The sequence below is a fragment of the Tursiops truncatus genome, chromosome 8, assembly GCF_011762595.2.
Source record: "Tursiops truncatus isolate mTurTru1 chromosome 8, mTurTru1.mat.Y, whole genome shotgun sequence".
Lineage (NCBI taxonomy): Eukaryota > Metazoa > Chordata > Mammalia > Artiodactyla > Delphinidae > Tursiops > Tursiops truncatus.
Window position 1 is genome coordinate 64731977 of NC_047041.1, and position 288358 is coordinate 65020334.

The window sequence follows — 288358 nt, forward strand, 5'->3', positions numbered from 1 at the left end:
ACTCGGAAGGAGTCTTTTGAGGAGGTCTGCCATGTAAGATTGTACCCAACTGAGCCTAGCCCTAAAGGAAGATAGCACTGGCCTCCTCTGAGAGGGGAGATAATTGGAAGATGTTCCATGAATAGTAGACACAGAAGAGCATGTTATCCACTTTCAAGAGCAAAGCCTCCACAGGCATCAGAACGAGGTTTAAATCCTGGCTCTACCACTTAATCTCTGTGCCTCTGTGCCAATTTCTCTGTGCCTCATTTTCCTTCTCTGTAAAGTGGGACAAATAACAGTTCCTGAATTATAGGGTTGTAATGAGAATTAAAAGAGATGATTTATGGAGAGGTGTGGCCAAGATGGCAGCATAGGAGGACACTGAGCTCACCTCCTCCCACAGGCGCACCAAAGTCACAACTATTTACAGAGCAGCTGTCAACGAGAATGACCTGAAGACTAGCAGGAAAGATTTTCCACAACTAAAGATGTAAAGAAGGAACCACAACAAGACTTGTAGGGGGTCAGAGATGCAGTATAGTCCAGACCCACATCCCTGGGAAGGTGACCCACAAATGGGAGGATAATCACAATTGCAGAGGTTCTCGCCAACAATCAAGGGGCTCAGGCCCCACATCAGTCTCCCCAAACCAGGAGTCCTGTACTTGGAAGACGAGCCCTCAGAAAGGCTGACTTTGAAAGCCAGGGGAGCTTGCCTACGGGAGAGCCAGAGGACTGTAGGAAACGGGAACTTCGCTCTTAAATGCACACACAAAATCTCACATGCTCTGAGTCCCAGTGCAGAGGCAATAATTTGTAAGGAGCCTGGGTCAGACTCACTTGCTCATCTTAGAGAGCCTCCCAGAGAGGCAAGAGTCAACTGGGACTCCCCCTGGGAATATAGACACTGGCAGCAGCCAATGTGGGGAGCTCATTCTACCACGAGGACACTGGTGCTCGCAAGTGCCATTCTGGAGTCCTGTTAGCACTTACCCGTCCATCAGCGGGGTGGTACCAGCCTTGGGCCCCCCAGGCCCCACAGCAGCTGCTCTGGCACCCAGCCTCATCTACCAGTGGGCTGGCACCAGCACTGGGAGCCCACAGGCCATGCAGCCAGCCATGTCGGGACCAACCCCACCCCCCTGCCATCAGCAGGTTGACAGTCACTGCATGAGGTGGGCCCTGGCAGCCAACTGGGCTGAGACCCAGCCCCACCTACCAGTGCACCCACAGCCCCCATCACAACAGAAGGGCCCACTCGGCCCACATAGGTGGCCCTCACTCCTCCAACATATGGCTCTGGCAACCAGAGGTGAGTGCGCTCCTGGGCCCCATAGGACATCTCCTTCATAAGACCAACATCAGGAACTGTAACAAACCTACCTAATACACAGAAATAAACACAGAGAATTAGGCAAAATGAGGAGACAGAGGAATATGTTCCAAATGAAGGAACAAGACAAAACCCCAGAAGAACTGAGCAAAGTGGAGATAAGCAATCTACTCAATAAAGAGTTCAAGGTGGGGCTTCCCTGGTGGCGCAGTGGTTGAGAGTCCGCCTGCCGATGCAGGGGACACGGGTTCGTGCCCCGGTCCGGGAGGATCCCACATGCCGCGGAGCGGCTGGGCCCGTGAGCGATGGCCACTGAGCCTGCACGTCTGGAGCCTGTGCTCCGCAACGGGAGAGGCCACAACAGTGAGAGGCCCGCGTACCGCAAAAAAAAAAAAAAAAAGAGTTCAGGGTAGCGATCTCAAGGTGCTCAGCAGACTCAGGAGCCAGATGGATGAACACAGTGAGAAGTTTAACAAAGACTTAGAAAATATAAAGAAGACCAAACACAGCTAAAGAATACAATAATAGGGACAGGGGAAGAGTTTGCCAGTGGTCGACAGAGGGAAAGGAATGATCCGTGCAAAGCTACGGAGACAGGAAATGGCGAGGAGTTGGGGTTGGCTAAAACCTGGTAAGGTAGGAAAGTGGGAGGAGAAGAGGTTGGAGAAGCAGGACAGGAAAAGATGATAAAGATCCAAACTAGAGCAGTGGTGCTGAAGGTAAGGAGGAAGAAAAGAAGGTAGGAGATATTTCTGAGGTTGCATCATCAGTTCTTAGCAACCAAAAGACTGGTTAGCAACCAAAAGGCATTGGTTAGCAACCAAAAGAAGGGATGAGAAGAAGCATCAAAGAGGGCTCTCTGTAATCAACCTGGAGGACTGAGTAGGTGGTCGCTCCATTGATGGAGATGAAGTCCTAGTAGGAAGAGCAGGTGGGGACCTAAATTTTCAGCTTAATCTGGCATGTGTTGAATTTGAGATGCATGTGGGGACCTTTCCAAGCCACGGTAGGTTCCCAGGCAAAGATATGTCTAATATGTAACTCTGTTGGAGCTCTGGGACCATGCTGGCTAAGGTTTACATCCTTCTTTCTGATAAGTGACCATGTCCAGTAGCCAACAGACCTGCAGATGTGTCTGGGCTGGACAGAGGGTTTGAGCAATCATCTTCAAAATGCAGTCCCTAAAGTCATAGGGTGGAAAAGGCACTCCTTGTACCCCATAGCTCCCAGCCAAGCGAAGAGCTTGATGAATCACAGCCACTGGGTTGACTGTCCTGGCACCGCTCTCCTCCCTACCCACCTCATCTTTTCTATCATGTTCTTATCTTTCTTCCTTTCATCTCCTCCTGCTTCTCCTTTGCAGCTCCCAGTGAATGCTTGATGAATCCTGGCTTAGCGAATAAACTAAACCCTCCACTTAGAAAACAAGCCTTAGATTTTATCTTCCTCTGTGGGTTTGGGTTTTGCTAGAATCAAAGTAACATTAGCATGATTTGTTTGAATTAGCATGAAGACTCCTAATCTGCTCCTTTGCAATATTCCATATTTTAATAACTTTAGTAATTACTCTTTCCTTTTTTTAATTAAGAGCTTAGAGACAGAGACCTTGGAGAGGGACCAAAACAGTGGAGTTTAGTATTGTGGAGAAGAGGAAGAAACATTTGCATAGCAGAGTCAATATTCAGAGCCAGCTAAGAAGCATTTGGATTTTATTTAATTCTCTGAGCATTACTGTGGACAAAGCCCCAAATGCTAGAGATACAGATGTAGCAGGAGATTCTTTCATCCTGTTTGGGGTCCAACTAGGATGCCCCAGGTTGCACTCTGACAACAACAGCATAAATTCCATAACCATATCCTCCTGGCAATGTTCCTAGCAGTCTTTAGAGCTTGGGAGAGGCCCAGAAGACCATCCTGGCTTACCGCACCGTTCCAGCTTCAGGGAGGGGCTGAGCAGAAGTTCCTGTTGGGGAGTTGCTTCCACCCACAAAAGAGGCTTCAAGTCCTCAGCTCCAGTAGCAGCCATGTGTTTTAAGGTATGTCTTCTCCACTGGACGCTAACCTAAAGGGCCTAGCTGAACCCTCAGGACCCTCAGGCTAACCTTTTCTCATTTCCCGTTTCCCAGCTCTGCAGAGGTGTGGAAGCCATAACAAAGGAAAACTCTAGCTTCTGGGCATGGGGCGGGGGTGGTGGTGGGAGCCAGGAGGCTTCGCAGAGGAGAGCCTTCAGAGGGGCACAGTGCTGTGCCTGCTGGCACAGGGCTCTCTCTTGAAGCCAGATTAGAGCTCAGAGGTGGAGGTGGGCCTTCTGCTTCTGCTTCTGCTTCTGCTCCTGCTTCAGCCCAGCACAGACACAGTCCTAACACAGCATGTCTTTCTGTTTGCAGCCCTGATCAGGAATAAGCTGCTCTGGGATTGCTTCTGGGGTTGCCCGCCTCTTGGACCCAGAATCACTTTCCTCTTCCCTCCTGGGACCCGTCTTCAAGAATGGAGCAGCTTTTATTTTGAACTCTCACTCTCAGAGTTTTGTTAAGCCCTTTTCCCTCAATCACACTATACCTACTCTTTAAACAAAATCTATCTTGAGTGACTCCAGACGGCTTTGCCTTTCTCAGAGAGACCCTTCAAAGGATTCCACTGCCACCCTGCTAAGGAATGCTAGCCTCAGAGAGTCAGAGGTGGCTTTCTGCATCCCTCCCACTGAAGAAGAGGAAAAAAATGCACAAATTCAATCTCCAGTGAGCTGTACCCCTGGCAGGGATTCCAAACCCCAGAGATAAATCTGACGCACCTCTGCCTCAAAAAATCACGATCTTTTGAGGAATCTGACATGGGCAATAACACATTTATAAGGTAAGCTGACTAAATGTTAAATATAGGTTCAAAAAGTCCTCATTAAGTCTAACGTGTTGAATTGGGGAGAGTTTCACAGAGGAAGTATTTGACCTGGTTCTTTGAGGATAAGAAGGATTTAATAGATAGATAATAAGGGAAGTGGCATTCTAGGACGGGGGTGCAGAATGAGCCAGCCAGGGAAGCTTGAAAACATAAGCTTTACTTAGGGAACAATGAAGGGTTCAGTGTTGATAAAGAGCAGGGTTCAGAGCAGGCAGGACAGGAAAAGAAGCTGAAGTGTCTAATGACACAAGGCCTTCGGTGCTGTGGGAAGGAGCTGGGTCTTTCTTCTGGAGGGGTTGGAAAAGCTCCATGGCACGTTTCTCCAGGGAGGACTGATCTGATCCTTCCTCAGATGAAGGAGCTTTAGGAGGTTCAAAGCTCATCCATGGGAAGGATGGAGAAATTAGCAACAGGCCACCATCTTGAAAGCATTGCTACTGGCTCTGAAATGAGAGACAGAACCAAGATAAGAGCAGACACACAAAATTCTGCATACCATTTTGGGAGAATTTAAAGGCTCCCTTGAAGCCCAACTAAGGTCACCAAGTTAAGACTTCTACTACAACGAGAGTCACCTATGTTCAACACTAAGGCCACAAAGATGAATAAGACATGGTTCCTGCCTTCAGGGGGTTTGCAGTCTGGTGAGGGGGATCAAACATATATTCAGATAGTGATACCTCAGCTAGTCAGTTACAGGACCTACTGTACCATCTCTCCTATATCCTCAAAAGGCCCTGTGACCCCCCAAAAAATGATTAAAAACCACTGCTCTAGAAATGTGTCACCTTCATCAATGTTTCTGACTCTTGGTTTCTGTTTTTATTCCTTCTCTAAGTATTAACTTCCTATTAAAATAAAAACAGAAAAAACAGGGTCCACAACATTAAATGGGTGCTGTGAACATCATTACATTTTATTTGTAGTAACAACCCAACATATAAATTCAGCTCTGGGTCTAAGTTATGCTGAAACTCTGAAAGACATTTTCCCTGCCCATACCTGACTTCATTCTCTGGTAACACACACCATTTCAGAACCTACTCTCTAATAGCTGGTGCTTCTGTGAATCAATTTTAATTTGGACTTTAGCTTCTGCAGCAAATGCCTTTGAGGAAGCACCTTCCTGAGAATGCCAGCTTGTACCTTTCAGTTATGGCCAGATAATGAGGATGGAGGCTTGCCGGCCGCCCATTCCATTTCTATGTGGGTGGTGGGGGACAGATGTGATATTTCTGAGCAAATGACACGTTCAACAAACATTGAAAGGGATCACCACCTGAAACTAGTATAATTTTATATATCAGTTATATCTCAATTTAAAAAAAAAGGATTATATTGTCCAAACCGTGGCTGAAGAAGATTATGCCACTTCTCCGTGGAAGACATGACTTGGAAGCCAAACTGGATTTTCTATGATATCCCAGTATTTATGGAGTCTACATAACAGAGTATTTAAAGGTGGGATTGGCCTGGAAAACCCAGAACATGTGTTTGCTAGAAGAAGAAAAGAGTCTCTGACTTCAAGAAAATATGCAGTCTGGTTGGGGGCATAAAATACGCATATAGGAAAAAAAGAACCTACTTGACAAAGGGACAAGGAAGTGTGTGTTCAAAGCAAAGTAAATTATTTACATTAGGGGAAGGGAGGTTGTAGGAATTCTGAGAAAAGAGCTGCCACTGTGTAAGGAAGAGCATAAAAGAGAGGGCAAAGGAAAGAAATGGTGTGCCACACACCACATACACTCACATTTAATGTAATTTCCTTTCTTCTAACAATTAGGGACTGTGCCAGATATGAGACCAGGTCGTTTCATATATATTTTCTGTTAATCCTCACAACTGTAATTCAGGTAGGGATTATTATTCTCATTTCATGAATGAGGATGACTGAAGCTCAGAAAGAGTAAATAACCTTCCCAGAACACAGAGCTATGAAGCAGCTGAGCCAGAACGAAAGCCCAGGTCTGCCTGACTCCAAACACTAAATTCTTTTCACTTCACACAGTGTCCTTTCAAGCTATTAGGACAATGTAGATGAACCCCAAAATTATGATGCTAAGTGAAAGAAGCCAGGCACAAAATGTCACATAGTGTATGACGCCACGTATATGAAACATCCAGAACACGGAAACCTATTGACACGGAAACCTAGCAGTTGCCAGGTGCTGGGGGAGAAGGGAATGGCGGGTAATTGCTTAATGGATACGGGGTTTCCTTTGGGGGTGATGAAAATGTCTTGGAACTAGATAGAAATGATGGTGGCACAGCTAGTGAATGTACTATGTGCCACTGAAGTTACACTTTAAAATGGGGGATCACTCATTTTATGTTATGTGAATTTTACCTGCATTTTTAAAAGCTACCGGGAAAGAGAATTCAAGGAGACAAAACTAAGGAAATGAAAACCCCCTCAGCATATCTGGGGACTAGTGAGCTGCCTGAGCCAAGTGGAACAGCAGGATGGACCAGAATTTTCTTCTCAATTCAAGTTAAGGATTTGGATAAAGGTGTGAGTCTCTCTCCTTAGTTCAGAGTTAAGAGTTTCCAAGCACAGACACCCGTGTTTCTCAATCACGGTAGACAGAGGTGCCCAAGACGGTCCAAAATGACCCTGAGAGTATTTTGGTGTTATGAGGGGTAAAGGCCACCCCGATTGTCGGTACCCTGAATTCAGAAGACACCATATTCTGTTTGATCATTCTCAAGTGACCCCATAGGTTCATGAAATATGGTCATTTCTAGGTTGCTTAGGAGAAACTGAGTTTCTGTGAATCTGAACTATATGGAATAATCTCTTAGCTAATGACCAAGACCCAACCTCCCACCTCAGCTGGGCTTGTTCTTGGCATTGAAGGTATAGAAACTCTCATGAAGGGCCTAAGGGGTCACTTGAGATTTTTGATTTGGATTTACTGCCTTTTATGTGGGAAGTGACAGGCACTAAGGCAACCCATGAAAATGGGGGCTTAGACACAGCCCCAGGCAAGGGTCGCCATCTAAGCAGCAGCGAGCCTGGATGCAGGACCTATCTCAGAGCTTCACTGTCCTTTCAGGCACTTTGGGAAAGGCACTTTGGGCATGTCACTTCACATTACCCTCAGAAGTCTTTGTGCTATTGACAGTGGCTTCTGTTGATTTGGAGTTTCACACAGCAAAATGACCCTTTCAAACCCTTGCAACCTTTCCAGGAGCGAGAAGATGGTGAGTGTGAGTGGGCACTACAGTTCCCCTGCCCATCCTTCCTCACTGCTACAGTCAGCTCAGGGAGCCCTGCAGGAAAAGACATGTTTACCCTGGTAGACTTGTAGCTGAGTTTCCTCCATAGCATAGGCTCTCTTCCTCAAAGGGCCATTGAGAGGGGCTGGATGCAAGAATTACACTCCTCAGCTGCCCATTTCTACCCAATATTGGGGTCATGAAAGTGCTCAGAAGGGTGCTCTTCCTAAGGATCAGCTCAGAGTTGTGCAGGGTGCCAACTATGACACTGAAAGTCACATTCTGTGTGCAGTGTGGTGGCACACAAAGGATTCCATCTAGAGCCTCATGCATTACCTAGTCAAGTGCTCCATGCAGTAACTGCCCTGAGCCCAATGAGGTATAATGTGTTGCAGCCTGGGGAATGCCTGAGAGGACCTCAGCCATCCCAAACGAAACACCTGCTCAAGTGTTCTATGCCATGCTCAGCAAAACACCCCCTGAAGTGCTCTGAGCAGCACCTAGTGAGAGGTCCAACACGGTGCTAAGTATGATGTCTAGTGCCCAGCAAGTGGTGCCCAATGAAAAGCCTTCAAACCCCAGAGGAAGCCTCTCTTCTGCCGACAACACCCCAGGCAGTCCCCTAGGACTGGCCCGCTGGCCTCCGGATGACTCCAACCTCACTGCAGCCTCTCCATAGCATCCTGGGGTCCTTAAAAAGCCACATAATATCATTTGATCAAAACAAGCAACTTGGGCTTCCCCGGTGGCGCAGTGGTTGAGAGTCCGCCTGCCGATGCAGGGGACGCGGGTTCGTGCCCTAGTCCGGGAAGATCCCACATGCCGCGGAGCGGCTGGGCCCGTGAGCCATGGCCGCTGACGCTGCACGTCCGGAACCTGTGCTCCGCAACCAGAGAGGCCACAGCAGTGAGAGGCCCGCGTACCCAAAAAAAAACAAAAACAAAAACAAGAAACTTGTTCCAAACCTGAAGATAGCCAAGAACATATGAAACCCCAGATACTAATGTAACAGACATTTGTTTTATTTTGAGATTCTTTTTTACATTTACATTGTTTTAAAAATAGCATGCAATAAATACTCATTGTAAAACAAAACAATACAAGCACAGAGTACAGAAATCAAGTATAAAGTGAAATTCTCTGTTTCCTTTCCTCTCCCTCCCATCTCCCATCAAACGTTTCTAGAATTAGCCACTGTTCATTTGGTTTGTGCCCTTTCAGATATGTTCCATGCATTGTTCAAACATATATATGTATATAATTCTCTCTTTTAACACTTATTGGATAATACTTATTCATTCTTCTGAAACACATTTTTTTTTAATTTAATATAATGCGGTCACCTTTCCACATCTCTGCATAAGTATTTGCTTCATCATTTTTGATTAATGCATATTATTCCATAGTAGAAATGTACTATTATTTATTAACCAGTCCTCTGTTGATGGCATTTAGAGCATCTCCACTTTTTCACTGCTACAAACAACACTGAAATGAACGTCCTTTAAATTCTGACAATACCCTCCAAAAAGATTATAACAATTTACACTTGACACAATTGACAAAAGCGATGCAAATCTTTCCATTGCTCTTGGAAAGCCATCAGTCAACTCCACTTTAAAAGTTCTAGGAGGGCTTCCCTGGTGGTGCAGTGGTTGAGAGTCTGCCTGCTGATGCAGGGGACACGGGTTCATGCCCCGGTCCGGGAAGATCCCACATGCCGCGGAGCGGCTGGGCCCGTGAGCCATGGCTGCTGAGCCTGCGCGTCCGGAACCTGTGCTCCGCAACGGGAGAGGCCACAACAGTGAGAGGCCAGCGTATCGAAAAAAAAGAAAGAAAAGAAAAAGTTCTAGGAGGCAGGAGGCTCAGGATTCAAGTTTCAGGCTGAGAGTCGAGGCGTCCGTTCTCGTTGGGACTGGCTGTTGCCTTCATGTCTTACAACATGTAAGCTGGAGTCCAGTTCTTGGCACTTTCTCTCAGCCTGGTGTCTGACCCCTCCTAGCTGCCAGCAATGAAGGCCTGCCCTCAGCGCACGGGAGGCAGGCTTGACGCACACGGCCATCAGGATTTGCAGGGCTTCTGCTGCCCTTAGCCCTGTCTCCAGAGATCCTGTGAGTGATGGGGCCTCCTTAAGTAAGCACAGAGCCAGAGCCATCTCCAGTTCCCACAGATCAGTCTTTCTGTCTGTCTAGCAAGCTTCTGTCTTGGCCCCTGGCTTTGTCTTCAGCTCCCACTTGGAAGGGAACTCAGCTGGCCGCGGCCCCTCCTTCTTCTCCTCGCTCCTCTCAGCCCTGCTTCCTGTCAGCCCAGCCTTAGCACCAGCATCTTCACCACCAGTGGTCATGCTGAGATTCTTGAGATGCCCACTCCTCTACCTGCTGTATTGGATGGATCAGAATTCACCTCATCTCTAGAACTGAGTATTTGGACAACTGACTACTCTGCCTTTTATCACAGCTGCCCAGGCATCCCTCAGCCCAGACATCCCTCTGTGCTCCCCTCCCTCCTGCAATGCCAAGGCCTCACCTCACATTTCATTCATTCATTAAACAAATATTTATTATGTGCCATGCACATTTTCTACCAAATTGCAAAATTCCTAAAATAACTTACATATACATCAAGCTCTGTAATTCTACTGCAATATGGATGGCAGGTTATTGAAATTTTATAAATCTATTACTACAGACTAGACATAATCAGTCCTTTTTCTGGAATAGATGCACTCCTAGGCAGTTATAATTATAGTATTCCATCCCATTCCATTGATATTGTATAATAATAGCCAAGATGTGTTAAGTGCTCAGTTTGTGTTGGTCTAAGATGTGTGCATGCGTTAATAATCCTCACCACAAAAACCCTGCGAGATAAGTACTATTGTCATCCCCATTTTATAGGTGAACATCTGAGGCTAAATGAATCACCTAAGTTTACCCAGGCTGTAATTAACAGAGCCACTGTCCAAACCCAGGCATTTGACACCAGAGCCCGCACTCTTAACCACTATGCCATTCTGCTTCTCCGTAGCAGTTTTCTACATCAGATCCTTGGGCAAAAGTCCAAAAAGTTCATCAATGGCAGCTTTTGGGAAGCCTGAAAGATGAAGGGTCCAGGGCATAAAATGAGAGCAACAGCCCTGGGCTCTGGCCAGTGCGACCCCTTAGAAGTTTGGTGATCTACAGGCAGTGGGCACCAGTGTGTCTAGCATGTTCCAATGATGTGATGAGAGAGATACTCAGAGGCTGATGCTGAGGACACAGAGCTCTCTGTGGTGTCCTTCGTCCAGGGGTCCTGCTGATGAAAGGTGGCTGTTCAGACTTTTTTCAAGCCTTGTCATCTCCAAGATTCACTGCATGGTGGTTAAGGGCACACATAAAATTTAAGGTCAAGGACTCTGGGGTCAGAGTGTCTTGGTCCATCCAAATCCTGGCTCTACGACTTTATAGATGTGTGACCTTGGGGTAAGTTACTAAACATATCTATGCCTCAATTTCTGGTGTGCAAGATGGTGGAAATAATATCTTTCTCAGAGAGTTGTTGTGAGGGTTTAGGTGAAGGAATTCATATAGAGTACTTAAAAAATACCAATAAATGTGAACTATTACAATATCATCGCAAAGACTGGCTGACCACTTTGGAGCAGCTGAGGCAGTGAACATAAAGCCACAACAAAAAGATTTGGTCTTATATAAGTGTGAGGCAAGGTGCATTCAGCACGGGGGAATATGGCAGTAGAATGGCAATTTGAGTGAAAATAACTGTATTAGTCTGCTAGAGCTGCTTAACGAAGCACCACAGACTGAGTGGCTTAAAGAGCAGAAATTTATTGGCTCTTATTTCTAGAGGATGGAAGTCCAAGATCAAGGTGTCAGCAGGGTTTGTTTCTTCTGAGGGCTGTGAGGGAAGGGTCAGTTCCAGGTCTCTCTCCTAGGCATAGATGTGTCTATGTATATCATCTCTCCTCTATGTATGTCTCTGTGTCTAAATTCTTCCTTTTTATGAGGATGCCAATCATATTGGATTAGGGTCCACCTTAGTGACCTCAATTTTAACTTGATTACCTCTGAAAAGACCGTATCTCCAAATAAGGTCACATTCCGAAGTCCTGAGAGCTAGTGTTTCAACATATGAATTTTCAGGTGATATAATTTAACCTACAACAATGACTAGTAAAAATAGTTATCATTTATTGGGTGACTGCTATGTCACACTATAAACTCTGACTCATTTAAAACCCACAGAAATACAAACAGCTCATGCAGCTCAATATCAAAAAAAACAAACAATCCAATTAAAAAATGGGTGGAAGATCTAAATAGACATTTCTCCAAAGAAGACATTCAGATGGCCAAAAAGCACATGAAAAGATGCTCAACATCACTCATTATTAGAGAAATACAAATCAAAAGTACAATGAGGTATCACCTCACACCAGCCAGAATGGTCATCATCAAAAAATCTACAGGGCTTCCCTGGTGGCACAGTGGTTAAGAATCCACCTGCCAATGCAGGGGACATGAGTTTGAGCCCTGGTCTGGGAAGATCCCACATGCCACGGAGCAACTAATCCCGTGTGCCACAAATACTGAGCCTGCACTCTGGAGCCCGCGAGCCACAACTACTGAGTCCATGTGCCACAGTTACTGAAGCCTGTGAGCCTAGAGCCTGTGCTCCACAACAAAAGAAGCCACCACAATGAGAAGCCCGTGCACCGCAACGAAGAGTAACCCCTGTTCTCTGCAATGAGAGAAAAAGCTGGCGTGCAGCAATGAAGACCCAACACAGCCAAAACTAAAATAAATACTTTTTTTAAAAAAAAATCTACAGACAACAACTGCTGGACAGGATGTGGATAAAAGGGAACCCTCCTAAACTGTTGGTGGGAATGTAAATTGGTACAACCATTATGCAGAACAGTATGGAGGTTCCTTAAAAAACTAAATATAGAACTATCACATGATCCAGCAATCCCACTTCTGGGCATATATCCGGAGAAGACCATAATTCAAAAAGATACATGCACCCCAATGTTCACTGCAGCACTATTTACAATAGCCAGGTCATGGAAGCAACCTAAATGCCCATCGACAGATGAATGGATAAAGAAATTGTGGTACATATATACAATGGAATATTACTCAGCCATAAAAAGGAACGAAATTGGGTCATTTGTTGAGACGTGGATGGATCTAGAGACTGTCATACACAGTGAAGTAAGTCAGAAATAGAAAAACAAATATCGTATATTAACACATGTATGTAGAACCTAGAAAAATGGTACAGATGAACCGGTTTGCAGGGCAGAAGTTGAGACACAAATGTAGAGAACAAACGTATGGACACCAAAGGGGGAAAGCCGTGGGGGTGGGGGGATGGTGGTGTGATGAATTGGGCGATTGGGATTGACATGTATACAGTGATGTGTATAAAACTGATGACTAATAAGAACCTGCTGTATAAATATATATATATATATTATTCAAGTCATAAAAAAAGATACATGCACCCCAATGTTCATTGCAGCACTATTTACAATAGCCAAGACATGGAAGCAACCTAAATATCCATCAACAGAGGAGTGAGTAAAGAAGATCTGCTACATATGGAATATTACTCAGCCATAAAAAAAATGAAATAATGCCATTTGCAGCAAGACGGATGGACTTAGTGATTGTCATGCTGAGTGAAGTAAGTCAGACAGAGAAAGACAAGTATCATATGATATCACTTATACGTGGAATCTAAAAAAAAATGGTACAAATGAACTTATTTACAAAACAGAAATAGAGGACTTCCCTGGTGGTGCAGTGGTTGCGAATCTGCCTGCCAGTGCAGGGGACATGGGTTTCAGCCCTGGTCCGGGAAGATCCCACATGCCACGGAGCAACTGAGCCCATGAGCCACAACTACTGAGCCTGTGCTCTAGAGCCCATGAGCCACAACTACTGAGCCCACATGCCACAACTACTGAGCCCACATGCCTAGAGCCCATGCACCGCAACAAGAGAAGCCACCGCAATGAGAAGCCCACCCACCGCAACAAAGAGCAGCCCCCACTCACTGCAACTAGAGAAAAGCCAGCACACAGCAACAAAGACCCAACGCAGCCATAAATAAATAAATAAATTTATTTTTTAAAAAAACAGAAATAGAGTCACAGATGTAGAAAACAAACTTATGGCTACCAGGGGGGAAGGGGGGAAGGGATAAATTGGGAGATTGGGATTGATATATACACACTACTATGTATAAAATGGATAACTAATAAGGACCTACTGTATAGCACAGGGAGCTCCACTCAATACTCTGTAATGACCTATATGGGAAAAGAATCTAAAAAAAGAGTGGATATATGTATACGTACAATTGTTTCACTTTGCTGTACACCTGAAACAAACATTGTAACTATATTATACTCTACTCCAATAAAAATTATAAAAAAATAAAAAGAAATAAAACTCACAGCAAATCTTTAGCTATCTACTAAGAAAAGAGAGATTCAGATTTTGCCAAAGATTAACCAGTGGAGCCAGGATCTGGTTCAGAACTGTCTGATTTCAAGTTCATGCTCTTTAAATGCCATGTAATAGTGTTCTTTTTCGTTGTTTCCTAACTAGCCAGTGACTTGGGATCATTCCTGTGAAGGTGGAAGGGCTTATCTAATCCCTGTGCCCACCTCTGCAGCTCCTTTGCGTGGAAGGGGGCTTAGTTATGTTCCCATACAGATCCATGGAGACTCCAGAAAGTGATAGACTGCAGAGCAGGAAGAAGCCTGTGATGTCATTCAATCCATCCCCTGCTTTATCAATGAAGAATGAGTTATTTGCACAAGGTCACACAGGAAGAGGGGAACAGTACTGAATCTGTTCTCTACTCAACACTGCCTTAAGCCAGAAAAAATCTGAAATTTGCTAGTTGATCTGATTTATTTAGCAAATTCTTTAGCAGACTTAAGCCATTTATACAAAATCAGGAGATTAATCTTTGTTAATCAAACACAGTCTGACACCGTACGAAATAGCTGAGGGTAGGTCTGTCATGCAAACATCCTCCAACTTTAATTACCAAATGGCTGGAATGATGGCCAGCCCCTCGCATTTATCACAAGAAATATTAAACTTCTTAGATAACGTATTTTCTATGCCAATGTTTTGAACAATAAGAAGAAAGGGAAAAGGTAATCTGTTCTTGTCACAGGAATTTTTACATTAAAAAAAAAGAGAAACACATCAAATTTCTACATCCATCCTCCAGACCATAAATGTGGTGTTTCTCCATAATAGGATTCACCTTCTCTCAATCACCAGCTCTGGGGCATAACCACCTGGCTGGCATCTAGGGCAAATGTACTCTGCCATGCTGGCTTTCTCTGTCCCAGAACACAGTCCGAGTTTCTTAAGGGCATCAATCGGGCAAAACGTCAACAGAATTGAGACAGCAACACAACTACAAGGCTGGTAGTGACAGGTGTGATTTCATGAAAAGAGTCAAAGATCTAGTTCCAGGCCCAACTCTGCCTCTTAGAAACAGTACAACCCTGGGCAGATTCCTTTAGCCTTCTAAAACTCAATTTCCCCATCTTTAAAACAGGAGAAATAATTGCCTGCATGACAGGCTGTGAGGCTTAAACAAGATGAGTGTTGAGAAAATGCACAGCCCAGAGGCCGACATATAGTAGGGCCTCAAATCTTTCTGTAAATTCAAAGTGTATGGCAAATAATTTTCCTCCCTCTAAAACTGATCTGGGGTAATCTATTCCTTCCCTTATTCATATACAAATAAGGAAGGAATTGAGAATATCATGGGTTCTAGCATGGCCAATCTTTGTTCTAATGCTGCCACCTACTGCTGGACAGCCAACATCCCATGCTACTATTTCAAGGGGGTGCTCTGAAATACATGGGGGAGTCTATGGGATGCAACTAGACAAATCCCTCCCCAGCACACTTCCCTTCATCTCTGTCCTTCAGATCTGGACCAAGGGCACACCTGACTTATCTGACCCTGGGGTTACAGCCAAATTTCCTTGGCAGGAGGGACTTTGCAGACAGAGGATGACATTTTCCTAATAGGTCGCATTTTCCAACACTGGGAACATGAGGACAGACCTGGGCTGAGCCGCACCGAAGTCAGAAACTAGTATGCATAGCACGGGGAGATCACCTTGGTGCTTTGTGACCACCTAGAGGGGTGGGATAGGGAGGGTGGGAGGGAGGCTCAAGAGGGAGGGGATAGGGGGATATATGTATACATATAGCTGATTCACTTTGTTATATAGCAGAAAGTAATACAACATTGTAAAGCAATTATACTCCAATGAAGATGTTAAAAAAAAAAGTAGTATGCAGACGTGTTTCACTGAAACTACATAATGTTGGCCCATTATATGTTTCATAAAATTCAAATTATCCACCAATGCTTAAATATCAGATTTCACCTGAAAATGTGAACTTTCAGATTGTTAAAAAATCTAAGGATATGGCAACATGGGACCCACAGTTAGCGGAAGCAAACGTCCGTTTAGCCTGGAGCATTACCTCCAGGTCCCACTGCATCTCCTGCTTGGCCTGCCTCACTTAGTAAGGGTACCTTGTTGACCCCTGGCCCGGCTCTGCACAAACTGTCGTCTCCCTAATCTCAACCACAAACCCTGTAGAGAGTAGGATGGCTAAATAGAGTAGGATTGATTTATACTTTCAAGTAATAATAATTAGTAATTGCCAAGCATTTAGTCTACGTCAGGCACAAAGAAGAGCATTTTGACCCTAACTTTCGAACTCAAAGATATTTTCATCCCATTGTGCATTTAGATCTGACATCCTTGCTCTATGTATTTGCTTTGTGCTCTGGGCCAAGAAATATAAAGTCACTAACACATCCAATTCATAATAAATATTACTTGTAGAAATAATCTATCTAAAACAAAAATTGCAATGGCAAAAGCTTCAAACAAGAAAATCTATTATTGATTTTTAAATGACTAAAAGAATCACATCTTTTAGGTATTACTGAAAACAGTAAAATTTGAACTCAAAATTTTGATCTGATCATTTGATCCAGGGGAATTGTACTTATGAAAGGTAATGGCCTTGGGAATTCCCCGGCAGTTCAGCAGTTAAAACTCAGAGCTTGGACTTCCCTGGTGGCCCAGTGGTTAAGAATCCACCTGCCAATGGAGGGGACACAGGCTCAAGCCCTGGTCTGGGAAGATCCCACATGCCGCAGAGCAACTAAGCCCATGTGCCACAACTATTGAGGCTGTGCTCTAGAGCCTGTGAGCCACAACTACGGAGCCCGCATGCCACAACTACTGAAGCCTGTACGCCTAAAGCCCGTGCTCTGCAACAAGAGAAGCTGCTACAATGAGAAGCCCGTGCACCCAACGAAGAGTAGCCCCCGCTCACTGCAATTAGAGAAAGGCCGGGCGCAGCAACAAAGACACAATGCAGACAAAAATAAATAAATTTAGGGGGAAGAAAAAAAGACTCAGCGCTTTCACTGCCGGGGGCCCTGGTTCCATCCCTGGTAGGGGAACTAAGATCCCACAAGCCCTGCGGTGTGGCCACAAAAAAAAGAAAAACAAACAAACAAAAAATTATGGCCAAAAAGAAAACTCACAGTAGCAAAAGTTATAACCTATATACCTAACCTCAAGCTAGGTAGGAAAAAAAATGCTAATTAGTTGAGTCTTTGTCGAAAAATATATATGAAAAAAAATTGACCTTCACACAAATAATTTCAGTAAAATAAAAATTTTAATTGGAAAAAGAAGTAAATATATTGCACAGAAAATTGTTGATGACATTATATTTGGCTTACTAACTTCCCCTCTCTATGCAATACCACAGAAAACTCATGTCAATAACCTAGCGTGAATCTGACCATGTATTTCTCCATATTTATATAATCTCACACCTTCATATTCAGAGTGGGAGAAGCTTTTCATTGTTTCTCTTATAAAAATTGAATCATATTATCTTTTCTTGACTTTTTAAAAAATAGTTATTTATTTATTTTTTGGCTGCACGGGGTCTTTTTTTTTAAGATTTTTAGAAATTCCATGTAATGTCTGAAACATTTATATTAACATATTTCCATACAAATAACCCAAAGAAAGCTTAGTATTAGTTGGTTTTTTTTGTTTGTTTGTTTTTTTATACTGCAGGTTCTTATTAGCCATCAGTTTTATACACATCAGTGTATACATGTCAATCCCAATCGCCCAATTCAGCACACCACCATCCCCACCCACTGCCGCGTTCCCCGCTTGGTGCATGGGGTCTTTGTTGTGGCACGCGCGATCTTTCGCTGTGGCGCGCGGGCTCAGTAGTTGCACCCGAGGCATGTGGGATATTAGTTCCCCGACCAGGGACCGAACCAGCGTCCCCTGCATTGCAAGGCGGATTCTTAACCACTGGACCTCCAGGGAAGTTTTCTCTTATAAAAATTGAATCATATTATCTACATTTCCTGGCACCTTGTTTTTCTCACTTAACAATAGCTTAGTCTTGCAGTGCACTCGGCAGTCCCCCGGCTCTGTCCCTTGCTTCCACGGTGTTTGGCCAGATTAGACCCAGCAACGCCCCTTCCTCTAGCCTCCAACCACCCTCCAACCCTTTTGCCAGTCGCAACCTCGGGAACCAGCCACTCAGCTATCCTCGGCTTCCGGGACCAGCTAACACCATTTTCTGAGCTTAGCTCCTTATTACCCGTTAACATGAGCTTCCAAATTCGTCAGAATTTTTCCCCGGGGGTGGAGGCCGCTGTCCATCGCCTGGCCAATGTGCCCCTGGGGGCCTTCTACACTTACCTCTCTCTGGGCTTCTATTTTGACCGCGACAATGTGGCTCTGGAGGGCATGATCCACTTTTTCCATGAATTGACAGAGCAGAAGCACGAAGGCGCCCAGCGTTTCTTGAAAATGCAAAACCAGTGCGGCTGCCACGCCCTTTTCCAGGACGGTCAGAAGCCATAGCAAGATGAGTGGGGTAAAACCCAGGACGCTGTGGAAGCCGCCGTTCTCAGGGAGCAGGAGCAGAACCTGAACCTGAACCAGGCCCTTCTGGATCTGCGTGACGTGGGTTGTGCCCGCGCAGACCCCCACCTCTGTGACTTCTTGGAGAGCCACTTCCTAGATGAGCAGGTAAAAGCCGTCAAGAAGATGGGCGATCACCTGACCAGCCTCCGCCGGCTGGCTGGGCTGGAAGAGTATCTGTTTGAAAGGCTCGCCCTCAGTCGTGACTAGCGAGCCTCTGGAGCCCAGCGGCCTCTGAGGAGCCCCTCTGGCGTCAGGGCTTCTGCCTGCAGTCCCGTCTCTCAGCTTCTCACAGCTTTTTTTTTTTTTTTTTTTTTTGCTGCGGTACGCGGGCCTCTCACTGTTGTGGCCTCTCCCGTTGCGGAGCACAGGCTCCGGACGCGCAGGCTCAGCGGCCATGGCTCAGGGGCCCAGCCGCTCCGCGGCCTGTGGGATCTTCCTGGACCGGGGCATGACCCCGTGACCCCTGCGTGGGCGGGCGGACTCTCAACCACTGCGCCAGCAGGGAAGCCCTCTCACAGCTTTTTAACCGCCCTGTAGCCCTCTCCCAAGCCTTGGACCAAATGGGAAAAATAAAGCTTTCTGTAGCCAAGAAAAAAGAGAGAGAGAACAAAAAAATACAGTAGCTTACAGAAATCCTTTCAAATCAGGATGGGTTCATTTGTATAAAAGAAAGTCTTCAAGAAAACGCTAGGTTGAAGAAAAGATATATTTTTATTTTTAGAAGAAGTTGCCAGATCTCTTTCCAAAAGGACTGAAATAATTCATATTTCCTTTGGCAAAGTATGCAAGTACCTTTTTCTCTACATCCCAGTAGTTGGCACTACTGTTTCTTTCTAACAATCAGGTAGAGGTAATGAATAACCTCATTATTACTTTAATTTGCATTTCTCTAACTACTAATGAATTTGAGCACCTTTTCGTATGTTTACTGGCAACTGAATTTGCTCTTCCACAAAATGCCTATTTATATGACTGGGCCATTTTTTATGAGATAGTTTATCTTTTGCTTGCCTTGTGTAAGAGTTCTTGGTGTATTTTCATAACAAATCTTCTACCTGTCACTTGCATTACAATTATTTTTTCCAAATTCGTCATTTGTCTATTGACTTTGCCCATGATATCTTCACCATACAAGAGTGTGAATTTTTATACAGTTAAATATGATTAAGCTTCTGCTTAAAAGGGTCTTTCCTCATCGCTAGCAATTCTCATAAAATCCGGGAATGTAGTCTCCCAGAATATCTTGCAAGATATTATAGTTTAATTTTTTTATATTTAGTTTTTACATCTATCTTTAATTATCTATTAAAGATAGATGTAAAAACTATTTATTTATTTTATGTTATTTTATGTTTTTATCCAAAATGTGTTTATTAGGATGGTTTCCCATTCATCTTGATTCTGGGGGCTTTTAGTGCTGCTTCATACATAAGATAGGGGTCCAAGTTTTTCTTCCAAATGGATAGCCAGCTTTGCCAGGATCATTCATTATAAAATGTATCCTTTTCCCACAGAACTAAACTATCAATTTTCTAATACAGATGATGCTTATACATTTCAGGATCTATTTCCAGATTATTTATTTTATTCTAGAGATCTAGTTACCTATTCCTATGCCAATACAACATTTAATTTATAGTATGTTCTGACATCTTGTAAATCCTCTCTCACTAGTCTTTTTATCATATTTTTCTGCACCATCTTTGGGCATTTATTTTTCTATATAAACTTTAATATTATTTTATTGACTCCTCCTCACTCCAAAGCCACTGGAATCCTAACTGCATAAAAAAATGCATTAAATTCATATATTAATTTTGGAAGAATTAGCCATTTTAATATTGTCTTCCCATCCAAAAACATGGTATTTCTATTTGTTTATATCTTGTTTTGTGTCCCTCTATAAGACACACAACTTCTAATGAATTATTTGCTTCATATAAGTCCTATACCTTTCTTGTTAAATTTCTTTTTATTTTATACTTTTGTTGTTATTATTTTTTAACATTTCCATTTGTAGCTGTTTATTTTTATAATAGATAAAAATTGCTGATTTTTATATATTTATCTTGCAGCTAGACAGCTAGCCAAATTATCTTATTAATTCTAAGAAGTTTTTTACTACAGCTTCCTGGATTTTCCATGTATATAATCATATGGTCAGAAAAAGAGATTGTTCTCCTCTTTCCCAGTATTTTTACCGATTATTTTATCTGTTTATTATATTTGCAAGAACCTCCAAGACAATGTTAAATAATACTGGCGGCGGCTTCCCTGGTGGCGCAGTGGTTGGGAGTCCACCTGCCGAGGCAGGGGACGTGGGTTCGTGTCCCGGTCCGGGAAGATCCCACGTGCCGCGGAGCGGCTGGGCCCGTGAGCCATGGCCGCTGAGCCTGCGCGTCCGGAGCCTGTGCTCGGCAACGAGAGAGGCCACAGCAGTGAGAGGCCCGCGTACCACAAAAAAAAAAAAAAAAAAAAAATACTGGGGAGAGTAGGCATTCCTGTCTAGTTCTTGGTTTGAACTGAAATGGTTTTACCATTTAGGATAATACTTGCTGTTCATTTCTGGTAAATAATCTTTATTTTATTCAGAGTATTTTTCAGAAATAGTTGATAAATTTTCAAATGTCTTTTCAATTGATAAGTTGATTTTTTTTTCTTTAGCTTGTTGATTAATGGATTATGCTGATAGATTTCCAGTACTGAACTATATTTGCATTCTTGGAATAAACTGTACTTCTTGGGCTTCCCTGGTGGCGCAGTGGTTGGGAGTCCGCCTGCCGATGCAGGGGACACGGGTTTGCGCCCCGGTCTGGGAGGATCCCACATGCCGCAGAGCGACTGGGCCCGTGAGCCATGGCCGCTGAGCCTGCACGTCCGGAGCCTATGCTCCGCAACGGGAGAGGCCACAACAGTGAGAGGCCGGCGTATCGAAAAAAAAAAAAAAAAAAGAAAAAAAAAAAACTGTACTTCTTTTACTACTCTTAGATACATTAATAGAATCTATTTGCTAATATTTTAGAAAGTTTGCATCTACATTCATACATGATCATTGTCTATGACCTAGACTAGTTTATAAAACATTTGAACTATGTATTCTTTAAAAATAAGGAAAAAAACTCAATTGTGAATCTGTCTGGTCCTGTTGCCTTCTTCAATCTTAGCTTTTTAATCGCTTTTCCAACATCATGTTTGGTAATTGGTACATTTATATTTTTCACTTCAGTTTATTCCTTTGGGGGATTTATATGTACAGTTATTTTAATCTCCATCATTTCCAATTTTACATACTTTTTCGTCTCCTTTTTCTTTAATCTTAGAACCAGGGTTTGAACTCAAGTCTTTCTGCTTCCAGCCTGAGTCCTCATGCCACGGCTCCATACTATGCTCTTAGAGGTTAATTAAGGCTGAATCCATAAATGTAAATTATTTTGACTTGTTTAATTAAAACAATCAGTCAATTGCAAAAGTTAGATTTATACAAATTTTAAATTATTCTAATTTTTACTTAAGATAGCTATCTTGGCATAAGCAGAATCATCAATAACATGGTCATGCTTGCAAGATCTCAGGGAATTTGAATTGTCTTCATTTAGCAAGGAGACTCATTGTTTCCTTCATCCTAAAACTAGTTTTTGACCAGCACCAATAATTTCCATAGAAGAAAGTGAAACCCACTTTATCTGAGACTATGATTACTATTTAATTCTTGAAAATGATGTTCAAACTAACATGAAATTTCATTCACTTTAATAAAATATTACCTATTTAGGAAGAAGCTTTACTGTTATCTCTAGGGATATATTAATATCATTAAAAAGAACATACGGTTGAGAAAATTGCATGTACATTTATAATTTTGTTCCCTTCTGAGTATGAAAGACTATTTAATTAAGATTATTACTATCTTTAAAGCTTTTTCTCAAAGGAAATGTTCTTCATTCTAAGCTACATATCTTCTTTGGAGGGAAAAAAAGGAATTTTAAAAGAAATCCTGAAATACTCTGAGTGCATATGCTCTGGTTATACCCAAAAGAGGACTTCGTTTCTCCTTCCCTCATTATATTTCTGTAGTATAATATAAATCAGGGTTGCTTGCATGTGCTTGCTTTCTTTCTCTCTCAGTGACAATTTTTTTCATGAGCCAACTGGAGAGATAAACCAATTCTTCATATAATCCAGGCAAAAACAAAAGAAAAGAGTTGGGGGGGTGCCAGGCAGGAGGGTACAGAAAAGTCCACCCTCTGGACTTGGACATGGACACATGTTATTGCTCAGACATCCGTTTTGCTTTGTCCTCAGTATAAACATTTTCTCTGCCTTCACGGTCAATCTACTTCAATTAGTCCCATGCTCTTCTGTTACCCTTCCACCACAGAGTTCCACTTCCTGACTTCTATTGTCCTATGTATAATCTGGTCTCTGCTGAAACTGTTCTCCCAAAGGCCACCTTCCCTGTGGCAAGTGGAACTGTGCCCCACCCCCCCCAGAAAAATTCATATGTTGCAGTTCTAACCCCCAGTATCTCAGTATGTGTCCTTATTTGGAAATAGGGTTCTTGTAGATATAATTAGTTAAGGTGAGGTCATCCTGGAGTAGGGTGGGCCCAATCTAATATGACTGGTGTCCTGATAAAAAGGGGAAATTTGGACACAGGCATGCACACAGAGAGAACGCCATCTGATGACAAAAGCAGAGATTGGGGTGTTGTGTCTACAAGCTAAGGAATGGCAAGGTTGCCAGCAAATCACCAGAAGCTAGGGGAGAGGCATGTAACAGTTCCTTTCTCATACCCTCAGAAGGAACCAACCCTGCCAACACCTTGATCTTGGCCTTCTAGCCACCAGAATTGTGATTCTATACACTTCTGTTGTTTAACCCACCTAGTTTGTAGTTCTGTCATAGAAGCCCTAGCAAACTAATACTCTCTTCTTCCAAATTTAATGGTGTTGGGCTTCCCTGGTGGCGCAGTGGTTTAGAATCTGCCTGCCAATGCAGGGGACACGGGTTCAAGCTCTGGTCCGGGAAGATCCCCCATGCCACAGAGCAACTAAGCCCATGTGCCACAACTACCGAGCCTGTGCTCTAGAGCCCACGAGCCACAACTACTGAGCCCGCATGCCACAACTACTGAAGCCTGCACGCCTAGAGCCCGTGCTTCTCAACAAGAGAAGCCACTGCAATGAGAAGCCCGTGCACTGCAAAGATGAGTAACCCCTGCTCACCGCAGCTAGAGAAAGCCCACACGCAGCAACGAAGACCCAATGCAGCCAAAAATAAATAAATAAAAATTTAAAAAAAAATTTAATGGTGTTTTCTCTTTACTCATCTACATTAACTTCTCATTTCAATTGATAACAGTGGCCACCAAGTCCTTGTGAAACTCTCTCCTTATGTTACAAAATCATTATCCATTGATCTTCCATTGTTTCTTCCTATCTTCTTCTCTGACTTCTCTTCCTCCACCCCCCCAAAAATGTCAGTGCCCCCAAGTGTCTGTCCACAATCATTCCCATTATTATTAGTGGTAATATTATTAGTGGTAATAAATTTTTTGAAATATCTAGCTTTTATTGAACATATGCCAGGTACCATTCTAAATATTTTACATATATCATCTTATTTAATCCTCACATCTCCTCCAAGGAAAATGCTATTTTCTATCCCATTTTACAGATGAGTAGACTGAGGCTTAGAGAGGTTAAGTAACTTGCCCAAGGTCACACAAAAAGTATGTGGCAGAGCTAGGGTTCAAACTCAGGTCTCTCTGACCCCAGAGTACAGAGTTGTTTTCACACTGGTTCTCATTCTTTCTCCATAAAGAATAGACCTCCCTCCTTCCTCTGAAATCTTATGGAATTCTACTGCTTTGTTTTCTATTCAATACAGACAATCTTGTATTCTACATCTCCAGAGCCATTTCCCTCCCATTCTCTAAAGTCTGAACTTCCACCTCAAACTCCTCTTGTCCAAAACTGAACTCTTCCCATTTCCTTCCAAATATGCTTTGCCTTCTGTACCTGCTATTCGTTCCACAATCTCCTCAGCCACCCATGCTTGGAAACTTCATAGTATTTTTTTTAATATTTATTTATTTGGCTGCACTGGGTCTTAGTTGTGGCACGCTGGATGTTTAGTTGCGGCATGTGGGATCTACTTCCCTGACCAGGGATCGAACCCCGGCCCCCTGCGTTGGGAGGGCGGAGTATTAACTGCTAGATCACCAGGGAAGTCCCCATAGTATTTTCGATTCGTGTCTGTCCCATGTTTCTTTTTATAATCAGTTGCAAAGTTGTGCTAATTCTACCCAAAACTTCTGTCCAGGTTGCCCACTCCTCTCCATCCCACCAGCCTGAACTAACCTAACAACTGCATAATGTCCTCCACATCCCATCCTTTCCATCCTCCTGTCCTACATTCTACATCCAGCTCCTCTTAAAACACTCATCTCATCAGGTTGCACTGCTGCTGCACTGCTCACTGCCTGCAGAATAAGGTCCAAACTTCTTACACAGACCATAACGACCCCTACGATCTAGTTTCCATCTATCTTTCCAATCTCTTTTGTGCACCAAACAAAACTTGTGGCAGTTCTATACACACCCAGGCTTTTCTGCCACAGTTCCACGTGGCATGTTCCATCTCTAATCCTTTAAGTTTAGTGCAAATTTCTTGCTCTAAAATTCAGCTTCAGATCTTTCACTGGCTGTTGAATAGTTCTCCCTCCTCTGAACTCGCTTTACAGTTTATTTATATTTATCCTGAACCATTATCAGTTATTGATCTAGAGGTCTGATATCCCCCACCAGACTATGAGTTCCTAAAGGGCAGGCACCGTGATTAATCTCAGAATTTTCCACAGCACTTAACTCAGTATTTAGCATATGGTAGGTATTCGGTAGGTAATCACTGGCTTAGTTTTTAAAGTCTCTATGTAAATGAACGTATTAACCAAACTGACTATTAGACTGTTTGAAATTCACAGAGTTCAGAGCAGCTAAAGCCTGAAAGTATATTAAAATCACCAGGAGAACTTGCTCACCTGGGTCCCCTTCCGATCCAGTCTGCTTTGTGTTCCTCTGGAACACTCCAGGCTAAACCATGTCACTGGCCCCAAAGCCCTTTCCTCACCATTCCCACCACACCTTGGAAGTTCATAACAGGTCATTATCCTTCTTCATGTCTCAAAGTCTACAAGATGCTAGGTAGATGCCTAAACCCCTTTGCAGTGATAGCAAGACAACTGGTGTCAAAGTGCTTTGAACTCAGCAGGACCCATTTACCCTGTTGTTATGAGCATCCCTCTGCCAAGAGGCCACCTCTTGGAGGCTTCTGCAAGTCACTGAAGCCTGGTTGTTTAGCAAGTCCATGGGAAAGATTGGAGAAAAACCTCAAAGTTTTCATTTCCAATCCCAAGACATGGGAAAGCTGGGTAATCTCAACTGACCCTTCACCTGGGTGTACAGCCAGGGAGAGCCCCAGGGCCCGATGAGAAACAAGAGCTTATCTTGTCTCTGCAGATTTGAGAATCATGGGGTGAGAGTTATGTGAATGGCAAAGTTTCCAGGCAGGACAGAGAAAGAGCTAAATCAGAGGATCAGAGAATCAGAGCTGGTAGTTTGAATTTTTAACCGGGTCTAGTTACTTTCCCCAAGGCAAGTGGTCAAGCAACTATCAGAAATTCTATACTAGCTCCACAATATTATTAGATAGTGTCATTGTTAATATTCACATGGCTAATAAAAAAATGTAGTTTGTTGAGCACATGCTGTATACCAGGCATGTACTTTATTCTCTATATTTTATACCACTTGGCCCTCATGCTGCCCCTGTGAAGAATTATGACTATTAGGAAACTAAGGTTCAGAAAAATAAGTAATGTCCCAAGGTCACACAGCTTCTAAGGGACAGACATTCCAAGGCAGAGTGGAAAGCAAGAGCAAAGACACAGAGATGAGGAAAAGCAAAGTATTCACAGAGACCTGCAAGTAGTTGGGTGTTCCTGGAGAATAAAGCATGAGAAGACCATGGAGAGAGGAGTTGCCCTTGTATTCTATGTTAGGCAAATGGCTATCTTGCAGATAATTGGGTGCCTTTGAAGAGTTTCATGCAGGAGAGTAACACATGAGACTTTTGATTTGAAAACTGAGGTGGAGAATGGATTGGAGGGGACAGCTGAAATGCAGGGAGATCAGCTGGAAAACTGTGCAGGTAATCCTGGAAAGAGGTGATGACACCTTTGTGCCTTCTCCATCTCTTGGATGATGGAGGGAAAGCAGTGGAACAGAGAAATACTTGGAAGATAAATCAGTAGTCTTGGGAAAGTATCGCATAAGGTTTCAGCTTATAACATCTCCAACCTCTTCAACTGCGCCTCAGACTCTCATATCCAATGTTCTGTGGATGATTCGTGAGTATTATGTCAAATTATGCAGGGGACACAAGAATGAACAAAACAAGGTTTCTGATCACTTTCTAGTTGGGACAGATAATGCCAATCAACACAAAATTACCTGGTAGATAAAAGTGTTATGCAGACAATTAACAAAAGGTGATATGATAGGGTTTGGGTACCTTTAGAATGAGTGGTCAGGGAAACCTTTATGAAGAGACGCCTTTAGGCTTGCTAATGAAACAGGAGGGGAGGGGGCAGGGCACAACCTTTAAAAGAATGACATGGCCATAGGACATGACAAAAACTGTTTAGAACCAACTAGGTCCAAGATGGCAGAAAATTCGACTTCCAGTGGACCTTAAGCCTCATTATACACTCATTGTAATACATTAGCATGCTAAATGATACACCCACCAGTGCCATAACAGTTCTGAGGCTGACCATCAAAGTCCAAAAAGTGGGCAGTGGCCCAATTCCTGGAAATCCCTGGCCTTTCTCCGAAATAATTAGAATAATCCTCCCACTCATTAGCCTATGAAATTACCCAGCCCATAAAAACTAACCACACCATATTTCAAAGCTCTCTCACCTCCTGAGATGGCTCACACTCTGCCTGTGGAGTGTGTTTCTCTCTAAATAAATCCATGTCTTACCTGTCACTTCATCTCTGAATTCTCTCCTAATGAAGCAAGAACCTTAAATTCACCGGGAACACTAAAGCCATATGAAAAAATCAAGGGAAAGAAGTGGCTTCCTGGGTTGGAAGAATCCAAAGCAGACCAGTGCAGCTGGAACAGAATGGGCAAAGGAGAAAAGGGAACAAAAGTATATCAGAGACGTAGACAGTGTCCAGGTCACGTAGGACTTTGAAAGTAAGGTTAAGGGATTTAGATTTTATTTGAAGTATCATGGGAAGCTGGAGGAAGGTTTTAATCAAGGGACTATTTTTACCTAATTTAAGTTGCTAAGTGATTACTCCGGCTTGTTGTGGAAAATATAGGCAGGGCAGATGCGAAAGCAGGCAAATTTTATAGTTGTTCATTGAGAAATGGTGGTGGCTTGGAGAAAAGAGAATGGATCAAGGATCTCTTTTGGGGGTTTTTTTTTTTTGCGGTACGCGGGCCTCTCACTGTTGTGGCCTCTCCCGTTGCGGAGCACAGGCTCCGGATGCGCAGGCTCACCGGCCATGGCTCACGGGCCCAGCCGCTCCGCGGCATGTGGGATCTTCCCGGACCAGGACACGAACCTGTGTCCCCTGCATCAGCAGGCGGATTCTCAACCACTGCGCCACCAGGGAAGCCCAAGGATCTGTTTTGATAGATTAAACGTGGAAGGTAAGAAAGAAAGAATCAAAAGTGACTCAGGGATGCAGAAGACTGTGAAGGAGCAGTTTGGCAAGAAATCAACAGCTGGGTTTTCGACACGTTGAGTCTGAGATTTCTTTTAGAGATCCAAATGCTAAGTAGGCAGTTGGTAATACAAGTCTGGAATTCAGGAGAGAATCTGAGGATAGAAATGTACATTTCAGAATGATCAGCCTACAGATGGTATTTAAAGCCGTAGGACTGAATGAGATGTCTTAGTGAATAAGAAAGAACAAAGAGGCCGAAACAGAGCCTGGAGACACTCAGACATTTAGAAGTCAGAAAAAAAGAGGAGACAGAAGAGGGACATTGAGATGGAGCCAATAAGTGGCAAGAAGCCAAAAAAGAGTGTGATGTTGAAACTGAGCAGGACCCTGCGGGGTCCTCCGAGGGTACAAATCCTTTCTGTGTCTCCCATTTCTTGTAGGAAATAGGCTTCCTTCAGCTTCCTTGACCTTACCTGAGTTCCAAAGGGCAGATTCAAACAGTTGCTTATCAGTGAAGGGAGGGAATGCAGAAACAAAGGAGGAGCAGACTTGAAACTAAAGTGCAGCCTTGGGGCAGGCTCCTGGTTCTTCCTCAAGGAATATACATAACAATATCTTTGAGTTCTTCTGCAAAACTAAGCCCCCCACCCAGGTGAAGGATGGCAACTTCAGGCTGAAGGCAAGATTCCTGGAGCACCGCCCTGTTACCTCAACTTCAACCAATCAGAAGACAGTCACACACTCTGCAGCCCTCACCCCAAATTTTCCCTGTAAAAACTTCTCTCTGAAAACCACCCAGGGGGTTCAGGTTTTTGAGCACTAGCCATCCTTTTCCCTTGCTTGGCCCTGAAATAAAACTTTCTCTGCTAAAAAAAAAAAAAAAAGAAACAAAAAGTGAGAGGAAGAATTATTTTCTCTGCATATCTTTTTATGTAATATGAATTTCTATCATGTGCCTGCATGGCTTCCATTAAGTGAGATCCAAGGAAATACTCTGCTAAAAGGCCGTACAAGTAGAGACCCCTGTGGCACTGCCATCTCCCCAGCACAGAGGAGGGCCATCTCACACAGAGGGGTCCTCTGGGCAGCCATAGAAGAGGACGGGGGTAGTTCTCTTGTGACTTCCACATCCTCTCTCCACATCTCTCCCACTTCTGTTCCTTCCCCGAACAGTCTTAGACCATCAAGGGCTGCAGATTATGACCGTCCTAAACTGACTCTGACAGACAGCTCATGAGCTGCAGGATGTTCTGCACTGAAACTTTCCTTTGACCAAACTGAGTAAAAGTAAGACTGCTTTCTAGGGAGCAACTTTTCTGCTCAAACGAAAAGAAAAAAAGCAATCGCCGGGAGAGGACACTACTTTTATTCAGATACACGGCACATTCTTCTTGCTTTCTTTTTTTTTTTTAATCATCTTTTTTGCAGTATAATTGCTTTACAATGGTGTGTTAGTTTCTGCTGTATAACAAAGCGAATCAGCTATACATATCCATATATCCCCCAATCTCATCCCTTTTGCATCTCCCTCCCACCCTCCCTATCCCACCCTCCTAGGTGGTCACAAAGCACCGAGCTGATCTCCCTGTGCTACGAGGCTGCTTCCCACTTGCTATCTATTTTACATTTGGTAGTGTATATATGTCCATGCAACTCTCTCACTTCGTCCCAGCCTACCCTTCCCCTTCCCCTTCCCCTTGTTCTCAAGTCCATTCTCTACATCTGCGTCTTTATTCCTGTCTTTTCCCTAGGTTCTTCAGAACCTTCTTCTTTTTTATTTTTAGATTCCATATATATGTGTTAGCATACAGTACTTATTTTTCTCTTTCTGACTTGCTTCACTCTGTATGACAGTCTCTAGGTCCGTCCACCTCACTACAAATAACTCAATTTCCTTTCTTTTTATGGCTGAGTAATATTCCACTGTATATATGTGCCACATCTTCTTTATGCATTCAACTGTCGAGGGACACTTAGGTTGCTTTCATGTCATGGCTACTGTAAATAGAGCTGCAATGAACATTGTGGTACATGAATCTTTTTGAATTATGGTTTTCTCAGGGTATATGCCCAGCAGTGGGATTGCTGGGTCGTATGGTAGTTCTGTTTTTCGTTTTTAAAGGAACCTCCATACTGTTCTCCATAGTGGCTGTATCAATTTACATTCCCACCAACAGTGCAAGAGGGTTCCCTTTTCTCCACACCCTCTCCAGCATTTATTGTTTGTAGATTTTTTGATGATGGCCATTCTGACCTGTGTCATGTGATACTTCATTGTGGTTTTGATTTGCATTTCTCTAATGATTAGTGATATTGAGCATCCTTTCATGTGTTTGTTGGCAATCTGTATATCTACTTTGGAGAAATGTCTATTTAGGTCTTCTGCCCATTTTTGGATTGGGTTGTTTGTTTTTTTTGATATTGAGCTGCATGAGCTGCTTGTGTATTTTGCAGATTAATCCTTTGTCAGTTGCTTCGTTTGCAAATATTTTCTCCCATTCTGAGGGTTGTCTTTTCATCTTATTTATGGTTCCTTTGCTGTGCAAAAGCTTTTAACTTTCATTACATCCCATTTGTTTATTTTTGTTTTTATTTCCATTTCTCTAGGAGGTGGGTCAAAAAGGATTTTGCTGTGATTTATGTCATAGAGTGTTCTGCCTATGTTTTCCCCTAAGAGTTTCATAATGTCTGGCCTTACATTTAGGTCTCTAATCCATTTTGAGTTTATTTTTGTGTATGGTGTTAGGGAGTGTTCTAATTTTATTCTTTTACATGGAGCTGTCCAGTTTTCCCAGCACCACTTATTGAAGAGGCTTCTTTTCTCCATTGTAAATTCCTTCCTTTTTTATCAAAAATAAGGTGACCACATATGCGTGGGTTTATCTCTGGGCTTTCTATCCTGTTCCATTGATCTATATTTCTGTTTTTATGCCAGTACCATACTGTCTTGATTACTGTAGCTTTGTAGTACAGTCTGAAGTCAGGGAGCCTGATTCCTCCAGCTCCGTTTTACTTTCTCAAGATTGCTTTGGCTATTCAGGGTCTTTTGTACTTCCATACAAATTGTGAAATTTTTTGTTCTAGTTCTATGAAAAATGTCATTGGTAGTTTGAAAGGGATTGCATTGAATCTGTAGATTGCTTTGGGTAGTATAGTCGTTTTCACAATGTTGATTCTTCCAATCCAAGAACATGGTATATCTCTTTATCTGTATCGTCTTTAATTTCTTTCACCAGTGTCTTATAGTTTTCTGCATAGAGGTCTTTTGTCTCCTTAGGTAGGTTTATTCCTAGGTATTTTATTCTTTTTGTTGCAATGGTAAATGGGAGTGTTTCCTTAATTTCTCTTTCAGATTTTTCATCATCAGAGTATAAGAATGCAAGAGATTTCTGTGCATTAATTTTGTATCCTGCTACTTTACCAAATTCATTGATTAGCTCTAGTAGTTTTCTGGTAGTATCTTTAGGATTCTCTATGTATAGTAACATGTCATCTGCAAACAGTGACAGCTTTACTTCTTCTTTTCTGATTTGTATTCCTTTTATTTCTTTTTTTTCTCTGATTGCTGTAGCTAAAACTTCCAAAACTATGTTGAATAATAGTGTTGAGAGTGGGCAACCTTGGCTTGTTCCTGATCTTAGTGGAAATGGTTTCAGTTTTTCACCATTGAGACCGATGTTGGCTGTGGGTTTGTCATATATGGCCTTTATTATGCTGAGATAAGTTCCCTCTATGCCTACTTTCTACAGGGTTTTTATCATAAATGGGTGTTGAATTTTGTCAAAAGCTTTTTCGGCACCTATTGAGATGATCATATGGTTTTTCTCCTTCAATTTTTTAATATGCTGTATCACATTGATTGATTTGCGTATATTGAAGAATCCTTGCATTCCTGGGATAAACCCCACTTGATCATGGTGTGTGATCCTTTTAACGTGCTGTTGGAGTCTGTTTGCTAGTATTTTGTTGAGGATTTTTGCATCTATGTTCATTAGTGATATTGGCCTGTAGTTTTCTTTTTTGGTGACATCTTGTCTGGTTTTAGTCTCAGGGTGATGGTGGCCTCGTAGAATGAGTTTGGGAGTGTTCCTCCCTCTGCTGTATTTTGGAAGAGTTTGAGAAGGATAGGTGTTAGCTCTTCTCTAAATGTTTGATAGAATTCGCCTGTGAAGCCATCTGGTCCTGGGCTTTTGTTTGTTGGAAGATTTTTAATCACAGTCTCAATTTCAGTGCTTGTGATTGGTCTGTTTATATTTTTTATTTCTTCCTGGTTCAGTCTCAGAAGTTTGTGCTTGTCTAAGCATTTGTCCATTTCTTCCAGGCTGTCCATTTTACTGGCATAGAGTTGCTTATAGTAATCTCTCATGATCCTTTGTATTTCTGCAGTGTCAGTTGTTACTTCTCCTTTTTCATTTCTAATTCTATTGATTTCAGTCTTCTCCCTTTTTTTCTTGATGAGTCTGGCAAATGGTTTATCAATTTTGTTTATCTTCTCAAAGAACAAGTTTTAGTTTTATTGATCTTTGCTCTTGTTTTCTTTTTTTCTATTTCATTTATTTCTGCTATGGTCTTTATGATTTCTTTCTTTCTTCTAACTTTGGGGGTTGTTTTTCTTCTTTCTCTAATTGCTTTAGGTTTAAGTTTAGGTTGTTTATTTGAGATGTTTCTTGTTTCTTGAGGTAGGCTTGTATTACTATAAACTTCCCTCTTAGAACTGCTTTTGCTGCATCCCATAGGTTTTGGGTCATTGTGTTTTCATTGTCATTTGTTTCTAGGTATTTTTGATTTCTTCAGTGATCTCTTGGTTATTAAGTAGTGTATTGTTTAGCCTCCATGTGTTTGTATTTTTTACAGATTTTTTCCTGTAATTGATATGTACTCTCAGAGCATTGTGGTCAGAAAAGATAATTAATACAATTTCAATTTTCTTAAATTTACCAAGGCTTAATTTGTGACCCAAGATACGATCTATCCTGGAGAATGTTCCATGAGCACTTGAGAAGAAAGTGTATTCTGTTGTTTTTGGATGGAATGTTCTATAAATGTCAATTAAGTCTATCTGATCTAATGTGTCTTTTATAGCTTGTGTTTCCTTATTTATTTTCATTTTGGATGATCTGGCCATTGGTGAAAGTGGGGTGTTAAAGTCTCCTACTATTATTGTGTTACTGTTGAATATCAATTTCCCATTTTATGGCTGTTAGCCTTTGCCTTATGTATTGAGGTGCTCCTATGTTGGGTGCATAAATATTTACAATTTTTATATCTTCTTCTTGGATTGATCCCTTGATCATTATGTAGTGTCCTTCTTTGTGTCTTGTAATAGTCTTACTTTTAAAGTCTATTTTGTCTGATATGAGTATTGCTACTCCAGCTTTCTTGTGATTTCCATTTGCATGAAATGTCTTTTTCCATCCCTCACTTTTGGTCTATATGTGTCCCTACATCTGAAGTGGGTCTATTGTAGATAGGTTATATACAGGTCTTGTTTTTGTATCCATTCAGCCAGTCTATGTCTTTTGGTTGGAGCATTTAATCCATTTACCTTTATGGTAATTATAGATATGTTCCTATTACCATTTTCTTAATTGTTTTGGGTTTGTTACTGTCTTTTCCTTTTCTTCTGTTTCCTGCCTAGAGAAGTTCCTTTAGCATTTCGTGTAAAGCTGGTTTGGTGATGCTGAATTCTCTTAGCTTTTGCTTGTCTGTAAAGGTTTTAATTTCTCCGTCAAACCTGAATGAGATCCTTGCTGGATAGAATAATCTTGGTTGTAGGTTTTTCCCTTTCATCACTTTAAATATGTCCTGTCACTCCCTTCTGGCTTGCAGAGCTTCTGCTGAAAGATCAGCTGTTAACCTTATGGGGATTCCCTTGTATTTTGTTTGTTGCTTTTCCCTTGCTGCTTTCAATATTTTTTCTTTGTTTTTAATTTTTGATAGCTTGATTAATATGTGTCTTGGCATGTTTCTCCTTGGATTTATCCTGTATAGGACTTTCTGCACTTCCTGAACTTTATTGACTATTTCCTTTCCCATATTAGGGAAGTTTTCAACTATAATCTCTTCAAATATTTTCTCAGTCCCTTTTTTTTCTCTTCTTTTTCTGGCACCCCTATAATTCGAATGTTGGTGCATTTAATATTGTCCCAGAGGTCTCTGAGACTGTCCTCAATTCTTTTCATTCTTTTTTCTTTATTCTGCTTTAAACGTCCTTATTAAACATTTGTTGTATTTTTTTGCATTCTATTTCCAAGATTTTGGATCATCTTTACTATCATTACTCTGAATTCTTTTTCAGGTAGACTGCCTATTTCCTCTTCATTTTTTTGGTCTGGAGGGTTTTTACCTTGCTCCTTCATCTGCTGTATGTTTCTCTCTCTTCTCATTTTGCTTAACTTACTGTGTTTGGGGCAACCTTTTTCCAGTCTGCAGTTTCATAGTTCCCGTTGTTTTTGGTGTCTGCCCCCAGTGGGTAAGTTTGGTTCAGTGCGTTGTTTAGGCTTCCTGGTGGAGGGGACTGGTGCCTGTATTCTGGTGAATGAGGCTGGATCTTGTCTTTTTGGTAAGCAGGATCGCATCCGGTGGTGTTTTTTGGGGTGTCTGTGAACTTATGATTTAGGCAGTACATGGCACATTTTACTCCTATTAGCTTCACACCTTTTTTGCCCCATGCTTCTCTGTTTTTTTCTACTGTGGTTCTGTGATGATGCTGATCCAGGGGGCAATTTATAGGGGATGATACAGCTTTGTCAGAAGGAAAAGATATCCTCCTCTCCAAATGCTATTTAGCAAGCCTTTGCCGGCAAAATAAACAGGAGGGATAAGACCTGTCTGACACAGGGAAGAGGGGCTTCTGAGGGTGTAGCATTGTTCTTGTTTTTGGCTGACACATTGACCGATCATCCATGCAGCATAGGAGAGTTTTGGTGCCACTGTTCAGTGTTTATGGCACATGCACACATAACCAAGTACGCCCACCTAAAGTATTCTTCGCTGATTGTAGCTTTTCACTTTTCACATATACCAAGGGACTCAAAGGCTATGTGGACTAGTGGAAATCCAGGCAGAGTAAGCATTTCTACCTTGGAATGACTGTAGAGGAAAAGAAAAGGAAAAGGAAAGACCCACAACTTTATCTCTTTCACAAGCTTCACTTCAAATGAGGTTTGACAACTAAAGTCATCATTAAAATTTTGGAAATTAGTGTTTACCATAATCAGAGAGTTGCTTCTAAATTGTATGAAGAGCCAAAAAATCTGACAAGTAATACGTTCTACAAATTGAAAGTGCTTTAGTCAGTTTTCCAGTGAGCTCACAAAAGGAACATTTGTGCCCACCTCTAACATGTTTTCATGTTTATGAATGAGAACAGAAAAATATTGTATATTATGGAAAACATAAAAACCATATTTAAGGGACTTCCCTGGTGGCACAGTGGTTAAGAATCCTCCTGCCAATGCAGGGGACACGGGTTCAAGCCCTGGTCCAGGAAGATCCCACATGCCACGGAGCAACTAAGCCTGTGTGCCACAACTACTGAGCCTGTGTGCCACAACCTGAAGCCCGTGTGCCTAGAGCCTGTGCTCCACAGCAAGAGAAGCCACTGCAGTGAGAAGCCCAAGCACTGCAGCAAAGAGTAGCCCCTATTTACCACAACTAGAGAAAGCCTGTGCACAGCAACGAAGACCCAACGCAGCCATAAATAAATAAATAAATTTACTTTTTAAAAAAAAACATATTTTAAAAAATAATAACTTTCCAAAAACAGTTAAGACTATATGTGATGATATATCTACTCTCACATTTGTCAAGGTAGCTGTAAAATATTGTTCATTATAACACATGAATAATGTACATATAATATTTAAGATCCCACATTCCCAAACAGTGAGCTTTAAAGAAATACTTGGAGTAACATAAATTTTACTGCTTAAACAGCAGCAAAAGAAAAGCCTAGGCAATGTAATCAGCAATTTAAGCAGCCATCTATTTGTCTAAAAGTGCTCATATTTCTAAACTGCATAATGCTTTCGAATAAGCACAGTATTTAATTCGATAGCTAAGGATCAAACTCTGAGTTTTGTTTAAATAACTATTTCTCATACAGTAAAGAAACCTAAACCCAGGCTGTCTACAAGACACCAACATTTTTAGAGAAAAATAAAATAAAATATGGTGATTTTTATAAAAATCCCTACTTGTAAATCAACAATGAACATTTTTTTTTTACTATTCACTTAATTGTTTCCTAGAAATAAACATTCACACTGAGGATTATTACTTAAAAAAAAACACACAACTTTTTTTTCTGGAACAGTAGACAACTAATATTACTATTTTCTATTCTTACTGAAGATGGAGTTCAGTTGACATTGCCTTATCTAGATTTGCTCATAACTCAATGTTAACATCCCAAGAAATTGTTGTTTCCCTAGTTCTCCAACCCATTTTCTTCCAATTAAAACAATAACAACAGAAACCATTCTAAAATTCAAAATTATATATGTATGTACTTGCATGTGTGTATATCATGCTAGGAATTTTTTGTTTTCATAGTACAAATATCACAAATATAAAAGCTGAAAAACTCTGCTTTGTATTTTGGATTAGCTCATATTCCTGAGTAATTTCTGGATTTAAACATTTCTCTTTGTCTCTGTTTTTATTCTCACTAAAAACTCTTCAGGAATAAAAATGCTCACTTTTCTTTTTTTTTAAATTTATTTTTGGCTACATTGGGTCTTCGTTGCTGCACACAGGCTTTCTCTAGTTGCGGCGAGTGTGGGCTACTTTTCGTTGCCATGCGCAGGCTTCTTATTGTGGTGGCTTCTTTTGCTGCCGAGCACGGGCTCTAGGTGTGCAGGCTTCCATAGTTGTGGCTTGCGGGCTCTAGAGTGCAGGCTCAGTAGTGGCGCACAGGCTTAGTTGCTCTGTGGCATGTGGGATCTTCCTGGACCAGGGCTCGAACCTGTGTCCCCTGCATTGGCAGGTGGATTCTTAACCGCTGTGCCACCAGGGAAGTCCCCAAAATGCTCACTTTTTAAGAAAAAGAATGAATTCAATTTTGTCTGAATATATTTTATCTCATCTGTTTCTTGCAACTTGTTGCAAACACGTTTTCCCATCTGGTTATAATCGCTAAGGACTTTAATCATTATACCTAAGTCTCCATTATTGTCTTCTTTAAGGCTCACAGTCTCCAGAACATTTTTAGGAATCATATGAACTCCATCGTTAGCCTCTAGCATGTTACAAAATACACTCCCAGGTCCTTTTAGCCAAGACTTGTTTCTTCTAGTCAAACTCAAACCCAGAGGCTATCTATCTAAGCCTACTTTCTTTCTTTCTGAAGAGCAAGCGGATAACTCTGGTTGCAGAACTAAAGAAGTCTGACTGGTCTTCTCTTGGGTGCCCACATGGCTCCTGATTCTCTTAGAGGATCTTAGGTTCCTCTGGGTCTGGTAGCTGTACTCTTGAACTGTTTCTCCATGTAAAGATCTCTGCCCAATTTCTATAGAATCACAAAATGCTGACCCCCTTCCCCACTTTTAGCTCTGACATGCTTAGGAGCTGTTAAGGACAAATAACTACAGTGACTACTGGGGACAAGTCCAAAAATTTTTTTAAGTCTTTTGAGTTAGAAAAATCTCTTGACTGTGATCAAAACGGCTGCCTATTTTTTCAGGGTTTGAGAAGCCTTCTTATCTTTCAGGGTCTCCACCCAAAATTCATCTTCTGAGTTACATGTTTTCAATTCCAGCACAGATGGATTGGGTGACAAAGGAAGCTCTATGTTATGAGGACAGCTATTTATTTCAGGGATGGCAACTCCTAATACAAGGCCAACAATGATTTCCTTGTGTGCCTTTTCTGCTTTTTGGAATCTGCTAGGATCCCATCATCAAAACAGTATGAAACAGTTTTAAGATCTTCACTGCAATTGTCTCTAGAAGTACTGGCTACCTGGTGGTTACTGTTCCTCTGGACAGGCAAACATATAAACATTTACACAGCTCTTTTGGCCTTACCTTGATTTCACTTTCTGGGGGAGAGATGAGGTTTCTATAAAAGCTTTTACTAGTTATGTCTGACAATGAGTCTTGGCTAAGATTTTTAAAATGTGTTTTCTTCTTCTTTCTTTTCTTATCAACAACAGATAAGACTGAAGATGAAAGAGAAAAGGTTGGATGCTGATAAATGTAATCTTTTTTTGGTTTGATATTGCCTAGACCCTTTTTGTCATATTTAGAATGTTTGTTTTTAGGAGTTTTACAAGACAAGGCATTGGAAATGTTAGACATGTTTTTCAAAAAATTCAGATTTCCTGAATATAGCCTCATATCTTCATTTTCCTTACACAGCTGAAGCTTATTTTGATGATTCATGGGATTTTTCATGTCTTATTTGATTTTCTAGCTGTATCTTTTCTATAATGATGACTTGTTCTGAATTTTGCCTTATAGTCACTGGTTATCACACTGGTGCTCACCTAGTTACAATTGACGAGACTTAAAATAAGATAGACAACAGTAAGCTACATTCATCCATGTAATAAACATTTAAGTGGTCACTGTATGCACACAGACCTACACTAGGTATTATCTATGGTCATACCTCAAGGAGGTTTGTTAGAGAAGGGGAGATATAGGTCCTTGAAAAGGAGAAAGTCAGTACTAAATGAGCAAATACATAATAGGTGGTAGGACCAAAGACTGTTATATCTAAAAGTAAATCGTAAGTATTCTCTTAGTGATATTATACATAGTCCACATTACAATAATTTCATTGCAATATAAATAGTATTAGATATGTCTAGCAAAACTGTAAGATGACTCAGCTGTAAGGGGTAGTGACTTGATGTACTTTAGGTAGAAATGGTTACTTTCCCAAGCATGTGCTCTAAAGTGCAGGGAAAAGAAGGTTCCTGTTGTCAATTTGCCAACTTAGTGAAGTTTAAAGAAGGGAATGTTTCTGTTTGATAAAATGTATCAAAGGGGTATGTGATGTTTTGATTAAGAAAGCAAAGGACCAATGATGAAACTTCATCTGCATCTAGGAGAAAAGTCATTTTAAAGCTACAGACATATCAAGTCACCAAAACTTAAAGGTGCCAATTTACAGTAACAAGCTGTATCCACCTAACACTGTATCATAAAACCAACAAAGCCATGTTCTGCTGCTAAGGTACTGGTAAGTATCTACATAAACTTCCCCTAAGAACTGCATATTATCCATAATAGTAATTTACTCTTGTATAGTGTGTTTCTGCTTCCAAAATGCGTTCACATCCCATAGCAATAAATGAGAAAGGATGCTATGCGATGTGCCAGATGCAGCTGTAACGTAAGTTGAGGGAGGAAATGTCTGGACAATTAGGCAGTGGTTGCAGGCAGAATAGCTTTGTCTTTAGCACATTGTATTATGTAAAGATAAACCCCAGACTATGAAGCCGGCCTCCAATCAAAACAAAATCCAATAAGGCTGACAAAACAACTAAAGGACAAGGCAAGAGAAGCATGCTGGGTATGTGAATCAAACCTCTCCCAATTGACCTACACAATAACAGAGAAGGAATAAAAATAGAACACGAGTCTAGATTCCACTGGTTAATTTAAACTGCTTGTCATCTCATCTTTAAACCTACCCCTCCAACTCATGGGGTTGGCAACACATAAATAGAGTGTGGTTTACAGAAGGGACCTAAGCCACACGGCACGTCTCCATAAACAGAACTGATTTCAGAACAAAATAAACAAACAAAACCCCATGAAGTGGGCTAAGCAACCTCTTTCTTGGGCTCTTTCTCACCCTATTACCCTCCTATTTATAGTTCTTTAGTCTCCCCACCTGAACCCCAACTGTTCAGACTTCCCAACCCCCTACTCCTGTGGCTTAGAAACAGGAAGAGATCTTCAGTGAATCAACTGAGATCAGATATTCTTAACCAAAGCTTAACACATACAAGCAGATGTCTGGAAGTCACCTTAGAAGTCTTTTTCCTCTAATTTTTCATCCTTTGCATCTATTCTCCTATAATAATCCCCACACCTGGACTCCAGCCTCTGAATAAACGCCTCCCTTGATTGTAAATCAAGGCCTCCTGGGGCATCTCATTCCATTTCTGGACTGTTCTAGTCATTAAAAGGTTCTCAGTCATGTTAGCCCATATTAGCCCCCTCCAGTTTCTCCTCACTTGAGAAATATAACACAAGTCCTCCTCCCTCCCACCAGCCTTTCACTTCTTTTGAAGGCAGCTGTCACCTCCCCACTGAGTGCTATGTCCCTGCAGTTTGCATATGCCCAAATGCTCCTCATAGGGCATGATCTATAGGATTCTAATCATCTTGCTTCTAATCATCATTCTCTCTTGGACATGTTGGAGCTATCAATAAAATCCCTCTTCAAAAGTGTTGCCCAGAATGGAACTCAATATTGCAGGAATGGCCTACAAAAGGCATGAGAGCCTTTGTTATCTTAAAAGAACTACAGTCACCAAGGTTCATATGAGCAAAAGAAGGGTTTCTGTTGTTTTTATCAGAGTTTGGTTGTTTTTTTGTTTTGTTTTGGGTGTTTGTTTGTTTGTTTGGGGAGGGGTGTTTGTGAGGGAGGTGGGGAAGAGTTCACCATGCTTTTTATTCTGTGATTCTGGAATTAACTTTAAAAATACAAATGAGAATCAACTATGTGCAAAGCTCTCTACTAGGGACTTTTGGAGAAACAAATGAATAAGATCCAGCCCTGAAAGAGTCCACATATCATGTCCCGCCCCTTGTCCCCTTCCCTTCAGGGAAATCACAATTACACAGGGCTTTTTGATAAGGTGGGCTTATCATGTTAGAACACCTGGTTGGGGATAGGTGCTTGACCTGACCTACAAACAGCTGTTGATGTCTGTTCCCTGGAACCGCAGAAGTATGTCATACGCTTGTATCACTGGTCCCAGTGACGCCCCTACCACACCAGCCTGGTTCTTGCTCCCTCTGTCTCCTCGTCGCACTCTGAGAGCCTTCCCTGCCTCTCAAAACATAGCCTCCTCCTTCTTCTGCTGAGATCCCAGGACATCACACATCTAGTATCCATTCTTCCAGACCCTGAGGTCAGGAAGGAAAGGTAGGCTTCTCTAGTCCCTGCCGATGGGAGCTCCTGAACACAGGGGGCTCCTTGCCATGGCACCTTGAGCACTCCCAGCTCTCTTTGTCGTAGCAACTGTTCACTGTCGAAGGGATGGGAGGTTTGCAGCCATCCCATGTGATTAAGGGTGTACAAACTGAGGCTATTCAGCTCTACCAGGCTACCTTTTATAGAATCACAGGACTGAAAAGTCTTGGAGATCATCCATTCTACAGTTTACACAATGAGGGAAGCCCAGAAAGTTAACTGACTCATTTGAGGTAACAGAAGGACCCTAGTTATGAGAGTATGGACTACCCTGATTCCCAGCTCAGCACCCCTCCCACTGAAGAGTGTTTTTGAAATCTAAATACTTTCTGTGTATTTGAAGAAGTGACCTAGGAGTGGATGTGATCCTATCTCTTCTCCTTAATATTTTAATAAAGACATTTCCTAAAAACTAAACGCCCACCACACTTAGTGTAGAAGATATTTCCCTTCTTCACTGTGTATCAAAAAGCTGTGACAGAGTACTGGTCTCTCACGCCTTCCTCGGGCTGAGGGTGAGGAATCGTGGCACAGAACTTGGTTGTCTTCAATTTTCTGCTCATCAGGACCATGCAACAGCCTGGGCTCCCTATAGCCCTAAAACCAGGGAAAAGAGGCAGAGGGGCAAAGCTGGGTCTCAGAACCTGTGGCCACGCCCCTCTCTCACTTACCCTGCTGGCCTTTCCAGGAAGAAAGGAGCACAGTAGGCTGGGAATGACCCTGGGGCTGTGACTCCACCCTGGGTAAGGGGAAGAGGCTGAGCCAAAGCACCTGTGGCCAAAGGCCCCCTGCCGTGCCCACCCCAGGCCCCACCTTCTGACCCTGAGGCCCTCCCCATTCCCCTACGCACCCTGCTGTCCTGCTCTTCCACCCATTCCTGCCCCATCCTTCCTCCCCCGAGCCTGCAGTACTCCCCTCTCCCAGAGCTGCCCCACACTCCCCAGATACTCCCTGGCCTCCCCTTCTGCCTCCAGCCCCAACAGGAAGGTGTAGAGAGCCCCACCATTGGTACTATACTGACAAACAGGAAGTCAAACTCTGCCCTGGAAGTTCTTGGTTTGAGTCCCTTATGGTAAAACACTTGTACCACCCATGAGTAGATAATTAAATATAATAATATGAGCTAACAGAGAACTTAATATTTGCCAGACTCTGTTCTAAGTAAGTTACCATTATTGTACCCACTTTACAAATTGGGAGACTGAGGAACAGCATGGGTTAAAAGTTTAAGACCTATGGATATACAGATGGCCAAGAGGCACATGAAAAGGTGCTCAACATCACTAATTATTGGAGAAATACAAATCAAAACTACAATGAGGTATCACCTCACACCAGTTAGAATGGCCATCATCAAAATATCTACAAACAATTAATGCTGGAGAGGGTGTGAAGAAAAGGGAACCCTCTTGCACTGTTGGTGGGAATGCAAATTGATACAGCCACTATGGAGAACCGTATGGAGGTTCCTTAAAAAACTAAAAATAGAATTACCATATGACCCAGCAATCCCACCACTGGGCATATACCCAGAGAAAACCATAATTCAAAGAGACACATGCACCCCAATGTTCATTGCAGCACTATTTACAATAGCCAGGTCATGGAAGCACCCTAAATGCCCATCGACAGACGAATGGATAAAGATGTTGTACATATACACAATGGAATATTACTCAGGCATAAAAAGGAATGAAAATGGGTCATTTGTAGAGATGTGTATGGACCTAGAGACTGTCATACAGAGTGAAGTCAGAAAGAGAAAAACAAATATTGTATATTAACACAAATACGTGGAATCTAGAAAAAATGGTACAGATGAACCAGTTTGCAAGGCAGAAACAGAGACATAGACGTAGAGAACAAATGTATGGACACCAAGGAGGGGTAGGATGAATTGGGAGATTCGGATTAACATATATACACTAATACGTATGAAATAGATAACTAATGAGGGTAAACCCGGCCCAGATGTTAAACTGGGTTCCGGAAGTAAACCCTCAGACGTAAACCCCCCAAGTCTTAAACCTGGGGCACAGACGTAAACCTGGATTGAAGCTGTCACCTAGGCCTCAGACGCCAGCTGAATCCCGTGACGCTGAGCAGAGGAAGCGAGCGCCCAGCGCCCTGCATGACTCAGAGCCGACGCCCGGCCCTCAGGCGACTGCACCTGACCTGGAAGCCCTGACACGAGGCCAGCCCCTCCGGTGCCTCCCGGACCGAGGAGAGGAGCCCCGGACAGGACGCCCTGCCCTCAGGCGACGCCGTAACAGAACGGCTGATCGAGTCAATGATTCCAACCAGTAAGCTATTCTCAAATGAAGGTTAGCTGTGTTTGGAGAAGCAGGCATCAAAATCAAATTTGGAGTCAACCGATGACAAGACTTCCGGGAAGATGGCGGAAGAGTAAGACGCGGAGATCACCTTCCTCTCCACAGATACACCAGAAATACATCTACGCGTGGAACAACTCCTACGGAGCACCTACTGAACGCTGGCAGAAGACCTCAGACCTCCCAAAAGGCAAGGAACCCCCCACGTACCTGGTTAGGGCAAAAGAAAAAACTAAACAGAGACAAAAGGATAGGAACGGGTCCTGCACCAGCGGGAGAGAGCTGTGAAGGAGGAAAAGTGTCCACACACTAGGAAGCCCCTTCGCGGGTGGAGACTTCGGGAGGCGGAATGGGGGAGCTTGGGAGCCGCGGAGGAGAGCACAGCAACAGGGGTGCGGAGGGCAAAGCGGACAGATTCCAGCGCAGAGGATGGGGCCGACCGGCACTCACCAGCCGAGAGGCTTGTCTGCTCGCCCGCCGGGGCGGGCGGGGCTGGGAGCTGAGGCTCCGGCTTTTGTCAGAGCGCCGGGAGAGGACTGAGGTTGGCGGCGTGAACACAGCCTGCAGGGCGTTGGTGCGCCGCGGCTGGCCGGGAGAGAGTCCGGGGAGGGGTCTGGACCTGCCGAAGAGGCAAGAGACTTTTACGTCCCTCTTTGTTTCCTGGTGCACGAGGAGAGGGGATTAAGAACGCTGCTTGAGAGAGCTCCAGGGACGGGCGCGAGCCGCGGCTAAGAGTGCGGAGCCCAGAGACGGACACGGGACGCTAAGGGCGCTGCTGCCGCCGCCAGGAGGCCTGTGTGCGAACACAGGTCACTAGCCACACGCCCTTCCGGGGAGCCTGTGCAGCCCGCCACTGCCAGGGTCCCGGGATCCAGGGACGGCTCCCCCGGGAGAGCGCACGGCGCGCCTCAGGCTGCAGCGTCACGCCGGCCTCTGCCGCTGCAGGCCCGCCCCGCACTCCGTGCCCCTCCCTACCCCCCGGCCTGGGTGAGCCAGAGCCTCCGAATCAGCGGCTCCTTTAACCCCGTCCTGTCTGAGCAAAGAACAGACGCCCTCCGGCAACCTACACGCACAGGCGGGGCCAAATCCGAAGCTGAGCCCCTGGGAACTGTGAGAACAAAGAAGAGAAAGGGAAATCTCTCCCAGCAGCCTCAGAAGCAGCGGATTAAAGCTCCACAATCAACTTGATATACCCTGCATCTGTGGAATACCTGAATAGACAACGAATCATCCCAAATTAAGGAGCCCTGTGGATGAAAGGCTCTTGGTGCTGCAGCCAGGAGTCAGTGCTGTGCCTCTGAGGTGGGAGAGCCAACTTCAGGACACTGGTCCACAAGAGGCCTCCCAGCTGCACATAATATCAAACAGCAAAAATCTCCGAGAGATCTCCATCTCAACGCCAGCACCCAGCTTCACTCAACGACCAGCAAGCTACAGTGCTGGACAGCCTATGCCAAACAACTAGCAAGACAGGAACACAACCCCACCCATTAGCAGAGAGGCTGCCCAAAATCATAATAAGTCTACAGACACCCCAAAACACACCACCAGACGTGGACCTGCCCACCAGAAAGACAAGATCCAGCCTCATCCACCAGAACACAGGCACTAGTACCCTCCACCAGGAAGCCTACACAACCCACCGAACCAACCTTAGCCACTGGGGACAGACACAAAAAACAACAGGAACTACGAACCTTCAGCCTGCAAAAAAGGAGACCCCAAACACAGTAAGATAAGCAAAATGAAAAGACAGAAAAACACACAGCAGATGAAGGAGCAAGATAAAAACCCACCAGACCTAACAAATGAAGAGGAAATAGGCAGTCTACCTGAAAAAGAATTCAGAATAATGATAGTAAGGTTGATCCGAAATCTTGGAGATAGAATGGACAATAGAATGGACAAATTGCAAGAATCAGTTAACAAGGACCTAGAAGAACTAAAGATGAAACAAGCAACGATGAACAACACAATAAATGAAATTAAAAGTACTCTAGATGGGATAACTAATGAGAACATGCTGTATAGCACAGCGAACTCCACTTCACTGTACAGTAGAAACTAACACAACATTGTAAAACAACTACACCCCAATTTAAAAAAAAAGACCTATGGACAAAACAGAAAGTGGTAAATCCATACTGTGGAATACTACTGAGCAATAAAAAGGAATAAACTACCAATACACTCAGTAATGTGGATGAATCTCTGAAACATCATGCTAAGTGAAAGAAACCAGACCCAAAAGAGAACATATTCAATAATTCCATTTTTTATGAAATTCTAGAAAAGGCAAAACAGTAGCAACAAGAAGCAGATGAGTGGCTTTGGAACTAGAGATAGGGCAGGAAGAAACTTTGTGGAGTGATGGAACTGTTCCAAAACTTTATGGTGATGGTGGTTGCACAACTGCGTACATTTACCCGAACTCATCAAACTGTACACTTAAAATGGGTGATTTTTGTGGTATGTTAAGTGTACCTCAAAACACTGCCAAAAAAGAAAAAAGAAAAATCGAGAGGGAAGAAGAAGGACAAACAAGAGCCCTGGACAACACCAAGGATGAAAAGACAGAGAGCAAACAGGGAAGGAAAAGAGGATTCGTCGAAAAGGTGAAAGATGGCCCAGAAGCCAAATGAAAAGACTAGTGACTGGTGTCTTGTAGGTGCTGAATGAATTCTTGTTGAATGAAAGAACAGCGGTGTCCAGAGGGAAGATGTGGTCAACAGGCCACAGGGAGGTCATGAAAGATGAACTCTCTAAAGAGGCCTGTGAGGGTTAAGCTGGAATTAGGGGGAGCAGCCTCAAGAGGAAAATTCCCCTGGTTTTCTCAGCTTTAGTGTTCTGAGACCTTCCAGAAAGAGAGATGTAGGAACTTGGTGTGCTATCAACAGATAACCCGCCCTAGAGTTCAGCTCATCGTAATAGAGTTGTAAGAAAAGCAATGGAATATTTGGCTCATTTGTGATATTCCTGTTTACAAAATCCATCATGGTTTTTAAATTATTTAAAACATTTATTTAATCGGGTTCAATTATATGAAACAGTTTGAAATGTTTTTAATACAGCTTGACCAATGGCTTGAAGAGGGAGTTAATGATGATGGGTCCCACACTCTGATCTTTTGTGATACAGACTCAAGGCCTTTGAAGAGTGACAATCATAGAATATATGGCCTCTGCGGTATGAAGTTCCTGACACTGATTTACATTGGTAGGAGAGCAGTGGGCCGTGGTATTCAGCAAAGCCAGCCCACAGGGTAGGCCTTCCAAACCCCATGCTCTGGCTTGCAGGACCTGAGTCACGATGACTGATGAAAGAGGGTGTTGCCCAAAAGTTAAGGGCTGGTAGGCTGATTAATGGTCTCAGCATGAAGCTGCGAGCCTCTAACCCTGACAGATCATTAGCTCCCAGAAAATGTCCAGCCTCTGGAGGTCATGGTTATTATTACAAACTAATAAATACATGAAACAGAGCAAATGGCCTTTTTATGTGCTGGGAATTTTTAAAACCTAAGCTGCATATTTCCATGCATATAGATTGCTGTTGGTAGCATAAATCCAACCTTAGCTTTCACAAAGTGGGAGCAGCGACCCTTAGAAGAGCCATACTTCACCGTTAATGTTGCATTAAATTTTAACCACTGCAGTTATGGTTAAGGAGATATTTTCATTATAATCTGGTATTTTCAGGGCTTTACAACTTAACTTAGTTCAACACTCTCTTTTGGCAAATTGATTACTTTCATGTTGGTTTCTTACTCAAAGGATATAATGTCTTAAATTTGATAAAACAGTCAGTTCTTAAGGTTACTTAAATGACAGAAAAGGTAAAATCCTCAGACACAGAGTAATACATATTATATGAGAAAAATATTAAGCTCCTGTAGGAAGGAAACATTGTTCAGTCACTGTTTCCTTGTTATTAAGTGTAATATGTTCCTGTGAAAAAATACAAATAGTACCACTATAAACTGATGGTATGTAAAAAAGGAAGCCAAAAGCTACTGACGGAAATCATTTCTTTAATTTATACTTTATATCTTCCCAGAAAAGAAGTATGAACTGGCTAACGAAAAGAAACAAATAGAGTAATGAGGAGAACGATCAAGGAAAAAAAAAGGGTAGACTGCGACTATTCCAGTAACAGGGGCCACTTCAGCTATTGAGATGGGGCCAGGGATCGAGACTCTCTGGGACTAAGGTCCAGAGGGAAACTAGATAACCTGAGGAACTGTCATCAGAAAGGAGAAAATTAAATTTTAGAAACCTGTGAAACGTGAATCATGTCCCATTCTCTTTGACCGTTAAACTGTACCGCCTTAGTGACACTTTGCTATGAACTGAATTGTGTACTCCCCTGCAAATTAATATTCTGAAGCCCTAACCCCCAATGTGACTGTATCTGGGTAGAGTCTGGAAAAGGTAGTTAAGGTTAAATGATGTAATAAGGGTGGGGTCCAATCCCAAAGGACTATGGCCTTACAAGAAAAGAAAGAGAGAGACTTCCCCCTCTCTCTCTCTCCACCATGTAGGACACAGCAAGAAGGCAGCTGTCTGCACGCCAGGAAGAGAGTTCTCACCAGAACCTGACCATGCTGGCACCCTGATCTCATACTTCCAGCCTCCAGAACTATGAAAAAATACATTTCTGTAATTTGAGCCACTCAGTCTATGGTATTTTTGTTATGGCAGCCCAAGCTAACTAATACACACTTTGGCATAACCCATACTATCACCCTTAAGACATGAGAACACAGCATGCAATCAGGTGTCTGGAAAACTGGGTCTAATCCTGGCTCTGTACCTCCTTCCATGACTTGTCAATGTAGAAGACAGCAAGATCGAATTAGGTATTTTTGTCTGTCCTATAAACTGCAAAATAATAATAATTGATAAATAAATTTGACTCTTCCTCAATGTCATGAAGTAAAGTTATAGGTTTTCCTTAACAAACTATATGGTAAGTCTATTCTTGTCAGTCTGTTTTTAACAAGTTGAAAAAAAAAGCAGGGACTCTACATAGATGTTCAAAAATAGGAGACTGTTGAATTAACTTATGGTGCTTTGACTGCATAACTATGAACTCTTGTTTTAGGAAATTTTGAAAAATATTTATAATGTAATATTAAGTAAAAAATTTAAATAAGACATACTCTGCTTACAATGACATTTTAAAAACTATAAAGGTAATGTAAAAATGAGAATAGTAATAGGTAGTTGAAATATGAGTCACTTTTGCCTTACTAATTTTATTTTCTGAAATGTTGCTAGACGTTCTTTTTTTTATCACTTACAATTTAAAAAATAATTTGAAAGCACCTACGGGTATCTTCTGTGGAGAAGTGTCTTTTATTACCAAATTGACTGTGACTTTTGTTAGTTATTGAAGATTCCAATTGTGATTAAAGTTTCATTTGATTGATAGGACTGCTGTTATTTTAAATACACAGTCAGAACAGTTAAATAGAAACAACCAAATGTTTTGGTTTAAATGAGCTCAGAAAGCTCTAATTTAGCTAAATACTTTCAAAAGACAAGGTCAAGATGAATGTTGTGGTGATTAGATATATTCATCTCACTATAAATATCAAGACTGTCCAGTGTTTCAAGATGAAACTGAGATGGTATTCTTAGAAATAGGAAAGCAATCAAACCCCACAGAAGCTGGATCCTGTTCAGTAAGCATGAGTGAATAGCAAAGTCCTCTTATGATTTATTCATTCATTTAGTCAATTAACATTTACGAATCACTTATAGAGTAGTGATTTAAGGCATGGGCTTCAGAGCCAAACTGCCTGGGTTTAAATCAGGGGTCCCCAACCCCCAGGCCGAGGACCAGTACTGGTCCACGGCCTGTTAGGAACCAGGCCGCACAGCAGGAGGTGAGCAACGAGCAAGCGAAGATTCATCTGCCGCTCCCCATCGCTCGCATTACCGCCTGAACCAGACCCCAAGCCCCAGCCATGGAAAAATTGTCTTCCATGAAACTGGTCCCTGATGCCCAAAAGGTTGAGGACTGCTGGTTTCAATCTCCACTCCATCACCTGCTAGAGTTCTAATCCTGTGTATTAGTCAAGATAAGTTAGGTTTGTTATGACGTTTGAGTCTGTTTGGGCTGCTGTAACAAAAGTACCATAGACTGGGTGGCTTATAAACAAAAACTTATCTCTCACAGCTCTGGAGGCTGGGAAGTCCAAGATCAAGGCACTGGCAGATTCAGTGTCAGGTGAGAGCCTGCCTCCTAGTTCATAGACAGCTATCTTCTTGCAGCATCCTCACATGGCAGAAGGGGTGAGAGAGCTCACTGGGGTCTCTTTTGTAAGGGCACTAATGCTATTCATGAGGGTTTTCCCCTCATGACCCAATCACCTCCTAAAGGCCTTACCTTCAAATACCATCACATTGGGGATTAAGTTTCAATATATGAATTGGGGAGGTGAGGGGCTACTAATATCAGTCTATAGCAAATGGTAACAGATCAAAACCAAAATCTCAGTGACTTAAATCATCAGGGTTTATTTCTCACTCATACTACCTTTCCACTGTTAGGGAGAGGGGGCTGTACTCACATAATCACTCGGAGATCCAGAGTGATGGGGACTAGAGTGTCTTGCAGCTGTGTACGCACTTCAGCTTTTTGAGCACTGGAGGGTCTCATACCAGCAATTAAATGCTTTAGCAGGGAACTGACCCATAGCACAGAAGTGATGCATATCAATTCTACTCTTAGCTTATTGACCCTTCTTAGTCACAAGGCCATCTAACTGCAAGAGGGTAGGAAAATGATTCTCCCACATGCCTAGAAAGATGAGACCAGGGAAAGTGAGCACTAAAAGACTCCTGACATCTTGGGCAAACTACTTCATCTCTTTGTGGCTCCATTTCTTCCTCTATAAAATGGAGATAATAACAGTGTCTTGCTTATAAAGTTGTGAGGATTAAGATAATATACATAAAGCACATTTAACACCTAATATTTCATGAATGCTATTATTATTATGTACTAGTCATTGTGCTAAGCAATAGGGACAAAAAGATGATTAGACAGCTCTCTCCACCCTGGGAGTTCACACATTAGCACAGACATATAAGTAATAATTCCACAGGAAATCTGATTAATACAACTCGGGAAAATTATCTTGGTTCTGATTACTCAGGAATGCAGAAAGGCAGAGCAGCATGGGAAAACGGAACGTAGGCTGTGGAATCAGGCTTTTCTTGGTTTGACTCTTGGCTTGGCGACTTACTGGATGTGACTTAAACAAGTGACTTGACCTTGGTATCCTTCCTGTAAAACAGTGAACTCAAAAACATTCACCTGCGGTTGGTTACAGGATTAAATGTGAAGCAGGTAGCATAAGGGATAATTAACAGGAACTACGATCTAGAATATATTCTTCAACATTCTAGACAGAAACTGTTTCCACCATTCTTTTAATTTCAAGTCAATAAAAATACATAGAGCGCCTAGGTGCCATCCAGACTCACTGGGGAAAATTAATTTAGGTAGCTTTTCTTTTTCAGGCCACATCTGTTTAAAGCAAAAAATGGAAAATAAAAATAAAACTACATGATCCACAGCAATATATTTCTTGTCTAACCCTCCCCCTTTTCCTGTACCTATTCTCTTCAAAGTCCGGCCGCACCCAGATTCTTCCCAATTGTTTTGCAATACCCCCACAGGGCATCTTGTGGTTTCCCCCAAAACTAGTCCTCTTTCCTTCCTCTCCTTCATCTTCCTGCATTGAGCCACTAGAGAGGGCTCTCCAGCTCTCACCAGCTCCATGGCCCACTGGCAAAAATGCATAAGATGGTCCATAGAGAGGAACATGGGATGCTCTGCTGTAAATCAGTGGTTGTGTACATCCTTTAATTATTAACGTGCGAACAATAAGTTCTCAAGCTCTACACCATATTACTATGAACACCTACCTCTGGTCAAGAATCTTCACTATAAACAATCTTTTCTTTTGCATAGTAGTTCAGCTTTTAGCACAATCAGGATGAGCACTCACTGTTAACCAAAAGTTAAGTTACAAATCTGCCCAACCAGATGACCCCACTTCTATCACAGGTTTAAAGAAATAGCTTCTAGCACCATAAAAAGATAGACAGTTGGTATTTTCCTTAAATGTGAATTCCTAATAAATAATTATCTAGGGGCTTCCCTGGTGGCACAGTGATTAAGAATCCACCTGCCAGTGGATTCGAGTCCTGGTCCGGGAAGATTCCACATGCCACGGAGCAACTAAGCCCGTGCACCACAACTACCGAGCCTGTGCTCTAGAGCCCATGAACCACAACTACTGAGCCCATGCACCACAACTACTGAAGCCCGCACGCCTAGAGACCGTGCTCTAGGAGCCACCACAATGAGAAGTCCTCACACCACACTGAAGAGTAGCCCCCACTCGCCACAACTAGAGAAAGCCCGCGCACAGCAACGAAGACCCAACGCAGCCAAAAATAAATAAATAAAATAATTTTAAAAAATAATTATCTATATACTTTTCTACTGTATAATCCCTAATATCCTATAGACAGTCAATAAATAACTAGCAATAGCTTATATATAGTGATGGCTGAGGGAGGGGTGTTCATACTCTTCCCTTACACTACCCCTGGGCACTGATAGCCACCAAAGACCCCGCATGTTGCTTTTGCCTGATGTCCTTGGCTGCCTCCTCCACAGCACAGTGCTGCTCTGGGGCAGAATCCTAGGCCTTTGGTTGAGTCTCAGCTTCCCCACCTATGTGTTTAATCTGGAGAGAACCTCAGGCTCCCCTGGTCCCAGAAACCTGGTATGTCCCAGTATGGCTTTTCTGCCTCTTCAGTGTCAGCCAGGTTCACAGTCCCTCTCCTCTTGTCCCTGAGAAGCATAATGGAGCGCCCCCAGAGGAGGGGAGCCCCAGTGTACCTGGCTAGGATGAGGCTGTTGTTTCTCTCAGTTGGTTGGTGACCAGGCCCTCAGCTACTCGGTCATCTGATCTAAGATATTTTCTGCTTCCTTCCTAGAAAGATTTCTCTCATTGGACCTGCAAATGTCTTCCCTTCATCCTTTTTTTTGTGAGAGATACAGCACATGTGTGCAAGTGTACGTGTCTGTGTGCATGTTTAATTTAGGGCAGTGTCTAGTTCTTTTTCTCAGTCTCTATTTATATTATGTTCACTTAAAAAATGTGAACTCATTTTCATGATTGAATTTTGCAGTTTGTAGCACACACCTTTGATTTTTAAAATTATTCTCATTTATCCACTCAACAGATATTTATTCCTGCCAATTTGGTGACAGTGATGGGTAAAATAGCTCTTACAGAACTTATATTCTATTGGGATTGATAAATATTAAACAACTAATAACATAATTATTTAATTATAGTTATGTTAAATACAAAAAAGGAAGAAAATGAATTGCTAAGAGAGAATATGACACAGTACCTAACTTCATCCAAAGAGGGAGAAAGTCTTCCTTGAGGGTGTGCTGATTGACTGAACTCTGAGGGGTAAGCAGAAAATTACTGGGCAAAAGAAGTGTGTGGGGTGGGGGAAAGTGCAGTAGCAGAGAGCATCCCAGGAAGTTGAAACAGCATGTGCAAAGGCCCTGGGGAAGGGAAAAGATAACTCCTCTCAGAAACTGAAAGAATGTGGCTGAAATGCAAACAGTGCCCAAGAGGAAGCTGGAGCTGTCAGGGACAAGATCATGAGGGGCTTGTTGGCCACACTAAGGGCTCTGGTCTTTACCTTATGGGCTGTGGGAAGTATTAAAAGATTATAAGCAAAAAAGTGACATGATTCTTTTTAAAAAAGATTATTCTAACAACTGGATAGGAAAGGTATTGCAGGGAGGGAGTAGAATTAAGAAGCTATTTCGCTAGTCCTCACAGAGATGATAGCTTGTGGCAGTGGAGATGGAGAAAACTGGGTAGTTTAGAGATATATTTAGGAGGTAGAACTAACAAACAACTATGGCCTGAAAATTCAAAGCAGTAGATACTGAAGTTTAAATTTAAGTGTAAAGTTTAAAAAGGGAAAAAACTTAAGTTTCAGGGAAGTCTTTATTTAGAAAGGGTGGCATGGATTACTTCAAGAGAGTAACATTTATGCAGAGACTGAAGGGTACAGTGGTAAGGTCAGATTTTATATATATAAATTTTATTTTTATAAAATGTAATTGTAAATTACACATTCATTTCCTATATCTTCATATAGATATGAATATATATTCATACTACATCTATGAGAATATGTCTACTCAAATGTGCCCTTAAGAACAGTGAGGAACTCTGAGATGTTCAGGTCATAATCCTGTAGAACACTGGGCTACACGGAACAGACTACTCAGCCCAGTTGATTTGCTTGAGAAATAATGGATGAAGTTACAGAATGCGTTTATATTACATAATTTAAATTCTACCTACAGACTTAATGCTACTCTCCTTCTTCTTCATTCCTGAAAGAAGGACTTACAACCATTGAAACCATTGGTTTCCTGGGAAGCTGGGCACAGACACAGCAGCTGGAGAGAAACATCTCTAGCTGTCTTCATTTCCTTCAGTCTTCTGGAATCCGAATCTTTCCTGGCTCTGGAGAAGGCATGAATAGTGAAAGAGGAGTTGTGGCCATCTGGTACTTCGGCGAAAGTGCCATCGGATCGTGAAGAAAGCTCTGGGCTAGGAGTTAGGAAATAAGAGTTGTAATTCCAGTTCTAGACGTGGTCCTGGAGTGCCTTGAGTAAATTACCTGGCCTCTCTGGGCCTTGGTTTCTCAGCTGCAGGATTTGGCCTAGTTTATGTCTGGGGTCCCCATAGTACTCATTCTATGATTCGAAGAGAGAACATGAAGGCACCTACATAACATTTCACAGACACGGCTTCTTTAATCATTCCTTAATTCATTTGACAAATGAGAACCCACTATGTGCCAATATTATTGCAAGCACCAGGGAACAAAAGCAAACATCCTCATGGGATTTAGATTCTAGGGTCTGTAGTGGCTTTTATACATACATGGGTCATCAGCTATAGCATATTTATTTATTTATTTTTTTTTGCAGTACGCGGGCCTCTCACTGTTGTGACCTCTCCGGTTGCGGAGCACAGGCTCCGGACGCGCAGGCCCAGCGGCCATGGCTCACGGGCCCAGCTGCTCCGCGGCATGTGGGATCTTCCCAGACTGGGGCACGAACCTGCGTCCTCTGCATCAGCAGGTGGACTCTCAACCACTGCGCCACCAGGGAAGCCCAGCAATAGCATCTTTAATAAACAGCTCAAAGAAGTTTCTCGTTTGCTTGTTTTTGTTTTTTTAACATTAATGAGGGAAAGTTTGTTCTTCCAATACTTATCTCAGACTCCACCTCCTTCCTCCAGGAAGCCTTTTCTCTGAAGACTCAAGTGGGGCTGAGTAGTTTCTTCTTCTGTAAGTCATAGCATTTTGTGCTGTGCAATATATACATAACTTGTACGTGTATTTAAGTATTTATAGACATAAGTCATTCCTATTGAAATTCTACATTGGTGTTGGTCATCTCAATCAGACTCTAAACCCCTTTCAGAAGTGACCACTTACCTTCAGGCTCTCAGCACAGTGCTGGGCCCCTGGAGGTGCTCGGTGTGCACCGTTGGCTCTGAGTTGCGGGAATACATAGGGGCTGAAACTCGGCGGCCTCACTGATTTTCTCAGCAAGAGTCTTCAGAGAAGGATTATGCCTCCAGCTCAAATCTGACTCCTAGGCTGCTGCCAGGTTTCCTCGCTCTGCCTGACCTTTCCTGCCATCCCAAGGCTCAGCCTTGCTCGGGTCCTGCTTCCACAGCAGGTGGTGCATATATTCCTGGAGGCTCAGCTCCCAGCACCGGGACCACCAAGGTGGGTGGATACATTCCAGGGAATACCCTAGAAAACGTCCTGAGGTGTGAGAAGAAAATATTAGAACACACACGCACACACCTACCTATTTACTTTTTATCCAAAAAATAAGAAAAATTAAGATTTACTGACATGTTATATGTGAGTGACATCCGCCCTTCCACTTGGCGTGCGCATCTGATGGCCTCTCCACACATACTTGGAGGTCCCCGGGTCACTTGGAGGAGGTGGAAGGTGACCTTCCACAGCAAAGGGGGGGGGTCACTGAGGGTTCAGTGAGGTGGATTTATATATTATGTTATGTGGCTTTAACTCACCTGCCCTCACAAAATAGAAAAGTGGCTTCAAAAGATTCCTACAAAAAAATGACCATTGGAATATAATGCCAAAGATATTGCAACTTACGCGGCATTTAGTACACACCAGGCACTGCCCTAAGTGCTTTATTAATTCATTTAACCGTCACAAAAACCCTGGGAGGAAAGGACAGTTTTTATTCTCATTTTAAATTTGAAAAAAAAAAATACTGGGTCATAGAGAGTTTAAATAAGTTGCTAGTCAATGGCAGAGCCTCAGGTCACCCCAGGCAATCTGTCTCTAGTCCGTGTTTTAACGTGATGCTCCTTGAAAACACGAGGAAACAAGAGCATGGCAGAGCAAACACTCTTCCTCTTCTTGGTACGATACCTCAGACATCTTAGGGAGCTAAAAGTCTGACCAGTGTGACTGTCAAAGGTATTTGAAATACAGATTTGCATTCACTATCGTTAGTGATCAACTTTGCCTTAAGTTGTTTATTATGTCTGAGGCTGTTAGCCAATAATAGTAGGAATGTAAGTATATAAATAGATAGATAAATAAATATCAACACATATTAGTGCTTTATTAAATAAGCACCTGGTCAAAAAAAGTTTGGAGACCACTGCCGTAGAGACTAACAAATAGCTAAACAACTTTCTGTGAAGGTTCGGAAGCTTACACCCCAAATTATTTATTGTAGTTACTTTCTAAGAAATGAGATTGTATACACAAAACAGTTTTAAGATAAAATTTCTGCTTATTACCTCTAGACTTAATAATGTTGGAATTTCCCAAACTACCATCAAACATTTTATAAGGAAAAGTTAAAGAACAGAATTTATTTATATGTCTCTACCAATAACCCCAAAGTGCCTAACTTCTTAGTGTGACACTTTAGATCTTCCATGACGTTTGTGACCCTCTTCTCCAACTCAGAGTGCCGTCTGTTGGTTTTGCCTTCCAGGAATCTCTTCTCCCTGGGGCCTCTACTGGGCTCTCAGCACTTGGTTCCTGCTTTGGCCATTGCATTAGGCATGTGACCCAGTCTGGGCCAATCATAGATAAAGGGATTCCTTTTTCTCACTGTGACACATCCTACCAGTCATCTGAGGCTCCAATGCCATGACCTGACAGAATCTATTTCCCTACACACTCAGGACTTTACACAAAATCTATTATATCTTTTTAACATATCTGTTTTAATTATGAACAGGGCTGCCACATGCAATTGTGCAAGTTGTGCGCTGCACACAGATGCCCAACTAAGGGTGAATGGAGGCTGAAGCCTGGCCCAAGCACTGCTCACCAAGCTGTGAGCCCCAGAGAAAGCTCCCCAAGAGTAGGGAACATTCTTGCTCATCTCTCTGGCACAGCTCCTGGCAACATGTCTTGTCAGAAGACTCTCAATAAATATCTGTTGAATTGAATTTCAGAGTACGTTTTCAGACAAAAAATCCTTACATGCCCCATCATTTTTAATCTTCTTTATTCAGTTATGCAGGAAATCAGTCACCACATGCACTGTATGCTCTCTTAAGCATCTATCATAATATCAAACACCTCAAAGCGAGAGAGAGGCATGGACATATATACACTACCAAACGTAAGGTAGATAGCTAGTGGGAAGCAGCCGCATAGCACAGGGAGATCAGCTCGGAGCTTTGTGACCACCTAGAGGGGTGGGATAGGGAGGGTGGGAGGGAGGGAGACGCAAGAGGGAAGAGATATGGGAACATATGTGTATGTATAACTGATTCACTTTGTTATAAAGCAGAAACTAACACACCATTGTAAAGCAATTATACTCCAATAAAGATGTAAAAAAAAAAAATCAAACACCTTAGGGATATTTAGTGGAGATTAATTTATTATGATAAAAGACCCTTGCTCATTTTCTGTTCTTTTCATTGTTTTTTATCTATTTTATGATCTACTTTCTAAGTGTTATTTATTATATTTTATCTTCCAAAGAGCCTTGTATGACTGTAGTGCTCACACACATGATAAATTTTGAAGTTTTTGTAGTTAAATCAAATGAGACATTGAGTCTGGTTAAGAATTTTTGGTTCCTCATAAACAGCAGTGCCATATACACTGCATGAACGCAATAAATGTTGATTATTGACAAAAATTGTGATGATTATTGAAGTTAAAAATTTACAATCTGCCTGCAGATAAGTAAATGAGATAACAGTTGAAGTTTCTGAGTTTTTTTTTAAGTTGAAAAGATTGCCTAATCCGTGCATGTAAAAAATTCTATGAACAGCTAACATCCAAGTGTCAATTACAATTTTTCCTACTAAGGGACTCATGTAAGCCAATGAGAAAATATTCCTTTACTCACTTGTACTGGTCTGTGAAAGGTCTGAATAGACAAGTTTTGTTGCAAAACTGCCTGCTTCATAAAGAGAGAGAAGAGGAAAAGTAGGAAAGGAATAACAACTGCTATTTATCTTTTTTTTTTTTTTTTTTGGTGGAAGCACGGAGTCCTAACCACTGGACAGCTAGGGAATTCCCTGCTATTTATCTTTTTAAAGAAAAGTTTCACTTTTAGGGCTTGTAAAAAGAGATTGATAATCTTCCAGAAAAGAGCAACTTTATAAGGATTTATAAGCAACTTTATAAGCAACTTATAAGGATTAAATAACTAAATCTTTAAAAATGATTAGAAAGTGAAATCAGTTAGTCTAGTGAAAATCATCACATAATTGAAAGACCAGTTTCAACATTTAAAATGTGAAAGATCAAGCAACAAAGATCATTTGCTGAAAATTTAAAAGAAAGGCCCAGAGACTTTGAATCACCAGCTTAGTTAAAAATTAAAAGTTGGGGGGGGTGGGATGAATTGGGAGATTGGGATTGACATATATACACTAGTATGTATAAAATAGGTAACTAATGAGAACATACTTGCATAGCACAGGGAACTCTACTCAATGCTCTCTGGGGACCTAAATGGGAAGGAAATCTAAAAAAGAGGGGATATATGTATATGTATAGATGATTCACTTTGCTGCACAGCAGAAATTAACACAACATTGTAAAGCAACTATACTCCAATAAAAATTAATTTAAAAAGAAAAATAATACCAAATAGAAATTTGTATATACACAGTTGAATGAGGGATGCATTAAACTGCAAATATGTGGATCTATATTTTAAAAAAATTATAAGTTGGTGATTCATTGCTTTGTTCCACTGAAGATAAATTATACTTAACCATCAACAAAGAATATACATTCTACTGAAATATTTCTATGTGTTAAAATCTATTCTATTGTGTCTATAGAAGCAAACAAGTCTTTACCTATGACAAAAGACTTTGGAGTCAGACTTCTTGGATTGGAATCCTAGCTCCACCATTTATTAGCCTTGTGACCTTGGCAAATTACTTCATTTCTCGATTCTTGTTTCCTCGTCTGTATAATGGGCATGATAATTGTACCCAACTCAGCAGGTTGTTGTGGGGAGTAATGAGACACTATGTGAAAGTGTTTATTTAATACAAGCCCTGGACCATGGTAAACACTTAATAACAATTTGTGATTGTTATTAGAGGTATAATAAAGGACTTATGAGCCAAAGCAGACAATAAAAGACCATGAAAGTTTTCAAGTATTGAGCATCTACAATGTTTCAGTCACCATGTTAGTCAATTTCCATACCTTATTTTTAAATTAGTTGTTTTAAAATTATATAAGACAAACATGTCCCCCAGTAAAATAATTAAAGGAACACAGTGTGATTTAATGTGAAAGTGAAAAAGAAAAGATCCCAGCTAACCTTGACATTGCCACTGACAACCTCTATTCCAGGAACTCAGAGATAACCAGTATAAATTTTCTTTTTGGTGGGGTAGTATCATATGCCACTAGAGATTTCATACCCACATCAATAGAAAACACCTTGGCAAATATATCAATGGTGGAGACATGAATATCAGAGCTTACAACAACCAAAGACAAATTGACCATGATACGTCCAAGCTTTCTCTAGGGTTTTGCAAATGCTCAAATTTCAAGGTCAAAGAATAAGGAGGAATCTAATAAAATAAAACTGGAGCCATGGCATTAATCTTCTGAAATGATTCCATAAGATATTTGCAATAGGGTAGTATTTATAAATTCGGTGGTTTGATAGATCTCAGTATCCCTTGAGAATCTCAGGGGCTTGTTGTAGTAATTACTTTATAGAATTACAAGGATTAGGAATAATGTATACAAAGGTGAATTTTATTTTATTTTTTTAAATATTTATTTATTTTATTTTTGGCTGCGTCACGTCTTAGCTGTGACATGAGGGATCTTTCGCTGCTGCGTGTGGGCTTCTCTCTAGTTGTGGCCGTGGGCTTCGCTCTAACTGTGGCACGGGATCCAGAGAATGCGGACTCTGTAGGTGTGGCGTGTGGGCTCAGTAGTTGCGGCTCATGGCCTCTCTAGTTGTGGCGTGCGGGCTTAGTTGCCACACAGCATGTGGGATCTTAGTTCCCTGACCTGGGATTGAACCCACATTCCCTGCACTGGAAGGTGGATTCTTAACCACTGGACCACCAGGAAGTCCCAAAGTGAATATTTTATAATAGTATTGTCATGAAACAACAACAAAACTCAGAGATGCAAAGGAAAAGATAGTCATTAAAAATTTTTAACTTGTGCATAGCAAAATATAAATAAAGTTAAAAGACAAAATATCAGCTGGAAGAATATTTGCAACAAATATGACAAATGGCTAATTTCCTTAATATAAAAGAGCTCTTATAAATCAATAAGTAAAAAATGAACAATCCAACAAAAGAATATTTAAAGATTGGCACTTCATAAAAAAGGAATTATGTTCCTAGAAATTATGTTCCTAGAAAAGATGTTCTACTTTACCTGTCACTAAAGAACTGCAAGTGTAAAAAACTGCCATCTTTACTCTCAGATTAGCAAGACTTATAGGGAAATAAGAACTCATTTAAATTTTGTAGAATATGAATTAATGTAAACTTCTTTGAAGGCAATATATATCAAAATTATACACGGAGTGCTACATACCATGAGCTGTTCTGGTCAAAACTGCAAATATTAAGTTGGTAAATGCCAAGAGTCCACTTTATTACTCTCAGTTTCTAGTTGAGAGCAAAGAGGTTCAGAGAGGAGCCATGGCATTAATCTTTTGAAATGATTCCATAAGATATTTGCAATAGGGTAGTATTTATAAATTCGGTGGTTTGATAGATCTCAGTATCCCTTGAGAATCTCAAGGGATGGAGAGCTGGGATCTCAAAACAGGTCAGTCTGGCTCCAAAGTCACATCACAGTAACTAAAGATCTTCTTTTTAACTCCATTAAAACATAGTCGTGGTGAAAACCTCCATTCACATTTACAAAATACTTTTAACATTATTACTAATAGTTCCAGTTATAGTGGTGAACATTATCACTAGCTCTTAAATTGTATCATATGACTTTGACTATAGGGCTTTATTTATTTATTTAATTAATTGAAGTATAATTGCTTTACATTGTTGTGTTAGTTTCTGCTGCAGAACAAAGTGAATCAGCTATATGTAAGCATGTATCCCCATATCCCCTCCCTCTTGATCCTCCGTCCCACCCCCCGATCCCACCCCTCTAGGTCACCATGGAGCACCGAGCTGAGCTCCCTGTGCTATGCAGCAGCTTCTCACTAGCTAGCTATTTTACACATGGTAGTGTATATATGTCAACGCTACTCTCTCAGTTGACTATAGGGCTTTTTAAAAGTCACTTAAAACATAGAAATATTTCACAAAGGGTCCTAAAATGTAAAAGAGGAAAGAAATACCTTAAGTGTTACCATGAATATTTTAAAATACACTTTTTATCTTGGAATAATTTTAGATTTGCAGAAAAGTTGCTAATACAGAACAGAGAGTACACATACACCCCTTCCAGCTTCCCCCATGATTAACCTCATTACCATTGTACATTTGTCAAAACTAAGAAACTGACATTGGAACATTAGTAATCAAACTAGAGACTATATTTGGATTTCACCAGGTTTTCCATTAATGTTCTCTTTCTGTTTCAGGATCCCATAGAGGGTACCGCATTGTATTTAGTTGTGATGTCTCCCCAGTCTCCTCTTGTCTGTGACAGTTTCTCATTTTTTCATTGTTTTCTCGAGCTTAACTGTCTTGAGAAATACTAGCCAGATATCCTGTAGAGTGTTCTCCAATCTGGGTTTTTCTGATGTTTTTGTCATGTTTTGACTGGGGTTATATTATGAATATTTTAAAGTGAAAGAAAAAAGAAAAGTAATCCAAAAAAAGTTATAAAGAAAACAGTCCTAGCACTTCTTTTACATGAATCTCATGTAAAAAATGTCATTAATTCAACAAAAATTTATTAAGCACCTACTATGTGCCAGGCACGTTCTAGGCACAGAAGATACATTAAGGAAACTAGTCTAGAGTGAATGGTCATGAAAGGCCTCTTTGAGAAACTGACATTTGAGAGGCCCAAATAACAAGATGGAACTAGATAAGGGCAAAGATTTGGGGGAAGAACATTTCAGGGAAAGGGAATAACAAGCCAAAGTCTCTGTAGCAGAGGTAAACTTGATGTATATTAAAAGCTTCAATAAAAGCAGAGTGGCTGGGTCACTGGTGTAAGACGAAGAGGATAGATGAGATGAACAAGACAGACAGGGCTGGATTACATTGGGTTTTATAGGCCATGGCAAGGAATATGGATTTTATGCTGAGTGAGATGGGAATTCTTTGAAAGTTTCAACTAAGAGAAAGACATAATCTGATATATTTTTAAAAGATGATTCTGGATGCTGTGTGGAGTAGAAATTGTTGGGGGATAAAGTAGAAATCAGGAGCCAGGAGTTAGGAGACAAATGCTGTAGTCCAGGCAAGAAAAGATGGTGATTGGAATGAGATGGGCAGCAGTAGATATAAAGAGAAGTGGTTGGATTGGGATATATTTCAGAGGAGGAAGCAACAGCACATAGTAATGAATTGAATGTAAGATCAAGATTCTCAAGTTTTTGGCTTGATAGACTGAGGATGGTGTAATCTGTTGAGGTGGGGAGAACTGACAGAGCAAATGTTGCAGGAGGTATAGGTAGGGGAGACTTGGAAATCAAATGTTTTATTTAGGTCAAGTTAAATCTGAGATATTTTGAGTTATTGAAAAAGTAGATGGATATATGAGTTTGGAGCCCACGGGAGAAGTCAGGGCTGGAGACATAAAATCTATATATAAAATAAATAAACAGGGCTTCCCTGGTGGCGCAGTGGTTGAGAGTCCGCCTGCCAATGTAGGGGACACCGGTTCGTGCCCCGGGCCAGGAGGATCCCACATACCGTGGAGCGGCTGGGCCCGTGGGCCATGGCCGCTGAGCCTGCGCGTCCGGAGCCTGTGCTCCGCAGCGGGAGAGACCGCAAAAAAAATAAAATAAAATAAAAAATAAACAAACACATAAATATGTAATATCAGTAACTTTATTTACTAGGAAGAGTAGCCATACATCCCTGTTTGTTCATTTATTTATTAATCAATTCATGCATTCATAAACTTATTCCACAAATGTTTATTGTATACCTACCAACATATCAGGCTCTAGTACAGTCATGCCAATGGCATCTAAAGAGAAGAGTGTGCAGCCAGAGAAGGTGGGTCATGGCAAGAAAATACTAAAACTTTTAAAAATATTGATTTTTATCTAAAAACAGAAAAAAGTCTTTCAAATATTTAATATATAGATCGACACTGCCATCTCACTACTAATGAATGAAAAGTGTGAGTTAGGCATCGTGGAGAATAATTTGGAGACTTCTTCATTTTCTTTGTTTTAATATATTGTGATTTCTTCCAGTTTATGTGTGCTGGGTTAAGTAGATTTACCAATTACATTATTATTATTATTATTATTATGTTTTTTTTTCTTTTTTGCAGCTCCGGACACGCAGGCTCAGCGGCCATGGCTCACGGGCCCAGCTGCTCCACAGTATGTGGGATCTTCCCGGACCGGAGCACGAACCCATGTCCCCTGCATCAGCAGGCGGACTCTCAACCACTGCGCCACCAGGGAAGCCCACCAATTACATTATTATTTCATTAAATTAACCCCCACGAAAATGGAAGTAGCTAAAAAAGATTTCTGGAAAGAAAACATGAGTTGGAGATAATAAAGCAGGCCTAAGCAAAAAGATGACGATAGAGATGACACATCTGCTGCTAGCATGAGCTCTACAGAAGCCATCTTATTAACTAGTGGGCATGACATTATGAAATCAGAGATCTGGAAATATTTCCATTATGTGATTTTGATGCAAAATGACGTATGTGTGCTAACCAAGGCTGGGACTACAGTGAGGCAAGTGAGGCATTCACCTCGCACACGAAATTTAAGGGGATGCCCCAAAGTCAGCAATCAAGATAAATATCTAAATGCAATATTTTAAAAAGTCAAAATTAATGCAAAAACCTATGATAAACAAAATATCAAAATTGTAAGTAAAGACAAGATCAGTACTCTTAAAAAAAACCTTATACATGTACACTAAAACTTGAAGACAGAATTTTGCAACTTGTTAAAAGAAATCTTACAGGCAATGCATTCCAAAGAGTTTTGAAAATATATAACAATGCAACTTCTTCTGGCTGACATCAGGGAAGATAGAAAGTTACTAGCTGAGTTTCAACAAAAACTTTTCATGGTTGGTGGACGGAGATGATAAAAATGGATACTTGCATTAGAAGAGCAGCCGAAGATGTACTTCTTCCATTAGGATCTAAATATCTTTGTAAGTTATCTTTTTCAGCTTATGACAGCCGTTAAAACAAAGTACAGAAATAACCTGAACGTTGAATCACACATTTTAATAACCATTTCATAAAGTATTACAGATTTTTAAAACCACTGAAACCTAGTCAATCATATTGCTTCCATTAAATATTTTTAGCAAGAATAACAAGGATTTTTAAAAAGACAATTAATATAGAAAATAACTCTTACAGTTACTTTAAATGTTTATTTCATCTTCATCCTTTTTACGCTTTAAAAATGCTTTATGTCATACACAACAGGAACACAACAGGACGTGTATATAACTTACATCGGTATACAGACTTTTTTTTTTGTAATAGGGAAGTGCAATCAAAAAAAGTTTGGAGAGCACAGGTACAGGTAGTTAATGCCGTGGGTGTTAGGAAAGTGGCAGGATTATATTATCTCAGCGTGCTGTAGAATCGCTGTACCACGGAAGTCTTCGTGAAGGACACCGCACCAGGTTTTCATAAACGGAGGTTTGACGAATGAGCAGGATTTAGAAAAATAACTATTGCAAAATTTGTTGCCTATAAAACAGAGCACAGTGCTTACTGCCAGAGGAGATTAAAGTACTCTAAAAACACTTTTAAAAGGAGATCCTAGGTCCAAACTGCAGCCCTGCTCTCTGAAGCTATCTCAGCCCCAGACTTGAACCTGTAGGAGAAGGAAGTTCCCCGAAATGGCCCAGAAGAGTGCAGCTCTGAAGGAGGGGGACTGGAGGGAGAGTGATACCACTTTTCCGAGCCATGGGCTGTCCCCTCCCCTAGCAGGAGGCCAGCCGTGAGGTCCCTTGAGCTGTGCCCTCGGGAGGGTGGGGGGAGGGGAAAAGAAAACGCAGTCCTTTCTGGCTGGGACTGTGTCTGAGCGCAGAGGCCGGGGGGCGGGGGAGGGGGGGGGTCTGTGGAGAGGGGATGAGTTCAGGTGCTTTTCTAACGGGGAGGGAGAGCAGTGTTGGTAGTAGGGCCAGAGGAGCGGCTTTAGGCTCGAGTCTCTTCCTGGTGGGCAGGGAGTCCGAAGAACCCAGGAAGGCATGGAGGACCATAAGGCCTGGTCCTTTCCTTGACGGCAGAGGGAATCCCGAGATGGACAGTCCAGAAACCCCCTCCGGAAAGCATTTTCTTGGCCGCTCAACTAACTTTATACATCCCGAGGCTAAGAGCTGAGGTAATTAGATGCGAGCGACAGCTGTCTCGGCACCTTGGGCGCCAGGCACCTGGCTTAGAGCCCGACGGCCCGAATTCTCGCGAGAACGGCAGCCGCCATTTTTCCATTGATTGCGGCGGGCTGGGGGAGGGGCCGACGACGAAGGCGGCTGCGGCGGCGGCGACGACGGCGGAGCCTTGGGTCGGTGTCTGCGCGCTGGTGTCTGAGGCCCAGGCTGAGGCCTCCTCGGTAGCCCGAGCGCAGGCGGTGGTGAGGATGACGGCCGCTGCCGTTTTCTCCTGAGCTAGAGCCGCCGCTACCCTCCCCCTCCCCCGGCAGGGCGGAGAGGAGCGGCCGGAGTCTGAGCGATGGTGCCCGGCGAGGAGAACCAACTGGTCCCGAAGGAGGTGAGGGGCCAGCGGAGGAGGCTAGGCCCGAGGCCTGCGGCCGCTCTAGGCAGCGCAGGCCGAGGCGAGGGGCCGGCTGCGGGCCCAGCTCGTGGGCCGGCCCGCCTGTGGGGGAAGGAGGTGTTGGGGGTGCGTGGTGGGTGCGGCGAGCAATTGGGAGACCCGACTGGGTCTAGGGGGCCGGGGAGCGGAGACCTCTCCCCTTGGGTTTCTGGGGCTGGACAAATAAAGGAGCGCACTGGAAGGAATCGCGTCCTGCTTTGGGGGAGAAGGTGGCTTCTCAAGTAGTTATTTAACACGTTGAGCCAAGGTAGAGAGGTGATTTCAAAGAAAACATTCTGCAACACTGGCTGACGGGCACGACAGGGTGACGGTGCTGCTTCTGGTTTTGACAGTGGCAGTGTATAGCTTTCAGGGCTTGTGAAATCTACACCCAGCTTGAGCTTCGTGGGAGGGCAGTTAACTGCTACGACTTTTTTGAACAACTGTTTCTTACTTGGTAGTACTATGGGCCTGCCTAAATGGGGCTTCCCAATGATCGATGAAAAGTAGTAAATGCGACTAACACGTAAAGGTAAGAGATAGCGAAGCATTACCATATGGAGAGCTGAATTACTTTTTGTAGTTGGGCTGTGTACGCCAGTTTGGGTGACTTCTTAAATTCTTAAAAGCAAGTGATATGAGAAGGCTTGACTTCTTGGCTTCTCTTGAATAGTAGGAGAGGATTAATGGTAGAATCCAGCACTGGCCAGGGAATTTCAACATATTAATAGTATCTCTGTTGGCTTTATAAATATCTTCAGGGTATCCAAACGTGTATTTTTAACTGGTTGATCATCAGGCGAATGCTTTGGATTTTTAGTTCTCATATACCTTAAATAGAGGCAAGTGTCCGTTGAAATTAGCTATGTTGGATCTTGATATTTCTGAGTGATGTTCTTAAAAATTCTTCTTTTTTTTTTTGCCTTTTTTGGCTGCTTTATAGCAATTTGTTGCTACTTGACCAAGCTCCGACACTGCAAAAGTGTTATTGGAGTTGTGTATGTATGATATGAATATTTCCCCAACATTATCAGATGATTGTTTTGCAAGGACAGTTTTTTTTTAAACTAAGTTATCATGTGTCAGTATTTATTCATCAAGCACCACCAACTCTGCAAAGCAGGTAAACAGATGAGTTAATCAGAATTCTTGCCGTGGGAGCTTTTAAGGCTACTAAGGAAGGTAACACTAGTATTCGTTGAACTCCAAGTAAGGACTAGGTACTTTTCTACAAAGGTAACTCTCATGCAGGGATGGAAGTGATAGGTGCTATGAGAGATATAAAAATGAATTTTCTTTTAGAGCTACATAGTGCTGGTTTTCATTCCTATGAAAAGCAAAGTTAGTCCTTTCTTTATTTTTTTAATTAATTTATTTATTTATGGCTGCATTGGGTCAGGCTTTCTCTAGTTGTGGTGAACGGGTTACTCTTCCCTGTGGTGTGTGAGCTTCTCATTGTGGTGGCTTCTCTTGTTGCCTAGGCGCGCATGGGCTCTAGGCGCGCGGGCTCAGTAGTTGTGGCTCGTGGGCTCTAGAGCGCAGGCTCAGTAGTGTGGCTCACGGGCTTAGTTGCTCTGCGATATGTGGGATCTTCCAGGACCAGGGCTCGAACCCATGTCCCCTGCATTGGCAGGCGGATTCTTAACCACTGCGCCACTAGGGAAGTCCCCTTTCTTAATTTTTTGACCATTAGAAAATATAATATAGGTGGAACTTTGCTTTAAGAAAGCCCAATATTAGGTTTATTTCCCTAATAATTTGATTTATAGAAAACATGGTATAAATAAACACTTTCACAGGAACATACGTGAAATGCTGCCTTTACCTTTTGGATTTTAAAGATTAAACGCCTCTCCTTTAAGACTAACTCCCTTACCTGAGGCTTCAAACTCATCCCCACTTACAACATTTTTTTTTTTTTCCCCTACTCTTTCTGGACCACATGCCTTTATTTTCTGTTCCCTAGACTCATCTTCAGTCTTTTCTTTTTCCCTGACTCCTTTTTTGATTCCTGGAAACTTGCACAGTACTCTCAAATCTCAAAAGTCTGTCACTTTTTTAGCTAGCTAAGTAATTCATTCTTTTTTGATGGCCATACTTCTCTTCTTGAATTCTTGCCTGCTTCTCTTCCTTGAATTTTCTTTTGCATTTGATACTTAAAAAAAATTCCTTGATTTTAGTAATACTGTACTTTGGGGCCTTTTGCCGCTGCCTGTTTGTACTATCTGACCACTCATTTAGTCAATGTCTTTCTCTTTTTTTCTGTGTCCTTAATTGTCACTTTCGTCTCATCTTTGTCATCCCTTGTCTGGTCTTTTTCAGTAGGAGTAGAATTATATAGTGCTAAAGCTGAGAGAACACATAGTGATCATTTAGTAACTTATACCCCTTCACTTCTATAGATGAGGAAATGAGGGCCAGAAGATTGAAAGTGACTTGTTCAGGGTCACATAATGAGTAAATAAATGACAGAGCTAGGACTAGAACTCACATCCCCTTGATTATACTCTGTTTTACACATCCCTTCATGGAACCTAGAAGCTCCGTAAAAGTAGTATGTAACTCTCTAAGTCCATTTACTATGTGAAAATAAATTACAGAATTTTAAAATGTCTTACTTCTGTTCTACTGGCTTATTACCAACAATTTGGCGGGCTTTTCTTTTTTAGAGAACCTCTGACACTTACTAGATTTAGATATTCGTTAAATGTGTGCATCCATGTGTGTGCACATGTGTGTGTGTGTTGTTGAACGAATAATATGTTATTCTGGTCCCTGAAGCTCAAGGACAAGTGTACCTTAGAGGACTGCTGAAGAAGGCAGCTTAGTGTCATGCAGGGCTTGGCAAACTAGTCCCTGGGCCAAATTCAGCCCACAGCCTGTTTTGTTTGGCCCATGAGTTAAGAATGATTTTTACATTTTCAAATTGTTGAAAAAAAATCAAAATAATAAAAATAATCTGTGACACATGGAAGTATATGATATTTAGATTTCAGTATTCATAAATAAAGTTTTATTGAAACACATTGATGCCCATTTATTTACTATTATCTATGGCTGTAGCAGAATTGTGTAGTTGATACAGATGCTGTATGCAGGATAAGTTTGAAACTATTTAGCTTGGTGTTCAATGCCTAGTACACTTTGATTCTGGCCACAGTCTGCCCTTTCAGCTTATCTCTTCTTCCTCAAAACAAGTTTTTAATGCAGCCAAACAGGTTTTTCTCTGACTTGCTTTTCACTTCTATTTGTGCTAACTCTTCTTTCCTACTTCTGCCCACTGATACAGAACATTCATACACATCTTTCCCTCAGTACCTCATATCTCATTTATTCTAAAAAGCCTTTTCTGACCGTTTAACCTTAAGGATTTCTCCTTCTTAGAAGACTTTTATATATGAATAGAATTCATTTGGCAATTAATAAATAGTGCTTTGTGACATCTATTATGGTCTCAGACTGTATTTTATTATTATTCATTATGTATTTCTTGACAGCAGAGATCTTTGTGTGTGTCTGTCTCTTTCTCTCTCTCTCTGTTTTTTTTTTTGGTATGTATTATAGGTCTAAGACAGTGTCCTTTCTGAAGGACACTGATCTTCAGTAATATTCATTGATATGGTTACAGGGTTGCAAGGAAACTTAAGAGTTCTAACCAATTTCCCCTGCTTGGATATTTTCCACAACATCCTTGGCAAACTGTTTTCCAGCCTTTGCTTGAATACCTTCATGACATCTCTGATAGCATCTTTGTCTTAGAAGAGATCTGTTTTAAGTTTTTGAGTTGAGAGAAGTCGAGATCTCTGTAGCTGCCATCTTTTGATAGTTGCCCCTGAACAACAGAGAAATCTTAAATCATTTTGCATAGGACAGCTTTTTCTCATTGTTGAAGAGGGGGCAGGGGAGGAGGACTGAGCATCCTCAGTTCTTTGTTTCTCAGTTGCTTTCTTTTAGACATAATCCAGTGTTTTTAATATTTCTCGTAATTGTTGTACCCAGAGGAGAGCAAAGTGAGTGTGGTCTGTTCTTTGTGGTAAATAACAAAGCATTTCACCTCACTTTTTCACTCTACTATATGTCTTTGAATTGTTTTATATTGATGTTGTCTTTGAGATCTCTTTTAATGTCATTCCACTTTCATTTATTGCATCATTGTTTTTATTATTCTGTTTCCTTATAAGGATTTGTGACATTAATATTTGTTGTGTACTCACTGTACGTTACTGTATGCTGCCATATAGGGAATATTTAGATAAAATTATTTTTTCCTCAAGTATTTTATAGTATAATTAAGGATAAAAGGTACATATTACTAATAGTTTTAAAATAATACTTTCACTGCAATACTTAAAGTGGCGTCCAAGGAGTATATAAATGTAGAAAGGATAGAAAAATGAAAGAAAAAGAATATGTAGTTCCATATCTCAGTAGATTTTTTTCTGCCTCTCTTTTCCATATAATAAACACTACTTCTATCTGGAACTAATGATGATAATAATAACCAAAATTTATTGAGCATTTATTATATGTCACATACTGTTGTATGTGCTTTGTGTGTATTAACTCATTTGAACTTCACAATGACCTCATAACTATATCAGGGCCGTTAATATTGAGAGCCCTCGAAACATTAAAACAACTTGTTTTTCATCTCTATTGTCTGTTTTTTTAAAAAAATAAATTCAGTTAATAAATATTATGCAACATGTCAAATGAGTATTCTTTTAATTTGTATGGCTTCAAACTTTGATTGTAATTTACACATTTATATCTACAGCCCTGACCTCTCTTCTAGTTTCGGATTTCCACCTGCATACTGGATATCTCTACTTGGTTGTACTTGGACCTACAGATTAAATATGTGTAATATCAACCTCATTTCTCTTTCCTCTGTTCTCATGTCCTCCTCCCAGCATAGTTCTTTCTTTGTATTCTCTTGTTCAGTTAGTGTCATCATCATCTGTTTATTTGCTTAAGTTGGAACATTTTTTTGACTCCTCCTTTTTCCTTTTTTCCATATATAGTTAAATCGTCACTTGAAAAATATCTCTTGTATCCTTACCTTTCTCTTCGTGGCTCTGCCTCTATTTTCTCATTCAAATGTAGCCCTTTTAAATGGTCTGTGTTCTTCTAGGCTCTTTTCTTTCGTAACCGTCCTCACCACAACAGCCATTACTTTCTAAAACACATGACATTATGACTTACCTGTTTTAAAGTTTATAATTATTACCCTCTGATTGCAAATTGAATACTAGGTAATATTAATAAACACTATGCACCAGACACTGTGCTAAACAATTTACACACTTACTTAATATCTATAAAGCCCTTTAAGCATCTCTTATCTTTCATTATGTATTTTATAGATAGATAGAAAGAAAGTAAGGCTTAAAGAGTAAGTAACTTGGGCTTCCCTGGTGGCGCCGTGGTTAAGAATCCGCCTGCCAATGCAGGGGACACGGGTTCGAGCCCTGGTTCAGGAAGATTCCACATGCCGTGGAGCAACTAAGCCCATGCGCCACAACTACTGAGCCTGTGCTCTAGAGCCCGCATGCCACAACTACTGAGCTCACGTGCCACAACTACTGAAGCCCACGCGCCTGGAGCCCGTGCTCCACAACAAGAGAAGGCACCGCAATGAGAAGCCTGTGCACCCCAACAAAGAGTAGCCCCTGCTCGCCGCAACTAGAGAAAGCCCACGCACAGCAATGAAGACCCAACGCAGCCAAAAAAAAAAGAGTAAGTAACTTATTCAAAGTTGTATAGCTGTTTGTTTCTAAGTCATTGTGGCCTTAATCAGTAGGAAAGTCCTTCATAATGTAGCCTCAATTGATTTGTTTTTTAAAATTAATTTTTGTCAAAAGTTATACGTGCACATATTGAAAAGAGTTGAATAACTCTGCTCTGCAGATTCTCCCTCCCCTTCATTTTGGGCTCTCCGGAGGCAACCACTTGCTACTCATTCTTTTGATATTTATCTCCATATTTCAAAATAGTATGCCTGTAGTTTTCCCTCGTGATTTTTTCAGTTGAATGGATCGTCTACGGACTTCCCGCAATGGAAGATTCGGTTTACCACTATCCCCAAACACAGACACACTTCTCAATTCTGCCCAATCCTTCCAATATTGTCATATTGCAAGTTGTTTGGATACATCAAGTTTCAAAGTTTATATCAATGTCACTGTATTCATAGTTGAGCCTTGTAGTTTATTGTGATGATTTTTCCTTTCTGTACAGTATTTTGTTTTCCATGAGTTAATATTTTCTAAGAATTTGCTTTTGCTTTGTTTTCTATGTATTTATCATTAATTTAACCAAGTGGTTCTCAATTGGGGGCAACCGAGAGGATATTGGCTATGTTGGGTAGGTGAGGGAGGGCAGGAGTGTGCTACTGATATCTAGCGAGCAGAAGCCAGCTATGCTGCCAAGCATCATCCTGCACTGCACTGGACCGCCTCCCACGACAAAGAATTATGTGGTCCAAAATGTCAATAAAAACTCTGATTTAGTCCAAACTCTCAAGTGTATGAGTCTTCTCCTTATGTTTACAACTACCAATTTTTTGATGAATTTTCTTGAATTGCAGCTGCTGTCTTAGATTTGCCTTTACAATCATTTTAGAAGTTTCCGTCAGGTCTCTCTTGTATTAGAGCTCCTGGTTCTGTATCTGATGTCTTCATCTTTCTTTGTGTTCTCATTTTGGAGGACCACTTTCAATAGCTTTCTGGATGGGCTATAATTTTTTCAAGACTTCACATGTCTGAAAATGTTTCTACCCTCTTGCTTTATAGATAGTTTGGCTGGGCAGAGAATTCTCAGTCAGAAATAATTTTCTCTCAGAACTTTGAATACATTGCTCCATTGCCATATTGTTTTCAGTATTGCTGTTGAGACATCAGATGCCTAGAAGATTTTTTTTTAAATTAATTAATTAATTTTTGGCTGCGCTGGGTCTTCGCTGCTGTGTGCGGGCTTTCTCTGGTTGCCGCGAGCAGGGCCTGCTCTTCGTTTCGGTGTGCAGGCTTCTCATTGCCATGGCTTCTCTCTGCCACGGCTTCTCTCGTTGCAGAACACGGGCTCTAGGTGCGCGGGCTTCAGTAGTTGCAGCACGCGGGCTCAGTAGTTGTCACGCACAGGCTTAGTTGCTCCGCGGCATGTGGGATCTTCCCGGACCAGGAATCGAACCTGTGTCCCCTGCATTGGCAGGCAGATTCTTAACCACTGCACTACCAGGGAAGTCCCTGCCTAGATGATTTTGAATCTTACTTTTCCTCTCTGGAAGCCTGGAGAACCTTTTCCCCTAGAGTTCTGAAATTCCTGTATTATGTGTACAGGTCTGTTTTTCTCCACTTCTCCTGGGTTCAGGGTAGTCTTATTCAATCTGATATTTGTCTCATCAGTTGTGGGAAATTTTCTTAAGTCATTTCTTTTGTTTCTTCCCCTTCGTTTTCTCTGTTCTCTCTCTTGAATTCCTATTATTTAGGTAATGGGTCTACTGTCTTGGTTTCTCTAATTTTCTTCTGTTTACCTCTATTTTCCATTTCTTTTCCTTTTTCCTCTGTTTTCTGGGAGATTTTTCTCAATTTTATCTTCTGATTCTTCTACTAAGGTTTTATTTCTGCTATCATGTTTATAATTTCCAAGTACTCTTTTTTTTCTGAAAAAGTTTTAATATATCCTGATATATCCTGTTTTTGATATCCTGTTTGTTTTATGGATGCAGTGTCTTATCTCTCTTAGGAAATTATTGATACTTCTCTGCATATTCTCTCTTTTCTCCAAATTTCCTTTTTCTGTTTGTTTGCTTTGGGCTTTGTCTTTCATATTAGATGCTTTTTTTAGATGTCTGGTATTCCTTGGAACTCAATGCTTATTTAGAAGAGGGGCCTTAAAAAGCTGAATGGAAACTCTGCCAGTGGGTAATTATGGTTTTCCCTGTACTTTAGATATGTGTGGTTAATTTCCTTGTAGACTCCCAGTGACACGTTTTTCCCTTGTGCTGAATTGATTTCCCAGAAAAGATCTCTGATCTTTTGCTTGGAGAGAACAAGCTTGGGAGCTGAGTAGGAAACGGGGTTGTGGGTTTCATCATAAAGTACATGAATACCGTTTCATTTAATTCTCCAGTTTTCAATGTGGCAGCCCTCAAATTTGATTGCACCTGGCATCCTCTAGTCCAGAGATACCTTGTTTTATGCTCTTCTGAGATTGCTTAGTCTTTTGCCCGGAAGGGTCAAAGAGTAAAAGAGAGAGGATCTGGGAGTTCTGAGTGCTTCTTAAGCAGACTTTAATCTCTTATTCTAGCTTGGACTTCACTCTTGCTCCCAGAGTATCGGAAACTGCTAGTTCCTGAGCCTTTTCTGGTTTTTTTCCCCTTTTTCTTTTTAAATTTTTATAGAAAGCTTGAAAAAAGAATACACAGAGTTCCCATATACCTGTCACCAAGTTTCTCCTCATGGTAACATATTTTATAACCACAGAACACTTATCAAAAGTAAGAAATTAACTTTAGTACAATACTATTAACTATACTACAGAATTTATTCAGATTTGACCAGTTTTCCACTAATGTTTCTTTTTATTCCAAGATCCAAATTCAGAGTCCCACATTGAATTTTGTTGTCATGTCTCCTTAGTTTCCTCTTATCTGTGACAATTTCTCAGACTTTCCTTCTCTTTCATGACCTTGACATTTTGAGCAGCACTAGTCATTTTTGCAGAATCGGCCTCAATTTGGGTTTGTCTGATATTTTCTCATGATTAGATTGAGGTTATTAAAGAGAAGGCTGTCACAGAAGTGATATGTCCTTCTCTGTGCATCATTTGGCGGGGGGCGGGGGGGGGACATGATGCTGATGTGTCCTACTGTGATGTTAACCTTTGATCACTTGGTTCAGGTGATTCTGCTAGGTTTCTCCACTGTAAAGTTACTATTTTCCTCTTTAATAATTACTAACTACTTTGAGACCATGCAGATATCCTGTTTCAGCTTAAACTTCTGCCCACTAGTTTTAGCATGCATTTATAGATCTTGTTACTGTTGCATTCTAATAGTGATTTTCTGTTTCCCTCATTATTTCTACATTTATTAATTGGAATTCTTTTGTGAGGAAGAGTTGTCCCTTCTCCCACATTTATTTACTTAATTATTTATTTATGTCAGTATAGACTTAAGATATTTATTTTATTCTTTCGATTATAACCCCAAACTATTGTTATTTATTTTGTTGCTCAAATTGTTCCAGTCTTGGCCAGGGGGAGCTCTTTCTGGTTGGCATCTGTGCTCATCCTTGCCTTTTGAGCACTTCTGTACTTTGTGGCACCACATAAAGCTTCAACCCATCTTATACTTGCCCTGCCCCAACCCTGCAATCAACCACTTCTCCAGAGAGTTTAGGGGTCTTTTGGTATAATTGTAACTGTGGTATGTCCTGTAAGCCAGGTGTCTTTGTTTTTCTAGGCTAATGTAGGTTTCAGTCTTCTCAGGTGTAATTGTCACTACCACTTGTTCTGCTTTCTAGCTTCTAAAATTGTGTTTCTGGTTTCCTATGGATTTATGCTCTTTAAAAAATTTCTTTATTCTTGTTTCAGAGAGGTTTTGGGAAGCTTTTGAGCTAAATGCTTGTATTCAATTTGTCCTCTTTGACCAGAAATTCTTAATGTTTTTGTTATCTCCTGCCCCAAGCCAATTTTGTTTTAGCCACATTCAACCACATTAGTTGCTGTTCCCTGATGTGCTGTATGCTTTCGTGTGTCACTTGCCCTGAGTGAATAATATGAAATGTTTTTTAATACCTGCTTTTTAGGGAGTTTTAAATGGGTGAACTTTGATTTTACATGAAAACTATTTAAGTACTTTATTAAGTACATTTTTAGGATTCTTGCCTCTTATTTTCCATTTTTTGGATTAGTCACATAAATGTTTTGTGTCTTAGTACCAAATATTGTAAATTTTTTGCCAAAATGGAGGGGAGAGGCTTAGTGCATTTCTAGAGTACTAACATACCATCACCATCATAGCCCAAGTTGAAAGAAAAGATTGTATTGAAAATAGAGGGTTGTGTAGCACAGGGAACTCTGCGCAATATCATGTAACAACCTAAATGGGAAAAGAATTTGAAAAAGAATAGATACATGTATATGTATAACTGAATCACTTTGCTGTACACCTGAAACTATCACAACATTGTTAATCAACTGTACTCCAATATAAAATAAAAAGTTAAAAAATAAAATAAAATAAAAAGTTATCGCCCAAAAAAAAGAAAAAGAAAGGGGGTTGTGAAAAACATAGTATTAAATATACATTAAAATACCTATTGTAAATTTAGGTTCCAGAAGACATCGACTTTAAAAACTTGATTCATTGGTATTAAGGACCTTATTCAGTTCAGGCAACATGATAAGTGTCATGATATTCAGAGGCATATTCTTTTATGAGGCTTATTACACGGAGTTTTCTGTCTAGGTATTGCTGCTTAGAATCTAATTTTGTACAAACATTCTCCACTGTAAATGATGTGCTTTTTCACATCAAGATTCTTAAAGAATGTATTTTTCCTGAGCCTGCTTTTCTGTCAGTATAATGGAAGAAGGGGTGGATATAGGTGTAGTGTAAGTGAACAGATGTCTCCTCTCTGCTCTACTGAATACTTCTGTTTACTTTGTCTCAGGGTGTGGGAGCAACAGTAATTGCCCTGTTCTTTTGTTTAATGGAACTAAACTGAAACAAGCATACCTAAAGTAGCCATGGACAGGAACATTTTCATTGACATAAAACTGTTGCTGCAATCCACTGTCGAGAGTGTTGAGAGATTACTGTTTTTATGAAACTTACTGAGATATGTGTCTTGAACTTGTTGTTTGTTGTTGTTTGTTTGTTTTTGGCCATGCTGCACCGATTGCAGGATCTTAGTTCCCCCACCAGGGATAGAAAGCAGGCCCTGGCAGTGGGAACACTAAGTCCTAACCACTGGACTGCCACGGAATTCCCAATATGTTTATTTATTTATTTGTTTGTTTTGGCCATGCCATGCAGCTGTATTGAATTTTTTATGTTTTTAAAAAGCAAGCTTTTAAAATCCTACCCAACCAGCAAAACCTAGCCCTTCTTACTACTATAAGAAACTTTTCCTGATTCTCCTCTTTCAACCTGATAGCATTTTTCTAACCCTGAAATCCCGTAACACTGTAACTTTTGACATTTGAAAAATTATAAGTTAATACCTTTATTATTTGTGTTAATACCTTTATTAGAAGCTCTTCAAAGTCAGGACACAACAGTCAGAGTGCCTGGGTTCAACTTCCAGTTTTGTGACCTTGGGCAAGTTATTTAACCTACCATTACCTAAGTTAAATGAGGATACTAGTAACTACCTCCTAGGGTTGTTGGGAACGGTTAATGAGTTAATACATACAAAGTGTCTTCCACTTAGTAAGCACTCTTATAAATGTTATCTGTCATAATAAGTGTTACTACCTTCATTACTGTTATTACCTTCATCCTGTATTCTTCCTAGGGGCCAGCATAATGTACTGTACATTGTTGTTGTCCAATATGTATTGATTAAATAAAAATGAAGTCATATTTTAGTTATTAAATATGCTTAGTTGTTTGAAGTCGGGGGTCTGATATGACCTGTCAGCATAAATCCTAAATGATTGTTAGATTTGACAGGTTCTTTTATATTATCAAGTAAGACCTGTTTTTACTACTTTTTGATAGTTGAAACATGTGACAAAGTACAAATGAAACTTTTTAGTCTAATGAGATCCTAAGAAAAATTGGTTTAGTATATATAGATATTTGTTGAAATAACTTACTAGATTAACAAGTTATTTGTGTATAAGTTTCAGTATGAAATGTTATTTTAAAGCAGGATTCATGTTAAGAATAGTTTGTTTCTGGGAGAACTTTATGTGTTTGATAATTCTGATTTTCAAAAACTCTAGAGTATAACCAGTTGACATGGATAGAAGAACCAATTAACCTGTCTATTTTTGTCAGTTGTATTACTGATTGTGCTTTAGATTTGGTGCTGTGTAATTGACTGCTATAAGACTTGCAGAGTCATTCAAATATTAGCAGAAATATAGTGGCTTTCCAGTAGAGAAAAACTTAGGGCTAAGTGACATAATTAAGAAAAAAGATCTGGAATTTAAATCTTTCTGTATACAGTGAGTCCAGTACTTTTGGTTTAGCTTTAAGGAAAACCATGAACCTCATTTATCACCTAAGTGAAATTTTCTAGTATAACCAAAGCATTGTAATTTGACTATAAATACCTTTCTTGTTTCAAATGATATTACCTATTTTTATTTCATCATAAATACGCTTTAATTATTCTTAATGTAGATTTCCATAGTTCTGGATGCTGTCGAATTCATTCAGTTAAGCATTGAGTTAGTAGCTGCCAAGAACCAGAGAATCAAAGATGAATAAGGAATGTGACCTAGTTCTAGTTGCTAGTCTAGTCTGGGAGACAAAAATTTGTAATGAGGCAAATGCATAATTTGGAAATAAAGTGGGCCCATAGAGGAGGGAGCTACCAGCTTTATCTAGGGGATCCTGTGAGAATGTAACACTTAAATTAGGTCACAAAGGATGACTTGACTGCCAAGTAAAGAAGGAAGTAAGAGCTTTTAGTTAGGAGAAATGGCATTTAAAACACACAAGTCTGTAATGCATTTTAAAAGTGGCAGAAAGTTTGGGGTAAATGCATGGGGTGCCTGGGGTTGAGTGAGAGAAGATAGTTCTGACAGATCGTGTTTTAAAATTCTGAAGGCTTTGTATGCCTAAAAGGAATTTAGGTTTTTATTGTGCAGAAATTAGTGGGCAGGAAATGTTTTTTTGGCAGAAAAAGTTAACAAATTTGTTTGTAATTGTTACAAACAAATTCAGTGAAACTTGTTTGCTGAAACATTGTTTACTTGCATGAATGTTTTATATCGCTGCATTAATATTAAACATTTACACACAAACGAAAATGGGGCAAGGCAGAATTTGCTATAATACTGATTCTCTCACCTGTTTTTTTTTTTTTTGCATTTGCAGTCATATAATTAGGTACTTTTTTTTGTTCTTTTAAGAATAAAATGTTTCCCTTTCATAATGCATCTTAAGTGCATTCTCCACATTTGAGTCATCCTGGCAGGATATCCTTTGGCATAATTGTTACATATTTGATATGGATAACACACAGGTAGGTATCTTCAAATAGGCTAACTAGATAGGCCTCATTTGCCTCCAGAAATGTGCCAGTAGCTGCACTTTGGTAGTGTAGATCTGGTTTGAAGTCCTGAACACTTGCAAGTGAGAAGTTCAGTGTACTTCAGGGACAGCTGCAGTATGAGGCTTGTAAAAATGTGGTTTCTTCACCTTTTCAGTATAAGACATATTCTTGTGAGTGACTTTAGTAGCTGGTTGCTTTCTTGAGTGCTTTACCACTGGCTTTTTACAGGCATTTGTCTTGATAGGAGCCATAGTATAGAGAACTCCCTGTTTATACCCCCCTTCTTTTCGGCAGCTCAACAGGCTAAAGTGGCACTGGTGCTAGAGTGATGACTGGTGGCGGCTGCAGCAGCAGCAGCAGCAACTGAGAACACCACAAGGAGTGTTAATAGGGGATTAATGAAATCTTCCCAAGGATTTCCCCAGTGCTCCAAATTCAGTTGACTTTAATATTTTACTGAGAGGAGCTCTTGATTACAACCCCAGTTCCGGGTTGCATTAGAAAGTAGAATTTTTGTATGACTTACCTGGTAAAAGATACGTATTGCTTTAGTAAATATATCAATACATAAACTATCTATGAATTCATATACATTTCTTCCATTTTATAGATATAAAATGTCTACCGTTTTATGTGTTCAGGTATTTTAATTTTGTTGCCTTTAATTTTACGTACACCAAGTTGTATAATTTATTACTTTATTTATAGCACTTTGTGGTAATGAAAGGGAATTGGTGAAAAATTAGATACCTAACAATGAAGTCTCTTATTAAAAGACATCTAAGGGATTTCCCTGGCAGCTCAGAGGTTAAGACTTTGCCTTCCAGTGCAGGGGTTGCTGGTTCGGGGAGCTAAGGTTGCTTGGTCGGGGAGCTAAGATCACACGTGCCTCGTGGCCAAAAAACCAAAGCATAAAAACAGAAGCAGTATGGTAACAAATTCAGTAAAGACTTTAAAAATGATCCATATCAAAAAAAAAAGACATCTAAGAAATACTACTGCTTTAATTTTGACATCTTAAATTCATGTCTTGAAATATTTATTTACTATTACATTATTTACCATTAACATAACACAAGTATGATTTTTAAAATTCTAAGAAAAATAGACAGTGATGCAGAAAATATTTCTACAATTCAGTAATATGATTTAACAGTGGAAGGGAAGTAGTAGTTAGGTATTACAGCTCCTTCATTTATAGGGGAGGAAAACATGAAGGCTGTAAAAACCCCATAACTTACTTAATGTCTCACGTAGTGGAAGAGCTAGAATGAGACTTTTTTGAAAAAGTCAAGTTTACTGAGGTATAATTTATATACAGTAAAATTTGTTCCTTTAAGGCATACAGTTTTATGAATTTTGACAAACTTACACAGTTGTATAACCACCACCACAGTCAAGATATAGAACATCTCCATCACCTTAAAAAAGTTTTCTCATGCCTCTTATAATCAACCCCACCTCCCACCTCTAGGCTCTGCAACCACTGATCTGTTTTCTGCCCTCATGTTTTGCCTTTTCCTCATATAACTGGAATTCAAATAGTATGTAGCATTTTGAGTCTGACTTTCATCCAGCATAAAACTACGATGTTTATCTATGTTATCTGTTGTATCACTAGGCTTCCTTTTTATTGTCCAGTGTCACAATTTTTTTATCCATTTATTAACTGGTGGACATTTGGGTTATTTCCAGGTTTTGGTGATTCTGAATAAGCTGCTACAAATATCTGTGTACAGCTTTTTCTTTTGGTAGACATATGTCTTCATATGGTAAGTGCGTGTTTAACTTCGTAAGAAACTGCCAAACTCATTTCTGAAATGGCTGTACCATTTTGCATTCCATTGAGCAGTGTATGCACATTCCAATTGCTCTGCCTCCGTGTTGGTACTTGGCAATGTCAATATTTTTGTTTAGTTTTTTAATCATTCTAGTTAGTGTGTAGGGATATCTCTGTGGTTTGAATTTGCATTTCTTATTGACTAGTGATGTAGTGTATCTTTTCATTTACTTGAAGTTTTTTATTAAGCCTGCTTTTAAAAAATCATTTTATTTGAATATTACATATTTAAAGTTTTGCTAGTACTGATAGGAGAGAGAAGTAAAAAGAGTACCTATTCTCAAGGAGTTGATGATTTACATAGAGAAAACTGGTAATTGTGTTAAAGAGTATGGCTGTAATTTTGACAGGCTTCTTGAGAAAGGGGGTCATATATTAGCTTTCTGGTGGAGAGGATAATGGTTTGGGAATCAGAAAATGCATTGGTTTGGCTTTGCGTTGCTTATCCTTTCTGGGCCTTTCTTTTTTTTCTTCTTTCTTCATCTCTGAAATGAGGGAGTTGGACTAGATAAGGTATAAGATTTGTCTCTAAATTATAAATCTACATAAACTGTTTGGTAGTAGTTTTTTGCTTTTTTTTTAGTAGTAGGTTTTGTGGGTTTTTTTTTTTTTGCGGTACGCGGGCCTCTTACTGTTGTGGCCTCTCCTGTTGCGGAGCACAGGCTCCGGACACGCAGGCTCAGCGGCCATGGCTCACGGGCCCAGCCGCTCCGTGGCATGTGGGATCTTCCCGGACCGGGGCACAAACCTGTGTCCCCTGCATCGGCAGGCGGACTGCCAACCACTGCGCCACCAGGGAAACCCTGTTTTTTTTTTTTAAAAATAATAAATTTATTTATTTTTGGCTGCACTGCGTCTTTGTCGCTGCGTGTAGGCTTTCTCTAGTTGCGGCGAGCAGGGGCTGCTCTTCATTGCAGTGCACGGGCTTCTCATTGCAGTGGCTTCTCTTGTTGAAGAGCACGGGCTCTAGGTGCACGGGCTTCAGTAGTTGTGGCACTTAGGCTCAGTAGTTGTGGCTCGCGGGCTCTAGAGCGCAGGCTCAGTAGTTGTGGCACACAGGCTTAGTTGCTCCATGGTACGTGGGATCTTCCTGGAACAGGGCTCGAACCTGTGTCCCTTGCATTGGCAGGAGGATTCCTAACCACTGTGCAAACCAGGGAAGTCCCTCAGTAGTAGGTTTTTAAATTATGTAAGAAGGCTGTGCAATCAGAAAACAAAGATCTTTGCAGATCTTTCCTGTCTGATGAAATTTCTGTTACCCAAAAAAGATCATCTTCTGAAATTTTAAATAATATAAATTATAATATAAATATTATAGTTGAGAATTATATATTTCTTTTTTTTTAACACTTAAAAAATTAATTATTTATTTTTGGCTGCATTGGGTATTCGTTGCTGCACACAGGCTTTCTCTAGTTGTGGTGAGCGGGGGCTACTCTTCGTTGAGGCGTGCAGGCTTCAGTAGCTGTGTCTCTTGGGCTCTAGAGCGCAGGCTCAGTAGTTGTGGCTCACGGGCTTAGCTGCTCTGCAGCATGTGGGATCTTTCTGGACCAGGTCTCAAACCCATGTCCCCTGCATTGGCAGGCGGGTTCTTAACCACTGCGCCACCAGGGAAGTCTGAGAATTATATATTTCTAAAGTCTATTATAAGGATGGTAGCTGACAGTTCTATGATAATACATTTTGTATGATACTATATTATTATTATTATCATTTATGGAGCATTTTTAAGATGTTCTCTTTTGATCTTCAGAAAAACTCTTTGTGAACCATGAGAGTCAGAGATAAGTGACTTGCATAGGATTACACGGCTAAAAGAAAAGTAGCCACCTTGACCTAAGGGTTCTAGCCTAGATCCTTTGCCTCTGCACTACATTGCTCTTTGCACTGTAGACCATTCCAGTAGGAAATAAAATCTTTAAATTGTTTTAAATAACCTTAACATTTTTTTCAGTTGTATAGTTTCATGTTCAGGGTATTATAAAATTTATTATCCATGCTTCTAAATAAAAAGCATGGTAACACATAATATAAAAATCTACTTTGATTTAGTAGTAATGCAGTAGAACATTCAAGACTTGTAAACAAGTCAGTTGTATCACAAGCTGAGTCACTGCTTGTCAAGAACAGCCTACTCACAGAAGAAAACTTAGCTGTAATCAAAAATAAAGATAACAGGAATAGTAAAGGATATATTATATACCCTCCTGAGAGTAGTTTAGTTTCTAAGTATAGATGCCTTAACAGTGGGTTACCCATTAACAGTAGTAGAACGACTGTTAAAAGGAGTATGGCAAAAGTGGGAATGGTGTTAGGACAGAAGTGAGAGGAAAAATACTATTATCATAATTTTAATGACACAAATATATTCAACATTATGAAGTCATCAGAAAGCTTGTATTTCTTAGGAGATCTGTGTTCATATGTGACCTTAGGTTTCTTAATTTGTTGTTCATCTGTAAAATAAGGACCTTGATCTGATGTCCAAAGGTTCATCCATCTTTAAATATATGTATTATAGTTCTGTGTGTGTGATGAGTCATCTGATTGATTGCTTCTTAACTATCAAATGAAATATGTTGATCATAGTTAAATAGATTGTAAACTACTCTTTTAAAGTGCTGAAACTTTACACTGTTACTTTTCTACTGATCAATCGAATGAGTACTTGATGTAATCTGTTACAAGAAAAAATGTTACAGAGTTTTCAGAGTTTTATATATTTAGTTTTCTAATTATATTATGGGGGTTCTGGGAGCTTGATTTATGGGTATTTTAGAAGGAAGTGGAATGCAGGATTCTGAGGGACACCTAATACTAGAGCACAAAGGCAGGTATGAAACTGTATTTTTACAGAATTTTAAAAACAAATGTTATATGTTGACAGGCAGTTGATGTTATCATGTTCTATATTAGTTTAAGTTCAGAAAATCCATTCCATGATATATTAAATAAGTACCTGTTAATATTGCAAGTTAGTTTATCACAGAATCTGTATTTAAGTAAAATAGTAAAGTAGAATGTACTTACAATTTTTTTATGCCTTGAACTAAGCTTTTAGAATAGGTACAAAGTCATCTTTTAGAAAATTCCTATATGAAGATTTGAATTTGAAGAAACTCAATATATATGAAGAAAGCAGGTTAAAGCAGGGAGTGATTATTATCAAACTTCCTTTAAATAGTAAAAGCCCTTGCAGTAAAAAAAATTTCAAAATTTAAAATCATTTTGGAAACGTTTCAGAGTTTCCAAAATCAATTCAATTTTTAAAAATTTACTTAGAAGTTTTAAGAGCACACTATGCTTCCAAAAGCATCAGCTATAACATATTATGAATTATTTTCCTGAATGAATATATTTTGTTTAGAGAATTCCCTAAAGGACCTTAGACTTTCTGCTTCTGTGGTTTGTTTTTGGTAGTTAAGATTTTAAAGTACCCGTTTTTATTTCTAAGCTAAGTAGAATCACACTTAATCTGCTTATGTTTCTTCCTACACAGTTGTTGTGGTCTTTATTCATGTTCATATTGTATCTTTATGATTTTCTGAAGTATTTACGTATTCCTGACTAATCTCCTCAATTCCTTGGACATATTTGTTTGTTTGTTTTGAGTATATTAAGAAGAAGAGCTAAATTCTGTTTTTTAAAAAACTGATACAAACCTTAGATATGTGAAAGAATTTTTTTTATTAGAGATTTGAGCTTAAAATGAAATATTATGAAAAGCTATGGTTAAGAAGACTGAGCCATTTGGGGGAAGTTATAGAGGATGCTAGTGAAAATGGACTTAACGTGGATACTAAGAAAGTTTTGAATTTTTGTTAGTAAAATGTCATTTGTATCACTTTCTGATTGTAATGATTAATAGAGATGTTTTATTATAAAGGCTTGACTGTTTAGGAATGCTAAACAGAAATGGGAAATGTGACATATTTAAATGATATACTATTAAAAGTTTCAGAATACCTACATATACATTCTTAGTCATTTGATTACTTTCCATTCTATACAGTAATGTCTTTAATGTTAACTTTTGAATGGAACAAATCATCTGTTTATTTTGATGATTAAATTATTCTATATTTGGCCAGTGAGAGCCTTTTCAACTGGTTCCTGTGTCCTTTTGACATATCCCATGAATGTTGGAGGATGTCCTTACTTTCTGGCAGTGCAGGGCATTCCAAACTCTTTGTGTATTTTCCCAGCCCTAACACTAACATCAGCCATTTCTACAAAGACCTATGGACCCTTTTTGTGGAGAATCGTATTGAGAAACCAAGATCTGGGCATTAGATGTGTTTATTGCTACAGGGATGTCATTGCTTCTAGATACTCTCAGTGGAAGGAGGTAGAAAATATGCACAGACATGTATATAAACATGAAATCTGTTTTGATTTCTATATCTGTTTCTCTGTAAATGTATGTATATATACAATCAAATCATCTGTAAGTCCTTAATCCATAGGCAAAAAAATTTTTTTGGTTTACAAGAAAAAAGGGAAATTTATTTCATGCTTATACATATATTTATATATATCCATAATATATTTTATGCATATTATGTGTCTGTAATACAGAACCATTGGAAACCCAATTTGCAGACAGTTTTGCTGCTTCCACAAATTTTGGTCATAAGTTCTCTATTTAATTTTTTTTTTAAATATATTTATTTATTTATTTTTGGCTGCGTTGGGTCTTTGTTGCTGCGCGCGGGCTGCGCCGGGCTTTCTCTGGTTGCCGTGCGTGGGCTTCTCATTGCAGTGACTTCTCTTGTTGTGGAGCACAGGCTCTAGGCGCGTGGGCTTCAGTAGTTGTGGCTCGTGGGCTCTAGAGCACAGGCTCAGTAGTTGTGGCGCATGGGCTTAGTACCTCTGCAGCATGTGGGATCTTCCCGGACCAGGGCTCAAACCCATGTCCCCTGAATTGGCAGGCGGGTCCTTAAGCACTGCGCCACCAGGGAAGCCCTACTGTGCTAGTTTTGTCATTTGTTTTCTGGAGACTCAACATTCTGTTTGCTGTACACACTAGGAGTATAGTCCTTGGAATCTCCCCAGATCTTTTTCATGTACTGTTGTTCAGGAGTGTCTTGGTTATTCTTGTAGTTTTACAGATTTGTACAGGTTTAAGAATCAGCCTGTTAGTCCTCCCTCCACCCCCAACACACACACACACGCACGCACGCACGCACGCACGCACTCTTGGAATTTTGATTGGCATTACATTGGACCTATAGATTAATTTGGGAAAGTTAACTTTTTTACAGTATTGAATCTTCCAATTTATGAACATGACACATCTTTCATTACCTTATCATTTATTCAGATCTTTGTTAATTTCTTACAAAGCGATGTTATAGTTTTTTTCATAAAAGGCTTGCAGATTTTTGGTTAGATCTATTCCTAAGTATTCTATAAGATGCTATTGTAAATAGTTTTTTTACTGCATTTTAAATCTGTTGTTGGTTTATTGGTTTTTTAATGCATAGAAACTTTGATAAGCTATTATTAATGGTAATAATTTATATGAAAAGTATTTTGGGTTTTCTAGGTAGACAGTCATGACATCTGTGTATAATGACTGTACTTCCTAATCCATTTAGGTTGTTTTTCTTTTTCTTCCTTGTCGAACTGTCCCTTTGGTACAGTGTTGACCGGAAATAGTGACTAGTGTGCAACCTTGTTTTGTTCTTAAAGTGAGAGCTTTCATCATTTTGTCATTAAATATGTTTGCTGTAAATTTTTGTAGATGCACTTTATCAAGTTAAGGAAATACTCTTCCTATTTTGTTATGCATTATCATGAAAAGATGTTTATTTTCAGATGAATTTTCTGTATTGTATCTGTTGTCATGATTTTCTCTCTTAACCTGTTAATGTGTGGCATTATGTAAATTGATATTTCCAATGTTAAATGAACCTGGTTGTGATGTATTATGCTTTAATACATTGCTAGATTCAGTTTCCTAATACTTGGTTTCACATATTTTGCAGTTTTCATGAGTGGTATTGTTTTATAATTTTCCTTTCTTAATATTAGTCTTTTTAGAGTTTAATATCACATGTTAGCCTCATAGTATGATTTAGAGAGTGTTCTTCATTTTCTATAGCTGTGAAGAAGTTCTGTAAAAATCAAATTACCTTTAGAGTATTTGGAAAATCTTAGTAAAATCATCCAGGCATGGAAGTTTTTCTTGTTCTTATTGGAAGATTTTTAACTACTGACTCAATCTGTTTAATGACTTGAGCACTATTGTGGTTTTCGTTTGTTTTCCTTTGAGTTTGTTTGATGACTATTATTTTTCTGGGAGTTTATCCATTCCATTATGTTTTCAGATAAGTTGGCATAAATTTGCTTGTGGCATTCTTTTATCTTTTGTTCTTGTTGTTGTTGTATCTAATAGTTACATCCCCTTATTATAATATTTTTGTGCCTTCTCGTTTTGGGGGATTGATCTTACCAGTGGTTTGTCATTAATTAGGTTTTGTTGTTCAATAAAATCAGCTTTTGGCTTTGATAGTTTTCGTTATAGTATTTTTATTTTCTATCTCATTAATTTCTGCTTTTATCTTTTTATTTCTCCTGTTCTGGTGCTTTAGTTACATGACATAGATTTTGTTGTTGTTTTTGTTTTCTGCTTCCTGGAGACCAGCCACAGCCCCAAATGCCAGATAGTAGCAGAGAACTGACTATTTTTTCAGCTCTAGATTTTTGTAGTTCTTCCTGGCGTTTCACTCTATCTTACCTCTGCCTAGTACCACAAAGGCTCACCTATTTTGCCAGGAAAGCTCCCTGCTTCTCCCCTGCCCCCCTTCTGTACAAGTTTGATATGTTTCCATTATCATTTGGTTCTAAATATTTTCTATTTTCCATTATTCTTCTTTGACCCATCAACTAGTATATGTTAATTTTGTAATTATGTGATTTTCCTAGTTGCCTTTTTGTTACTGATATTTAATTCAGTTGCATTATAGTGAAAGAAAGTGTTCTATATGATACCAGTCTTTTGAAGTTTATTGAGACTTGCTTTATAAAAAAGCCGAGTATCAGGTCAGTTTTTATAAATATTCTGTGTGTGCTTTGAAAATATATATATTTGCAGCTGTTAAGTATAGTCTTTGCATGTATCTGTTATATGAGCCTTGTTAATTTTGGTGTATGTTTTTCTGTAATGTTGTTAATTTTTTGTTTTTGGTTTTTTTGGTCTATTAAACCTATCAAAAACGTGTATTAAAATCTCACACTAATATGTTGGATTGATTTATTTTTCATTATACTATCAGTTTTTGCATTGTATATCTCAAAGCTGTTTTATTTAATATATTCAGGCATTTAGAACTGTTACATCCAGGATAATCCCCCATCTCCAGATCCTTAACTTGATCATATCTGCAGTCTTTGCCATAGAAGGTAAAATCTATAAGCTCTTGGGATTAGGACATATTATCTTTAGGGACATGATTTAACCTATTCCATTATTGTTGTTTCTTTTTCTTTTCTTTCTTGGCTTCTTTAGGTTCAAATGATTTCTTTCATTCCACTTTTTTTCTGTTGGTTTGGACATTATATACCGCTTATATTCTTTTAGTGTAAGTGTTTTTAAAATTAACTAATTTAATATGCACAGTTACCAAAGTCTAAAATTAATCATCTTTAATTTCCTCTTGAATAGTGTAAGGATGTTAGAATGCTTTAATTCCAGTAACACCCTCACTTGTATGGTATAATTGTTATATACTTTAATTCTTTTTTTTTTAAACATAGAAGACATTGTTTAGTTTACCCACCTATTTGTCACTTCTTTTGCTCCTCACTTTTTAAAATTGTGATAGTATACACATAACATAAAATTTACCATTTTAACCATTTTTATGTGTGCAGTTCACTGGCTTTAAGTGCATTCACATTGTTGTGCAAACATCACTACCAGCCATCTGCAGAACTTTTTTTTTTTTTTTTTTTTGCGGTACGCGGGCCTCTCCCTGCTGTGGCCTCTCCCATTGCGGAGCACAGGCTCCGGACACGCAGGCCCAGCGGCCATGGCCCACGGGCCCAGCCGCTCCGCGGCATGTGGGACCCTCCCGGACCGGGTCACAAACCCGTGTCCCCTGCATCGGCAGGCGGACTCTCAACCACTGCGCCACCAGGGAAGCCCTGCAGAACTTTTTGTATCTTTCCAAATTGAATCTTTGTATCCATTAAGCAATATCTCTCCCTATCCTTCCTCTTCCTCGTCCCTGGCAACCACAATGCTACTTTCTGTCTATGAACTTGACTTCTCTCCTTCTTATATAAGTAGAATCATACAATATTTGTCCTTTGTGTCTGGTTTCTTTCTCTTACCATAGTGTCTTCAAGATCCATCCATGTTATAGCATATACCAGAATTTCATTCCTTTTTAAGGCTGAATGATACTCCATTGTATGTTTATGCCCACATTTTGTTTATAATGTCATTCGTCAATAGACATTTGGGTTGTTTCTATTTTTTGGCTATTGTGAATAGTGTTGCTATCCTGCTAAAACGTATACTGTTTTCCAGTGGAAGCACCATTTCACATTCCCATCAGCAGTGCACAAGGGCTTCAGTTTCTCCACACCCTCCAACGCATTAGTGGGAGTTTTGTTTGCTTGTTACCGGTTTTTGGTTTTGTTTGGTAATAGCCATTCTAATGGGTGTGAAGTGGTTATCTTGTATTTTTTATTTGTATTTTCCTAATGATTGGTGATATGCTTGTTGGCTCTTTGTATATCTTCTTTGGAGAAATGTCTATTCAAGTTCTTTGCCTATTTTTTAACCAGGGTTTTGGGGTATTTGTTGTTGTTTTGGGGTTGTTAGAATTCTTTATATATTCTGGATATTAATACCTTAACAGATACATGATTTGCAGGTATTACCTCCCATTCCATGGGTTGCCTTTCTGCTCTCTTGTCCTTTGGTGCACAAGCATTTGAATTTTAATGAAATCCAATTTATGTATTCTGTTGTTGTTATTGTCTCTGCTTTTGGTATCATATCTAAGAACCATTGTGAAATCCAATGTCATGAAGCTTTTCTCCTATGTTTTCTTCTAATAGTTTATAATTTTAGCTTTTGCTTTTAGATCTTTGATCCATTTAGAGTTAATTTTTGCAGCTATTTATTTATTCTTGTATCCCACTCCTTTGTCAAAGACAAAATAACTACTTTGGGACCAGAATTTAAACACTGAGTAAAAATGTTACTACCAAAGAGGGAACTAGATCTAGTACAGAGACATGGGAGTGAGGAAGTGACACAAAACTCAAGAGAGGGAATATGGTTTTTCAAAGCTGAAATCCATGAACAGTCTTTTTCTCCATGCCTATGATTAGCTGACAATATATTGGATTGGCCAGAAAAGTTCATTTGGGAAACACCCGAACAAACTTTTTGGCCAATCCCATATAAGCACTTTGTTTAGACATTGCATGTGCATTGAGCTTGGTGGTGGTTTTTCTAGAAAGTTGTCCTCCTGGTGACATGATTATGGCACCATAATAGTTGTTTAGTAGAAATCAGGTATGTCTCACTGTTGTCAGGCTAGATCAGAATTCATCTCTTACTCTCTAGGATTACTTTTCCTTCTGCCCATGATACATTTTTTTGAAAGGTTACTGTGAAATATAATTTTCCGTAATATAAACAGGAAGACAGAAGAGGAAACATCCTCTCTTTCATCATGAACTTTCAATGAAGTTCTAAGAGCATATGATGCCTCAAGCTTTTGTAGTCTTTTGTGATGATGAGGATACAAGTCTCTCATAGGTCTAAGAATTGACCTGCCTCAAACGAGTGGTTCTCACTTGGAGTCTCTTATGTGGTTATAGACAGATGTTGACTGGGATTTTAGACCTTAGAAAAGATTCTTAGACAAAAAAAAAACACTGAGTGCCGAAGCATAAAAACTGGTAAAGAAGAAAAATACCTTTTTAAGGGTTTCTTTAATGAGGATCTACTGGTCATAAAAATCTTTGGTTTTGTATTCCTAAAAGACATTTTTGCTGTATATAGCATTCTGGGCTACCAGTTACTATTATTTAGAAGATTAAGGGTATGCTTCAGTCTTCTGGCTTCCATTTTTGCTGTTGAGAAATCAACTGAAAATCTAATTGTTTTAGTTTATTTAAAGGTAATCTCTCATTTCTCCCTGCCTGCATGTAAACTCTGTATTTACTTTGCTTGAAATTTGTTGGGTTTCTTGAATCTGATTTGGTATCCTCCATTGGTTGTTGAAGTTCATCATGTATTTAAATTTTCTCAACTTCCATTCTCTCTCCCTTCACCTGGATGTATCCTTTTTACTGTATCCTTCATGCCTCTTTTACTCTAATGTTTTACGTTGTTCTGTCACTAAAAGTTTAGAAAATTTTAGTTCTATCATATGAGATTCATTAATTCTTCAATATTTTAAATACATTTAAACTTTGTGATTTTTACTTTTATTATTATATCCTTTTCTAGGAATTCTGTTTGTTACTTTTAAAAGCCTGCTGATTGCCAACGTCTACTCATGAATTCAAAGTTCTTTTTTATTTCTTGAAGCATTTTTCTTTTATAATGTTGCCAATAGTTTCAATGTTGAAACTTTTATTGTATGTCATCTGCTATGTTTTATTCTTTGCTGACTCTCACTCATGGTGCCTTTTTTCTTATGTATTTAGTGATTAAAAAAACAATTTTGAGCTGTTCATATGTCTTGTAATTGTGAAAATAATTTTTATGGAAATTATATGAGCTTTGGAATACAGATGGCTTCTTTCAGAAGAAAATTGTGATTGTTTCTGCCATGTATCTGGGAGTACTACTGTTGTGGAACCATTTTCAAAGTAATTCTTAACTTGTGGGTTTTTTTAAATACCACACAGATAGTATGAATTGGGGCTGCAAATCAACATGAGGGCCAGTCTGTGACTACATGTCCTCAGGAGTACCACCCCCACTTCACTCCAAGGTTTAAAACAGGCAATCATCTTTTAGTCTCTAGGAGAAGAGAGGTGGAAGAGTAGCAGGATAGGCAGATGTATTATTTTTAAATTAAACTTTTAATTTTGAGTTAGTTATAGTTTCATCTGTAGTTCTGAGAAATAAAAAAGAGGTATCATGTACTCTGTATCCAGTTCCCCCTAATGGCAACATCATGTAAACTATAGTACAATATAACAATAAAGGTATTGGCATTGATACAGTCAAGATACAGAACATTTTCATCTCCACAAGGATCTCTCATGTTGCCCTTTTATAACTACACTCACTTCCCTCCCACTCCCAGCCCCTCTTTGATTCCTGGCAATCTCTTAGCTGTTTTCCATTTCTATATTTGGTCATTTCAAAAATGTTGTATAAATGGAATCTTACTGTATGCAACCTTTTGGACTTGGCCTTTTATACTTAATATATAATTCTCTGGAGGCTTCTCTGGGTGTCCCATGTATCAACAGTTTGTTCCTTTGCTTATTAATGTCCTTGGTATGGATGTACCACAGTTTGTTTCCATTCAGCTGTCGAAGGACATCTAGATTATTTACGGTTTTTGGATATTATGAGTAAAGCTGCTATAAAATTCATGTATAGGTTTTTGTGTGAACATAATTCTTCATTTCTCTGTGATAACTGTTGAATAGTACAGTTGCTGGGTTGTATGGTAGTTCCATATTTAGTTTTTTCAGAAATTACCAAATGGTTTTCTAGAGTAGCTGTACCATTTTACTTCCCAGCAGGAAATTATGAGAGATCCAATTTTTCTGCATCCTTGTCAGCATTTGGTGTTGCCACTATTTTTAATTTTAGCCATTCTGATAGGTGTGTGGTCATATCTCATTGTGGTTTAATTTGTATTTATCTAATGGCTAATGATGTTGACCATCTTTTTGTGTGCTTACTTGTCATCTGTTTTCTTCATTGAAATGTAGCTCATGATTTTTGCCTGTGCTCTAATTATATTGTTGCTTTTTTATTGTTAGGTGTTCAGAGTTCTTTACAGTATAGTCTAGATACTAGTCCTTTGTCAATTATGTCGTTTGAAATATTTTCTCCCAGTCAGGAGCTTGTCTTTTCATTCTTTTTTTGTGTGTGTGTGTGATTTTTAGTTCCCTGACCAGGGATTGAACCTTGGCCCTTGGCAGTGAGAGTGCTGAGTCCTAACCACTGGACCGCCAGGGAATTCCCTGTCTTTTCTTTCTTAACAGGGTCTTTGCAAAATAGATATTTCAGTTTTGATTACATCCAGTTTATCAATTTTTCTGTTTGTAAATCATGCTTTTGGTGTCAGGTCTGAGAACTCTGCCTATCCTTAGCTCTAGAAGATTTTTTCCTATGTTTTTTTTCTAAAAGTTTTATAGGTTTACATTTTTCATTTAAGTTCATGATCTGTATTTAGTTACTTTTTGTATAAGGTGAGAGACTTAGGTCCAGGATTATTATTATATTTTTTTGCCCATGGATGTCCAATTATTCCAGTACCATTTGTTGAAAAGACACTCTTTCCTCCATTGAGTTGCTTTTACACCTAGTCAGAAATCAGTTGGGCATATCTGTGTGGCTCTCTATTGTATTCCATTGATCTCTATGTCTATTCCTCTGCCAATACCACACAGTCTTGATTACTCTAGCTGTATGATAAGTCTTAAAATTGAGTAGACAGAGTCCTCTCACTTTATCTTTTTAGTTATTCTAGTTCCTTTGCCTTTCCATATAAGTTTCAGAATATTCTTGTCTATATCTTCAAAAAAACTTGCTGGGATTTTGATAGGACTTGCTTTAAAAACTGTATTTTTGTTTGGGAAGAATTGACATCTTTACTATGTTGAGTCTTACAGTGTAAGAATACATTATGTTGCTTTATTTATTTAGATCTTCTGTTGTCCTATTATGAGCAGAGAATATACTCTATTTGATTGTAGTTCTTCTAAATGTGTTAAAATTTGTTTTATGACCTGGGATATGGCCTGTCTTGGAATATGTTCCAAGTGCATCTGGACAGAATGTATATTCTGTCCCTTTACAAATGTTAATTAGGTTCTGTTGGTTGATGGTATTGTTGGTTTTTTTCTGTGTCCTTGCTTATTTTCTGTTTAGTTGTTGTAGCAATTGTTGAGAGAGTTGTTGGAGTCTCCTAATTATTGTAGAGTTATTTTATTATTTTAGTTTTACTGGTTCTGGCTTCACAAATTTTGCAGCTCTGTTTGGTTCATACAAATTTAGGATTGCTATGCCTTCTTAGTGGATGGGCCCTTTATCATTATATGTTTCTCTCTATCTCTGATAATTTTCTTTGTTCTGAAGTCTACTTTAACTGATATTAATTTTTAAAATTAACTCTTGCTTTCTTTGATTGATGTTTGCATGGTACATTTTTTCCCTTTTTTACTTTCATACTAAATATTTTACATGAAATATATATCTTATATGTAAATTTATTTTAAAGTGTTTTATGTATATCATGTATTTGACATAGTATGTGTTATCTATGGGTGTACATCTTTGTGTGTGTAGGTGTGTGTGTCTGAGTTTCTTCGAGACAGCATATAGTTTTGTTTTGTTTTTTTTTTTTTGTGGTATGCGGGCCTCTCACTGTTGTGGCCTTTCCCGCTGTGGAGCACAGGCTCCGGACGCGCAGGCTCAGCGGCCATGGCTCACGGGCCCAGCCGCTCCGTGGCATGTGGGATCTTCCCGGACTGGGGCACAAACCCGTGTCCCCTGCATCGGCAGGCAGACTCTCAACCACTGCGCCACCAGGGAAGCCCGACAGCATATAGTTTTAATTTACCCTCCTAACTCTCTTTTAATTGGTGTGATTAGGTCATTTATATTTAATGTAATCATTAACATGTTAGCATAAACCTCCCATTTTATTTTGTTTTCTGTTTTTCATTTTGCTGTTATCTTTCACTTGCCTTCCTTTGTGTTATTTGAATATTTTTTAAAATTTCGTTTTGATTTTTCCATACTGATTTTGATCATATCCTCTTGTAATAGCTTTTTTAGTGGTTCTTCTGTGTATATACAAGTTTATCACAGTCTACTGGTGTCATTATTTTATCAGTTTAATTGAAATGTAGAAACATTACCTCCCTTTATGTCTTGTTACCCTCCCCTGTCTACAATATAATTGAATTAAATACTTCCTCTACATACATTTATAACCACATCAAGCAGTCTCTTAACTTGTGCTTCAACTGTCAAACATATAATAAAAACTGAAGAGGAGAAGGAAAATGTATTCTATTTAGCCATATTTTGCTAACTGTGTTCTTTTTTTTTTCCTGATGTTCTAAGGTTCCCCTTTAATCATTTCCTTTTTTGTTTAGAGAACTTCCTTTAGCCATTCCTTTAGGGTATTTCTACTGGAGACAAATTCTTTTAGCTTTCTTTTATCTGAGCATGTCTTGAATTCTGCTTGGTTACAGAAGCAATTTCTGGGTCATTCTTAAAGGACATTTTTCTGGTTAAGGGCTCTTGGGTTAACAGTTATTTTCTGTGAGCACCTGAAAAATATTGTGCAACTTCCTTCTGGCCTCCTTGGTTTCTGATAAGAAAGTTGTCCCACTTTTCTGTTCTCTGTGTGTGTGTATGTATGGTTTTTTCCTCTCTTTGTCTCATTTGTGATAGTTTCTATTGCTGTGTCTTCAAGTGGTTTATATAATCTTTTGTTCAGTGGTACCTAATCTGTTAACCCCATCCATTCTATGTTTCGTCTCAGACATTGTACTTTTCATCTTTAGAAATTTGAGTTGGATCCTTTTTTAAATTTCCTTTTTCTATAATTGAGTTTATTAATCTTTTCTTTCATAGCATTTAATGTTCAAGTCATGCTTTTTTATAATTGAATTTTTATTTTGGGTATAGCTGATTTACAATGTTATGTTAGTTTCAGGTGTAGAGCAGAGTGGTTCAGTTATACATATACATATATCCATTCTTTTTCAGATTTTTTCCCCATATAGGTTGTTATAGAACATTGAGTAGAGTTCCCTGCGCTATACAGTAGGTCCTTGTTGGTTACCTATTTTATATATCGTAGTGTGTATATGTTAAGCCCAGACTCCTAATTTATCTCTCCCCACCCCCTTTCCCCTTTGGTAAACATAAATTTATCTTCCAAGTCTGTGAGTCTTTTTTTTTTTTTTTTTCTTTTTTTGCGGTATGCGGGCCTCTCACTGTTGTGGCCTCTCCCGTTGCGGAGCACAGGCTCCGGACGCGCAGGCTCAGCGGCCATGGCTCATGGGCCCAGCCGCTCCGTGGCATGTGGGATCCTCCTGGACCGGGGCACGAACCCGTGTCGCCTGCATCGGCAGGCAGACTCTCAACCACTGTGCCACCAGGGAAGCCCTGTGAGTCTATTTTGTAAATAAGTTCATTTGTATCATTTTTGTAGATTCCAGCTATAAGTGATGTCTTTCTCTGTCTGACTTACTTCACTTAGTATGATAATCTCTAGATCCATCTATGTTGCTGCAAATGGCATTAGTTCATTCTTTTTTATGGCTGACTAATATTCCATCGTGTGTATCTACCACATCTTCTTTATCCATTCATTGATGGACCTTTACGTTGCTTCCGTGTCTTGACTGTTGTAAACAGTGCTGCAATGAACATTGGGGAGCATGTATTTTTTGGAATTATGGTTTTCTCAAGATAGATGCCCAGGAGTGGGATTGCTGCATTATATGGTAGTTCTGTTTTCAATTTCTTAAGGAACCTCCATACTGTTCTCCATAGTGGTTGTACCAATTTACATTCCCACCAACAGTGTAGGAGGATTTCCTTTTCTTCACATTCTCTCCAGCATTTATTGTTTGTAGAATTTTTGATGATGACCATTCTGACCAGTGTGAGGTGATACCTCATTGTAGTTTTGATTTGCATTTCTCTAATAATTAGCAATGTTGAACATCTTTTCATGTGCTTTTTGGCCATCTATATGTCGTCTTTAGAGAAATGTCTATTTAGATCTTATGGCCATTTTTTGATTGGATTGTTTGTTTTTTTGATATTGAGCTGCATGAGCTGTTTGTATGTTTTGGAGATTAATCCCTTGTCAGTCACACCATTTGCAAATATTTTCTCCCATTCTGTGGGTTGTCTTTTCATTTTGTTTATGGTTTCCTTTGATGTGCAAAAGCTTTTCAGTTTAATTAGGTCCCATTTGTTTTTGTTTTTATTTCCATTCCTCTAGGAGGTGAATTGAAAAAGATCTTGCTGCAATTTATGTCAAAGAGTGTTTTGCCTGTGTTTTCCTCTAAGAGTTTTATAGAATCTGGTCTTACATTTAGGCCTTTAATTCATTTTGAGTTTATTTTTGTGTATGGTGTTGGACAATGTTCTAACTTCATTCTTTTACATGTAGCTATCCAGTTTTCCCAGTACTACTTATTGAAGAGACTGTGTTTTCTCCATTGTATATTCTTGCCTCCTTTGTCATAGTTTAGTGGACCATAGGTGCGTGGGTTTATCTCTGGGCTTTCTATCCTGTTCCATTAATCTACATTTCTTTTTTTGTGCCAGTGCCATACTGTTTTGATTACTGTAGCTTTGTAGTATAGTCTGAAGTCAGGGAGCCTGACTCCTCCGGCTCCATTTTTCTTTCTCAGGATTACTTTGGCTATTCAGGGTCTTTTGTGTTTCCATACAAATTAAAATTTTTTTTTCTCTAGTTCTGTGAAAAATGCCATTGGTAATTTGATAGGAATTGCTTTGAGTCTGTAGATTGCCTTGGATAGTGTAGTCATTTTGATTGATTCTTCCATTCAGGAACATGATATATCTCTCCATCTGTTTGTGTCATCTTTAATTTTTTTTCTTCAGCATCTTATAGTTTTCAGAGTACAGGTCTTTTGTCTCCTTAGGTAGGTTTATTCCTAGGTATTTTATTCTTTACAATGGCAAATGAGAATGTTTCCTTAGTTTCTCTTTCTGATCTTTCATTGTTAGTGTATAGAAATGCAAGAGAGATCTATGTATTAATTTTTTATCCTGCAACTTTCTGAATTGATTGATGAGCTCTAGTAGTTTTCTGTTAGCATCTTTAGGATTTTCTATGTATAGTATCATGTCATTTGGAAACAGTGACCGTTTAACTTCTTTTTTTCCAATTTGGATTCCTTTATTTATTTTTATTCTTTGATTGCCATGCCATTGCCAGGACTTCCAAAACTATGTTGAATAAAAGTGACGAGAGTGGACATCCTTGTCTTATTCCTGACCTTAGAGGAAATGCTTTCGGCTTTTCACCATTGAGTATGTTAGCTGTGGGTTTGTCATATATAGCCTTTATTATGTTGAGGTAGGTTCCCTCCATGCCCACTTTCTGGAGAGTGTTTATCATAAATGGGTGTTGAATTTTGTCAAAGCTTTTTCTGCATCTATTGAAATGATCATATGGTTTTTATTCTTCAATTTGTTAATGTGGTGTATCATACTGTTTGCTTTAGAAGAGTAGTTGTTAAGTCTTCCATAAATGTTCAGAATTCCCCTGTGAAGCCATCTGGTCCTGGACTCTTGTTTGTTCGAAGTTCTTTAATCACAATTTCAATTTCAGTAGTTGTGATCGGTCTGTTCATATTTTCTATTTCTTCCTAGTTCAGGTTTGGAAGGTTGTACCTTTCTAAGAATTTGTCCATTTCTTCCAGGTTATCCATTTTATTGGCATATATTTGCTTGTAGTAGTCTCTTATGATCCTTTGTATTTCTGTGGTGTCAGTTGGAACTTCTTTTTCATTTCTAATTTTATTGATTTGAGCCCTCTCCATTTTTTTCTTGGTGAGTCTGGCTAACAGTTTATCCATTTTGTTTATCTTTTCGAAGAATCAGCTTTTAGTTTCATTGATCTTTTCTATTGTTTTCTTCATCTCTATTTCATTTATTTCTGATCTGATCTTTATGATTTCTTTCCTTCTACTAACTTTGGATTTTGTTCTTCTTTTTCTAGTTGCTTTAGGTGTAAGTTTAGGCTGTTTATTTAAGATTTTTTTTGTTTCCTGAGGTAAAATTGTATTGCTATACACTTCCCTCTTAAAACTACTTTTGCTGTGTCCCAAAGCTTTTGGATTGTTGTGATTTCATTTTCATTTGTGTCTAGGTATTTTTTGGTTTCTTCTTTGATTTCTTCACTGATCCATTAGTTGTTTAGTAATATATTGCTTAGCCTCCACGTGTTTGTGTGTTTTTACAGGTTTTTTTCTTATAGTTGATTTCTAATCTCTTGGTGTTGTAGTCCAAAAAGGTGCTTGATATGATTTCATTTTTCTTAAATTTACCAACGTTTGCTTTGTGGCCCACCATGTGATCTATCCTGGAGAATATTCCATGTGCACTTGAGACGAATGTGTATTCTGCTGATTTTGGATGCAGTGTTCTATAAATATCAATTAAGTCCATCTGGTCTAATGTGTCATTTAAGGCCTGTGTTTCCATATTGATTTTCTGTCTGGATGATCTGTCCATTGATGTAAGTAGCAGTGTTAAAGTCCCCCATTATTATTGTGTTACTGTCAATTTCTCCTTTTTTGGTTGTTAACATTTGCTTTATATATTGAGGCACTCCTATGTTGAGAGCATAGATATTTATGATTGTTATATCTTCTTGGGTTGATCCCTGATCATTATGTAGTGTCCTTCTATTTCTCTTGTAACTGTCTTTATTTTATTTTATTCCATTTTTTAAAATTTTTTAAATTATTTTTTTTGTACACATTTAGTTTTATTGTAACAGTTTTTTAAAAATTTTTATTTTTGGCTGTGTTGGGTCTTTGTTTCTGTGCATGGGCTTTCTCTAGTTGTGGCGAGAGGGGGCTACTCTTCATCACGGTGCGTAGGCTTCTCATTGCGGTGGCTTCTCTTGTTGCAGAGCATGGGCTCTAGGCGCACAGGCTTCAGTAGTTGCAGCATGTGGGCTCAGTAGCTGTGGCGCATGGGCTCTAGGGCAATGAGCTTCAGTTGTTGTGGTTTGCGGGCTTAGTAGTTGTGGCTCGTGGGCTCTAGAGCACAGGCTCAGTAGTTTTGGTGCATATGCTTAGTTGCTTCTCAACATGTGGGGTCTTTCCAGACCAGGAATTGAACCCATGTCCCCTAGATTGGCAGGCAGATTCTTAACCACTGTGCCACCAGGAAAGTCCCGTAACAGTCTTTATTTTAGAGTCTGTTTTGTCTGATACGAATATTGCTACTTCAGCTTTCTTTTGATTTCCGTTTGCATAGCATAACCTTTTCCATTCCTTCACTTTCATTCTATATGTGTCCCTAGAACTGAAGTGAGTCTCTTGTAGACAGCATGTACATGGGTCTTGTTTTTGTATCCATTCACCTATCAGTGTCTTTTGGTTGGAGCATTTAATCCATTTACATTTAAGGTAGTTATCAATATGTATGTTCTTCTTGCAATTAAAAAAAATTATTTAGGATTTGTTTTTGTAGCTCTTTTTTTTTCATTCCTCTTTTGTTCACTTGTGATTTGATGACTATCTTTAGAGTTGTGTTTGGATTACTTTTTCTTTAAGTTTGTGTATCTAGTGTAGATTTTTGGTTTGCGGTTACCATCAGGTTTTGATATAGCAGTCTCTATATGTATATATACAAGATTGTTTTAAGTTGCTGGTCTCTTGATTTCAAATGCATTTCCAATATCCTGCATTTATATTCTCATGATTGCTGATTTTTATATAATATTTTTGTGTGGACTGTTTCCTACTTTTACTGTATGTTTGCCTTTACTAGTGAGCTTTCCCATTTGTAATTATCGTTTTTCTAGTTGTGACCTTTTCTTTTATGCCTAGAGAAGTTCCTTTAACATTTGTTGTAAAGCTGGTGTGGTGGTGCTGAATTCTCTTAGCTTTTGCTTGCCTGATTTTTCCATCAAATTTGAACGAGAGCTTTGCTGGGTAGAGTATTCTTGGTTGTGGGTTTTTCCCTTTCATCATTTTAAATATATCATGCCACTCCCTTCTGGCCTGCAGAGTTTTTGCTGAAAAATCATCTGATAACTGTATGGGGATTCCCTTGTATGTTATTTGTTGCTTTTCCCTTGTTGCTTTTAATGTTTTTTTCTCTTTGTCTTCGATTTTTGTCAACTTGATTAATATGTGTCTTGGCATGTTCTTCCTTGGGTTTATTCTATATGGGATTGTCCGCACTTCTTGGAGTTGAGTGAGTGGTTCCTTTCCCATGGTAGGGAGGTTTTTGACTATTGTCTCTTCAAATATTTTTTCAGGCCCTTTCTCTCTTTTCCTTCTGGGACCTCTATAATGTGAATGTTGATGCATTTAATGTCATCCCAGATGTCTCTTAGACTGTCCTCATTTCTTTTCATTCTTTTTTTTTTCTTTATTCTTATTTCTTTATTCACACCACAGCTGTGATTTCCACCAATCTCTCCTCCAGGTCACTTATTCATCCTTCTGTCTCATTTATTCTGCTATTGATTCCTTCTTATTTATCTTTCATTTCAGTTATTGTACGGTTCATCTCTGTTTGTTCTTTAAATTTTCTAGCTCTTCGTTAAAAATTTATTGTATCTTCTCGGTCTGTGCCTCCATTCTTTTCCCGAGATGTTGAATCATCTTTACTGTCATTACTCTAAATTCTTTTTCAGGCTGATTGCCTACCTCCACTTCACTTAGTTGTTCTTCTGGGGTTTTATCTTGTTCCTTTACCTGTAACATATTTCTCTGCCGTCTTATTTTGTCTAACTTTCTGTGTTTGTGATCTCTGTTTTTCAGGCTGCAGGTTTGTAGTTGCACTTGCTTCTGGTGTTTGCCCCTTGGTGGGTGAGGTTGGTCCAGGGGCTTGTGCAACTTCCTGTGGGATGGACTGTAGCTGCCCCCTGGTGAGTGGAGCTGGTTCTTGTCCCTCTGGTGGGCAGGACCATGTCAGGGGGTATGTTTAGAGGCAGCTGTGCACTCAGGACAGATGTTAGGCAGCCTGTCTGCTGATGGTGGGGCTCTGTTCCCACCTTCTTGGTTGTTTGGCCTGAGGCGTCACAGCACTGGAGACTGCAGGCTGTTTGGAGGGGCCAGGTCTCGGTGCCAAAATGACCACCTCCAGAAGAGCTCACGCAGATGTGTATTCTCTGGAGTCTCTGCCAGCAGTGTCCTTGCCCCCACAGTGAGCCACAGCTGAACCCCGCCTCCCCAGGAGACCCTCTAAGGCCCGCAACTAGGTCTGGCCCAGGCTCCTATGGAGTCACTGCTTTGCCCTGAGTCCCAGTGCATGTGAAACCTTGTGTGTGCCCTCCAAGAGTGGAGTCTCTGTCTCCTCCAGTCCTATGCAGCTCAAGCCCCCCTGACCTTCAAAGCCAAATGCTCTCGAGGCTCCTCCTCCTGATGCCAGACCCCCAGGCTGGGGAGCCTGACGCTGGGCTCAGAACTCTCACTCCTGTAGGAGAACCTCTGCGATATAATTATTTTTCAGTTTGTGGGTCGCCCACCTGGTGGGTATGGGATTTGATTATATCGCAAAAGCCCTCCTCATACTGCCTCGTTATGGCTTCTTGTCTTTGGATGTAGAATATCTTTTTTGGTAGGTTCCATTCTTTTTTGTCAATGGTTGTTCAGCAGTTAGTTGTGATTTTGGTGTTTTTGTGAGAGGAGATGAGCTCAAGTCCTTCAACTCTGCCACCTTGTCTCCACTTGAGTTGAATCTTTAATATATCTTTCATTTATTTCCTTTGCATTCTTTCCTGTACCTTCTTAAAATGTAGAATATAGTTATAAACTTTTTATATTCTTGTCTATTAATTATATCATCTGTATTATATCTGGGTAGGTTTTCATTGATTGATTTTTCTCCTCAATATGGGTCATCATTTCCTACTTTGATGCATGCCTGTTTATTTTGGATTGGTTGCCAAACACTGAATTTTATGTTGATGGGTGCTGGGTATTTTTAATTTCCATAGATATTCTTGAGGTTTGTTCTCTGACAGAGTTTTAATTTACTTGTAAACATTTTGATCCTTTTGAGGCTTGCTTTTAAAATGTGTTGTAAGTTTGATCCAGAATAGCCTTTAGATTAGGCCTAATTTGGTCCCACTACTGAGACAATACTCTTCTGTGTACTCTTATCTGAGCCCCGTGTATTATGAAATTTTTTTCACTTTGGCTGGTGGGAACTGAAGTGAGCTCCAGGGATTCTTTCCTGTGGTTCTTTCCCCTGCCTCAGGTAGTTTCTTCACATGCATATGCTGGTGAGTACTTAGGGAGGACCACTACATATCTCTGGAGCATGCTATTTGCACATCTTTCTTCTCTTCAGTATTCTTCTCTGTAAATTCTAGCTGAATTGACCCACTTGAACTTCTAACCTTATCTTTTCAGCTCAGGAAGATTGCTGAACTTTAACTGGGTTCTCTCTCCCTGCACTGCAGCCTGGAAGGTAGCTTACCTTTTTTGTTTGTTTTCACAGGGATCACTGTCCTGTGTTACCTGTTATTTAATAATATTTTTAAACTATTGTTTCATATATTTCATCTCTTCTTTTTAGTTGTTTAAGGTGGAGAGGGTAAATCCAGTCTGCTATTTCATCTTAGCTCATAATGGAAGTTTTTTGGAGTTAACAATAAACAAGTAAAATATAAACAAATATATCAGGTGGCTATAAGTATACTATGGAGAAACCTGAAGGAAGGGAGATGAAGAGGATTGCAATTTTAAATAGAATGGTGAGAAGAGGACCAGTTTGAGAAACTAGCTATTTTGGTTATTTTTTTCTTTATAATAGCCTACACCCACACTTAATGACTTTTGCTCATGGACGTGCAATTTGGGCCAGGCTGAAGAGAGACAGCTTGCTCTGCTCTGCTAGGCGTCAGTTGGGGCATCTGAAAGGCTGGGGTCTGGAATCATCTGAATACTTCCTCACATGTATGGTTGTTGATGCTGGTTGCCAGATGGGATCTCAGTTGGGTTGTGGCTAGAACATATACACATGACCTTTCCATGTGGCTGCGTGGCTCCGATACAGCATAATGGCCAGGTTCCAAGGGTGAGCATCTGAAAGAAAGCCAGGAAGAAGCTGTGTTGCCTTTCCTGTTTTCTAGCCCAGCCTTGAAAGTAATGTTATGTGTCACAGGAAGTCACTAAGGCTGGCCCGTATTAAAAGGGACTGGACTTAGACTCCTAATCTTGCTGGGAGGCATGTCAAAGAATTTGTGGCCACATTTTAAAGCCATCACAATGATACTTGAGAAAGGATATCTGAAGGAAGAGCATCCCAGGTACAGTGTACAGAAATGCAAAGACTCTGAGGCTGGTGGATACCTGATGGTTTAGATTTGTTTATTTTGAATTTCCCCTGTACAGTGTCATCTCCTTGAGGGCAAGGGCTTTTGTTCACTGCTATTTTCTCAGCACCTAAAACAGTGTTTGACAGATAGTTGTAGTTTAATTCTTATTTGTGGAAGAGATAGCGTATTGGCAGCAGGTATCAAAAAAATCCTAAAAATGAGTACATAACCTTTGATCTAGAATTCTTTCTTTAGGAAATAAACTTTAGGGAAAAAAATTGTACAAATACGCAAAGCTGTAGTGAAAATTTGAAGGTGTCTAAATGCCCATTAATAGATTAGTTAAATAAATTATGTTTTGCCTATATAATGGAACACTGCAGTTTTTAAACTAAATGTTTTGACCCAGAAAGATGAGTGAGTGTTGAGGGAAAAGGAGCAGAATTCAAACGATGGTGTTCGGAATGATCTTTTTTGGTTAATAATCTTTATATAATATATGCATAAAATGGAGAGGGATCTAATAGGATGTATATCAAATTTTTAATAATTGCTATAGGAGTTATTTTAGACTTGCTTGTCAAAAAATATGTATTACTATTATAATAGAAAGACATTTCTATTGTAAAAGCAAATGAGGTAAAATTTTTTAATTGATATAGAATAGTATCTAAGCTACTATGAGTGATAAAAAGCACCTTTTAAAACAATATGTTGGGTTCTTTTTATTAATTAAAGAAGGTGGAGGAAAACGAAATTTGTACAGAAGAAGTTTGGGATGTAAAATCAAGATTTTTCAAGAGATTATCTCTTGATTATAGGTTATCCTTATTTCCTTTTATATATTTCTGTATTTTCTTGATTTGCTAAAATAAGCTTTTAAAATAAGGAAGAGATATTAAAAGAAAATAGCTGTAGGGGGTAATGTTAAGCAGCTTTACTTTAATAGTATTTATAATGTGAAAAATCTAAATTCATAAGGTAGCAAAATCGGGGATCTTTTGGTTTCCTTGCAGAGTTCCTTTAATGGTCTCAAAATAGTGACTTAGAAAGAGAAAGACAAATACTATATGATTTACTTATATGTGGAATCTGAAAAACTGAACTCTTAACAACACAGAACAGATGGGTGGTTGCCAGAGATGGGGGGATGGGAGTTGTGTAAATAGGTGAAGGTGGTCAAAAGATACAAACTTCCAGTTATAAGATAAATAAGTTCTGAATGTAATATACAGTGTGATGACTATAGTTAACAATACTGTATTGTATATCTGAAAATTGCTAAGGGAATAGAACTTAAAAGTTATTACAAGGACAAAAAAGTTGTAACTATGTGAGATGATGGATGTTAACTAAACTTATTGTAGTAATTAATCATTTTGCAGTATATACATATATCAAATCATTATGTTGTAGCCCTTAAAACTGCTACAGAATTATATGTTAATTATATCTCAATAAAACTAGCAAAATATGACTTAGAACATTTGACTTATACACAGTTCTGAAGCTCCTACTCTTTGTTAAAATGTGGTTGTTTTCCATGTTAATATTATTTTTTATCACCATAATGTAGGTTTTCAGTAACCTTACAAGAGTAATTGAGGGGCTTCCCTGGTGGCGCAGTGGTTAAGAATCTGCCTGACAGGCTTCCCTGGTGGCGCAGTGGTTGAGAACCTGCCTGCCAATATAGGGTACACGGGTTCGAGCCCTGGTCTGGGAAGGTCCCACATGCCGCGGAGCAACTAGGCCCGTGAGCCACAACTACTGAGCCTGAGTGTCTGGAGCCTGTGCTCTGCAACAAGAGAGCCCATGACAGTGAGAGGCCCGCGCACCGCAATGAAGAGTGGCCCCTGCTTGCTGCAACTAGAGAAAGCCCACGCTCAGAAACGAAGACCCAACACAGCCATGAATGAATGAATGAATGAATGAACGAATGAATGAATCTGCCTGCCAATGCAGGGGATACGGGTTCAAGCCCTGGTCCGGGAAGATCCCACATGCCATGGAGCAGCTAAGCCCGTACGCCAAAACTACTGAGCCCGTGTGCCACAACAACTGAAGCCCACGTGCCTAGAGCCTGTGCTCCCCAACAAGAGAAGCCACTGCAATGAGAAGCCCGCGCACCACAACGAAGAGTAGCCCCCACTTGCCACAACTAGAGAAAGCCCGTGTGCAGCAACGAAGACCCAACACAGTCAAAAATAAATAAATAAATAAATTTATTATTTTTTTTTGCGGTACGCGGGCCTCTCACTGTTTTGGCCTCTTCCGTTGCGGAGCACAGGCTCTGGACGCGCAGGCTCAGCGGCCGTGGCTCACGGGCCTAGCCGCTCCGCAGCATGTGGTATCTTCCCGGACCAGGGCATGAACCCGTGTCCCCTGCATCAGCAGGCGGATTCTCAACCACTGTGCCACCAGGAAAGCCCCCAATACATTTATTTAAAAAAAAAGAGTAATTGAGGCCTAAGATTAAAACTACAAATGTAATTTATGAATGAAATCTTAGATGATATAGTAATACTTTAATTCATACATATTTTGTTGCAAAAATGTTTTTAGGTTAATTGTTCTCATTTCACTGTCTTACCTCTTTATTTTAAAGAAATAATTTGTAATTCATTTTGTTCTTACACACCATAGGATGTGTTTTGGAGATGCAGACAAAATATCTTTGATGAAATGAAGAAGAAATTTTTACAGGTAGACTGCTGATGTAATTGCATTAGTGTGATAATCAGCAGAGCAAGTAACAGCATGTTAGTATTTTTATTTAATAATAAGGCATGTCTTAAGTTTTATGCTTGTTTGGCTATTTTATTTCTACCTGATTTTATTTATTTTTCATTTTGTTTATTTATTTATTTTACCCGATTTTAATAATAAGAAAGTCACCTTAAATGAATGTATGTCTGATAGTACCTTGTCTTTAACAAGTGAATGAGGTGGAAAACTGATATAAAAACTATAGAACGTTTAGTTTTGACTTTTGGGTATAATAGTTGTCTATTTTTTACGGATGTATTTATTTTCTGAAATATTAATAGTGCTGGGATTAAGTTAATAATTTACAGAGTCAAAACCCAGACATCTTATTTGAAGAATTAAATAGAACTGTTACCTTCCTGACAGCCTGTATGCACTACAAACCTAAACAGTCCTGTGATGTAGCATCCCATTCTAACCTTTACTTAATATCTCACTTTCCTCAGGTCCCTTTAGCTCTAAGTTCAAGGTTCTTTATTTAATCTCTTCTGTCCTCTTCAAGTGATCTCTGGCAAGAGGCCACGTAGAAAAATATCATGTAATATTTTAGGGTTTGCTGGGGGAGTTGGAGTGGAGTGGAGGGAGGATCTTAAAAATAAAATAATCTTTTTCTCATGTAAGTTAAGACTCCCAGCACTACTTGTTACTTGTTTAAGTAAAAATGCACAGTCTGAATGAGGCTGATAAATTTAATAAACTTCAGTGAGCAAAAATATTTATACCATCAATTTTTTTTTTTAGTCTGTGGCAGTATATTAGCCGTGAGCTGTGGATACCCAGAAGGGTAATGCCCTAGCGCTTATAAGCTCATAGCAGTTTCTTTATCAAGTAGTAGATAAAATGGACTCTGTGTGTGTGTGTGTGTGTGTGTGTGTGTGTGTGTGTGTGTGTGCGCGCGCGCGCGCGTGTGCGCGCATTTTTAAGTTTGCAACCATAGTATTATCATTTGTAATAACACTGAAAGGAAGAAAGTCTTGAGAGAAAATGGGTTGACTATAAAATTTAGAGGTAAAGAGGTCCCTTTGTAATGTTTTTAAATTATTCATATTAATTTTTTTCTTAGAAAAATCTTAATCTTGTTAACTTTGAATTGTGTTTGATATTGTTTTCTGCATGCTAATGCCATTCTAAATATATGCATTAATTATACACCTTGTTTTGTGTTTTTTTAATAAGAAACACGAAGTATTTTATTATGAAACAAAAATTATGATGTTAACTTCAGAGAACTCAGATTTGAACTTAGAACTGTTTGGAATGCCAAGAATAGGAGACAAGATGACTTGAGAGGCCCTGAGACTCCTTAGACAGAACCATCTGTGTTGACCACTTCTAGATGTTCCTATAGATGTTTCTTCCTTTGGAAGAAATCTGTTTTCAGTGTTTTTATCCCAGTATGTTTTACCTTTTGTAAATAAGACTATCATTTTTGTTTGTTTTGTTTTTTCAAGGATTCTTTTTTCAGACTTTGCTTGGAAATCTGGCTTTGTTTCTGCATAGAGCACAAAGACAGAATACTCTCTTAGCATATAGTGTTAATGTAACTGCTGTTGACTTTACCCTTTTTCTCACAAGTGTAATATTGCTATGAGTTGCCTACCAAATAAGTAGTTTTAATTTTATACTTTGTACCTTTTTTGTAATTGGCCAGATTTTCTGTGTAGGGAACTTTGTGCCCTTCTAATAGCTCACCTAATATAGATGAAATGTTTTCCCAAGTGGGACATGCTTTAGGCTTTTCTAAAACTTTGCATTTGTTTTTTCTTACCTGTTTTCTCCTATTCATTATAGAACTTTTACTGACTCAGAAATTGTGCTCGCTTCCCTAAATTATGATGTGTCTTCAGATGCTTTACCTTAATGTTGGGTGTAGTGCTTAAATGGAACCCCCGCCACCAACCACCATCACTAATACCACCACCACCACATTCTTCCCAACTAGCACTTGCATGTGCTTAAATTTATTTAGGTGTGTTTCTGTTATCTATTACTGTGGAACAGCCTACGCCAAAACTTAGTGGCTTAAAACAACTAGTTTATTTGCTCACAATTCTGTGGGATGGGATTTGGGCAAAGGCTTAGCCAGTCAGTTTTTCTGCTTCACATGGCATCATCTCGGATCATTACTTGGCTGCACTGGCTGGTGACTGGCTTTGGATGGAAGGTCCAAGAAGGCTTTTCTTATCAGGCACCCCAGTGCTCCACTAAGTGGCCACTTTCTCTCTGGGTGGATTGTTAGGGTTTTAACACAGCATGGTGGTCCCAGGATAAATGGATTTCTTTTGCCTGGCTGGCATATAAGAGGAACATTCCAAGAGGTGCAAAGGCAGAAGTTTCCTGCTTTAAATCACACAGTATCACTTCTGTCACATTCTGTTGGTCCTAGTTGGCCACAAGGCCAGCCCAGATTCATGGGAAGAGAAAAAAGAAGAAGAGTGGCAAAGAATTTTTAGCCATCTGTAATTTACCTCAAGATGGTGATTTTTTTGCTTTGGGCATAAGTAGGACCAATCAGGGGTAGAACTCCAAAGAAATTAAGAAGAAAGAGGACACCCCTATTTTCCCAGTTCTAAGAAATACTTTTTTACATTTAAGTATTGTGGAAATCTGTATGCTTAGTATAATATTGTAGAATTTCTTTTTCTCTTGAAAAGCTATAATAAAAAGATTGGTACAACTTTATTGATGAAATCTTAAAATTGGAAAAAAACAGTTTTTTCTAATTAGTTCCCAAATTGGGAGGCAGGGGGAGGGAAGAGATTTTGCCTCAGTGTAATTAGTGTGGGCAATCACGATAACAAAAATTCAGATGTAATCTATGGATGATGGCTATGTAATAGATTAAATTAGGACTGAAAAATGGGCCCAGGAGGTTGAGGATAAAGTAATAAGATTTACACGTGGCTAGCTTAGAACTTTAAAGGTCAGAGTTTTTCGTTTGTTTAAATTATCCTAGAATTGAATTCAAGAGTAATATGTGATTGGCCCAGAAATTCTTATAGGAATCTTAAGAAAAAACAGAGGACTGCACAAAGTTTTATGTAGGCATTCATCACAAAATTATTTCTAAAGTGTAATAAAGTCTAGCTCAAGAGTCAGTAAAATTAAATTGATGGAACAAATTATTATTAATCCATGTAATAAAATATTATTCAGTTGTTAAAATGATGAGTTAGAAAAAGTTTGACAAGGAAAGGTTACATGATATATTTATAAGTAAAGAAAGGGGTTTCAGGGCTTCCCTGGTGGCGCAGTGGTTGAGAGTCCGCCTGCTGATGCAGGGGACGTGGGTTCGTGCCCCGGTCCGGGAGGATCCCACATGCCGCGGAGCGGCTGGGCCTGTGAGCCATGGCCACTGAGCCAGTGCTTCCGGAGCCTGTGCTCCACAACAGGAGAGACCACAATAGTGAGAGGCCTGTGTACCGCAAAAAAAAAAAAAAAAAGTTTCAAAACAGCATGTATATCTAACTGAATGTTTGTGTTTAAAAAGTGTGCATGTATATGTCTGTTTGTGCTTGTGTAGGAAAAATATTTGGAAGAATATAGACCAAAATGTAATAGTTATCTCTGTGTTATGAATTACAAATGATTTCCACTTTTTCCTTTATACTCTTCCTATTTTGTTTTTTTTGGCTGCGCTGCGTGGCATGTGAGATCTTAGTTCCCTGACCAGGGATTGAACCCACACCCCTGCATTGGAAGTGCAGAGTCTTAACCACTGGACTGCCAGGGAAGTCCCTATACTCTTCCTATTTCAAAAAAAGGAACAAAATTACTTATGTGCAATGCACAGAAAAGAAAGCTATTGTCATTAAAAGAATAAAAGGCATACATAAGATTAAATTTTGTGTTTACAAGAGTACATTTAGCCTTCAGATGAGATTCCATTGGGGTAATATTACCCACATCTGGGTGTGGAAGGAGAGGAGGCTGGAGTGCCTGTACCTTGCACTCATTTATTTAAGGAAAGAACCAGGAACTGCTGATGGCCATATGTTACCATATCATCATTCTTATGTATACTGTAATGTCAGCACTTCTGATTTCTGAATTCTTAGGTAGAGTTCTCTTGCTTGGACCGTCAACTTCAGCTTATCTGAAGCTTTAAAATCTGGCAGCTGTAGTGCTTTTCACCTGGAAAACTCGAGTCTGCCTCTGAAATATACTGTTGAAAGTGTAAAAGCGGATCTTTTGTAGTTGAAATTGATTTAGAGTTTCTCGTTCCTTTATTGTGAACCAGAGTTAAAAAGGGTCCACTTTATGTTTCTCAGTTTGAGATTAAAATGTGTAAAACCATCTATTACAAGTGTTAATATAACACCTTAAGCTTATAGCTGAAGGCTTTTTTGTTCTTTGTTATCCTGTTTATTTTATAAAAAATGTATTCTTTTGTTTTTAAATGGGTTATTATTGGTAATTAAATATTTTGACTTGTCTGAAATATAGTGCTAGCCAATCTTAAACATTATACTTCTTTTATAGCAACTTATTTCTGTTTTAAACTAATTGGATTAACCTTAGTTTAAGTAATCTCTTACAAACCCAAAATTATATATGGCAGAAACAAATTATAATTGTATTACCCTGCCAAACAAACAAAAATACCTTGTGGTGGTCCTGTCTTCAATACAAGTCAATGATAATAACTGTTCTTATTTAAAAATGGATAATATAGAAGTAACAAAAGATTGAGGTTAATATTATTGTGTTTTTTATAAAAAAAGATGAGAAATACATTCTTGTATACAGTACCAGTTTGTACAGTTCATATTTGTGCAAAGCCTTTTATGGGGATAGCGAGAGGTCCCTCAGATAATGACTGCTGCCCTAGACTTTGAGGGAAAGCAAGAGATTTACATGATCAGATTTGCATATTAAAATACTGTTCTGGATTGAAGGAAGATGAGATTGGAAGAAGCTATTGCCACAATCTTAAGATAAGATTCTCATTGCTGCAGGCAGGATTAAAGAGGAAAGGAATAGTTCAAGAGATATTCAGATGATAGAAATGGTAGAATTTGGTGATTATGTGAGTTGAAGAAGAGGGAAGAAATGAGGAAGGTGCTCCTCTCTGGTTTCAGCAGCTGGTAGATGATGGTACCATTAATTGAGTTGGGCATTACAGGAGGAGGGAAAGAACTTCTTTCACCAAAGTGCCTGATGTAGCCCACTACTGCTGTGGAAGAGTCGTGTCCTTCAACAGCTTGAGGGAAGGCATAGCTTCTTTGAGAAAGTCTCCTTTAAAAATTTTTTCTCTGATTTATATACTAGATAAAAAAGAATGAAAAAATTTGTGACCCTAACTCCCTTCTACATTGGTAATTGAAAAGTATTTTTTCCTTGCTTTCCTTTACCCCTCTGCTGGCTGATCTATTTGGGTAAGCTTGTCAGCTCCTAACACACTGATAAATGGGGCTTTTGGACTTTTGGTCTGTGGGTACAACAAAGTAAAGGTCAGGATGCCTGATTGCTTTTATCCTTTAGTTATGGATTTTGCAATCTTATACAATCCTCATTGCATTTCTACACAGCTCTCTTTCTGTTTCATCAGGAAACCCAGAAATGCTTGATTGGACTGTGCTAGCATAGTAGTGACACATTTTTAAGGATCAGATTTTATTATTTTCAACTGAAAATTGCTCAAGTAAACTTGTCTTCATGGGCTTGTTGATCATTGATTTACAGCCTTAAAAGGTGAAAGCAAATACCCACAAGAGCAATGGTTGATTCTTAAATATACCCCAGTTTTTCCAAAACAAACATATATGGTGCTTTATATGTTTGACATATCCATTAGAATATATTTCAGCCATAAAACAGTAGTATTCACACAGAGAAAATAGTATTTTGTGGGCATTTTTTTCATTTAATCATAGAAAACATAATTATATATATATTTTTAAAGATAAATAGTATATTTTTTTAAATTTCAGGTAGAAAATGCTGCTGAAGAACCAAGAGTCTTATGTATAATACAAGATACTACTAATTCAAAGACAGTGAATGAACGGATCACTTTAAATTTACCAGCTTCTACACCTCTCAGAAAGCTCTTTGAAGATGTGGCCAACAAAGTAGGCTACATAAATGGAACCTTTGATTTGGTGTGGGGGAATGGAATCAATTCTGCTGATATGGTAAAACTCTAAACTGAAAGCATCTTCTCTTAAGCTGCTAATAATATTATAGTCATTATTGTTGTTGTTTTTAATAGTATACTAAATCCTGGAACCCTTCTTAATATTGTAAGCAGGACTATAGAGTCTGTGCAACTCGATATTTGGATCCTCTTCATCACTTTACTTTCATTCTAGAGTCAGCATTTGATTATCTTAAAGTTTGCACAATGTCATTTCATTAGTTTTTTTATTCATGTAAGATGATTATCATAATATTGTGTCATCTATGGAAAATTTTCCAACATTTACTGAATGGGATATTCATTTTAAATATTTAAGTGAAAAAAGCAGGATATAAAATCATATGTATTTTATAATCTAATTTTTGGAAAAGAAGAGAAAATGTATATAGAAAGAAAAAAGTAATAGAAGGACTTACACTCCAATATTAACAGAGATTATGCACCAGATAGAGTGGTAAACACCTGAACAGGAGGGTTGGTGGTATCATGACTTCAACTTCAAAGACCTCACAGTAAAGTTTTAGAGACAGGTATATCAAAAAATAATTACACTAAGATGTTTTAAGTATTATTAAGTATCATTTATTAGTTTGCTGTAAGTGCAAAGAGGAGGCACTGACCAGTTTTGCGTGGGAGAGTGACAAAGGGGAATGTTGAGTTGGATCTCATCTGTATTTTAGAATAGTATTCTAAATAGTCTTTTTTCTTTCCTCTCAGTCCAAATTCACCCTGCATACGATTGCTAGAATTATCTTCAGTCATCTTAAATCATAGTACTCCTGTCACCTTCCAGTTTAGAAATCTTTAATGACTGCTCACTGCCCTGATTAAAAGTCATATTCCCGGGCTTCCCTGGTGGCACAGTGGTTGAGAGTCCGCCTGCTGATGCAGGGGACACGGGTTCGTGCCCCGGTTTAGGAAGATCCCACACGCTATGGAGCGGCTGGGCCCGTGAGCCATGGCCGCTGAGCCTGTGCGTCCGGAGCCTGTGCTCAACGGGAGAGGCCACAACAGTGAGAGGCCCACGTACTGCAAAAAAAAAAAAAAAAAAAAAAAAAAAAAAAGTTGTATTCCCTAAGTTAGCATTCAAGACAATTGGTCCTTTAAATCTAATCTTAGCTCTCAGATATTGGACTAATTTATTTTCTTAACACAAAATTTCATACTTCTCTATCTCCGTGTTTTTGCTTATGTTACCTCTTCCTGTCCTATACCATTGCTGCTCTTAAGTTTTCCAGGAAAATACCTTTAAAGGCAAATGAATGTGTATCCTGATCGTATTTGGAGGGCATAGTTTTAATTGGCTCTGCAGAAGAATAAAAGATGTTGGGTGTTGCTTGATTTGCCTTTAAAATTGATGATATTTTGCCTTCTATTCCATAATATATTTATGATTTTTTAAAATGTAGAACTAGTGTTTTTAAATGGGAAAAGAATCTGAAAACGAATAGCTATATGTACAACATATGTATAATCAAATCACTTTGTTGTACACCTGAAACTAACCAACATTGTAAATTAACTATAATATAAAATAAAAAATTTTTTAAAAGTCTACTTACAAAAAAAAAAAACCCTAGTGTTTTAAATTAGCCAACTTTCCCCCTCTGAAACTGGGCAGTAAAATTGGTAGTCCAACAAGTTATACAAAGAGAAATGATATTTAATCTGAAACTTTGAATATTCTCTTTTACATTACTGTATAACTTCTAGTGTTGCCTCTTTTTCGATTTAAAGGATAGTTCTGTACTGTCTGCCCAAGTCCTGTTTATCTCTTACTTTTAAGAAGCCTTACTTGATGTTTCTTCATGCCACTTTAAAAGTAATCTTTCTCTTTGTTCTCCTATTGCACTTTTTATTCTGCTATGCCACTTATAGTCTTTTTATCATAGTTGTTATTCATTTGTGTCTTTCCACTTGATAGAATATATTTTGATGTCTAGGACCTCATAGTATTAGTTTTGTATCCTCCAAAGATACTATCCCTAGGCACTCAAAAAGTGTTTGTTAAATTAACATCTGCTATAGCACTATGCCAGGATTAAGTATTTTTCTTTCTTCAGCTGTGACTGTTCTTAAGTACTTAATTTTTGTGTCTTAATATGCCTACCGTACATTTCTATGAGTATACTCTTACCTGCTTACTGTACAATGCTGCATGTATGCTTCTTTGAAAACCTGATTCATTTATCTACTCACCATCTCATACACACAGAGACACATTTATTGAGGTAAAACCCCTATGTGTTCTAGCTGTATCATCTGATCTTTTATGCCTGAGAGACGCTGAGAGATCTGGTTCCTGCCAGAGAATATAAGGGACCCAAAGATACCTTTCTTCCTTTCAAGTGGCTTCTCTTAGCTTCTGGTTCTCTGTCCTGTTTTTCTCATGGATTTCTAGATGTGATCCAAAGTGAGATGATATGTTTATTTTATTAACACTTATTTTGTGCTTACTGTGTAGCTAGTATTGTTCTGATACTAGACTTTATACAAATATAACCTCATTTAATCCTTTTAACCACACTATGAGGTAAGTGCTATCCCAGCCTCATACGTGAAAAAACTGAGTCATGGGGAAGTGAAGTAACTTGCGCAGAGTCACACAAATAGCAAGTGGCAGAATCTCTTATAGTTAATTTTTTTGTCCTTAATACCTGTGCTTCTATATAACATTCATTTTGTAACAAAGGCATCTCCATAAAGTAAGTCCTTCTAAGGAGATATTCCTCGTGTCTTTGAAACATTAAAAACATTTCTTAATGAACAAAATAGTTTTAAAACAAAAGAATAGGGCATTCATCCCATCCCTCATTTTTCTCAACAGTGGCCTGGAATGTTGGGTGAGTATGGCTTGGAGCATGCAGAGCTCTGTCTCTCATCCACCAACTGGAATGTATCAGAATGACAGCCAGGGTTTAATTTGCCTACCAGATAAAAGAGTTAGGTGAAGACTAAACATGTTAGATGTTTAGTTTTCAAAGGAGTGATCACTTCTATCACCCTGGGATCCTCTGAATCCTGACAGTGGACTTGAAATAGGTATCATTTACTAGGACAGGCTTTTCCTTCGAGGGTCTTTCTGAAGGTACCCATTTTTCAATGTTACATAATTGTTTGGGTTGGGTTGCTTAGTGTGTTTCCTTATGTGGGAATTCTCATTATATTCCTATATCAAAACATGTTTTTACAGTTTTTAGTGATATAAAATAATCTTCAGTTAATTTTCATGAAAACCCATTGAATACTATATTGCATACATTTTAGAGAACATCAAAACAAATGTTTACAATACTTTTTTGTGTAGTACTTCAGTTTTTTAGATGTTGGGAAATGTGAACAGCTGGGATACCTGTCAGTATATGCCCTGTCACTGGGCTTAGCCATCCCAGTTCCTGAATAGATGAGTTAATTCCAAGCCTAGATTAACAGAATTTCTCAGAATCTTCATTTAAAAAAATACTGTTTAAGCCCAATAATTGTAGATATGTGTCTATTTACATATTACTTGTTTTATTATTATAATTAATGTTTCTCATAATCTGAGATATCTTATTTTATGCCTGTAGGCTCCACTGGATCATACCAGTGACAAGTCTCTTCTTGATGCTAATTTTGAGCCAGGAAAGAAGAACTTTCTGCATTTGACAGATAAAGATGGTGAACAGCCTCAAATACTGCTGGTAAACGCTTTAGAAAGCCCTATAGTCATAATTTTTGTGCACTGTCACCTACTACTTGGGAAGCAGTTTTCCAAAGGAAGGAGGAGAGATGTGTTTTGCAATTTATGTATAATAAATTATTTTTCTGTTTTCTGTTGGCTTGTATGTATGTTAACGTGGTTACACTGGGCATCCATAGCACTTTGTGTATATAGTCTCTTGCCACACTGAGAATCACCACTAGAACAGGGATGGGGATGGGTCTAGGATCTCCTACTGTGTTTCAGTGGCCTTTTGTTTGGTTAAGCATTTGCTTGGTTGGTGTAAATCTTCGGCAGTTTTGCCCAGGTTTTCTGGTAGAGGAACAGACCCCCAGAATTATCTACTCTGCTGGTTTTGCTCTCACTCCCCGTCCCCCACCCCCCATTTTTTTTTGGAATGACTAGTTTGTAAATTCTATGCTTTATTTCTGTTCTTTTAGTGTTTGCTGCAATTCATATTTCAATAGCCTTTCCTGTCTGGTTCAGTGGCTTTAGTGATCGTCAAATCTAGTAACTCCCAATTTGAGAGAGATTCATTGAAAAAACCTGGTCTGATTTACCTTGCTGCTTTACAGACTGAGGAAACTCACAGAGTTTATGGACTTTTTCAGAACGCTTCTCTTTAATGAAACTTTCCTCAGGAAAAGTTCTTCTGTTTGATGCTTTTCATTTAGAAGTCTATTGTGAATTAGAATGCCTCTCTGGACAGTAGACAGTAATTAAACACAGGATATCCATACAGAAGCAATGCCAGAATATGTTCTGACTTTCCTTAATCTCATTGTTTATTTTTATGACATCATGAGAAGATTTTGATTAGTCTGACATTGAAACTAAATTAGCTATTAATTTGGGGATTCATGTTTTAAAATGCTTAGTAATTAGTCTTCAGCTCTCAGTTGCTTGTGCTGATTTTATATCCCTTACTCCTTTTGGACATCTTCCTCATTAATAGGAAGTTTCTTATTGGAGACAATAGGAGACTATCCATTTCATTCAATACTTATTGAGTGTCCCCTACCTTTCAGGCCTACTTAGCAAGGGTGATGTAAAAATAAATGATAAACTCTGTCATTAAGGAGTTCACAATTGTACTCTGATTAATTAGTACCAGAAATCTCTCTCATGTAAACAAAATTTGAAAAAGAATTAAATAAATTTGAGAAAGTAAGAACTTTGGAAGGAGACCTAAGCATTTTTCCAAAGTGTGTTATATTGGGCATCTTTCAAACCTTCCTACAGGAAATAGTGAGGGTATATACTTTGAATGTCTTGGTGGTACCAGTAATGCCTTGTCTTTTTTTCATTGCCTCAGGAATTAGTATGCCTTTTTTCATTGTTTTAGCAATATTTACCACTCAGTAAATATTGGTTATGCTACATTTTAGGAGGATTCCAGTGCTGGGGATGACAGTGTTCATGACAAATTTATAGGTCCACTTCCAAGAGAAGGTTCTGTGGGCTCTACCAGTGATTATGTCAGCCAAAGCTACTCCTATTCATCTATTTTGAATAAATCAGAAACTGGTAAGATATATTATTGTTGTCGTTGTTGTATTTTCATAAAATCATAGGGCATTAATCCAGAGTAATCTTAGCAATCTCAAGCCTAATCTCCTCATTTTAGGGATTAGAGAAAACAGACCCAGAGCAAGATCACTAGTTAGCAGAAGCAAAGTTAGAACAAGAATGTGGTTTCCCTTTCCCTCAACCCATTGTTATTTTTACTGTATTGTTACTGCCATTATTTAGAAAAAAATATTAAATATTGGATTTTGAAGGAAGACTTTTTCTGTTTGATAATTTTCTATCTTGAATTTAATCTTAAATTTTTGAAGTTGACTTCCTCTGGAAAGGAATGTATCTCCATGTGCATTGGAATAGACTATGGCAGATACTTTCATGTGGAAACAGATGGGCCAGGCTTATTTTATCAGAACTACTGTGTTATCTTCTAGTTTAATCTAATCATATGTTTGAAATTAATCATGTAATTTAAAAATTCCTGTTAGCTTTTTTCTGAATATGTTTAAACCTATATTTTTGAATTTTTTTTCAATTTATTGAGCTAATGGAATTGCTTTATTTATGCAGTTTTATATTTATATATAAGACTGGTTAATTGCCTGAAAATATAATCTGGATACTTTCACATATCATTTTATCTTAAAACAAACATTTTCAGTAGGTAGTATTCGTGTTAAAAGAAATGGAAACAGGCTTAGAGAAGCCTTTGATTATATAGCTAGTTAATGGTATTTCATGTTAGGTATGGCTTCAGAGTGTTTACTCTTAGAACTTTAAAACAGAGATGACTGTAAATATTAGACACAAATATCTATTATAAAAAGAAAACTGTAGAGTAATATTGTAGATACTGTTTTAATTTGTTCTGTAATCTTCCACTTACTATATTTTGTAATTGAAATGTAGAATAATTTCCTCATAGCTAATCTTTTGTACAGGCTTAATGGTGTATTTGTTCTGAAAATGGTAAAAGCTGGTCGTGTTTGGTATTTAGGATCATTTATGTCAATAGAACTTTTCGCAGCAAACTACCAAGAATAAAAGAGAATGACAAAGTATCTTTTCTCATTATACTGTCTAGAGTATAGTGACTCTCAAATTTTTATTTCTTTAAAAATCATTTTGAGATACTTGTTAAAAATGTAGGTTCTGAGGCATTACTCCTCCAAATACTAAGTTAGTTAGCTCTGCAATAGACTGGATAAATTGCATTTTTAAAAAAATAGATACCCTAGATTATTATGAGATAGTTGGAATACTTAGAGAAAGTTCCAGATTTAACAAGTCAGGATTCTTGAAATTTTTGCTGTGTATTCTGACAACCAACTCAGTCCTCATGCAAGAAGTATTTACAGAACTCCTACTTTGTGCTGAGTACTGTATGGCTCTCTGATGCCTGTAAATTCCTAGAGACTAAAGCATACTTTAAAAAAAAAAGTTCTCCTATAATACGAATGTAATACATGTTCATTGTCATATTGTAAAATGAAAAAAGTGGAAATCACTGACAGTACTATTAACAGAAACTGCTTTAATGATTTTGCTTATTTTTGTCTTATCTTTCCTTCATCTGAATGCTTTTAAGAAAATGGGGAAATCATGTTGCGAGCAGACTTTTAATATATATTTTTTCGTGTAATACTATATGAGGAGCATGTTTCAATGTTATTAAATAGTATTTTAATATGGGTTTTAAGTGGCTGAAGAATAGTGTTTCATTATATGATTTAGATAGTTAAACTGTAATTATTACCTATGTTATGATGAACATACTTATACATAAGTTTTCATTTTCATCTGTGATTATTCCCTTAGAGTAAGTTCCTAGAAATTGAATTACTAAGTTGAAATTTATGAAAAATATTTTTAGAGGACTTTGATATACATTGCCATGTAATCATAGTCTTCATTCCCAACTATTGTTCCTCATACAGCTCTTTTCCCTACCAGTACATTTTCCTCCGGTGTTCTCGGGTACTGCCTTTGTGAATTAAAATAATCTGTACACGGGCTTCCCTGGTGGTACAGTGGTTGAGAGTCCACCTGCCAATGCAGGGGACACGGGTTCGTGCCCCAGTCTGGGAAGATCCCACATGCCGCGGAGCGGCTAGGCCCATGAGCCATGGCCGCTGAGCCTGCGCGTCCGGAGCCTGTGCTCCGCAACGGGGGAGGCCACAACAGTGAGAGGCCCGCGTACCGCAAAAAAAAAAAAAAAAAATCTGTACACATCCAAAGGAGCTGGGGTTCAAAAAGTGTTCTTTTTAAAAAATATTTATTTATTGTTTATTTGTACCAGTTCTTAGTTGTGGCACACAGATCTTTGTTGCTGCATGCGGGATCTTCATTGTGGCACACAGGATATTTAGTTGTGGCATGTGGGATCTTTTTAGTTGTGGCATGCAGGATTTAGTTCCCTTAGTTCCCTGACCAGGGATCAGACTCGGGCCCCCTGCATTGGGAGTGCGGAGTCTTAACTACTGGACCACCAGGGAAGTCCCAAAAAGTGTTTTGTTACTGACTACTGAATTTGCATTCTCCTTAAGAAATTATTGTAAATGTACAAAATGTTTTTATTGAAAAATGCTCTCATGATTTCAACTCAGGGCTGTAAGAAAACATTTCTCCATAATGCAGTGAGGCTGAGGACTTAACATATTCTTTCCTGTTTCCCTTGCCTACCAACTGCTCTGGTAGCCAGCCACTGTTGATAGGAGATGGTTGGGGGTCGGGGGGACTTTAAGGAATAAGGAGTGGATTGAAGGCTGATGTGGACTCTCAGGTGATTAGAAACCACATGACTGAGGTATTTCATCATTTAAAACCGAGATATCTTTCCTTGGGCAGTTTCTTTCACAATTCTTTTCGTTTTATTTTATCTACTTTAGGAGTTGGCCAGTTTCATTCTACTTCATTTGACCTGTTCGAGTTCTCGTTCATTTCTTGTTGGTTCTGTTCATGATTTCTTTCTGCATTTGCCCTCTGCAGAATGGCATGTGTTCTTATGTTCTTCTCCCTTAACTAGCTTGTACTTAAAATATTGATTCATAACTATTTCAGATAGAGGACCCACTTGATAACATTTATCATTTGAAATTTGCTGATTTAGACAATGCATAATGACAAAAGATTTCTATTCAATAACATTTTATCTTACCAATCTCACTAAAACCTTCATACTTTTGGAAAATAGTTGTACATTTATTTGAGACACTGTTCATTCTGTTTACATATGGTGCTGAGTCAGGTACAAAAGACCATAGGTTTCTATATGATTCTTATTGCTAGTGGTAAAGTAAACAGCAGTGGCAAAAATTATTACTCCCTCCTTCCCTTAAACCCCTCCCCCGCCACCCTTTTTTAAGCCCAGGGAAGGGAAACAAAGTCATAAATAAATGATACATGATTGGTCTTAAGGTACACAAAGAACAATAGCAGTATTCATTTACCTTTTAAGGCTGCAGGTAGAGTGGTTGTCCCTGACTGTTGAGGAGTTGGGGGAAGGAGATGGAGAAGAAGGGAAATCCCAGGCAGCCTCAGCTGAGAAGAAGGTGCAGGACAACCTGGTCTCCTTGCTTGAGTGCTGTCGTTTATGGGAAAGAGTCCGTTTATATAACCTAAGAATGAAATAATGCTTTTTATTATTAATAATCAGTCCAGATATCTTACAGATTTGTATTACTTGTAAGTCATATGCACTTCTCCCTCAAGTGCACCTGCTGCTATGCTAAGTAGTAGGATAGATAGAGAAATCAGATTTGACCCCTCCCCCCACAGTCTGTTGGGGAAGCCATACAGGTAAATAAACAGTTATAGAACAGAGTAGGACAGGGTGTTGTGAGCACAACTCAGGTGGGGCATGCTGGTTAGGAATTGAAGCAGTTTATAAGTATATAACAATGTAAAGTAAATATATAAACATATATACATAGTATTCTTAAAGATGAAAGGCACTAGAAATCAAAGCTGGAACCTTAGTCCAGAGTGAACGATAGGTAACTACTTGGTCTCTTCTTAGAATTGTGCAAGTGCAGATAGCATGGAATCTATTCCTCTTTTCCACAACTGACCAAGGTTCACTGTGCATTTGTTGGTCCTTTCATCACCTTCATTAGCAATATAGTTTATCCACAGTGTTTACCATTTCTTAAGATATTTTTGTTAATTCTTGGGAAATTGAAAAAGTATTTCAAAAAGCTTCAGTGAACGCCTTTGGCATGTATTGAGAAAAGATTTACGTTTTTTTGAGATAACCAAGTCTTTCAGTATTAAGTGGGAGTAAATAAGTTTAATTATTAAGCAATGTGTTTACCACATTTTACTAAAATAATGAGGTATAATAAAATGATGAGGCTGATTTGTGTGCTATGTGTACCTCATAAACTGGGCCTGAAGTCTACTTCAAAGGAGAAGTTCCGAAAATGTTCTCAACAGTGGTAGCCATTTCCAATTAGGTATATAAAACTAAGTACTTAAAATAGTTCACTTGACTTTTGAATGCATGTAAGTTTCTCCTTTCCTTCTCCCCCTCTCTCGGTTCTCCCCTACCTCCATCTCTGAGTTCTCTTCTTACTTTAATAGTCACTCTTTGCATAGCGTGCTGATCTGTGGGATTTCATACTTCATGGGTTTGTTAAAACAGTGGAAGTCACTTTGAGTTTGTATACAGTGAATTTATCTCATGTTGTTAATTCTTGGTAGAAATTGGTTTATGGGGCCTGATGACTGGGATAACTGGTTCGGTACTGTCTTCATTTGTTGGGTATATATGATGTTTAAAGTGAATATGTTTATACTTTTCCATTTTAATACACAACTTTTAGATTTGGTGAACAAAGATGATTTTTGTCAAAAAATACTTTATTAAACATAACCCTCTTAAAGTTTTATTAAATGCTATGTAATATCCATGTGTATCTCTGGACATATAGCAATATGTCCAAAGATCCTGACTTTTTCTGAGAAATAAGGTTGACATAGTGCACATATTAGCAAAGAGGTCTTTCTTAGGTGCTGTTGAAAAAATTGAAATAATTTCCAACTGTAACCTTAACCTCTCAATTTTTACTGTGTAGTAAATTCTTGTTAAGTTTTCTTTTCATTAATTTTTTGATGTAAATGCTGATTTATGTATATTTGTGTGTGCTTTTTTTTTAAAGGATATGTGGGATTAGTAAACCAAGCAATGACTTGCTATTTGAATAGCCTTTTGCAAACACTTTTTATGACTCCTGAATTTAGGAATGCATTATATAAGTGAGTATTCAAAAAAATTCTATAAATAAAATTGATTTAAGAATGAAAATATAGTTTTTAACTAATTAAGTCTGTCTTCCTTCTTGCACTTATTTGTTAAGTTTGGGGCATCTCTCACTTCTTAAAACATACCTTGAATAGTAAATAAGGAAAGGATCTTATGAGAGACAGCATATGAAAAATTTGTGGGGAAAGAGAATCAGGAGTGCATAGACAGCAAAAGGATAAAATTGATAAGATTTATGTTTAAGATAAATTATTGTATTTAAGCTTCCTCACTTTTAGCTTTAATGCCTTTGTGAAGAAATAAGTTATCTGCTTTTGGAGATAATCTGGATGTGTAAACCATATTCTTTTTTTCCTCCACCTCTCAATTTAAGAAACAAAGTTGTCTTTTTAAACTTGCAGATTTTGTTTTTTAATTAAAATACAATGCAGCTGTTCCGGTGTTGTGTGTGTGTGTGTGTGTGCGTGTGCGTGTGTGTGTGTGTGTGTGTGTGTGTGTGTGTGTGTGTATTAGAGAGAGAGAGAGAGAATGTATTTTTAAAAGAATGTATATATATCAGATACTTTAAAATGCTCTATGGAGGAAGTCCATATTTAAATAAACCCTAAAGTCAGACATTTATTTTTATGAGTATCCTATTATAATACATTTAATACACTCTCACTTTGTGTATTTCTTTACAGTATACATAACTTATTTTTTAAGACATTTTAAAGTACAAATAAACTGATTTTTTTCTCCTTTTTGTGTTACTTTTGAGTAACATCTTTGTAATTACTGTAAATATGTATTTAAACTATTTTTGGAACTTTTGATATTACAAACAACATTATATTACCATTGCATTCATATGTAAGCTCATCATCTGAATTTACTTGTAAAAATTGGCCTGTTTTTCATTCAGCAAGTATTTGTTACCTAGTGTTATATATGCTAGGCATTTGGTAGAGAGAGATGAAGTTAGAAATAAGATCTTTGTTTTTAAGTAATTTACAGATCTCTTCACAGTAGCAATATATGTATGTATAAAATAGTTTAAATAACATTTAAGGATGGCTAAATACCATGAGAGTTTAGAGAGAAGGGAGATTAATGAAACTTGGAGAAGTGGCTTAGAAGAGCAAGTAGAACTTGAGGTAGGTCCTGAAGATAGGTATGGTTTGGCCAGGTAGAGACGAAAAAGAGGGCCTTGTAGACAGGAGGACTTTCAAGAGCAAAACTGAGTAATAGTAAGTGCTACCTAAATGTTTGTTATTGTTAGTTTGTATCAGGTACTGTTCTGAGCACTTTACATATAGACTCATTTAATTCTCATGGTAACTGTATGAATTATTGAATACATGCTGTTATCCACATTTTACAAAGGAGGTAACTGAAGACACAGAGAGGTTAAATAGTTTGCCAGAGGCCACACTGCTAGAAGTAGCAACCCACTAGATGCCAGAATTTCCATTACCCTATTCGACCTGTATTGTAGTTGATGCCACTAAGTGCGATATATTGCAGGGGCCTCCAGGAGATCTGCTTAAATGGAGTTTTTGTCAGAAGAAGATGGAAGATGAGGTTAATAGATGAAATCTAGAGCTTGTCCTCAAAACTAGAACAAACTCAGTAGTCCATGATAATGTGCCTTCTCTGGGGAGTGTTGCTTAGGAACAGGGACCCCAGGAGCTTAACCATGAGTTCCACCCTGGAAGAGGTCCGTAAACATATAGCTCTGTGGAAAAGAGTAAGAGCATAGCCAGATTGATTGATTCAGCAAACATATGTTGCACACTTATTGTGTGCCAAGCACTCTTTTAGGCACAGAAATTACAGTGGTGAATAAGACAGAGTCCCTCCCTTAGACCTTCTGTAGGTCAGCCAATAGAATGAGCTCATTTCACAGTCATGTATGCCATGAAGAAAATCACGACAGTATGGAAAGAATAACTGTCAAGACGTAGGGTGAGTAGTTACGGAGGGCCCCTCTGAGGAAATACCGTAGAATAGACTTGACAGGAGTCAGTCCTGTGAAGATACAGGAGAAGAACATTCAAGGCAGAAGAAACCGTAAGTGCAAAAGCCTTTGAGGAACAAAAATCCATTGTGACTGGAGCCCAGTGAGTGGAGGGGGAGTGAGAGATAAGATTAAAGAGGATGCCTTAGAGATTGTAAAAAGACAATGAAGCTTTTTGCAGGTGGGGAAACAAAGCCCAGGAGCCTGATGGTGTTTCATAATGTAGAACTAAGGAAGGAATGGCTCCTTTAAGAAGCTGGACCTCGCTGGGCTACAGACAGGGTAGCACTAGCATGAAGGATAGAGTTCTGTTTGTTTATTTTCTTCACTTGCTACATAAGAGCTGGAGAGAACCTACCACTTTAGGTGTGTAGGCATGAATTATGGAAAATTTCAAAATATTAAAAAATAGTGAAATAGTATAATGAATCCCTCTGTACCCATCACCCAGCTTTGGATATTATCAACTCATTATCAGTCTTTTTTGTCTATAATCCTCCATTCTGATTATTTGGAAGCACATACCCAATCATATCATCTGTAAATTATATCTCAGGTCACTGCTAAGATTTCCCTGATTGCTTCATAATATCTTTTTTAAACATTCTGTTCAAATCACGATCTAAACAAGATCTGTGCATTGAAATTGATTGATAAGACTCTTAACTTAGAAATGCAAACCAAAACTACAAAGAGGTGTCACCTCACACTGGTCAGAATGGCCATCATCAAAAAAAATCTACAAACAATAAATACTGGAGAGGGTATGGAGAAAAGGGAACCTCTTGCACTGTTGGTGGGAATGTAAATTGATACAGCCACTATGGAGAACAGTATGGAGGTTCCTTAAAAAACTAAAAATAGAACTACCATACGGCCCAGCAATCCCACTACTGGGCATATACCCTGAGAAAACCACAATTCAAAAAGAGTCATGTACCACAATGTTCATTGAAGCACTATTTACAATAACCAGGACATGGAAGCAACCTAAGTGTCTGTCAACAGATGAATGGATAAAGGTGTGGCACATATATACAATGGAATATTACTCAGCCATAAAAAGAAACGAAATTGAGTTATTTGTAGTGAGGTGGATGGACCTAGAGTCTGTCATACAGAGTGAAGTAAGTCAGGAAGAGAAAAACAAATACCATATGCTAACACATATATGGAATCTAAAAAAAGAAAATGGTTCTGAAGAATCTAGGGGCAGGACAGGAATAAAGACGCAGATGTAGAGAATGGATTTGAGGACACGGGGAGGGGGAAGGGTAAGCTGGGACGAAGTGAGAGAGTGGCATGGACATATATACACTACCAAACGTAAAACAGATAGCTAGTGGGAAGCAGCCACATGGTACAGGGAGATCAGCTCAGTGCTTTGTGACCACCTAGAGTGGTGGGATAGGGAGGGTGGGAGGGAGATGCAAGAGGGAGGGGATATGGGGATATATGTATAGGTATAGCTGACTCACTTTGTTGTATGGCAGAAAGTAACATAACATTGTAAAGCAATTATACTCCAATAAAGATGTTAAAAAAAAAAAGAAGACTCAACCTATTGACTTTTAATCCTCTTTGATCTTATTTCCACATTGCAATTTATTCCTTGAATATATATATATATATATATATATATATATATCAAAAACTGATGGCATTTTTCCTATAGTTTTTCACAGTTTGCATTTCGATGGTTGAGTGTCATTTAATATTCTGTTCCCTGTATTTTTATGAGTTAATAATTAGGACAAGAATCTTGACCAGATTCAAGTTCATCAATTACTTTCAAATGACCTTTGCGTTTTATTCATGTTGGCTTCTTATGCCTTTTCTTGTGAAAGTCTAACTTTTTTCTAAATTTATGAATTAGAGAAAGACTAATGTTTCATTAGATATTAATAGCTTCGGTTAATATCCAAAGCCCTCAGAGTTAACATCTTAACATTTGTTATGATAATATTAATTATGCTTTAAAGAATAAAGATATTTTGTAGATAATTTTCAAACATTTCATTTCAATAGGTGGGAATTTGAAGAATCTGAAGAAGATCCAGTGACGAGTATACCATACCAACTTCAAAGGCTTTTTGTTTTGTTACAAACCAGCAAAAAGAGAGCAATTGAAACCACAGATGTTACAAGGAGCTTTGGATGGGATAGTAGTGAGGGTACCAATTCTCTTATAATGATAAGTATTTGTAATAGTCAAAGGAATTCTGAGACCGTATTATAAACAAATGACACATATTAACATCTTAATTAACTTTACCTTAAACCTTTTGATTGCTTTTTGCTGGCATTTAAAAATAACTTATTTTGAAAATTTAAGCTCTGAGGCATAAATTTTTGATCAATTAAAATTTTCTTGTAAAGTAAGTTTGGTTATACTCTATTTTTATGTACTCAAGCTAAAATTTTAAAAGGGTGTTGGCTTAGATTTTTATTATCATATTTCTTGACTCTACAGTGAAAAATAACAAAAATAGCAAATATTGTAGCACTATAGAGCATATGCTATTTATAAAGTGATGAGCTCTTGTGATTCTTTTCCTTGTGATTGCCTTTTTATGACTATAATGTATATTTTGTGTTCTTTTTAAATTTAGCATTATTTTATGTAGACTTTTCCATATTTCTGACAATTTGCTTTTAAACAACAAATTAATGCTACATTACACTAAGTTAATAGCTCTTTTTAATTAAATTTTATCTTAAAATAGCTTGGCAGCAGCATGATGTACAAGAACTGTGCAGAGTCATGTTTGATGCTTTGGAACAGAAATGGAAACAAACAGAACAGGTAATTTATCTCTCAGATTGAGGGGAGTGTTTTCTAATAAATTATTCATTACCTTACAGTGACTTTATTCTATTGGAATGTTTTAAAACTTGGGCATTAGTCCAGTTGTCAAAGTACTGACAGTTTCCTCATCTTTAAAATAAGTTGGGCCCTGTGATCTAGATGATCTCTGTTTAGCTAAGAACTAGGTAATTCATACATGTGTGTGTGTTTTGGGGATGATTTTTGGACAGTATTTTCAGATATTTGCTAAGTAAATTAGATGGCTTATCTGTTACACATTATAAAGTATACATTGTAAAGTATATTCATCTAGCATTACCTTCTTTTTGACCAGTCAGGTATAGGCATGCTTTTGACACCTAGGATCCTTGTTAATCTGACCCTATTCTTCTTATCCAGTGGAAGGAGGAACAGGTTAGAAGTGGGAGAATATTAGATATATCATTGGGGTGAGACATAAGGCTGAACTGGATGGGGCTCAGGACTCAGTACAGAGGAGGGTTTATGCTAGGTGTAGTGATAGAAGATCACTAGAGGTAAAAAGGGGGAAGAATCTGGAAGGTAGCCTGGAGGATCTACTCTCTGATTGGAACTATTATGATGGCTTGGACTAAAGTTTTTCAAACTAGATTGTGATCCATTCACTTATGAAATAAATTTAGTGAATCAACACCAGCACTTTAAAAAAAAGGAATAAAATTGAAAAGTATAAGAGAAGCATCACATAAGTAAGGGTAAGTATTGTTTTATGCAACTTTTGTTACAGTTATATGTATTGGGTTGCGGTGTACATTATTTTCTTACTGTGGGTTGCTATCAAAACTGCTTGAAAAACACTGGATTGAAACACTTATAAATGCCCTCTCAGGTAGAGAAGACATAATCAAATATAACTGGGGCAGGTGAATGAAGAAAGCTTCATTAAATAAATAGTATTAGAGTAGACAGTTATGGTGGATCCTAATTTGAAGGCTTATGAATTCTAGATACTTGAAGAGGTATAAATTTATGAAAGAGGTAAACTGTAATATGCTTTCCCTCTTAACTGTTCTTAAGAGATATTGGAAAAAATTTTAAGTTCATTTAGTGATCTAGTTTCTCTTCATTATAGGATTGTATTTTCATAACTTTATGTAGATGGTATTGGGGTGTTTCTTTTTCATAGGTCTGAAGGTACCCTTCCTCCTCGTTACATCCCTATGTGGGTCAACACTTCTATTAAGACCAGTTAGGGCGTTCCTTCTGAGTTCCCAAGTTTGGGTACAAGAATCTTGAGGCAAGACATTCACATGGAGGGTCCTTACTTAGGGAGTTACCTGCCTCCTTTGAGTCAGAATAGCCCCAGTTGGCTAAGTTTGGGGAGTAGGTGAGAGATCCATTCTTTTAGGTGAGGATATTTTGAGGGAGATGGAGTTTAAGATTTTTTTTTCAATTTCTGTACATTTAAAAAATTACAGTATATTTTTTCTTTAAATTGTTTTATGTATATTACTGAAAGTTAAAAAGTTTTATTTGTACCTTGAGATAGAGGATATGATTTTAGGAATCAGAATATTGCGAAAGTGGTGGTAATATATGTAAAGCTATAAAAGTAGCCAGTTGTTTAGCTGTGTGATTATCAGTATGCCTAAAATAATGTCATGATGTATTCTCATCCTAATGAAAAGATAATACGGGGCTTAGTAGTGAAATCAGTAATCAGCTTATCAACAAAACACATTTTAATAGTGGGATTTTTAGTAATGTGAGAATTGAAATAATTTTTGCACATTCTTAATTTATTTTGTTTTTGTTAAACCTTTATTTTTTTCTGTAGAATTTAGATTAGATAAATCTTAAAGGTTTCTAAAACTTCAACAGTAAGAATGAATATCCTTTTGAAAATCATTCTAAAAGACATAAAATATTGGTAACTTACTTTTAAGGAACGCTTTAAAAAATATAAATGTTCTTATTTTTTAGGCTGATCTTATAAATGAACTGTATCAAGGCAAGCTGAAGGACTACGTGAGATGTCTGGAATGTGGTTATGAGGGTTGGAGAATCGACACATATCTTGATATTCCATTGGTCATCCGACCTTATGGGTCCAGCCAAGCATTTGCTAGTGTGGTGTGTACCTTTCAGCTGACTGCTTGTGTATCCATACACAGAATACATAATAGCACAGTGGTATAATATATCCTAAGGTAAGTATCATCCTAGATACACCTTCTTGGGTTGTTAGACATTCCTGCATTTAAACTAGCAAGATCTAGAAGATTTTTGACCCTTCAGTGAGTCCTAATAGTGCATGTATAAGAGGGAAAGTATATGCAAATATACTGCCTCATGGCTCAATCTTTTATTCTTTCTTAGAGGTGACTAGATTATTTCACTTTCTTTTTTTTTTTAAGCTCTAAACAATCTATTTTATGAATGGTACTCTTTTTTTTTTGGCCTTGCCGTGTGGCTTATGGGATCTTGGTTTCCCGACCAGGGATTGAACCTGGGCCCTTGGCAGTGAGAGCATGGAGTCCTAACCACTGGACCGCCAGGGAATTCCCTGTAAGTCTACTTCTGTGATTTTTTTTTGTTTTGAGGGTATTGTTTTGTTCCATTGGAAAAATAACCTCTGGATTTTTTGACAAACAGAGGCCACATTTTTTAAAGAAGCATCCCTATTCTAAAATTTAATTTTAAAATGATGCAGGTATTATATAACCACAGATAATTTGAAGACTCAGAACTATATATAATTAACTTAGTTACTTATATATTGAGTATCAAATTGGGCAATTAAGATTTTCTCATTCCTCCTTTTGTTATCTATTTTTAACTGCGTTTTGATAATTTTATTATTGCATTTTATTCTTAGGTTTGCATATTGAATTGCTTATACAAAGGGAGAGTCTTGGAAGGAGTTAATTTGACATTTAAAATTAGAGTTCAGAAACATTTATTTGAACCTGTTATGAGCCAGGGGAAACTTTCAAAGCTAACTAAGATATCTGAAAAAGTAGAATTTCATCATGATGTTGCTTTGGATCTTACTTATGCTGCAGTCAAGCCGATGGTGGCTGCAGCTAAAATCAGTGTTCTTAAAGCTAGTCCATACTTTAGCCTCTAAAATAGTGCTACAAGTATGGTTTAGTACTCTGGCCTCTAGGACAATTGATGCCCTTTCTTTTTTTCTCCTATTTTTATATGACTTAAGGAAATAATCAGCAAGAAGTTATGGAATCAGTCAGTGGAAATCCAAAGGAGAAGACTTTCTGGATAGTGGAAGATCAGGCGTCCTTTGCTCCACTGTTTTTCAGTCAGCTTCCTGAATAGATTTGAAAAATTTTGTTAAGTGCTTAATAGTACCCTTTGTAAACTGCCACTCTGGGTATATGAGATTGGCATTGCTTTGAGTGGCTAGTTTTATTTTTCATTTTTGTTTTGTTTTTACTTTATTTATTTTGACAGTTTAAGGTAGAAGTGACATACTGAAAAATCATTAACATATGTGTTTCAGTGACTTATCTCCTAGCTTATTTTAAAATATTGGCATTTCTTTAACAAAATATACTAGGGAAATAGTCAGTAGTCCCAAGTGATATACACTATTTTTTCTACTTTATTTATGAAAGTATTTTTTATGTAAGATTTTTCACATATATGTTCAGTTTAGTTTTTCCTTTTTTTACATATTTATTGAATGTTGAGAAAGCTAGTTTTATTTGTGTTATGTTGGAATCTAATATTTGAGTATTCAGCAAATATAATTGCATAGCTAAATCTATATGTTGTAATTTATTCACCTGCTGAATCGTCACCACTCTCTTCAGTACATTATAGACATAGCAGTGGAATGATTTGGAGGACATTTTTGGAGAAGTGAAAAAAGTCACATTTCTAAATGAAATTCTCCAAATTCTCTCCTGCACTGATACATGGATGACGGTGGTGGTGGTGGTGGAGATTATTCAGTGGGAATTGGAAGTTACAGCTATGAAGCAGTATGTGAGCAGGTTTATAACACACATGCGCTAATAGGGCTTGCAGAAGGGAACCTAAACCTTCCTAGACTTTGCTGGAATCTCTTGAGGGAAATTACAGCAGGTGAAACTACCCAAGATAGGGGTTCTAAGGAGGATACTACCTTCAGAGAACTTTAGTTAGAGGTAAGTGGTTTCCCTTTATTTTCTGAATTCAAACTTATAACCTACACTTGTTAAACTGTAGAAATCATCATACAGCATCTAAATTTAGTGTTATATCACTGCTTGCCATTGTGTATTTTGTTAGTTCTATGTGTTTTAAAAAGAATTTGGCATAAATGTGGATTGTAAATGTCTAGTTAAAAGAAGCATTATAAAATCTCATTCAAACTCTTATAATATTTGGCCTTAATTTGAGTTGAACTCTTTTAAAATTTATTTTTCTACTTTTATTAAGGGTCTCTGGTATGTTTGCCGTATTGGCTGTGTATACATATACACATAAACATACTTGAATACATGCACACATAAATACACACATGTACTTACGTACAATACAACATTGATGGTTATATGTTCTGCTTATTATATATTCTGTTTAGTGAGCCATAATACTATAGTTATGTGTGTTCCATGAGGTTAACACCTGGTGTTTAATTTCAGATAATTAAGTGTGAAGTTCTGTTAAAAATGAAAGTTGTTTTTTTTAAACTTCATCTGAAACATCCAATTTCTATAGTTGTTTTATCTCCATGTTTAAATAAACTTGAGAATAATATTTAAGGTTAAATTAGAATGGAGTTGCCACTTAGTTAATTTATCATTATAACATCTGTAATCAATTTTCATGGTTATTTTTCACTGTGATTGATAACAGACTAGGTTTTTAGTAAGTGCTAGGAATCATGTATAGTTTTTTTTGTTGTTTTTTTTTTTTTGCGGTACGCGGGCCTCTCACTGTTGTGGCCTCTCCCGCTGCGGAGCACAGGCCCCGGACGCGCAGGCTCAGCGGCCATGGCTCACGGGCCCAGCCGCTCCGCGGCATGTTGGATCTTCCTGGACCGGGGCATGAACCCGTGTCCCCTGCATCAGCAGGCGGACTCTCAACCACTGCGCCACCAGGGAAGCCCCCTCACGTATAGTTTTTTAAAAAGCTTTTCATCCTAATATTTTCTTTGTTGAATCATTTCTTAGTTATTATAACTATAATATTTATTAAATTTCTGGTCTTCATTCTACCTGGCCAAGTAGTGAAAAGGGTTATTCTGCCATTCTGTCTCTCAGATTGAGTTCTATTCAACACTAGTCTCCAATGAGATTTAATAGATGTTTGGGAGAAGGCTTCTGATTAAATAAATTTGGGAAACTGTGTAGCTGTAATTCTCTGTGGGAAGTTTACAGTGCGTATTTAATTTTAAATGCCCTGAGTGTTCCTGTAGTGGAGAAATTTGTTTAACTGGGTTTAACCAATCTTATATTTTCTCTGTGGGACATGTCAGTATTTCAAGAGACACTAGGATTCTAAGGAACGTAGTTTGTGAAGCTCTGCATTAGATTAAGGTGATTTAAGGAAGTCTCTACTTTGTTACATTAACATTTATGTCCTTGGGACCTTGGGGGGGGAGTGAGAATACTAAAATATATGTTATAATTTCCTGTTGTTTCACATAGTTTGTTATTAATCCTGAAAGATTATATATATTAATCTTTTAAAAAACTTGATTCTCAGTGATTTATTAGGTAATTACAACCTTTTATTTTCACTGATTAGAGCTGTCTGTGTGAAACCAATCTCTCTGAACTTTATAATCAAAGAAACCTTGAATCTGCTCATTGCCAAGCATATTTGAGAATGTATTATTATAAGAAGATACTCCTAAATACATTCTAATGATATATAAAAATTGGAAATATTTTTATTGGTGAATTATGAAAACATTTTATAAACAAAAATGATATAGCCTCATATGTTTGACATTAACTAGGGAAGCTTTTCTACTTAATAGTAAATTTTATTTATTTTTAAATTTTTTTAATAGTAAATTTTAAACACTATCTTGTTATAGATACCCTTTGTCATGTATTTATTGAGTTGCTTATTCTGTGGCAGGCACTGTTCTAGACCATTTATTTTAGGGTAGTTTTATTTTCTTTCGGGATAAGTACATTTAAGTATCTGTTTATTATGACAAAATGTCTGAAATTGGATTTAGCTGTATAGTTCCATATAGTGTCTTTGGAAAGATCAGATTATGTACTTGTTCCCTAAGTAAACACAATTTAACTATCATTTTAAAGTTTTGAATAGAAAATTGTTAAATTCATAAGTATTTACAAAATCGTAAGTGTTCCAGGTATTTAGTGTACACAAGTTTATATCATAAGTGCTACCCTGATTTAACACGTAATTTGGACATTCTTATATGGCTGGCTTAACCACATAACTCATTTGGATGGTACAGTAGTCCAAATTTGTCCAAATATGTAAGCATCACATAAAGAAAACTCTCTTCCACAGACTCTATCCTCATTTTTCCAGGAATTTGTGTGGTTGGACATAGTGGGAACCAGTTTAAAAAGTGGGGACTTCTGCTTTCAGGATGATGGAGTAGATGTACATTGCCCTATTCCTCCCGCTAAAACAACTGAAAATCTTGAACATTATATATAAAATAAACATAAGAAGACTGAAAGGTGGAGAAAAGGCATAAAGACTAGGGACCTCAGGATTCAAGGAATGACATGGGGTGAGTTCCCTGGGTTTTCTTTTTGCCTAATATTTCCCAAACTTGAAGATGATGGCAGGCTGGAAATAGCAACTAGCACAGACTAGTAAGCCTGCTCTCCCTAGCCAAAAGACTGGGAAAGACAGAAAAGGTAGCCAGTAACTGCTATGCTCTAGCCAAACACTGCAGAAAGACTATGGCCCCAACCCTGACCCATGCCAGCCAAGGCTGAGTGGGGAGCCTAGACTTCCACCCTTATGAAGTTGTAACAAGGCTCTCCAACCCCCTGCTGGGGTGATTTCAGAGAAGATTGAGTAGGGAGGCAGGAGTTTCTTCCCTACTCGACAGTACTGAACCTCCCCACTGCCATTCTCCCTTTCCCCTGGTTAACTGTCATTAGAGACCATGTGGGGAGCCTGGCCTTACACTCCCACCTAAACAGTAAGGAGGTGCTCCTTTCCCTTCCCACTGGAGTAATGTTAGAGGAGGCCTAGGTGAGGGTCAGGACTTTCACCGCTTCCCAGGAGTAAGGAGGCTCTCCCCCTCCTACCTGTGGTGTTGGTGGAGGCCACAAAGGGAGCAGTAATGAGATACTCCTGCTGTCACAGCCCAGGTGGTGTCAGCGGAGGCTTACTGAGTAGCCAGAATCCCTACCCTTGCCAGCAGTAGTGAGGAACCCCTCCCCACCACCAGTTTCAACATTGGCCAAGTGAAATTGGACTTCTACTCCCACCTGGCAGTAATTGGGCAGGAACCTTTTCCCCAGCTGGAACAGTGTCAGAGGAAGCCAGCTAAACTGGAAGATTTAAAATAGGGTCCAGAATATCATAATACCCCACATATTAAGGTTTCAATTAAAGAAATCATTCTGTATTCTGAGAACCAGGAAAATTTCATTTTGAATGAAAGAAGAGAATCAAGAGACATAAACACCAAAATAACAGATGTTAGAATTATCTGACAAATATTTTAAAGCAGGCATCATAGAAATACTTCAGTGAGAGTTCCTAAACCCACTTGAAACAAATGAGAAAATTGAGAGTCCTGGGGAAGAAATAGCAGGTATAAAAAAAAATGAAACGGGAATTTAGAACTGAGAAATGCAAGAACCAAACTCAAAAAGTTAGTGGATAGGCTCAACAGCTGAATGGAAGAGACAGTGTATAATCAGTGAACCTGAAGATAGAACAATAGAAGTTACCCAATCTAAATAACAGAGAAAATAGACTGAAGGGGGGATAAAGATCCTCAGGGACCCATGGGACTATAACAAAGGGTCTAACATTTGTGTCACTGGAGTCCTGGAAGGAAAGGAAAAAGAAGGCAGGGCTAGAAAAATGAAGAAATAATGACTGAAGACTTCCCAAATTTGGCAAAAGGCATAAAGCCACAGGTCAAAGAAGCTGAGCAAACAACATAAGCCAAAAGAACTTCACGTCAAGTTCAATTATAGCTAAACTTTTGAAAACTAAAGACAAAATATCTTGAAAGCAGTGAGTGAGAAAAGGTACTGTTTCTACAGGAGAAAAGCACTCTGATTTCTCATAAGCAGATTTTTCATCAGAAACTATGGAGGCCTGAAGGCAGTGGCATATTTTTGAAGTGTTGAAAGAAAAGACCTGTCAACTAGAGTTTTATACCCAGTGAAAATATTCAGGAATGAAGGGAAAAATCAAGACATTCTTAGATGAGGGAACACTAAGAGAATTTGTCACTAGCAGACCTACCTTAAAAAAATGGCTAAAGAAATTTCTCTAAATAGAAAGGGAATGATAAAAGGAAGGTATATTGGAACATTAGGAATGAAGAAAGAACATAGTAAGCAAAAATTTGGGTAAATACAGTAGGCTTTCCTTGTCCTCCTGAGTTTTCTAAATTATGTTTGATAGTTGAACCAAAATTGTAACACTGTTTGATGTGGTTCTAAATGTATGTAGAGGAACTATTTAAGACAATTATATTATAAATGGGAGAAGGTAAAAAGACATAGAGGTAAGCTTTCTGTACTTCACTTGAACTGGTAAAAGGATGGGACCAACAGACAGATAAGTTTTGTGTATGTAATGTAATACCCAGAGCGACCACTGAAAGAGATAAACTCAAAAGCACTATAGATAAATCAAAGTAAAATTAAAAAAAATTTTTTTGGTCATCCACAGGAAGGCAGGAAAAATAAAACAAAACAAAAATTTAAAATAGCATACTTATTTACATGTAAATGGTCTAATTATACCAAATAAAAGGCAGAGGTCAGCATATTAGATTAAAAAAAAGTGACCCAACAGTATGCTAGCTACAAAAACTCCCTACAGTATATTGGTATAGGCAGGTTGATAGTAAAAGGATTGAAAATGTTATACCATGTAAACATTAATCAAGATAAATGAGGAATGGCTATATTAATATCAGGTAAAGTAGACTTTGAAGCAAAATTACTAGAGACAGAGAAGGGCATTATCTAATGATAAAAAGGTCAAGCCATCAAGAAGACAGCAATCCTAAATGTGTATGTACCAAGTAACAGAGCTGCAAAATACATGAGGTGAAAGCTGTCCTACCTGAAAGGAGAGACTGACAAATCTGCCATTATAGTTGGAGACTTCAATGCCCTTCTCAATAATTGATAGGTAGAATCTCTAGACAGAAAATTAGCAAAGATATGGAACTTAACAATACCATCAACCAACAAGATCCAACAGACATTTATAATATGGTCCACTCAGCAACAGCAGAGTATAACATTCAAGAGCCTGTGGACTACATACTAGGGTAGACCATATCCTGGGCCATCATACAAACCTCAATTTAAATTAAAATCATAGAGTATATGTTATTCAGCCACACTGGAGTCAAATTGGAAATCAACAGAAAGATAAGTGGAAAATCACCAAACATTTGAAAACTAAACAACACACTTAAATCCATGAGTCAAAGAGAAAGTCTCAAGGGAAATGTTTTTAAAAATACTTTGAACTGAATGGAAATGAAAATATAACATGTCAGAAATTTTGAGACACAGCTGAAGCAATACTACTGATAGGGGAACTTGGAACACTAAATGCTGCCCTTTAGCAAAAATTCTTAACATTAGAAAAAAGAGGAATTGTTTTGAATCAATAATCTAAGCTTCCACCTAACCTAGAAAAAAGAGCAAAAGAAACCCAAAGCCAGCAGAAGGAAGGACATAATAAAGAAAAGGACAGAAATCTGTGAAATTGAAAACAGAAAATTAATAAATGAGAGCTATTATTTGAAAACATCAATCCGATTGACAGACATTTAGCAAGATTGACAGAAGGGGAAAAAAGATAAGAAAAAATTTTCCGGTATTAAGAATGAAATTAGTACCACTACAAACCTTGTAGATATCAAAACGATAGTAAGGGACAACTCTGCAAACATAAATTTGATAACTCAGATGAAATGAGCCAATGCCTTGAAAAGCACAAAGTACAACTTATCTAATATGACTTGAATAGCCCTATAACTCTTAAGATATTAAATTCATAATTTAAAATCTCTTAGAAAGAAAATCTATAAGTTGGAATGGTTTCACTGGAGACTTGTACCAGGCATCTTTAGCACAGTGAACACCAGTTCTACACAACCCCTTCCAAAAAACAGAAAGGAAAGAACCCTTCTCAGTGTATTTTATGAAGCTAGTCTTATCCTCATACTAAACCAGACAAAGACAGTTAAAACTACAACAATAACAACAACAAAAAACAAAACAAGACACCAAAAAACTATGACCAAGCCACTATTCTTTATATATATATACACACACACATACACACACACACATATATATATCTTTATTGGAGTATAATTGATTTACAATGTTGTGTTAGTTTTTGCTATACAACAAAGTGAATCATCTGTATGTATACATATATGCTCATATCCCCTCCCTCTTGCATCTCCCTCCCACCCTCCCTATCCCACCCCTCTAGGTGGTCACAGCACGGAGCTAATCTCCCTGTGCTATGCGGCTGCTTCCTACTAGCTATCTGTTTTACATTTGGTAGTATATATGTGTCAGTGCCACTCATTCACTTTGTCCCAGCTTACCCTTCCCCCTCCCCATGTCCTCAAGTCCATTCTGTACGTCTGTGTCTTTATTCCTGTCCTGCCCCTAGATTCTTCAGAACTATTTGTTTTTTTAGATTCCACATATATGTTAGCATATGATATTTGTTTTTCTCTTCCTGACTTACTTCACTCTGTATGACAGACTAGGTCCATCCACCTCACTACAAGTAGCTCAATTTCATTTCTTTTTATGGCTGAGTAATAGTCCATTGTATATATGTGCCACATCTTCTTTATCCATTCATCTGCCAGCGCTTAGGTTGCTTCCATGTCCTGGCTATTGTAAATAGTGCTGCAATGAACATTGTGGTACGTGACGCTTTTTGAATTATGGTTTTCTCAGGGTATATGCCCAGTAGTGGGATTGCTGGGTTGTATGGTAGTTCTATTCTTAGATTTTTAAGGAACCTCTGTACTGTTCTCCATAGTGGCTATATCAGTTTACATTCCCACCAACAGTGGAAGAGGGTTCCTTTTTCTCCACACCCTCTCCAGCATTTATTGTTTCTATATTTTTTGATGATGGCCATTCTGACCAGTGTGAGGTGATACCTCATTGTGGTTTTGATTTGCATTTCTCTAATGATTAGTGATGTTGAGCATCCTTTCATTTGCTTGTTGGCAATCTATATGTCTACTTAGGAGAAATGTCTATTCATGTCTTCTGCCTATTTTTGGATTAGGTTGTTTGTTTTTCTGATATTGAGCTGTATAAGCTGCTTTTATATTTTGGAGGTTAATCCTTTGTCAGTTGCTTTGTTTGGAAGTATTTTCTCCCATTCTGAGGGTTGTCTTTTCGTCTTGTTTATGGTTTCCTTTGCTGTGCAAAAGCTTTTAAGTTTCATTAGCTCCCATTTGTTTATTTTTTATTTTATTTCCTTTTCTCTAGGTAGTGGGTCAAAAAGGATCTTGCTGTGATTTATGTCATAGAGCATTCTGCCTATATTTTCTTCTAAGAGTTTTATAGTGTCTTGACTTACATTTAGGTTTTTAATCCATTATGAGGGTTTTTTTGTATGGTGTTAGGAAGTGTTCTAATTTCGTTCTTTTACATGTAGCTATCCAGTTTTCCCAGCACCACTTATTGAAGAGGCTGTCTTTTCTCCATTGTATATTCTTTCCTCCTTTATCAAAGATAAGGTGACCATATGTGCATGGGTTTATCTCTGGCAAGCCAGTATTCTTAATGCATACAGATGGGAAAATCTTTGTCAAATTATTACCAAATAGAATTAAGCAATATATAAGGAGAATTATATACCATGTCTAAGTAGAGTTCGTTCTAGGGATTCAAGGCTTGTCAGTATGTAAAAAATCAATGACTGTAATCTAGCATATTAACAGAGAAAAGAAGAAAATTCACATGATCATATCAATTGACTTAGAAAAAGTACGTGACAAAGTTCAATATCCACTTATGATTAAAAAAACTATCTGAAAACTAGTAATGGAGGATAATTTTCTCAACCTGGTAAAGAATGTATTCAGAAATGTAGAGCTACCATCGTACTTCATGGTGAAAGACGGGATATTTTCTCCCTAAAACATCAAGGTTATCTAGGCAAGGATGTCTGCTGTCACTCTTATTCAGTTCAGTACTGGAAGTCATCGCCAGTACAGTAAGGCAAGAAGAGGAAATAAAAGGCATACCAATAAAAGGAAGAAATAAAATTGTTCCCCCCCTTTTTTATTTATTTTTATTTTTGAATTTTATTTATGTTTTATACAGCAGGTTCTTACCAGTTATCTATTTTATATATATTAAGCATATATAGGTCAATCCCAATCTCCCAATTCATCCCACCATAACCACCACCATCCCCCCGAGCCTGCTTTACCCCCTTGGTGTCCATAAGTTTGTTCTCTACATCTGTGTCTCTATTTCTGCCTTGCAGACTGGTTCATCTGTACCATTTTTCTAGATTCCACATATATGCATTCATAAATGATATTTGTTTTTCTCTTTTGATTTATTTCACTCTGTATGACAGTCTCTACAAATGACCCAATTTCATTCCTTCTTATGGCTGAGTAATATTCCATTGTATATACATACCACATCTTCTTTATCCATTCGTCTGTCGATGGGCATTTAGGTTGCTTCCATGACCTGGCTATTGAACATTGGGGTGCATGTGTCTTTTTGAATTATGGTTTTCTCTGGGTATATGCCCAGTAGTGGGTTTGCTGCGTCATTTGGTAATTCTATTTTTAGTTTTCTAAGGAACCTCCCTACTGTTCTTCACAGTGGCTGTTATCAGTTTACATTCCCACCAACAGTGCAAGAGGGTGCCCTTTTCTCAACACCCTCTCCAGCATTTGTTGTTTGTGGATTTTCTGATGATGCCCATTCTGACCAGTGTGAGGTGATACCTCATTGTAGTTTTGATGTGCATTTCTCTAATAATTTGTGATGTTGAGCAGCTTTTCATGTGACTCGTGGCCATCTGTATGTCTTCTTTGGAGAAATATCTATTTAGGTCTTCTGCTCATTTTTGGATTCTGTTGTTTGTTTTTTTGATATTGAGCTACATGAGCTATTTATATATTTTGGAGATTAATCCTTTGTTGATTCGTTTGCACATATTTTCTCACATTCTGAGGGTTGTCTTTTCATCTTGTTTATAGTTTCCTTTGCTGTGCAAAAGTTTTTAAGTTTCATTAGGTCCCATTTGTTTACTTTTGTTTTTGCTTCCATTTCTCTAGGAGGTGGGTCAAAAAACATCTTGCTGTGATTTACATCGAAGAGTGTTCTTCCTATGTTTTCCTCTAAGAGTTTTATAGTATCCAGTCTAACATTTAGGTCTTTAATCTATTTTGAGTTTATTTTTGTGTGTGGTGTTAGGGAGTGTTCTAATTTCATTCTTTTACATGTAGCTGTCCAGTTTTCCCAGCACCACTTACTGAAGACACTGTCTTTTTTCCATTGTATATCCTTGCCTTCTTTGTCGTAGATTAGTTGACCATAGGTGTGTGGGTTTATCTCTGGGCTTTCTAGCCTGTTCCATTGATCTATATTTCTGGTTTTGTGCCAGTACCATATTGTCTTGATTACTGTAGGTTTGTAGTATAGTCTGAATTCAGGGAGTCTGATTCCTCCAGTTCCATTTTTTTCTCTCAAGATTGCTTTGGCTATTTGGGGTCTATTGTGTCTTCATACAAATTTTAAGATTTTTTGTTCTAGTTCTGTAAAAAAATGCCATTGGTAATTTGATAGAGATTGCATTGAATCTGTAGATTGCTTTGGGTAGTATAGTCATTTTCACAATATTGATTCTTCCAATCCATGAACATGGTATATCTCTCCATCTGTTTATGTCATCTTTGATTTCTTTCATCAGCGTCTTATAGTTTTCTGAGTACAGGGCTTTTACCTCCCTTGATAGGTTTATTCCTAGGTATTTTATTCTTTTTGTTACAGTGGTACATGGGATTGTTTCCTTTATTTTTCTTTCTGATTTTTCATTGTTGGTGTATAGGAATGCCAGCGATTTCTGTGCATTAATTTTGTATCCTGCAACCTTACCAAATTCCATTGATTAGTTCTAGTAGTTTTCCGGTGGCATCTTTAGGATTTTCTATATATAGTATCATGTCATCTGCATACAGTGACAGTTTTACTTCTTTTCCAATTTGTATTCCTTTTATTTCGTTTTCTTCTCTGATTGCTGTGGCTAGGACTTCCAAAGCTATGTTGAATAATAATAATGAGAGTGGACATCCTTGTCTTGTTCCTGATCTTAGAGGAAATGCTTTCAGTTTTTCACCATTGAGAATGATGTTTGCTGTGGGTTTGTTGTATATGGCCTTTATGATGTTGAGGTAGGTTCCCTCTGTGCCCACATTCTGGAGAGTTTTTATCATCAATTTGTGTTGAATTTTTTCAAAAGCTTTTTCTGCATCTATTGAGATGATTATATGGTTTTTATTCTTCAATTTGTTCATATGGTTTATCACATTGATTGATTTGCATATATTGAAGAATCCTTGCATCCCTGTGATAAATCCCACTTGATCATGGTGTATGATCCTTTTAATGTACTGTTGGATTCTGTTTGCTAGTATTTTGTTGAGGTTTTTTGCATGTATATTCATCAGTGATATTGGTCTGTAATTTCCTTTTTTTGTGGTATCTTTGTCTGGTTTTGGTATCAGTGTGATGGTGGCCTCATAGAATGAGTCTGGGAGTGTTTCTTCCTTTGCTATATTTTGGAAGAGTTTGAGAGGATGGGTGTTAGCTCTTCTCTAAATGTTTCATAGAATTCGCCTGTGAAGCCATCTAGTCCTGGACTTTTGTTTGTTGGAAGATTTTTAATCACAGTGTCAATTTCATTCCTTGTGATTCATGTGTTCATGTTTTCTGTTTACTCCTGGTTCTTTCTTGGAAGGTTATACCTTTCTAAGAATTTGTCCATTTTATTGGCATAGAGTTGCTTGTAGTAGTCTCTTAGGATGCTTTGTATTTCTGCCGGGTCTGTTGTAACTTCCCCTTTCTCATTTCTAATTTTATTGATTTGAGTCCTCTCCCTCCTTTTCTTGATGAGTGTGGCTAAAGGTTTGTCAATTTTGTTTATCTTCTCAAATTACCAGCTTTTATTTTTATTGATCTTTGCTATTGTTTTTTTTTTTGTTCTATTTCATTTATTTCTGCTCTGATCTTTATGTTTTCTTTCCTTCTACTGACTTTGGGTTTTGTTTGTTCTTCTTTCTCTAGTTCCATTAGGTGTAAGGTTAGATTGTTTATTTGAGATTTTTCTTGTTTCTTGAGGTAGGATTGTATTGCTATAAACTTCCCTCTTAGAACTGCTTTTGCTGCAACCCATAGAGTTTGGATCATCGTGTTTTCATTGTCATTTGTCTCTAGGTATTTTTTGATTTCCTCTTTGATGTCCTTAGTGATTTCTTGGTTATTTAGAAACGTATTGTTTAGCCTCCATGTGTTTGTGTTTTTTACATTTTGTTCCCTGTAATTGATTTCTAATCTTAGAGTGTTGTGGTCAGAAAAGATGCTTGACATGATTTCAATTTCTTTTTTTTTTTAATTTTATTTATTTATTTTATACTTATTTATTTTTGGCTGTGTTGGGTCTTCGTTGCTGTGCACGGGCTTTCTCTAGTTGTGGTGAGTGGGGGCTACTCTTCATTGCAGTGCATGGGCCTCACTGCAGTGCCTTCTCTTGTTGTGGAGCATGGACTCTAGGTGCGCAGGCTTCAGTAGCTGTGGCACGCGGTCTCGGTAGTTGTGGCTCGTGGGCTCTAGAGCACAGGCTCAGTAGTTGTGGCACACGGGGTTAGTTGCTCTGCGGGATGTGGGATCTTCTGGGACCAGTGCGCGAACCCATGCCCCCTCCATTGGCAGGCGGATTCTTAACCACTGCGCCACCAGAGAAGCCCGATTTCAATTTTCTTAATTTTGCCAAGGCTTGATTTGTGACCCAAGATGTGATCTGTCCAGGAGAATGTTCCATGTGCACTTGAGTATAAATTATAGTCTGCTGTTATTGGCTGGAATGTCATATAAATATCAAATCTATCTGGTCTATTGTGTCATTTAAAACTTGTGTTTCCTTATTAATTTTCTGTCTGGATGATCTGTCCATTGGTGTAAGTGAGGTGTTAAAGTCCCCCACTATTATTGTGTTACTGTCGACTTCCTCTTTTAGAGCTGTTAGCAGTTGCCTTAATGTGTATTGAGGTGCTCCTATGTTGGGTTCATATATATTTATAATTGTTATATCTTTTTCTTGGACTGATCCCTTGATCATTATGTAGTGTCTTTCCTTGTCTCTTGTAATATTCTTTATTTTAAAGTCCATTTTATCGTATATGAGGATTGCTACTCCAGCTTTCCTTTGATTTCCATTTCCATGGAATATCTTTTTTCCATCCCTTCACTTTCATTCTGTATGTGTCCCTAGGTCTGAAGTGGGTCTCTTGTAGACAGCATATATATGGGTCTTGTTTTTGTATCCATTCAGCGAGCCTATGTCTTCTGTTTGGAGCATTTAATCCATTCACGTTTAAGGTAATTATCGATATGTATGTTCCTATGACCATTTTCTTAATTGTTATGGGTTTGTTTTTGTAGGTCCTTTTCTTCTCTTGTGTTTCCCACTTAGAGAAGTTCCTTTGCATTTGTTGTAGAGCTAGTTTGGTGGTACTGAATTCTCTTAGGTTTTGCTTGTCTGTAAAGCTTCTGATTTCTCTGTCGAATCTGAATGAGATCCTTGCTGGGTAGAGTAATCTTGGTTGTAGGTTCTTCCCTTTCATCACTTTAAATATATCATGCCACTCCCTTCTGGCTTGTAGAGTTTCTGCTGAGAGATCATCTGTTAACCTTATGGGAGTTCCCTTGTATGTTATTTGTCATTTTTCCCTTGTTGCTTTCAGTAATTTTTCTTTGTCTTTAATTTTTGTCAGTTTGATTACTGTGTGTCTCGGCATGTTTCTCCTTGGGTTTATCCTGCCTGGGACTCTGCGCTTCCTGGACTTGGGTGGCCAATTCCTTTCCCATGTTAGGGAAGTTTTCGACTATAATCTCTTCAGATATTTTCTTGGGTCCTTTCTCTCTCTGTTCTCCTTCTGGGACCCCTATAATGCGAATGTTTTTGCATTTAATGTTGTCCCAGGGGTCTCTTAGGCTCTCTTCATTTCTTTTCATTCCTTTTTCTTTATTCTGCTCCATGGCAGTGAATTCCACCATTCTGTCTTCCAGGTCACTTATCCATTCTTCTGCTTCTGTTATTCTGCTATTGATTCCTTGTAGTATATTTTTCATTTCAGTTCTTGTATTGTTCATCTCTGTTTGTTCTTTAATTCTTCTAGGTGTTTGTTCTTTAATTCTTCTACGTCTTTGTTAAACATTTCTTGCACCTTCTCGATCTTTGCTTACATTCTTTTTCTGTGGTCCTGCATCATCTTCACTATCATTATTCTCAATTCTTTTTCTGGAAGGTTGCCTATCTCTGCTTCATTTAGTTGTTTTTCTGGGGTTTTATCTTGTTCCTTCATCTGGGACGTAGCCTCTGCCTTTTCATCTTGTCTATCTTTCTGTGAATGTGGTTTTCATTCTAGTGGCTGTAGGATTGCAGTTCTTCTTGCTTCTGCTGTCTGCCCTCTGGTGGATGAGGCTATCTAAGAGGCTTGTGCAGGCTTCCTGATGGGAAGGTCTGTTGGTGGGTATTGCTGGGTGTTGTTCTGGTGGGCAGAGCTCAGTAAATCTTTAATTTGCTTGTCTGCTGATGGGTGAGGCCGAGTTCCCTCCCTGTTAGTTGTTTGGCCTGAGGTGGCCCAGCACTGGAGCTTACAGGCTTTTTGGTGGGGCTAATAGTGGATTCTGTGAGGACTCATGCCAAGGATTACTTCCCAGGTAGGTCTGATTCATTCTCCTGTGGGGTCACTGTTCCTTCCCCCTGGGTCCTGATGTGCACACTATGTTTGTGCTCTCCAAATGTGGAGTCTGTTTCCCCCAGTTTTGTCAAAGTCCTGCAGTCAAATCCCACTAGCCTTCAAAGTCTTATTCTCTGGGAAGTCCTCCTCCCATTGCCAGACCCCTAGGTTGGGATGCCTGATGTGGGGCTCAGAACCTTCATTCCAGTGGGTGGACTTCTGTGGTATAATTGTTCTCTAGTTTGTGAGTCACTCACCCGTGGTTATGAGATATGATTTTATTGTGATTGCGCCCTTCCTACCGTCTCATTGCGGCTTCTCCTTTGTCTTTGGTTGTGGGGTATCTTTTTTTGTGAATTCCAGTATCTTCCTGTCGATGAGTGTCCAGCAGTTATTTGTGATTCCAGTGCTCTCGCAAGAGGGAGTGAGCACACGTCCTTCTATTCCGCCATCCTGAACCACTCTTACCTGCTCCCCCACCTTTTTTAAACAACATAATATTTTGTATAGAAAACATGAAGACATTTACCAAAACAAAACCCTAGAACTAATAAGTGAGTTTAATAGGTAGCAGGATATAAGATAAACATACAAAAATCAATTGTATTTCAAAAATACTAGCAATGAAATGTGGAAAGTGAAATTAAAAATACAATACCATTTATAGTTGTGGGGCAAAAAAAGCCTTAGGTGTAAACCTAACAAAATATGTACTGGACTTATGTGCTGGAAACTATAAATTCTGAAAAGAATATTTAAGTAAAGGGAGAGACATACTGTCCTCATTGATTGGAATATTCACATGGTAAAGATGTAGATTCTCCCCCAAATTGTATAATTTTAATGAAATTCCTTTCAAAATCTGAGAAGATTTTTCAAGCTCATTCTAAAAAAAATAGCTAGAATAGCTAAGAGAATTTTGGAAAAAGAATAAAGTAGGAGAAATCAGTCTCCTTGATCTCAAGACTTATTATACAGCTACAGTAATCAGGACTGTATGGTATTGGAGGAATAGACAAATAGATCAGTGGAACATAATAGAAAACCCAGAACTAGAGCCATATAAACATGCCCAGCTGATTTTTTTTAGAATTGCACAGTGCAATTCAATTCAGCAAGGATGGTCTTTTAAACAAATGATGTTAAAACCATTGGGAATTCATATATACAAAAATGAACCTTTACTTAAACCTTACAGCTTGTAAAAAAATTAACTCAAAATGGATCATAGACTTAAAAAAAATGTAAAGTTGCAAACTTTTAGAAATAAAACACAGGAAAAAATCCTCTAGAAAAAGGGTTAAGCAGTGAATTCTTAGACTTGATACCAAAAAGTGCAATCCACAAAGGGAAAAATTGACAAGTTGTATCTCAACAAAATTTTAAAACACTTGTTCTTTGAAAGCCCATGTGATGAAGGTAAGAGAAGCTACAGACTGGGAGAACATATTTGGAAACCCCATATCTGACAAAGGACTAGTATCTAGAATACATAAAGACGTCTCAAAACACAATAGTAAAAAATGATAACAGTCCATTTAGACAGTTGGCAAAAGACATAAACAACATTTCATGTAAGAGGATATGCAGATATCAAATAAATACAGGAACAGATGTTCAACATCACTAGGGAAATGCAAATTCAAACCATAATGAAGATAACACTCTCTACCAACAGAATGGCTAAAATAAAAAATAATGGCAGCACAAAAAGCTGACAACAGTGTGGAGGAACTGGATCACTCATGTTTTTGGTGGGAATGTGAAAAGTTACAGGCAGTTTCTCATAAAACTAAATATGAAATTATCATAACCTCCAGCAATTGTACTCTTGGTTATTTATCCCAGAGAAACAAAAACTTATCAAATATTCATAATGTCTTTATTTTTAATATTCTGTAACTGGAATCAACCCAGATGTCCTTCAACAAGTAAATGGTTTAACACACTGTGGTACAAACAAACCATAGAATACTACTTAACAATAAAAAGGGACAAACTACCGATACACACAGAAACTTGAATGAATCTCCAGGGAATTATGCTGAGTGACAAAAACCAATCTCAAAAGGTTACATATGGTTCCATTTATATAACATTCTTGATAAAACAAAATTTTAGAACTGGGAGATGGATTAATTATTGCCAGAGCTTGTAGATTAGTTGGCACCAGGGGAAGGATGGGTAGGTGGTTACTATAAAAGGACAACATGAGGGATCCTTGTGGTGTAGGAACTGTTCAGTCTCTTGACTATGGTGGTGGATATATAAGCCTATACAGGTAATAAAATTGTAAAGAACTTACTACACACACATAGACAGACAAATGAGTACACTGAAACTGAGAAAATTGGAATAAGATTGGTGGGTTATATCAATGTCAGTATCCTGATTGTGATATTATACTATAGTTTTGCAAAATGTTATCAAATGGAGAATGGCAAAGTGTACAGGAGGCTCTGTATTATTTCTTATAATTGTATGTGAATCATCAGTTATCACAACAATTGCAATTAAAAGTAGATGGCTTAAGTAAAAGTAGAGTTCTTTTCCTAGTTTAAAAGAGAAAACTATATGTTCTGGGAAAGATAGTTGACTCTCTGTAAGGAAGACATGTAACTGTATTTCAATAGCACAGAATTGCTAAGTCGAAATCAGTTAGAAAATAGTTATCAGTAGTGGTTCTAATTTATCTTCCGTAGTTCAGTCTGAAAAGTAAAGTATTATATTTTAGCAACCATTTCTTCATTCAAGCCGAAGTAGATGTTGAATGATGGAGAAAGAATTATATATATAAGTTAAGAGTAAAAATAAGTGAGAGGATTTATATACCATTCCTTGGTTCTATCTTTTGATTGCACTGTACCTAGATTTTCTGTATTTCTTACTCAGAGAACTAAGGATGTAAGACTTCTCTATGTTCTATTCTGAACTCTGGAGATCAGGGTCTAAAAAACTCTGCACAATTACACTTTGTATAATATATAAGGAGGTGTAAGCTCTAGAAAATAAAACTATTATCTTCACTCTGGAATGATGAAAAACAATCACAGTCAATCCAGAGCTAGTTTGGAAACATGACACAAGAATAACATACTCAAGAGGACAGCTCATGGTAAGCAGTATAGTTTTTTTGTGTGTATTAATAATGGCATAATGTTTATTATATTTTCCATTTTTATGATCCATAACTTATTTTTTTGTTATCTAAAATATAGTTTGGCATGATTTTTAGTTATCTTGTACATCACATTAAGTGAAGACAAATGTATATAACCACATTAGCCCATAATTTACATAATTGTTGAATGAATAGATGAATTGAAGCTAATTTTTATGACTGAATAATTTTATTTATAATTATTCTGGGGTCAACTTTTAAAAAAATGAATAAGAAGCTAAAGAAAATTATTAACATAGCTTTAACTGTTTTCTAAATCTAAAGGAAAATGGTGGCTACCTCAATCTCCATATCTCCACATATCCTCCCAAAACCATAGGCTAGAAGGAACACAAATGAAACCCAACTAACCCATACTTTCTGGATTGCTAGGAGACAATGACATGAACTTCAGATTACCTGAAAGTAGCAAAATTATCAAGTGCCAGTGGAGCTTCCACTACTGCTGCAAGTCTGTATATGTGGAGAGTATGAAGTGGGATGCTTTAGAGACTATGAAACAGAAGAGAGGGGACTGGAAGACTTAAACAAAATGAAGACAGAATCACCCTCAAAAAGAGAAAGTACAACAGTATGTGCCAAAATAGTGAACACAGACTGGGACTTGGTAGTTTATAGTACCAGCTACCAGGAAGGAGTTTTAGAGCGTGTAGTAACTTAGGAAGTGGCGGCCTTAGAGGAATTTTGCTTCTAGAGAAGGAGATAAACAGAGAAGGGGTGATGCCACTGAGTCCTAGCAGTGAGGAGAAAACAAGAAGAAGAAGAAAAATAAAGTGTTCTGCAAAATGAAAGAAGACACCAACCTCTTTTCCCCCATTACCCATTCAAGAAATTACACTTCACTAAGTTGACAGAAGGTACTCACAAACTAAAGAACGCTGTCCACAAGATGAGTAAGGGAAAAATCAAACTTACACAGCAGCAGTGTTGGAAGAAAACAGAAAATATGTATTAAATCATTTCAGCTGATGAAAATCTATACACACACAACCTCAAAACCTTAGAGAAATAACCACAAAGTAGCATACTGTAACACAGTACTCTAGACTAAGTTAAGTATTCTCAAGCAAGCAGAACAGAACTTGGTATCCAAAAATTTAAGGAGAGAAATGGATTAAAGAAAAAACCAAGCAAACAAGAAATGCAATGCAAGCTGATCAAACTCAGGAAGGAAATTTAAAAAAAGACAAGACTACATTAGAAATGAAGAATTAACTATAAAATGCTCAAGAGAAAATAGAATGGAATGAAAATCTAAGGAGGAACATAGAATGAAAATGAGATAAAGAAGTAAAAATTAGGATCTCAGAGCAAGTGATGGAAAGGAAAGGCTGGCAAAGGAGGTCCAACATAATTGGAATCTGTGAAGAATAAAAATAACTCAGTAGAACAAAACTTATAAACTATAATCCAGGAACACTTTCTGGAAATAGGGGAAATTTAAATCTACCTTTTGAAGGACGCACCACTGTACCTAGAAAAATGGACCTGGAATGAGTAACTGAGACATATTTTAGTAAACTGCTAAACTTGAAAGACAAATGGGGCTGGCATCATACCTTTGAAGAGCAACATGCAAATCATGGCAATAGAATGGCAATTTCAAGAAAATCAAGAAAAAGTACAGGCCAAGGATTTGCTATCCAGCCAAGTTCTTCTTCAATTATTATGGCAATAGAAAATCAACTTTTGAATATTGAAGAACTCATAGACCATTGTATCCATAAGCCTTCTTGAGGAGATTGTTGGAGGATGATCTCCATCCACCCAAGAGACCACTGGGGAAGCTTCAGCAAAAGGACCGTGAGCATTTAATATACTAAATTGTAGAATTAAGGACTAAATAAAACAAGGGTGGGGACATGGAAAAAAGAAAGTATGAAATGTTACATGTTAAACAACGTACAGAGAATACCATTCTTAAAAAAGGAAGAGAGTGAGAAGGGAAAGTAGAATGAGATCATAGACTTAAATAGGTGGGAGACCAAGGCTATCATTTAAAATCGGCCGACCAGACACTAAAAGCTTAAGTAAGGAAAAGGAAGGATTAAGGGCACTAACAAAAGTACATATAAATGCACTAGAAAAAAATTACTAACCTTCCTAAATACTAAAAGAAAATGTAAAAAATAGCGAAAACACCATGTAGAAAAAGAAACACAGTAAATATTACTTAATAGAGTAATTAAAATATACAATAGTGACTGAGATGAAGCAAAACATCAGTCATATTAAATATGGATGGGCTTAAATTGCCTATTAAAGGCAAAAGATTTTCAGGTTGGCTTATAAAACAAACATTATATTAAAATTTGGTTTAAACAAGAATCCAATAGTGGATGCTAAACTAAGGTGGAAAGTTCTTTAAAGCATAGTAGTTTTGTATGGTCTCCAAGTGTCTCCTTACAAATTGCTTATTAGCCACAAGAGGAAAAAAATAATAACCACATAGTGAAAAAACTGGGCAACACCTTGACCACGTGATTGAAGTTAATATCACCAGTAAGGATGTTAGGGACATCTTGCCCTTTGACTGTGATACCCTTAGAAGAACACATCATTACTTACTTACATTAGTCTAGTAAGGAATGCATAACCTGAATCTAAGGAACATCAGACAAACCCAAATTGCAGAACATTTTTATAAAATAACTGGCCTCTTCAAAATTGTTAATGTTATGAAAGAAAGGCTTTGAAACTGTACCCGACAAAATGAATCTGAAGAGGCAGACAGCCAAATGCAGTCTGTTTTCCTGGATTTGATTCTGTACTGGATGGGGAGAAATACTATAAAGGACATTATTAGGATAATTGACAGAATTGGAATATAAACTGACACAAGTACTTTACCAATATTAAATTTTCCTGAGTTTGATAACTCTTCTGTTTATGTAAGAATATGTTTTTTCTTAAAAAGTCACATTGAAGTATTAAGAGGAAAAGCATGTATGAACCTACTCTCAAGTGGTTCGGAAAAACACATAATGTGCGTGTGGGTGGGAGAATGATAAAGCAAGGTAGCAAAATGTTAAAAGTTGGTGTGTCTAAGTAAAACGTTTAAGGGAATTTTCTTTAAACTTTTCTCCGGGTTTAAAAGAAGAAGAAGAAAAAAAAATAGATAGCTCTGGCTGTGAACTATAAGCCAGAGATCAATACGTACATATAGCTTAGTTTAGTAAAGTAGAATTTGAGTTACATAATGTTCTCACTCTCCCTTTACCCTCCCCCTGCTTTTTGAAGATATTGAGTGTTTTAACAGTTCAGTAATCCATTCGGAAAGCTCAGCTGATTTGGTATCAGTCTGTGTTAAGCTATAGATGTGATTGCTCTTAAAGCTTTTACCTCTCATGTTTTTAAAGAATTTGCCTTTTTCGTACTTAAAAATATGGGAAAAAATCCCCCCAAAATCGTTTTCTAAATGTGTCCTTTCCTATGACCTCCTGTAAAACACTTGATTATGTGGAGAAAAGCCAGCTACTTGGTCCCCCTCCCTACCCCATTGGTTCTTCTTGTGTTCTGAGGACCAAATAGGAGATGGATGAAGTTAGAAGCATTTTGTATATTTTTTCATATTTTTTATCTTATTCCAAAATAAGCTATACAAAGCAATATGTGGATAGTAGTTTTTGTATGCTTTGCTAGCTGTTTTACAACTAAGTCCATTTTGCTAGATCAAGCTCCCTTATCTTTTGAGGAACAACTTGTTCTATATCAAAAATTTTTTGAAGATACTTTGTCTTAATGATTCCAATTCTTCTTCTTTATATGTAATAAATATTGTCTGTAGTTCTACTTAGACCATGTCTGAGGAAAAGAGATGACATCAAATGAAATTGTGCAATCCAATCTTGTATGTTGTATCAACTAAAATTTTTTAATTGTGAAAAATCAATGATGAAAAATTACAATAAAAATTTTATGCCTACTGATTCTTCAACAATATTCATACTGGTTTCTTCTGTCTTAAAGCTGTATGGAGAAAAGAGAGCTACATGGTTCCACTAGGTGAACAATCCAGCATCTCTCATACGTTTTCAAATGGAGCAGTAGCTGACAAGCAGTGAGAAGGTTGCACAGTGGTTTTCAGTCTTTATAATTAGTGCAGTGGTAGCTTACTGACTGACCCTAAATGTAGGGGTTAAGGATAATTATTAGATTTTTTAATGTACAAATAGTGTAAATTCTTCAGTGTGCTAGGTTGTTAAATGTGCAGTTTAAAATTGTCTCCTTTTACAAGAAGGATGCAATGACACATGCAACTGCTTTTCTAAGAAGTATGGAATTACTTTTTAATCTAAAGACTGAGGATTTCTATTAGATTATTTAACCAAAAATCACAACATAAAGTCTATGAAAATTAGGTAGAAATGACTAACTGATGTGCAACACTAGGAAATGTAGAGCTCATACAGAATGAAATAAAGTAATTTTTTGCTAAGTGTTTATAATGATAACATCATTTTGCTGTTGATACTTTTTTTCCGCCTTTTTGCATTTTGAATTCCTAATTTTCTTGCTGTTCTACATATAAGTATTTTGGTAATTGCAGTGTTTTTATATTCAGGGCTTTGTCGTTAACATTATAATACTTTACAATAATTATAAAACAATTTTTTTTTTTCTAACTAGGAGGAAGCATTGCATGCATTTATTCAGCCAGAGATCCTGGATGGCCCAAATCAATATTTTTGTGAACGTTGTAAGAAGAAGTGTGATGCACGAAAGGTAGATGCCATTTAGAAATTAATACTTAATTATCTGAGATAATATTCAATATTCAATAGATTCCCCCCCACACTTTTTTTTTTAGGGTCTTCGGTTTTTGCATTTCCCTTACCTGCTGACCTTACAACTGAAAAGATTTGATTTTGATTATACAACCATGCACAGGATTAAATTGAATGATCGGATGACATTTCCCGAGGAACTAGACATGAGTACATTTATTGATGTTGAAGATGAGGTGAATACTTATAAATTATACTTCAGATATTCTTCTTTGATCAGAGTAACTTGTGATATTCTTTGAAATGACAAAAAGGATATTAAATTCTGGAATTATTTCTTTAATTTGTGTGATAATCTTACGTTTCATAACTTTCTTAGTTATTGAAACATACCAGTCTAGAGATGGGCTGCACTTGTGTTTCTGGCACATGATAAACACAGAACAGATATATTGAATGAACGAGCAAACTGGGTAGTATGGCCATAATTTCTTGTTTTGTCTTAGTGTCTTTTTCAAGCATTAAGGTTTCTGGGTTATTCTCCCTTAAGGTTTACCAGCTCTTAAATTGGCTAGGTTAGAAAGCTAGGTAATAAAGGTATTTTTCTGTGTTTCTTTTTTAATTAGTTTTATTTTTAAATTAAAACTTCTAAAATAAAAAATTTAAAACTATTTAAATATAGTTTGAGAATGGAACTTTGAGGGCACACATAAAGCTCATTAATTTCTTCTGCTCATTGACCTCCCCCAATTATCTGGTTCCTCTATCCTTATCCAGTAAAAGATTCATAATGTCCCACTCTGTTCTCTTGGAAACTCTTCTGATTTAATTATTGGGAATATTTACAATGACTTAACATAGTTGTTACAGAGTGATAAATCTTTCTTATTCTCAAAACTGCCATGAAGTATTTTTTTCTGATTGGAATTCATCACAATAGTTAAAAATACCTTTTCCCAGAGGCTTAAAAATAATTTTAAACATTCTCAAGTTTTATTTATGCTCTTAAGTACTAAATGGCAAATGTTTTCTGAGTCTCACTTTCCTTGTCTGTAAAGTAAGGATGATAATTGCTTTTCATAGCTTTTATAAGATGAGATTGCCTTAAAGTAAATGTTCATTGAATGGTACCTGTGACCAGGTAACATTCTCTGAAAGGTTTAATTTGAAATAATATCTCAAACACCTGTGCTTAAGCTAGGAAGTCTGTCCAAAGTATACCAAACTTTCAAGGGAGATTCCTACTCAGAGATGAGTATTAGATGGGTTTTCTGTATATTCCTAATGTATTTCTTACAAAGGGAAGTCTTTTCCAAGGGAAGAAAACTGAGATACAAAGTTTGAGCAGAACTTTTAGGAAGTTTTAGGTCCATTTCTTGGAAGAAGAGAAGATGTTCTGGCTTAGTTAAAAGGAGTTTCAGGGATGATCTCTTTGGACTTTGTGTAGAATTCTCAAGTTGGTTTTCACCTCCATTTTTCCTTGAACCAAACTTTCTTGAGGGATGAAGACTGTATGTTAGGTGCAGTTCTTACAACAAAATTCTTGGCAAGAAGTTGGTACTTACTACATATTGCTTGGTTAATTCAAGAACTTATAGGCAATGCCTTAAACATATCAAGTGCCTACATCTTAGAGAAGAATTTTCAAACTCTGTATCTAAAATATTAAAGGAGGGGCTTCCCTGGTGGCACAGTGGTTAAGAATCTGCCTGCCAATGCAGGGGACACAGGTTCAAGCCCTGATCCGGGAAGATTGATCCCACATGCCACGGAGCAACTAAGCCTGTGTGCCACTACTACTGAGCCCACGTGCCACAACTACTGAAGCCTGCACACCTAGAGCCCATGCTCTGCAACAAGAGAGAAGCCTGCGCACCTCAACGAAAAGTAGACCCCGCTCGCCACAACTAGAGAAAGCCTGCGCGCAGCAATGAAGACCCAACACAGCCAAAAATAAATAAATAAGTTTTTAAAATAAAATAAAATATTAAAGGAAAAGGGAGGAAAGAGTTGTTTGAGGATTTCTAGGAAGAATTCTTTAAATTTGTCTGAAAGGGATTTAAAAATCATAAAAGCATGGAAAAGTATTATTTACTGTTGTTACATTTCCACCTCCTTTAACTGGAATATAAAGTTCTTGAGGATAGATACAGTGTCTTGTTTTTCTTTCTAATTCTCTGTAATACCTAGCATAGTGATAAACTGAATTGACCTTTTTGTTCAAGAAAGGAGATGATATTCTTTTGGGATTTGAGAACAACAGAAGCTCATTTTGGAGCATAAGTTCTCTGCTTTTATGGTTTTGATGAAAGAAATGATAATTTTATATAGTTACTTTGCAGCTGTAAACATAAATGGGGTTTAATAGAATTCTGAAACACTAATTTGTTGTATTAGAATTTTAAGGTTGTTAATAGAAATGCTTTTAAAATACACTTTTGTTTAATTTTATTTAAGGTCTCACTTTTTAAGAGAAAATAAATTTGCTTAAAGTAGAATAAGTATTTTCATTAACAATAGCATCATAAATTATGTGGAAAAGCAGCATATAGATTGAAAGGTTTATATTTTCCCTTTATTTAGCTTATAATTGTAAGATAATTATGTTTTATTAAGAAATCTCCTCAGACTGAAAGTTGCACTGACAGTGGAGCAGAAAATGAAGGCAGTTGTCACAGTGATCAAATGAGCAATGATTTCTCCAATGATGATGGTGTTGATGAAGGGATCTGCCTTGAAAGCAATAGTGGAACTGAAAAGATTCCAAAACCTGGGCTTGAAAAGGTACTTTTTGTAATTTGTGGTTTTTAGTTGAAAGAGAGAGTAAGGTAATCTCTGAGCTGCTATATAATTATCTTTAAAAGAAATTTAATTGCTATTATTTTTATGCATATATTGGTCATAATTAAACTTTAGAAAAAAACTACTTACAGGTGGGAGCATTAATTTCTGAGAGGCTGAACTATACCGCTGAAGCAAGCTGAGTGGTGGTGTGGAAAGGGTACTAGTAGTGGGGAAACCACTTCATTTTGCCTTTAAAGTAGCAGCAAGCCTCTAAATCTTATATCAGAGTTTTCTCATATCGCAAAACGAAGGCATTAGACTAGATCTGTTAATTTAAAAAATTCTGGCTATGGGACCTTTCCTGAAACAATAAGAGAACTCATCTTTTTTAGGTAGGGGACCCCTCAGTTTTCCTCCCCTCCCCATGACAACCCTTAAGGGACTTCAAAAAATGATACAATTCCATGGATTATCATTTGAAAACTACAAGACTGGATAATATCTAGGATAGAATTTTTTTGTTACTAGGTCAGTGATTTTTAAGATTTTGGCAAACCATTTCTTTAATGGTTTTTTATCAAATGGTTCTTTATCAAACCATTTCTTTAATGGTTTTATCAAACCATTCTATCAAACCATCAAATGGTTCTTTATCAAACCATTTCTTTAATGATTTTATCAAACCATTCTAAAGCAAATTTGTATAATTTGCTTTATTGAGGGGAGAATTACAGATCAGATGTCTTGAGCATGGTGTGAATAATGAATCACCAGTGTGAAGACTGATCACTAGCTCAAGTCTTACAGAGTCGTATTAAATATAGGGGTTTTTTAAGGCAGTATTTAAGAATGGAGTTTCACTTGCATAAATCTGTTTTTAGATCAAGACCATTATTCTCTTTACCTTTTAAAATTATCTGTTTCTTTCAGGGCAGACAGATGAGGTGTGAATTGCTGTGATGAATAATATAGTGGATACATTATAACTTAGTGTAAAGAACATTGCATTCAAACAAGGATTGGAAAACTGTGGCTCAAGAGCTAAATCCAACCCCCAACCTGTTTTTCTATATAGACAATTATGTCTATATTTTTTTTTTGTTTTCCTTATCTTATTCCACTGGATAGGATTTCCCATACAGTGTTGAATAGGAGTGGTGAGAGAGGACGCTCTTGCCTTATTCCCAATCTCAGGAGGAAAGTATTCAGTCTTTCGCCATTAAGTATGATATTGGGTCTAGATTTTTTATAGATGTTCTTTATCAATTTGAGGAGGTTCCTCTCTTCCTAGTTTGTTGAGAGTCTTTATCATGAATGGGTTTGGATTTTGTCAAATGTTGTTTCTGGGTTCAGTTGGTAAGATCATGTAACTTTTCTTCTTTAGCGTGGTTTACATAGGTTGATTTTCTAATGTTGAACCAGCTTTGCATACCTGAGAGATATCAAATCAATAGATCACTGTATCACAGATATTACATAAATAAATTAGAAGATGTTCAAAATAATTATATACCTTAGCTCTTTTATAAAGGAAGTGGAATCTTATTTGAAATTTTAAAAATGTTATTTGGGATTTATTGATTTTGATGTGCATATCAGAACGGTCTCATGTTTAACACCTCTTTGTAAAATTTCAGACTGTTATTTTCTTTTTACATAAATATATAAATTTGTATTTCAGTTATACATTGTTCTAGAGGTTATAGCATAATTAAAATGTGAAGGAATACACTGAATGAAACTTGTGGTATATAAAAATTATGTGATGAATTACCATTTTAATGATCTTAGAGAAAAGTTGACTTGCCATAAATACAGAGGACAACTAACATGTTAGTTCCCTGTGTTTTAGTAGAGAATAGGAAATATACAAATTAGGGTTTTGTGTTTTTCCTCTGTGCTGAGTTACTTTTATTCTTTTCTTTAGAATTCTTTGATCTATGAGCTCTTCTCGGTTATGGTTCATTCAGGGAGTGCTGCTGGTGGTCATTACTATGCTTGTATAAAGTCATTCAGTGATGAGCAGTGGTACAGCTTCAATGATCAACATGTCAGCAGGGTAAGGAGGGATTTTTTAAGATTATTATTCTGAAAGACAGGAGTAGGGATGTTTCTCATCAACAGCAGGGTTTATTAAAAATGAGAGACTCGGTCTGTCCGTTGAAGCATACCAAATCATTAAGACATACCAGATGTCATTCTTTTGTTTTTGTTTTCAGTAAATTTCCTTTGTTTCTTTATTTTGTTTTATTTTGGGCTTGCTGAGTGTTTGCAGAGCTAGACTCCCAGTTTTCTTCTTGCCCTGAGCCTTCACATGGGCTGTCTATTTAAGAGCACTAGAAAAGATTGGCCATTAGTAGCCACTGATTATGATTACATTTTGTGAACTGTTATCTGTGTGGTCCATTTAACTCTGAGGTTAAAACTTGGGTTACATGTTGACATAAAGGTAATGGTGTTATAGATCTTACCAAAAAAGTAAGTAATGTTACAACTTTTTAGATAACACAAGAGGACATTAAGAAAACACATGGTGGATCTTCAGGAAGCAGAGGCTATTACTCCAGTGCTTTTGCAAGGTAAATAACTTCCTAAGTTTTTCTGTTTATAAATTAGAATTATTTACAGCTTTTCAACATTTTTTTATCACTAAAAAGGTTTAACCCAAGGGTCAACAAACTATAGCCTATGGGCCAAATTCAGCCTGCCTTCAGTTTTTGGAAATAAAGTTTTATTGGAACACCATCATACTCATTTGTTTGAATATTGTATGTTGATCTTTTCCCACACAACAGCAGAGTTAAGTAGTTTTAGCACACAGAATAGCTCACAAAGCCTATGACTTTTACTATCTGGCCCTTTTCCAGAGAAAAATTGCTGACTCCTGACTTACCTGTAGTACTCATTCTAGGACAAAGGTTTTTTGAAGATTTTACTACGTTACCAAGAAAAGATACAGGATTTTCTCATAAATATGTCGGTAAAAGCAAAGTAGTCTCCTTTTTTTCAAGAACGTTTAAATCTGAACCTGTACAAGAACAGCTACATGATTTTCTAATTGTTTGAAACAACAAAAAAACTACTATTTAAAATAAATATTTGATGCTAGGAAATGGAATCTTTACAATCTACTTTTTGTCCCTATTAATCTTTTTTATATTTTACTAGCTCCACAAATGCATATATGCTGATATATAGACTGAAGGACCCAGCAAGAAATGCAAGTATGTTGACATATAGTTACTTGATTTTAGTCTGTGTTATAAACCAGTTTTTTTGCAAGTTTTATAAACCCAGATAACTACTTTTAAATGATAGGACAATTAAATTTTTTTAATGTGTGGAAGAATTAATTATAAAGACTGTTATGAGATAATACCAACTGGTAAAAGCACTTGGAAAAAAGTTGAACTATTTTTTAATACACTAAGAGACAAAACTTACTCTGCATTGCGTACGTTGGATATTTATTTGCAGTAAGATTGTATTATATGTAGTTTGGTGCAGTGATGATAGTCTCCAGATCTGTGTAGCAGCCATAACTCACCATCTGCATGTCCCAGAACAAGTTATTTAACTTTCCTAAGTCTTACTTTCCACACATGTAAAATGGGAATAATTATAGTATTTTATAGGATTATTATAAAAAATTAAATGAGATAAAATTTTAAGCATTTAGTGTCATACTAGAGTTAAACATCTTTGCTTATTTGCTTAAAAAGCAAGTAAAGTTTTATGAGTCGAGTATGCATCCTTTATTAGATTTTAATTTTATTAGGAATCCTAAAAATAATCCTGTATACAAAGCATGTGGATTTGCCTTTTTTTTTTCCTTTCATAACTGCTACTTTAAAAAATTACAGTTCCTGTGTTTTCTTGGTAACTCTGATCGTGACTGAGATAGTATTTGCACATAGGTGTATAAAGCATGTGTGTGTGTTTGTGTGTGTGTGTGTGCATACGATATATACACAGGTGATGTGTTTGCTCATATTCTTTTCACAATTAATATAATCATTGTCTTTGATTTCAATATATTTCCTTTGTTTAGAAACTACTATACTATGAGTAAATCTATTTTAAGCAGTCTGATGTTTTTGTTTACATTTTCGTAAACTCTCATCAGATTGTGAATTCAGTTGGTGCAAGGCTTAGGACTTATTTATCTTTTCACCAATGATATAATACAGGGTCTGTCATATAGAGGCTGTTCAATAATTTACTGTGTAATTATAGGAAAGAAAAAAGGAAATTATAATAAGTCATTTCAGAACAGAGATTTCAGAGTAGAAGTATTCATTCTACTTTACACATAATGAAACTATACCCTAAAGAGTAATTTGTCCAAGGTCATAGCTACCTGGAGGCAGAGCGAGGTTTCTAGTTTGTGTATCCTCTGTGACACCCAGCATTCCAGATATTTCATGTAGTACAGTAACTCAGCTTTCTTTTATCCACTCCCCACAGCTCTAGTTTTGTGGTGAAGCACCAAGGGGCACTGTATGTATGATATGGAATATTTTTTAAATTGGAGCTCATTTCTGTAAACAGTGGATTTTTACCTTCCACAGAGGCATGATTTTTTTAAAATATAAATTGTTCTCCCTGTTTAATGCCTAACAATCATTGGCTTTATTAAACAGTGTTATAGTCTCATACTGTCACTTCGAATACTTTGAGTTACATATGAAGTTCTTTGATTAGAAGGCAGCTAAAAGACTACTTTGAGAACAAAGAGAATCATATTAGTGAATAATAATAAACAAATAAATACCATTTGTAGTAGTAGAGCATCAACAGTATTTATTACATTTCCTTATATCCCAGGTAATAACTCTATGTGGTAAGGTGCTGTTAATAAGCTGAAGAAACCAAGGTCTGGAGAAGTAAACTTGCCCAGGGTTATACAATTTGATGGTGATAGCACTATTTGAAATCAGAAGTGCTTTTATTTTCAAGTTTAAGGGAGGCTTTTTCATTCTAAAAATCTTAATTTACATACCAGAGTTGTCTGGAGCCAAGAGGTATACAGATAAAGATATGGCTTTTTTGAGACCTAACCATGTGTCATTATCAACTGCCTCTTCACCCTTGTCTGGAAGAAGCTCATGTTCCAAGTTGAAAGATTGATGTAATTGGGATATATTTTGATAACAGCTATAGTAGAAGTGTATACTCTGGGAACATAGTAGAACAAAATTAAATAAAGGAAGTTCAGTCTCAGTGGCACTGTTTTACCCTGTTTTTACTATTAATAGAATTTCTAGAAGTAGATGAATATCCAGAACATATTAAAAATTTGGTGCAGAGAGAGAGAGAATTGGAAGAACAAGAAAAGAGGCAACGAGAAATTGAGCGCAATACATGCAAGGTTAGATTTCCTAATTTTACTTTTAATTAAAAAGTGCTATTGAACTTTGCTTAACTGCAGTTCTCATCACTGACTCATTGGGTTGATTCTGTAGATAGTTATGCCATCATGATCATTAAACAGTATAACCAACTATATTACTGAGGTAAAATGATTTCATTTTATGCATAAAAAACCAGTAACATGGGCTTCCCTGGTGGCGCAGTGGTTGGGGGTCTGCCTGCCAATGCAGGGGATGTGGGTTCGATCCCTGGTCCGGGAAGATCCCACATGCCACGGAGCAGCTGGGCCCATGCACCATGGCTGCTGCGCCTGTGCTCTGGAGCCGGTGAGCCACAACTGCTGAGCCCATGTGCCGCAGCTGCTGGGACCCGCGTGCCTAGGGCCTGTGCTCTGCAGCAGGAGAGGCCACCGCAGTGAGAAGCCTGCATGCAGCAGCAAAGACCCAATGCAGCCAAAAATAAATTTATTAAAAAAAAACAAAAAACCAGTAACATAGTGATAATGCTCAGTGCTGCTGAGGTTACAGTGAGATGAACATTGTAACATTCTGCTACAAGTATAAATTGATAAAACCTTTCTTCCTAGAATTTGAGTAGGATTTATCAAGAGCCTTAAGCAAATTCATATTCTTTTATATAATTCTCTTAAGAAAATATTACCTAATGAGATAGTGACAGATGTGGTAAAAATTTTGACCACAAGGACATTCTCCACAGTATTTTCCAAATTACAGAAAAATTGGAAACAACTTGAATATATATCAGTAGGAGAGTGATTACATAAATTGTGATACATGCTTATAAAGAAACATACAGTTGTTAAAATTAATGATTTTGAATTTTTTATAACATGAGACAGTATCAATTATTAAGTGAGATAGATAGACGGAGAATGATCCCAATTATGTTTTTTTTTAATTATAATATTTTTGACTATTAGGAAAGAATACTGTCTACAAAAGAAGTAAGTTCGATTTATGACCTGTTGAGTTAATGATGATATTTTACATTTTCTAGATAAAATTATTCTGTTTGCATCCTGTGAAACAAGTGATGATGGAAAATAAATTGGAGGTTCATAAGGATAAGACATTAAAGGAAGCAGTAGAAATGGCTTATAAGGTATGTTTAATTGCACTGTTGGCATTTAATTATTGATATTTTACGTAACAGCATTAACATTTTCCCAAGTTTTTATTATAGTCAGTAGTAATATAAGCACTTGCAGTGGCTTTGATAGCCCACTTAAATCCTATGTCTCTTAAAGAGTATAGTTTACACCTCTTCTCTGGAATGTGGTCCGTTGCTTTTGAGAACTTTCTCACTCTGAAAGCCAGTTAAAGCTTTCTAAAACTCAGAAATAGAATTAGAAACAAAAATATTTATTTATTCTTTATATTCATTTAGCAGATATTTATTGAGTGTCTGCTATATGATGCATTAGAGAACTTGAGTGAACAAGACCACATGAGGTGTTAGAGGTACCAGAGTGAGCAAAACAGGCTCACTGCCTTCTTGGAGTTTACAATCCCACTGGGGAAAAAACAGACAAAAAATATTTAAACACCACAGTTTTCAAATATCTTATTAGATGCCATAAAGTAATTCAATAGTATATTAAGGTTATTTAATCTGAGACTTAAACCATGAGGAGACAGCTGTGCAAGAAGTTGGGGAAGAGTACTTTAAGTAGAGGTAACAGCATGTGTAAAAACTGAGGTGAGGAAGTACATGATTAAGAAGCTGAAAAAAGGTGCATTGTGTTTAGATCATCTTGATTGAGAATAGAGGCACATAAAATGAAATTAAAGGCTGTGTAAGAATAGAAGTTTGCATTTTATTCTAAGAATAATGCAAATTTATAAGTGGGTTTTGAAAGGCAAATAGAAAAAGAAGCATTCTTTAACCGGATTATTCTAAATGTCATCTGTTATACTTGACAGAATTTTTTGCCCTTTCCATGTAAACATTAACATCATTTGACTAAAGTTAAACAGTCATTACCTAGAGAAAAAATTGCATACTACGTCATTTCATTTATAATTATATGTAGAACCAATGAAAGAAGTAAAAATAATTCACAAGATAGCTGGCATTGTTTCTCAAAGTGTGATCCAGCACAACCTGCACCAGAATCACATTCCTATTAAAAAACAAATTCCTGCAAATGAATCTGAACTTATGTTTTGGCACCTGGGATTATGCATTTTAAACAGGTACCTCAAGTGGTTTTTAGACACACACAGTTTGAGAACTTGTATTGTGTACCTGGTCTTTCATAGCACTTTATCAGTACTGAAAATTTACATTTATGTGACTATTTTAATTAATTAATGTCCCTCACTAAACTGTAAGCACTTACAAGGGTGAAGAGTATTCTGGTTTTGTTCACAGTTGGCATTTCCACTACTTTTGCCTGGTAAACAGGAGAGTCAAAATTGGAGGGGGAAAAAAAAAATTGGATGGGTATGTGAATGAATAAATGAATGAACAAATAATAAAATGGATGAATGGCTCTGGGTTCACCTGATTAAAGTAAAAATCCGTTAAACATAATGGTGGACTGCAAGCAAAACAATAGTGAAACCAAATTAAACTAAAATGGAGAAAATGTCTTTAAACAGTTTTACACAGTAAGGTCAATCAGTGATAGCACTAAGGGTAGTTTATATTCCATCAGTTTTTAATGTAGGAAGAAAAAATCTTGTCTTAAAAAATAGAAAGTTTAATTTCACAAATGTAAAGAGTGAAATAGAAAAGAGAAATAAATCGATCTTATATAAGAAAAATAAAGCTCCATTTGTGGGAAGTGAGGGATGGAGGAGTAGAGGGCAATGGGGACATACCAAGGCTTACAGTAATGCTTTCTTTAAAGTTGTAATCACAAACCTCAGATGAGTATTGAATACTTCTAAGCAATCCTACTATGTTTCTCCAGGAGGTTCAACTCCCACTTAAAGTGATGTTGCATCCAGGGTATGCCATCTACTAGTGACATGTACTAGAGGGAAAATTTTTGACAGAAATTCCTGTGCCCAATTTGTTGGTGTTCCGGAGGCTAAGATTGAAAGGGATGGTTCAGAGAGGAGTCGGGTAGCACTTGGGAGACAGAAGCTATGACCTTTGTGGTGTCTCTACAAGGCATGCTATCCTCCCTTGCTTAGGGAGATCGTTACTAGATACGTTAATTACCAGTTTTTCTCCAAATTGTATTAAGATAACAAAAGATGCATGTTCTAGTTGGTTGTTTTCCCCTCATGTTTCCAGCTGACTGGTTATAAAGCAATAGCTTACAGTGCATTAATTTTGAGTACATCTAAAGTTTAGAATGTTAACTTTTGTAAAAACAAAAAAGTCTTTAAAATACGTTAGTGCATAGGTCGTATAATTTGAGGGATAATGAACTATGGTTATTTTAAAATACCCTTTAAGTCGTGCCTTTGAGCTTTGATGCAAATCATAAATATATGGATTTTATTGTTTGTTAGGACCTATTGTTAGTACAGTTACACATCAGACTAAAATATCAATATTATATATTTCTTTTTCTTTTTCCTCGGATGTTATATTCTTTTAGATGATGGATTTAGAAGAGGTGATACCTATGGATTGCTGTCGTCTTGTTAAATATGATGAGTTTCATGATTATCTTGAACGATCATATGAAGGAGAAGAAGATACACCAATGGGACTTTTACTGGGTGGAGTCAAGTCAACATACATGTTTGATCTGCTGTTGGAGACAAGAAGACCCGATCAGGTTTTCCAGTCTTACAAACCCGGAGGTAAGGAATTTCATGGTATTCTGAGTTGTAAAGGACTTAGAATATTCATAAGAAAGTTTTTGTTTGTAGAAATTATTTTTAAATTTTTTACATGTTCTTAAAATGTAGAATAATTCTGATAGGTTGGGAAGTAGTCAGCAACAAACCTGGAATTAAGTTCTAGATTACTTTCCAAAAAGCTATACACAAAATTTAAGAAACAAACAATGAAACTACTGGCTTATAGTCTTCAGTGGGATTTTTTTTTCTTCTCCAGTACTAAATCGTCCTCCCTCCCTACCTCTGCGCCTGCCCCAGCCTCTCTCTTTTTATAGAGAAGACCCTGGTATATTCCCATAAAGTCTCAGAAGTAGAGTCTCTTTTTCAGGGTCTCCTTGAAGACCTTATTATGGTTATGGTTTCATAACTCAAATTCTGTTCTTCTGTGGATCTTATACACCTCCTTTTTATGAAGGCTCTTCTTTCCAAAGTAGATTAAGTGTGGTATTCTTTCAAGAGCTCCTTTAGTCAGACTCCGCTCTCTCTGTAAAGAGTCCCTTTGGAGCATTTTCTTGCAGATTTTTTGTTTTTTTTGTTTTTTGCCTGCGTTGGGTCTTCGTTGCTACGCGCAGGCTTTCTCTAGTTGTGGCAAGTGGGGGCTACTCATCATTGCGTTGCGTGGGCTTCTCATGGCAGTGGCTTCCCTTGTTGCAGAACACAGCCTCTAGGTATGTGAGCTTCAGTAGTTGTGGCACGCGGGCTCAGTAGTTGTGGCTTGTGGGCTCTAGAGCGCAGACTCAGTTGTGGCGCACAGGCTTAGTTGCTCTGCGGCATGTGGGATCTTCCTGGACCAGGGATCGAACCCATGTCCCCTGCAGTGGCAGGCAGATTCTTAACCTCTGCACCACCAAGGAAGTGTCTGCAGATTATTTTTGAACTAGACTGTAAAAACTATGATAAAAATATAACATGGGTCAGCAAAAAACCCACTTTTTAAAAAGAGAATTCTAAATGTCATTGTGGATTGTAAACCTTGTGAAGTAATCTCCTTTATTCATTAATAATCAAGACTTTAGCAGAATATTTATTCAGATTTAGATTAGTAACATTTGGGGGAAAATGGAGTATTGACATATACTACATATAAGAGATTAAAACAGTTAAGCTGGAGAATAACTATCTACTAAATCCAATGTTTGAAGATCATTTATTTTTCTGGTGACTAAAAGTTAAGTTATATAATGATCTCCTGAAAATAGGAGAGGAGAAGATGGCTTTAAATTGTAACATGGGGACTTCCCTGATGGCACAGTGGTTAAGAATCTGCCTGCCAGTGCAGGGGACACAGGTTTGATCCCTGGTGCAGGAAGATCCCACGTGCCATGGAGCAACTAAGCCCATGTGCCACAACTACTGAGCCTGTGCTCTAGAGCCCGCAGGCCACAAGTACTGAGCCCGCATGCTGCATCTACTGAAGCCTGCATGCCTAGAGCCCATACTCCGCAACAAGAGAAGCCACTGCAATGAGAAGCCCACGCCCAGCAACAAAGAGTAGCCCCCGCTCACCACAACTACAGAAAAGCCCGCGAGCAGCAGCGAAGACCCAATGCAGCCAAATAAAGAAAATAAAATAAAATAATAAGTAAATAAATTGTAACATGAAGAATTTAAGTCAGAAAACAAACATGTAATCCAAAGGGTTTCTGCTGAAATTTCCATAGGATATAGAGAATATTATTTTGAGGAGAAGTCGTCTTTGATTATGAACAAGGTCTTGAATTGTTTAATGAAGGTTGTCAAAAGCAAGTAGGGCTGCTATGTCCCCTTTAGTATTTGTTGTGCATTCTCTAGTTATTTACATTTATTTAGTGTTGTGGTTTTGGTCTGTATTTTGGAACTTTGGGTAAGTACTTTTAATATGCTTGATAAATTTGGCAGTGGTGTTAATGTTTTATAAGGAAACAAAGCAATTATTTTTAAAAGTCACATTTTGACTTTTGTCATTTTTTAAAGAGATCTATAAGAACTTTTTTATTAGCTTCATTTTTTATTTCTTTATATATATTTGTAATGTGATAAATTGTGAAAGTTTTAACATGTATAACATATACATCTACCATCTTGATAATTAGAAAAATATTTTCTTTGCCATCTATTAGAAACACATTTAGAATGCATTGCTCATGTGAAATACCTTTTAAAAAATAACCTCCAATTGGGTTTTTATGTTTTTCCAATGGGACAGAAGTGATGGTGAAGGTTCATGTTGTTGATCTAAAGGCAGAATCTGTAGCTGCTCCTATCACTGTTCGAGCTTACTTAAATCAAACAGTTACAGAGTTCAAACAGCTTATTTCAAAGGTAAGTTTTAAAATTGGTCAATGAATATTTTTAAGTACCTGCTGTGTACAAAGCACTATGTGATAGTTACAAGATGTAGGAACCAATATTTACCTCAAGGAGCCAGTATTTATAGCTAGGAGACAACTGTGGTTAGGAGAGAACGATGCTGCATATGGAAGAAACAGATTGACTTAAGCGTGGAGGTAAGGAGTGTTAAGCAAGTGCACATAGCAATGATATGTGTGCTTGGCTGGATCATTGTAAAGTACGTGCCTGGAAAACAAGTTCACTTTATCTCATGGAGGGTTTTTAAATGTAAACTCAAAAGTTTGGGCCCTGTTTAACGTAAACAGTAGGAAGTAGGTTGGTTATTTTTCTAAGTACAGCAGTGGTATGATAAGAGCTCTGCTATGGCGTGGTAATTCTGGCAACACTAGACTAGTGTTCCCAGTGGACTGAGGGAGGACTCAGGAACATAGATGAGGAGGTTGTTGAAATAATTCAGATGAAGGCGTTATGACCAGAAATGAGAGAAGTGGCGATTGTAAGAATGAATATATAAATAGAATTGGCAGCACTTGTGATTGGTAAACATTGGAGCAAGGCAGGAGCACAGAAGACCTAAGGAGTTTCACTCTTGGGTAACCAGAAAGACAGTGATAGATGAATAGAAGTAGAAGAGAAAGGTGATGAATCAAATATTAGCCACATTATGTGAGTTAGTGGTAAATAGCATAGGCTCATTCAGAATTTTTGAACTGGAAAAATACGATGACGAAACATTCACATTTCCTTAGACAAAAAAACTATTCCACTCTAGAGAAATGGTTATTATCCTTTCAGGGGTCTTGTACACTATAGAACATTGAGCACACAAACATAGGCAAAATTAACCCCAGGTTAAGATTCCCTTGGTGTGGTCGAAATTGTTCAGAAATCGCAAGTCAAGGAACTTCCAGTTTCCATTCATTCATTTTATGGTAGTATTGTCTTTTATCTCATCTGGGGTTTTTTAATGCCTATTTTAACAGGGTTGTTGTGAACATGAACAAAACAAATAAATGCTCTTTTTTTGGGAAAAAAAATTGTAAAGTATTATATAGAAGTTCGTTTTTAATTATTTTTATGTTTGAAAAAAATGACTTCCAACAATTTGCCAAAGTAATAATTGGAGGAAACAAATCATACTGTGAAGTCATAGTTTATGATTAAATTACTTATAAAAAGACAGCATTAGTGTAACTGCTCTGTATTACAGTTTAATCTAGAATATGAGCACTGAGGTAGTACAAAAGAAACACATGCATTTCCTTCCCTGAAGAAGCTGATAATTTTGTTGGGGAAAAATGTGTCTAAGAATAAAGACAGTGAGAAAACAGGATGCCAAGAAATATAGTGTTTAAAGTATAACAAGGATGCCTGAGAATTAGTTATCATTAGCTGTAAAACAAATCATGTTTTATAAAATATAAATTATTTTTATCTGCTCATTTCATGAGAAATTTATAAAATAACACCAAAAATTTAGGACATGGAATTTTAGAAAACTTTAAAATTTACCTACTAATTTAATCTCATTTTACACAGAAGAAAATTGATTTAGTAAAAAAAGTATTAACAACTATTCACAGAATACAGAAGAACTCATCCAAAGTCAAGAAGTTAAACAGGTGTTGGTTTGACATCAGTTCTCAAAGTCAGTTACTCAGTTTCTTTGGAATCAAATCACCTCGTTTACTTCATGAGTTTGGGAGAAATAGAACTTTCAGTGAAAAATTGTTACTTTTAAAATAGTTTCAGAGCATACATTTATAAGTGATACTCTGTTTTCCTAATTTACATCATAATTAATGGATGGGACTAATAATTTTTCCCATAGATTCTTTAAAAATTTGTAAACCTCTACTAAGATTATTTTTCTCTTAATTTTCTTTCTGCTATTTTTAAGAAGAACTCAGCAGTGTCTCATTTTCCCATATTTCCAAGTCAAGCAGAATTGTTCTTGAAAGAGCACTTTTTAATTAAATTACTTTCATTATAGGCCATCTATTTACCTGCTGAAACAATGAGAATAGTGCTGGAACGCTGCTACAATGATTTGCGTCTTCTCACTGTGCCCAGTAAAACCCTGAAAGCTGAAGGGTTTTTTAGAAGTAACAAGGTATGTCTTTTATTTTTTCATGACTATTTTCTATGCTGCCACTCACCATCTGTCTGAAATTTACTTTTTGGGTTCTCACATCCTCCCAATAACTACCTTCCTTTTGTAGTCAGGTCACATCTTGCTTCTCTGTCTTCTCAGTCAGTCTTGCTGGCTCTCGTCTTTGCCTTGTTCATGTACCGCCCCTCCTGGAGTGTTTCCCCCTCTTACTACAGTTTGTTTCAAGCCCAAGATTAGTCCTCCTTCTTTGGTGGAGCCTTCATGACTAGTTCTGGTCACAATGATTATGTTCTCTGAATTTTGTTCATTCTTGAGCTTCTCCCATAAAGCAGTACTTCATGGTGAAAGTCTGAAGCATGCCTAGTGTGGAGAAAATTACTATCTTGGATTCACCCCACATTATTCCCTTTTCCTACTCATTTATCTCTGTAAGAAAAGAGAAAGTTCATGTTGATCTCTTTGTTTTATCTCTTGATATCATTATGTGTTCCATCATTTATCATTTTTCCTATGTTTTTATTCCTAATGCCTTTGGTTTACTCTGGATAAATTGTATCAAATTTTCCTCATTTGCTGTCTTTCTTATTTATCACCATTTCCAGTCTCATTCATCTTAGGGCAGTTTGGTCTTTTATCATATTTAGCCTCTTTGTTTTTTTTTTTTTAGTATTTTATTAATTCTGATGTGTAATTTTTATTCACCCCTAGTTTCTTCCAGTACTTCTGTGTGGTGTTTGTGTGTAACATTAAAATCGCCAATCCACCCTAATACTGTTTTAGGGTAAGGAGTGGGAGGGATCTAACTTTATTTTTTTCTTTAAATAGTTAGCTGATAGTCCTGATTTATAACATTGATTGAATAATAATCTTTTTATGCAAAATTCAAAATACTACTCATAATTGCCTGATTTATGTATATGCATTTCATTTTTTTAATTTATTGTGGAAAATTTCAAACATATGCAGAAGTGCATGAATAGTGTAATGAACCCTTATGTACGTATCACCCAGCTTCTATAATTATCAAGTCTTGTTCATGTATATTTAACTAACTACTTCCCCCAGATTATTTGAAAAACATTCCCAGCATCATATCATTTCATCTACAAGCAATATGAATTTATATTTCTAAAAGATGAGAACTCTTTTTAAAAACATAACCACAATTACATTATTATACCTAAAAAACTAACAGAAATGCCTTAATATCAACCAATACCTAGTCAATATTCAAATTTCCCTGATTATCTTTAAAAAAATTTTTTTCAGTAAGATTTGTTTGTTCAAATCAGGATCTAAATAAAGTCCATAATATCTCTCAAGTTTATTTTAATCTAAAGATTTCCTTACATGTTTGTTTCCTTGCAATTAATTTGCTCTAGAATCAAGTCATTTGTCCATTAAATTTTTTATATAACCTGGATTTTGGTGTTGCATTCCCAAGATGTTTTCATACATTTTCCGATAAACAAGATATTTGTTTAGCAGTTTTATGGCTAATTACAAAGACATATGAACATAATATTTATTTTATTTAGTCTCCAAAAACAATGGGCGTGTCCTTTAGAAACATTATCATCTCAACTTTTATAATTTATTGTGCACTGTCTTATACTGATGCGATATTATTCTTATAATGAATGAGAATGTCACCAAAATTAATGATGTAATATAACTCTTTGGCTTACTGTTCAGGTCTTTGTTGAAAGTTCTGAGACTTTGGATTACCAGATGGCCTTTACAGACTCTCATTTATGGAAACTCCTGGATCGGCATGCAAATACAATCAGATTATTTGTTTTGTTACCTGAACAATCTCCAGGATCTTATTCCAAAAGGACAGCATACCAGAAAGCTGGGGGTGACTCTGGTAATGTGGATGATGACTGTGAAAGAGTCAAAGGACCTGCAGGGGGTCTAAAGTCTGTGGAAGCTATTCTAGAAGAAAGCACTGAAAAACTCAAAAGCTTGTCACTGCAGCAGCAGCAGGAGGGAGATAATGGGGACAGCAGCAAAAGTACTGAGACAAGTGACTTTGAAAACATTGAATCACCTCTCAATGAGAGGGACTCTTCAGCCTCAGTGGATAATAGAGAACTTGAACAGCATATTCAGACTTCCGATCCTGAAAATTTTCAGTCTGAAGAACGATCAGATTCAGATGTGAATAATGACAGGAGTACAAGTTCAGTGGACAGTGATATTCTTAGCTCAAGTCATAGCAGTGATACTTTGTGCAATGCAGATAATGCTCAAATCCCTTTGGCTAATGGACTTGACTCTCATAGCATCACGAGTAGTAGAAGAACTAAAGCGAATGAAGGGAAAAAGGAGACATGGGATACAGCAGAAGAAGACTCTGGAACGGACAGTGAATATGATGAGAGTGGCAAGAGTAGGGGAGAAATACAGTACATGTATTTCAAAGCAGAACCCTATGCTGCAGATGAAAGTTCTGGGGAAGGACATAAATGTATGTACTTAAAAAGAAAAAGGCTCCTTGAAACAGCCTTAATTTTTTTTATCAGTTTATTTAAATTTTTAGTTAAGAATCAGCTAAGAGATGCTTTGTCCTAAGATTACCTGTAGCTTCCTGGGTTATAAGATTATCCTCTCTCTCCTTTGCTTTCAGTTTTGATGCAGTTATAGTAAACAGTGTCCTTAGACCTGTGCATTATGCCTGTGATGGTAATGATGTCACAACTTTTGTGAGATGATTTAAAAAAAAAGGAAAAGAATTAAAAAATTTTTTAAAAGGAAAGAAGTATGATAACAGTACTAAGTAAAAAAAAAAAAAAAGAATTAGTTTAAATAGTAAATAATATACCAAAAAAAGGCCAGACACTTTAGAAAATTTTATATTCAGTGCCTAGAAAAATTTTTAATTTGTGCATTCCTTCCCTTTCCTCCATCACCTAATCCAAACTGCACCCTTCCTACACCCCGTGAAAAGTACACAACCGGAAAAGTCAGGGAAAGGAAAGGGCCTTCTTTTGGTTTTTTTTTTTTTTAAGTTTCTTTGAAGGAAGCTTCAGGCAAGATATAAACTAGAAATTCTGAATTACATAATCTCAGAAGGATGGAAGAGATCTGTCAGTTTGGGCATTTGGACAAACAACAAAAACATATCAACATTGGTGAGATTTAAAATAATAAAAGAATAAATAAAATATAAGACTAAAACCAGCCAGAGAATTAGCAGGACAAGCAGGTTCAAGATACAAAATCTTTCTTCAAGTATAAAAGGGAAATAGCTGAAAACCTAAATACTTTGCATTAGTCTGAAAGGCAAATATTAATATTACCCATTATATTTTTATATTTTAGTTTTCAAAACACTTTTTTGTTCTCACTTGAAGCTTTTCTGAAATTAATAAAGCAAACAATGATATCCTCATTTGACTGATAAGAAAACTGAAACTCATAGAGGGTGAATGACTTTCCCAAAAATACATACATATCTAGTAAATAGTGGAACCATTACTAGAGGTTAAGGCTTCTAACTGAATGCATTTGCTCCTATTACTTTGGAAGAGAGGCCCACTCTTCATCAATCCATTTATACACCCACACAATTATTATTTCCTGAATACATGCCAGGTGCCAGGCCATATGTATTTGTCAGAAGTAAGGATGACTAAGATGCAGCCTTATGCTTCATCTTGTGGAGAGAAGGTGCACAAACAACCACTGTATTAGTTAAATGCTAGGATACTTGTAGTCTCAAAATTAGATCTTTTAAAAGGAAGTGGCGGGGCTTCCCTGGTGGCGCAGTGGTTGAGAGTCCGCCTGCCAATGCGCGTCCGGAGCCTGTGCTCCGCAACGGGAGAGGCCACAACAGTGAGAGGCCCGCGTACCACAAAAACAAATAAAAAAGTGGCAGAAATCATGAAATCAGTAGTAAAATACATAAATTTGTGGTTTTAATTAATTAGGTCCAAATAACAATGTAATTATTTGACATCCATACCTATATCTTGCAGAAACTCAAGTGCGAAAATGTGGATTAGTGAGTTAAAATGGAGATAGAGAAGCTCTATTATAGTAATGCTTCATTTATATTTCTATGGAGTTTTTTTCTTATAACTCTTATTAACATGTTATCTCTTTTAGTTCTCAACAGCTGTGTGAAATTGATATTGTTAGACACTTTTCACTGATGAAGAAACTGGCTCAAACAAGTTAAATAATTTGCCTGAGGTCACACAGTTAGTTAGTCACACTGCTGGGATCAGATTCAGGTATTCTGGTTGTAAGCCTAGTACTCATACCTCCACCTCCTCACTGCTACCACTGTTACTTACCTCACGTCATAGTACAGGAAAAATAGCTAGTACCTACTCTGCTTTCTTACCATCCTCAACCCTTCAAGGGCATTGCAGAAATTAAAAGTAGCTTCTCTTTGGAAAAAGGTTAGAAATTTCTTTCAAGGAGTTTGTTTTTGAAAGATGTGCTGAAAATTAGACTGCTTGAGAGTTTCAATGGTAGGAAGGATTCAGTGGGAATATTTAGAATCATAGTCTAAAGGGTCCCATTTCCATCTTAGAATGCTTAATGAAATCTTTGCAAAGGAGATTGCTGGCCATTTTAACCTTTTTAGAAATCCATTGTGGGCTAATTTACTAGCATTCATTGAAATAGTATTCAAGATTTTGTATCTTGAACCTGCTTGTCCTGCTAATTCTCTGGCTGGTTTTAGTCTTATATTTTATTTATTCTTTTATTATTTTAAATCTCACCAATGTTGATATGTTTTTGTTGTTTGTCCAAATGCCCAAACTGACAGATCTCTTCCATCCTTCTGAGATTATGTAATTCAGAATTTCTAGTTTATATCTTGCCTGAAGCTTACTTCAAAGAAACTTAAAAAACTTAAAAAAAAAATGTGATGAAGAGAAACCATTTTCTACAAATTACTTAGGCTTTCAGAAGCCATACAGAAGGTTTGTTTGAAAAGAAAAAGTGAAAACCCTGGAAAATGCCTTTTCATGTTTAAAAATCTGGCTTAGGGAAAAGGGAGTGGGGATGATAGCCAGCAGCCTAGTGTTTAAGGAGTCTCTAGTAAGACTGCTTCGTCACAGTTCCGCAGGGATCTGAAAGTAGGTGCCTGGGAAACATGGAGGATACGTAATAATACAAGTTCTTCAGAGTGATGAAATGGCAAGGTAGAATAGGTAAACAAAGAATTTGATATCTGAAGAGTGGTATACCGTGCACCGTCTAGACAACTCATTTAGATAATTACCAAACAGCACTTAAAATGATAGTCTTTAAGTGATTCATTATAATCCAGGAATTGTTTCAGGGAGTATAGAACCTATCTTTGAAAATACCGTCCCAGTGTGACCTAGTTGTAGTCTTCAAGCACTGGGATATAAACAGGAAGGCCAAAGTAATAAAAATGGTAGTGTATTTGCACTGAAATTTTTTTGTACAATTTTGGCTACCACCTCTTTCAAGAAATACATAAAAGAAAAGAAAGAAAAAAGAAAAGCCTTTGAGGCTATTTTGAGGTTGCACTGTGAAGAGACTGAACTTTTCTGTATGAAGGGGTAGATAGGAAAAATGATATGATGGTATTCTGTAAAACTACAAAATAATTATAGCTCATCAGTTAAGCTAACACTTTGTCAGTGCTATGTTAAGCATTTTACATGTATTGACCCAAAAACACATTATGAGATATAAATACTGTTACCTTCATTTAATAATAGAGGTAATTGAAGTACAGAGAACTTAGGTCAAAGTCACAAATCTAATTTGTGAGGAGGAACCAGGACTTTATTCCAGCCAGGCCATGTAACTCTAGAACACTTGGTCCTAATCACCATATTGGACTATATCAATAACCAACAACCATTCATGTCTTCCTATGATACAACATTACTAGGAGTTATGAGAGAAACCAAAATGACAGTGATAGCTTTTATTTGAGTAATGCCTTAGAATTTACTATATTTGTCGAACAACAATCAATGAGACTGGCGTAATAATCCTGTGAGAAAGCGGAGGCTCAGAAAGATTGGATGACCTACCTACAGCCATTTATTTATCAGACTGAAGTGGCAAAACTGAAATCCAGCCATAGGCTTCTCATTTCTAATGAAGAAATTTTTTCATTACACCCTTCTCTCAAGAAATTTAGTCCCTCTCTGGATAATAGAGTTTTGTTTGCCAAAAGCTAGATTTTAACATTTAGGAGCATTCCTTAAAGCTTAGAAACTGACATTTTAAACAAATTAAAAGAAATGCTGCCTCAAAAGATATATACAGTAAATAAAGTTCATCACCTTATGTATGTTTTCTAATTCATACTTGTCACATTTTCTCTAGTGAACCAGTATTTTATAACCAGGGAAATAGTAAATAGACATTATTTGAAAAATCCATTTAGAAAAATTCATCAACCTGAGTTGGGATGACCTGAGAATGGAAATCAGGAGTGTTTTAGGGTTTTATCCTTAACCTTTCATGTAAATTTCACAGAAAACTGAGGTCTGCCCTAGAGAGAGCCTTAGGGCTGCAAAGAGACCATGGGCCTGAGGCTGCATGGCAGCTCTTGCATTCTGTACTGCTTTGTTACAAGAGAAAGATAAATGAGTGAAGTTTTTGCTCTTTACTAGAATATGAAGACCAGAGTAAATAGAAATATATTCCAGAAGTATCCTCATGCGTGGCTTATAAAGGACAAAATATTAATAAGCATTAGAAAAAAAGCCCATCAAAGATAATACTATTATAATGCCAACAGAGCTTAAACTGAAGCTTGGAGGAGGTGGGAGTTTCTGACCCATTTAGATATTATTTCTGTTACAGTCCAACCAACCACATGATAAAACAGACATCTTCATATGCTAGTCTTGACATTTTTCTCTAGTAGAAATCCCAGAACTAGATTTACTAACAATTTTTGAGGCGATTTTTATATATATATATATATATATATATATATATATATGAAACTATTCTATAAACATATTACCTCATTGAATTTACAGTGAGATACTGTGAGGTAGGTACTGTTATTAGCTCCATTTTTCAAATGACAAAATGCAGGTACAGAGGCTGGTGGCTTGCTCTGTGTCTCACAGCTAGTAAGAAAGCAGAAGAGGTAGGGGTGGGACCCAGCCAGAGCCCACACTACTGCTGTGTAGATCTAGAAATGTGTGTATTTGAAGAGAGTTCCTATAAGTTTGGTTTTTAATTCAGCAGCCAAAATAAGTAAGCAAATAAGCACTTAAATATCTCAGAACATTTAAAGCTGTCAGATTATCCTTAGCATATGCTCAGTGCCCACATTTTTGTCCATTCAATGTAGTATATTAGCTAAAAGTCAAATAACTGAAAAGGTACTTTTTCCTGCTTACAGTATAATAAAAAGTATATGATCTGCTTTATTTATACTCTAAGAGGTTTCTTTTACCTTTTTTTTCTGTTTTTTGTGTGTGTGTGTGCTTAGGGTTGATGGTGCATGTTGATAAAAGAATTACTCTGGCTGCTTTCAAACAACATTTAGAGCCCTTTGTTGGAGTTTTGTCCTCTCACTTCAAGGTCTTTCGCGTGTATGCCAGCAATCAAGAGTTTGAGAGCGTCCGGCTAAATGAGACACTTTCATCATTTTCAGATGACAATAAGGTTGATTAAAATAATTCTGAATAATTAGAGTCTGTTTTAAATGATAGATTTGAGAACATCTTGCACTACTTCCAAGTAAGGTGAAATGGATACCCTAAAAGGATAATTTGTCCCTGAGGTTTAGTGGTTATTTGGCTTTTTTGTTGTTGTTTTCTCCATTCATCTAACAAACATTTGTTAAATGTTAACTGTGTGCCAGTTAGTATTCTAGGCACTGGGGAATCAGAGGTAAAAGATATACCTGTTTTCAAACAGCCCAGAATCTAGAGAATTGGGAGAAAAATACTAAACAGTTGAGATGAAAATGGGTAGTTTATTCTGCTGAGACCATACATCTAAAAAAAACTGTTTTTAATTTGTAGATTACAATTAGACTGGGGAGAGCACTTAAAAAAGGAGAATACAGAGTTAAAGTGTACCAGCTTCTAGTCAATGAACAAGAGGTAAGTAATATACTTACAAGCAATGTAAGGTAACTTTTGATAGTTATTAAAAACATACAGTGCACAGATTTGATTACTAGACATTTCTTTTTATCTCTCTAAAGAAGGGGATAGCAGACTTTTTTTAGGAAATATTTCAGTTGTACAGGCCATACTGCCTCTGTTGCAACTACTCAGTTCTGCCAATGTAGTACAGAAGCAGACACAGACAGTACATAAGCCAATGGGGGTGGCTATGTTCCAATAAAATTTCACTTACAAAAACAGGCACCAGATGAATGTGGCCCTCAGGCCATTTTTGTCATCCCCCTGGTCTAAAGTATTGCTACAAATGCTGGAAGGGCAAACATTTTCTGCTTTTAAAAGGGGGTTTGTTTGTGCTTCTGGGAATGATTGTAAAATGCTACAGAAGGATGGCAGTTGACTACTTTTTGTGTTCAGAGAATCATTTTTAGTATTTAACTAGCATTATATATAGTGTCTCTTTGTGCTCTAAGTGCGTACAAATATTAACCCTTTTAATCCTCATCAATTAACTCTATTATAAAAGTACTGTCATTCTCATTTTATAGATTAAGAAACCGAGGCACAGAGAGGTAACTTGCCCAAGGTCATATAACTTGTAAATGGTGGATTAAGGATCTAAACCAGCTATGTTTTTCGGGGAGTAATAAAATATCTTAGTTCCTGTGATATATAAGATTGTGGTGAATACCCAGAAGAATAAGGCAAAGACACTATTTTTAAGACATTTATAACATCTCAGTGAAGACCTAGACAAATGTGAAAAACAGCAAATAAGGGGATAATGTTTTCATAAAATGCCTTCATTTGTTCAACAAATATTTTATTAGGCATCAGTCATATCTCTTATATGTGATCCATTACACTCATTTTGACTTACATCTTTCTTCTGAATTTGGGGTTTGTGAATACTGTATCTCTTTTGAGACAGTCAGTGAATGTATTTGGAGAATTAGTATTCATTTCTCTCATTTTACTCTATAAAGGTGATTCTTTTTACTTTCAAAATTATGGTCATTGTATTACAAGAAGAGAAATATGAATGTATTATCATATTTAATCTCCACAATGACTCTGGCTCTGGTTTAAAGATGAGAAAACTGAGGCACAGAAATGTTAAGTAAGCTTGCTCAAGATAGCAGAGCTTTAGTAAGTAGTGGAGCCAAGATTTAAACCTAGGAAGATAAGACTCCTAAACCCAGTCCAGTAATTGTCACACTATAAAGTGCAAATAAAACGTCTTGTTGATCCTTATTTTAATGTAATTCAGGGTCTAATTGTTTATGTTTATATTCCTAGCCGTGCAAGTTTCTGCTAGATGCTGTGTTTGCTAAAGGAATGACTGTACGGCAATCAAAAGAGGAGTTAATTCCTCAGCTCAGGGAGCAATGTGGTTTAGAGCTCAGTATTGACAGGTAAAGTAAAATTACAGTGTCATCAGCAATTTGAAGAAAGACAGTGTGGTCAATTGATATGGATTGGTATAATTTTCTAAAACTAGAAGAATTTTAAATTCCTGTACCATTCAGAATTTTAGTACTGCAGATTAATAGAACTAAGCAAAAGTATTAGCATTTGTTTGAACTTCCTCTGTAGGATACTAAATTTGATGTCTTGAGAGCTTTTCATTATATTTTCCCAAAATTTTAATGAATAACCATTTGACTTTTGTGTTTGAACATAGTTCATTTTTCTTTGATGTGTCAGATTCATGTCATTTTTTTTCAAGTTAAGAATTTCAAAGTATAATAGTTTAAAATGTCTTATCACATTTGTAGGTTTCGTCTAAGGAAAAAAACATGGAAGAATCCTGGCACTGTCTTTTTGGATTATCATATTTATGAAGAAGATATTAATATTTCCAGCAACTGGGAGGTTTTCCTTGAAGTTCTTGATGGTATTATCAATATTTTTGTGGAGAAATATCAGGAATTCTCTAGAAATAATCGAAGTTATCATTTTTTCAAATAATGAGTTTCTTCTGTCTCTTCTCTGGGCATCATTTGCCTTTTAAATATTTCTTCTTTTCTCTAATTTTAAGAATATGAATTCTTCCTTTCAGGGAAGTTGCAATTTCAAAGTTGTATTTTTAGTACCTTTTACAGAAAGTAAGAGTTTCTTAGCCATGTTTGTTATTTAGTCTCTTTCTTCATTGTGACTTGTTTTGAGGCTGTGGTATTAATGATTTTTCAGAGATTTTGAGAACAGTGACAATATTAGTTTTCTAGGCTGGTACAAAGTACTACAAATTGGGTGGCTTAAACAACAGAAATTTATTTTCTCACAGTTTCGGAGGCTAGAAGTCTGAGATCAAGGTGTTGTCAGGGTTGGTTCCTCCTGTGGGCTGTGAGGGAGAATTTGCTCCATGCCTCTCTCCTAGCTTCTGGTGGTTTGTTGGCAGTCTTTGGTGTTCCTTGGCTTATAGATGCATCCTCCTGATCTCTGCCTTCATCTTCACATCATGTTCTCTGTGCGGGCTTTCCTATCTGTGTCCTGATTTCCCATATTATAAGGACCCTAGTCATATTGGATTAGTACCCACTTTAATGATCTCATTTTAACTTGATTACCATTGTAACGACCCTATTTCCAAATAAGGTCACATTCTGAGGTACTGAAGTTCAGGACTTCAACATGTCTTTTGGTGGGGGACATAATTCAACCCATAACAATGTAACAGTGACCTAGAAGAGCAGTTCTGTTTGTCACACCTCCTGGTTTTAATTATCAACATTGGTACATTTTAATCTAATGTTTTTTGGAAGAGTTAGTGGGGGAAAAGTTGGCTTTTAGGAGATATAAAGGGAAACAACTAGTTCTATATTCTTTTGTGACTTTGCTGTTGCTTAGAAAGTTTTTGATTTTCCTTTTCTTTTTCCATAGAAATTAAAATATCATAAGTTCTGGATATTTTTATGTAAGATTATGATAGCTTTCAGAGGGTTCAATAATACTAACACCTCACCTATTTCAGGTCTAATTTGGTTTAAATTTCAATGTTTGAATTCTGATTAAGTGACAAGTTAAGTGGGGAGACAAGGAATAACCAGGACGCCATCTACCATGATTTGTAAGCAAGTGCTCCAGATTGTAATTCCTTCTCTGAGTATCTGGGGCCTGAGAGAGTAATCACTGTTTCTGGGTAGGCCAAGAAGAGATGAAGGACATAGACGTCACCCTTATTAGGACGGAGTATATATTAGCAGAGATGGATTAGCCAGAACATGTCTCTGGATAGTAGGTCCTTACATCAGTATCATTTCAGTATATATTTTAGCATTGAAATACTTGAGTAAGATATGTCATGTGATTAAATCTAAGAAACATTTATTGACCTGTAATTTGCCAGACATTGCTGACCCTTGGTGCTATAAAAATGAATAAAGACCAGTGATTGCCCTCCAGATGCACAGTGTATGGGAGAGCCAGAACTACAAACCTGTAATTCCAAAATGATAGGTGTTAAGGACCAAATCAGTACAGTTGGCTCTTGTGTACATCAAAGAGAAAGGTGACAGCTGAGCTGGGTTTTGAAGAATCAGTAAGTTTGGGAGTAAATGAAAAGAGAAGGATTAATGATAGCTTGAGTGAAAAAAGAAGATAAACTTAAAGCTATTTGATTATGATTTTAGATTGTGGGGTAGAAGCCAACAGAGGAACAAAGATCATAGATGCAAAGAAGAGAGTAATTGGTCGAGCAGTGTCCAGCAGGAGTCACGAGGGAGTGGAATTAGGAGTACTGGTGGAAGGAGAGCTTGCAGGGGTTAGCGATTATCTTCTGAGACTTGGGGGAAGAGAATAAATATTTTATTCTCAAAAAATCCTTGGGATAATTGGTTTCTTTTATGCCCACTTTTTCTTTTTTATATTTATTTATTTATTTGGCTGCGCCTGGTCTTAGTTGCAGCATGCAGGATCTTTAGTTGTGGCATGTGGGATCTAGTTCCCTGACCAGGGATTGAACCTGGGCCCCCTTCTTTGGGAGCACAGAGTCTCAACCACTGGACCACCAGGGAGGTCCCCATGCCCACTTTTTAAGAATAACACTTGAAGTAAATCTTTTTGTTTAGTCAGGCAGTACAAGAAAAGGCAAATTATGAATCATTAGAGTAAATAGAATGATGGCCTAATCTTGCATATTAGGGGCAGAGAAGATGAAATCCATGTCACAACTCGCAGTTTTGTCAAGACGGTGGAGGCCTTCAGAGATGAAGTTGGATCCCTTCCAGGAGGTTGTGTTGGAAAGCAGTAGTGTTGATGAGTTGCGAGAGAAGGTAAGTTCATTTTAAAGAAAATGAACTAACATACATTTTTCTCTGTGGTGCATAAGAGACACCCTAGGAAGTGAGTGCCAGACACTGATGCAGCAACCTGTCTTTGTCTCTGTCACACATTGTGCCACACTACTCTTGTTTCTTAGGGCTGCTGATGCTTTGAAAAATTACCTTGGCTTCTGGCCATCCAGAAGTGAACCACCACTTTCTGTTACTTGGACCAACTTTGCCTTAAGTAGTTAGGATTAGTTAGAGGCACTAGAGTAAATTGCTGTATATGCTTAAAACCCAAATGAGGTAGAATCGAGTAGAGAACCCAGATGAAGATGTCTTCTGCATTTTTCATTTTAAAGGTGGGAATTCTAAGGATCTCTGGAGAAAGGGTGAATTATTCATAAGTGGTACTAGGACGGTTGGCAGTTTGGGGAAAAATTTATTTCCATATTTCACACCAAACACAAAAATAAATTCTAAATAAGTTAAATTTATATTTTAAAATATAATAAAATGATAAATGTTCTAGGTGAAAATATTGAGAATATTTTTATAATCCCAGAGAGGGAAAAATATTTGTAAGTATAATACCAAAAGCCAAAAAAGAAAAGATAGACAACATAAAAGTTTAAATCTTCTGCACAGTACCCCCCAACTGCCAAAAAAATATTTTTAAAGCAACCCATAAAGCTAAAAAACAATGGAAAAATATTCGAAACATATGTGAAACATGATGTCCAAATTTAAAAGGAGCTACAAATTAATAATCTGGACAGTCTAATTTTAAAATAAGCAAAGAACATGAATAGGCAATTCATAGAAGAAGAAATACAAGTTAAAATAATAACAACACTTTTTACCTCTTAAATTGGTGAAGATTTAGAATATAAAAAAATACCTAGAGTCATCATGGTTTGGGGAAAATGCAATATCATACACCTTTGATAAGTGGTTAAATTGTTACATTTTTTTCAGGGTTCAGCTTGGCATTGTTTATCAACATTTCAGATGTGCAATTCTACATCTAAGAAATATTTGCAGAAATATGCAAAGAGATATTTATGGAGATACATATTATAGCATTGTAACTGGGAAAACCTAAAAACACGCTCAGTGTCCATCAATAGGAAATACAATGGTATATTTTTCAACTATTGAAGAGAATGAGGTTACTCGGTATCCTGTTCTTATATAGAGACTATATAAAGTTACTATATAGATATATAAAACTGTTTATGAAATGTATTTATAAATGTGTGTATGTAGTTTATATATGCATAGGAAAGGTCTGAAAGGAATATACTAAATTGATATTTCTGAGACATGGTGTTTGCAGGTAGACAGAGGAGAGAATTCCACTTCCTGCTTTTTAAAAAATTTTTATCAAACATGTTACTTCTTTGAACAAAAAAGCTATGTCTGTGCTTATGAGGTTAAAGGAAAATAACTTCTCAGCAAATTTACTTTTTAGATGAACTCATGTAAAATGTTTCCTTTTACAGCTTTGTGAAATCAGTGGAATTCCTTTAGAAGATATTGAATTTGCCAAGGTAAGGCCCTGAGAATGTTTAAATCTGGGTACTAGGGCTCAATAAACATGGCTAATGGTGTCATTTATTCATTCATTCTTTTCTCCTTAGGGTAGAGGAACTTTTCCCTGTGATATTTCTGTCCTTGATATTCATCAGGATTTGGACTGGAATCCTAAAGTTTCTACCCTGAATGTCTGGCCTCTTTATATCTGTGATGATGGTGCAGTCATATTTTATAGGTAACATTCACAATGTTTTGGTTATTTCTAGTGATACCACATTTTTGTTGTGCATCTTGTTTTTCATAAATAGCTTTACAATTGTTATGATATAGAGCAGCCCTGACCAGTGCAAGCCATTTATTACATTCTGAAATTTCTAGTAGCCACATTTTAAAAAGTAGAATGGTGAAATTATTTTAATAAAGTATTTCTAACCCAGTACATCCAAAATATTATCATTACAACATGTAAACAATATAAAAATCATTTACAAGATATTTTACATTATTTTTCGTATAGTAAGTCTCCGAAATATTGTATATTTATTATACTTGCCTCCCATGTCAATTTGGAGCAGACATATCTCAATAGGCACACATGGCTAGTGGCTGCCGGATCAGACATTACAGATATAGAGGGAAAAGAATAGTCATTGGAGGCTGGCAGATATGTGTTCAGATTTAGCGTTGTTATTTACCTAGATCCTCATCTGTAAAATGGCAACAATGATTTCAACCTTGCAGGATTTTTTGAGAATTAGGAACTATTGCATTTTAAAAAACTGGCCTAGTGCCTGTTATAAATAGATGTTCAATAAATGATAGCCATTATTATACTAATAGTAACATGGAAATTATTCTTTGCCATTTTTCGAAGTGAGTGCCATGTTAATATAATAAACACATTAGAAATCTAGGATATCTTAATATATGAGGTTATTTAACTTCAGTGGTGATAATCAGATTTCATTTTCTCACTGAGCAGCTTTAGAGCATTTAAGCATAAATTAAAGGAGACAGATGGCTCTGCTGGTCTAATATGTCATTAATATTTTAAACGTAGGGATAAAACAGAAGAATTAATGGAGTTGACAGATGAGCAAAGAAATGAACTGATGAAAAAAGAAAGCAGTCGACTCCAGAAGACGGGACATCGTGTAACGTACTCACCTCGGAAAGAAAAAGCACTAAAAATATATCTGGATGGAGCACCAAATAAAGATCTGACTCAAGACTGACTCTGCTAGTGTAGCATTTTCCCTGGGGGATTTTGGTTTTAATTAGACGGTTCACTGCTACTGTGTAGTGTGCCATTATAGCCGGACGTGGTTAGGGGTAACCCAGTGATACCAGCACTGATTGGACTGCCCTTCACCAATCAGAAGCTCAGTGCCCAATGGGCCACTGTTTTGACTTGGAATCATGTTGTGCACTATAGTCAAATGTACTGTAAAGTGAAAAGGGATGTGCAAAAAAATAAAAACAAAAAGCAAAACCTGCTACTAGAAAAGGGGAAAGGGGAATGAGTAAACTTCTTTTCTTGCAGACAGATGTGCACATAGCCGCTAGTCAAACCAGCCTCAAACAGGATGCTCATAGCTTAATAATAAAAGCTGTGCAAAGGCCATGAATGAATGAATTTCTGTTTATTTCACTTATACACACATTACCTCATTGACAATTTGGAAGTAAATGCAACGTGTGTTGACTCTTGGAAAGCAGCAAAAATAGGAGCAGAAGAAAGAAATTCTTAGAACCAGCCGTAACCCAGTAAAGAATCGTGAAGTTGTGTTTTTATTTTGTTTTCTTTTTTTCGAAGTATTAAGAACATTATTCTAGATCATCAAAACATTTCCTTAGACCACTCCCAGCAGGTGGCAGCTCAAAATTGCTGCAATACTGTAATTATAACTGATTGTACGTTAAGTTATGGATGTAGAGAATTCATTTCACTCATTCATTCAGCATGTAAATAAAATTGATCCTATTGAGTTATCATAATTGCAGTTCAGCTATTTCCCATGGTTATTCATTTCACATATCATTCATGATGTACATTTGTGTACATTGAGAAGTATAGCAGTTTATGTAAATGTAACCCTCAGTGGGGTTCCTCAGTGCTGGGTCCCATACGATTGTATTTGCCCTTGTTAATGAGGTTTTTCTGTTCAGCGGCTTCGATTTTTTCCTTTTTTACATTTATTTTGAAGATATACTCCAAGTTTGAATCTTCTAAAACCCTTTTAAGTCCCACTTTAATTTTTGGAGTTGATACATAGTTACATGTAGTTTAACTTTGGGGAAACAACATCGTTTTGAATAAACTTGCTAGTAAGTCAGGTCATGACACAGGCTAATGCAGTCAACATGATTTCATTGCAGTCTATTCGAATCGGCAAGTTTTTGCTCTGCTAAATGCAACTATTCAATGAACATAATTCTACGTAAATTTTGAAAATGCCATCTAATTTATAAAAAAATCAATAAAAAGGTTTTGGTAAAACTTTTTCATGCCAGATGCTGTTTACAACAATGAACATGCCAATAAAACATTTGTTCATTCTGTTGTGTTATTTTGGTCATTAAACTTTTGTGGATGAAGAATCCGGGTTCAGAAGAGATTTGTTTTCTTTAAATACCACATTTTGTAATGTATATTGAATAATTATCTCATCTCTGTGGTAACGTGTTTACAGTAAAGTTCTCATAAGAGAGATGAAAAGATGTTAATATTTAACTTTGGAGGATCCTGTCGATATTTCAGAGTCGAAATTTTACCCTTTTTTTCCTTTTAAGAAAAAATTAGAAAATAGTGTTAGCAAATGTTGGTTGCAGTTTGAATATAATGATTGAGAGTTCCATAATATCTTAAAAGTCCCTACGAGGGGAAAAAAAATTTTTCTAAGACATTTTTCTCACTAATTTTTATTCCATATAAACTCTGTAGCATTCTGCTAAATTTGATGGCGGTAGTGTTCTGGGTTTGCATTAGTGGAATTGGTGGTGTTCTCAGAGGAAAACTTGAAGCATTTGTGATGAGTTGTTTTTTCAGATCATTTCGATTTTCTGATGTAACATGACAGCTCTTTGGTTCTGATGCAGGCCAGCTTCCTTGGGATATAGGGGTCAGTAAATGTGCTTTCTGCTTTCAAGGACTGACTGTGGAGCAGAGGAGGCAGATTTGTAAGTAAAATGGGTTTGGGGCCGTGTTTGGTTTGGTTTAGTGTCCCTATAAGAGGAAATGGTAGAATCTTCATACCTGCTCCTCATTCTGTGCCTTCTGCCCTTTTTATTGTTTGTTTCGTGTTTGCTGTTTCTAATTGCAGGTGTATTACAAATACCAAGGGTAAAGAAAATATATATTTCATTATGGAAAAGAAAAAGTTAAAGCTTCTTGCTCTTCAGTGCCTGATAGAGAACACAATGTTGCACTTGAATAATTTCAGTAAAGGGGGTGGTGATTTCAAAGTGGATTTGTGGCAGTGGGAACAGTAATTTGCGGGAAAGAGATTAATGTGTCAACCTCCCCCAGACTCAGAGAAACAAGTGAGCACCTGTAAGCCAAAGGGCACATTAACTGTGTGTTCCCAGGCCTGGGGCAGTGGAACCTGGTGATCACTCATCTGCTGAATCTTCTGAGTCTGAGGCAGGCCACATGCAATAAAGAGTGACCCTGTTCCCCATGGGTCATGCCAAGGTTTTGAAGAGTTTTTACTGTGGGGAAGATGAGTTTGTGTCAGCCAGGGATGCCCTGTGAGAACCAAGTACCTACATATCTAAGGCAGGTGCTGAAGGTCAGGGGTCCATTTTGGCAAAGAAGCCAGAGCTATGGTTTCAGGACTCTGCCTTGTTTATTTAGCTGGTCTGTGCAGTGTTTATTTAGCTGGTCTGAACAGAGGTTTGCTAGATGAACGTCTACTTCTCAAACGAAGTGTAAGTAAGTGATAGTAGCCATGACAAGATAAAAAGAGTGAGGGACGGAGCCCTATACTAACTACACAGTGTTTGGTAATCTCTTTTGTAATGGAATGGAAAGTACTTTAAAACTCTTGAGAAAACAGAAAGTACTTTAAAATTCTGAGGAAACGGGGGTGAACTATGCCACAGCTAGAAAACAATCAAGTAGGCAGGCTACACTGTTAGGAATGATATCTAGGCGGAGAGAGGAGACAGCTATAAACTTCCAACGTGGTCTGAGCTAGAGTGCACAGCATCAGAGCACTGCAGTGTTATTACTAAATCTGGAGGTGACCTGTGAATGTATGGAATACAATAAAATCTTTTATTCTGATTCATTCGCTAGTATTTCCTTTTCAATTGGCTGTTTTCCTTCTGAATTTTGTCCCTTTGTTCAGCATCAAGACTCTAACCAGCTCTTGCACTTGTGACTTGCAAATTGTAGTCTAGAGTATATGGAATAGAAGATAATCTGAATTAGCAAGTTTTTTGTTTGCTAAATAAAAGTATTCCATCTAAACAATTCTGTGTAATTTTTGCAAAACGAATCAATATTTTGGTCACTAGCAGTCAAAAGCCTTCTAGGGCCACAAATCCTTAAATCCAGTGCAAAATTGTGTGTATGTGTAGTTTTCTAGGGGTCTAGTAAATGCTTTTTAAATCAGGTTTGCAAAGGAATTCATGGTCCAAATAAAGCTTGTAGCCACGTAGGCTTGGTGTGCATGAAGCTGGTGTACAGAAGATGCTCCTTCAATGTCGTTCGTATGGGGAAAGGGGTACTACGATCATTTGGTTAGATATAGTGTTAATTTTCAAAACGTGGCTTTCAGAAACAATGCTTGACAAAATCAAGAGTGCGTTAAATCATGTGTGTCTGTTTAGAAGAGAATGCGACAATCACTAGGGGCCAAGCTAGGAGGGCAAAAAAGTGTTAGGGAGGGATGTGCTCCCCCTTCCCCGTGATAGCACCACCACCTACCTCCCCCTCACCAGTTAACCTGCACAGGAGAAGCTGATCTTTTGACTGGTCAGAGTCTGAGAATTTACCAGGCCAGGGGATTATTTGTGGACCCAGGAGCCCTGCCTTAAAGGTGAGTACCGTGCTCCCCCTCTGCTGCCTTTGCTCCCAACCTGCCCCTTCCCCCAGTATAGAGGGCACACTTCATGTTCAGCCTTATAATGCTTTAAGCAACCCACTGAATTAGAAGGTATCATCTTGTTGAGATACAAATAATGCAGTGGTTCTGTTTTTCCAGTAACTATGCCAACTGTTTTGTAGAATGCAGTTTCGCACTGGAAGCAGACTTTGGGGGCAACCCTATAAATTTTAAGGCACTTTGCATTATTCAAACAATCTGACCTTGTTGAAGTTTTTTAGCCATTTGATTTAAAGCGCCTCCCCCCACCACACGCACAGTGGCTGCTGGATGTGCCACTCTGCTTGGAGAGGGAAGGAGGCTATGGTCAGAGCCCTCACTCCCCACTGGCTCTTTTCCACACCAGCTCTATAGATGGTGGAAGAGGGAAAAGAGCAGCCTTCTGTTGGTGGTGGTGAGGTTACTGTCCCCTTTTTACCTGGTCACCATGAACTCTCGTAGAAGGTAAGACGCCCTACGGGTCCTACCAGGCAAAGATTCAACTCCAAACAACAGTGGTGGTTCCTTATGAAACTTGACTATCTTTTGCCGACTTCCTGCTGGCAAGGGACATTCCTCTGAAATGCGTACCACGTTATCCCATGATGCCCTGGTCCCCACCAAGTCTTCAACCCTTAACTGCATGTTTCTTCCATGGCCCTGTCTCTGGGGCTGTGGGTGCAGTAGGAATCTATCTTTGCATCTGCCCTCCTCCACCTCACTGCTCCATCCAGTCGTCTCTCCCTGATGCTCCTCCTTCCATGGTATTAGTGGCAAGTCAATGTGTCCACCTTCTACACAACCATCCCCCTTTGAGATGTCAATGGCTCCCATACAAATTTTATTTTTTATTGAAGTATAGTTGATTTATATTGTGTTAATTACTGCTGTACAGCAAAGTGACTCAGTTATACAAATATATATACATTCTTTTTCATTATGGTTTATCACAGGATATTGAATTTAGTTCCCTGTGCTATACAGTAGGACTTTTGTTGTTTATCCATTCTGTATGTACCAGTTTACATCTGCTAACCCCAAACTCCCAATCCATCCTTCCCCACCTCCCTCCCCCTTGGTAACCATGAGTCTGTTCTCTATGTCTGTGATTCTGTTTCTGTTTCATAGATAGGTTCATTTGTGTCATATTTTAGATTCCACATATAAGTGATTCGGTATTTGTCTTTCTGACTTCACTTAGTATGATAATCTCTAGTTGCATCCATGTTACTGCAAATGGCATATTTTTTATGGCTGAGTAGTATTCCATATGTACCACATCTTCTTTATCCATTCATCTGTCAATGGACATTTAGGTTGCTTCCATGTCTTGGCTATTGTAAATAGTGCTGCTGTGAACATAGGGGTGCATGTATCTTTTTGAATTATAGTTTTGTTCTGCATATATGCCCAGGAGTGGGATTGCTGGATCATACGGTAATTCTATTTTTAGTTTTCTGAGGAACCTTTGTACTGTTTTCCACAGTGGCTGCACCAACTTACATTCCCACCAACAGTGTAGGAGGGTTCCCTTTCTTCCACACCCTCTCCAGCATTTGTTATTTGTGAACTTTTTAATGATGGCCATTCTGACCGGTGGTACCTCACTGTAGTTTTGATTTGCATTTCTATAATAATTAGCAATGTTGAGCATCTTTTCATGTGCCTATTGGCCATCTGTATTTCTTCTTTGGAGAAATGTCTTTTCAGGTCTTCTGCCCATTTTTTTGATTGGGTTGTTTGTTTTTTTGTTGTTGAGTTGTCCCATCCAAATTTTATGAGTGTTTCTCTGAAAGTTCCTCCCATAGGTTTTAGCCAAAGGAATAAGTCTAATTTCCCCTGCCTCATAGGAGGTCAGACAGGGAAAGAACCTGTTTTCCAAACACTGCCATCTCCCAAAAGGGGGTTTCTTACCACCTCTCTTGTCGTCTTTATATAGGGCAATTGAGTTGCTGCTGCTGCAGTGGCATCTCTCAGCAGCCCCTGTTATGAGGTGCCTAGCTACACAGCTGTCGGCCCTCTGACTTTGGAAACCCAATCTGGCTATCAAAACAATCTCTCATCTAGTTGCATTTCTTGACTCTCTGGAGGGGATGCACAAACTACAGGAATACTTAACTGCCCTTTATCCCATGCTTCCCTCCCACCACAGCAGGTCCCTGGCCTCTCCCTTCAGCTCTCATCCTTCTGCCCTGCACCCCTTTCTCCTGATTGTGTCAAAAGCGCAAAGAACCAGGCTAGGGAGGCTAGAAAAGCCAGACACTGGGAGGAGTAAAGGAAGGGAGCAGAAACAGAACATGAAGAGGGGAAGCTGGGAAGAGTCAGCAGCAATCATTTTTGTTCCATCACAGTCCTCTTCCAGTTTAGTCTAAGGCCCTGTGGGTGGACAAGCCAGCCACTCACCTGGGCGGAAGGTGGAGCTCAGACTTGGAGCCTGCACCACACACTCAAACACTTCATTTTCTAATCTTGCTTTCCCATTGAGGGTGGGAAAGCGGGTGGGTTGGGATTCATAAAGCTGCATGTTGTTCCCCTCTTAGTTGTTTCTGGTTTCAAACAACAAAGACTAACAGCAACTTTATCTGTCATATTCCTGGTTTACTTTAGAAGGAGTCCAGAAATAGTTGACAGAAGGGCTGCTTTCCTCCTCAACGTCATCAAGGACTCAGGCGTTTATCCTTCTGAGGTACGTAGAATAACAGCCCACAAAAGATATCCATATCCCAAACCCCAGACCCTCTGAATATTTACCTTACATGGCAAAAGGGACAGCAGATATGATAAAGATTAAGGACTTTGCCATGGGAAGATTATTCTGGATTATATATGAGTCACTGGAAGTGAAAAACCTTTCCCAGCTGCAGAGATGGCACCAAAAGACCCAACCTGTTACTGCTGGCTTTGAAGATGAAGGGGGCCATGAGCCACAGAAAGAAAGCAACCTCTAGAGGCTAAAAAGGGCAAGGATGTGGTTTCTTCCCCAGAGCCTCCAAGAAGGCAGCCCTGCTGATGGCCTTGATCTTGATCACATGATCCCAAGATGGCTGCTGCAGCACCAAATGTCACATCCTAAACACCTGTGCTCAAAGGCAGGCAACCAGGGAAGTGGGTGGAGGGTGGGGATATACTTCCTGTAGGCCTCTTTCCTTTTGTCACTCAGGTAAAAAACCCTTCCCAGAAACTCTTTGGCAGCCTTCCCCTTACATTTCCAGGGCCCGGACTGGGTCATGTGGCCATCTCTAGCTGCAAGGGGGGGCTGGGAAAGCAAGTGTCCAGCTTTTTCAGCCTCTGTGATGGTGGGAGAAGCGCAAGGAAAGAGGGCTGGGATTAGCTGTCAGGTAATTGAAATGACAGCATCTACTGTGGCTTCCTTGGCAGGAACTCCAGATCTCGGGAAGGGCAGGCAGGAAGATGCAAGTACCAAACTCCACCTAACCTTTACGATATTCCACTTAGAACCGTGAGTAGAGGAGCTACACCAGCATCTATATGTGAATTTCAGCCAAGAATTTTGCCAAGCCTCTCATGTTCTTTTTGTGGCTATGATGACAAAGTAGAACAGGATAATATACCTGCATATAAGCTCCATGAGAAAGTGACCTAGTTTTTATGTCATGTACTACTGTCTCCCTGGCACCTAACGTAGGGCCTGACATTTAGTAGGTGCTCAGTAAGTTTTTGGATGAAATTTCAGCCTCTTCGCCAAACACTCAAATTTACCTTGCCTTCCAGCCACTATGAATTACTTGCAGTTCCCCCTATATACCATCCCTCCTCCTTGCCTCCCTCCCTCTGCCTGTAGCCCAGAATGCCCTTTCCTATTCCTTCTGTCCTCCTGATATACTATCATCTTGGAAAGCCAGTTCCCATGCCAGCTCTCCCAAGCCACGTGCTCCTTCGAGGATCCTGTAACGCTCTGTTCAGATATCGGGTTGACTGCTTTCATTTTGCCAGTGCTGTGTTTAGTGTATCTCCCTCATTAGGCTGTGATGCTTTCAGGGTAGGACCCTATCTGGATCAACTTGGTACCCCTAGTGCATATCACAGCACCTGGTTCTGAGTAAATATCTGTTGAGTAATAAAGATGTAGAGTGGTCCTGATGATTCTGGACATTGAAAACAGCTAATTTTAAGAGATAAACATCAGTATATCCTGAGCATACTGTATTAGATATTGTTTTGACTTCTAGCTCTATCACTTAATCTTTTTGAGTATCCATTTCTTCATCTGTTAAATGAAGAAAATATTCATGGGTTCAATGAAGATTGAATTCATATGGGTAGACTGTCTAATCTGGTGTCTATCAATCAGTCACCCAGCTGACCTTCATATATAGTAGTTTATTATTATGGATTATTATGGTCACTGAAGATCTTACTGTGTTTGGCCCAGAACTGCATTTGATTAAAGAAGCCTCCCCAGAAAAGAGGCATACACATTCCATTTACTCTTTCAGAGACAATGAAGCACTGACACTCTTAAGGACTAATTCCCATCCCAAAATGGTTAACATTTCTAAAATATTTTGATGCTAAAAGAGGTGTGCTTCCATTGTCTGGAAAATTTGCTTTATGGAAGAACTTTTTATTTTCTTTTTGGACAATGCAGGTCATTTCTATTTTATGTTTTCTGGCTGAAAGGAATGTTTTCAAAGTCAAAAGGAAAAAGAAGTCCAAGAGCTACAAAAGAGTAGTTTAAGTGATTTATGCTTGATTTCTAAATGCAACATGTGTTTATACATAATTTAAAACTTAAAGAAAGCATGCTTATACAATTGTGTGTGACTTTAACATTTAATAACTCTGAATACGTGATAGAAACAGTCCATGACACTTGAAAATATCATTTATGGAACAGCATACAATTCAGTGCTCTTAGCTTGGATATTACAACCATATTTCACAAAGTCTTGCTTGGCTCGATTTTCTCCATGCAGTCAATATGGTCTTCAGTTGCTGGTAAGTGATTTTGCAAATTTCATTTATAATCCTGGCCCTAAGATTACCTAAGTACTGTTTCTGGCACATTAACTTACATATTATGCTCCGGTCATGTGTACCTTCAAAGTTACTGATATAACTGACTGCCACAGGGGATAGTGTCAATACCTCTGTCTCCACTGGAGTGATGGCCACCCACACTGGGGAGAAGGCTGTTTTTCTAACAAACAGCAGAACTTTAATCTTACAGGGATGTGTGAACTAGTTTGACCTTAGTTCCAGGTGTGCCTCAAAAAAAAATCTCATTCTTCATCCTCGTAGCGGGTACTTTAGGTGGCACTGAGGCTGGTGGGGAGAGCACTGGGCTTGGAATCACACCTGGGTGACATCCTGCTCTGGTCTTCACTAGCTGTGTGACTTGGCAAAGCCACTTGACATCTCTGAGCCTCCGAGATCCTGGCAGACGGGGAGACCAATGCCCCCTTCACCAGGCTGTGGTGAGAGGACATGACACTGCTGCCCTGGCACAGAGGTAGGAGCTGAGTAACCCTGCTGAGAGGATGAATGCAGGTAACGTGGAGTGAGAACGTTTCACCTGCAGCAGCTGAGGGCAGCGCTTGCCTGTGCCCATGGGGAGAATGGCATGAAAGATTCACTTGTTGCATTTTCGCAGGTTTACGTTTGCAAAGCAGGGCATTCTTCTCCACATGTTTGAGAGTCAACATTACCCCAAAACCCATCGTGGGGAAATTCTGCATTCTTTTCCATCCCCTCCCCTCCAACTATTCTCGAGGCAATGTCACACAAAACGAAACGTGCCGTCTGCCAACCAGCAGAGGCGAAGCAGCCAATACTTTGGACCAGTTTAGCAGCCCTATTCTACCTTCAGCCTCCCACACCCTGGTCTTCCCCGACACCAGAATTGTGGTGCATGGGGGAGGGGGTGGGTGCTGGGCAAGGGTGCAGCCCCTCATGTTGTTTTAAGCCAGAGGGGAAAATGTACTGGGAAGAGGCCACGGAAAAAAAGCCTGGTGAGCTCACACCTAGGGACACAGCTGGGGAAATAAATTAACTACTTCTGTTGCATGTCTACCCACAGAACAGGCCTGGGTCTAAATCTCCTCTCCCTCCAGCAGCTCCGAAGCGGCCCCGAGCTCCCTGAGAGCCATTTCCACTGACAGGCTCCTCTCCAGGTTCTCCAGCTCCCGGCGCACCTCCTCGATGAAGCCGCCGTCTTCATACTCATCAGGGACGTCTCTGGGCACCAGGTTTGCTCCGTCCTCATCGCGGCCCCCGACGAAGGTGGGCTTGCACACATACACCAGGCTGTGGCTGTGGAGGGAGGGACGGGGGCGAGGCCCAGGCCCCCAAACTGAGGCCCTGCCCTCTGCACAAGCCCAGCTCACCTTCACGGCACCTCCTCTAACATCCTGCCTTAAAGCAGATGCTGAGGGAGGGTCACCTTTGGAGAATGTGCTCCAAGGTGAGCTCCCCCACGTCGAGCCACAGGTCTGTCCTCCTGTCACGGACCCTCTCTGGCAGCCCTGAGGACTTGGCGGTCTGAGAGTTTACAGCCCCCTGCCCACCTGGGCCCCCAGGCAGCAGCAGCCCCTGCTGCACCTATGGGGAGCCCTGGGCCTTGTGGGCCAGGGCCAGGGTTCTGTCTGTTTCCCCAGCCACCCTGGATCCTGCTGGGAGAGAAGGCAGAGCAGCGGCTGCTGAGTGAGATGCGCACGGAGAACTTAGCCTCTGAGCAGGCCTGGTGCTTCACGTCTCTCCACGGCCTCTACTCTGCTGGCCAATCTCCCGGCTGCCCTCCTACCTCTCTGACTGCACCTTCTCAGTCTCCTCTGCTCTTTCATTGTGATGCGCCTGGGCTCCCTCCACACCCAGTCTTTTTTAACGTCATCTACTGAGGAGGCTTCAACCCTCACACAGATGAACCCAAATCTGTACCCCTGGCCACACCTCCTGAGCCCTAGTCCTATAGATCCGCTATTGGACCCTCCATCTGGAAGACCCAAGGACACCTCCAACTAAACCTACCTTAAATTAAATCCACATCTTCCCCCCACCCTGCTCCTGCTCCTGGGTCCCCACTGGGTGGCACCTCATTTGCTCTCAGCCCCCGACAGAAAGGGCAAGTGAGACCTCACCTATGAGGCTGGCAGAGGAGGCCACTGGCACACGGGCATCGGTCCAAAGCTCCATCAGGCTCCAGCTCCCAGGTGATGAGATCCAAAAGCCGGCTGGCAGGGTCGTGGCAGAGCTCACCCTCCACGGGCAGGGGTGTGCACACAGGAAACAACAGACCTGGAACCAGTTGAGGGTTACCCCTGTACCAGGCAGGCAGGCAGGCACCAAAGGAAGGAGCAGAGAAATGGGGTGCAGCCCCCCAGCTTCCACCCTGAACCCCAAAGTGGAGGTTGGGATTGAAGAGGTGGGATGGTAGGAAACCAGAATGATGGCATGGGCTCAGGAGGGAACAAGCCGGGAGGGCTGGAGCAGTTAGGGAGGACTGCCTGGAAGAGGTGGTCTTGTGCTGGGTTTTGAGGCCAGAGGTATGGAGAAATTAAGAGTAGAAAAAGGCACTGAAGTTTTTTTTGGAGGGGCAGGAATTATTATTACAAAATATGTTTTCAAAGAGAAAAAATCTGGAAGGATATAGATAAGACCTTTGCTTATCTGTATCTTCCAGTTTTCCTACACTGAAAATGTATTATTTGTATAATTAAAAAATGAAAGTAACTATGTTTATATATATATGGGCTGGTGAGAAAGGTTGGGACAGCAAGATTCCCAGATGGGCCCAGGAGTAGAGAGAAAAGGAGGACAGGTAAGCTGGACCCGGCCGAGGTCTTGGAAGGCCAACTGAGGAGTGGAATTGAAGTGACAGGACAGGAGCATCCGCAGCTCCCAGAGGAATGATACCCAGGGAGCCATGTCCTTGAGGAAAATTGCTGGGGCAGCAGATACCAGGTGGACTAGGGCTTGAGGGAGGGGTTAAGGGACGGTTTCAGAAACACCCGTGGATAGGGAGAGCACCTGAGCAGACCTCACCTGGGAAGGGCAGTGAGAATGAGAGATGGGAGTAGAAGGGGGCCACTCTCAGGAAAGCGGACCAGGTCCAGGTGCTACCCTGAGGCCTGGGGAATGGGTGGAGTGTGATGGGGAGGGGGTGCCCTCATCCCACGCATCTGGGGGTATTCCTCCCTCCTTGGGCTCATGCATCCTGAAGGAATTTAATTTCCAGGCATCATGGGAGGAAAAGAAAAAGAGTGAGACAGAGAGCTGGTCTTCAGCCCCGGGAAGAAGTTGCGGTGCTGGGACACATACCAATGAGCATCGGGGACCCTGCCTAGGAGGAGGTCCCTGAAAAGGTGTGGTTGGCATGGACGGGGCCCCAGGAGGCCCAGTGTGCTAGAGCTTGGGACAGGGCTTGTCCTGCCCCCAGAGGGGAGCCCACCCACCTCTCTGGAAGGCACAGCACAGCCCCGGCTGGCAGTCCCTCTGGTTGTCACAGATGGTCCCGTTGCCGCCTTTGGTGGCCGTTCTGGTGCAGTGACCCCAGACGCACAGCTGGTCTCCACAACACTCGCTGTCCCGGGTGCAGAGCTGCAGCAGGGAGGGAAAACACAGGTGGCTCACGGACCTGAGGGAGCCCAGCCTGTCCCTGCCCCCAATCCAGAAGCCTGGAGACAGTGCAGGTCGGCTACCCCACATCCTCCTACTATAGACAGGAGGAAACCGAGCTCCTTGGTCTGGGGGTGTCTTAGGGAAGTCAAGGGGGTGGAGATGGGAGCTGGGCAGGAAACATGACACCTGGGGGAGTCCTACACAGCTTGAGATTTTATAAAGGATGGTTGCATCTTTTCGGTTCCCCCCCCAGACTTGGCTTTGCCTCCTTTTCATTAGGTCCCTAATTAACGGTCAGGAAGGAAGATGGCTTATGGCCCACAGACGCAGGCAGCGGCGTGAATCTGATCAGCTGATTAAATTAAGGCCCAAGCCTGGACAGCCACAGGGGCAGGAGGGCACTGGGTGCCTTGGACCTGGGGTCGCACGTGTGGAGTGGTGGCACCGAGCAGGCCAGGAGCTGCCTAACCACAGGTGGGGCCAGGCAGGGCGGCAAGAAGCCCTCTATTTTCCAAACTTGTTATCGTGCTGTGTTATTGCCTTAATAATGAAAAGGACCAGAAAAGCCCATATATGGCTTTGGCTAAAACATCTGTTGGGCAGAGGGAGTGTCCCTCTTCCCCGGCTTCCCGCTTCTCTGTGGAACCTCCATCTGGAACATGCTCTGGCTTCTTCCTGGGCCTCCTTCTGCCCTCTCTGAGCAGACTGGGAGAAAGATCTGGGGCGTGGGTTGCCCCTTCCCTGCCCAAGGGCTGCCGTGGTGTTGCCGGCTGCATCTACTGGGATGGTTTTCCCCAGGGAAGGGGCAGGGTAGGGCCTCCTCTGTCCTCCCTCTGCATCTCTCGTATCTATGAGGCAGGCACTGGGGCCAGAAGCCACTGGGCGGGTAGGGTGACAGCAGGTCTGCAGATGGCTTCTGGTCACCCCAGGAGTCAGCCCCACTGGGAACCATGGACTGGCTGTTCCAAGCGTGGACACGGTGGGGCCCCATAGGAGGCTTCCAGGAAGCCCAGCTGAGAACTGGGGGCCACTGGCCTTCTCCCCCAGGTCCCCTTTTCTGGGCCCCCATGGCCCTGGCGCTGCAGCTCTGGGGGCCTCTGGGCACACTCACTGTCTGCTGGTCCCGGCACGGCTGGCAGGAGTACTCGAAGCTGGAAAATTGGCAGTACCTGCCAGGCCCACAGTCCTCATCAATGATGCACTCCTGGGAGGGAGGGGAGGGGAGGAGAGGAGAGGGGAGGGGAAGAGGGAGCAGCTTCATCAGTGAAAGGCAGATCAGCTGACCCGCGGTGCCCTGGAAGGGCCAAGCCCCACTTTATCCCGAAGTCTTAGCCCACAGGAATGGCCTCCAGACTCCTCTTACACCCAGGCGGCCCGCCGGGCTCTCTCACTTCAGCATCCACTCCCTCCAGGCTGGCGGGGGCCCTCACCCACCCCGCACGCCCGGGCTTCTGCCCTGCAGGATGCCACACCCAGTGCACACAATCGAGTCTGCGTGCAGCTCTCCCCCTCACACACCCAGGATGGGAGCACAGAGACTCAGCCATTCTTCAAGGAGGAGCAGATGGATTTAATAAGAAGAGCTAATGAGTTCCAGGCCCAGGTGGCTGCACAGGAAGGGCTGGGGTCCAGGCCCAGTAGGGCCCTGCTGACAGTGAAGGAAAAGTGCTGCAGAGGCTGTGCAGCTGGGGGGCTGTCGGGGGGCCTCCTGGGGGTCCTGGTCTGGGGTCCAGGGCTGCCTGGCAAAGGCAGCTGCCAGCTTTGAAACCCGAGGAGGGTGCAGCTGGCACTCAGCCCTCCAGCCCAGGTGCCTTCTCATGGCTGCCAGCCCTGCTCGGCCGGACAAATGGAGGAGAAAGGGAGAGAAGGGATCTGTCCACCCCAAGGCCCAGAAAAGGGAGGCCACTGCAGCCCGGCCACTGTCACCCGTCACTGGCAAGAGCAGGGCTGCTTTAGCTCCGGGCCTGCTGTCAGGCTCCGGCCTGGGAATTGGCAGCTTCAGAGGGAGAGGAGGGCAGCAGAGGCGAGAGGCATAAGATCCACCACTGACAACCCGTCATGGTGCCAGCCCCGGCGGGCTCAACGTCCCCGGTCTACCTCGTGGCTTCCCCAGCAAGCAGCAGGGAGGGATTACTTTCCCCATGCTATCAACCTGGAAACTGAGGCTCAGAGAGGCCAAGGGGGCCCCCCAAGATAGAACAGCTATTCAGGGTAGGGGGACCCTCTCCACCACCAGCCCTTGGCTGAGGGGGCCTAGGGCTCCAGATGTGGCCGTCAGGGACCCACGGATGAGAAACTCCCCTGAGGCAGGTGTTCTGGGGCCCCAGCAAACCTTATGGGAGGGTCTGGGGGAGGGAGGGACCTGCCTCCCCGCTCTGACCTGGGCATGCTCCATGCTGAAAGCAGGTGTGGAGCCGGACCCAGAAAGGCCTGGATGCGCAAGCCCTGGCCTAAGTGGCCTGGGCTGGTCCCTCCCTCTGCTCTGTGAGCTGAGGCACCAGTGCTAATGGGTATGGACAGGAGACTGTGAACGGGGTCTTCTAGGGACCCCCAGGGTCAGAGCATGTGTGTAGGCCTGGGGGTCAGCAGGGAGGCTCTGGCCAGGTAGCCTAGGGAATGAAGCTTTGTCCCTGGGAAGTGACAGGTGTCCCCAGGCCAACACTGCAGGCCTAAGAAGATGGGTATTTGGTTCAGGGCAGCTGCAGGCTTGGCCTCTGCATAGGACTGTTGCAACTCCCGCCCGGCACTGACCCCCAGCCTGGCATACCTCAGAGCATGCGGTCATGCTCTGTTCACCAAGCAAAGCCCACCCAGCCAGGAAGACCATCAGTCCCACTGGACACCATCTTCCAACAGCCCCTTTGAGCGATGACGGGGAAGAGGCCAACCTGGAGACGTGGTACCAGTCACCCCCGTGTGCCAGGCTCTGTGCTCACCAGGGGCTCCAGAAGGGACCAGGGCTGACACCCAGAAAAAGTGAAAAGTAATTTAAATCTCTACTGTAACCTCTCAAAAAGTGTCCAAGGGTAACCAAGCAGGACCCAATGGGGCCTTCCTGGGACAGACCCTCACCCCCACCCCATGTCCTCCGCCTGCCTCTTGTTTGTAGAAAAACTTTAACCTCCTAGGCCTTCCCTGAGTTCTGAAGAAAAAATTTAATCAGAGAAGTGAGAAAATGCAGAACCAAAGGAAAACAGTCAAGCAAGACAAAACAGTGATGGTTTAGCCATTAAATATGTCCTTGAGCCGTTTTGCAGTTACTGAAACCCCCAGCAGGTGGAAGAAGTTAACTAGATGCTGATCACAAGCCCACGGACCCCAGGCAATTGGAACCAGAAGACTGATGATGTTGACTCCCAGTTACCTTCCCACCCATCAGAAGAATGTCCGCAAGCTCATCACGCACATGTGCAACTCTCTCCCTCAACCTGTCTTTAAAAACCCTTCCCTGAAAGCCATCGGGGAGTTGGGATCTTCTGAGCTTTACTCCTTGCTTGGCCTTGCAACAAACGCTGCACTTTCCTCACCACAACCCAGCATCAGAAGATCGGCTTTACTATGTGCAGGCAAGTGGACCCAAGTTTGATTCAGTAACAAAAGGAGAGCACACTGCCCACCACCCTGCAAGATGACCTAAAATTGCTCTTCTCTGTGTCTCCCCAGCGTCCCACGCATCTCGGCCCACGAGCCCCCTCCCATGGCTCTGCCCGAAGTTTCCATCACCACAGCAGTGCAGCAGCTCAGCAAGTAGGGTCTGCCCTCCCAAAAGGAATCGATCTTGTCCCTGTTCCCAACCCAGCAACCCTAAAAGGTCGGCTGTTTTTACTGGTGAGAAAACTGAGTCTCAGAGGGGCGGAAGGGCCGCCCAAATCAGGGGCTGAGCTGGGGGCAGGGCACTCAGTCTGTGTGACCCCAGAGTCCATAATAGCCTGAGAAGCCGACAGGTTTTTAAGTAAAGCACTCAGCCACCACGCCTTCCTCGACACAGACTCAACTCAGCCAGTTAAGCCAGAAGCGTCCTGACATTTCTTCCAAAACAGAATAGCAAGAGCATGGGGTGGTGGGGGCAGGAGGGAGGGAGTAGAGGGCCCACAGGTATCAAGGCCCTTCTCTGAACCCGGCCACATTTTGAAGCATTGGGATGCAAACGTGAATAGGAGAAGGCCTTTGCCCTCAAAGAATTTATCATTCAATTAAAAAAAAAAAAATGCAACCCAGCAGAAAAGAGAGAAGGGTATGAACAGACAACTTACAGCCAGTGAAACTGCTTTGTCTCTTCACGCAGAAAAGATATTCGAGGGGCTTCCCTGGTGGCGCAGTGGTTGAGAGTCTGCCTGCCAATGCATGGGACACGGGTTCGAGCCCTGGTCTGGGAGGATCCCACAGGCCGCAAAGCAACTGGGCCCGTAAGCAACAACTACTGAGCCTGCGCGTCTGGAGCTTGTGCTCCGCAACAAGAGAGGCCGCGACGGTGAGAGGCCCCCGCTCACCGCAACTAGAGAAAGCCCTCGCACAGAAACGAAGACCCAACACAGCCATAAATAAATAAATAAATAAATAAATAAAGATGTTCGATTTCACCAATAATCAAGAAAATGCAACTTAACAGAGCTGGATACCACGTTTTCACTTAGAACAGAAACAAGAAGTTTGATACTATCTGCAGTAGGCAGAATACTCCCCCCCTACCCCAATGTCCACACCCTCATCCCTGGAAGCTATGGACATGTCATGTTACATGGCAAGGGGACATTAAAGTCACGGTGGAATTAAGGGTGTTAATCAGCTGACCTGACATAAGGAAAGAAGCCTGGATTTTCCAGGTGCACCCAGTGTAATGGTAAGGGGCTTTGCACGTGCCAAGGAGCAGCAGGGTCAGTGTCACGGCAATGCCACATGCAAAGACCCTCATCCCCAGTTATCCAGACCTAACTGGCTTTGACTATGGAAGGGCCATGGGCCAAGGATCAGTATTTCTCCTAGACCTTCCAGAAGGAGCCAATACTTTGATTTCAGTCCAATGAGACTCCTGTTGGACTTCTGATTTATGGAAAGGTACGATAATAAATTCCTGTTTTAAACCACTAAATATATGGTAAGCTGTTACAGCAGCAATAGGAAACTAATACATTGCATAATATCCCAAGTTGGTAGGGATTTGAGAAACTGAGCATTGCCAGATGGCAGTTAGGGGGTAATTAAAGTTGAAGTAGATGTTCTTTGCAGGCAACTCATCAGCATCTATCAAAAATGTAAATGCATAGACCCTTTGACCCAGTAACTCCCCTTCCAGGTGGCTATCCTCAGAAACACTCATCCATAGGTGCAGACACCCAAGTACAGGGATGTTTAAGGCTATATGTCAGTATCATATTTGTAATCCAGAAATAATGGAAATGCCCAATAAGAGGGGACTGATGAAATTATTGTACAATCATTTCGTGGGAAAATGGCACCAGGCAGACATTAAAAAGAATGAGGTAGTTCTTTGCACTGTGATGTTTACAATCCATCAGTAAGTAAAACAAGCAAGTGAAAGAAGCATGTAATCTCACTCCTGTAGAGCAGAATAACAATACGTGTGACACGCGCCTGGACCCCGCACAGCGCCTGGCATGTGGGGGCACCTGATGGATACCGCTTAGTGGATGAAACCACTTGTATATTACTGGAGCAAACAGGCTAACAAAATGCTGACCGTTAGCATTGATCTGGGAACCAAAGCAAGAAAATATGCACATTCCATTAACTTGGCTTCTCATTCCCCAAGAATCCTGTAGACTTGGAATTTTTACTACATATTTCCCTTTCCAGATCTTTAATTTAAAAGATATGAGCTGTGGGGGCAGGGGCGGACTTCCCTGGTGGTCCAGGGGCTAAGAGCCCACGTTCCCAGTGCAGGGGGCCCGGGTTCGATCCCTGGTCAGGGAACTAGATCCCACACGCTGCAGCTAAGAGTTCACATGCCGCAACTAAAGATCCCACATGCTGCAACTAAAGATCCCGCAATGAAAATCCCACATGCCGCAACTAAGACCTGGGGCAGCCAAATAAATTAAATTAAAAAAAAAAAGATATGAGCTAAGAGCCCCTGCTGTTCACAATTCTCCATCAAGCAAAGAACAGCTTCATCCTCAGGAATATCTTCCTTTCCCTAAACTGACTCCTACGCAGAACAAAGCATTCCCTACAGAGTCACAGTGAAGCAATTCATTTTTTTCTAGGTATGGAAAAATTTTTGGCATGGAACCTTGCCAAACACTTTTGAAAAATTCAGATACACTAAAGCAATGGTTTCCTTTGCAGACATGTTTCTGCTACCTGCCAGGGGCTCTGGCAGGTTAGTTCAGCATGACTGACCCCCAGGAAAGCTCGGTGCTTCTTTGTTAACCGTCTGCCAGCTCGCTTACTGTGGATGTGCATTCCCAGCAGCTAGAAATGCTGGAGATGCTCTTTGAGAATTGTGATCATACTGGAAACCTTGGAACTTCAAAGTGTAAAGAACCCCTAGAGGCCAAAAGAGCAGAAACTGAATTCTGGTTTTGCCACTTCACAGCTGTGACCTATCTCACCGGGCTGTGAGAATGCCAAAAAATTTTTAAAAAAGAAAGAAAAGAAAAAAATGAAGGGCTCATGTGAGCACCACGGAGCAGGTGGGATGAGGTGCTGGGGTGAGATGACAAGCTGAGCCTACACCAGCTGCCCACGGTGTTCTGGCACCAGGCCCAGGCATGGCCGGGTCACTGCTGCCGCCACTCAGCACCAGTTCTCCTGACTCCCCCCAACGCGGGCCTTAGTACCCACACTTCCCAGATGTGGAAACTGAGATTTAAGGTGAAGGATCTGTCCAGAGTCACCCAGCCCAGACGTGGCGTTGCGAGTCCAAGCCAGTGGGTCTGACCCTAAGGACAGGATCCTTCCATCTCCCCTCCTGGGAGGATCACCTCTCTCCCTTCAGCGCCAACCAGTCCCCTGTGCCTCAGTCCCAGCTTAGCAGAGCCCGCCTGGGACGAGGCCACAGGCCCCACACATCCCCGGAGACTCAGGGCCAGGGCCACGGCCCGTGGGCATCTGGGCCTCAAAGCTGGGTCACTTAGAGCCAGCTTCTTCGGAGGCTCCCCGGTCCCGGCCACTCGCTGTCTGTCCCCACCCCTCCCTCCCATCCTGGTGGGGAAGGCTGACAAACAGCCCAGAGGCCTGCTGTCAGGACCGCAGCCATTCAGAGGACGGGGGTGGGGGGGTGGGGGGAGGCTTTGTTGTTCCGAGGACGGAGCTATGTTTAGAAGGCGCTCTGCACAGCACTCTGCTCAGAGGCCAGCGCGGAGGCGGGACCGGCAGGGAACACACTGGAGATCTGGCAGGATGCTAGGCCGGGAAATGGCCCTGGCACTTCGACACTACCATGAAATACTGGAAAATGGCAAAGGAGCCATTCTGCGTCTTTGATTTTCCATTTCAGAGTTTATCAGGGGAGGCAAAGGAAGGGGGAGAAAACAGCACAGGAACCCCGCGAGGCTTTCCTCGGCTTCTGTGTGGCGAGCGGCTGGGGGGAGCTCAGCTTCTCTGTGGCCCTCTTGCTGCCACACTTCGCTTCTCACACTGGCCGGGACATGTTGTTCATGGTCCCCGGGAATCCAGACATTCTTATATCGAGAGGCCTAAAGGAGGAGGCCACCAGGGGGGCCCCTGCCAGGGCTGAGGCTTTCCACAGGCTCCTCTCAAGCCCATCTTCAGGGGAACCAGCCAGGGCACATGAAATGAAGGCCCAGGGGACCTCCACCAGCTGAAACTCGCTGGCCCTTGGAGCTACAGCCCCTGCAGCAGGGAAGGTTCAGAGAGCACCTGCTTGGGCTTCCATGGCTCTCTCTATCCTCACAGCCCCGTGAGGTCACTTCACATCCCCCAGCACGTGCCCGGCGCAGAGTTGCCATTCAGTTAAAAATACATAGATGAACCAAAGACCAATCTCCACTTTGCAGGTAAGTAAACTGAGGCTCAGAGCCCAAGGTCATCGATGGAGTTGGAAACACTAAGATGTAAACCCAAGTCCATCAGACCCCCAAGCTGAGGCTCACTGACCTTCCACCACACCCTGTTGCCTCTGAATACCCAGGTACAGGTTGAATTATGCTCCCCCCAAATTCATATTTTGAAGCCCTGATTCCTAGTACCTGTGAATGAAAAATGTTGCCTGCCATATCAGTAAACAAAGGATGTTGCAGCCGTCAAGCCATCACGTGACAGCTGCCCCGAACCATGAGCCCTGAGGGAACTCAGGATGGAGACAAACCAAAGGGGCTGCCCACTGCCAAGCCCTCAGCCACTGCAGTCACCCCCAACTGTGTACCCCGGGGGAATTCAGAATGGAGAAAAGCAGGGTACTGGCCCCAGACAGCTGAAGTGCACATCAAAGGAATGATTTCAGTGAGCCCAGACTCTTGCATCTTCCCATACATAGAACAGTGCTAACTTCCTTATCTTGAGATATCTGGTTTTCTTTAATTAATAGTAATCTTTTGATGTCCTGACTACCTGGTCTTCGTTACAAAAACTCCTATATATCCTGGCTCCACCCCCCCCCCTCCGCCTTGCCTCTTCGGAACACTCCCTCAGAGTGATCTGAGAGTCCTCTCTTCCGGGCTTGAAGTCCTCATAATGTCCACCAAATAAAACATAACATTCAAATTGCAGGTTGTGTTTGTTTTTTTTTTTTCAGTCGGCATACCTCAGAATGTGACCGTATTTAGAAATAGGGTCATTGCAGATATAATTACTTAAGATGAGGTGATTAGGGTGGGCCCTAGAGCGATACACCTGGTGTCTTTATGAAAAGGGGAAATTTGGACACAGAGACAGACACTGCTGGAAGGAAGACGTTGTGAAGAACAGAGAGAAGATCTACAAGCTGTTCAGCCCTCAGAGGACCCACCTCGGCCAACAGCTCGACGTCAGACCTCCACCCTCCAGAGCTGCGAGACAACACGTTTCTAGTGGGTCACCTTGTCACCTAGCTTGCGGTGCTTTATTCTGGCAGCCCTGGGAATCTGACACCCGCCGCTCCCAACAAGCCTGTGGCCAAATCTCCTCTGTTTCAGACCTTCCACACACATCCAGCCTCTGTCCCTGAGCTTCAAATCTCCCTCGGGGTGGGAGCCGGAGGTATGACAGAGGGGATGGGGTCGGTGGCGGGGGAAAGACACGGCACATTCTGAAGGATTTTTACCCCAGGGACCGGAACAAGGTTTCTGCGTTGAGCCCAGAAACTTTCAACCAGCAAGTTTTGGGCCCCAGGCCCATGCTCTGGTTACAGAGTTTGGATGGATGGTCCTCTCCTGGTCCCAGGTGTGTAGTGGTGGTGCCGGGCCCTGAATGCTCCTGGGATGCGGGGATGGTACAGTCTGAGATAAACAAATGTCCCTCCCAGACGTGGGGCTGTTCTCTGAGCCCCGGCCCTCCTGAGCAGACTGTGGGCACCAACCGTCCTCATCTTCCCAGAACTGGGGGGGCTTCCTGGGATGCGGCCCCTGCAGTGCCAACACTGGGGAAGTCCCGGGCGCTCTGGGAGCACACACCCTCACACCTCCCTCTCCGGGCCCTGTCGCTGCACTCAACGCACTCTGGTTACTCCATGTCCTTCAGCCCCTCAAGGCCACGTGGCACCAGTGTACCTGGGGTTGGCATGAGGGTGAGCTGCAGGCTTTGGGGCCCCAGCATGGAATTGAATATGGGTTCACTTACAAGCTGGGTGACCTTGGGCAAATTACTGAGCCTCTCTGTGCCTCGATTTGTCTGTAAAATGAGAATCCTCAAGAGGCTGTTGGACAGATGAAAAGAGATAAAATGTGCATGCTCTTGGAACAGTGCTGGGCGCCCAGGACTCAACCCCCAGGGCGCACCTCTGTCTGCGCTCGTAACTCACTGCAGGAGCTCAAAAGGTGACCGTGGGAAGCCTTGAGTAAGCTTCTGAGCTAAGTTCAGGCCAGCAGATCTCATTCTAGAGTGAATACCTGTCCTACTGAAAAGACCCAGAATGTCAGGTGCAGCCAGGGCTCTCCATCCATCACCACAAGACAACCTCCTGCTTCACCCTGGAGCCCTCTGCTGTGGGGAGACAGGAGGGAGGAGGACAGGTGCACAGAAGTACAAGGGCGGCCCAGGGATGCCCAATTACAAGAGGGCATGCAAGCGGCCAGGAGACACACGATTCAATCACCCTGGGTGCTAGGCATTTGGCATCCCTCATCTCATCTCATCGTCTTCCAAAGTGAGCAAGAGAAGCCCAACTTTACAGACCAAGGCAGTGAGGTCACTTGCCAAGGTCATGGGTAAGAAGTGGTAAGGGGGGGCACTCAGCCCAAGAGTTCCATCTGACCCCGACCCAGTGCTCTAGGGAGAAAAGGGCAGACCCCAGCGAACAGGCAGCCTGGGGGCCCAGGCCAGGGGGCAGGAGGGAGAAGTGTGGGGCAGGAGGCCTCTGGGGGAGCCTGGGAGCTGCCAGCTCTGCCTGCAAGGGAGGGCAGGGTCTCCAAGGCTGGGCCCTGGTGCAGGTGCCCAGAGGGCTGGGAGTGGTGCTGAGAGCAGCCGGCAGGCGGCCTCCCCTTCCTTCTACAGGATCTCCAAGTCAGCTTCCCCTGTTCCTCAGACTCCTTTTTTGACCTTAAGACCAGGTCAATCGCAGGAGCTGTGACACTCATGCACATTTGTCTCGAACACAGCAGGGTGCCCCCAGCCTCTCCTCCACGCTGCCCTGGAAACTCTCAGCCAAAGCTGCAAACCTCACCCAGGGCTGTGGCCTGACCCATGCTGCAGGGATAGCCCGATGGAAAAACCCAGGCCAGAGCCAGAAGCCGACGCCAACTATCATTATCCTAAAGTCCCAACATCTGCAAAGGCCTGGGGCTCCGGGGCTGCTCCCACCAATACCTCTTCCCCAGTCACACAACCCGAGAAACAGGAAAATGTGGCCCCAGCTGGGCTCAGCACACGAGGTGTGGAGACCCATACCCCAGAGCCTGCGGTGCCCATATCACTCAGGACACGGTCCTGGAGTTCTCCTCTCCTCCTGGCCCCCAGCCGAGACCTCGGGCCCTCTGAGGAGACCGTCACACCCACAGGTCCTCAAGGACGGAGAGGGGTGTTCCAGACTAAAGCCTGTCCCACAGACAGGCCACAGAGACAGCCAGCCCCACACTCACGGAACTTCCCAGCACATTCTTTTAGCCTGAGCCATGTTGCCTCTGGGGAATTTCTACCCATATTTAATTCCAAAAAAAACTTATTCACGTGTCCAATCTGTGTCTAACCAATTGAGTGTTGTCACCGCCTGGGTTAGAAGCAGTGGAGTGAGCCCTCCACCCTCTCCCCATCCACGTTTCTGAGGCTCTTGAGTCTGCACGACCCCTCCCTCCCATTCCGAAGGCAGACTTTGAAGGTCTGACCTTCACCAAATACACACGGGACCCAGCTGGTGCAGAAGAAGCCTGCTGCCCAAGCCGTCAGGAGCCTAACCGTAATTGTTCTGAGAGCTGCCCCAGCAGAGGGGCCCTGGAGGAAGCGGAGGTTGGACTAATTCAATCATTGCCAGATTGGAGGAGACAGGCGGCCCTCCAGGCCCAGGGAGCATCCAGACCGCCTCTGTGACGGTGGCATAATAACAAAGTGTGACAAGGGGAGAAGTGAATAAAAAACAGGTTATGTCCCCCTGTGACCTGAGAGACGGGGGCCTGAGGTTCCGGCACGAGGAGCTCTCTGCCTGCACCAGGCAGCACCTGGCACCGTGAACTGCCCCCTTGGCTTGAATTCTCACTCCCCCAGCAACCCTCAGACAACCAACCTGGCTCCTCAAGGCCCTGACACCAGATGGGGGGTGTCCTGGATGGGGCGCCAACATTCCTGCCACTGCAAAGAGATGTTCCTCACCCGTGCAAACCAATAACCTACACATCAGTGAGGTCTGAGTTCAGTTCACAAGAGGGCCAAGGATGTCCCGTGTCTGCATCTGCAGGGCTCAAGGGTCCTAGCAAATTCACCCAGGTTGTGAGTCCCCGTGAGACCTTCACCCTGAGGACACTCCATCTTGTAACTCATTGTCTTCCCACGACGACCCGAGTCCAATCTCTGCACAGCACACAGAGCCCTTCACGGTCAGTTCCCAACCTGCTTTCCAGTCCAATTTCCTGACCTCTCCAAGACCCGATTTTGGTCACTGCTTCTAGAATGCCCTCACTTCCCCGCTCTGCCAATTCATCTTTAAGGAGCAACACAATGTGTCCTCCTCAGACACATCCCTGACCCTCCCCACTGGGCAGCGAGGGCCTGTCTCCCGGGAACCCCTGGCCCTCAGTACCCACCCCAGTGAAAGCCGGGTGAAGAGAGGAATACGTTTGGACTACAAAGACCAACAGGCATTTATAAGGCTTGCCAAGACTGACACTGGGAGAGCCAAGATTCAAACTGTGGAGGCTTCAAGTGTCTGTAATTGGTTTTTCTCTCTGAGGAGTGACCCTGTCCAGCAGCAGTCAAGGTGGCCGGTGGCTGGCTGGTCATTTGTGTCTCTAGGCAACCCAAGGCGGGACGTGCCTCAACTCCCAAAGCCCTCTGAGGCCTTCACTTGAGTCACTGGCCTCGTCTCACCAGAGCACTTACAGCATCTTTGGATTGTTTTTTGAAATAGGTAGCTGGGGGGACTGAAAGGGCAGTCCCTCAACTATCCCACCCAACCTAGGAGAGCACCTAGGCTCACCTTTTTTAAAAAACTAATTATTTTTGGCTGCGTTGGGTCTTCGTTGCTGTGCACGGGCTTTCTCTAGTTGCAGCGAATGGGGGCTACTCTTCGTTGCGGTGCGCAGGCTTCTCATTGCAGTGGCTTCTCTTGTTGTGGAGCACGGGCTCTAGGCGCGTGGGCTTCAGTAGTTGTGGCTTGTGGGCTCTAGAGCGCAGGCTCAGTAGTTGTGGCGCATGGGCTTAGTTGCTCCACAGCATGTGGGATCTTCCCAGAGCAGGGCTCGAATCCATGTCCCCTGCATTGGCGGGCGGATTCTCAACCACTGTGCCACCGGGGAAGCCCCTAGGGTCACTTTTAATGAATCTGATACAGTGATGCTGCGTGACTTTCAAGGCTGGGTCATGAGAGGCAACAGAGCTTCTGCTTCGCTCTTTCCCTCTTCAGATGCTTGCCCTCTGAACCAAGGCTCCACCATGCTGGGAGGAAGCCCAGGCTGTGGAGAGGCCGCAGAACCAGCCAATGTCCCAGGTGACAGCCAGAAGCATGAGTATGAAGAGCTTCTAGATGATTCCAGCCTTAGCCACTGAGTCACCCTGGCTTCAAGTCAGAGCTCCCAGACTCTGGAGCAGATATGAACCATCTCACTGAACCTCGTCCAAATTCTTAGCCCCTAATCCACGAGCGTAACAAATGATTGTTTTACACCAGGGAGACTGGGGTAACAGATCACCCAAGCACAGCACATCCCAAACTTGCCCTTTGCCTTGCCAATCTTCCCGCCTGGCACCCTGGTGATGATCTCACGGCTCAGTGGCTAATGCCGGCGTCTATACAGGGCTTGCTCCCCTGCTGTAGGCAGACAGGAAGCATGGCAGGCTGTGTCCTCAGCAGTCTCGGGCAGTTGTTTAGAGCGAGGAGGCCAACTCCATATCCCTCTGCTTGGTCACCTGCCTGGTGGCTGATTCTGCGAACTCCTTCGTCTCCACTCTGACACTCTCTGGCCTCGGCCAGGCTATGGCCTCCTTGGTCTTCTTGGCTGCTCTCCAAGCCAGACAGGTTTGATGTCATTTTCCTTGGCTGGACATCTCCCCTCACTGTTCAGGAGTCCAGCAGAGCTAGAATTCCTGTGAATCCAAATGACTTTGCATAAAATACCAGTCCTTGTTGATGGTGAGTCTCCAAAGTAGCTGCTGACACTGCTCCCTGTGGCCCTGGTTGGTCTCTGAGGTAGAGGCCACCCCCCCATCCCAGCCTGGACCCCGTGGTACTGGCAGGGGAGTCCACGGCAAGGGCCTTACATCTTCTCTCTTTTAACATAAACATTCTGAGCAATGAATGGCCACCGGAAGCAACATCTGGGACGTGATGGTGGGTCCTCCGGGGCTGTGCTGTGTCCCAGGAGACCAGGAGCGCCCCTGGACTCCACTGCGTCGGGGGCCTCGAAGGAGACACACGAAGAGATACCTTTGGGGAAGTGTGAGCAGCCCTCCCTGGAGCAGAGGACGGGGTCTCCCGGGGGGAGGGATCTGGGTGTCATGGAAGGTCTCCCAGGAGCCAGCTCCCGGGCGTCAGGACAGGAGTGTCAATGGGAAGGCGCGTCTCGGTTCTTGTTTCCACCAGCTTCTTGGCACCGGGCCACAGCACTGCTTCTGCTGTCCCCTCAGCCACCCTGGGCAAATTTCCATCACCTTCCTCTTTCTCCTTTCCTGGTTCAGGGCTGAAATTGCTGTGTGGCTCACGTCTTCATGCACATTCTGTATCCTCTCGCCTCCAGTCCTGCTGGGGCCTTGGCCACTTTCTGGGACACTTGCAACCAGAATCAGAGGTCCCGTCGGTGCTGGTACCTGCCCCAGACAAATAACGTTCAGCCATGGAGGGTGGCGAGCCGCTGCCATGGCAGAGGTGTTCTGGGCCTTCCTGCGTCTGTGACTAGGGGAGGCCACGGCCAGTGCCAGTCACAGGTGAGGAGGATGCTCGCAGGGGGCTGCAGTGGGCGGGATCCATTCGGGGCCTGTGGGGACCAGAGATCTGTGTCCCTACCCTCACACAACTCCTCATACAGGCCCTAGTGAAATCACCTCGCTTTCAAACAAAGCAATGACCAGGATGAAACTTAAATCGCATTCACATTTACCTGCACCCAGCTAAGGCCGGTATGGTTCACACGATCGTGTGATTCCTTCATTCATTCACAGGAAAGGATAATGCAGGAGATGGAGGAGGAACAGAGTAGGTTTCAGGGGCAGGGTATGAGCGACTGCTTAGGCTTTCCAGTAAGTAAGCTAGTAGCTTCTGAGAGTGTCTCTACTGCTCAGTTACATTTTGATTCTATTTAAGACCCTCCCTCCATCACTGGGGATAGACGGAGTTTCTCCATATTTACTCACTTGGTTTCTTTTTACTCTTTTCACATGAGTTAGTGAGCTGACTCCGCCTAACCCAACCCCTTCAAATTGTTTTTCCTTTGCCTTGGGAAGAAAGTCATGAATGTGTCATGTCCCAAAACACTCTTGGAGAGGGTGCCTATGTAAGATCCAGCTGCTCAGCGTAAGGCATTCTGAGGCTCGGTCCCGAGGTGCGCGTGCTGGAGAGAACGGGGGGTGGTGAGGACTAGCTCGTCTTCCTTCTCTTGTCTATCCCAGCGGCTCAGGGCTGAGTCTGCAGGACAGCGGGTCAAGCCTTCTCCAAGGAAGAACAGACTATGGGGGGTGTGTATGATCCCTCCCAAAACATCGAAAATCTCCAATGGGACGTCCTGTCTGTGTCCTCAAGCTGATCCACTGGTGAAAAAGGCCTCAGAGGGAGGCAGAAGTCCGGAGACACGTCAGGAGGTGGCTCAGGCTGCCAAGCCCCAGCCAGGGCCTCGGGCCTCCCCAGAGGAAGACTCGCCTCCACCGGAGCCCTAAGCGGCAGGGGTCTGCAGACTTCCCACCTGGCCCACCTGGTGTCAAACGGCAGATCTGGGACCACCTGCACATTCCAACTCTGAGATGGACCCTGACCCTGCATTTTCAAGAGCCCCGCAAAGCCGGTGACCAGAAGTTTTTCAAACTTCAGTTTCCTGCGAACAGGTCTGCGAAGCCCTTAGGCTTCAAATACCTGAACGGAGGCTGGCGTTACTGGGGTCTGGAGGTCACGTCCCATCCACAGTGGGGGCGACCCCACCCCAGGGAATGCAATGGACAGATCCCCTTCAACAACCTTCCCTCTGCCAGGGAGGACACGTCTAACTCTGAACGACTAAGAGGCCCCAGTGTGGGCACTGGCCCCTGGCCTTTTTAAAAACAGGGGGTCTTAACATTTTTCACGCCATGGACTCCTACGACAGCTTAACGAAGCCTACAGATCCCTCCTCAGAATAATGCATTAGGTAAATAAAGGAAAACACACAAGACTACAAAGGAAAATGACTGCACTGAAATACAGTTATCAAAATATTTTCAGATACAGTGTTCTATGGGCTTCTTTATTAACACACGGAGCAGCAAAACCTACTGGCTGGTCTGACAATAACCTTAATTTCTAAGTAGTGATGAGTGTAAATGCTGTTTCAAGTCATCTGCAACAGTAGTGAGAGAGCACAAAATTATGCCTGACTGCGACCGGTAACAAGGGAACTGCTAATGATACTGTGGTTTGTTGCCTACTTTCAAGATTGAAGGAAGTACCACTTTGATTTAAAAGTTGGTGAAAATCAAAGTGCGCTTCTTTTCCATGAGTTCTGTCCAGGTTAAGAAGGTGATTCTAATGCATGTCCAAGGTTAAGGGCTACTCCTTTAGTGCCTCCCGTCTAGCACCCTCTTTAAAAGATACATCTCAAAGGATTCCTTCAAGTTCTTTTAAAAAAAAAAAAAAAAGATGAAGAAAATGTAAAGTAACAGAAAACAGAAACAAAGTTGTTCCCCCCATGGCAGAAAAAGTCACTTCCCCAGGCAACTGCTAGGCCATTGGAAGGGAAAACAGCCTGGCATCCGCCCTGGGCCTCAAATGGGTTTCTAAAGCCCTTGGTCCCCGCCTCTTTCCTGCTGTCAGCAATTATGCTCTCCCTCCCCCCAACAATCCCCACAAAGTTCACCACAGTGAGGACTGAAAAAGGGGCTTGTGGAATTGTTAAGTCTTCCAAGTTGAACCATTTGTGCTAATGAGCTTGGAAAAAGCCGAAAAACACATGCTCTGACCTCGTTCTGCTCACAAGTGGCCTCATCTTATTTTGCTTCATCTTCCTCCGATGGCAGGGGACACAGAAAGCTACAGCTCTAAGGGGGAGGCCGTGGGCCGTGGTCTAGGGAGAGTGGTCTGGGCACACCTAGGTTTTCTGCCCCAGACACCCTGAAGCCACCCATCATCATGATGGCCCCAGCGCTGCCTGCCGAGGTGCCGGTGCCGAGGAATCCACCCCCATCACCAGGTCTGCTCCAGCTCTCCAAGCCGAGACCCCGGCCGGCCACGGGCTATAAAAGGGACACACTACCCCTACGGTGAGCCCCAGGTCCACTTCCTTCTCAACACTCCTTGCTGGAGTCATTTAACATCATTTAACATCACTGGGCTGCAGTTTCCTCATCTGAAAAATGGGAATGACAAACCCAAACCAATTATGTTGCTAGGAAGATTAACAGCGATACAGGTGTCCACATATCATGGCCTGGACCAGACCTTCAGTTACTATTAGTGACCTTCCCATCTGCCCCTTTTGTAAAGTAGTGTATGGTAGAAGAAGGCTAGGCTTTGGAGTAAGACAGACCTATTTCCAGATCCTAACTCTGCCACTTACTAGCTGTACAACCTTGGCAAGTCACTCTGTGCTTCCTCATCTTTAAAGCAGGGCTGGTACCCCCTGTTCTAGGTGGGTTTGGTTAGAGTTAAGGAAAATCACTTCTATGAAATGGTCCACAGTACCTGGCACATAGTAGATGCTCGAGGAATATTAGTTCTCTTCCCTTTCTCTCCCCCTCCAAATCCTAGCAAAGCTATCGGGGAAGGGAACAGCTCCGCCAAGGCAGGCACCGAGCATGACTTTGGTTTAGCCTTTCTGCAGGGTGTGTGTTCTCCCTGGAGAAGGTGGTCCCTGCAGACATCATGGGGAAAAAACAGGACCCCAAAGCAATGGGAAAAGCAAAAGGCTACTGGGAGGGGGGTAGGAGGCTGACCGTAAGGCCTGCTTCTTGCAGGGCCTGAGAGGGATGGAGTCTGTTGGCCCCTGGCCACTTTGAGCCACCAGGGACCCACTGGCCTGGGGAGCAGGCCTCCTCAGTCTGCGAAGCAAGATGTTTTTCCACCCTGACTGCTACTCACCAGGCAGTGGGCTCTCTCTGCTTTTTGTACCTGCTTCCTCTTCTGGGAGGCCATGAATTATGAGACTATGGAAAATTCAGACTGTGGCTGTATTTTCCACATCACATCACTGAAATGTGTCAGTGGCCAAACTTCAGATACAGGTGCCGGCCACCCACTTAAAATGCTCCTCCTCGGTGGTTTAGAACGTCCCCCTTCAGGGGCACGGGTCTCATACCCGACCAGTGGTGAGAGCAGAAGAAATCGGGTGAGAGATGCCACAGTTTCCTAACCCTGATAGCCTCTCCCAGTGACCCCCAAGGGGCTCTGCCATTCTTGGGAGGGCAAGAGCCCTGTGTTTATGGCCATGCAGTGGTCCTTTTGTGATTCTGATTCTTCATTTTGAACATTTGGTGGGGGGTGTTCAATGACTCTTGGTATAAATGACAGGAATGGAACCAGGTGGTGGAAGGTTCGCAATAACTTCTTCAAAACCACCTCAAATTATGGCTGCAAACTTCCATGACTTTTTCTATCAGAAATATATCTTTTTATGGAAAAGGCAAGTTTATACCTGGTTTCAGAGGAATAGGAACCCATTTTACCATTCAACCATCTACCATGACTTTGGGAATTTAACTTCTCTAAACTCCAGTGTCCTCATCTGTAAAATAATACCTACTTCCGGGACATCCCTGGTGGCGCAGTGGTTAAGAATCCACCTGCCAATGCAGGGGCTGCGGGCTTGATCCCTGGTTCGGGAAGATCCCACATGCCATGGAGCAACTAAGCCTGTGCTTCACGACTACTGAGCCTGCGCTCGAGTCTGCAAGCCACAACTGCTGAGCCCACGTGCTGCAACTACTGAAGCCCGTGCACCCTAGAGCCCACATGCCACAACTACTGAGCCCATGCACTGCAACTACTGAAGCCCGCACGCTCTAGGGCCTGTGTGCCACAACTACTGAGCCCGTGTACTGCAACAAAGACCCAACGCAGCCAAAAAAAAAAAAAAAAAAAAAAAACCTACTTCTCTGTTTTATAAAAATTAGAAAATAAAAGATGTAAAGATACCTGGTGTACAGCCCAGCAAACAGTAGGTGCTCAATAATGTAGATGAACGAATGAAGGCAAGAAAAACACAAAGAGGACCATTTTTTCAAGCAAATAAAACTCATCTACGTATTTGTAGCTCTTTGCTGGGTCTTATCTTCAAGGCCTGCTGCTTCTGTTTACAGTCCCCAGCTTACTCCTTGGTCATACAGCTTTCATCTGTTAAACGTGTTCATTCAACTATTAAGCGCCGATCCCCTGTTGATACAGAAGTAAACAGAACAAAGCCCCTGCCTTCCCAGGGCTCACAGTCTTCTAGATACTCTCCTGGCCACCACTTCATCAACTTCGGATGGCTGCTCCCTGAGAAGCCCTGAGAAGCCCCTTCCCCAGCAGTCATCACCATCTTCTCAGCACTAGGCAGACCATCTCCCCGGTTACTAATCTTACTAGATATCACAAAACGGTGACACCAAGGCCCTGCTTCCCCAACAGGAAACTCCATTATCAATGGCTGCTTGAAGTGCTGTGTTATCTCAAGTTCTGAAGCTCCATCCGGGCTCATTAGGAAATAACTGCTATTGATTAGTCGTGTCTGCTATGGGCGTGGCAGTGGGGAGGATGGCAGTGTATGTGCCCCATGTTTTCAACCCTGGTCTACAGGAACTCAAAGGACCCTGTGAACCCTGCCATTTATAATTCTGTAACTCAGTGAAATCTTGCTTTACTACCTTTGGCACAAGACTTGTCTTCACACAACAGCTTTTTCATCCGTTTGGTCTAGCACCTTAGCCAGTATCACCTGAGAAAGTTTCTCAGTTACTGGGTTTCAAGGGACGGCAAACTTACAACAAAATAAATACATGTACTAATGTATCACCCTCATATTTGGTAAATCACTGCTCCTAGAGGCCCAGGAAATTCGCTCAGAGAGGAGAATCTATTTGTATTGAACATCTATTAAGTGCCGGACACTTTCCATACATTGTCTCCTCCTTCTGAAACACCCTTAGGGCAGTCACTAACTCCTCCTCTCATGGGGCAGGAACCAGTGCTCAGAGCAGTAGGGGAAGCTGCCCAGGGAGCAGGGATCCCAACCCCTGGCACTCCAGACTCCAAATCCCACTGCTCTGTGTTCCCATAAAATGTACCCACATGTCTTGTTTATTCTTTCTCTTCCAGGGGGTGGAGGCGAAAAGTGAAACTGACAGTGGGTCTAGACAGAGCGATGAGATCTGGGCAAACGTTTAGATGACTCAATCCTCATCCATCATTTTTCCTACAGTCTGCTGGGCATAGGACCAAGAGAAGACATTCCTGCCTGACTTGGGAGACCAGCTCAGCTCACCAGGTTTGGGGCATACTGTGAATTCCCTGAGAGCATTAAATACATACCTCTGCATCCCAAACCTTCATCCTGACCCAGTTCCCTTCCACTGGCTCTGCCTATGACCCCAGAGCCCCTGTCCTCTGGTCCTCCTCCCAGGAAACCCTCCCGACCACCACAAAACCCTCTCCCTGGAGGCCTGAGCCCCCGCCAGAGCCCCCAGGAGTCTGCAGTGCCCCGAGGGAAAGTGGGAGCTCCTCGAAGCCTCAGGGATTCTTTCAGGAGACACGGTGCGGGATCTCACCAAGGAAGGTGTGGATGGGCAGGAGATTCCTAACGATCAGGAAAACCACATCTTTGGATCCTAGAAATGAATTTCCAAGGAGGCAGCCTGAGCCTGCCTACACCCAGCCGGGGACAGGGGGACGTTTTCAGCATGTTGGCTAGAGGGGGGCATGAGTTACTGTTTACTTACACCTCTGGTTAGTGGTGTCAGGTACCCCTCAAAGACACCCCCTGAGACGATGGCTGCCATACTGCAGAGGCTACTGGTGGGACCAGTGTTGGGAAGGCACTGCCTTGACCTAGGGCAGCAGAGCCCAGGGATTTTTGTACAGCCCTTTAGCTTACATTGGGCCCTTGGGTTCCCTAGTGCCTACAGTCACAGAAACCAAGAGGTAGCAAAACACCCCCATCTCACGCTCCACTGGTGGGAATGTACAATGGCGTAGCTGCCGTGTGAGAGTATGGCAGTACCTCCGAAAATTAAAAATAGAATTACAATATGATCCAGCAATTCCATTCTGGGTATATACCCCAAAGAATCGAGATCAGGGATTCAAAGAGAGATTTGTACACCCATGTTCATCGCAGTAGGATTCACAACAGCCAAGAGGTGGAAGCAACCCAAGTGTCTACTGACAGACGAATGAAAATATACACACAATGGAATACTGTTCAGCAAAAAGGAAGGAAATTCTGACACATGCTACAATATGAATGAACCTTGAGGACATTATGCTAAGTGAAATAAGCCAATCACAAGAGGACAAATACAGTATGATTCCATTCATATGAAGTATGTAGAATAGGCAGATTCATAGACAGAAAGTAGAAGGTTGGTTGCCAGGGGGAGGGAGGAACGGGGAGTTATCATTTAATGCGTACAGTGTCTTAGTTCTGCAAGATGAAAAGAGTTCTGGAGACTGGCTGCACAACAATGTGAATACACTTACTACTGAACCATATGCATAAAAATGGTTAGGATGGTAAATTTTATATTATTTATTTTTTACCACAATTTTTAAAATGTTCCATTAAGAACATGGGTTTTAAAGGTTTGGCAATGGATAAGACCTAAGTAATTTGTTTGTTTTTTTCTCTTAGTACTGGCTTTCCACCTAGCTCTGCTGTTTAACTTCTCTGAGCCTCAGTTACTTCATCTATAAAATGGGATCAAGAGTGTATGTGCCCTGCATGGTTGTTGTGTTTATTATGTGAAGGGAAGCTGGCCAGCTCCCAAGCACAGTGCCTAGCACACAGCAGGGGCCCCATCAATGGCAGCTCTTATGTTCATCATCGTCTATTACTATTATTTTCATTATGATCATTAATTATTACTGAGTCCTGGATGACATCACAGCACTGATGAGCTGGTCTGATCGGTTACCAGGATTTACCCTGAAAAGGAGAAATAGGTGGCTTTGGAGAGAGGATGGCTAATCTGATCACTTTCTGAGTCTCAGTGACCAAACAAGGGAAAGTTGTGGTCCTTGATGTTATTTTAAAAATAAATTGAGGGGCTTCCCTGGTGGCACAGTGGTTGAGAGTCCGCCTGCCAATGCAGGGGACATGGGTTCGTGCCACGGTCTGGGAAGATCCCACATGCCGCGGAGCGGCTGGGCCCGTGAGCCATGGCCACTGAGCCTGCGTGTCTGGAGCCTGTGCTCTGCAACGCGAGAGGCCACAGCAATGAGAGGCCCGCATACCGCAAAAAAATAAATAAATAAATAAATAAAAAATAAAATGAGGGGCTCCCCTGGTGGCACAGTGGTTGAGAGTCCGCCTGCCGATGCAGGGGACACGGGTTCGTGCCCCAGTCTGGGAAGATCCCACATGCTGCGGAGCGGCTGGGCCCGTGAGCCATGGCCGCTGAGCCTGCGCGTCCGGAGCCTGTGCTCCGCAACGGGAGAGGCCACAGCAGTGAGAGGCCTGAGTACCGCAAAAAAAATAAATAAATAAAATAAATAAAAATAAGATGATATGGACTCACAAGCTCTGTGAGTTTTTCAGAACTATGCCAAAGATCAAGGACAGGCAGAGCTGCAGATCTTACAGTCAGCCTGAAAAAGTCCCAGGCTGGTCTAGAAGGATCCCCAGGCCCTAATAGCCAAGGACAGCCACCCACCTGCACAGGGAGCTCTTCAGCCCCTGACATGCTTGGGCTACTCAGAAGCCACAGAAATAGGCTTGTCCTGCAGCGTCAGCCTAATGAGATTTCAAGTTCAATCACTGTTGTTTATTTGACCTGCCTATTGGCACCAAGCAAAAGCAGCGTGTTCCACTTCTAAGACTCCAAGTTTCCAGACTCCAAGCCCCGAAGCCAGGCTTTTTGCAGGGCACAGACGGCTTGGTCTCGAGTTTCACATCTCTGCCATCCAAACCACATCTTCCTGGCTCTGTATCCCGGGGACTGCGTGGAGCCCCCCTATACTATACCGAGGCAGGGTATGTTCCTAACTCAGCATGTATTTCCAACTCCTTGGCTGGGCTCTCGAAACCCTTCCTGATCTAATTCCTGCCTCTCCCCAGCCTCATCTGCTACTCCCCCAAGCACACCTCCACCTCTGGCATTCTAAACTATGTAGTGTTCCTCACACATGTTCCAGTTCCACCAGCCTCCTTGACTGTAAACAAAGAATGCTTCTGCAAGGAATGCCCTTCCTCCTCACAACTGAGAATTCCTCGACACCGTTCAAAACACAGCTCAACTGCTACCTCTTCCAGGAAGCCTGCCAAAATGTGTGAAGGGTCTGAGACTTTACCTGCAAGGGGACAAGTGAGCCTTCCACAGTTTCACGGCTGCCAGCAGAGAAGTCAGACTCCTGGGTCAGAGACAAAGGGCTTCATTGCTGACCGCACAGAAGCAGCATGAGCTTCATGTCTGTGACAGTTCCCCTCACCCCCAAGTCCCAGGGGGCAACATGGAGGGGCCCAGGTGGATCCAGTGTGTGCAGTGGGTGTGCATCACAGCTGACCAATGTCAAGCTTAGAGCACCCAAATCTCATATAATGGACTGCAAGCAAACCTTCCCTCTGCCAAGGAGGGAGAGCTGGCTCTGTTTTCCAAGGCTGCTTGCTGTACAAGCATCCTGGAAAAGATAGTCTGAAACCAAAGGGCAATTAGCGCCTCTGCTTATAAAATGTGCGGAAACTCCAGAAACCAGGAAGGACTGTTTCCTGACAGAATCTTCCCTGGCTACCGCATCTAGCTCTCACACAGGGCTCCCACCATGCTCTGTCCACCACTGCCTTAGGAAACACGTATGAATCCATGTTGTAATGACCCGTTTACTTTGCTGTTCCACCGCTAGCCTGGGTCCTCTCTGCTGTTAGGGAGACACACATTATCTGCCAGACACACATTAAGTGCTCAATGAATGTGCAAATAAATGGATGAGTTGAATAATTAACACGGGGAATTTTGACAGCCATGGTTTGGGGGTAATCAAATAATGATAACAACAAAGAGCTGACATTCACTGACTGCTTATTCTCGCGTTCTAGGCGCTGTCTGGTATGTTTTTACCTGGATTATTTTATTTTATCCTATATGGAAGGTACTCTGATGAATCCACTTTACATGTGGGGAAACTAAGGCTCAGAGCAGTTAAGGGATTTCACCAGTCACACAGCTACTAGCAGTAGAGTTGCACTCTGAGCCAGCTCTCCTTGGGCCCAAGACTTACCCATCCCGCTAAAGAGCTTCTCCTCTCAGAGGGCATCTAAGCTTTGGGGTGTTTGTGAAAGTGGCCAAAGAAGGAAGGAGGGAGTGCCTGCCTTTTTGTGTTTACAGGGGTGGGAGCAGTAGCCTGCATGTCACCATCACCTACTCCCCGGTGTGACTTGCAGTCCCTCAGCCATCACGGTGGACACGGAACGCACAGATAGTTCCTGCTGGAACCTCACACCTTCCTAATCTGTCCCACACTGGGCCAGATGGTATTTGGCCTTGGGAACAGCCTGGAATGCGAAACTGACCCTTCTCCCTGAAGAAGAGAGGAAGCGATGAGATAAATTTGTGGACCACTCTCTTGTTTGCTACAACTTACAATTCTCAAACAGCCATTCCCCTTGACCTTACTAATAGTCAAAGAAATAGAAACAAAAAGAAAATATAGGTGGTCACCCACTATAACACTCACTGTAGGTGAGGGAGGGTTGGTGAAATTATCTCAGAAATTGCTGCTAGAAGCAAAAATAGTACAACCTTTGGAAGGAAAACTGGGCAACATCTTTCAAAATCTTAGATAGGCACACCCTTTTTTTTTTTTTTTTTTTTTTTTTTGCGGTACGTGGGCCTCTCACTGTTGCGGCCTCTCCCGTTGCGGAGCACAGGCTCCGGACGCGCAGGCTCAGCGGCCATGGCTCACGGGCCCAGCCTCTCAGCGGCTTGTGGGATCCTCCCGGACCGGGGCACGAACCTGTGTCCCCTGCATCAGCAGGCGGGCTCTCAACCACTGCACCACCAGGGAAGCCCCTAGGCACACCCTTTGACACAGCAATTTAATTTCCAGGTTTTACACAAAGAAACACTGGCAATATTGTTCAAAAAGATAGATAGATGTCTATAGCAAAATTGTAAATAGTTCAAACGCTCTTCTTAAAACACTCAAAACATACAGAGTTCTACAAAGGAAAAGTCTCTGCAAAGTTCAATTCTTCCAGAGATATCTACTAGTAATGATTTTGTGTACATTTTGCCAAGCTTTTTAATGCATGCTGTTTTTTTCTAAAAATGAGATATTTTATAAGCTATATATATAAAGTATATCTTAAATACATAGTAAATATACTGCTTTGCAATTGCTTTTTATTCACTTAACATTTTATTGAAGACATCCTTTTATACCAACTTATACGAAACCTGTATGAAACTGGTTTATCAACTTCACAGTATTTTGATTTTGCATGTGGAATCACAAATTCCTTCTTGAAGGAGATTTAGGTTGAGGAGAGTACGATTTAATATAGCCAGGTTATAGCTCAAAAAAAGAAAAAAAAAACACCTCCTACTCCTTAAAAACTGCTCACCCACAACAACTATTTATTTGGGGATTGCTTATCCACTTCTCAGAATGATCCAGAGCTCTTCAATTTTCCCTATAATGTTTTCCTACTGGATTAAGGCATGAGGGCCTTACACCTGGCCAGAAATTACAAAACCAATGCAAAATATAAATCTAGAAACACAAATGGACCCAAGTGTCTGGTTATAGGACTGTGGAACTGTACATTCACACGAGACTCTGCCAATCACTCTTAGAACCACAAGTATGTTGTTTTCTATAGAAACCAAGATACGTCCTGCCAACCTGGCCCCATCCTGGAACTTGTCAGCACCTGACCATCACCGATGCTTCTTGTCATTCATTAGGCCCATCCTTCCTTCTATTTGTATCCCCAACACCCAAACCACACACCTATGACTCGTGAGGACAAGAAGTGCAGGGTGAGTCAGGCTTGAGGCAGGGAACACGGAGTTTCTAGCAAAATGCATTACTCAAGAGGGCGAGGCAGAGCTCTAGAGAACTTAGCCCAAGGCCACAAACATCAGTGGGAAGAGGCCCGTGGAGTCCTGAAACACAGCCTCAGCTTCCAGGGAAATTCCACTCTTTTTTTGCAGTAGGTTGATGGGAACCAGGGGAGAAGGCAGTTAGAACCCAGTGTTAATTACCTGTCAATAATAATGAGCCTTATACAAAGAGCTTTCATAAACCTTGCCTTACAAGACTCTCACCCAATTCTGTGAACTGGGGATTATTAGCTTCACTGGATAAAGAAAGAAACTGAATCACAGAGCTTGTGAGGGTCAGGACAGCTCTGAACCCAGGTGGGCCTCACATCTTGTTCAGACCTCATTCTGCCCCCAGACTGACCGACAGGGAAGGTCTGCATTTTCTGGGACTTGGCCACACACCCCTGCCCGCTACCACACCCCCAGCAGGACTCTCCAGGAGGCTGGGCCTTTGGGAACTGACTGACGTTCTCTAAGGAACCCACGCCGTCCGCCAATGCACTTCTGTTAAACTAAACCCCAGTGACTCCTCAGCAGGGTGCCCTCTGCAAGTCCATGAAATTGACAAGGGTGACTCCAGCCTCGGAAATCAGGGCAGAGGGAGCAGGCAAAGCTGACACCCCACCTGCATTTACTCTGTGAGGAATGAACGAGCTGGGGACAAGGAGAACCCGAGGACCAACAGGGGAAGAGGCCATTCAACACGCTTTCTCTGCCCGCTCTCTTACTGGGTCTCTCTGGGCTTTGAAGTAGCAGGATGCTTGCTGTTCAGTGCAAAACAAACAAATCTTGGAGAAGTTCAGCCACAGCTTACCACCCCTCTTCCCCCAGACTTGAACACAAATAACACTAAGCACCCTCGCGGCAGAGGAGACACTGAGTTCACCCTCGTGGAGAATTCCACTGTCATCGTCCACAGTCCGCTGTCTGCCCTGACCATTCTCTTGGACAAGGAAGTCGCGGGGTTACCCAAATCACGACTATCTGGGCGATGTGGGTAGTGAAATTTGTCTACCTAGGCCCTCAGAAGTCTCCGGCAATATCTTGGAGTTGGTTGTATGTGATTGAATCTGTAGGTTCAAATAAGGTATGTTCGGCTGGAGAAACAAACAGACCTGCTCTTTTATATCATATTCTAATGTAAAAACAGAAAAGACAACAAATGCACAACGTGCTAAGCTCTGTCGCTCTGAGCTGTATTTTAATGAGAGGACGCGTCCCTTCAAAATGGTGCCTTGGCTAATTGGGCCAGATCCTTCATATCTGGGGACATGGTTATAAACAAAAGCCTTGCATGTGTGCATAACGGCCTGTCTGCTCTCTAGCTTCCAACAAGCCACTTTCCTCCTAACCCCTTGCGCGAAAGCAGCACAGCACCGGTCAGCCCACCCAGTGGCCCATGAAGGGGAGAGGCGGAGGGCTCCACACAAAAGCCTCACAGAAAGACGTCAGACCGCATCACCATCGCCGGTGCGCTCAGGTGAAATAAGACATCATGTCCTTTTCCCCTTTCGCATGTGAGAGCAAAAACAGACCCATGCCTTGCACGTACTGTGTTAGGTTTTCTAGACGGGCCTATAGTGTTACTGTCTGTGACTTTCCGTGGGCCTCCTTGGGTTACCATACATATGAATACACACCCCAGCATGTGAAGAAAGGAAAATATGGGGGTGCTTGGTGAATATTTTTAATTGAATTCATCTGGGAGTTTTAAATCCTGAAAATTTAGCTCCTGTTTATAGTAGCTTAAGGTTGGAACAGCATGTGATTTTTGTCCTTTTGAGTGGCAAGCCTCCCTTTTCCACTTAAGAGAATGTCTCATTGGCACATAACGCATTTTCCAGAGCCAACTGTAACAATCATTAAACTGCCAAACTGTGGAATGGGACAGTGGTGATGACGTTCGGTTGTTCTCATGCCTTTGAAGGCAATCGAGTCTTTACGGCTTCCCACTCAGAAAAAGGAGCTCCACGTCTCTTTACGCTTGAGTCCCAGCTCAGTTGTGTTGGGACAATGGTAACCCAGGAACCAAAGAGGATTCGAATGGAAGGATTCTGTGGGCATCTGAAACCAGACCTTGCTTCTCTGACTGCTGGCAAGGCGTTTGACAACAAGCAAGGCTCTGTAGTGAGGTAACACACCACCGTTCCTGCCACATGACCGCCCTTTCACAAGTGCCTTGCAAAGTCTCCAGGCTGTTCTCTAAAGACCCATGGGATTCACCAGGCACTGGCTAGTCAAGCATCAGATGCCCCAGGTCACCCTTCTAGCCAATCAAATTGGAGCTCATTCTCATAGAGAAACTTGCTGAGTTAAATTCCAAGGGCCTGAGCAGGAATCTGGAAAAACTCAGTGAGGCTCTACTTTCTGGATTTCTCGGATATGTCTCTCCCTGTCACTCTCCTGCATTCTCAGGACCATCGTACACAGGGGTTCATGATCAACGTATGAACCTACATCTGCAGGCATGGGGATTCTGGGCCTCCCAGCTGAGCCTGGAACATGGACACACAGGCCGTGCAGACTCAGGAAAACTGCCACAAACTCAGAGGCTGCAGCACACAAGTGCAGGCAGCTGCTCCCTGAGCCGCACACGCTCTTGGCATCTTTGAGGTGTGGTCTCTCAGTCACCCGCCACTCTCAGAGCCTTGGTTCTCCCCGTCACAGGGCTCAAAGCCTGACACAGCTGCCTCACTCGGAGGGCAGAGCGGGGAGCATGGGATGTGCACCTGGGCCTCCAGCAGGTACAGAGGTGCTCATAGCAGTGCTGTTGCCCTCTGGGCTCTGGGAAGCTCTCCAGAGCAAAACTATACTATCATGCAATCATATACCTTTTTTTTCTTGAACACAAAAGCTTTCTTTTTGTAGTCCACAGCCCTAAGAGTTGTGTTTCCCCTGCCCTTTCACAGAGACTTAAATCTGGAACATTCTAAAGCTTTTTCCCTCTTGGTACCATCTGTCTGTCCGGGTTTTTTTTCTATTATTCTGTTTTTTTCTTCTCTCTCTCCCCACCTTCAAAAGCTGGTCTCTCCTCCCTCCTGACCTTAGTCAATCCTGTCTTTGTTTCACAGGCTTCTGTACTTTCAGAGTCGGGAGAGATGGTGAAAATCATTGCCTTATTTAAAGATGAGGGAAATGAGGTGACCTAGTTTATATGTGACAAACTCATGCTTCCAGCCTCTGCCACTAAGTCTCTCTTCATTTCGCCAAATGGCTTGCCCTCCATCAGCTCCCAGGTCCCTTGAATGGGGGTCTCACCACCACACAAAGCTGACTGGACCCCCCCAGCCTGCAGTAAATGTCTGAGCACTGTGCCAAAACAAGCAAAAAGAACCCATCCAGTCAGCAGAGGGAAGGAAATAATAAAAACCAGAGAGGAAAGAAATAAAATAGAGATTAAAAAAACAATAGAAAAAAATCAATAAAACCAAGAGCTGGTTCTTTGAAAGGGTAAACAAAATCGACAAACCTCTGGCCAGGCTCACTAAGAAGAAAAAAGAGAGGACCCAAATAAACAAAATAAGAAATGAAAGAGGAGACATAACAACCAATGCCACAGAAATACAAAAAGCCATAGGAGAATAGTATGAACAGTTACATGCCAACAAATTCGACAATCTAGAAGCAATGGACAAGTTTCTAGAAGCATACAGCCCACCAAAATTGAATCAAGAAATAGATAATTTGAATAGACCAATCACTAGAGATGAAATAGAATCTGTAATTTAAAAACTTCCTACAAACAAAAGTCCCAGACCAGATGGCTTCACAGGTGAATTCTACCAAATATACAGAAAAGAATTTCTACCAATCTTTCTCAAACTCTTCCAAAAAACTGAAGAGGAGGGAACACTCCCAAAGACATTCTATGAAGCCACCATCACCCTGATACCAAAACCAGACAAAGACGCCACCAAAAAAGAAAATTACAGGCCAATATCTTTTTTTTTTTGCAGTACGCGGGCCTCTCACTGTTGTGGCCTCTCCCATTGCGGAGCACAGGCTCCAGATGCGCAGGCTCAGCGGCCATGGCTCAGGGGCCCAGCCGCTCCGCGGCATGTGGGATCCTCCCGGACCCAGGCACGAACCCGTGTCCCCTGCATCGGCAGGCGGACTCTCAACCACTGTGCCACCAGGGAAGCCCGGGGCCAATATCTTTGATGAATATAGATGCAAAAATTCTCAACAAAATATTAGCAAACCGAATCAAACAACACATTAAAAAGATCATAGACCGTGACCATGTGGATTCATCCTAAGCTCACAAGGATGGTTCAACATACACAAATCAGCACCACATAAACGAAAGAAAAGACAAAACCGCATGATCATCTCAATAGATGCAGAAAAGGCATTTGACAAAATTCAATGTCCATTCATAATAAAAACTCTTACTAAAGTGGGCATAGAGGGAACATATCTCAACATTATAAACGCTATTCATGACAAACCCACAGCCAATATAATACTTAACGGTGAAAAGCTGAAAGCCTTCCTGCTAAAATCTGGAACAAGACAAGGATGCCCACTCTTACCTCTTCTATTCAACATAGTATTGGAAGTCCTAGCCAGCCATAGCAATCAGATGAGAAAAAGAAATAAAAGATATCCAAATTGGAAGGGAAGAGGTAAAACTGTCATTTTATGCAGATCACGATTCTATATATTGAAAACCCTAAAGACTCCACACAAAAACTACTAGAACTGATAAACGAATTCAGCGAGATAGCAGGATACAAGATTAACGTACAGAAATCGGTTGCATTTCTTTACACTAAAAATGAAATATCAGGAAGAGAAAGTAAAAAAAAAAACAGGCCCTTTTAAAATTGCATCAAAAAAATAAATTACTTAGGAATAAACCTGACCAAGGAGGTGAAAGACTTATATGCTGAGAACTATAAAACACTGATAAAGGAAATTAAAGATGGTTCAAAGAAATGGAAAGCTATCCCATGCTCTCGGATTGGAAGAATTAATATTGTTAAAATGGCCATACTACCCAAAGCAATCTACAGATTTAATGCAATCCCTATCAAATTACCCATGACATTTTTCACAGAACTAGAACAAATAATCCTAAAATTTATATGGAACCATAAAAGACCCAGAATTGCCAAAGCAATCCTGAGGAAAAAGAAAAAAGCTGGAGGCATAACCCTCTCAGACTTCAGACAATACTACAAAGTTACACTAATCAAAACAGCATGGTATTGGCACAAAAACAGACATATGGATCAATGGAATGGAATAGAGAGCCCAGAAATAAACCCATACACCTATGGTCAATTAATCTTCAACAAAGGAGGCAAGAATATACAATGGAGAAAAGACAGTCTCTTCAGCAAGTGGTGTTGGGAAAGTTGGAGAGCCTCATGTAAATCAATGAAGTTAGAACACACCCTCTCACCATACACAAAAATAAACTCGAAATGGCTTAAAGACTTAAATATAAGACATGACACCATAAAACTCCTAGAAGAGAACATAGGCAAAACATTCTCTGACATAAATCATACCAATGTTTTCTTAGGTCAGTCTCCCAAGGAAATAGAAATAAAAGCAAAAATAAACAAATGGGACCTAATCAAACTCATAAGCTTTTGCACAGCAAAGGAAACCATACACAAAATGAAAAGACAACCTACAGACTGGGAGAAAATATCTGCAAAAGATTCAACCAACAAGGGCTTAATTTCCAAAATATACAAACAGCTCATATAACTCAATAACAAAAAAACAAACAACCCAATTTAAAAATGCGCAGAAGACCTAAATAGAAGACCTATGTCTCCAAAGAAGACATACAGATGGCCAAGAGGTACATGAAAAGATGCTCAGCATTGCTAATTATTAGAGAAATGCAAATCAAAACTACAATGAGGTACCACCTCACATCAGTGAGGATGGCCATCATTAAAAAGTCTACAAATAACAAATGCTGGAGAGGGTGTGGAGAAAAGGGGACCTTCTTACACTGTTGGTGGGAATGTAAATTGGTACAGCCACTATGAAGAACAGTATAGAGGTTCCTTAAAAAACTAAAAATAGAACTACCATATGACCCAGCAATCCCACTCCTGGGCATGTATCTGGAGAAAACTATAATTCGAAAAGATGCATGCACCTCAGTGTTCATAGCAGCATTATTTACAATAACCAAGACATAGAAGCAACCTAAATGTCCACTGACAGAAAAATGGATAAAGAAGGTGTGGTACATATACATAACGGAATACTACTCAGCCATAAAAAAAGAATTAAATAATGCCATTTGCCGCAACATAGATGCAACTAGAGATTATCACACTAAGTGATAAAGAGAAAGAGAAAGACAAATACTATATAATATCACTTACACGTGGAATCTAAAACATGACACAAACGAACCTATTTACGAAACACACTCACAGACATAGAGAGCGAACTTATGGTTACCAAGGGGGAAAGGGGTTGGGAGAGGAATAAATTAGGAGTTTGGGGTTAGCAGATACAAACTAATATATATAAAATAGATAAACAACAAGGTCCTACTATATAGCACAGGGAACTACATTCAATATACTATAATAAACCATAATGAAAAGAATATGAAAAAGAATATATATATGCATACATATAACTGAATCACGTTGCTGTACAACAGAAACTAACACAACATTGTAAATCAACTATACTTCAATAAAAATAAATGGGTAAATAAATATTTAAAAAAAAAGGACCCATCGACTACCAACCACAGCAACACCACCTAATGATTATGGGTACACTGCTTCTTTTCCTGTGCTAAGGCCACAAGGGGTGAGGGAATATCCTGGATCCCCTCAGAAGGCTGGGGATGCGTTCTACACCTCAGAGAAGAACGTGCAGTGGGAAGTTTGCATAACGTGCCTGGGCACAGAGAGGCTGGCCCTCGCAGGCCCCATAGAGCAGGCCCCATGTCACACGGCAGTTGCCTTGTCCTCTCCTCACCAGGCCTCTGCATCTGAAACCAGCCACCTCTTTGCGAAGATAAGGTACAGCTGAGTCACCTCTCGTCTGGGAGTCTGGACACCAGTGACTCGGCCTGGGTCATCCCCCAACCTACGCCAGGCCTTTCTTCTGTGAAATGATGTCTCTCTCCATGTTCAGAATCTATAATTCTCTAAAAAGCAGCCCACCTTTGGACTGAGCAACAGGCCACTGAGTAGCGGGTGCAATCACAAGGGGCCCAGCGAGAAGCCTGGAGCAGGGGGACACCTTTCCAATGGGCCACTGGGTTCCACTTAAGGTTTTCTTGCTCTCAAACTGCCAGACCGGGGCTGGGATCATAAATGACGTGGGTCATGCCAGAGGTTTTAGGGTATTTTCAGGTCGGATGCACCAGGTCTTGTTACTAGGGACCCTGACCAATGCACCCGATACTTCAGTGTTCCCCTTCCAAGGCTGAGCCTCAGCCATGCAAATGACAACCGAATTGAACGTGTCCTGCCATTTCTGAGGCAAAGTGCATATGGAGGCAGAGCCTGTTACCAGACTGCGGCTGTCTGGCCAGAAATGTAGGCATTGGGGAATCTTGGCAGAAACGAAAACAGGAGAGGTGCAGGGGAGCCAGCTCCCTCCTGCAGCCACTCTGAAGTCTGGGCCAGCTCTGGCAGGCTCAGCAAAGGAGTGTGTGCCTCGGGTGTGAGCACGGGGAAGATGACCACTCACGTGGCTCCTTTTGCCTTCTTCGTCGCCCATTGACGTAATGACCGTCTCTGAAAAGACCATCTGTCCAGTCTGGTTGTTGGTGATCTATAGGAGAACAAGTACAGTGAATGTGAAATAGGAGGAATTCTGGACAAATCCCACAGGTTGTTTTTTTGTTTTACTGTTTTCTATTTTCTGAAGCAGAAGCACCTGTCAAAGTAGACAGAATGCCCACTCCCTCCCCTCTTCTTAAATGCATTTTTTTTTATATTTATTTTTTAAATTTTCTTTATTTTTTTGGCTGCCTCGGGTCTTAGTTGCAGCATGTGGGATCTTTCGTTACGGCACGCGGGCTTCTCTCTATTTGTGGCGTGTGGGTTTTCTCTCTAGTTGTGGCACGCGTGGGCTCTGTAGTTTGCAGCACGCAGGCTTAGTTGCCCAGCAGCATGTGGGATCTTAGCTCCCCAATCAGGGATTGAACCTGCGTCCCCTGCATTGGAAGGCAGATTCTTTACCACGGGACCACCAGGCGAGTCCTGTCCCCCTTTCTTTCTGAGCTCCACCAGCAGCGTCAGACGGTGCAGCGATAAGAGATGTAACAGAGCCTACAGCATGGGGCCGAGGAGGTCTATGTAAAGCACACAGCCCGTCACCTCGCAAATATTCAGCGCTAGCTATTTTTATCATTCCTGGGGCTCATTTACTTGAAACTCAGTGTCAGCTTTCTTTTCAACTACAGGTCTGGGTATTGAAAGAAGCAGGTTTTAGCTATAGCTGCCCCACTTCCTGATTCTGGGGAACTGTTTTGTTTCATCAAAAAAGTGCTTAAGTACTATGGGAGGCCTGGCCCTGTATTCCTCTATCCGTTGCCTGCCTTCTGTAAACAGGAACAGGCACCTCAAAGCTGAGCCTTAGAAACCTGACATGGAACCCAGGCTATTCCCACCCGATCCAAGGCCACATCAAACCTCTGTGTTGGTGATAAAGACAGAAAGACACCCAGGAGCTAGGAGACCTGTGTTCTTTGAGCCCTGCCTCAGACACCAATGACCATCTAGTATGTAACCTGGAGCAAATCATTTCTATTCTCTGATTCACAGTTTTCTCATTTCTAGGTCATCTTTAAAGTTCCTGCCAGCTCTAATGTCACAGGCGTCTGCAGCCAAAACAAAGTGGAAACTCTTAGGCTAATGTGCAATAGTGGATCAAATTCTAGCTCTAATTCCAGTTCTGAGGAGATAAGGATCATGTCTTCATCAACATACTTTATTTTTATCTAAATAATTCCTCTCTCTGGCAAAGAGATGATGTCTTCTTCCTTTATGCCAGATTTTTACAGGATTAACCAACGTTATATTTTTTTTAATTGTACAGTCCTATATGTGTAGGTTGCAGGACTTCTCAGAGCCTTTATTAGAGTAAGGTGCATTTTTGTATCTCTAGGAAGAGAAATATGTACAATGTTTTCCAAACATGTTTCACCCCTGAGCCCTTCTTTTATAAAGCATCACACAGGACAGGAGCTCCATGGAACCCGCTCGAGAACTACTACACAGTGCGGATACCGTAACTTTACTGTAAGAACAACAACAAGAAGAATTTGCTGCTGGATAGCACTTCATAGTTTACAATGACTCTCACATACTTTAAGTTATTGGACCCCCATAATACCGTAATGTAGATGTTGATATCCCTATTTGCTAAAGGCAGTTAGTGAGGGTCATGAAATTGAAGTAAGTTTTTCAAAATCACACTAGTTACCGGTAGGACTCACGTTTGGGTATTCTGATATCTACAAGGAGAAAATATAAGAAGCAGCTGAAACTACTGGCTGATTATTCTCAGAAAGGATGACTTAATACTGGTTTTGACAAGAATAAAACAATCACTTTTGGAAACATTCTCCAGTCTTCAGACAAGCAATGCGAAAGGATTCTGCTTCGCAGGTGGAGCATTTATTTATGCGGGGGGTACACTCCGGAGCTGGGCCATCAGTATGTAGCAGAAGAGCCACACAGAGGCTACTTTATAGTCAAGGCAATGGCCCACGAAAATGGACCCCTTTATCCTCTATAGCACAGAAGTGCTGTTGTTTCAACCCATTACCTGGGCACTTGAACAAAAGCAGGTCTCTTTTGTGAGAGCCGTCATGGCCTTGCATGTAGGCATTGAGATGAGATCAGAGGTCAAGCTCCTTGATGCTCACAACAGAAGGTCAACTCTACAGCCTCTAACAATGACCCTGAACATCTGCACACCAGACTCTCTTCGAGAGAACACAGGCCAAGTGGTTTGCTCCCAAAGTCCTGCCAAACTCATATGGGAGACATCTCACACTAGGGGCAAGCTAATGTCACATTCCTCTAGGTTTGCAACATTTTCTTCCTCGAGTCAGACTGAGAACAAACCGCTTGCTCTTCGTGCAAGATATTGGACCAAGAGACACTTAAGATGTGTGGTAGGTTAGGAAACACTCTGCTGTAGAATTTTGAATAGATAACCAGCAAACAAAAGAATATTTCATCTCCTGGCTATAGAGGCTTTTTCTTCTGAAGGCTGAGTATTACCACATTTGCGGTCCTCCTAAGGAAATGGTGAAGATCTATTCACTACAGCATGAACTCTATTTCAACTCACTACTGAAACACGGATAAAAACCTGTGAAATAGGGCTTCCCTGGTGGCGCAGTGGTTGAGAGTCCGCCTGCTGATGCAGGGGACACGGGTTCGTGCCCCGGTCCGGGAAGATCCCACATGCCACAGAGTGGCTGGGCCCGTGAGCCATGGCCGCTGAGCCTGCGCATCCGGAGCCTGTGCTCCGCAGCCGGAGAGGCCACAACGGTGAAAGGCCCGCGTACCGCAAAAAAAAAAAAAAAAAAAAAAAAAGCCTGTGAAATAAATTCCTCAAACTCGATACTAGGAAAGTATCTCTCTAAACACTTGTTTGCTTCCTTTGAGACAAACGATAAAAATCCCTGAACATTCCTTTGCAATTGGACTGGCGGGAAGAGTAGAGTTAAATTTACTGCTTAAATACAAAAGCAATTTATGTTTTTGATACATATCTTTCCCCCTTTAAATAGCTCCCTCACTCCCTATGGTTTTTAACATGTATTTTACTATCCTCATTTGTATTTTTTGGCTTGTATATCAAACATGTAAACAAGACCTTAGTCCTCTGATGGGACCAGGCGACGAGGAAAGGAGGAAGTGCTGGCCACGACCATCCTTACCTTGTGAATTTCTCGGTGGACGTGGATGGTGTTATTTCCAACCTTGGTTTCCGTGTTGGTCTCATTGTGATAGCTGGGAGGTAAGCGTGCCAGGTTCACTTCTGATGACGTTTTAGCAGCAGCCTCTTCTGCCTCCATCTAATTAAATCAATGGATTTAATGAGCAATATTGTTTTCTCTTGATACAAATCAGAGTCCATGAGAAAAAAAGAACCACTTCTCTTTTCCTCCTCTGCAATTACAGTGGTGCTGATGATAGTAGGTACCAGTAATTGAGTACCCAGTAGAACAAGACGTTGTTCTAAATGTCTACGTATATCATTGCCTTACATCTCACAACCTCCCTGTGAGGTGGGTGTTAACGGCCCCACTTTACAAGTGGGGCAACCGAGGCTCAGGAAGACTAGATAACTTCCCAAGACTCTCAGTGGAGGGCAGAGTCGGGATTTGAGAATGCCTCTGTTGAACAGTCTTGACCCCTGTATAGATGCTCTAGGTGCCACGCCCATCTCCCCGTGGCCTAATCAGGAGGTCACCCGCATTTGTTCCCTTATGTGCCAACAACCACCTCTGTCTCTCTTCGAGAGCATTCTCTGGCTGCAGAAGTGTGCTCAGTCTGCACAGGCCCCACGGGTTAGGGAGTGAGCACTCCAGGGACAACCCTTAACCAGTGAAGGACAGGCTACGGGGGTAAGTACCCCAGTGCCCTCTCCCCTCAGTGGGACAGTCTCTCTCCAAGGACCCCAGGGGGATTGAGCCCTAGTTGTCCCTAGCAGTAACCTGCTCATCAGCACAGCCTTTATTGCCTCTCTTCTTTTCCATCTCACTTTCCCACTTCCTCCTCGTGTTTCTGGGGTCACATCACAAATGAATTATTTGCTCCCAGATCCTTGTTGCAGGGCCAGGTTGGGGTGGGGACCCAACCTAGGACAGCCCCTTCCCCACTGCAGGTGGCGCCACAGCTATGTCTCTTCCCCACCCACCCCCTAAGTACAAGAGGGACCCCTGTAGAGGGTCAGGTGACTAGCTCCCGGGGCGCACCCTCCTCCTGGCTCTTCTTGCACAAGTGTCCTTTTCTGATGCCACGTTTCTCAGGCCACTGTCCACAAATCATGAGCTTCCATGACATCTATACCAGACATGTCAGTCAACTTAAATCTGGACTCAATTCCAGCCCCAGTCCTGATGAGTGGGCAGGTGACAGTGTGACCAGTCACAGTTGATTGGACTCAAACAGAGGTCATGTCATCGACTAACTGAGCCAACCCGACACTCTCTCTAGGAATTTAAAATGAGAGACACAGAGAGAAGTTGTAACTGGTGCTTGGCTATTTTCCAACAGTGCAATCTTTGACTCTGGGCTATTCTTATTCCTTTAAAGGAATCCTCAAAAAAGATTCTATTTTAAAAATCACTGTCCTCCATTCCCTTACATACTACGTGAGGCCCCCTCTTTTCCTTTCTCTCCCATCCAGATTTGCTGACCTGGGTATACATGGGGAAAGAATTCCCATGTCTCAATGTAGCACAAAGACACTGCACCAGAAGTGTGAAGAAAGTCTGGTCAGCATAAAGGACCGGATAACCAACCAAGGACTTGGTCAGCAACCGCTGTGTTTGACCCTGAGACAACTCGTCACATGTCTGAACCCTGGTCACTGGCTCCATCATCACCATCACCTCCATGCTTGGGCATCAGCTATGTCTGAGCCATTGCGCCAGCTCCTTCCATACCTCCTTAAATATTCACAGCAACCGTTAAGAGGAAGTGTTATTACCCTCATTTTGCAGATGAAAAGAATGAGGTTGAAAAAGGGAAGGAATCTGCCTAAGGTTATCACATTCTTAGTAAGTGGCAAAACTCGGATTAGAACTCGGGTCAGTCTGACTCCAAATTATGTGCCTTTCCTAGTATGTGATTCTGCTTATACTTTTGCTGGGGAGATAGGAGAGCCCCACACAAGGCAGTTTGAGGATGATTATGACAGTCTGTAGAAGCGAGTCAGGGGTTCAAAGAAGAGAGAAAAAGGCTTCCAGGTGGAAGAGGAGGCATGATTGGGTTGGTCTCACAGAACAGATACGATTTGGATAGAGAGGAGCATAGAGGAGGCGAAACTGGCAGCCTGGATGAGAATGGTGTGTCATGGGCTAGGGCAGAGGGTCCATGCTGTACCCTAAATGGATAAAATAATGGATAATGAAGTAGAGACAAACTGACAGGTGAGTCCAGGGGCAGTTCTAATGCAGACAATGTTAGCCTGGTTCTCAACCGAGAGGCACCTCAGAGTCATGTCCAAACTTTTAAAAAATATATACATATCTGGATCCCTTCCAGACCTGCCGAATTAGAATTTCTGGAGGGGGGACCCCACATATCAATGAGCTTCCCAGATGATTCTGAGATATTCCCTCCCCTCTACTCGCCCTCAGGTAAGAACCTTTGCACCAAGCAATGGGGAGCTGCAGCAAGTTCTGAAGACTAGTTGGGAGATCATACAGAATCCAGAGAAGAAAAAGAACGGAGTCAGGGGACTAGCTACAAGCAGGCTGAGAGTCAGAAGTTTTATCTGGGGAGGGGCCTTCTAGGTGGTAAAGGCTCCAAATCAATCTAGAAGGACCAAGCCACTGAGCGCTGGCCACTAGGTTAGGCAAGAAGTTGCCCACAGCATCGTCAGAAGGCAGCACAGTAGAAAGTGCCCGGGTTCTGGAGTCAGGTAATGGGGGGCAGGGGCAAGTCCCAGCTCGGCCACAAAGCAGCCACGTGACCTGGGGGCAAGATACCAAATATCTCTAAACCTCAGCTTTCCTGTTTGTAAAATGGGGATGATTCTACTTTGTTGAGCAGATGTAACGATTAAGGATCATGAAATCTGAGTGCTTGGTACAATACAGTATCTGTCACCCTGCAAAGGTGTAATACTTGCATAACGTAGTCGTCTAAGAAAGCAGTTTTAGAAGAAGCTAGTTTGCCGGCGGATGTCTGGGTAGGAGTGGAAAGGGCAGGTAGTAAATAACATGTGTTCCAAGGGTTTGCTAATAAAATGGAGTAGAAATGGATGAAGCTAAGACAGGAGATTTAAGACTAAGAAAAAGGCTTCTTAAATTTAAGTGAGAGATCCTGAGATGTTTAGTGATAGAAAGGATACAGCTGGGAAAGAACAGGAGTCTGGAGATACTAGAGGGACTAAATCCGGAAGGAGAATGGAATGTTTCAATGCTTTTAAAATTTCTATAGGAATGGTAATCCTCCAGTTTGGCTTGCAAATCATTGACAAGTTACCAAATTTAGAATTTGCTCTGGGCTGAACAGATAGTCTTTATATAAAACCTTCTCCCCCTCAACCAGTGGTTATTTCAACAGAATGAGCTAAAGCTCTTTCATGGCACCACAAGCTAAAAGTACAGTTTACAGTGGAAATTTCAACCACAACTATTACTGCCACTCGCAAGAGAAACTTAAGCCTGAAGCAACAGGACTTGTTTCACAGAGGCGGAAAGTGAATATTGTTTAAAATGGCACCTACAATTGGTTGAATCTGCGTGTCTGTTAAAGGAGCAGAGTAAGAAAAACTGGAGAGAGAAATTCAGGCTTGGTATTGGGATTCTTCCTAGGAATAGGTGAGGTGGTAAGAACATTCTAAAATATGCCAGTTACAGATGTGGCAATGGAGGGGCGGGGAATGGTTTTATCCTCACAATACTTTTATCAGTAACATACAGAATAATTAAACAGGAAAACAGGAACAGCCCAGACTGAACCATTGGAAGATTTGCTTCCCCTCAATAATGATCCTACAAGCAGAGTTAACCTTTTTCCCTTAAGAGAAATCAGCAGCTGAGTCAGCTGGAATATTTTAAATGTCAGGGAGTTACCTGAAAGCAGATTCGTGATGCAACTCTGTAAACTATGTAAACAATTAATGCATCCGGCCTCGTGTCCTTTTTGGCTCTTCTCTGGGACAGTAAGTAAACAGCAACTATCTTATGTTTATGAGATTTAAGAGGCTTTCTGGCAGTCTCTTTTAAAAACTTAATACTAACAGCCATAATCTATTGTGAATCTATATCAGACACTTGTGGTTCTTTTGTTATCCTTCCTACTACTGTTATTAATATGATGATAATGAGAGCCATTATTTATTGAGAACCAACAATTTCCCATAGTCCTGACAACCACACGAGGGGGCAACTTATATTGCCTCAATTTTACTTAACCTCATTTTTATTTTATTTTATTTTTTGGCTGTGCTGCGCAGCTCGCGGAGCAGCTTAGTTCCTCGACCAGGGATAGAACCCGGGGCCACGGGCCCACGGACCACGGCAGTGAAAGCACCAAGTCCTAACCACCGGACTACCAGGGAAGTCCCTACTTAACCCATTTTAGACGACCAGAAAACTTGCTTTACTTACATCCTCTCATTTAATTCTCCCCATTACCCCCGAGGGGAAATGGACATTTCCTCCATTTCAGAGCCTGGATCCCATCACTCGTAAGCGGCAGAGCTGGGATGAGAGAAGGAAGGTTGGTTCCCACTGAGCGGGGTGGAGGTGCCAGCCCATGTCTCCCCTGGTGGCAAACTGCAGAAGTCAGGCAGAGCCATGTCTGGAGGAGGAAGGCTGGGGCCCAGGCAGAGGCAACGTGGCCAGCTCCCTCGGAGTCAGCACCACCACAACGTCCCGCTGGCCGCAAACTGCTCTCATCAATGAAGAGACTGAAGGGGCCCTGCCGCTCCCTCATCCCCCCTCACCAGGGGCTGCCGGCAGAGGACCATGCTGCATGGGCAAGTTCACACTGAATGAAAACACGCAGGTGACCTGGTCAGGCTCAGTGGGAATCCATGGGCAGGAGGGAAGCAAATGACCTGCTCTGGAACCAGAAGGATTGTGAGCTCAGTTCAATTTGAAGGTGCAGAGTGAAAAGACACTGGGGCCTCTGATGCTTCGGCGCCTTTCATTGTTCCATGTCATGATTCTTTCGCTTTCTCAGGAAACAGGAAGGCCTCAGGTTTTAGAATCTGGCCTGTCCAGTGGATGTTCAGATACAGCTGCCCATGCAACCGCCTCCCAATCCAGTGTCCCCTTCACCAGTGTCCAGGGTCCACCAGGCTGACTGTTGTGGGCAGGAAGGGGAACTAACCCAAACCACACCGGGGTGGGAGGAGAAAGCCACCTCTCCTGGTAGACCAGAGCCAGCTTTGGAGACTTTGTCCAAATGCAGTGCAGAGAAGCAGGGATGTGGAGGCACCTGACCTTCCAGCCTAGACATCTGGTCCCTCACTGACTCCTTCACTGTATGGCTGGCTTCTCTCCAAAGACAGGCTGCAGCAGAGGCAGGCCCAAGAGGGGCCATGCCTACCCACCCCAGGCAGCAGGGTCCCCTGGCTGGGAGAGGTGGGCCAGCTGCACCTCCTGTCCAGGCAACCCTGGTGATGCTTGCATGCCCACCATAGAGGATGCCATCCATAGTGTTTGGACCTGGGAGGCAATGGAAGGAAGAAGCCAAGCAAAGTTTTCCCAAGGTATCTGGTATCTGATAACTAACAGCTGCTATATATTGCGCATCTATTATACGCCAGGTGCTACACATATCGTGGATTTAATTCTCACGGGACACTGAGGTACAGGATGTTAAGGGATCTGGCAATGCCACCTGCTAGTGAATGGCAGAAGAGGGCCCTGAGCCCAGGACTGACTCCAAAGCACTCTTGGGGTAGGGTGGGAGGTTGCCCTTCACACAGCTTCTCCTCCTCTCACCCACCACCCTCTGACAACTGACATTGCTGGGATTTAGGACTCCCAGTTTCCTTCTCTGCCCCACATGGCACTGGGGAAGCCCAGACAGATTACCAGCAAAGCTCAGGGCTCTTTGTCCCCACATGACACCCCAACTGTCTCTCGGGAAGATGGCACAAGCTCAAGGCCCAGACAAGCTGGGACTTGAGATGCCTGGAGCTTCCTCAGCAAAACCACAGCGCTGGAATACCAGGGGCCTTGCAAGCCTCCGCTGAGGACAGGATAAGGCCAGCTGCACACCTGAAGATAATTGCAAGGTGATGGCCGGCAGCCTGCAGGCAGGTGGTGACCCTCCACTGCCCATGGGCAGGTCCGGCCGGAGTCTCTGGCTGGACAGACTCAGATCCAGAGCTTTTGGCAGGAAGGCAGAACGAGGCGGGAGTTGGGATCACCCCGCGCTGCCTTCAGATAACTCGGAATCTGCTGCCCGCCCTGCCCAGCCCTTTAGCGGACCTGAGGACCCTGGCCAGCGCTCGTACCACTGCTTCCCCAGCCCCCGCTGTCGCCAGCCTCGCGCTTCCCCGGAGCGCGGGCCCTTCGGGCGCACTCACCTCCTCCACCGCGCTGCGCAGTTTGTGCTGCGTGTCCTCCATCAGTTCCTCAACCTCGCGGAACATCTCGTTGAGAGTGGCCTCCTCCTGCGGGTAGCTGAGAGCCGGGCCGGGCTCGAACGAAGCCGGGGTCACTGTCGGAGCTGGCGCGGGGGCCGTGGGGACCGCCGCCACCAGCAGCAGGCACAGCAGGGTGCCCGCCAGCCATCGCATCTCGGCTCAGCGCCCGCAGCCGCCGCGCCGCCGCCTGCGCGTGCCAGAACGCTGTCAGAGGCGCGCCGACCACCCTCTGGCCCGCGCCGCCCGCCCCCGCCGCCTCTGGCACTACGAGCCGGGCCCGCCCCCGGCGCCCCGCTTCCCGCACCCACTCCCAGATGGGAGGAGGCCGAGTCCCCTCTGGACGCAGCTACCTCGCACAGGGAAGACCCCCACCCGCTCCAGCCCCGCGCCCGAATCCCCTGCGTACCCCCTGGCGCATCCTCCGGCACAGGCTGTGCTCTGCCCCCGCCCCCAGTGATAGCCCCTCCCGCGAGCAACAGAACCCGGGTGCCCCCAAGCTTACAACCCTCTCCCCTCACCGCCCTCCCCACCGGCCCCCCACCCCGGCTTGGTCCTGGGTTTGAGCCCTGTTCCCTCCTCGACCAGGTCAGAGCACAGCTCTGGTGCCGCGACCCCACTCCCACCCCATCCTTACCCGAGCCCCCATCTTGGGTGGTCAGAGAACAGCTCATCACCGCCCCCTCCCCATCGCCGGGGTCGGAACCAAGTCCTGAGCCCAGTCCCTCCCCCACCCAGGAGCTACCGAGATGAGCCACCTCCCTTCCCCGCCGCCGCCCTTCACCCACCCCGACTGGACCGAGCTGTGCTCCGGGCTGGACTTTCCAGGCCTCGCCAGGGGCTGCCTCGGGACTGCGGAGCGGGAGCGGCGCGCTGCGCGGGCCGCGGGTGCGGGGAGCTCGGCGAGGATGCTGCAGCGCTGCTACCCTGGCGAGCCCGCAGAGCTCGCCCCGCCCGCCCCGCCCCGCGGGAGGGGCCGCGGCCCAGCCCGCCGCCAATGGCCGGCCCGGGCGCCGGCGACCTCCCGCCCCAGGCTGGCCTCCTCTGCCGCCGGCGCCCGGCTCTACCGGAAGCTGTCGCGGTCTGTTCATCACGTTGCCCCGCGGCATCCCAGTCCATTGTCGTCTCTGGCCCAGATTCTTGCCACAGTTTACGGGAGGCGAGGGGAAGGTGTTTTTTCTGGGTCCCACCTTGCCTTTTCCAAGCCATCCTCTACCCAGCAGGCAAGATAAAATCCAAGCCCCTTAGCCTGGCGTTCAAGGCCCATCACAAGCTGGCCTTAATCTGTCTGCCGTGGTTGTTTCAGTACTCCAGCCAAGAAAACCCACTCCTAACTCCCGCAGTAGGTCCCGAGAATGTCAGCAAGTTCCTTAAGGGCGGCATAGCAGAGTGGTTAAGACCAGACACTGCAGCCAGACTGCCTGGTGTCAATCCCAGCTCTGCTCCTTAGGAGTTTACCAATCTGGCCAAGTTAGCAGATTCGTCTGCTCTCCATGTAGCCCAAATGTAAAATGGAGGTTATAGGAGGACAACTAAAAAACGTTGCTCGCCATCTGGTTCTACAAGAACGAAGTCACTAGCCACTGCAGTCACAGACCTTCAACACCCCCTGAAAGGAGTTCAGGGCAGAGATCAGGAATGAGGCACTCTGTGCTCTGGGGAAATTGGCAGAACAGGCCTTCAGGAGAAAATTTGATGAACCCAAACTCTTGTATCATCCCATACTTAGAAAAGCACTAAAACCATTCATTAACACATCTGTTCCTCATGACCAGCAGCAACTTTCTATCGAGATGTGTGCTTGGTTGCATGTACCCCCTTTGCCAAAATCACAGATCTACTGACCTTCCCCCTTACCTCTTTGGAACAGTTCCACAGAGCTTTCTGAGAGGCTGTCTCACGGGCTACAGTCCTCACTAAGTCCCCAAAGAAAACTGAAACTCACAGCTCTCGTGTTGTCTGTTTTTAATTCAGTTGACAAGTAGTAAGGTACCTCGTAGGTAACAAGTATAATGTACGCAGGTAGGTGTGGGGCAGGCAAAAAGTGGGGTATAAATGTCAGCTATCGTAGTGACAGCAGAACTTTGTCTATTCACAGCAGTCTCCCTAGTACCTAGAACAGGGAGCACTCACATAATTTTTGAATAAACCTGTGTTTTATTTGTCAAAACTCCTCCTATTTTTTCCTGTTACTCTTTCTGTCTGGACAGCCCTCCCTCCTCCCCTTGACCCCATCTTTCAAGACTCAGTGTCTCTCGTTACCTGTCCCTGCTCCATCCCATTTCTCCTCTAGGCACCCCCAGCACCACGTGCTTCCCCATGGCAGCCCTGACTTGCCACGGTCTCTCTAGTCACTGGCCCATTTTCCCCAGAGACCTCGAACTCCTAGGAGGCAGGGACTGACTTGCTCACCGTTGTGTCACCAGGGCCTCAGTTATAAGACACACTTGGTCCCTGAGAAATGGATGGACTGGTCATTATATCAATTGCTAATGATATATCAATATAGCAGTAACATTATGAGAACTCACAATGTGCCGGGAACAAGTATTAACTCATTTAATTCTCAAACAACCTCTGAGGTTGGTACTACTACTTTTATTCCCATCTCACAAATCAGGAAACTTTCCTAAGACCACATAGCTCATAAGTGGTTGAACTGGGCTTTGAACCAAGGAATCTGGCTCCAGAGGCTTCACCCTTCACTGCCAAACGCCTCTGGCAAGGAAGTATGAGATGACTTGGGATGATGACTTGGGAGCATCTGATGAGCAATTTCTGCAGGTGACCACTTGGAAAACATGCGTTTGGGGGAGGGAGTTCAGGGCATGCCATCCCAAAATATACCACTTTGGCATATTGATTATTTTGAACTGAAGGCACTTGAGAAACAGCAGATGTAGGAAGGGCTCTCTGACCTGCCCTTTTCTACCTTCAAAAAGGCCATAAAATTTTTCATGAGAGAGGTGCCCTCCCTGTACCAGGAAGAGAACATCCTTATCACCAGAGAGGAAGTCAATGCCAAAACGGATCTGTACAAACACACACTTACTAAAATAACCCTTATCTTAGTTTTTTCACCATACCACTCCCAGTCACCTCCCCACAATTCACTGTCCCTAGTCCAACCCCCTTTGCCTTGTCATTTCTTCACAAATCTATCATTTCTTCGTCTAAAAGGTACAGAAGCTTTCTGCTCTGGGTCACCTCCTCAAGTCTGCATTGACCTGTGAAGTCTCCCATGTACATGTAAAATTTTAATAAAATGTGGGTGCTTTTCTTCTGTTACTGTCTTATGTCAGTTTAATTCTTAGGCCCAGCCGGGGACTCTAAGAGGGTTGGGGAGACAATTTTCCTCCCCTACAGGGACCATGGCCTCTTTGTCATGTCCATCCAGCTGAGTCCACAGCAGAGTGTCAGTCGGGAAGAAAGGATATTGGCGGCCTTCTTGGCATCGGGCACTGTGCACAGCCCAAATCTATAGTGAGTTGCCTGGAAACTCAGAGAAGTTATACCCTCTGCCCAGACAGCAAGTGAACAGTTGGTCTGGAACTAGACTCCACGTGTGGCTGACTCTAAAACCAGTGCTCTTAGCTTTCCTTCTCATGACTGCCTTTCTTTGCAGACGTCTTCAAATCACTGTTTATCACCAAGATGTGGCTTCTAGCCATGTTCTCTTCAATTTCTGGGCCTCCGGGTTAAGCCCTCCTAAACATCCAGGGAAAGCCCCCTGACCCCCCAGCATCCCGTGCAGCCTGGCTCAGCTCTTCATTAGCTTTCTGAGGGTGGCCGATCCTGTGCAAAGAGCCTGGAACTGACTCTCCAGGTTCCCCACCAGGCACACACACTAGGAAGAAACTAGAGCAGAATGGAGACTCCAGCCCGAGGGCACACTTTGGACCCAAGAAAAGAGTTGCAGTGGTGCAGATATATAGAACAAACCATGGTCTTCCATTCCTCCCCGTTGCTGGCTTAAGACACTGGGAATTTCCCTGAATAAGACTTGTCTTCTATCTTATATCTTTTGCCCTGCAGTCTGGAGTTCTTGACTTTCAGAATGAACTTTTAAAAAAAAGAAAAATTTGAGCTGCTCCCAAGTGACAGGTGAAGGGCTATGTGTTTTCTCCTATGGGGTCTAAATTTTGTACTCTGAAAGGTATGAATATATCAATAGTGCCATGATTAAGTGAAACTAGCAAAAAAGAAAGAGATAAAAGGGAAAAGAGACAGGAAAGGTAAGAAAATCTACAGTCCTCAAATATAAGGGCTCCCCCTGCCCAGCTTCATCCAATCCCATCACCACCTTGAGGCAGGAAAAGCACTGAGGCAGCTGCAGAGATGGGCCCCAGCCAGACCGCACATGTTCTGGGCTCCTAGAAGCTTAGGGGCTGGAGTGGACGAGCCCTGTGCTTTGGGGGCCTGACTTAAGAAAGGGTAGCAGTCTGGATGATCACTGTGAGCGGACGGGCCTAGGGGCACAGAGAGCAGGCAGAGTTGTCAAAGGCTGTCCAGAGCAATCATCTTTAGGGTAAGGAACTATCTAAAATGCCACAATTTCCATTATATCACTGGTCTAAGCTCTATATCCATCAGGGACATTGTTTTTTGCTTTTAGGGTGTTTGGAAACACTTCTTGGAATTATTTTAAAAGTCTAAGTCCTCACATTTTCTCTATTGGAGTCTCATTTCAGGGTTGAGGAAGTGGCAACAGAGACGTTGTCACCTGCTAGAAATTACCTACAAAGTCAGCACCCACACAGCAATTTCAGGTCTAGCTGTCCACCCCACAGATACTCATGGCCATGTGCTTGAAAACACTTTTTAGCGTCTTCAGCAGAAGAATGGGTGAACAGGTTTCTACAAACAATAGAATACAACAGTTAAAGGAATGGACCAATATTTCTAGGCAACAACGTGGATAAATTTTAAAAGACAAATGCGGCAATTTGCAAAATGAGATGCACAGAATGCTATTTGTGCTTATTTTAAAAACACAAAACAACTATCTATTGTTTATGGATGCTACAAATATAGTAAAAAAAAAAAAATTTACAGAAATAGGCAGGCTGCCTGTGAGGTAAAAGGTGGGGGAAGAGATGGAGAAGGTCTTCAGTCACATTTGTAACATTTTATTTCTTTAAGAAAGAGAATGTAAAAAAAAAAAAGAGAGAGAGAATGTAGCAGCGTGGAGGAATGTTGAAGCAACAGTGTCCAACGATTCACATCAGTTTAATGCTGCAGTTGATTAACTACACGTGGGCATATGCGTGTGTCTGTTGTATTATTTTCTGTATATTTGAAATAGTTTGTGAATAAATTGAAACAAAAGAAAAAAGCAAAAGGCAAGCTCCTCCCAAGCCCTATCCTGCATCCCCCAAAAACCAAACCCAAACAAAACACCTCTAAGAGCCAAACAGACTTTTCTTGGATCTGTTCTTGGCGGAAATGCTCTCTTCCCCAAGGCCCAGCAGTGGCCCCCGTTGCCGTGAGGTGAGAGGGGGGAGTGGAGGGTCCACACCAGACCCAAATGGAGGGGCATTTCTCTTCATAAAATGCCCTTCTGTGTGCTCCAATGGTTGGGAGCTTTACTCCTGGGGTGGGTGGAAGGGTGGGGGAACTGGAGTCAGGTAAGGACCCCGGGCGGTGGGTGGGGCTTATCTATCAACCCATCCCCCAACTCACCGCCATCACCAGCATAGGGAACAGTCTGCAAGCAAGGAAACCTCAGACACCCACGAGTCGGAGGCACTCAATCTGGATAGGCGACTATTGTGTACCGAGTATTTAAAGTTGAACCATTCAGAATAATTAATTAGACCAAGGAAGGATTTATTACACATTTCTCTTTTTTCTTTCCCTTCCATCTCAGATAGACTACACTGAACACAATTTGGAAACAAATGTGTAGAGTTGGCTCAGACATCATGTAGCTGCATGGCTATTTAATATCTGTTTAATATTTAGTAGCTGTTTTCCCTGCTGGAATGCAGGCCCCGTGAGATTGCCCAGGATGCCTGGCCCTGCAACCGTCTCCTGTCCAGTCCTGCTGACGGTCTGCAGGGAGTTCACACTCAATGAGGAAATCCTGAATGAATGCGAGCCTGATAGGGACTGGGCTCCCTGCCCGCAGGAATCTACAGTGAACAAAGAAACAGAAGTAAGCAGGTAATGGCCAGGACCGTAAGACAGAGGAAAAGACAAGCTGATTCTTTTCAGAACGTCCATAGTGGGATAGGGCTATTCATCGCTGGTCCAGTCATCTCTGTGGGAGTGGGAGATCCTGTGGCGTCCTCACGCGTGACCCACCTCTCCCACCCTTTTGACTGGACCAGGATGGACACCTGTCTGAAGCTTGACCCATCAGATTCTTTCCTGGATTTTGAGGCTGCAGACACCATTGTTCAGCTGCTTGAGGACAAAAGCCAACATAGAGAAAGTCAGAGAGAGAGAGAGATTGAGGGAGAGACACATTTAGAGAAATGAGATCCTGTAAGCTTGAGAGAGAGGGTGATGGGAAGAGAGGGGCTGCCTCACCCCATGATGTCATTCTGGTTCCGGGTTTTAGTCTTTCATGAGTTTGAAAGCCAGTAGCTGCCCCATCCGCCCTCAGACCCTGTGAGACGTTTTGGGATTCTTCTCATATACTTCCCTTTTTGTTGCAGCTAGGTTTCACAACTTTCTGTGGCTGGCTACCAAGCTGCCTTAAATGTCTGGGGTGGGGCTGCCTATATTTTAACAAGGCAATCCTCATCAAGGAAGGTTTGCATTAGAGGAGATGCATGAATTAGAAATAGAGGGCCACCAGGCCCAACGGGACAGGGAAATGTCAGCCAGGGGCCTCCTCTCCTTTGTTAGCCGCTCTGACCCACAGTGCCAGCCACCAGTTACACTGAGGCTTCCCAGCTCCTGCCTGGAAGCTGTCATTGTTCTGAAGATATCGGTGCCAAGATTTTTCTGAATGGAAACTCCATCTGGCCTTGGAGAGTGTTCACATGGATTCAGATTTTCCATGAGTAACAGCCACTGAATATCCAAAACATACATTTAATTTGCCAGGTTTCTGCGGGTGGGTGAACAAAAGAGACCCAGAGGACCATATTCCTGGCCATCACCCTTGGAACGCAGCCCCGGAGGGATGAGCCCCGAGCCTGGCTGTCTTGCTTTGCTGTTTAGCAGGTGGATTCGTGTGCTCTGTGTATCCTTACATGTGTATCTGAAGTGGGTGATGACTAAGGAGCAAGAGAATTTCGGTGGAGCCAGCACCAAAAGAGGAAGACAGAAGAATTGATCTTATTAGGCAACCATAGAGGAAGACTACCTAGAAATGTGTTTCTACCCAATTCTCTCCATTGCTTCAGGTCAAAGTGGTGTGTTTATTTCTTCCCTGGAGCAACTTTCAATGCTGGCTCCATCATAGAATCAGCTGGGAAGCTTACTAAACAGTACAGATGCCTGAGTACCCTTTAGAGCTGCTGATTCAGACATATGAGAGAGGGCTCCTCAGGGTACCTTCTAGAACTGTCCTTGCTGAAGATTCCCTTTTCATCAAGCCTCACCCAAAAGCTCTCCTCTCACGCCATCCGCTTCTCCCCTGACCTGGGCAATGGCCAGTAGCACTTGCTTCCCTCTGGATGTGGCTGGAAGCTGCTAGAGGGTGGAAAGAAGGCTGGACCTGGAGCTGGATAGTCCTGAGTTTGGGTTCTGGCTCTGATCCTAACTGCCATGACCTGAATATCCCAGGATTCTCTAGCTTATGGGCACATTAGTGCCCAAACCACAGGGCTCTTAGCCCACACATGCTGTCACTAAGATAATCTGGGAAGTCCCTAAGAGATGTGTTTGCACATCTGTGATTCAGTTCTGGTTTCCAGTTGCCTCCACTACCACCGTCTCCAAAATAGTTGCACCATCTTGAAGATAATGAGTCAAAACTTAATAGGTGAAGAGCTCAGTGGCATAGCCGGGTGTCTCCAGTGGGCTGGCCGCTGTTGGGTTTTGCTACATTAATATCCTTGCTGGTCAGCAGCAAAAAGGAATGAACTACTTATATGCACAAAACAAACGCATCTCGAATGCATTAGACCAAGTGAAAGAAGCCGGACTCAAAAGGCTATACGCCGATTCCATTTATATGATATTCTAGAAGAAGGCAGAACCATAGGAACTACAAACAGATCGTTGGTTGCCAGAGGCTGGGATGCAGGGAGGTGTTGACTGTAAAGGGGCACAGGGACCTTTGGGGGATTCTATACCTTGATAATGGTGGTAGACACACAACACCGTTATGCATTCGTCAAAACTGGTAGAACTGTCCACTAAAAGCTCTGAATGTAATGTACGCAAATTACACCTACATTAAAAGAAAATGGGGGGAAAAAGAGATAAAGTAACTTGCCCAAGGTCCGAGCCAGGGATCCAAGCAGGTGTGTGGAACTCCTGGATCTGGACTTTGAAGTGCTCTGCAGCGTGTGCTCAGGCAGCTTGCAGGGGAGGGGGCACCTCTCAGGAAACACTCTGTCCTTGGTCAGGAATATCAAAGAAGTCTGCAGTCGGGGCATCGTGATGTGGGGAAAGGAACTCTGTTCCAGTCATGGTTTTGCTACCTTCTAGATTTATAATCTTGGATGATCTAATTTCTCTCTCTAAACTCGTTTTCTCATCTTTAAACTACTTTCTCTTTTGAAGGCATTGCTGTGTCATCGTAAAGGGCAGGGGCCCAGGAACAGCCCCAGTTCTGCGTTACTCTCCACAGGTGACTGGGACAAGTCTCTCCACGTCTCTGAGCCCCACTTTCCTCATCTCGAAAAGGAGGACAGGACCTGCATCTACCTCATGGGACTGATGTTAGCCTGACAGGCACTCAGCAAAGCGCCTGGCACTTAGCAAGCATCAGTGAATGTGAGCTATTATGATATGATCACCAGCCAGCAAAGCTCTTGCAAAGCGAGCAGGGAACAAAGCTTCCTTTGTGTGTGCTCAGCTGGGGCTGTAGGGGAGGCTGGGTGAGGGGAGTGTCCATGGAAATTTTGCTCAGACCACGAAGGGTTATGGAGGGTCTTGGGCAGACAGCTCTTCTCTGTTTACGCAGGCAAACCTTTTGTCTGCCTCGGTGCACAGTGCCGCCAGCATGGCTGGGTCAGAAGTTCACATCATAAACAGTACCCAGAACATGCTCCCATCCACGCTTAGGTCCTGCAGCTGAGGCTCTTACATTTTAAACTCTTTTTCTTTTCTCCCTCACAGTCGGCACATCCCTTCCTGCAATATGATTTCCATCCAGCTCCCTGATGATATGTGAGTAAGAGACAGATGAAGGGACTTGTCCAAAGTCCCACTGTTAGCAAGGGAAATTGGAGCAATATGGATAGCTACTGCTAAAATTGTGTCTTCTCATTTTTATCCCTCTGTCGCTGTCACTCTCTGTGTGTTCCTTCTTGATCTAAAGCAGACACTTGGAATGGGTCTATTTGCTTAATATCTCTGCAAGGCAATAGCCCCTTGCCAGTTTGATTGTGCTCTTTTGGAAATTCACCGCACTGGCCCTGAGGCTGACCAAGCGTGCCAGGCAGCACATGCTAGCACCCAGCATCTTTATGGCTGGAGTTCTTAAACTTTATCAAGCATCAGAATTGCCTTAAACACAGACTTAAACACAGACTCCTGGACGGGGGCCCTGAACTCCGCATCTCTAACAATTTCCTGGGTGATCCTATTACTATCTGCCCAGGAACCAAACCAAACCTACATAAATCCTACAATAGACAGCTGATGCTTTAAAGGACCAGACAGGACTGAACAATTCTCTTAAAACTTAAGTGTTAGATGAACAGAGACATTATGTTTTAAGAATCACATTTGGTAAAACTACAATGAGATACTGTTTTTACCTTTCAAAAGAATGAAGCAGCTTTATCTATTCTCATTCATTCATTCATCCATTTATTCAACAAATATTTTTTGGGTGCTTCCATGTGCTAGGCTCTGTTCTAGGAGCTGGGAATTGAGATGAATGAAGCAGCAAAGCATCTGTTTTTACAGAGTTTACATTCCAGAGAATAGAGAGAGACCTTCAAACCTACACATACACACAATACACACACACTCCACAGAGAGAGAGAGAGAGAGAGAGAGAGAGAGAGAGAGAGAGAATAGTTTATATTTTAGGAGGTGATAAATGCTATGAAGAAAATAAAACTGAGGACAGAGAAGAATGAGGAGAGTTGCTATTTTAGATGTGCTTTCGAGAGACCTCTGATAAGGTGACATTTGAGCAGACACAAAGAAAGTGAAGGATGGTGACTACAGATTCAACGCAATCCCTATCAAACTACCAACGGCATTTTTCACAGAACTAGAGCAAAAAGTTTCTCAATTTGTATGGAAACACAAAAGACGCCAAATAGCCAAAGCAATCTTGAGAAAGAAAAACGGAGCTGGAGGAATCAGGCTCCCTGACTTCAGACTATACTACAAAGCTACAGTAGTCAAGACAGTAGATCAATGGAACAGGATAGAAAGCCCAGAGATAAACCCATGCACATATGGTCACCTTATCTTTGATAAAGGAGGAAAGAATATACAATGTATATTGAATGTGTATTGAAGAATATACACCTCTTCAATAAGTGGTGCTGGGAAAACTGGACAGCTACATGTAAAAGAATGAAATTAGAATACTCCCTAACACTATACACAAAAATAAACTCAAAATGGATTAAAGAACTAAATATAAGGCCAGACACTATAAAACTCTTAGAGGAAAACATAGGCAGAACACTCTATGACATAAATCACAGCAAGACCCTTTTTGACCTACCTCCTAGAGAAATGGAAATAAAAACAAAAATAAACAAATGGGACCTAATGAAACTTAAAGCTTTTGCACAGCAAAGGAAACCATAAACAAGACAAAAAGACAACCCTCAGAATGGGAGAAAATATTTGCAAACGAAGCAACTGACAAAGGATTAATCTCCAAAATATACAAGCAGCTCATGCAGCTCAATATCAAAAAAACAAAAAACCCAATCCAAAAATGGGCAGAAGGCCTAAATAGACATTTCTCCAAAGTAGATATACAGATTGCCAACAAACACATGAAAGGCTGCTCAACATCACTAATCATTAGAGAAATGCAAATCAAAACCACAATGAGGTATCACCTCACACTGGTCAGAAGGGCCATCATCACAAAAATCTACAAACAATAAATGCTGGAGACAGTGTGGAGAAAAGGGAACCCTCTTGCGCTGTTGGTGGGAATGTAAATTGATACAGCCACTGTGGAGAACAGTATGGAGGTTCCTTAAAAACTACAAATAGAACTACCATATGACAGAGCAATCCCCCTACTGGGCATATACCCTGAGAAAACCATAATTCAAAAAGAGTCATGTACCGCAATGTTCATTGCAACTCTATTTACAATAACCAGGACGTGGAAGCAACCTAAGTGTCCATCAACAGATGAATGGATAAAGAAGATGTGGCACATATATACAATGGAATATTACTCAGCCATAAAAAGAAACGAAATTGAGTTATTTGTAGTGAGGTGGATGGACCTAGAGTCTGTCATACAGAGTGAAGTAAGTCAGAAAGAGAAAAACAAATACCATATGCTAACACATATGTATGGAATCTTAAAAAAAAAAAAAAGGTTCTGAAGAACCTAGGGACAGGACAGGAATAAAGATGCAGACATAGAGAATGGACTTGAGGACACAGGGAGGGGGAAGGGTAAACTGAGACAAAGTGAAAGAGTGGCATGGACATATATACACTACCAAATGTAAAATAGACAGCTAGTGGGAAGCAGCCACTTATCACAGGGAGATCAGCTCGGTGCTTTGTGACCACCTAGAGGGGTGGGATAGGGAGGGAGGGAGGGAGACGTAAGAGGGAGGGGATATGGGGATATATGTATATGTATAGCTGATTCACTTTGTTATACAGTAGCAACTAACACAACAACGTAAAGCAATTATACCTCAATAAAGATGTTAAAAAAAGAAAGGAATGAGGTACTGATGCATACTGCAACATGGGTAAACCTTCAAAATATTATGCTAGGTGAAAGAAGCTAAGCTCCGAAGCTCACATATGGTATGACCCTACTTATACGAATATCCAGAATAGGTAAACCCATCAGGACAGAATGTAGCCCGTGGTCACCTGGGGTTGGAAGGGAGGTGAATGGGCAGAAACTGCTTGACGCGTAAGGGGTCTAACTTCGGAGTGATGGAAATTCTTTGGAACTAGATAGAGGTTGCGGTTGCACAACATTGTGAATGTACTAAATGCCACAGAATTGTTCAGTTTAAAACGGTTGACCTATGTTTTGTGAATTTCACCTCAATAAATTATCAGGGGAAAAGAAGTACAGAATAGCATGATCTCCAAGATAAACTGCTAAGTCAGAAAAGTGTAGAACAGTGTGTGTATGTTCCTGCGTATCTAGCAGCATGGAATACCCTCATTCACCTTTCTGTACCTGATGCAATTTACAAATCGTGTGTGTATTCTCTACGCAAAAAATGTAAAGTAAATAAACGAATTGTTTTTAAACACAGTGCTGACTTCAGAGTCACACTGGGTTTGAAATCCCAGCTTTGACAGGCATCAGCTGTCAGCCTGTGTTACTCTCAGCCCCAGGTTTCATATCTGTAATGTGGGTACAATCACTGTACCTACTGCCCTGGGGTTGTCAGGTACATTAATGAGATGGTGCAGGTAAAGGGCCCAGTGCTTGGGATACTGTGACACTGAATGAATGGTGGGAGTGGTTCCTACTCATAACACTCCTGACAGCAAATGTGTGGGCTTTTCCCACACCAACCACCAGTTCTGCAACACCCTGGACACTGACTGGGTATCTTACGGCTCAGTTCAATCCTGACGCTATTCGCCCACGGTTAGTGCAGACCCTCAGGTTAAAGGCTCAGTTCCATAAGGCTGTCCCCATTTCTTTTTTTCTTTCTTTTTTTGAGGGATCTTAGTTCCCCCACAGGGGACTGAACCTGGGCCCATGGCAGTGAAAGTGCAGAGTCCTAACCACTGGACCACCAGGGAACTCCCTGTCCCCACGTCTGAACCAGTCACAAGTCCCAGGTCATCATCTGTACTTCTGACCAACTAGCTCTAAATTGGTGGTTCCCATGCCCCCCTCCCTCAGGCTTGATAGTCCGCCAGAAGAGCTCACAGATGTCAGAAAAGAGCTTTCCTTGCTGTTACTGGTTTATTTTACAAGATACAACACAGGAACAGCCAAATGGAAGAGATATGGCAACGTATGTCGGAAGGGGTATGAAGCATCTTTGCCTTCTGAACCAACCCAGAAGCTCTCCGAACTTTGTCTTTTAAGGGTTTTAATGGAGGTTGCATTATGGAGGCGTGATTGATTGACTCAACGGTCGTTGGTGATTAACTCAATCCAAGCTTCTCCCCTCTCCGAAGGTCAGGGGGTGGGGCTGAAAGTTACAACCCTCTAATCAAGCCCTGGTCTTTCTGGTGACCAGCTCTTATCCTAAGGCTCTCTAGGGTCCCCTAGCCACCAGTCATCTCAGTAGCATACAAAAGACACTCTCATCACTCCAGAGATTCTGAGAGTTTTGGAGCTGTGTGTCAGGAACTGTCGGCAAAGACCAAATATATTTCTGCCATGGTATCGCAGGATATAAAGCAGATCCTTACAGAAGAGAGACAGAGCAAGAAAAACATTATTTAAACCCTGCTCCCCAAATCTAAGCATGCTTTCTCACTTTTGCTAGGTGCACTGGTGGAAGAGCCCAGGAGGTTTTTCACACTGTGAAGTAGAGGTCATGCATCAGGGGCACTGCTGTGATGCACTCTGAGGCTGGATGTGGTAGCCACAGCTGGCATCCTGAGCCACCAGGGCACACTGGAGTAATACCAAACCGTGACCAGGTGCACATGGAGTTACTTTAAAAAGAGACTGAGAAAGCCAGCTGACACTGCTCTAAAGTCAACTTGAGTTTATGGGGCGTGCCCTTCTTTGCTGCCCAGCCCGGCTGTACTCCTGAAGCCTGAGGTGGAGGCACAGGACAAGCCTCGCGGTGCAGCCAGAGACTCCTGCAGCTGCGGCTGCTGAACACAGGCCCATCCTCTGCTTCCCACCCCCCAGTAGCCTGGGACCCAGCGTGAGATTCTTCCCCAGCCACCCGGACTTACTGCGGTGCTGCTCCATCAGTTTCCTGGGGGTCACCAGAAACACAGGTGTGCTTACTCAGCAGCTCACGGGAGGAGTGGAGAGGATCAGAAAGGATGCAGCCTTGGGTGACTCAGGTGGCTCCTGAGGGAGCAGGTCTGTAGCTCCTGCTTGGCCTCTGGCGTGTCAGGCTCTTACTTCAAGCACAAATGGTCCTTCCCTCTTTAATTCCTGTTGCGAGGCTTGGCTTTTGGCTCTCGGTTTGAAACTTTTTTATCATCCTCACTGGACCACGAGCATCTTGGAGGCAGGCGCCTCATCTTATCATCATTTAGTCCATTTGTGCAAGAGGGCAAGGCTTCCCCACAGTCAGCAGTGTCATTCCCGAGGGGCAAGAATTGGTTCTTGGGGGAGAAAAATATTCTTATGTTTATACATAAAGCACAAATGTACATACAGTATATAAATATACAGTGTATCTGTGGTACTAAAATTTATAGGGGGAGACAGTTAGAAAACATTGCTAAAAAGGTTTGTAGGGGAGAGATCAAAATAAAAAATGCCTGAGAAACCCTGGAGTATATAAGGAAGTCAGAATCTCCATCTCTCAAGATGGAGATCTTAATTCCTTTTCCCTGTCCTGCTGTGAGGGTTAAATGAGATAACGGGAGATGTGGCACACAGCAGACACACAACAAATGTAAGATCTATTCACTCCGGTGGCCACCTGAGAGTGCCACTCTTCCAGAACCTGCTCTTTTCCAGTCTCTTTGGCTGCTCTATCAGCTGCCTATCTGTGCCCCTGCCCATAGGGTGTTGTAGGCACAGGTAAAGGTGCTTGTCATTTGGGTTTAGCAGGCCCCTGTAATTCACAGGTGAGGCAGGTCCACACCGAGCTAGGAAGTGCAGCCCTGGGCCCCCCTCCACTACTGGCCACAGTCCCTTTCCGGGGCCACCTCTCCCCTTGCTGGCTGGCAGTCCCTCCTCTGCGTCCAACCCCCACAGAAGGCAGGAGAAAAATCTCTGACAAGAGCACTCTCAAAAGGGCTCCTGTGATCAAAAAGACAACAAGTGATGGAGAGGATGGGGAGAGATTGTAACCCTCACACACTGCTGATGGAAATGTAACGTGGTGCAGGTGCTTTGGAAAAGTGTCTCAGTTCCTCAGATGGTTCAACATAATGTTACCATATTGTCCTGCAATTCCACTTCCAGGTATAAAAATACCCAAGAGAAATGAAGACATGTGTCCCCACAAAAACTTGTACATGAATGTTCATGGTAGTATTACTCATAACAGGCCAAATGTAGAAACAACCCAAATACCCATCAACTGATGAATGGATAAACAAAGTGCAGTGTACCCATACAATGGAATGTTATTTGGCAATAAAAGGAAATGAAGTCTTGATAACATGTTACAACAGAGGTAAACATGATACTAAGTGGTTATTTATGTGCTTGTCTTGTCCCATCTATCTGAAGAGCTCCAGTGACTTGCCTTCCTCGTTCCTGTTTCTCCAGTTACCCAGCACTTGTTCTGGGGCATGTCAGAGTTTAGAACATTTTTACTAGATGAAATTGCTAATTATCACTTCCCCTGTTCCCACCTATACTGTGAGTCAGCACTTGTTCAAGATCACAAAGCTAACTCCCTTTAAATGTTCACATTCTAAATCTAAGTCCTGATATATTATACTATTAAGTATGCTCTCCGACTTGTCTATTTCATATGCCTCAGGACCTAATGCACAGTGATCCTTAGCAGGTGGGTAGAAGATATTAGCTGAATGGATAATTTAAACAATAAAAATGCTGCAGGAGTCCTGCACTGTTCAAAGCCTGCCTTTTCCCAGAGGGTTACTGTTCAGGGTGACAGGAGAGAAAGACAAACAAATCCTTGTGTTCCGTGAGCTTTCCTCCTCTCAAGACATCTGCGCAGGGTTTCTGTCTATGTGGATTGGGGAAGTGATGCTAACATTTGCAGAATCTGACTTACTTGTCTCAGGAACCAAGTGGGTCTACTTATATGTCTATGTCACGTTTATTTTTTCATTCAGTGAATAGTTAGAGCCTTACCAGCTATGATGCCTGGCTCTGAATATATACAAATGAAGCAATCGGGGTCCCATTCTTAAGGAACAGAGACTTGTTTCACTTTTTCTTTTCATCAGCTTGAGAACCAATACCTAACAGCTTCTTCCTTTATTTTTTAATGTTTCCTACCAAGCTTAGAATAAACTCAGCTCTATTTTGTAGAATTGTCACAGGAGTCCCGAGGGCTTGTCTTTTACTTTATTTGTTTATCTTTTTATTTGACACGTGCTCATTGTGCTCAAGAGTAAGTCAGGTGGCCTCTCTGGGCCTCAGGCTGTTCTCAGATCCAGGGGGTATCCCCTTACCTTTCCCAACTCTCAGGGACAGTGTGAGGGCCATGCAGAACCATGAATGCTGAAAGGGCTTGCAGTGAACCCAGCTGGATGGGCGTGTCATGTATAACTGTCATTCTGCCCTGGGCCATCATCACAATTTGAAGAGAATCTGGACAGAAGTCAGAGAAAAGAGAGACCGTTTTCATTTCTCAGTGGAAACACCTGCCTTTTGGGACATCGATTTAAAATGAAAACATTTAAAAGTATGCATGATCTTAAACAAGTCATTTCTCCTTCCTGAGTCTCAGCTCCCTCATCTATGAAATAAGGCTGTGGGACTAGATCGACAGGTTTCGAACTATGCTCCAGAGAAATTCTCACTGGGAAGAGACTCTTCTATCTCCACATCTGCAACTGCAGAAATAATTTTTTAAAAATTTCCCCTCATTTTACATATTTGGCTTCAATGTAGGTTTTCTGTTCTATTTTTTTTTAAATAAAAAAATCCTGGAGCTAAAACAAAAAGGAAAATAAACCCTACGGCTAAATAATCTGTAACGAGTATCCTCTGGCTCTGGCCATCCTGCTCACACACACATGGACCCACGTGCTACTGCTTAGCCTGTGTGCATTTCTCTTGTGTGTGTTAGGTATGTAGGAGGGCCTCTGGGTACTGAATTCCTTTGTAGGGGAGAACTGGTGTTGATCTACAGCCTGCACTGCACGCAGAGATGACCATTTTTCATAGCAGCATTCCTGAGTCTGAATAACCTTTGGCAGCTGAAGGCGGAGAAAGAAATTCAACAACCAGTCCAGGGAAAACCTCTTCTTCCCAATGCTGGAATATGTTTTAGTTGCAGGTGACAGGGGTTGCTGGGGAGTGGAGGGTTATGGAAACAGTGCCACCTTGTGGTCCTGTGGTCACTTTCCCGAGCAAGCCCAGGCTGGTTGTTGAATGGCTCTTGGAGGGATGGGCTTCTGGAGGGATGGACTCCTGGAACCTGGGATTCTGAATTTGCTGGGAAGGGGCTTTCTGAGACCATAGCCTGGGTCGCGCCCAGGTCCCTTCCAGGCAGCAGGCCCAGGTGCCTGTCTCTGGAGCCCTTCTCTGGAAGCCACCACGCTGCTGAGGCCTGTGAGGGCTAAGGGGTAGATGTGTGATTGCTGGGGGAAGTGTGCTGTTGCTGGTGGGACAGCATCTGGATCTCGAAGACAAGGGCAAAGACTGAGAGGCGATGGGACAATTTTCACAACTGACACGGCTGAGGCCAAGTTGGGAAGGTGGTCTACCAGGAAGTACATAGAGGGAGGGTAGGAGGTGGTATCTCCCTGTCCAGAAAGAAACTCAGGGTTCATGCAAGGAAGAGAGGACTATATCCATCACCTTGACCTCATTCTGACCCGAACCCAGGACCCTGAATGATCAAATCCCTTGTCTGTCCCTACCCTTGCCCACCCTTGGAATAGACCTCAGGGTGACAGTGATGAACCCAGCACAGACAGTATGGGAACTCACAGCCTGGTGCAGCGCTGTCTGGTACAAATATAACAGGAGCCACAGGTGCCAACCGTTTATTTATTCTAAATTTTCTTGTAGCCACATTAAAAGAAGGAAAAAGAAACAGGTGAAATTACTTTTTAATTATATATTTTATTTAACCCAATATCTTGTCATGTCAACATGTAATTAAAATAAAAATCAGTAATGAGATATTTCACATCCTTTTTTCTTTTTTCCTGCACTAAGTCTTAAAATTCTGTGTGCATTTCACGCCTGCAGCATGCCTCTCTCTGCCTCTCAGTATTAAGAGGCTGCTGGGACCTTCAGGACCCAGCCCTAAGGAGCTACTTCTCTGTCACTCGGTCACCAATGTGTCCTTTGGCCCAGGGCATGTCAGTCACTAATGCGGGGTTTGATGTCCTTGCCTATGAAATACGGGGCTGGACTGCTTGACCTCTGACGTTCTCCCTGAGGGAAGTGATGCCATCATAAAATGAGGCCTAGGCCTAACCCTAACCCTAGTCCTGCCCTGCCTCCCTCAGATAAGAGGCTCGGCTGTGTTTTCCAATGAGAGGGATGGCAGTCACTCGTGCCCGCTCACTGGTGGCCCTGTCTCCCCGTCCCAGCTTTCTGAGGATTGCCAGAGCCGTTCTGACTCCACCCAAAGACTCCAGCACTAAAGATGCTGCTGACCCTGTAGCTCCCAGAGAAGGACTCCCCAGGGCTCCTCTGGGGGCTTCTTACCTCTTTCCCGGGCTCAGGAATCTCTTGGGAAGAAACCTGCAGTGGACTCCTCAGACTTCTGGAGCTAGACAGAGCCCCGGGCTCCCCCAAGCACCCTGACAGAAGAACCCCTTTTGTGCAGGTCGTGGAGAAACTGTGTGAGGCTGAATTCGGAACAAGAGACCCCTCCCCTCTAAGCCTCTGAGCCTCCGCCAGGTGCCTGAACCTCCAGGAGGGCCCGTTCCCCCAGCTCCCCGACTGAGGGAAGCCATGACTCAGTGGGCTTAAGATGCTCACTCGGCATCTGCACATAACCGGGGCCAGGCTGCTCAGCTCGCCCACAGCCCCCCTGGGCAGGGGACATTTCCCAGAACACAGCTGTCCCCACTCCTCCCTCCCCATAATTTGGGACTCAGACTGGTTAAGCCGGGGGTGATGGAGACCATCGGTCAACTCCTGTCTGATTAACTGCAGCCCAGAGAGGCGGAGAGTGGCCAGGGCACTGGGCTGGTCAGCGGCAGAGCCTCCTGCCTCCCAGCCTGGGGCTCCCCCCTCACCTCTCCGCACCACCCCACCTCCAAACCCTGCCGCCCCCCCAGCTACTTCGGCTCCAGCCCCCTTCCCTACACACAGTCTCCATTTTCTGGCCACCGCAAGCCACTTCACTTCCCCAGAGGGCCTCCCTCCTGCTTACCTCCAGGTCTGGCCCCCAGGCGGCTCCTTCTGCCACAAATTCATTCCCTTTCCCCTTTCTGTGTGCAGGCAAACTTCTCATCCTCAGGGACAGGCCCAGACATCACACCTCGCAGTCACCCGGTTACAGCCACCTCCAAGATTGTGTCTGGTTTCTCCCGGTATGTCCAGGGCCTGGTACAGTTTAATGAGGGAGGTGTGAACGAGGTCCTGGATTCTGTAATGTTCCCATTCCCCCTTCCTCAGTACTGATGGTCTCGCCCTCCCTTCCATCCCAAGGTGTTCTCTCCCCCAGGAAGGGAGATGACCTCTCTGCTGTGCCTCGGCCCGTGACCAGGTGGGGCCTGGGGGGTCTCTGAAAACTCCCCGTTGGTCAGCAGGGCCCTGTCCTCGTTTCCTCCTGACGAGCTGGTACTCACTGGCTCTCTGCAGGTTGCCCAGGAGGTGGCGCCAAAGTGCTGCCAGTGATAGCCTGACGGGCGCCTGGATCCCTGTCTCCAGGCACCTGGGCTCCCATCCACAGGGCCAGAGCCCACACTGGGTTCCGTTGCCGTGACCAGGGTCCCGCTCTCCGACGACCATGGGGCCACAGCCTCCTTGACCGTGAGGGTCAGGAAGTCTCCGTTCATCACTGCTGCCCTGTGCTCAGTGAGGCTGGGCTCTGAGTCACCCTTTGTACCACAGCTCTGCCCAGGGCCTGGCACCGACTGTGCGGAATGGAGGGACAGAGGCCATACAAGGACTGACGAGGTCCCGTGCATACTCTACGCTGGGCTTCTCATCATCACAATGACTTCAGTGTCCTAGGCTCGGAGGCTGGAGCTGACAGGAAACTTCGCCATCATTAAGAGCCGGTGGGCCTGGAATGGGTTACGCGTTTACTGCGACATTGACCCTCAGGGGCATAACCTTGGGGGTGGCTGGGTGGGACCAGGAGGGCAGGACTCCTTGAGCCAGTTGCCCCCAGTAACGAGCAGCTTCACTCACTGTACAATTATTATTATCTTCTACATTTGCTCAGCGTGAACATGGTTGGGTAGCCACTAGCCACAGGTGACTATGTACATTTCAATGAATTAAAATTAAATAAAATTTAAAATCCAGTTCCTTAGTCACACTTGCCACATTTCAGATCCTCAGTAGCTACTCTACCGGACAGCCATAGAAATGAACATTTCCATCACTGTAGAAAGTTCCACTGGACAGCACTAGTCTAGTGCTTGCTCTAGACCCTTTTCTGGATAAGGTGTTCTTTAGAATCTCAGAAAGTTCTCCACTCTCTAGCACACTGTCTTCCACTGGTATAGTTGTTGCAACCAACAGAAAGATGGAGTCAGATAGACCTAGGACTAAATTCTGACTTTGCCACTTGCTGGTTCTGTGGCCTTGGAGAAGTCATGCAGCCTCCCTCAGCCTCTGTTTTGTCATCTGTGAGATTGGGATAATATTACCCAGTTCCCACAGTTACTGGGAGGATTAAATGAGGCAGAGCAGGTGAGTCACTGGACGCAGTGCCTGACATGCAGTTGTCTGGCCTGATCACCCCCCCTCCACCCCGACTTCGTCTACTTGTATCCACTCACCCACAAGCCCTTATCACTGGTCTATACTGTGTCCAGACCTGTGTCAGGTTCCACAGCCTATTCACAGGGAACACAGGGCTTGATTCTAGAGGGAGATTGTAATCTAGGTGGGAGGGCAAGATAAGTGCCGTGAAGCAACCTGAAAACAATTCTTAGGCAATCCACAGGGCAGTGTGTCATCCAGTGACACAGGGCCGGATGGGAAAGGCACCGCGGGAGGTTTATCTGAGAAGGCCTCGTAGGGGCAGATGGGAGTCGAGCTGGTCTGGAAGGCGGGCGCAGGGTGTGGGCTGGCAGGGCCGGTAGCAGAGAAGTGACAGGAGAAAGGCGTTGTGGCAGCGGAACGGCAGGAGCAAAGAGAGGCTCAGAGGTGAGTCAGGGAGCGCCTGAGCTAACACACAGCGAGGTAGCCCCGCCAGGGTTGTCCTGGAGAAACCAGGAGGGTTTGCTAAGACAATCACTCAGCTCTCAGAAGCCAGGCTGAGTTGCTTGGCTCTGATGAAGCCGGTGTTTTCCAGGCAGGTGGGGACTTGAGCTGAGAAATGGGCAGAATTTGGGGAAGATTGTGCTGAAAACTCAGTAAGAGGGTCTGTGAGGGAGAAGGCAGGGTGAGCGCAGCAAGGTGTGACACCAGAGGCCTTCCTGGAGGCAGCACGAGGCACCATTTACCAAGAGCTGTTAACATGCTGTGACCTCAGATTGCTGGGTCCCAACATGGCCAGCAGAAACGGCGCTCAGTAGCCCTGTACAAGAAGTCCACATCTAACTGAGAGTGACAGGGGGTGGACATCGAGAAAACAGGATGGAGGAAATGCATTTACAGCATATCAGAATCTGAGCCCCAGCTCCTCGCCCAGGTGAGGAAAAGAACAGGATGGGGGCTGAAGGTAGCAGTAAGGAGAGAGGAAAGTGTCTAGAGAGAGGCCTGGATGTCTGAGGAGTAAGGCTGGGCGCAAAAGCATCAGGCAGAAACATACAGACACATGCCCACGCACATGCCGGTATATGCACACACACGTCCACATGTATAACCCCCCACTTTACATATGCATGATAATCATACCCAAAGACCCTTAAGGAAACATGCCTACGCACATCTGTGCAAATACACGTGCATGCATACGTACAGGCACCCATTGACACACATGTGTATATACACATGTTCTCCTCCAACCCGGCCTATCCTTCCAAGGCTGAGCTGGTGCTGGTGTTGGGTTTACAACAACCAAGCCAGGAAGCATCTGTCCTGGGCACTGAGTGTGTTTCTGATGGAGGCTTCTCTAGGCCTTGCTTGTAAACACTATTTATTTTGGAAAGCCACTTCTCTATTTGCAAATAAAAAGTTGGGACACGCAGTATTGGATTTCCCTGATCTGACATTGACCTAGAAAAATGTGCTGGCAGGAACAGAAAGTACCATGCCCCACTGTGCTGGCAGGCACAAGTGAGTTTCACTCTTCTTGGCTTTGATCACGAAGGTTAAGATGCAAGTGAGGGGGGCAGGGCCGCCTCCCTGCCCGAGTGGCTCTCTCGCTGCAGACCTGGGGGGAGTGGATGCGGTGCTTGGGGGCTTCCTGTAGGCCTGTGTGCTCATGGCCTTGAAGAGCGGGCTGGCAGGGGGAATCAGAGCAGCTGGGGAGTGGGTGTCATAGAGGCCAGTGACAGCGGCCAGCATGCAGAGACCGAGCAGCTCTGGCACATGCAAATCATGGATGGGTCCCGCTTACGGGGGTCCCCAGAGTTGTCATCAAGGAAACAGGCGACGCAACTTCAGCTCTGGGTGCGGTTTGAAATGGGTTCCTGTTGTTGGAGAAGGACAGGCTTCTAGGAGGCAGAGCTGCTTGGCCCAGCTGCAGGTGAAGGTCATGGTCTGCTGCAGACCTGCGTGGGGTCTGGGTACTGGTTGCGTAGAGTAGAAGCAGAACCTGAGAGGAATGTCCAAGGCAGGAGTCCTGCATCGTGGTGGGAACATGAGCCCCCAGGGTCTCCGTGGGGGCACTGGCTCCTTGTCTGATGGGCATCAAAGTAGACCCAAGGGGACTTCCCTGGTGGTCCAGTGGCTGGGACTCCCTGCTCCCAATGCAGGGGGCCTGGGTTCGATCCCTGGTCAGGGAACTAGATCCCACATGCTGCAACTAAGAAGATCCCTCGTGCCGCAACTAAGACCCGGAGCAGCCAAAAAAAAAAAAAAAAGTCGACCCAAGAAGCAAGATGCAATCTATTGCCTCAACCAAGCCACAGAATCCTTCTGAACCCCTCATCTGGGCCAGTGACTTAATTCTGGGCCTGTTAAGACCAGGGTTCACATTCCTCCCATCTTCCTCATGGCCAATCATGAGGATGAAGTGACATCAGAAATGTCACGGGCCCAGCCAGGGCCAGCGATAAAATAAGTGCTTAATACATTTTAGATCAAATCCCGGCTTCACCACTCACTAGCTGCGTAGCCTGGGACAGGCTATTCATCTGTGCCTTCATTTCCTCATCTGTAGAATGCAGACAATAATAAAATGCACCTCACAGCACTGTTGGGGATTAAATGAGTTAATATACATAAATCACTTTTGAACAGTGCCTGACCCTTTAATAAGCACAATTACCATTTACTATGATATTAAATATTATTCTTAATCATTTATTCGTGTATTTATTCACTTATTCATTCAATGAGTGTCAGATACTGTTCAGGCCCTGGGAATACAGCAGCGAAAAAGAGACAACAAGCCCTGGGGTGGGTAGAACGAGGGCCCCCCACAGACGGCCATGTCCTAATCCCCAGAACTGGTAAACATGTTATGTTACCTGGCAAAGGGAATGACGGTTGCCCATCAGCTGACCAGAAGATAGGGAGATATCTTGGATCACCCGGGTGGCCCTACATAATCATGAGGGTCCCTGAAAGAAGAAGAGGGAGACAGGAGAGGCAGAGGCAGGGAGGACATGTATTGAAGCAGAGGTCGAAGTGGAGGATGGAAGAGGGCCACGGGCCAACGCGTGTGGGCCACCTCTACAAGCTGGAAAAGGCAAGGAAACGGATTCTCCCCTGGAGCCCCCAGAAGAGAATCAAGTTCTGCCCATGATGTTAGCCCAGTGAGCTTCTGGCCTCTAGAGCTGCAGGATAATACATCTGTGTGGTTTTAAGTCGCTACGTTTGTGGGAATTTTTTGTGGCAGCCACAGGATTACTAACACACACTATCCGTCACGGGGCTTACGTTCTTACAGGGGGAGAGAGAGAATAGGAAATAAATACGTGGTGTGTGGGACGGGCATTTCCTCTTCTGGGGGTGGGGGTGGGTTGGGGTGGTGGGGGGGGGGGTAGGGGGGTGGGGGTGGGTTGGGGTCGGGGTGGGGGTGGTGAGCCAGGCTGCTGAGCACAGGCTAGCGGAGGGAGCAGGGGGCAGGACAGGCCGGACGGGGCATGTCAGCCTGCACCCCACCCCCATCCCATCCCAGCCAGGAGGGGCAGGGCGGCTCTGGCCCAGTGCTTCTAGGCTCTGGTCCTGGGCTGCGGAGGGGGCTCGCGTGCAGTGTCGGGTCCAGCACTGGTGGGGCCTGCTGCCAGGAGCCTGGAGCCATCAGTGTGTTCTTCAGATGCCTGCTGGTGGGGAGATGAGGACATGTGATTTGTCAAAGTGAGTCAGGAGGGAAAGCCAAGGCCAGGTGGCCGCCTCGGTAAGAACCTCTCTGGGTTTCTGTAACTACAAGCTCTTGATTGAGCGTAATACAGAGCACCGAGGAGCCCCTCATTAGGAGGCCGTGAAACACCGCTTGGGCTTGGCTTTCCTCTTGCCCGGCTGCTCACCGAAGCCTTCTTCTTTCATCTCCAAGGCCGTTAATTGGCAGCCTGAGCCCAGAGAATTACCTCAGGAGATGGCTGAGGCCTGGGTTGGATTCTGCCTCCTCAGCCCCTCCCTACTCAAGTCCCTGAAGTCTCCGCTGCATCCTTGAGCTTATGCTGAGCAGGGTCGGGAGGTCTTGAGGAGTCCGGCCCACCACCAGGTGGGGAACGGCTCATAGACCTTGAACGCATGGTGCCTTGCGGCCTATGTTCGGGAATTCAGGTTGTGCACTGCTCAAGAGCACCGTATCTAAGAGGCATCACCCACATGGTAGACGCACGCTAATTTATGTGGGAGCACACTGATGGCGCAGAGACTCTAGGTCTCCAGATAGGTAGCAGGGGGGAACCACCTTTGACCTGAAGTCACCGTGGCACTTGGGCCGTGCACAAACTCTCAACACAGTCTTGTGGGTTCTGTGCCACGTGCACTGCAGCTGCCTGTGCAGTCTTACCACCTGATGCCCCTTCATGCCTGATTTCCAGGCCCCTGAGCCTTTGAACCTGACGCTGTTGCCTCACCTGGGGGTGGGGGGCAGAGAAGGTCAGAGTGGAAGAGGGGCACTCAGAGTGTGTGTGCTGCTGGCCCTGAGTGTGCCCCCGTGGTGTGTGTGTACATGGAGCTAGGGGTGCTACCACCAGGCAGAGCCATTCACGTCACGCAGAAATAAACTAACTCCATCTTTCGTTTTTATCCTGAAGAAGGGACGTCTCTTCCTACTTTGCCCGCAGGTGCCACCTGGGTCTGCCAGGCCCTTCCCTAGCTCAAGGGGACACAGCCTTTAGCGCCACCACCCATGTGGTGCCCTCCGTGCCCCTGGGTAAAGTGTCAGCTCTCTAGTAGCTACAGCTCTGTTCCCAGGATCAGCCTTGACCTGGACCCTGACTCATACTCATCCTAGTCTCTTAACCTTGGGGCTAGACCCAGACCTGTGGCCCTGCCTGGTGTCCACTGTGTCTGAGCCCCTTGCCTGCAGCCTACCTGCCCTTCAGAGCGCTCAGCCAGAGGCAAAGGCAGTGTCCAGCCACGGCAAGCAGAGAATTGAGTTGAGAAAACACTTCTGAAAGCAGACCTAGGGGAGGGGTGGGGTACAACTGGAGAGCATTTGCGATATGGCATCCTTTGACACTGTGGTCCCACTCCAGGAAATTTGCGCTTAAGAGAAAATCAAGGATGTGTGCACAGATTTTGCCAGAAAGATGTGCGTTGAAGCATTGTTTGTTCTAGCAATAGCTGGAAATAAACCAAATGAACATCACGGGAAGGAGTGACAGATCACAGGCAGCCCTCTGCTTTCATACACAGTGAGTGTTCCCAGAAATGTATCCAAATGTCAAATATTTGGAAGTTGGACACCTGCTTATTTTTAAAAACTAACAATAGCTTTTAAAGTTATGAGAGATGTTTGTATTCCCCACTGGCCCCCAAGTTAAAAACATTATCAAATCACTAAACATGCCTAACCCTTTAGACACAATCTTTAATAATATGTGTCTTAGTTTGGGTTTCCCCGAAAATAACAGGAGACAAAAAATTGAATGCAGTGCAGGTAGATTATTTGCGAAGTGACCCCAGGAAATGCTGATTTGGGGTGAGGGGTTAGGGGAATGAAAAAGGGAAGGAGAGAAAGCCGAGAAAGGGTGATTCTTCCAGCAAGTTACCACTGTGGGCAACTGGAACTTACCTCCACCAGGGGCTCAGGGAAACCATGCAGAACATTCCTCTCCCCAGGGGTGGGGGAGTTGGGGTATTTATCCACCACCGCCCATCAGTCATTGGCTGCAGCTGCTCCTGAGGGTGTGGGCTTCCTAGCACCAGCCAGAGAAAGCCCTGTGGCAGAGTCCCAGGGGCTGGGATGGGAAGCGATGTTGGAGTGCCCAGAAATGGGAAATGCTGAGGGGAGTCTGTTACAGTATGTGTCTAGATTCTCTATGTTTTTCTTTAATCTGTGCTTTTCTTTAACAATTCAACCTACAGGTGGCAAAGTAATTCAGAGGATATTCATTTGAGAATGAAGATTTCCTGCTTGATTTCCCATCTTTGTCACAGTTTAATAATTACTAGCATCAACATTTCTGTTTCTATTTCCCACTGGTTTTTATAAAATACTAAGTCCCAAGTGCAACCTCCAATTAAGTGCATAAAGAATAACAACAATAGCTAACACATATAAACACATACTGTGGGCTAGATTTACTTAATCCTTGCAGCAATGCTATGGGGTAGATATTATTACCGTTATTGTTGCTTTATAGATAAAGAAATGGGGGCTCAGGGAAGTTAAGTAATTTGCTCAAGGACATTATGGGCAAAGCCTGGCAATCTTGCTCCGGAGTGCACGCTCTGTCTGTGTGACTGCTAGAAATGGTCCCCCAGCTGATTGATGAAAGCCTGAGTGTGGCACATGACAGGGAGTTGAGGGGTGTCAGTATTAATGTAGATAAATGTAGATTTTTCAAACTTGGATATATCAACACCATCATGGCACAAAACAGTTGATGGCTGTAGCAGGTCCAAATTTAAATCTGTTAACTCGGTTGGGCTTGAAACATTGTTTCATCATTTCCACAGGCTGAAATGAGTATTATTTTAAGACACATTGCACCAAATGAGGGAAATTCATCTCAGTCAGCTGGGGGGCTGCCTTGACCCTTTCCCAAGGGATGAGGAGGTGTTTAGCGTCAGACATTAGGGTGGGGGGTTGCTTTGCCATTTGTTAGTGGGCCCCTTGTGCACACCATCTCCACCATCCTGCCCCAGAATCCTCCTTGTGGGGGGGCTGGCTCTGTAGCAGTACTTCCATGCCCCTCAAAGTCAGGAGCGTTACTGCCACTGTTCCAGCCACTCTTGAACCCCAGTTTCCCTCTACTTTCTGAGATCAATGCCTGCATCTATGTGAGACCACTGTCATGCCCCCCACCCCAAAATGCCCCTCGCACTCCCGCCTCCCCTGCCCACCTCCACATGCAGGGACTCTGCCTGGAAGAGGGAGGGGAGGGGGGGGGGACTAGTGCAGCAGCCCCTCCTTAGGAAACCAACAGCAGCTCAGCTCTTGTCCTAGCCCCTTTATTTCTCCTTTTCTCCCATCGAGGAAATCTTTCTTTCTTTCTTCCTCCCTCCCTCCCTCCCTTCCTTCCTCCCCTCCTACTTTTCTTTTTTTCTTTCGAGACTAAGAACAACAGCCCTGCCTAGTGACCGTATACCTCCAAATCCAGTGTATTATACAAGAGAAAGATTCCTTTCTCTTCCCACTGTTCCGGTTATCTATTGCTGCATGATGAACCATTTCCAAAACAGCCACATAAAACATGCATTTTCTTTTGGTCTAGGGTCGCCAGATAAAGTACTACAGATATTTGACCTGTAAGTACTGTACCTATTTAAAGTTAAAAACATTAAAATTTATCTTTAGGGCTTCCCTGGTGGCACAGTGGTTGAGAGTCTGCCTGCCGATGCAGGGGACATGGGTTCGTGCCCCGGTCAGGGAGGAGCCCACATGCCGCAGAGCGGGCTTGCTGAGCCTGTGCTCTGCAATGGGAGCGGCCACAGCAGTGAGAGGCCCACGTACTGCAAAAAAAAAAAAAAAAAAAATTTATCTTTAAACACTATATGGATAAAAATTTAACCCCAGTTAAATTTGAATTTTAGATCAACAATATATAATTTTTTAGTCTAAGTATGTCCCATGCATATTTGAGACATACTTAGACTAAAAAACTACTCACTGTTAATCTGAAATTCAAATTTAATGGAAAGTCTTATATTTTTGTGGGGTTTTTTGTTTTTGCTTTTGTTTGAAATTGGGCAACGCCGTCTTGGTCACAGTTTTGTGGGTCAGGAAATTGGGTGGGGTTTGTAGCGGTTGAAGGGTGCCCTACCATGGTGGTTCTCCATGCACATGTCTGGTGCCTGGGTACTGCATGGCCTCACACTCTTCCTTCAGGTGAAGTCTCATCCTCCAGGGCTTTTCCATGCAATTAAGGACTCTCACAGAAGGGCAGGCTCAGGTAGTCAGACTTCCTACGCGGAGGCTCTGAGACCTGGCTCTGAGAACAGGAAATGAAAGCTGTCAGTCTCCTAAATCTTGGGCCTGTCAGTCAGTGCACTATCCCTTCCTCCTCATTCTATTGGTCAAGCAGTCACAAAACCCACCTGGCTTCCACAGCAGGGGACACAGACCTCACCTTTTAAGGGCAGCAGTGGCAAAGCATTTGCAGTCATCTTTAATCTATTGCATCCACTGAGAAGGAATAGATTTTCGGCCACCCCAAAGCTTGACTACTGTGTGTGTTTCTCTCTTTCAGCATCCCTTTCCTAAGGCAATGAGAACAGCTCGTTTCAGCTTCTGTCTGATTGGGAGAAGGGTCCTCGGAAAAGAGGATATTCAGAAGGGTAGGGGAATTTCAGTTAGTGTTTCAATGTATGATTCCTCAACAAAACAAAACCATAGGGTTGTAACAAAAAAAAAATCATAGGGTTGAATAATATATAACAATTCAGAAAGATATGAATAAAATATTAAGTGTAAAAATCAGGTGACAAAAATGTGTTTACAGTATAAAGTTTTAAAAAAATGTTACACTATAAATGTTGGAGAGCTATATGCAAAAATACTAGCAGTAGTTTATCTGTAAAAGGTGTGATTCTGGCACATTTTATTCTTTCTGCTTGTACATGTTTTTGATATTTTATAAAATGAATATGTGTCACTTTTAATTTAGAAAAAAAGAGGTTATCATAAAATAAAACAACAAGGAATCCACCGTCCTCCTAATTATTAACCAGTTCATTCTTTGTACAAATTCTACTGGGTATCTATCATGTACCAGTTTCTATTCTAGGCACTGGGGATTCTGCCATGAACAAGCCAGACAAGGTCTTCTCCAGAGCCTCTGGGGAGAGCAGGCCCTGCCAACACTTTGATTTTGGACTTCTAGCCTCCAGAACTAGAGAGAATTTTCTGGTTTTTTTTCAGTCACCCAGGTTGTGATAATTTGTTGCAGCAGCCCTGGGGAACTAACACAATCCCGTTATTCCTTGCATCTTACTAACCAATGATACAGATTTCCATTCGGAAGTAGGTAATCTAATTGTCCCCACTTTACAGATGGGGAAACTGAGATTCTGTGAAGATCAGTAGTTTGTCCCAGACCCCACAGAGCGTGGCTTCCACAGCAGGGTCAGGGCTCAAACCCTGGTTTCTCGTCCCCAGTGTTTAGGCTGTCTCCATGATGCCACAGCTTGTAGACCTGGGTTTCCAGCAGTTTCTATTAAGTCTCATGCAACTGTTTCTAAGGTCATCACTCCCTGTCCTGCCTATCACCCTGCAGTGACAAAGAAACCAGCCCTGGGGGACTCTCTATGACAGGAGTACCTCCTCCTCTTAGCTAATGAGGAGGAAATTGTTCTTGCATCAGGCCCTGCCCTGTTCCTGCATCTCTAACTGGCTGCTGAGTCCACGCTGGGATGAATGGGACTCAGACAGCTGTTTCCAGGTGTGCTCACTGCCATTTATCAGCAGCTGCTGATAAGCCCTCTACATCATTTTGTTTAGGCCAGGGTGTACCCCTCACTCAAGAAACCTCAGCCTCTCCTCTGACAGGCAAGGAGCTAGTGCCATTGTTTTCTTTAAACAACTTTTCCTCCAGATTTTAAAATAAATACATGCTTTTTGAAAAACAAAAACAGAAAAGATAATGAAGGACAGAAGAAAATAGAACTGACTTATAGGCACCAGCAGTTCTTATTTATAAATGTGCAGAAGGAAAAAAAACACTATGTTCAGATATGCATCTGGTTATGCTGCGCATACAGACACATTCACAGAGCAAATTCAACTATGTTTAAAAATGAACAGTTTTGCATAGACTCTTTTTCCTTTTGGAGAAATCTGGCCATAAGAAACAGTTTTGTACTCTATCCTAAGCATTTCTCCAAGGTTGTTAAAGATTCTTTGTAAATACCATTTTTAATGGCTGCACACTATTCTATCAAGTAGATCACCACTTACTAATCATTTATTATCTATTACTAAGCACTCAGATTTTTTTCTAGTTTTTCATTAACTTAAAGAAAACACTGTTGATTGGGATTGACATATATACACTAGTATGTATAAAATAGGTAACTAATAAGAACCTGCTGTATAAAAAAATATAAATAAAATAAAATTTAAAAAAAAACCCACTGTTACAGACATACTTGACGTAAGACTTTGTGTACCTTTCAGATTATGCTCTTGGCCTGAAATTATTGGGTTTAAGGCTATACACATAACAGTTTTACAGCTTTATTGAGGTACAATTTAGAAACATAAAACTCACCCATTGTAAGTGAATAATTCAATGCTTTTTAACAAAATTATACAGTCGTGCAATCACCTCCGCAATCCAGTTTTAGAGCATACTTGTCACCATAAAACATTTCCTCAAGTTCTTTAACTGTCCAACTCACTCCCACTCCAGCGCCAAACAATCACTGATCTACTTGATATATAGATTTGCCCTTTCTGGACATTTCATATAAACAGAATCATACAATATGTACTCTTTTTCTACATGACTGCTTTTACTTAGCACACTGTTTTTGTGATCCAGTGATACAGCATGAATTAGGACTTTCTTCCTTTTTACTGCTGAGTAGTATCTCATTGTAAGGATACACCACATTTTGTTCATCTAGTTATCTGTTGGTGGAAATGTGGATTGTTTCCAGTTTTCGCCTATTAAGAATAACAGGGCTTCCCTGGTGGCGCAGTGGTTGAGAGTCCGCCTGCCGATGCAGGGGACATGGGTTCGTGCCGCGGTCCGGGAAGATCCCACATGCCGCGGAGCGGCCGGAGCCTGTGCTCCGCAACGGGAGAGGCCACAACAGTGAGAGGCCCGCGTACTGCAAAAAAAAAAAAAAAAAAAAAAGAATAACATAGCTATGAGTATTTACCTACAAGTCTCTGTGTGGACATGTTTTTACCCATTTCTCTTGAGTAGATACCTAGGAGTGGGTCATATGGTAAGTTTCTATTAAATTTTTGTAAGAAATCACCAAACTATTTTCCAAAGTAGCTGCATCATTTTACCTTCTCACTATCAATGTATCAAGGTTACACTTGTTTCACATCCTCGCCAACACTTGTCATTTTGATTATTGCCATTCTGATAGGTATGCATTAGTATCTCTTTGTGGCTTGAATTCACATTTTCTTAATGACTAATGATGTTGAGCATCGTTTCATGTGCTTCTTAGCCATTTGTATATCTTCTTTGGAGAAATGTCTATTTGAATCTTTTGCTTCTTTTTTTTTTTTTTTGGCGGTATGCAGGCCTCTCACTGTTGTGGCCTCTCCCATTGCGGAGCACAGGCTCCGGACGCGCAGGCTCAGCGGCCATGGCTCACGGGCCCAGCCGCTCCGCGGCATGTGGGATCTTCCCGGACCGGGGCACGAACCCATGTCCCCTGCATTGGCAGGCAGACTCTCAACCACTGCGTCACCAGGGAAGCCCATAATTTTTTAATTGAGTTGTATGTCTTTTGTTGTTCTTTATACATTCTGGAAAAAATCCTTTATCAGATACATAATTTACAAATCTTTTCTCCCAATCTTTGGCTTGTCTATCATATTTTTATTATTTTTTTATTTTTATTTTTTTAAATATCACAGATGAGGTCTTTTATTTGTCACCATTAAAAGTCTGATTTTTAAACAGATTCTTGGACTGGTAGCTCATGTCCATCAGCTCTTTCAACTTTAGCACCTGTCTCATCCCCAGTAGCTTTTCCAGAACTACTACCTTCACCTTGTAGCTCCATGAGTTTTCCCAATTCAAACTTGGGTTTCTTCAGCATTTTTACTTTTCTAACAAAGACATCATGGAGTGGATAAATAGATTGGCAGGCCTTTTCTATGTCTTTTCCAATGCTGTCTGGAATCAATTTATTGACCACTTCTTTCAAGTCATTTGTCTCCACCTCTCGGGTCATGATTTCCATCATCTTCTTGTGGATCTGGCGGACCTGCTGGTGCTGGGCATAAGAGGTCTTCCAAATCTGATTATTGTGTTTTTTAGTAAAACCCACACAGAAGAGACGAAGCAAATAACCATGGGTAGTCTAGACATCAACGTGAGCTTCAGTCATGGTCTGCCATTTTTTGACCATGGAGCACATTTTGTCACGGGCAAGGTCCATGCCGTGGAAATTAGTCAGGCAGTTTTTGCCCTGAACATCCTCAGTAATAAGCTTGAATTTTCTAAATGCGACTTCATCATTCTGCAGATCAGCAAGGCTCACTTCAAACACACAACCCTTGAGGCCATCAGATGTGATTTTGGTTCCTTGAGTTCTCGTGACTAGTGTTTTCCCAATATTTCTTACATTGAACATAGCTGGTGCTTTCACATCATACCAATCTTTCTTAGAAAATGGGTCAACCACTTTCTTCTTGGCTCCCTTTTTACCGCCTTTCGTAAGGCGCTTCTTCTTTCCGACCGCCATGGTGCTGCTCTGAGAGCCAAAAGGCTATCATATTTTTAAATGATGTTTGTTGAAGAGCAAAAGTTTTTAATTTTGATAAAGTCCAATTTATTTTTTTTGGATTACCCTTTTTTGTGACTTGTCTACGAAAGCTTTGCCTTACATAAAGTCGCAAAGATTTTTTTTCTCCAAAGATTTCCTCTAGAAGTTTTACTGAACATAATTTGAAAATGATTTTTGTTTTTTCATTTTGAATATAATCCATGGTAATTTTAACAAATTAGAAAATATAGATGAACGAAAGGAGGAAAATACAGGTCACTCATAATCGCACTAGCAGAGTTAAGCCACCATGAATGTTTTGTTGCATGTGTGTATTGGTTATCTATTGCTTTGTAACAAATTACCCCCAAAACATATTGATTATCTCGAAGTTTCTGTGGATCAGGAACCTGGGAGCACTTTTCTGGGCGCCTTTGTCTCAGGATCACTCACAAGGCTGCAATCAAGTTGTCAGTGGGACAGCAGTCATTTCAAGGCTCGATAGGGAGAGAACACGTCTCCGAACTCACTTACGTGGCTGTCGGCAGCCCTCAAGTCCTCGCTGGCTGTTGGTTGGGGACATCGACTCCTTGCCACATGGGTCTCCACATAGGCAACTCGCAACACGGCAGCTAGCTTCCCTGAGAGGAAGAGAAGGAGGTAGGGCGCCCATCAGAAGCCATAGTCCTTTTGTAACCTAGTCTTGAAAGTGACATTCCATCATTTTGCTCCCTGGTCTATTCATAGAAGTGAGTCACTAGGTCCAGCCCACTCACAAGGGGAGTGGGGATCACGGGACCATTTTAAAAGGCTGCCACATGTCCTTGTTCGTTTTCTCATGAATTAGGAGGCACATGTTTACCTGTGAAACATACAGATGCAGGGGCCCCTTTCTCGATTCTAGATTCTACTGGGTCAGAATCTCCATGGGAAATGCCTCTTTCTGTAAGCTTATCTTTTAAAAATTCTACAGGTCACTCTAATAGGAGCCAGGGTTGAGAGAGTCACTGGCAAATATAAATGTAAGTGGATGTTTCCCCACATGGATCACAACTGTGCATATTGCTTAGAAGTGTGTTTTCCCCCTCAAACAGGCTTGAAGATAAATGTGCCTCAGTTCCCAATGTGGGGCTGCCATATCCTCTGCTTCCCAGGAGCTGTGTCCAAGGGGCCGTGCCTAGCAGTCATGACCCTCACTTCTAGGGGCTTCAGGGGAGCTAAGGGGGTGGCAGAGGCTGCCTGCCTCAGTGTTTGGCTCCAGAGCAGCTCTGACATCAATTCGTCTGTCCAGAGGACACTTTTAGATGCAAGTCTGCTGGTGGGAGGACTTTATGAGAACAGGAATCCCTGGCTGTGAAATTACTGGCATTTCATGATGTGACAGAAGATTTACAAGCTGCGTGCTGTGCTGTGCTATAAAACCAAGCCCAGCAGTTATGCAAGCAAGCCTGCAAGGCAGGCAAAACGCAGGGAGGTGGCAGCTGGAAATAAAGGAAGCCACCACCCCACTGTGCCTGGGACCCCCTGGCCCTGACCACGCATGCACGGGGGGCTCAGGTCAAGGTTCCTTCAGCCATATCCGCCTTCTGGGGAGGCTCACCTGGTAGTCACTAGGGAACAAATGTGCAAGTAGTGTTATGTGAGGTCATGGACTCAGAATGGAAGGGGTTTCAAAGGTCCCTAGGAACCTGATGTTCCCTTAACAGCTTCCTTGCTAAGACACCATTCTGCTTCTTGATATTCACCCCTATGACCCAGTCCAAAGGAGACACCCAGAATGTACTCTCCCATGACCCTATTTAATTTTTTTTTATAATTAAAAATTTTTTTGTCTTCCCCACTAAAATGCAAGCTTCCTGACAGCAGGAACCTTGCCTGTCTGGTGCTCAAAGTATTGCTGGACCACAATTCGTATATGTTGACAGAGCAAATGAAAGAATGGATATTTGGATACTTCCAGGGGTGGGGAGCTCACCGTCTTACAGGCCAGCCTGTCCTATGCCTGGATGGCTCTTGGCTCTTCCTCAGCTGGCTGCCATCCACCTCCATGTGGCCTTCCTTCATTGTCCTCATCTGTAGGGCACCCTCTGAGCAAGCCGCCTCCTCTTCCCCATTGCAGCCATCCAGAGATTTGAAAACAGTGGCCACCTGCATGCTTTTCAAGATGAATGTCACCATTTCTTTCGGCTCTCTCTCATGTATCAGTGCCATCCTAGCCATCCTCCTCCAAAGGGCTCTAATGGGTCACTGTCCCTCAATAAGTTAGGTTAACTCTTTTGAGACCCTTAGTAAATCTTGGCAGTTTGCAGATTCTGAGACCCTTCTCCCCCAACAAACATTTAGATCATTTCTTTTTTTTTTTTTTTTGCGGTACACGGGCCTCTCACTGTTGTGGCCTCTCCCGTTGCGGAGCACAGGCTCCGGACGCGCAGGCTCAGCGGCCATGGTTCACGGGCCCAGACGCTCCGCGGCATGTGGGATCTTCCCGGACCGGGGCACGAACCTGTGTCCCCTGCATCGGCAGGCGGACTCTCAACCACTGCGCCACCAGGGAAGCCCTTCCTTACTTTCTTTTTTTAAATTTTATTTATTTATTTGGCTGCGTTGGGTCTTTGTTGCTGCATGCGGGCTTTCTCTAGTTGTGGAGAGCAGGGGCTACTTTTCGTTGTGGTGCATGGGCTTCTCATTGCGGTGGCTTCTCTTGTTGTGGAGCATGGGCTCTAGGCACACGGGCTTCAGCAGTTGTGGCATGCGGGCTCAGTAGTTGTGGCGCACAGGCTTAGTTGCTCTGCAGCATGTGGGATCTTCCCGGACCAGGGATCAAACACGTGTCCCCTGCCACTGTGCCACCAGGGAAGTCCCTTTTCTTACTTTCTGAGATTTGGTTTCCTCAGTAGGAAGATAAGGGTGACAACTGTATAAACTTCTCATGTGGGTTAACATATCCAAAGCTTTTGGCACAGTGTCTGGCATCTAATAATATCCTAAGTTCTCCCAAGAGACCAGAGAGCAGGTCTGTTGTTTCTCATGATTGTATCCACAGTGCCTGGCACTGAGGGAATTGTGCCGGATTGGGGATTGTCAGTGTGTCAGCTAGATATTGCTGTATAACAAACTACCCCAAAACTTAGTCACTTAAAACAGCAGCCGTTTTATTTGCTTGCGGTTCTGTGAAGCAGCAATTCAGGCTGGATTCAGCTCAGTGGATCTTCTGCTGCTCTCACCTGGGGTCACTCATGTGGCTGCAGTTATGGGCAGTTGACTAATGTTGAATGATCCAAGATCCATTACACACATCTCATACGTCTGACAGGTAGTGCTGGCTGTCAGCTGGAGTGCCTCAGTTCTCCTCCATGTGGCCTTACCAGCAGGCTAGCACGGGCCCATTCGCATCATGGTCCCAGGGTTCCAACTGCAGCCAAAAGATAAGCCCTAATTCACAAGTGCTTCTGAAGCCTCTGCTGGTGTCTCATTTACTAATTTCCCATTGGCCAGGGCAGCTCACACGGCCAAGCCTGGATTTAAGGGATGGAGAAATAAACCCCACCTGTTGATGGGAGGGGCAGCAAAGTTGCATTGCAAACTACAGGATAAGAGGGATTATTGCAGCTATCTTTGCAAATCATCCACCACATTTAATACTGGGATGTAAGATAGAGGTTGGGAGGGGGCTGGAGGCTCATTGCATGAGGGAGGTGGCAGAGAGAAGTGCTGAGCACATGTGACAGTCAATCCACAATGGCCACATGTGGAGGACACTGGTGTCAGTGAGGAGACTTTACTTCACCTTCTGCCTTAAACCACAGGGAATCGTATCATCGCATCTGACAGAACTGCAGAGGCTGGGCTCGCTCTAGCTTGCCTGAAGGAGCAACTCAGCAAGGTCACCTGCCCCAGATCCTTACCATCCAACCTCTGCCCTCCTCCGTGAGGGCTTTGCCCTTTAGGCTTACAGTATGATGACTGCAGCAGTTCCCAGAGTCACAGCCAGGCACCTGTAGAGGGAAGAGAAGAAACTGTTCTCAGACTCTAGCCCAGCACTCTTCCCCTTATATAGCTCTTTGGCCATAACTGGGCCAAGAGGGTGGGATTACCGTGGTTGCTCATACTAGCTTCCTGGGCCTGCCATAGTAAAATACCATATGTTGGATGGCTTAAAGCCACAGAAATGTATTGTCTCACAGTTCTGGAGACTAGAAGTCCTAGACCAATGTGTTGGCAGTGCCATGCGCCCTCTGAAACCCGAATGAAAATCTTGGCTTGCCTCTTCCTAGCTTTGGGTGGTTTGCCCCAAATCCTTGACATTCCTCGGCCCGTAGACGCATCACTCCAACCCTCCATCTTCGCATGGCCTTCTCCCTGTGTCTTCACATCATCTTCCCTCTGTGCATGTGTGTCTCTGTGTCCAAATTTCCCCTTTTGATAAGAACACCCCAGTCATATCGGATTAAGGTGCACCTTAATGACCTTATTTTAACTTGATTACCTCTGTTAAGAGCCTATTTCCCAAAGAGGTCACATTCTGAGGTGGTAGGGGTTAGGACCACAACTCACAATGTTGGCTTCAAAGACTAATTATCTGAAGTGGAATTGATGTTGGGAGTGAACCACAATGACCCCTACAGCCCTCGAATGACTGAATGAGTGAATGAATGAACATAGTACTTGGAGGCTCACGTGGAGTCAGGTAATAGTTTCCTGGTGAGGTTTGTAGGGTAAGTTTAGCCCTAGAACTCACTGAGGATATCTGGGCACTTGTGCCTTCTGCTTATGACAGATTGTTGATCACAGTTATGATTTATCTCTGGCTGCATCTTTAGTCAGGAATACAACCCCTCAAAGAGAACCAATGCTGTTCCTCTGAGGAAGTCTGACAAATCACATTATGACATGGTTTCCAGGAATGCATCATGGTGAAAAAAGTCCAGCCTGCTTACACGGTTGCTCAGCGAGTACCCATGAGCACCCGCCTTGTACACACAAACTGGCGTGACCAGGGCAATGCAGGACAGCAGCCGACTGCCTAGCAACACCACCTCCCTCGCTCCCACCTTCCATTACCCCTCTCCTGTGCTGGGGGCGGCCTTCTGGGGCTCTCTCCCCTTCAAGGCAGCTGCCCATGGGCAGGACGGCTGGATGTCACTGTGTTGCGGGTGGAGGGGACTCTGGATACCTTACTCACAAAACTTAACCAAAGTTGCCTTGCTGTTTTAGAATATGTTAGGTCTACCCAATCCCAAACATATCACACACTTCTTAGAAGCCAAGCTTAAAATCTGCACCCACCATTGAAAAGCCCTGAGTAATACATGATGCCAGATTAGGGGCTGTCATCCTGCGGAGGAGACACTACGTCACGTACCTTGCTCTTCTGAGGTGGTGGGACTGGGTGAAGTTGGGGTTTCAGAGTGCCCCTGGGAGCGTCCAGGGTTCAAAATAAAAATCTCCCTCGCATAGTCTATTAACTATGAATTCATCGGAGCAGATCCTTTAAAAATGTGCATCTACCTCCTCAGAGAGCTGGCCACTTTTTATTGCAGAGAGTCAGCCACTTTTTATTGCAATTGTTTTTCCCATTAAAAAGGACGGGGTCTTGGGCTTCCCTGGTGGCGCAGTGGTTGAGAGTCCGCCTGCCGATGCAGGGGACACGGGTTCGTGCCCCAGTCTGGGAAGATCCCACATGCCACGGAGCGGCTGGGCCTGTGAGCCATGGCCGCTGAGCCTGCGCGTCCGGAGCCTGTGTTCCGCAACGGGAGAGGCCACAACAGTGAGAGGCCCGCGTACCGCAAAAAAAAAAAAAAAAAAAAAAAGGACTGGGTTTTGACCAGTGGAAAGGGGAGAGCAGTGAAGTCAGGGAAATCAGTTTGCAGCCTGGACACTTTGAGAAGGTCAGACCCCTGTGAAAGTAGGTGTTTGGGGCCTTCGAAGTGGTAGAGAAAAAGGGTACAGAATGGACGAAGAAGGGTGCCAGAAGCCGTTGTCATTCTGACCAGAGCAGGAAGCAGAGGAGTGCTTCAGCTCACAGTTGCCTCTGCCACTGGAAAAGAGTGATTTTTCTCCAGTAACAGCACCTGCCCTTGGACTTGAACCCGCTCCTAGGTAATGGTGTCACCACCCACCTAAGTACCCAGCTACTCTAGATGCCCCCCTTGTCCTTATTCAACAAGTCTTGCCTATTCCACTTCTTCAGTATCACTTAACCTTTCCCTTCTTCCCCATCTCTGTGACACATGTTAGTTCAGAGCCCTGTACTCTCTTCCTGCCCCCATCCCCCTGCCTCTATTCATCCTCCATCCTGCCCAAGATGGTCTTGTGGAGTTGTTCATCTCATCACACCACTGCTAGGCAGCACATCTTCTGTCTGCCCCTGCAAATCCACTCTATCCCACTCTTGGTCCTGGGGACGAACCTGTATGGACCACAACAATGGTCTCCCTTGGCTTCTAGCTTCTGGTTGGATCTGGCCAATGGGGAGTACCAGCTGGAGGTCAAAGGGGGAGGAGAGTGAGGTTGGGGTCTTTACACCTCCTCACTGTGGAGTCCCCTTAAACAAAGGCCACAGCTCCTCTCAAGGTGACCTTTGCATGACTCTCTCAGTAACTGCTCCTTCCCCTCCCCACTTCCTACCAACAGCCCTCATGTCCCTTGCTTCAAGTATGGCATTATACTTACCCAAACCTTAGTAAATAGCCTTTCTGTTTAACACTCCTCAAATTTTCCTCATCTGAGTGTGTCATCTCTTTCTGTTGCATCCCTGAATGATTCAGTTCTCCTACTCGAAACCACAGAGGTTCCCACAGCCTTTAAAATAAAGTCCAAGTTGATGATCTTGGGATTCAAGGTTCTTCAGCACCCCATTTACCTTTCCAGCCTAGTTCTTGTCACTGGCCTTCACTTACTCTAAAATCTACTTATAAGGAGTCATTCGTATGTACCCTCAGATACTTGCCCCTCTGAGCATGCTGTCCGTACGCCTGAGCTCTCTCTCTCTCTTTCTCGGCCTGAAGGTCTAGCACAGTGCCTAGCAGAGAGTAAACTCTCAGTAATTATACAGTGAATGAATAAATGAGATTTTTTTGTGTGTGTGTGTGTGGTACGTGGGCCTCTCACTGTTGTGGCCTCTCCCGTTGCGGAGCACAGGCTCCGGACACGCAGGCTCAGCGGCCATGGCTCACGGGCCCAGCCGCTCCACGGCATGTGGGATCTTCCCGGACCGGGGCACGAACCCGCGTCCCCTGCATTGGCAGGCGGACTCGCAACCACTGCACCACCAGGGAAGCCCATAAATGAGAATTTTTGAGAACCTCACTTCCAGGCCCAATGTCATGCAAAAGCATATTTATGGGTACATGTGACTCAACTCTTAAGGCAACGTATTTCATGCTAATGTAAACCCAGGCACTATACACTCTCCTTCCCTAAATTTTGGGGACAAGTGGCAAGGGGAAAGTGAGGAGGCTTCTAGACACCAACCAGCACAAGGTTGCATAACCCTGATCAAAGCTTGGGAAGAACAATGGCATCTTCCCCAAGCAGGCTGTCTCTGATGATTCCTGGATGAATCACCGTGGAAAAAATAGAGCGAAGATGTTCCAGAGAGCCAGACATGTAGTCAAGTAGGAAAGTCTTTCCCTTCAGGGTGTTCTCATTTAGTAAATATTCCCCTGCTGTGAGCTTTCTTAGGAGGGGATGCCCTGGTGAAAGGTAGGGATGGAGCGGGAGACGGGTGGGGGGGAGGAAGAGGGGAGAAGGGTCAGTGTAGCTCAGCCCACAGGGGAGGTTTCCTGGAGCCAGGGAGCTGAGTCCATCACCTAGATCCAGGTAGCCGAGTCCATGATCTGGAATGAGGGTATCGAGGCCCATTAGACAGGAGACCAGAGGGCCTGTAATGCTTTGGGTCTCCCCTCATTTAGGTGGGACAGCTAACAGAGCAATTCACCAATCCTTCTTACTCTGGGTTTGACTGTTGAAGAAACAATTTTCTGAAAATCGCATGAGGAATTCTGACTTGTGGGTCCCAGTGGGAAGGGGAGGCTAAGGAAGAGGATTTCGCGTTTCCATTTTATACCGCTCTATACGAATAGCGTGCAGAGGTGTTAGTATTGAAAAATGCCAGAGAGGTTATCAGTGGAATTTTGGACCAATTGGTTTTTATACTTTATTTCTGTATTTAAAAAAATAATAATAAATGTTACTGAAAATCAGTGCTGCTACTGTACCTCTAAGATTTCCAAGACAGCCCTGAGTTCAAATGTTCTGTCCCTTTGGTCTCACACAACATAGAAATGTCCCAGAAATTCCGACAGCGTGTAAGAATCTAAATCTCCTCACCCACCTGAAAGCTGTGCCAAATCTCACCTTGGTTCCTAATGTCTAAGATAGAAAATATATTCAAATTTTTCATGTCTCGTAAGAACATTCACTCTTCCTTTCCTCTCTGAGAGTACCCGCCCAGCTGCTCAGACTGGTAATACATTAATTTTTTCAACAGTCTGAGGGTGCACACACGCTTCTATAGTGTTGTGTGAGTCTGCCGATCCCCAAGTTTAAGAATGTTTCCTCAGGCACTAGGAACATTCTGGGGCCACTCACTATACCTAAAAATGGAGGATAACCCCCCAAGCTGTCTCCAGTTATAGATGCAGAGACCTGGCCTCAGCCAGGGCTGCTGGTTTCCATTCCTGTTCCAGAATCTTATCTTTTCTCTGGAGCTTCATCTTACCACAACTTAGCAACTACTGTCTCTCTTAAAGCAGAGGCAAGATGTTCCATTGGTGACGTGGCTGGAGCTTCTGAATCAAGCTTCTCCTGAAGGCAGACCTCTCATTAGATTTTGTTAAAAGCCAATAAATTCCCCTTTTTGTTTTCAAGTTGGGATTTTTGCCTTAATATAAAGATCCCTGGGATTTCCTTGGTGGTCCAGTGGTTAAGACTCCACGCTTCCACAGCAGGGGTGTGGGTTCTACCTGGGGACAAGATCCCACATGCCAGCGAGGCCAAAAAATAAGTAAATAAATAAAGGTTTGACATAGTGCCTGGTACAATGAAGCATTCAATAAATTTAAAAAAAAATTGTGGGGCATTAAATTAAAAAAAAAAATTCCCTGAATGGCATGCTATGCTGAAGGTAGCCTAGGTCTGTCCCAGGTCTCTGGACCTGGTGAGGACCTAATGTCTCCTACTCCCTGCTTGTTCCAGGCTGCCATCGGCCCTCAGATTCCAGACATGACAGTGCCACCCTGCCACCAGCCTTGCTCAAGCCCCTGCCCTGTATAATCTCCCTTGGCTTCCTGTCTGATAGCTGGGGTCCCACTACCCCTTGGAATAACCTTCAGATGACAACTGCCTTCCATGTCCTGACTAGATTAGTCTGGGAACCACAGTGAAATGAGTCTGAGGTCAGGGGAGTAATGGGCACAGCTATGGGGAGCTGTCACAGCAGAGGCTGGGACAGTGAGGCAGGGGTTGACGGGCCCCATAAGTGAGACGTGGAAAGAAACAAAGGCGCACACATATTGATTTCTCAGTAGAAGTTCTCCTTCCTGGAGCATCTCTTGGGACCAGCAATTCTGGACCTGTGGCTTCCTTCCCTCAGCACAGCTGCTACAATTGCACAACAGAGAGAGGGCAAGAGGCAGGCAACCACTTGGAAAACCATTTGTTAGTGTATCTAGTAAAGGTGAAGACATGCATATCCTTTGACCCAGCAATTCCACATTTAGGTATAAACCCTGGGGAAACACATGCACATGGCACCAGGATATACATACCAAGAATGACCACTACACCACTGTCATAACAGTCAAAACCTGAAAACAACTCAAAATGCTCACCAACGGTAGTATGGATAAATATATTTGATATACCCACACAGTGGAATACTATACGGCTATGAAGATGAGGGTACTACAGCTGCATACAACAATGTAGATGACTTCCATAAACACAACCGAGCAAAAGAAGCCAGACAGAAACCCCAACGTGATTCTATTCATGTAAAGCTCAAAACAGGCAAAACAAAACTGTTTTTTTAGGACTGCAAGCTTAAGTGGTAAAACTAAAAGAAAAAGAAGTAAATGCCATAAAAATCTAAGGGAGAGGGAGAGTGTGATCAAATAGAGATACGCAAAGGGCTTCAGAGTGCTGGCAATATTCATTTCTTGATGTCAGTGGTGAGTACGTGGGCATTTGCTTTACAGTTATTTATTAGAATGTATAAGGTTCTATGCACTTTTCTGTATGTATGTTAATTTTCAGAATTTAAAAAATGAAAGGGTGAGAGGGCTTTGTTTTAAGAAGAACTTGGATAAGGGTCTCACTCTCCAAGGCTCTCTGCTTCAGAATCCACCATCATGGTCCTAGAGGAGGGACATCCCTGCCTGGTCCTTGCATCCCCGCCCTGCCCCGAGAATCAGTCCCAAGGCCACCAGCACTGGCAGAAGCAATCTCATCCTTGACTAAGCCTGACTCAGCCGTCCCTGATTGGTCTCCTGGGCTCTTGCATCGTAAGGATGTAATTGAGTGTGCTCTGTGGGAGACAGTCTGTAATGAATTTCCTAGGATGGAAACCGAACGGAAATCAAAAGAGTTGTGCCAGATTGCCGGTGTGCAGCACAGCTGAGGAGCAGTCCTGATATGCTGGCCCAGGCTGGCGCCTGCTACGCATGTCTCATGTCTGGTTTCGTCCTCCTCCACTTCCTCCGCTCAGGGGGCCGGTGTGCATGCCAGCTCTCTGAGTGAGCCAGGAGGGTCGCATTAACTCAGGCACCTTCTCACCAAGACCCCTTCTGAGCATTCAGAGTGTTTCTCTCCACAGAACTCAGCAAAAATAGAGCTAATAATAATAATAATAAATCATCCTGGCATAAATAAAGCAGGTGCCCGTGTCCGGCTGGTAGTAGGTGACGCATTGCTGCTCTGAGATGGGCAATGCTGAGGCTGGGACTGCGGAGGCCACTGCCCCCGAGGAGAGAGCCCAGACTGAGTCACCCGTGAAGCCCAGGAGCTTTGTTCAAGGCACTCGGGTCCCTTGTTTGGGGCTTGGGGAGTGGTGAGGCCAACGTTGAAAAGACCCTAGTCTCTGGGACGCTGTCACCCGATGACTTGCTATGCAAATGGAGTCAGACTTTCCTCCTTTGTCCCCAGCAAGGCAGGGTCAGAAACCCTGTCCTCAACTCCTTTGCTAGGGATTTGTGGAGGTAGATCTTTGTTGCTGCCCCCTTTGCCCACTCCCTTGCCTGAAGTCACCTCTTCCTCTCCTTGGCCTCAGAGGTCACTGCTGCCTGGGCTTGTGGATACAAAAGCTCAGCTCAGATCAGGGGCCCTCCCCTCAGAGGCAGCTAGTAAGTTCCTGGGACCAAACACACTTGGCGAGACCTGAGCTTGGAGGAAGCTCAGAGCAGCCTAGGTAGGCTACAGTAAAAAAGAGGGATATAGGGACAGGCAGGCGAAGTCAGGAAGGAGCCTCTATCACTGACTACAAATAGAAACGTCAGTTTGTGGTGCAATGAAATCACCATATATGGCTTGGGAGGAAATTCTCTGCAAGGAACTGCATGCAAATAGGTCATCAAGTAATGGCAAAAATATGCAGCCAAATGGAGGTGCCTCTGCAGGGCTTCTGTGTCTCTAAGGGCTAAGTAAACTCTAGGAAGACGTAAGGACTCAGAGCTTCATGCCACAGAGCGGGGCCAGGAGATGCTCCCTCTGCTTCCCTGCTCAGCCCCCTGCCTCCTTCTTGCACTACCGGGACCACTCTGAATCTGACTAGCATCCTTGTTCCCTGTTGCTGAGAGCAGGCAGGGACCCGGAGATTGCCTGAGACACTTTCTGGTGACTAATGCAGTACTTGAACAGGAAACAGACTGGAAAGGGCTTAGGAGGAGCTATAAATAGCTCATGTCCTAAAAAATCTAACTTAGGAAGAAATGGAATTAACACACTGGAAGGAGAACAAGGAGATCACAGGCTCCAAGCAAGACCAAGACTTCTCCTGGGAAATGAGCTTTTCTCCCAGATGGACCTCCATCTGCCTTGTACGAGTCAACTCCATCAAGTGTGCACTGCTCAGCCTTGAGGTTGACCAGCCAGCCCTGCCTGCCTGCCAAATGATGCCCTGAATTGTCTGTGGTTCTGGGGATCAAGCCTTGTAGGGATCATGTAAGGGCATGTGTGTGTGTGTGTGTGTGTGTGTGTGTGTGTGTGTGTGTGTGTGTAATGGGGGTCACTGAGACTCGCAGCTCAAGGACTATGAATGGTCTCACTTTTTGGGGAAGTAAAGAATTGAAAAAGTGTCAGGAATATCCCTTCTGCTTGCCTCAGTTTCCCCTCTATCCGTTGGGCTACAGCAATCCCTTTCCATCTTGAACCCAGTGAAGAGAGGGGAGAAAAAGCTAGGAGATCTAGCTTTAGAATGAATGGTGGGTCAGAAGACTGTGGTTCTGATACCAGCCAAGACACTCATTTGCTGAGTAACTTGGATACTCAACTTCACTAAGACTGTTTGCTTTTCTATAAGTTGGAGAGGTTGGTTTAGTTCAGTGAACTTCAAATCTTTGTCTTTTATTTATTCAAAGCTGCATAACATTTCTGCAAAGAAAACCACAAGTCAGAGCGGAGCG

At 41.6% G+C, this 288358-nt stretch overlaps 3 protein-coding genes, 1 long non-coding RNA gene and 1 pseudogene across 8 annotated transcripts; 2 read left to right on the plus strand and 3 right to left on the minus strand.

Annotated features, from left to right (window-relative positions):
- Positions 1 to 18149: 18149 nt before the first annotated feature.
- On the plus strand, positions 18150 to 18677 carry LOC101336452 (ferritin light chain pseudogene; annotated as a pseudogene).
- A 47303-nt stretch (positions 18678 to 65980) lies between these two features.
- USP47 (ubiquitin specific peptidase 47) lies at positions 65981 to 186825 on the plus strand. Of its 5 annotated transcripts, XM_019948105.3 has the most exons (29): positions 65983 to 66233; positions 107228 to 107287; positions 113284 to 113487; positions 117062 to 117175; positions 118584 to 118722; positions 123879 to 123975; positions 128010 to 128155; positions 128708 to 128787; positions 130753 to 130902; positions 154773 to 154868; positions 154954 to 155106; positions 157487 to 157654; positions 159582 to 159713; positions 160157 to 160233; positions 160823 to 160878; positions 162913 to 163025; positions 164045 to 164149; positions 166605 to 166812; positions 169037 to 169152; positions 171176 to 171295; positions 172991 to 173768; positions 178755 to 178930; positions 179293 to 179373; positions 180697 to 180812; positions 181176 to 181294; positions 183541 to 183671; positions 185168 to 185215; positions 185306 to 185436; positions 186262 to 186825. In XM_019948105.3, exons 1-29 carry the CDS (start codon positions 66195 to 66197, stop codon positions 186434 to 186436), a joined length of 4128 nt encoding a protein of 1375 aa, XP_019803664.1. In that variant the 5' UTR covers positions 65983 to 66194; the 3' UTR covers positions 186437 to 186825. The 5 variants fall into 5 exon arrangements, 4 of the variants coding, with proteins under 4 accessions (XP_019803664.1, XP_019803665.1, XP_073664724.1 ...); XM_019948106.3 differs by lacking the exon at positions 107228 to 107287 and having other exon boundaries at positions 65985 to 66233; XM_073808623.1 differs by lacking the exons at positions 65983 to 66233; positions 107228 to 107287; positions 118584 to 118722; positions 123879 to 123975 and adding an exon at positions 107325 to 107343.
- Positions 186826 to 194981: 8156 nt separating this feature from the next.
- On the minus strand, positions 194982 to 243292 carry DKK3 (dickkopf WNT signaling pathway inhibitor 3). The gene is made up of 8 exons (XM_019948202.2): positions 243136 to 243292; positions 242291 to 242537; positions 235947 to 236084; positions 232736 to 232819; positions 199980 to 200072; positions 198703 to 198847; positions 197389 to 197545; positions 194982 to 196564 (listed from the first exon to the last, which is right to left on the minus strand). Exons 2-8 carry the CDS (start codon positions 242501 to 242503, stop codon positions 196345 to 196347), a joined length of 1050 nt encoding a protein of 349 aa, XP_019803761.1. The 5' UTR covers positions 242504 to 242537; positions 243136 to 243292; the 3' UTR covers positions 194982 to 196344.
- A 13250-nt stretch (positions 243293 to 256542) lies between these two features.
- Positions 256543 to 260478, minus strand: LOC141279261 (uncharacterized). Its single transcript, XR_012333232.1, has 3 exons — positions 260403 to 260478; positions 258917 to 259055; positions 256543 to 256918 (listed from the first exon to the last, which is right to left on the minus strand). It is a non-coding gene; the product is annotated as an uncharacterized lncRNA (long non-coding RNA).
- A 14550-nt stretch (positions 260479 to 275028) lies between these two features.
- Positions 275029 to 275752, minus strand: LOC101336432 (small ribosomal subunit protein eS1-like). Its single transcript, XM_073808624.1, has one exon. The coding sequence runs from the start codon at positions 275715 to 275717 to the stop codon at positions 275334 to 275336; it is 384 nt and encodes a 127-aa protein (XP_073664725.1). The 5' UTR covers positions 275718 to 275752; the 3' UTR covers positions 275029 to 275333.
- Positions 275753 to 288358: the final 12606 nt, after the last annotated feature.

Coding starts and splice junctions, on each gene's coding strand:
- USP47 (XM_019948105.3), top strand. CDS start 66,195: ATGGTGCCCGGCGAGGAGAACCAACTGGTCCCGAAGGAG. Junction 66,234..107,227: donor ACCAACTGGTCCCGAAGGAG/GTGAGGGGCCAG, acceptor TACACACCATAG/GATGTGTTTTGGAGATGCAG. Junction 118,723..123,878: donor TTTGAATAAATCAGAAACTG/GTAAGATATATT, acceptor TTTTTTTTAAAG/GATATGTGGGATTAGTAAAC.
- DKK3 (XM_019948202.2), bottom strand. CDS start 242,503: ATGCGATGGCTGGCGGGCACCCTGCTGTGCCTGCTGCTGGTGGCGGCG. Junction 232,820..235,946: donor TCCACCGAGAAATTCACAAG/GTAAGGATGGTC, acceptor GTTCTCCTATAG/ATCACCAACAACCAGACTGG. Junction 196,565..197,388: donor CTCCTCTGCCAGCCTCATAG/GTGAGGTCTCAC, acceptor CTCCCTCCACAG/CCACAGCCTGGTGTATGTGT.
- LOC101336432 (XM_073808624.1), bottom strand. CDS start 275,717: ATGGCGGTCGGAAAGAAGAAGCGCCTTACGAAAGGCGGTAAAAAGGGA.